The sequence below is a fragment of the Struthio camelus genome, chromosome 24 (assembly GCF_040807025.1).
Source record: "Struthio camelus isolate bStrCam1 chromosome 24, bStrCam1.hap1, whole genome shotgun sequence".
NCBI classification, from domain to species: Eukaryota; Metazoa; Chordata; class Aves; order Struthioniformes; family Struthionidae; genus Struthio; species Struthio camelus.
The window spans coordinates 8,723,705-8,938,853 of record NC_090965.1 but is presented as its reverse complement, the minus strand read 5'-3'; the positions used below and the strand labels follow the sequence as shown (position 1 = coordinate 8,938,853).

The 215,149-nt window shown below is 43.9% G+C and overlaps 12 protein-coding genes and 1 non-coding gene across 58 annotated transcripts; 5 read left to right on the top strand and 8 right to left on the bottom strand.

Moving 5' to 3' along the window:
• Window positions 1-5,211: 5,211 nt before the first annotated feature.
• ATP5PB (ATP synthase peripheral stalk-membrane subunit b) lies at window positions 5,212-8,893 on the bottom strand. Its single transcript, XM_068918091.1, has 7 exons — window positions 8,671-8,893; window positions 8,501-8,543; window positions 7,903-8,048; window positions 6,938-7,101; window positions 6,367-6,492; window positions 5,958-6,137; window positions 5,212-5,377 (listed from the first exon to the last, which is right to left on the bottom strand). The coding sequence occupies exons 1-7, from the start codon at window positions 8,696-8,698 to the stop codon at window positions 5,306-5,308; spliced, it is 759 nt and encodes a 252-aa protein (XP_068774192.1). The 5' UTR covers window positions 8,699-8,893; the 3' UTR covers window positions 5,212-5,305.
• A 106-nt stretch (window positions 8,894-8,999) lies between these two features.
• On the top strand, window positions 9,000-14,668 carry WDR77 (WD repeat domain 77). The gene is made up of 10 exons (XM_068918214.1): window positions 9,000-9,213; window positions 9,301-9,486; window positions 10,178-10,319; window positions 10,398-10,447; window positions 11,183-11,253; window positions 11,654-11,708; window positions 11,948-12,019; window positions 12,123-12,231; window positions 12,548-12,616; window positions 12,822-14,668. The coding sequence occupies exons 1-10, from the start codon at window positions 9,057-9,059 to the stop codon at window positions 12,979-12,981; spliced, it is 1,071 nt and encodes a 356-aa protein (XP_068774315.1). The 5' UTR covers window positions 9,000-9,056; the 3' UTR covers window positions 12,982-14,668.
• A 1,505-nt stretch (window positions 14,669-16,173) lies between these two features.
• Window positions 16,174-33,100, bottom strand: C24H6orf132 (chromosome 24 C6orf132 homolog). Its single transcript, XM_068918495.1, has 5 exons — window positions 32,902-33,100; window positions 28,859-28,974; window positions 24,006-24,081; window positions 20,643-23,634; window positions 16,174-19,790 (listed from the first exon to the last, which is right to left on the bottom strand). The coding sequence occupies exons 1-5, from the start codon at window positions 33,059-33,061 to the stop codon at window positions 19,685-19,687; spliced, it is 3,450 nt and encodes a 1,149-aa protein (XP_068774596.1). The 5' UTR covers window positions 33,062-33,100; the 3' UTR covers window positions 16,174-19,684.
• A 6,976-nt stretch (window positions 33,101-40,076) lies between these two features.
• GUCA1A (guanylate cyclase activator 1A) lies at window positions 40,077-42,623 on the top strand. Its single transcript, XM_009672170.2, has 4 exons — window positions 40,077-40,274; window positions 41,625-41,774; window positions 42,184-42,274; window positions 42,463-42,623. Exons 1-4 carry the CDS (start codon window positions 40,077-40,079, stop codon window positions 42,621-42,623), a joined length of 600 nt encoding a protein of 199 aa, XP_009670465.1.
• Window positions 42,624-47,479: 4,856 nt separating this feature from the next.
• On the bottom strand, window positions 47,480-59,938 carry GUCA1B (guanylate cyclase activator 1B). The gene is made up of 6 exons (XM_068918602.1): window positions 59,808-59,938; window positions 58,134-58,218; window positions 54,534-54,728; window positions 52,039-52,188; window positions 50,371-50,485; window positions 47,480-49,710 (listed from the first exon to the last, which is right to left on the bottom strand). Exons 1-6 carry the CDS (start codon window positions 59,819-59,821, stop codon window positions 49,583-49,585), a joined length of 687 nt encoding a protein of 228 aa, XP_068774703.1. The 5' UTR covers window positions 59,822-59,938; the 3' UTR covers window positions 47,480-49,582.
• On the top strand, window positions 58,880-67,841 carry IRF6 (interferon regulatory factor 6). 9 transcript variants are annotated; one of them, XM_068918599.1, is made up of 10 exons: window positions 59,437-59,560; window positions 60,758-60,940; window positions 61,019-61,259; window positions 63,753-63,929; window positions 64,833-65,037; window positions 65,479-65,601; window positions 65,713-65,859; window positions 66,056-66,448; window positions 66,871-66,989; window positions 67,353-67,841. In XM_068918599.1, the coding sequence occupies exons 4-10, from the start codon at window positions 63,756-63,758 to the stop codon at window positions 67,572-67,574; spliced, it is 1,383 nt and encodes a 460-aa protein (XP_068774700.1). In that variant the 5' UTR covers window positions 59,437-59,560; window positions 60,758-60,940; window positions 61,019-61,259; window positions 63,753-63,755; the 3' UTR covers window positions 67,575-67,841. The 9 variants fall into 9 exon arrangements, with proteins under 9 accessions (XP_068774696.1, XP_068774700.1, XP_068774694.1 ...); XM_068918601.1 differs by lacking the exon at window positions 59,437-59,560 and adding an exon at window positions 59,839-59,946; XM_068918595.1 differs by lacking the exons at window positions 59,437-59,560; window positions 61,019-61,259 and adding an exon at window positions 58,880-59,117.
• Window positions 67,842-68,761: 920 nt separating this feature from the next.
• Window positions 68,762-70,077, top strand: C24H1orf74 (chromosome 24 C1orf74 homolog). Its single transcript, XM_009672292.2, has one exon. It carries the CDS (start codon window positions 68,777-68,779, stop codon window positions 69,602-69,604), a length of 828 nt encoding a protein of 275 aa, XP_009670587.2. The 5' UTR covers window positions 68,762-68,776; the 3' UTR covers window positions 69,605-70,077.
• Window positions 70,078-70,826: 749 nt separating this feature from the next.
• On the bottom strand, window positions 70,827-88,059 carry TRAF3IP3 (TRAF3 interacting protein 3). Of its 25 annotated transcripts, XM_068918582.1 has the most exons (18): window positions 87,719-87,858; window positions 87,388-87,518; window positions 87,150-87,287; window positions 84,202-84,609; window positions 82,711-82,849; window positions 81,983-82,040; window positions 81,734-81,758; window positions 81,238-81,267; window positions 80,849-80,944; window positions 76,764-76,835; window positions 76,352-76,492; window positions 75,234-75,371; window positions 74,822-74,957; window positions 73,956-74,018; window positions 73,484-73,543; window positions 72,825-72,973; window positions 71,283-71,396; window positions 70,827-71,088 (listed from the first exon to the last, which is right to left on the bottom strand). In XM_068918582.1, the coding sequence occupies exons 4-18, from the start codon at window positions 84,544-84,546 to the stop codon at window positions 71,005-71,007; spliced, it is 1,650 nt and encodes a 549-aa protein (XP_068774683.1). In that variant the 5' UTR covers window positions 84,547-84,609; window positions 87,150-87,287; window positions 87,388-87,518; window positions 87,719-87,858; the 3' UTR covers window positions 70,827-71,004. The 25 variants fall into 25 exon arrangements, 24 of the variants coding, with proteins under 24 accessions (XP_068774683.1, XP_068774681.1, XP_068774670.1 ...); XM_068918580.1 differs by lacking the exon at window positions 87,150-87,287 and having other exon boundaries at window positions 87,719-88,044; XM_068918569.1 differs by lacking the exons at window positions 87,150-87,287; window positions 87,388-87,518 and adding an exon at window positions 77,056-77,112 and having other exon boundaries at window positions 80,816-80,944; window positions 87,719-87,865.
• On the top strand, window positions 74,912-154,315 carry LAMB3 (laminin subunit beta 3). Of its 9 annotated transcripts, none has more exons than XM_068918556.1 (25): window positions 115,393-115,481; window positions 119,953-120,130; window positions 121,692-121,835; window positions 122,651-122,715; window positions 123,464-123,618; window positions 134,181-134,295; window positions 134,804-134,877; window positions 135,189-135,380; window positions 135,829-135,892; window positions 136,332-136,507; window positions 137,280-137,400; window positions 137,814-138,002; window positions 138,101-138,256; window positions 138,884-139,080; window positions 141,257-141,368; window positions 141,749-142,121; window positions 142,692-142,852; window positions 144,039-144,247; window positions 145,476-145,679; window positions 146,440-146,584; window positions 148,858-149,065; window positions 149,925-150,066; window positions 150,499-150,675; window positions 151,127-151,280; window positions 152,383-154,315. In XM_068918556.1, exons 4-25 carry the CDS (start codon window positions 122,667-122,669, stop codon window positions 152,514-152,516), a joined length of 3,507 nt encoding a protein of 1,168 aa, XP_068774657.1. In that variant the 5' UTR covers window positions 115,393-115,481; window positions 119,953-120,130; window positions 121,692-121,835; window positions 122,651-122,666; the 3' UTR covers window positions 152,517-154,315. The 9 variants fall into 9 exon arrangements, 8 of the variants coding, with proteins under 8 accessions (XP_068774661.1, XP_068774662.1, XP_068774657.1 ...); XM_068918558.1 differs by lacking the exon at window positions 115,393-115,481 and adding an exon at window positions 120,537-120,621; XM_068918559.1 differs by lacking the exon at window positions 115,393-115,481 and adding an exon at window positions 120,567-120,621 and having other exon boundaries at window positions 120,055-120,271.
• Window positions 88,895-93,395, bottom strand: LOC104142317 (11-beta-hydroxysteroid dehydrogenase 1). Of its 3 annotated transcripts, XM_068918590.1 has the most exons (7): window positions 93,137-93,255; window positions 92,862-93,009; window positions 92,316-92,473; window positions 91,610-91,721; window positions 91,282-91,467; window positions 90,155-90,298; window positions 88,895-89,670 (listed from the first exon to the last, which is right to left on the bottom strand). In XM_068918590.1, the coding sequence occupies exons 2-7, from the start codon at window positions 92,983-92,985 to the stop codon at window positions 89,450-89,452; spliced, it is 945 nt and encodes a 314-aa protein (XP_068774691.1). In that variant the 5' UTR covers window positions 92,986-93,009; window positions 93,137-93,255; the 3' UTR covers window positions 88,895-89,449. The 3 variants fall into 3 exon arrangements, with proteins under 3 accessions (XP_068774691.1, XP_009670475.2, XP_009670476.2); XM_009672180.2 differs by lacking the exon at window positions 92,862-93,009 and having other exon boundaries at window positions 93,137-93,395; XM_009672181.2 differs by lacking the exon at window positions 92,862-93,009 and having other exon boundaries at window positions 92,343-92,473; window positions 93,137-93,393.
• Window positions 94,661-101,044, bottom strand: LOC104142316 (11-beta-hydroxysteroid dehydrogenase 1). 2 transcript variants are annotated; one of them, XM_009672177.2, is made up of 7 exons: window positions 100,889-101,044; window positions 99,745-99,836; window positions 99,004-99,134; window positions 98,282-98,393; window positions 97,409-97,594; window positions 96,431-96,574; window positions 94,661-95,606 (listed from the first exon to the last, which is right to left on the bottom strand). In XM_009672177.2, the coding sequence occupies exons 1-7, from the start codon at window positions 100,918-100,920 to the stop codon at window positions 95,386-95,388; spliced, it is 918 nt and encodes a 305-aa protein (XP_009670472.2). In that variant the 5' UTR covers window positions 100,921-101,044; the 3' UTR covers window positions 94,661-95,385. The 2 variants fall into 2 exon arrangements, with proteins under 2 accessions (XP_009670472.2, XP_068774692.1); XM_068918591.1 differs by lacking the exon at window positions 96,431-96,574 and having other exon boundaries at window positions 95,252-95,606.
• Window positions 106,580-107,820, bottom strand: LOC104142315 (uncharacterized). Its single transcript, XR_011136236.1, has 2 exons — window positions 107,578-107,820; window positions 106,580-107,202 (listed from the first exon to the last, which is right to left on the bottom strand). It is a non-coding gene; the product is annotated as an uncharacterized protein (transcript).
• On the bottom strand, window positions 153,257-169,642 carry CAMK1G (calcium/calmodulin dependent protein kinase IG). Of its 3 annotated transcripts, XM_068918589.1 has the most exons (14): window positions 169,385-169,642; window positions 168,055-168,227; window positions 164,653-164,770; window positions 161,367-161,495; window positions 160,706-160,780; window positions 159,808-159,946; window positions 159,341-159,464; window positions 158,673-158,748; window positions 157,967-158,079; window positions 157,102-157,180; window positions 156,574-156,661; window positions 155,368-155,792; window positions 154,715-154,843; window positions 153,257-153,904 (listed from the first exon to the last, which is right to left on the bottom strand). In XM_068918589.1, the coding sequence occupies exons 3-13, from the start codon at window positions 164,742-164,744 to the stop codon at window positions 154,753-154,755; spliced, it is 1,431 nt and encodes a 476-aa protein (XP_068774690.1). In that variant the 5' UTR covers window positions 164,745-164,770; window positions 168,055-168,227; window positions 169,385-169,642; the 3' UTR covers window positions 153,257-153,904; window positions 154,715-154,752. The 3 variants fall into 3 exon arrangements, with proteins under 3 accessions (XP_068774690.1, XP_009670470.2, XP_068774689.1); XM_009672175.2 differs by lacking the exon at window positions 168,055-168,227 and having other exon boundaries at window positions 169,385-169,468; XM_068918588.1 differs by lacking the exon at window positions 169,385-169,642 and having other exon boundaries at window positions 155,368-155,813; window positions 168,055-168,154.
• Window positions 169,643-215,149: the final 45,507 nt, after the last annotated feature.

Below are 215,149 nucleotides of genomic sequence, written 5' to 3'. Positions count from 1 at the left end.
AGTTCTGTTTCATAGTTCAAAGCAATAGCAGAAACACTAAAGGAACCATTACAAGTGCATTACAAGGACTCACTGACATTTCTACAGATGAAGAAATAAGGTATAGTGTTGGCAAATAGCTGAAGTAGAAGGCATTAACTCTCCCTTATAACCATAAAAACAGCTGATGTTACATACTGCAACGTTGGCACCATTTCTTAAAGCAACATATGCTTTGATACGACACCTCAGTAGCATTTCACATGCAGAAAGCAGAAGTGTCCTCATTTCACTAGAGGCCATATGCATTATCACACAGTCATCGGTGTCAGACTCTGGTGGAAGACCAGGCTGGTGTAGGTAACCTCATTCTGGGGCTGTAAGAGAAGCCGCAAGGATTAGAGAAGGTATGAATTTTTCAGTATAAATTTCCCACCTTTAATTCTGTTTTCAGTGCTACACACCATGAGCAGTCGCAGTCACAGCCTGTCCACGAACATGGGAAATCTAGGAAATGCTATGCTAGATCAGACAAACTGTTAGTCTAGCCCAGGATTTTGTGAAAACACTATTAGGGGCTTCCAAAGAATCAATTTCATCAAGGAAAAATCACAAAAGCCTGCCCTTTTCAAAAATCCCCTCTACTCTGCCTAATTAATGGTTTGGTCTAGCCCTGAAGCCCTTGGAATATGTGGGGAACGTGACATTTGAGCCCCTTAACAGAGTAAGAATATCTATCCTTCTGTCTAGCTGCTTCCTCAGAGCAATGCCCAGGACTACTACAAACACAGGCTGAAGCCTGGGATGCAAAAGAATAAGTGCTTTCAGCTTCAAAGGGTAAACAGTCAAAAGACCTGATGACTAGCACTTGAGTCTGCAAGAGCAAGTGAATTTTCTCACCTTCTAATTAGTTTTTGCCATTCTATCAAAAATTTGAAATCTCTGCATGAAGTATCAGAAATATAAGAACAGTTTTGACATTTACCTGGACGTTTTCAACAGATGCCTCACAGACTGTCTGAATGGAAGCTTGCTCCTGTAAATTTTCTTGGGGTCTCTTATGCTCTAGGAAGGAGAGAGAGGGATACCAATCTCAGCTGTCTACTTATGTGTTTGGAGACAGCAGTGCAAGAGGTGCAAAAGAGGTACAGTATAGTGGCACCAGCCAAAGGGCATATGGCTTACACACAGCTTGTAAGGTAAGAAAGCGGGGAGACAAAGAGGAATAGAGGAATATGGTGGATCAGTATCAGCTGGGTGGAAAAGGCAGGCAGCTTACCCTCATCAGCACTTTTTACTGTCACAACCTTATTTATTTAAAAGATAGCAAGTCTTTAGTCAACATAACCCCTCCCTGTGATGGCCACCATCTCGAAGGCAAGACAACAGGACATCTGCTGCCTGTCAGAACTTATGACTGGGATGTTTTAATTGCAGAGCTAGGAAGCAATTAGTACCCAGTGGGTTAGTCTGTCCTAGATGCAAGACAGTTCAACTGCTCTGTTTTTCACTTCCTCCTCTGGTGCTAGGACACTGGGAAGTATACCTTGTGGTCATTTTTATCATGGCAAATGCAATCACGTGTAATGCTCTCTCTGTCAGTTAGTTGTGGAGCTCCCTCTCAACTCACCATAGGAAGCTTAGCCAAGGACATTAGAAGGCAGTCAGTCTTGAAGCACACCTCTTAGGTGTACCTTACTGCACCTAATACTTGAAGTCCTCAAGCAACTTCACTACAAAGTTAGTAGTTTGGCAGCCCAAGTAAAAGGGGAGCTTGAGCCCCAACCCACCTGCATGAAGCAGCTAAACCAGGATGAAATGTGGACAGTGTTAGGAATTAAAAGAAAAAAAAAAAAGGCAGCAGCACACTAGCACTAAGGTTAGTTCTCCTATGTAAACAGCCCCTTATGAATCTTGTATTTTGCCCTATTATTAGGGACAATGTCACAAAGTCAGGGGTGATTAATGAAAAGTTACTAGCAGGAATGATCATCAACACATTAATGATCTATTCAAGCAGATATAATCTGAGCACGTTTCCTAAAGGTATGATACTACATCAGTCATTTAAAGGAAAACAAGAACTAACCAGCTCTGCTGTAAGATTCAGCAGGAAGAACATGAAAACTTCACACCATGCATATTTGACGCATAAGATAACGTAGCACAATCTCTTCTCTGCCATCGAGTCTGAATAAACCATTGTCTTGCCACTGTTATTCCTTCTATTGTCTCACTTACTTTTTCTGACGAGGTAGACAATTGCAAAAACCAGAACACTTGATAGGATGCCAGAGATAAAGGCTAGTGATATGTAGAGTATCTCAGGGCTGTTGATGCACAGAAGAGAGTGTCAGAATCACCATTTTTTTTAAAGAAACGCTAACGAAACTGTAGTTCTCACATTCACCAAATATGAAATGTAATATATCATTTATCCCAATCCCCATGAGACAAAAAGGTGATTATCTGCATTAAGCACCAACGTGAACTATCTAGTGCACAGATCAGGAAATGCTAAGCAACCTTTTAAAAAACAGAGACATAAAACATATTGCACAACACCGCCCCTGGAGGAGTCTGCAGTCCCAAGGCACTCTAAGTTTGAAGTCAGGAAATAAAGGTGCAGCATTTACTTATCAATAAAGCATCTGGCTTCTGAAGCTCGTGAGTCAGCAGCAGAGGTATATTCAGTGGTATGTACAGTGACAGTAGTGGAAAGGGGTTTTTGCGTAACTAGAAGTGAATAGAAAAAAATTAAAATAGTTTCCTAAAATGTGTTAATTTGTCCATTAATACTGCAAGTGACAAGTTCTACATAGCCAGAAGCATGCACCTGTTTAAGTACTGATAAAAGATGTCAGTAAACGTTCATAAAAGTATAACATTTCTAACAGATGGATGAAATTGAAAACACTAAGCTGAAAAAAAATTATATATATATTGTTTGACAACAGCCTTTGGAAGTCATGCAGTTATGCAGGACTTCCCAAATTCATAGATTTATTAAGTTACCCCCACAGCAGCCCTTGTTGAGTCGGGACAATGCCAACTTAGTCAAACACACTGGGTCTACAAACATTCCTTAAAGAAGAAGATACCTGCATCTGATTTTGAGGAAGAAACTCCCATTCTCTCCAAACACTAATGAAAAATAAGACAAGCTACAGAGGGAGGGAAGAAAAAAGTTATGGTTACACACATACGTATGCAGAATTAAGAAAATGACACAGACTATCCCTAAGTTTATTTTTCTACAAGTTTTACGTTAGAGCAAAACAAACATAACACCCTCATCTAATCCGTGGCATCTTTTGTCTTTATCAGTGTTTTTGGTATCTTATCGCTCTTTGTCTCCCCATGCTTCCTTACAAGCTACATGTAAGCCATATGTAACAAATTTGCACAAAGCCCATGGAAACAAACATGGCAACTAGTTAGCAAGTGTGAATCCCAGTCCCCAAAGTCTTCCTGTATGTGTGCACGCATGCTCATCGCACTTTGATGAACATGCTGCCTTCTCTCAAAAGGATGGAATATATTAAATAGCTATTATTTTTGCAGCTGCTAGAATAGAGAACTTTATGAAAGTTGTTATAATCGGAAATAATTTGGACAAAAGGTGTCTTTTCCAAGGTTTCTTTTCCCCCTAAGTTAAATTGGCTTTTCCTGCAACACAAGAAAGTATTTGGAGGTGCAGCCTTAGAGGAGCTTAAAAATAGGGAAATGTTAGTTTACTGTAAAATTACCAGTTGGTATTCCTCATAATATGGCTTGCAACACATTGTGAATAATATCAAAGTGTGGCTAGCAACAACATCAAATTAAACATTTTGTTCTCACTGTTGCAATCACCTTTTTCTGCTGCAAGTCACTTGCTAAGCATTGTTGCCCACATTCCAGAAAAGTCAAACTTTTAGAACCCGAGTTTCCTTGGACAATTCTAAGAGTGTACTGTGCTTGCAGTAATAAAAGTAAACGAAAAAAACTTCATCTTACCTCACACCATAAAGACTGCTGCCCACACAACAACAGAAAACTTCTGAAGCCTTATCGCCACAATAACTGTTTGCTTTGTGAAAAGAACCTGTGTCAAACTAGTTTGTTAGAACTCAAATATCATTCAAATATTGGGTTACACAAATGTGGAAGTACTGCAACTTCTTCCTTTTTTTTTTCTTTTAAAGAGGAAACAATATGAAAAAACCCCTCTATTTTCAGGAACTGTTGCAAGCAAGAAAAAAAAAAGTCAACTTCAGCTTAAGAAGTTAGTTTGCCTTTGCTTTTAAGATTATATTACCTATGAACTGAAGAATACTCTTTTTGCTGAGCTTGTGTGATTAAAAGAGAAAGTCTTTAGAAACACGAGCTGTTTTACCAGCTCCACTAAAAACAGGTATTCTCTTCATATAATACCAAACTATATAACAAAGCATTTAAGCATATGCTAGTTTGCTTACTTAGCTCAGAAAAAAATTACTAAATAAATCACTTCCCAAAGCAACATGTGTGAGATTACACATATTTAAGTGCTTTGTTCTGCTGGGACACGTATTCGACATGTAACCCCATCCTTGGGTGAAAAAAAGTTTTCCAAATAAATAAATAAGCAAGCAAGTCTTAGGCAGTGTATTATCATACTATGATAAAGAGCAAGCTTTTTCCAGAAAAAATCCTCAAGAGCAAACTTATCCATTCCACTGTTTTAACTTTTATACTGGTAACTTCAATTGAAGTTAAGTTTTCAGCTACCTTTTGATATATTTCCTGCCTGCCACATCATCTTTTCTGCAGAAAAGGAAGATGCTATCGTCCTGACTTGAAGTTCTCTTACAGACGATTTTTTTGTTTGTTTTTTTTTTTTGTTTTAAAAGGCAGCTAGCATCCTTCCTGATTATCTCCAAATCTTGGACAGTTCACTAACTAGGTGAATGGGAGCACTAGTACTCACTTTGTTTTTAAAACATGTTAACAGTTGTTACAAATGTAGGTCACAATCACAGATAACTAACAAAAACCAGTCACTCTTTTAGCATCACAGTGAAAAATTCTACTAATCAGTCCTCTGCCTCATCTCTGTCGTGTTCATGACCAAACCAGGAACCATACAGAATCGCACACGCCACGGTTTTAAGTAATCCCACGCTTCTTTCTCCAACCAGAGTAGTTGGTTTATCTTACAGACTAAGTTACTATGAACACAAAAAAGGAAATCAGTGTCACTACTGTTAGTCAAGGACAGTAGAGTTTTTTAATGAAGCATCAGAATCAGTTTCCAACAATAAATCATAGAAGACACATGTCTATGGAATCAGATGCAACATGGTTACACTGTCATCTGTGCGCTCTTCGATAATGCTTTCAGGTCTAAAATGCATTTTGCAACACTGTCCTTCTGCTGCAAAAGAAAAGAAAACAACTTTCAGAAGACAAACTTGCCAAAAGATATTTAAACATGCAAAACACACATTCTCATGAACTTTAGACCCATGAAACGAGGCAGAGACTAAAAGGCCTATTATTGTAATTCATGAAGTCAAGAGATTCAAATCCAAATAATGGCTTATGTTAAAGCATTAGCAAGCATAGCTGCGAACACTTGTTTTCTTGTTCTCAGGTTTGTTCATTAGAGAAAGGACATCTAAAATCCCTCTGTAGATCCTAAACTGCTGAAGTCTTACACGTGGAATTTTACAAGCAGCTTCCCTGATCTGTAAGCAACATACCTTATTGCAAGCTTAGCACTATGCTGGAAAAACAAAACAACATGAATGTTCTAGCTGAAATCACCAGCAGCATAAGCATCTGGTACCCAACAACTGGACACGCTAGCTTTTACTCAGCAGTAGGAACGCATCTCAGATCAACGCGGAAGTCACGCACACATGACTTAGCATTTTCTGGCTTAAGGCACAAGCACTGACCAGCAAACATTTTTGCAAACTAAAATGTAAAGCAGATAAAAGCAAATGACGTACCTGCTGAGGCGTGATGCTCTGAACAACATTTTTCTCTACCCACTGAATCATGTGATCTTGTTCTTTCTGACGCTTTAAAAGCTGCATAGCCACTTGGTAGTCCAACCTTTTCTTTACTTCATTGTACACTGTCAGCAGTCTTTCTCGGTAGTTAGTCTCTAGCAACATTGCAATATTATTCTATATGCAAAGGATGAAACCAACTGGTTAAGATTTGGCAAAATTACAAAACAGCAAGAGAACACAGTTCTATTAAAAAAAAAAAAGTAATCGTATCAGGGAGTAAAACTTGACAAGTCTGCAATATACATATTGCAAATGGTTTGCTACTTGTTAGTAATCTAAGAGGCACTCAGATTGCATAGTGAAGGCAGCAAAAACAATCAACAGTAGGGCTGGAGCTGCATACCCGCTTAGCATCAAAGAGATAACTGCGGCCTTCAACCCTCCACTGTTCTTTCTTCTCCTGTTCAATTGCAGTCTCAAGACCTTTAATTGAATCATTCTTCACAGCTAAAGCTGCAGCAAGTTTCTCCTGAAAAAAAAAATTTATACATATATATATATACATACATACACGCATATATATATGTATATACACACACACACTTCAGAATGAAAATAAGATGCAAGGAAAGTAAGTTGTAACTAATTTTCAAAATTCTCTGTTACGATTTGAGAATTGTTTGTGCAAGCTGAATTGTCAGGTTGGAGGTTAAAAGTTAGCATGACAGAAAAATTATGGTTCACAATTGACCTTACTTAAAATCATTCCATTGAGTATCTGCATTGATATAGAATGTATTATTTTTGAAGGCGTAGACAGCAATACTGACATAAGATCTATAGCACACCTTATTTAAGCATTGTTCTGAAGACAATGGGCACAGATTCTTTGACAACCTGAACGCAGCATTTAATATTTAAGCAGATTACTTAGAATTATCAGTGTAAAGTCAGATTACGGTTTCTTTTCTTACCTCATTAAGTTTGTCAGCAAAAGCTGCTACATCAGACCCATATTTTTTTACACCATAAATCAAGACTGACAATATGCAGGCAGCTGCAACAGTCTCATGGTTAACGACATAGATTTCTTTAGAAAGAAAGTAAAGCAGGAGTCCAGTCCCCAACATATAAGGTCCTAAAGAAAGAACGAAGCAGCACTATTGGTATGAGGTGTAAGCATGCTCATTCAAGCCAAACACCTAAAAAAAGAGGTGAATAGTTTAAGATACACAACAAGAGCAAGAAATATTCTCTTTTACCGTAAGCAAGTATACAAATCCAACACCACCACGATCATTGGTGCAATAAGGACACTCACTACATATGCAAGCAAGTTACACCTTCGATGGGATTTGCAGCTTCTGCTCATTTAGAAACAGGCAAAAGTCTATACTTAAAGGTTTTGAGAGCCAGCAGGCAAATAAATATTTTTCTTTCAAGCCCATGCTATACTTCTAACTTTTCTTTAAAGCACAGGTGCATAGCTTTATAGCTTTGAAGCTCAATAGCAGCTTTTAGTGCTACACTGACTCATTCTTCAGCACCTGAATAAAACTACTTCTGCATATACAAAATATGGTCAGGAGCATGCCACTGAACTACCCAGGCTATTCCAGGGCACTTTCAAACTAAAGAATACTGTGCAGACTTTCAGACTGCTTTTATCACCTCTTCTATTTCCCAAAGAGTAAAATGGAAAGGTTCCGAGTTCCTCAAAACGTAATTTTTCTGTAGAATCCATCATTTAACAGAATATAAGAATTGCTCTTCCTCTCATTCTAAATTAAGCACCTTGCTTTCCACATATCCAGGATGCTCACCAAAGAAAAGCCAGCCTTTTCCCTAATATTTTACCTATTTACCAACTACTAATTGTGGACAGAACTAAGTAAGCATAACCAAACACAGATTAAAAAAAATATAGATATATATTAACCTGTGACTCCTGTTTTAGGGTAAAGAAACTGGAAGAACTCCTCAGGAATTAAACCATAACGTACTTCTCCTCCTTTCTCAGGCAGAGGGGGCAGAGGAGCCAAGCACTGCTGACTTGCATGAAGTGCTCTTTTGGTGTGCAATATGCTATAAATAACAAGAAGGATTCTATTAAGTTTCTTGATTTAAAAAAAAAAATCCCCCCCCCCCCAAAACCCCACATCCTTAGGTGAAGCTCAAACACGTTTCCTGTGATACAGCTGCTAGCTGGAGAGCCCTGCTCTGAGGAAGGGGGCGGGACTAGATAACCTCCAGAGGTGCCTCCCAACATCAACCATTCTACAGCTCTACAACGTTAATTGGAAACGTAGCGGCAAAAAGCACGGAATCACATAATTTAAGAAAGCAAAGGGCTCGAGCAACCAGGCTGCCGAGGCCCCCTGGGAAAAGACGGGCCACGGCTCGGAGGGGAAAGCCAGGCCAGCGGCGCACCGGAGGCCCCGCTAGGCCGCACACAGCGGGAGGTCAAAGCCCCGCCGTGCCCGGCCGAGGGCCCCGTGCCGCCCGCCCCCGAGCAGCGGCGGCCCCGCGGTACTCACCCCGCCGGGAAGGGAGGCGGCAGGTTCTTCAGCGCGGCCGGGGCTGCGGGGCGAGAGGGGCAGAGAGCGCGTCAGGACAGAGCGCAGGCAGGACCCCCCCCCCCGACCCCTTCCCCCAACCAACCGCCCGCCCGCTCCGCAGGCAGCATGGCTGCTCCCACCCGGCTCACCGGCGCGGAGCACGAGGCGGGAGAGCATCGCGGGGGCGGCGCGGCACCAAACGACCCTCGGCGTCCCGGTCACCGCCGCCGGCCACCGCACCAAGATGGCACCGCCGCCGCCAGCTCTCGCGAGAGGCACCGCCGCTGCCCAGAGCAGGGCAGGAAAAGTTCCGCGAGCTCTCGCGAGAGGCCGCACGGGGAGTCTCGTCCAGTCTCGCGGGAGGCGCCGGCGAGAGAGGGGCGGGGAGCCGAGTGGAGCGTCACCAACTCTCGCGAGAAGGCGGCGGCCCTGCCCGGAGCGGGGCGGGAGTCTCGCGGGCTCTCGCGAGAGAGCGCCGGCGCGGGAGCACGTGGGGCGCCGCCGCCGCCGCCGGGCCGGGGTGCCGCGCGCCGCCATGGAGGAGCCGCCGCCGCCCGAGCAGCCGCCACCGCCGCCGCCGCCGCTGGCGGACGGGGCCGGCCCTGACCCCGGCGCCGGCCCCGAGTGGAACATCCCGCCCAACGCGCCCGCCTGCATGGAGCGCCACCTGGAGGGCGCGCACTACCGCGCAGGTAGCGGGCCGCGGCCCTGAGGGCGGGCGGGGAGCGGGGCGGGCGGCGGCCCGGGGCGGGCGCTCAGCCACCGTGTCCCTCCCGCAGACGGGGCCCTGCTGCTGGGCGCCTCCGGGCTCAGCGGGCGCTGCTGGGCCGGATCGCTCTGGGTCTTCGCCGACCCCCGCCGCGCCCCCAGCGAGGGCTTCTGCACCGCCGGCGTCCAGACCGAGGCGGGCGTCGCCGACCTGCGCTGGGTGGCCGAGAAGGGCATCCTGGTGGCCTCCGACTCCGGTAAGCGCGGGGGACCCGAGAGCACCTCGCTCCTGGGGGCTGGAGGGGGGGGGCTCTTGGCCTCACGCCTGGGGATAGGGGCTTGGGAGACCCGGGGGGGCTGGGGGGGGTCTTGTCCTCACGCCTGGGGATAGGGGCTTGGGAGACCCGGGGGGGCTGGGGGGGGTCTTGTTCTCACGCCTGGGGATAGGGGCTTGGGAGACCCGGGGGGGCTGGGGGGGGGTCTTGGCCTCACGCCTGGGGATAGGGGCTTGGGAGACCCGAGGGGGCTGGGGGGGGGTCTTGGCCTCACGCCTGGGGATAGGGGCTTGGGGGGGCTGGGGGGGCTCTTGTCCTCACGCCTGGGGATAGGGGCTTGGGAGACCTGGGGGGGCTGGGGGGGCTCTTGTCCTCACGCCTGGGGATAGGGGCTTGGGAGACCTGGGGGGGCTGGGGCTGGGGGGGTTCTCGGCCCTGCTCCTGTGGGGGTCTCTGCGCCCCAGGCCCGGGCCTCGCAGAGCCCCCCGGCCCCAGAGCTCTGGCAGCGGCACTGAGGGTGCCGGGAGAGGTGCCCCCAGCAGCCTCGTTTGGCCGCTGTCCCCATCCCCGCTCCGTGAGGCGAGGGGGGACCTCCTGAACGAAGGGGGCTGGGCCTGGCGTCAGCCAGCGGCCCTCGCTCCCCTTGCAGTCGGCCTCACCTTTTCTCTTCCAGGTGCTGTGGAGCTCTGGGAGCTGGATGAAAACGAAACCCTCATAGTGAATAAATTCTGTAAATATGAGCACGATGACATGGTGATGACAGTGAGTGTTCTTGCTAACAGCACCCAGGCTGTCAGCGGCAGCAGAGACTTCTGGTTAGTTCCCCTTGCTCTGCTGTTTCTGCTCCGAGTGATTTCTCCCTTGCTCTTCTAACAGCTTGCTTTTATCCACAGTGTGAAAGTTTGGGACCTCCCACAGCAAACTGTGCTGCACTCCTACAGAGGTGAGTGTCAAGCTGACTTGTTCATCTTGCTTCCTGGTCTCTTGTGGCTGTAATATGCAGCATTCAGTCCTGCAGCATCACTGGTTGTTTCCCATGAGCCAAACAGTGGACAGTGTGATTTAACGTTTGCCTGTCTACGACGCTTCCAGCACAACTGTATGTTTTTCTGGGGTGTCTATTGTTTATTTCTCCCCATAAATGTATGTGGTAAGTTTTAGTTTGCCTTGCATCTCTAAGTGTGTTTTAGAGTATTTCTTCTAGGCTGAAATCTTTTTTGGAGTTGTATGTGATCACATGATCTTCTAATGCATGTTTCTTTTTGAAAAGAGCTCACTGGAGATATAAGATGACATCTCAGGAGATCTGTGCTCTCTAGTTACAGCAGAGGCAGAGGAAATGAAAGCTTCAGCAATACCTTGCTTATTTGACCTCCCTCTCCACCCCCTTTTTAACGCACATCTTATCTGGCAGGGCTTCTTTAAGCTTAGCCACAATCACAGGGACGTAACTGCAGTGGCTCTGGTTGGATTTGGCAGCTCATCAGTTTGGTAGGAAGTAGCTGCCTATCACTGAGTAGAAATTAGCCTCTGTCTGGGTATAAACTATTCTTTATTATGCTGCTAGGCCTCAAGGGTTCTTAGGTTCCTTCTCCCTATTATGTGGTTACGCATTGGGAATACGCAGGAAGGTTGGATACGGTCTTTCAGACTCTTTATCCTTTTGTGCTTTTGGTAGCTCACTCCGGTTCAGTGACATGTGTGGCTTCCTGTCCTGGTAAGGACACTGTGTTCCTGTCCTGTGCTGAGGTAAAGCTAATTCTCTGTATAAATCTACCTGATATAAATGAGATTTAACTTTAAATTTGTTCAGTCAAGTATATTTATTGATAAACTACCTATTGTGTTATACTCTGTGTCCATGTATGTTCTTTAAATGTTCCAATCTGAGTTTGCTGATCAGTTTACCAAGCTGATTTATACAGGTTTATATTAAAACATGGGAGTTCCTAGCTCTGTCTGTCCTGGGGATGACTGAAGGAGCTAACTTGTCATTAATGGCAGCATCCTTTTAAATATAAGGAAAGAGATTATGCAGGCTTGAATGTGGGCCAGTAGTGGTAGGCCGCCACACCTGAAAGTTCATGCTTATTTCTGCTGCAAAGAAATTACAAAAAAAAACACCTTTTCATTCACTTTCAATTTATAGGACAGCAGAACTTTACTCTGGGACACCAGATGCCCCAAACCAGCTACTCGAATTGGTACGCTTCTATACGCAGTCACTGCTTGTGTGTGAGTTTATATGGGAAGGAATACATTGTTTTATGCCTGTTTGGGGAGGAAAAACTGTTAAAAGCTAAGGAAATTTAACAATTTCACAGAAATAAAATAAGCTTTTAAATAAATGTGTTAGTGCAGTAGCAGTGCTAACTGAGACACTGTAGGACTATCTTTGCAACAGCTATTCTCTTTGCACTCATACCAATTTATTTACTTGCAGTTTGCAGTGCCTGTAGTTACCTCCCTACCTCAGTCATGTGGCATCCACAGAAAAGTGACATCTTTGCTTTAGGTAAGAAGCAGTCTTACCATCTGACTTTCATTAGACAAATCAAGGTCTCTGTTTTCACATGACAGCTTTGCCAATAACCTCATTCCTTCTTCTTCTCTCAAAGGTGATGAAAATGGGACAGTTGCACTAGTAGACACGAAGAAGCCTGATTCTGCCCTCAGCTCCACTGTGCACTCCCGAAGTATCACAGGGTTTGCGTTTTCTACACATAGGTACTGTCTCAGATGCTGCCATAAAGTGTATGACTATATACGCTCGTAGGCCTTGTTGGTTCTTAGGGTAAAACAAACGGGAGTACTCGTTCTGGTCTTTCTGTAGAGGAGGATCAACAGGGAGGAAGAAAGTAAAGCAAACAATGCCTGCGTTTTGACCAGAAGTGTGTAAACTGTGGCAGTTTTTCTGACTGTTGTTACTTCTGTGCTGAGAGGAAGTATTACCAGGTTACAGCGAATTAACAGACACCAAGCCTCGTGGAAATAGTTTCATGTATTTAATTGCACTAACACTGATCTCCTTTCTGTTCCCTAGTTCACCCTTCCTGGCTTCAATCAGTGAAGACTGTTCAGTAGCTGTTCTTGACTCAAACCTTTCAGAGGTGTAAGTACTAAACAGAATGTATTTACTGCAGCTGTTTGTCTTACTGACTTCTGATTAAATTGCTTTGTTATCTATATACTGAGGGGAAGATAAAAACAGTTCTTAAATTGAGGCGTGTCATCCTAACAAAACTGTTGGGAAGTTAGGAAGTACCACGACACTTAGGCATAAGCATTGTCACTAACGGAGTGTTCCTGTCTTCTAGGTTCAGAAGCCGTTCTCATCGAGACTTTGTAAAAGGCTTATCGTGGTCTCCTTCAGACAATGCCTTGCTCACTACAGTTGGATGGGATCATCAGGTTTTACATCACAGTGTACCACTACCAACTGGTGAAGCTTCTGGAATCAACTGTGTAAAAGAATAGTTTTTATAAACTCATTGGTCCACATTCCCTCCTGGTGTTACTTTGATTCTGCTGAAGTCAAAGGTGTTTGTGAACCAGACTGGGTATGGTCTGTTGTCTGCCTTCAAGCCTGTGGCCAAGAAGGTTCCTGTAGTAATTTTGAATTAGGTGTGAGTTCATTACAGAACAGGCTTTACCCTCTCCTCAGCAGTCTGGCTTCACCTGTGATAAGACTTCAGTATATTGCACAGAAAAATATTGACTTCAGGCACAGAGGAGTCTTGGACAGACAAGCAATTAAGGGTAGTTTAAAAATTATTCTTCCCTCTGTTCTTCAAATAATAGGATCAAATTACTTGGAGAGGCTTTAAAAAAACCCTCTTGCCATAACAAGCTGTATGTGAGGGCCTTACCTGCACAAAGCCTTTTGCTATGGGCAGATTAAGACCAGCCTAAATTAATCCTTCCAGCTAAGCAAGAAAACTTGCCATAGCATTGGAAGAGTGGAAAGGCTCTACTGTTGTCTTTAACGGGGCATGCAGAGAGAGGGTTGGTCTTAGCTGTCTGCTGGGGGGATGCCACAGTAAGCACTGTCTGTGCGCTTCTGGTCTGTTGATGCATGTCCAAGAATACCAGCACTCGGCAGGAGGAATCTTGGACCCTGTCTGATAAGGCTCCAGAACGTGGCCCTGTGTTTAAGCACCTTTGTATTTCAGTGTCCCAGACACTGAAGTACTAGGACCTGCAATGTTCTATGAGGCCAGCTCAAGGGTGCTGTTCTGCAGAATGCTGAAAGCCAAGAGAAGTTAGCAGTTGCTGCACTGTTTGACACTGTTTCCACTCCTCTGTGCTGAAGACAATTTATTCAACTATAAAGACTTTTGAACAAGAGCTTAAAAGGGAAAAACTGGACTAAGGACTTCAATTTTCATTTGTTTGTTCCTATAACCAGACTCAGCTTAGTGATATAAAAAGACAACTCACTATGCAGTTGTGATGAGTGGCATTTTGTGCTGAAGATGGGGCAGGGGAGTCCCAAACATTCTCATAATCTCCCAAACTGACTGCACAATACCTTAGCGGTGTTTTTTTTTGTAATGTACCCCTTTAACTTTTCTGACTAAACTGTTTCCCTGGAACACAGTATACGGTTGCTCTGCATGCATTGCCATTGCCCTAGGTCTGGCTTGGTCAGAGCTAACATGCCCTAGACCAATAAAAGTGGGTCCTGACTAGCAAACCACCAACAAAAAGCTATTACAGTGAATCCTAACTGTTTATTTAGCATGCTAGCAACGCTAAATAAGCCACTTTGTGTGCTCATTTCTGAAAAAAAAAAAACAAACCTTTATTTTAAAAGATCCAAATTATGCAGCACCCACAATTAAGTTTCAGGCTGATTAAGCTTTTCCAGTCTTTGTATTGTTCTCATGCTCTTTTTAAACCTAGTTTGCTCTTTTGAATGCCAACATCATTCAGTTGTTCACAGAACAAAGTTCCTGATCTCAGGCACTGTGTTATAAGGCAAGGTAAATGGTTATAAAAACTGACAGATTTCCTCAAACTACCCTTCTACAACAAGAAAAAAAAATGGTTACCTGTTACGGATCTCTGATAGCATACTGAAGCAGATCTTGTGCTGTTTGTGAAACGGATGGATGTCTGAAAAAACGGCAGTTTTTAAATAAATCATAGTTTTCATTTGTAACTGGATGCAAGTTTTACTCTGCCATGTCTGTAGTATTTTTCACCTTATGTTCAATCCCAAAGCTTGTATCTGGGTCATAGGATGCATGTTATGTATTGCATCTCAATTTTAATAAGCCAGAGGCTAGATCCAATAAAGCCTTCTAGTTTAATATGCCACTTAAGCAAAGTGCTTAGCTCAGATCAATTTCAGGACACTGCAGGTACCCAGAGCCCATTGGTGTGTCTGGCAGACTGTGCTGCTCCAACTCCCAAGGAGGATTGAAGACAGTAGCCCCCTATCCTCTTCAGGTATATTCTGGTAAAATCAATGTAAAATGTAAGAGCTAACTGAAATCATTCACACACTAAAACGTTGTGATTTCAGTCCCTGGAGATAGAATTATTCTTAAATATGGGACATGTTACCATTTAATGCTAGAGCACTGTGATTCTTCAATACTAGTATGAGGCAGACTATAAGCCCTTTGGCTTGTTTTCAAGAAATTTCTCTCTCCAAAACTTGGAGATATTAGTTGTGCATTGCCAAAATAAAAAGTTTCAAGTATCAAGGCAAAGTATTAAGCCAAATAAGTTCCTCAGGCTTATTTGTAAGCAAAACACCACAACAGACCAAGGCAAAAAGCAGCATAATGCTGGAAGATGAAGCCCATGCGGGGTTAGTCCCGTTCTTACGTAATTGCTTAAAGACTGCCTTACCATGGAAGCACAGAAACTGGCTTCAGCATCCTGCAAATCTTTGGATTAAGCTTTGTGTTCTGCCACAGGAGGGCAGCAGCTGCCAACTTGATAGTAGAGCAGCACCGCTCTAAGAATTAAACATGTCATTAAGGAACACCTACCATTACTACAGTTTACACTTGTTTTTTTTCCACCGTAAGAGAAGCACAGAAGAGTCAGTTTGTCTTAGCAGTCAATGTGTTGCGTTATCTTGGCTCCTAAGTGATCATACCACTGCTAGCAAGGCTATATAAAATAGTCATGTCAACATCACTTGCATCATGCAGGCAGCACTGCAGAAATGCCGACAAGACCACATCAGTGCTAGTTGACTTAGAAGCTATCTGCAAAGGAATTGGGGAATTTCCTAGGTTTTGTGGAAGGTTCACACTGTTAAGGCTAATCTACATGCCACTTAAGTTAGGGGACACTTTCTTCCATAAATACACCATGGCTAGAGCAAAAGCTTCAAAACTTTGCACACTTTCCTAATGAAAAACCTTGTTCTGTAGCCAGAGCAGGATTAAAGAGATGAAAATGCAAATAAGTGTAATTTAGATGAGTGGAGAGAGTAAGCCACTATGAAGCAAGAACATAAAAGGCAGACTTGTCTTGCATTGCTCACACTGCATTTTCAATTTTAAGAAAAACATTCCAGTTAGGACTTGCAAATGAGCATGCAGGTTTCATTACTAATGAAACGCTCAAAACCAAGAATTCTATTTATAGAAGCAGCACAAGTTGAACTGTACAGGCTCCTTTGTCAGCCTGCCTAACCAGCTGGATGTGAGGGGTGTTTCTGAAGTGATGCACACCTAGAGCTAGCTGCCTATTTCTTGATCAGGCTCCTGAAAACATCTCAATCGCCACAGGGCTCTGTATTAACAACTGGTGAGTAGCAAGTGGACCAACTCCTAGGTAAGATGAAATTCAGACTTTCTGAAGCCAATTTGAGCTATGTTTTCCTGTCCTTTTAATCTCACATGCAAAAAAATCTTACAGTAGATGAACCATTTAAAAACGATACTTAAAAAAGTCAGACCACACATGCAATAAAACAATACATGCAGACATATTTAATGCAAGAAGGTTGATGTTCCATGGCACTCATAAATAAGAGACTTTGTTAAAACACTTTATAAGAAAAGCTATCAGTTATACTACGTTAGCAGGTACTTTTGAGGAAGAGGCAGCTGCAGGGGATAATTTAAGCTGTATCAAGACTTGAATGACCAAGCTGTCAGAGAAGGTTGAAATGTTAGAAGAGTTTCACTGTTAGGTTTCAAAACAGCTTTCAGCACCATGGCTGAGCTATAAGGTAGTTTGCTTCGCTCTGTTGCCACACCTGAGTCTCTCCCTCCTCTATTGCTAAACTTATATAGTGAAATAGAGCTGGGGGGGAGGTGGGAGAAACAGGAGTCAGAGCAGAGTAGAGTTTGATCTGTGTGCTGTCCTGACAAAGTCGCCTGACCAAGGAAGAGGGAGCCCTTCCCCATCATCCCTGCAGCTCAGAGGTCCTCGCTCTTCATCAGTGATACAATTTTCACCGTAAGCGCTTCGGCTGCCAACTCTGACAGCGATTCCTTTGTAACATGAACAGTTCTCTAATAGCCTCAGCCTAAATGCCTCGTTGTTACTGAAACACTAGAATTTTGCTACTGCGTTCGAAAGAAGCAGGGCTAGCCCAAGACACCTGAGGAACAGAATGGTTTCACTGCTTACAACATTTGTGTTAACCAGTTTAACAACTGAGCAGTCCCACCCGAATTAGTTGCAGCTCGGTCCACTACACGTTCCCACAGAATGGGTGTTCTCTGAATGAATAATGGCTTTTTCATAAAACTGACTTACATTGCCGTGCTTCTAGTATTTAATATAAATATACAACTGCTAGAAACAAGACATTCCACACACTGTAACACAGTATTACAACTACATGTGGATTGTATGTCTGGGTGAAATAGTAAACATGAAATTCAGAGCAAGTGCCAACATCAGAAATTCATATTTTGCTCTGAAAAAATAGATCATGTAGGGGATATGCTCAAAATTAGGATAATTTAATTGGGGGTGGGAGATCCCACACAAACAAGAAAACCATTTCTGGACAAAGTCAATTTCTGAGGCTGAAGTTTCCACCAACTCCTTAAATTTAGGATTGTTTTTCAGAATTATGTTCCAGTTATAATTCCTAATTTTGCAAAAATTTGTATCAGGAAACAGCATCAGATTGCAGTACTTCTAGGGAGGTAGTTGTGGGGTTTTGTTTGGTTTTAAAGCAAAACTGGTGAAATTTCATCCAATACTAAAGCACAACCCCGAAGCTACTCAAACAGGTTATGTCTTTATTTCCATACGTTAGTAAGAATTCAAGGCAGCTCCTCATGTGGAGGAACGTCTACGTTTTAAGGGGGTCCGCAAGCGCATGGCACTGGCGCACAAACACCCAGAAAGTTGTTCCTTCCATTGCATTCTTTTCTCCATTTTTTTTTTTTTGTAAGCCAACACCCAGGCATTTACAAAATGTTATTTCAATACTGGCTGGGGAGAGCACATTTGGAAATATTCCAAGTTACTGTAACTTACTGGCATGAAAATGCCATTTGAATTGAGCTATTAGACCGATTATGGTATTTGTGTTCTCATTTTATTCAGAGCAAAATAAAGTTCAGGATACTTTGAAGTCTATGCAATATTTGAAATAGCTGTTAAATTATTAGGGAGTTGGAGTTGGAAATAACGTAAAGCTTAGAACTTCAGCATCATGACATTAACATCAAGACAACTGGTCTGAAAATTGCACTGTCAAGGAAAATTTATCACTGAATTTTGAGTTAAATCAGAGCAACATCTCTCCACAAACACAAACGATATGGGATAAGCTTGAGTGGAACCAATTGAATAATAGTGAAAAAAGTGCTTTCAATAGAAGTAAACTAATGTCTCAAAGTGCTTTTAGTTTGCCAGTGATTAGAAAATATTCTCTACAAGTTTTTACATTTATCTTACAGTGTTTTTTGGCAAGCTTACTTAGGAGGAACGTTATGTTTGATTCTAATTTCAGGAAGCTTTGGTCAGTTAAAAATGAGATTGTATTGCTTTCTCCATAGTACAAAGTATTTTCTTTAAGACTATTCTCCCAGCTCTCATCCCACGGAATAGCCATTACTAGCTACTTCAGGCAAGCCTTTGCACCAGAAGAAAGCAGAGACAAGGGGGCACGCGTGCTGCCCACCCTGACCAGCGTTCACCACGCACTGAAGGAAATAGCTGGAGACAGTTCTCTTGGCTATTAGCATCTCGCTAAAGGCACTTCATACCCCAGGAGTGTCAGATATTTTACAGCTGCACTAAAATTTAGCTTCTCAGTCCCCCTGATTAGACAAACTAAAACTTCATTTATGGCAGTGTAGTTCTTTTGCAAGTCACAACCATACCCAGGAGCTCTGACAAGGAAGAAAAAGAAAAAAGTCTTATATCCCCCAAGTGCTAGGCAAATATTCACTCAGGCCTCACAGCATTCTTCTGTGATGAATAACTGTCACCTGTAAAGGTTTCTGTTGATAGAGCAAGAAAGCAAGGGCCATAAATCCACACAGTTGCACTGCAGTCACTCGGCCGGAGGAAGCACCTCCGGCTCTCGGCCGTCCCCGCTACCAGGACAGGCACCAGCAGCCACGAGCTGCTCTGAGACATCAGCATAACTGATTCGCTCAAGGCTGTTGAGGGAGGTGATGGCAGCAGAGATTAGAACCTGGACATCCTAAACTATCTTCTATCCAATTGGTCTCACACTCTTCTTATAATTCCCCTAGAGTCAGAAACAGGCTGGTTTGCTTCCGTTATGCACGTCTTCCAGTTGGTTTCTCCCTACTCCTGAGCATGTAGCGTTCAAACCAGTTAAAAACCATGAAAAAACCTCTTCAGTAGTTATGCTCTTTAAAGAGAGCCAGGGATGCTTTTTTCACTTTCTTCTTAGGAGACCTATTAGGCTGCAGTTTTGAAAATAATACTTTGGGGTAGGGGGGAAAAGAGGAGAAAAAAAACGTGCTTGCTCACGTAACAGCACAGCAGCTGGTCCTCTGCAGTAACTATGCTCCATGACAGTCTTTTGAGAAGAGTCCAAGTCCCTGATTCACTCCCCACCTCCACCGTCAGTAGTTTACAAGTGGTGCGTTCACAAGCCTGGGTTGGGATAGTTACTGGTGCCCGCAGAGAAGGAGAAGATCCACCCAGGTGCATTTTAGCATCTTCCCAGCATAAACACGAAAGCAGCAGAGCAGCCCTCTGGACAAGCCTATCGATGGCTGTTCTGGTACACGTAAGAGATGGGCTGCCGTGTCCCAGGCCTGACCGTGAAGGTGTTTGTGGGTGCACCGTACTGTGCATTGCCATGGGCAGGTCTGAAGGGAAAAAAAACAAAGAGGAAGTCACCGAAAGCCAAGGAAATTATTTGTCTTTAGTCACAATAACAATGTTTTTAATTGGAACGGGGGCCAAACTTCACTCCCCCTACAAGGCATCAGTCTCATCTCTGCACCTTGTCTGTCCCCATGGACTCCAAAGCTCATGTTTGCAGGGCCAAGCATGGCTGAGGAGGTCCCATCCCTGACACCCTCTGGCCCACAATGCTTTGACGGCATTTACCTCTCCACCACCCCCATCCACATGCAGGAGCTGATGAAGCATGAACACCTGGCCAAAAACATGTTCTCATTTCCCAGGAGGAGCCCTTGCTCTCTCCATAAACTGGGGGTTGAAAGGACCTAAGATAACATTTCTCCATAGCGTTCGTGGGTTTTGCAACTGCCACACAAGCACCAGATGCTGACATGCATTGCGCTTCACCCCTCAGGACTGCAGCAAGCACACAGCAAGCAGCAGTGCAGTCAGTTCAGGGGAATATTTTGCCATTAAGCAAACCTCAAGTCTTAGTTAAAAGATGCCACAAAGAGAGAGCAATCGGGGCTAAGGTGAAGGTTAGAATCAGTGGGAAGAACAAAGAGAAATCCCAGCCCAGAATCAAAGTGGAAGGAAGAGTCAGATGCCGGGTTTCAAAGAGCAACCAACGCTGGAAAAGACATGGACAAGGTACACCCTTGCACGAGTTGGGCAGAGGTGTGGTATCTTCTTTCACGCCTTGACACTGCTTGTGGCAGCAGCCTGGGGACCCAAACCCTTCTCTCCTCAAAGTTTCAGTGAGATACAAAGGACAGAGGACCCGGCTCAGCCAGGAGCACAGAAAAGGAGCATACCTGCTGGCTGCTGCCATGCTGGTAGGCAAATAATCCCCATTCTGCCCCTTGTACTTGGCATCGCTGCTGGCATTGCTATAAGGCGCAGTTTTCCCAGGCGTTTCTGCAGCCATCCTCCTGCCCTGGGTGCTCCCTGGGGTGCTCCGGTGGGCAGAGCTGACCCGGCGCATCCCCTCCGTGGCCGGGGAGCCAAACCCCCCAGTGCCAGGGCTGTAGGATGTGAGCGTGCCAATACCCCGGGAGGCTGCAGCTGCTCTCGGGTAGGACCGGTCAGGCTCAGACATGTACAGACGCTTTTTGATCAGTGGGCGGTTATTCGGGTAGTGACTGAAGTAACTTGCAGAGGTGCTGCAATCTGGATACTGAGGAACAAAGTCACTATTCTTTCTGCTTTCTTCTGAGGACCCTTGGGAAGGCAGATCATAGTTCCTTCTGTAGCCATGGCTAGGCCACCTGAAGTACTGTGGTGTTTCCAAAGTTGGGCTGTAGTCAGGGAAGGTGGGACATTTGTGGCTGGCTTCTCTGTTCAGAGAAGCGTCCTCAGCATCGTCCACATTATTGCTGAACTCTGGTGGAGGGGGGATAATTTCATAATCCATTATTTCCCCGTTCTTCTCTTCCTTGTTGGATGCTAGACCACAGGGCAGCGGGGCACTGCTGTTCGGCAGGTCTGGATGTTTCGGCTGGCTTGACTCCAGGAGGCCTTGCACTAAGTTGGAGGTGGCTGCCCTTCGGTGCCTCAGGAAGCTCTCAGGATCCTCCTTGCTTGGCTTCTGTGCCGTCCAGCTTTGCTCAGAAGAGCTGGAGAAGGATGGTGGTTTGCTCTGCCTCTGCCCAGATCCTGCCAAGCCCGTGGCACTGCCAGCAACAGTGGAGCTTGTCTTGGACAACCCATCTCCTGTTTGGCCAAGGACAGCTGTCCGGGGGGACCGGGGTACCACTGTAAAGGAATAAGGCTTGGACTCATCACGGTAAAAGCTGGTGGAGGCCATTTCCAACACAGCGCTATTGGGTTTCTGAGGTACCTTAACCTGTGGCTTCTCACCCATGTTGCTGCCTTGCCGGGAGGGAGTGTGCCGACCTCTCTGTGCTCGCTGCTTCGCAGCCAGGAGCAGAGCCATGGGGGAGCCCTTCTCCACCTTCTCACCCGTGACAGGGTGGATCAGTACATCATCTTGGCCCACTCTCAAGGAGCCCAGTGGCTCTGAGGGTACAGGTGTGCTCTCAGCAGGGTGCAGACCCACACCTTTTCCATCACTGTTTTCGTCCGAGCTTGCAGCACCCAGCTGGTCCGTCAAGTCGGCCCTGGCCCGGTGGGTTTTGTACTGGAATAGGGACACATCAGACTGTGGTGCTGAGCTTTGCATGGGTGAGAGCATCTCTGGAGAGGAGGGCAAAGGGGAAGCCAAGACTGGGAGCTCATCCTTTGGTTTCTGAGGTTGGTTTGAGGTGTTCAGGCTGCTACTGGGGGACATGGGCTTGGGGACAGGGTTTACATACTCCAAAGCATCACTAGCTGAGGGGGCAGCAGGCACCTGGTGATCCTCCTGCACCTTCTCATCCTCCACTGCTGCAGCCAGGGGTTGGACCTGACCCGGAACAGGTTTTGGCAGCAGGGAACCACCAGGTTCATCATGGCCTGTACCTGAACATATGGAGCCACTGCAGTTCTCCAGACTCTGCTTCTGGCTGCCAAGTCCCAAGGAAGGTTTTCCTTCTTTCTTCAGGGACAGCATGGCCTCCAGCTCATTCCTGATTTTCATAACGCTGTTGAGTTGCAAGTTGGTGGGTTTGTTCTCTGGAGCTGGAAGAACTGCATTGGAGGAGCTCTCTTTAGCAGAGGCCGTGCTGATACAGATCTCTCTTTTCTCACTTTCCCCTCCCTTAGGTAACCGTGAGTCCTTCCCAACAGGTTTAGTGAGCTTGGATCTATCAGAGCTGATCCTGTCACTGCCAGCACAATCAGTAACACTGTTCACGGGCTGGGGAATTACTGGTCTATCCACCTGCCGCTCCTCCCGCTTGGAAGAGGACAGGAGGGCCACAAGTTCATGTTTCAGCCTGTTCAGGTTGCTGGCCTCTTTCCAGTCCTCATCCAAGGAGGGATAATCTGGAGGGGGAAGGTCCAGATCATTTGCAGTAAGAATTTCAGACTTTGGAGATGAGTCATTCTCACCCTTTTTTGGCTGGGGAACCTTCTCTGAGTTGGAGTCTGGTGGCAGGGGCTGGCGATCAGCAGAATTAGTCCCTCTGCCAGGTGCTAACCCTGGCCTTGGGCTTGGAGGCTGGGTGACCGGCACAGCCGGCTTCGCAATGGGCTTCCTCAACACAGCACTCTTCTGCTCAGCGTCTCCAGTTGCATGCACCTTGGCTGCAGGTCGGATGGTGAAGCACGGTGGGAGTGGTGGCCGGGTGCGAGGCTGCTTAGGGAAGGGCTCCTCCTTCGCCAGGGCATCCGGCTCCTGCACTGGGATGGAGGAAGACCTGGCTGGGGCTGGAGGAGGTACTTTGAATGACCGGGGGAAGGTCAGGTGCGGCTCAGGGCAGGGCTTGGGCTGCAGGCTTTCCTGGCCAGGGACTGCTGGCACCCCGGTCTCAGTGGGACGCACTGGCCCCTCCGCATCCGCCTGCCTCGTGTTGAGCACGGTCTCTGATTTCCATTTGGAGATGCTTGCAGAGAAGGGGGCCGCTGGTGGTGCTGGGGGTATGAAGTCTGGAGGGGCCGGTGTCCCAGGGGAGGATGAGGCAGATGCTGGTGGCAGCGGGGGTGCCATGGCGGGCGGCGGGGGCACCACTATCTTGGGTGGTGTTGGTGTCACAGGTGCCATTGGGGGTGGCGGTGGTGGTGATGCAGGTGCCGGCGGCGGTGGTGGGGGCACCGATGGCGGCGGTGGGATGTCTTCGTCCAGGTACTCCCCCTCCGATGCCTGTGGGCGCAGGTCTCCGACAGAGCTGTACAGCCGGTAGTTCCCATTCATCTGGGAGCTGGAGCCTGCAAGAAAGTGAGAGCACAGCAGCTGTAACACCTTCTCCATCTGCCCCGCGAAGGCTAGAAACACCCCCAACACATTACCTCCCAGGAACATCAGATTATTTAATGCAGCTAAGTAAGCTTTGGATAGCTGCTGAAACAGCCACTGCGCTTCACCTTTAGAAAGGAGCATTTTCAATGACTTGAAAAATTATCATCAGAAATGAAGACTTATAAAAAGAAGCTTGACTTTAGCATTGAAATCTTAGGATCAGGCTACCTGCTCTAGAGTTTGGTACAAGCACACTTGCTTTGAAGAAAATCCCGAGGCCGAGGGCTTGGTATTGCTAATGCTTAGCGCCTCCATGGGCTTAGCAGGGAAGATCTCTTACCCAGAGCTCCTTTTTCTTCAAAGTCTTCAGGCACAGACGGCGTTGGCACAGCCACCCCATGGGACTCCTGGGCATTCTGCAAGAGTCGAGGAGACCGAGTTGTTAGTTTTACGTCCAAGGTATTAAAGAAGAGCCGACAAGGAGGCCCTGGGCTGTGGAGCAGGTCATTCATGCAGCCAGGAGCCTGATGGGATCTAGTGCTGTTTCCTAGATATTGAGGTCCCTGCATCACCATGGTAGCAGCTGTTGACTGTTTAAGGGGACAGGTGAAGTGATGAAGGCTGCATGAGCCATGGGGACAGACCCTCCCTGTGACACTCGGACCAGGCAGCACGCAGCTACTTCACTGCCACGCTCAGGGCTCCAGAGCCCAGGATCAGCAGCATTTGCCCAGCAAGCTTAACAGCTCCCACTGGCTTTGTGGGTGTTGTTCTCCAGCAAACGTTGGCTGCTGCTGGCTCCAAGTCGCATACACAATGCACAGCCACTAAAGTCCCAGAAGGACTTCCAGCTTTTGGGAAAACTCTGGCACCAGCACATCTGAGCAGCCCGGGGAAAGCTGCCACTTGCATGGTTTGCATTTCACTCTTGGTAGGTCCCTTAGTGTTCCTGCGGCAAATTCAACACTGCGTTTAGCTGGAGCAGGACTGTGCAGTTTAGCAACCTACACACTCACGAGGGTGCTTACAGCCAGGGCAGTTTGGATAATTATAGCCACTGACAGCAACATATTGGTGGCACGTTGACTCACCTGGACCGCTGACCAGGACTCCTGCTTCTCACACCTGTCCAGAGCCTCTCCTCCCTCCTCCAGTGACTCACAGCTAGGGCTGCTCTCCAGAGGGAGCGTGGGTTGCTTACGGATTACTAACGCACCCATGCTCAGGACATTCCCATTTCCTGGGCCGGCCCAGGACCGGCACACACCTAGATGCAAACTGATGTTGCGTCAGGCCACCCGCACGGGAGTGACCGAAGTGACGGACAAGACCTTCGCACACCCGCGTCAGGCAGAGCGACAGCCAGGAAGGAGCACGTCGCGGGCAGAGGGAGTTTCGGACACCGTAGGCAGAGGCCCGGGACATACCACCGCGTCCCAGGACCCACCCCAGAGGCTGGCTGCTGTGCTGCGGCTCACCCCAGGCAGCCGTTTGCAGTAGCTGTTAATAGCCCCTTGCGCAAAGGAAACGTTATCCTGAGATCAGCCTGTGCCGCTTCGGTGGCGCGGCTGCTCTGCACACAACAGCTTAGACAATGATTGAACCGGTGCCCTTTGCCTTTCACTGGCATTATCACTATTCTTACAAGAGACTGCTACAGGATTCCAAAGTTTCCTTGATCAAAGGTTAAGCTCAGCTTATGCTGATGGCCTCCTCCCAGGCTCAGGCATGGTGTTAACATTATGCACCCCCGGGTGCAGGCTCAGGCACATGAGAGCTGCCGGGGCAGTGCTGACTCCAGCCGCAGCAGCCCGAGCTCTTTCACAAGACCCTGGGATCCCCCTTCTTCCTCCACCTTTTGGAGAAGTAATAAGCAAATATATACTCTTTCCTTGCCAAGTCTAGCGTGCTGCAGATGACCATAAATCCACATAACCACAAGAATGAACCAGTTATGGGTCAGCCAGGAGGGAGCGCTTCCCAGCCACAGCCCATCAGACAGCTCCAGCCAAGGCCTGCCAAGATGTCAGTATTGATCTCTGCTGGCAAAACATTGGGCTTGGTGAGTCTGTCTTCAAACAAGCTCTCTTTACTGCTCCCAAAGACACTACAAAGGAAGGATCCTTAACATCAGCTGAAAGCCAGAAGGGAGACAACAGGTAACCAAGAAGCACGTCAAGATTTGAGGATGGCATTGGCCACTGCAGAGAAAAAACAAATACCACAAAGAAAAAGCTCCAGCAGCTCCCATTTGTGACAGAAATTCACCCCTTCCAGCATGCTCCAGAGCACACTGGGGGGAACAAAGACATCCGAGCACCCATTTGACCTGGATTACAAGCAACGTATGTATGGCACGTTTAGGATGGAGGTAGAAGGAATATGGAAAACATTTACACAAAACTGGAGGAAATGAGTCCATGCTTCAAACAATTAGTAATTTCGGACACGTCATTTCAATGGGTCTCAAAAACTGGGCAAGCCTGTTTCACACTAGAAGTTTCTGCTGCATTGGCTGGTGCTCAGCACCTCTCTTGAAAAATAGCCACCCATGCTCATGCCATAAGCTAGCTTCTAAAAATGAAAGCATCCCCCGTAAGCTGCCAATCTCAGAGATGACTGGAAAGATTGTTTCTCCGTGCGTGTTTGCCAGGGGCGCGACGAGCCGCAGCGAACCGCCCGCTGACTCAGGGCGGGCTGCTGCCGCTCGCGGGTGGCGCGCAGGAACCAGCATTTCCAGTTCGGGGCACCCCCATCGGATCTTCGTGCGTGCCGAGGATCCCGTTCAGGGCGAGCTTTCACTGCAGCAACCAGGCATCCCTTTTCAGCGCTGAATGGCATCAGGCATCGCCTGTTCCCCCAAGCAAACGATGACCGGCCTTGCCTGATTTGCTGTCCCCAGCCCAGTGGGCTCCGGGGAAGGAGCCGGCCGGGAAGGCGGCCAGCAGGGCCGAGGGCACGCGCAGAGACAGGGCGCACATCCTGGCCTCCTGCGGTCCTGGCTCATGCCTGCGCAGGTGGCCCTTTCCCAACCACCACCACCCTCCTGGCAGGAGCCCACGGGGAAGGAAGGAGTTAAATGAGGCAGGAGGTGCAGGACAGCCCAGTGCAAGCACGCATGTAGCAGAAGCATCTGTGCCAAGTCAAATCACAGTTTAACCTCGTCAAAAATAACGCAAGCATCCAACACAGCCTGGCCCTGTGAGGGCAAGAGCTTCAGCTGGCTAAGGTTGTAGGTGCAAGAAGTTTTCTTGTTTTGTTTCAGAGGAGCAAAGGGCAAGGGGAGAGTGAGGAAAGCAAGCCCCAGGGACAGCTGAAGGCAGCAAGAAGGCACCACCACTGAGGTGACAGCTCTTATCTATTCCAGGACCATTCGTGCTACTTATTTCTGTACCACACACTTCCACTAGTAAAACATTTAGAAGCTCTAAATAGTAGTAAAAGCCCAGTTGCACTCTAAACATGGTGACATTGCTGCAGTTGCTCCTCTTTGAGGCCACACTGAAGTCCCCGCTAGGGAAGAGGAGTCTCTTGGCCCCAGCCCTGCAGAGGTTACTCCATCCTCCTTGGAGCCCCAGCACAATTGCGTTCACCTGCCGTGATCTTTGGGAAGGCGTCACAGAGGACATGACCCCCCAGTACAACCTATGCAACCGTAACTCCTTAATTACCTTCTCAAATACCTGGGTAACCCCCCAATTGCCCTCCAAGTGACACACCTGTGCAAGCCCATTAGCTCCTAATTACACCCGCTGCAAGCTGGCCAGCCCACTCCTGCCACAGCCCACAGCAGCTGTGCTGCACCTCTGGAGGATGAGGAGGTGCAAGCAGAGGAAGAAGGCATCCCTTGCACCTGAGGGTTCATTGCCAAGAGCACAGCCCTTCGAAGATGGTCAAACACCCTTAACCACCTGCGCCTTTCACTTTAGATTCAGCCGTTGCTGTCTCCAAGGTATCCCTGAGCTATTCCCTGTATTCTTCGGGCAAGGCCTTTGGAAAGGCACGGAGGGAGACTTCCTTAGCACGCGTAGCTAGCTTTGGTTCTCCTCTGCAATGAGCACACATGGTTTTGGGGGCAGAGGAGGTATCTCTGGATAGGTTAAGCCACCGCTGGGCCCCCACTTTGCAGCCCCAGCCCTCGGCTGCTCCGCACAGAGCAGCTGCTCACGCACGGGGATTAGGCAAGAGGACAGCCACATACGGTCTCATGAGGGAACGTCCTGATAACACAAACATGCCAGAAACACCAGCATCTGCTCTGAGGCACCGAGACACCCGAAACAGAAAGCCGCGCTCTGCATTGCGGCTCACTGGCGGCCGCACTCAGCCCGCGGTGCGCTCCCCTGCTTTGAGGTTAACCAGCAGCGACAGAGCCGAGCCCAGGCACGACTTCGATCATGGCACACTGAGCAAGCAAAACACCCAGGTGTGCAGCTTTGGCATTAACCCCACCCCAGACAGACATGCTGATCTTTCCTCCCTTTCTTGGGAGGGTGACAGCGAAAGGAGCAGTGCCAATGTCTCAGCATAACCAAACTCTACAGAAGGCAAAGCAACGCAACCCTGCCTGCCCCCAGTTTGTGTATTTGCTGAGCTAGTGATACTTGACATTCACATCTAGCGTTTGCATTGGGAGGGAAGAGATGCCATCGGAGGGTATTTTGACCATTGGAAAAGATTTGCTATAAGTTTACTAATGGAGAGTTTGTACTTTCATGGTCATAAAGTGATAAGCGCAGCTGTGTCGGGCCGGCACCATCCATCAGCCCCTCTACGGACCCCTGCTGCATCGCCTCCTCGGTCCTACGCCACGAGCGGGACGGTTGCACTATCACTCTCTGCAGCAACACACATGATCCAGAGAGATACTGCCAGGAGCGGCTATACAAAATGCTGTGCCAGGCAGATCTGCCATATATACTCAGCATTTTCTCTTAATTTGAAAATGCCTGGCTGATAAAGCTCACATCTCTTGCCCAAACATCTTGCCTATGTCCCTCATGAACCAGGAGCTCAGATCACCTTCTAATCCCTTGTATCCACCATCATTAGAGTGGTTTTGCCTTCCATTTTACTCTCTCGCCTGGGGTAGAGGGCGGGGGAAGCAGCCAGCCCAGCTGGTTCTGGGCACCTCTGCAACATGCTGCCCAAACCAGTCTCAGCACCCCGCTGCCGGCGGCGCGCGGTACTCACGAGGGGCAGGAACGTCAGCAGCGGTCGCACTCTCGGACGAGGCTTAAGCGTCGCCGTTCCAGAATCGGTCATTGTACCAAAGCGGTTATCGCCATAATACACTTCAATCACGTCACCTGCAAGGAAGAGGAGACTGTTAGCAGTAGCATTACTTTGTAGACAACAGGGGGAAAAAAAACAGTCAGACACCACCCAATTTAATAAATCGCTGCAAAGTCTTTGCACTATCAACTCCCAGGAGCGGGCAAGAAACCCCACGGCCTGCGGAGCAGCTGGGCCTTCCGGAAGTGAGCTGAAGAGACCCCAGCGCTTGGGGCCCCGCTCGACAGGCAGCTGGCAGCCCAAGTGCTCGTTGCAAGGAATAATGACCCGCAACAGAAAACAAGATACTGGAGTCTAAAGAGCACAGAGCAGATGTCAAGTCCATCTGAAAGGGTGATTTCCTATAGTAACCGACTACTGAGATTTCACCTTAGGAGGGTCAGGAGTGACAGTACTTGCTTTCAACTCGTTCCCTCCTCGCCCCCATCCGGGCCGGGTTCAGGGAAGGAAAACGCTTTAGGTGCGGCTGGGAGAAGCCAGCCCAGCTCTTTACGACGCCGCGGCCGACTCCGCCAGCCCCCAGGAAAGGGGAAGGCTGGACTCGGGGCGCGTGCGCGGCCGCAGCAGAACCCAACACGGCTTGTAAGCATGGGCAGGATTTTATCCCAGGCGATTAGTCAGCAAGCAGGGAGGGAAAGGCACAGGGAAACCGCTAACGAAGCCGCATCAGGAATGCCTGCCCTCACTTCCCTGCTGACGGCAGCGCATCTCAGCGGGCAGAGCCCTTGCATCAAAGCACAGGGCTCATTACGGGCTCCAACAAGCTCAGCCACAACACCAGGTCCCTACTGCTCACCAGAGTGGGCAGCACCTTGCTCTGCCAGGATGGTAACAGACCAGGGCATGGTGGCTCTGCCAGCGGCTGCTGAGCTTGGTTTCCCATGGGTTTTTTTTTTTTTTTCTTCTTTCTTAAATGCACATTTTGCTGCTACTCAAGTGCCAAGGGAGCTGCCATAGCTGCTCTCTCAGCACCAGCAGCATCCTTCTGCTCAGTGCTGGGATAATTCGTTTCCAATCCCTGATGCAAATAGTACTGGACAGTAAGTAGCACTTAACAACACACTCCTAGACTCCAAGACGCTTTGGAAGGAAAGACTCAATGTCCTTCCAGAAAACACCCCATGAACAGAGGGACCACAGCAGAGAGGCAGGCGCACAGCCCTGGCATTACAGCCAGGGAAAACAGCAGGTATTCCTGGTTCTCAGCCCTGTGTTTTCTCCTTGAACCACACCTTTTGGGCTGGTTTATTTCTGACAGTGAATAAAGCTTGTAAAAATCACTTTAATCACATTCTTTGTGTCTGATTAACAGCATGAATTAACAAGCAGAAGCACTAAAGCATGTAAACCCCACCTTGGCTGGCAGGAGAGATACAAATAATTCATTGCCAAGGAGACTAACAGTAAAGAAAAGTACAAGGGTTTCGGAAAGGGGAGGGAAAGCATGCAAAACGGTTGTCATCAGAGGGAAAACCGAATGGGAACATTCCCACCCAACAGATTTTGATAGCGGTTTCAATGAGGAGAAAGCAAACAACCTCTCTTCCTCCCTTAAACACCAGCTTTTAATAGCAAACAGCGTTTTAAAAGAAAAGTTTGGAAGCACAGTTTTCAGAACGGATTTCATCCCAAAACATGAAGCACAGAAAGTTTCTGTCAAGTATCACATAAAAATGGAAAGCTGAAGAGCAGAAGAGTGAAGGTTGCATAATCTCCCTGAACAAGGGAAAGGGATGGGCTGCATTTTCAAGCCTCAGAAACCTCATTGCAGCGCTCACTCGAGCAGAAATCTCCTTTCAGCTCGATTCCTGCCGTGGCGGAGACTGCCCAAACAGGGCGAGGACCCCATCTCTCCCACGCCTCTGCGCTCCCAGGCCTTATTTCCCCCCAAACGTGATGCCCTCACGGACCTGGGGCTCAGCCCGCGCCCGGCTCGCTGCTCGACCATGGTGTGCTGAGTAAAACAGACAACTCGAGGCCCCAGGCTCCATCCCAGACTGCTGTTACATTTCTCATTAGGGCAGACTAGAGATACAGCAGGAGGGAGAAGATGCCACCTCACACATATTTAGAGAGACTGGAAGCCAGGATGGCTTTTGTCTTAGAACCAGGTCCAGCTGGGATTTGGATGGATGTCTTAGCACCACACTGCAGCACAGATGTCATTCAGCAAGTGCCTGTCCAGCCAAAACAAAGAAACAGGAATGGGAAAGCAGTGACTGAGGAGCTCAAAGACCTGAAGCAACTGGAGTTTTATATTAAACAGTCACCAGCTGAACTCAGTGAGAAAGTGGATTAAAGATCACAAGGCTGTTTGATCCTAGATTACTAAGCATCTCTAACCTGAATCCATTTAATTAAAGCAAAATGAAGTGCTTGCAGTTGTGTTTTCTTTGCTAGATAAACAGGACTTGCCTGCTAAGATCCTGTCACTGGTAAGACCTGTGCTCCTCAGCTTTGCTCCTGGGAGGAGAAGCGAGGAAACGCACCCAGACAGGGCTGTCGGCAGCAGCCAGCCCCAGCTGCGGTTTGGTCACTGAGACTTGGCCTCTCCTGGAGACTCTTGTATCTTCTCAGTTATGGGAAACAAAGCAAGCAATTTGCCACACGTGTGATGGAGCTTGTTCCTATTCCAGGGGTTGCGTCACCTGGAGTAGGTGTCGTACACCTACTTTGACACTCAGGTCTCCACGGCTAACAGAGAGAGGTGGCATCAGTCACTACGTTCAGGAATCTCTGAGTCAGGGACATGGCAAACCTCCACCCATGCCACATTGCTTAACCTGTGTTTACCCTGCGTGAAGCACTAAGGTGGGGATTAGAGTAAGCAGTGGACTCCTTTTGGCAAGGGAATCTACGCAGCAAACATTGAAGCAAGGCCTGGCACAGGGATGAGTCTTCGCCGGGAAGGGCTGTCGCCCTGCAGAAACCAGGGTGCCGGAAGCTTTGCCCCCGGGCTCCTGAGCCACAGGCATGCAGCTATGAGCACTGACCACCCCCCCCTTTTTTTTTTTTTTCTTTTAAAAAAAGCAAACCACATCAGAGGGAAGCTTGAATCCCTCTCAGACTTGCAACAGTTAGAAATCACTTTTTTTTTTTAATTTTAAAGTTGCACAAAACTTTCCTTCATATTTTATCTTAGTTTCACCAGCTGGCCTTCAGCATGTAACCTATTCGCAATAGCTTTCATGGACACCCCTGCGCATTGCACAGTCCAGCGAGCAGCATTCCCATTGCTAAGTTTCTAAGTATTCACTGGAATCTAAGAGCAACTAAACTGCATCCACAAACTATCTTCTATCTGCTTGGCTCCAGTACTATTAATCTGGCACCCTCCTACATGAGCCCCCAGGGCATAGTACTGCCATTAAAACCACAAAAGAAACACAAATAAATTCTGAAGATTATACACACCTCAACCCCCTCCTCTCCCCCAAGCTCACACACACACAGTCCTTCAAGAAACAGGTTTACAGGTAAATTACTAAAACCTGGGAAGGAACATGGTTTGGGAGGGGAACTACTATAAGTGATAAAACAGATTCTGACCATTTATTGGTTTGTTTTAGCAAGTTCAACTTCATAGAGTGGATTATGGTCCCAAGAGAGCTGAGGGTTGGTCTTAAGGAGATGGTGGCTGATTAAAAACCTTTACATTTTCCTTAACTTTACAGAGCACTTATTCCAAGGTTTAAAGAGGTTGAAACTTGCAGTTTCATAACCCAGTCATGTTAGATCGCTTCTTGATTTTCACCACCACACAGACAAGGACCGTGGCAGCGGTGGCCGAGTCACCCTTCCCCTGGTGGCCATCACCCATGACCAGGCACCTATGGGACAGTTAGGACCCCCCACCCCCAGCTGCAGCACCATAAAAAGGCAAAGCATAAAAGAAGCAGCATTTAAAAAATAATAACAATAAAAAGGGGAGAAAGACTGACCGGTGCCACCAGCGCTCTCGGAGGTGACCTCCTGGGCGAAGATCCAGGGCGGGTTGGTGGCGAAGAGCGAGGCGGCGGCGGCACCCTGGGCATGCTTCCTGCCGAAGAGCCTGCTGAAGGTGCCCTGCACGGAGTGGTGAGGAGGATGATGCTTCTTCATGCTGCCCGCCGCCCCGGGCGCCCCCGGCCCCGGCCCGACGCTCCCGCCGCCGCCGCCGCCGGGCCCAGCGGCTGCCGCGCCGCAGCCCCGGCCCGGGGCAGGTAGGAGCCGCCCGGGCGCACCTGGCCCCGGCTCCGCCTCCGGCCCCGGCGCCTCCCTCCGCCCCGGCCCCGGCCCCGCCGCCGCTTTTTGAAGGGCGGAGGGTTCCCGGCGCCGCGGCCGGCGGCTGGGCGTGAAGCGTGGTGAAATCTCCGATTCCCCTTCCAAAAAAAGACTAATGCTGTCCTCGCATCTTTTCAGGCTGGTGCAAACACAAAGCACTGCGTTTTTTTTTTTTTTTTTAAATCTTCCTCTCCGCGGTGTTTATCCGTGTATTGCTCGGTCGCCAAGCCCCCCGCCGGCCCCGGCCGGGCTGTGCCGCCTGCGCCCGGCGTGGCGGGCCCGAAGCCACCGCCGCCGGCATCCACCGAGGCACCGCGGAGCCGGGGCAGCTCGCCGGGCGGCCCTTCCGCAGCGCTGGCTCTTCTGGAGGGGTCTCACTGGGCGCCGAAGTCCCGGTCCCGCGTGCACGTGAGCCCACGTGCAGATTCCCGCCGACTCCGGTGGGATCAGGTGCTGCCGGCAAAACCTCCCTTTCCAATACGAGCTGCACACTATTGGCGTTTGGGAGGGGCTGGTACAAGAGATTAAGGACTGCAGGACTCGGCTCTGAATCATTTTTCATTTCAAGTGCAAAAGCAAGTGTCTAGCGTTGCCAACAATCTTCTATGTCACACAAAACTGAGAGTTAATGGGTAACCCTGGGTATTAATAAATGCTGGGATTCACAGGAAACTTTAAACCCCAAACAGGCATTGGAACGTTAACTCTGAAACACGGCTTCGGGGTAAGGTCATGCGATGTTATATCTATTTGTATTTCCACCACATTTTGAGAGTCAAATTCACATAGCTTGCTTTTTCAGTGATAAATCTGGCCAATTCAGCCACTTTGAAATCCTGCTCTTCACAACCTTTTCTTGCCACAAAGTACAAATTAGAGAAACACATTAAATCACCTGGCAAACAATGAAAAATGAGTCCTCTTGTAATAGTCCAAAGTGGAAATCTAATTATCTTGTAAATGGTTGGACATCAGTTACATAAAGTGAATCAGGGCACTCATTTTAGCCAGGATCACGGTAAAAGGGATAGTCCTGCCTGCAGGTACGAGGTGATCGCATGGATGGATGGATGGATGGATGGATAGGAAGGAAGGAAAGAAGGAAGAAAGAGCAGTGCTCCTTGTGAGAGACCAGCGCGGGAAAGCGCAGCGCCAGCTCCGCAGCAGCACCCGTGCAGCCAGCCCCGGCAGTTAAAGAAAATTCGTTGGCGCCTCCCAAATGTAGAAACCAGATGAAACGCAGGAGCCGTTCACTGCCAGAAGGACCAGTTTAATTCCACCTGTGGACCGGGAAAATAAAAGGCATGTATGTTATGAGCAAAAGGGCGCAATATCTTTGCAAGACGCGCAAGGCACACGCGCTAGGTGATATGCACAGTCTTTGATCAAACCAGTTGAGCAGGATATATAAGAGAGAAAGTAAAAGAAACAGGGAAGGAGAAGAGGAGCTATTCTAAGAAGATAAACCAATAAATCATGTGGAATGAGGAAAACAAAAAAAGCCAGAGACAGGCACTGCCGGTCAGCCTGTTTTCCCCAGTGCGGGACCCTGCTGGGGCCAAGGGTCACCCGTGAGCTGCCACCCCGGTGATACCGCGGTGTCACAAAGGGCGCCCGGCCCGCGGCCCCGCACCGCGCTGCCCCCCAGCCTCCTGCCCGCCGGCCCCGGCACGCCGCGGCCGGAAGGATGCCCTCGCAGGTGGGAGCCCGGCCACGCGGGCTGGGGGCCCCTGCTCGCCCTCGGCGTCCCCCTGCCACCGGGCCAGCCGGGAGGTCCTTCCCCGGGGCTGGCCGGGGGGCGAGCGGCGTCCCCAGGAGCACAGGTCATCACGAGCGTGTTTTAGGGAGACAGTGAATGTTTTGCACCGTGTGGTGGTGCCAGCCGGCTGCACCATTCCTCCTCGGTGCCCCTCTGCGCAGCGGGAGATGCTGGCAGCTGGGACATGGCCGTCCCGGGATCGCTCCGGGGGGTCGGCAGCGAGGCGTCACGGGAGCCGGGACTCCCGGCCGCGGGCAGCAGGGCGGTCGGGGGTGGCGCGGGACGGGGACGCACCGCTTTCAGCCGGGCCTCTGGAAGCAGCTGCGAGGAACATTTAATCTAGGCGGGGACGTCTGAACCCTTCAGGCTTTCCTGAGCCATGAGGTCAAGCCCTGTGACCCACCGGCGGGGGATTTTCCCTGGAAGACAAGTGACGGGTCGGGAGGGATTGGCAAGCTCTAAATGCAACAGGATTAAGCGGGGCTCCTACTTGCAGCTAAGAGCTGCAGCAGGGCCACGAACAGCGCTGCGGATTTTGAGCCGGTGCTTCCCCGCCGAGGCGACGGTCACGTAGGCAGGCACGAAGGGCGGCTCTGCTCGGCTTGCAGCGCGGCACGCCACCCGGCGCTGGCAACCATCGGCGGCTCGGTGCGGCAGAGCCCGAGCAAGGCTTGCACATCTCGAAAGCATCTCCATGACTTAGCAGTTCGGTTCGCGGAGGGGCTGCGGCCGCACCCACGCACCCGGGCGGGCGGCTGCGGCACGGTGCGGCGCTGCCAGCGTGCGTGTACTTGCCTCGTGTCTTCCAAAGCGAGAAAGGCAATGAGCTATCGTGGGGCATGGATGCGGATATAACCACTGCTGAGCAAATCTGTGTCCGCAGCAGGGATCCACAACCCTCCCGAAACGGCTGTTCTGGTGCAAAACCTGCTCTCGGGTGTGCAGTAGTCAAAATCCCACTGCTTATCCCCGGTGGAGAAGCCGGACTGATGTTTGCTGGGGCGCTTGAAGCGTCCTTGAGGCAGTGACTGCTGAAATGGCCTCGCTACAGAAGGTGATAAGAAATGCTCTCCTGTTTTAATTTTAGCCTCTAGTGCTAGCCAATTTTGAAAAACCCATCTCAGAGGCCCCCAAATTATCTCAACGTAAAAACCAGGCGCTAGAGGACGAGAGACGGAGGAAGGATATGCTTGGAGGGAGGCAAGGATGTGGTGCAGTTTTTTTAAGCAGTTTCATAACTAGCAGTGGCCATATGTATGAATACCAAAACTGGAGAGCAGAAGTCATTTCTGTAATGTCTGGGTGCTCCTGCCTGGAAGAAGACCTTGTACTGCAGCAGGAAGAAGAGCAGCAGATGGGTGACCATCAGTGTCGGTGTGATCAGCATTGCGCGTCTGTGTGGAGCCCAGCTGACGCAGAGATACTTCTCCCAAGCTCAGGGACCTCCTTCTGTCCCCCGTGCTCCTGGCAGGCCAAGAGATCCAGCCTGCCTGCTGCAAACTCCCCCAGACATGAAGACTATGCTTAGATAAATGCTCTGCTCCCCAACGGTGTGAGCCCACTTGGTTTCAGATGGAACAAAAAGCTCCCGCAATGGGGCCTTGCAAGCACCTGGCACTGAGTGTGTTTGAGAAACGAGTGACAAAGAGACGAGGTAAATTGGGGCGTTCTGGTCATTTCCCTCCAAGACTTTAGGGAGATTTCCCTAAACAATTTGCAGGTGTCCCCCTCGTAATAGGTTTAGGAGCCAGCGTTCAGAACCAGATAGAGAGAACAGAAATAGGGTGACAAATAAGCCAGAGCGTCACGGAAACCGGGAAACCTCTTTACATGGTTAAAAATAAAGCGAGGCAGCAGAGAGTTTATTTAGGACACCTAAGAGTAAATCGGCTCATGGCTGGGGAAGTGCCAGTTTCCATTGACAATCCTAAGGCACCGAGGTATCATCATCAGTGAAAACAAGATGACTGAGTCATGGTTAGATAACAACGGAAAAATGCTTTTTCAGTCAAGCGTAGCCTCTGAACAGGCATCAATGACAATGTCAGACCAGTGCGCGTGTTGCGGTGGCTACCGCAGAGGAACCGACGGTGAGTCACTCCGTCCCAGTAACGCCGGAGCCCTGCGCCCCGCTGCGGTCCTGCCACGCAGGAGGATGCCGGCGATGGCCCAAAGGGAACGAACACGGGCACTATGTCCTCTTGCAAAAGGTTAATGCAAATGCTCGGGCAAAATGAACGGTATCTGTGGCACTTGGTGTGTGGTTATAAGGAAGAGCTTGTCCCCCAGGGCTCAACCAGTCTGCGTTTCCCATCCCCTTTCCGGGCTGCGGGGAAGCCACTCAGAGCCACGTCAAGGTCAAGAGCAATTAGTGCAGAAATGGGCGGCACAGGGTGGCGTTAAGGAGCTGCAGAACGGCTGAAAAGCTGCTGAGCTGATACATCAAGATGATTTTGCAAAGGATGGTGTTACGTTTCTGCCGTTGCTGATATTTTCCATTGCGTCTTGTGGGTCAGAGCAGCTTAAACCATTTTCATGGCTGACTTGCCATGGCTGTTTTTGGTGAAGACTTCACGTAGGTTTGGAAGGAGCATGTATTATTATTATTTCTAGCTATTATTATTTGTGTTATATTTGAGACGCTGATGTGGGGCCAGGACCCATGTGCCAAACACAGAACAAAGCGTGATTAAAGGGTGAGCCTAGGAGAGGTCATACAGAGGGAGGGGAACGTCAGAAATTTGGTAGCCCTTTATATTCACTTTGCGCTGTTATAAACAACCACATAAAATGCAGGTCAAGCGAGAATCAAGTTCTTCAAGTCCAGAGTGTGCATTCCCTTAGTGTATTTTGCTTTCTTCATTTTCATTACCACCCAGGAGACACTTCCATATTTCAAGGAGGTCGTTTGACTTAAAACTTTCTCTCTAAGTAGCACCATCTTAGGTTTTTAGCTAAGAAAGGTATGTATCCAACTTTTCAGCACTTCCACTGCGTATTGACCACCTGGGCGAGTGGGCGAAGCAGCCTGGCCACCCCATACGCACTTCTGGCTTGTTCATCTCGCTGCTTTCTATGCCCCAGTACATGGCTCTGTGCCAGGCTCTCAACGGTGAAGGAGGGGATGAAGTCTGGGGGAAATTGCACTGTATTTGGCTGACTTTTTTGCTTTGCAGGTGATTGGACCTGCAGCGTCGGAGGCTCCTGGCAAAGACCACGAGAGATCCCAGGGGAAGGGAAGAGCCCAAGCTTTGCAGGAGGACTCCAGCACCCCACAGAGCCCGCTGCCCCCGGTGGGTCTCTGCAAGGGCCAGCCTTTAGCCTCGCTCCTGGTGCCCGTGGTCGCCCACCCTGGGGGCTGCACGCCGGCCTCGCTCCAGTTCCTCTTCTACCAGCCGAACTGCCCCAACTCGTACTGCCCCTTCTACACTGCCCAGAAGCCCACCTGCGGCTACCTCTACCGCCGCGACACCGACCACACTAGGAAGGTGATGGATGTGCCGAGCGCCAACCTGGTGAAATGGAGACCCATCCCAGGGACGAAACCGCCGTTGGTGACAATAAACCCAAAGCAATGAGACCGGCAAGTGGTGTGACTTGGGCTTCTCGTCCCCATGCCTGGCTTGTGGCCAGCAATGAGTGAATCGAGGAGTGGGTGGTTCGGTCACGTCACTCGCTCCACCAGAGAAACGTGCTATGTTGATTTTTGTTGTAAAAAGCCACTCAGAAGCGTGGCCTTAGCTCGCCAAGTCAGACCTGGGGGATTTTAGGCTCCTTTGGCTGAGCCTAAATTCGGCCGAAAGAAACCAAATAACGCCTTCTTTCACGAGGCTCTTCCAGACACTGGAAAAACTTTCTTAGGGAATGAAAAAGCACATTTCACTTGTGGTACTAGAAAACGGAGTTAGTAATTGCAGCTGAAATTCGCCTGTTGTGTTGCCTGCTCTGGAGAACCCAATGTGCTGCTATCTGCAGCTCTTGGTGAGCTTGTGTCCACCTTTAGTAAGCAACCTCTCCTCTGTTAATGCACGCCTATATATATTACAAACCTTGTCTGTACTTTAGTACGAAATATCCCCGAAATATCCCACTTTGGCTGGGTAGGTCAAAACTGAGTGCACCGTGCTCAGAAGTGCAGCAAGCAGCAGGGAGTTTATGCGCTGGCAAACGCAGCCTCAGTACACCCATGCTCCTGCAGCTAATCCCATGTTCATGACTATGTTACACTTGTGTAATGCCACCTATTTTAGCAGAGTTATGCCTAACTTGCTTCAGTGCGGAAGCGATAACAAGCTGTGCAGCACATAAAAGTAGGGCTACTTGTCTTAAAGTTGTGCGCTATAAAAATACGAGTGCTGTGGGACAGACTCCCTGCTGGTAGAAATCCAGTAAGCGCACTGATTTCATCACTGGTGGGGGATCTGGCCCATGCTACTTTCTTAGGATATGCTTTGTTATCCCTCAGCCCTCCTCCGAACGCTCTGCTTCTCTGTACAAACACCCCTGCTTTCATCCGTACCCACATGGAGAATTTCAGCCAGAATAAGACTGAAGAAGACCAAAAAGACACCAACAGGACAGAGACTTCCGAGTGTTTTACTCTCTTTCTTCTTGGTCTGATTTTAGTGCCGAAGTTCCTGCCCATGCGGCAGCAGACAAAATCATAAATGAAGTGGATTAGGAGCTTACAGCGTCATGGAGAAAAGCCACCCTGCTAATCGCCGGCCGGGGCTGTAATCTGCGAGGCTTTCCCATTTTACCTCCTTCCCTATTTTAACCCTGAACTCTTGATGCCCTCGGTAGGAGCCATCACCGCCCCATCCCTCATTGGCGGAGGAAGGATTTGCCGGGTACTTAAGCGGCAGGGCTTCGTCTGAAGAGGGGTTTGTGCTTTAAAATTTGCCTTGGGACAAGCGTCTTTTGTGCCTGTCGCCCCCGACGCTGGCCTGGGACAGCCCGTGCACAGGCGGGTTTGGTTTTGGGGACACTTGGACTTTGAAGGCAAGAAGTAGAATTAAAAAAAGTCCCGAGACTTCAGAAAACATCCACAGAATTTCCCGTTTTGCCGAAAAGTGACCAGCGCTTTGTGTGGAAATGGGGAACATGGACGGGAAAGCGGTGGAGGAGCTGAGCGCTACCGAATGCCACCAGTGGTACAAGAAGTTCATGACGGAGTGTCCCTCTGGCCAGCTCACCCTCTACGAGTTCAAGCAGTTTTTTGGCTTGAAAAACCTGAGTCCAGCAGCGAACAAATACGTTGAGCAAATGTTTGAGACGTTTGACTTCAACAAGGTAAATACTGTGCTTCCCCCTCAGTCTGGACATCGGCTGGATGTGCTCTGCTCTGTGTGTGACTGCAGGTGGTACGTGTGGCTGTGCAAATACGTGTCTAAATATATATGGCCTGATTCTCCATTGCCTCATATATTGTAAAATTAGTTACTTGATGTGAAAAATTGATATAAAACAATAGTCGACAAAAATTCTTCCCTTGCTGACTGTTCAGCAACATTTGGTGTTTCCTCTATCTTTTTACACAGAGCAGCTATACAGTTTTAAATATAATGGAGAGTCAACATCATGACATTTATGTGTGAGTGTGTGTGTGTGTGTGTGCGTTCAGAACACAAAAAGCCAGCTATGGCAATGGAGGAAAAAGAAAATAGACTTCTCTCAGTACTTCCCTTTAAATTAAACTGTAGGTTTTTATCTGATAGTCCATAATCCCTTTAAAACAGAGTATCCTTTAATCCCCAAATACCTCGTGCCGTGACAGTACAGAACGAGCAAACACACGGCACGAAGGGACAAGTGCCGCGGTCCCGCAGAGACACCGGCTCCCGGGCTGTGCGCTGCGGCATGATCTACGGCTCCGGAAACAGACGGAGTTTGTTTTTCTATTGTTTTAAATTATAGACGGATTATAGTTTCATGGATTTTCTTGCATGTGCTCAGCAGCGGGGCTTTGCTCTCGGGGTGGTCGGTGCAAACGCGCGGCGCTGCTTGCACGGGGAACCCGACCGGGGCAGCCGCTTTTCCCAGCGGAGCTGGTGCAAAGCGACAGGGGTCACGAAGGGCCAGGGCTCGCTTAATGTCCCGCTTAATGGGTATGCGAGGTGTTTAAAAAGAGATAAAACGACTGGTACCTGTGCCTAAATACACAGAAAGCAGGTGCCAAGCCACAGGGAGAAAAATTCACTAAACAAACGTCTGCCTCCTTCTAGGTTAACAGTAAAGGGTAAATTTTGCAAAACAAGCCTGAATGAGCCAGGGGCTTAATTCCCACTGAAAATAATACAATTTAGGCCCTGAATCCGTCAGGTGCTTTTATCTGTGCCTCGGGCTTTACCTGTGCTTGCTGCCCCGCGCCTGAACGTGCGCCTGGCAGAGGGCCGGGTGCGCGGGAGATCCCGGCTGCAAGTGGGGCTTAGCAGCCATTTATACCTAATCTGGGGATAAAGTAGATGATCTTTGCTGTAATCGAGCCTGCAGTGCAGTGGGCTTGTTCGGTGACAAAACACGGTCTCATTCACCCCAGAGGACTCGCGCCCGATGCCTCCATGGGTTAAAGCCTTCTGGGGGGTCATTTCTGTCTGACTCTTTGCTTCTAATCTAATCTGGCTTCCACCCTTCTGCTTTCAGGACGGCTACATCGATTTCATGGAGTACGTGGCTGCTCTGAGCCTGGTGCTGAAAGGGAAGGTGGATCAGAAGCTGAGGTGGTACTTCAAGCTCTACGACGTGGATGGGAACGGCTGCATCGACAGGGGAGAACTACTCAATATCATCAAAGTGAGTGGTCCCAGCTTTCAGGTCGTCACAGGAATATTCAGACCAGGCTGGACGCCTTCGCCCTTCCTGCTCTGGCATGCACCAACCCCTTTTATTCCTGTTGCAGGTTGTTTAACTACATCCTCCTAAATCCAAGTTGAGTTGAGCGTTTGAATTTAAGCTAAGGATTTTCAGAGCTAGATGACTCCTGAATTATCCAAATAGGCCACTTAATCTTTTAATGCATTTATTGCATTTTTAAGTGGTTTTAATCTCCAGTTTTTAAAATGAGCTTCTTTATTCCTTTCAGAACCTAACTGCTGGCAAAGAGCTTGGCCTCTGATGTCATATCACTTAGATGCTTATACTGATAAATATATAAATGTATATACCATATTCATTGATTGTTCTGTATGTCCTTTTCCTCCAGGCTATTCGCGCTATCAACCAGTGCAATGAGACGATGACAGCCGAGGAGTTCACCAACATGGTGTTTGATAAAATTGATATCAACGGAGATGGTGAGGAACCTTTTCTCATGCAATGCCAAACGCTGCTTTTACCTTTTGCCCTTGCGGGCAGTTCGGCTGCAATGGCTTGGGGATGGTTTGGTTCCTCGACCCAGAACCACAGCAGGGCCCCATGTTACAGTCCTCGTCCATAACCCCCCTCCCCGTCTCAAGGCCCCTTTCCGTGCCCCTTCTCGCAGGTGAGCTCTCGCTGGAGGAGTTCATGGAGGGCGTGCAGAAGGACGAGGTGCTGCTCGACATCCTCACCCGCAGCCTGGACCTGACGCACATCGTCCAGCTGATCCAGAACGACGGGAAGATCCCGCAGAGCCTGGAGGAGGCAGAGGAGGCTGCCCAGTAGGCTCCCGGGACACGCGCGCTTCAACTTCACTTTTTTCCCCCTAATGTTATTAAAAAGAAACAGGTTGTGGTCGCAGGAGCCGGTGAGCTGCCCCAGCCCCAGTGTGATCAGGCATTAGAGCATCCCGCTAGCGCAGGATCATGATCCCCTCCAGAGGGGTTGCTCCTGGGGCAGGTGCAGCTCAGGATGAGCCCGATGCACGCTGGCCCCCAGTCCGGGACCTACGAGGGCAGAGACGAGTGATGAGAGACTCCCCAAGGAAGAGGGAGCTGCCGCGGTGGCTCCAGGCTCCAGGCTCCAGCCTCCCCAGGACTGGCTCGCAGGGGACCTCAATGGCTCCACGAGGGTCCTGTGCTCTCCGGGTGCCTCTGGAAATTGGTGCTGTGTGGGGAGGATAGTGAGGAGGAGACCCCTGAGGCCAGACAGCCAGACTGCAGGTAGCTGAGGATTTAGGAGAGCAGCAAAAATTCACACTGGGCTGGTGGTCAGCACTGGAGGCTGCGTGATGTGCAAGTCCTCACCAGCCCGGAGACCCTCTGCTCCTTCATGGAGACCTAAGTTGGGTGCAGACTTGGTAAAATCAGTAAAACAAACTGTTAATCTGGCTGCAAAGACCTGCATTGACCCTCTGCACAGAAACAAGAAAGTAAGAGCAATAGTAAATGTGTATGATCAAGGCTGGGTCTTCACAGCATTTGCTTGAAATTCATGGTTTTCCTGCTAGTCATATCAGCATAGAGGCCAGGCTTGATAGGGCTGTTTGGAGCAAATAAGCAATAATGGTGAAATCTAGCTCTGCATGGGTGTCTACAAAATGGCAGGACCGAAATCCTCCACATACGGTTGAAATGATGGATGAGACACTGTGAGCCCTCCGCACGGGGACAATTTGCATCCTACCCGAACAGAAGGACACTCACATTGCAAACAAGTCTGTGGGTGCACAAGGTGAAAGGAAACAGTGTCATGTTTCGGGAAGTTTTTCCAGCTATTAGTGACACCTCTTCCTTCAGAGAAAATAACATGTGTACACCCAGAAAAGTCCCCTGGGCAGGCAGGTGACCAGCAACCAGAGGAGCAGTTAGGGGCACGGGAGCGAGCTGTAGTCTGTTTCTGGCAGGGAAGTGAAAGGGCTGCTGCCCATCGCTTTAAGAGCTGCATCAGAGCACATTGCACCAGCTGTGGAGGGAGGACAGCAACCGGTGCCAGCTCTGGTCTCGCCCAAACCAGGGAAACAACCTTGGCAGAGCTGGTGCTGGGATGCTGCAAAAAGACACAACCTCTGCTGAGGACAAGAGTGTGGAGGTGGCCCCGGTGACACCTGGAGAGAGAAGGTCCTAAAAGGAGACGTGCAAAAGCCAGAAAGCAGAGCTGAACCTTCTCTTTCTGTGCATATTCCCAGAGCATCCTCAATATTTTCCCAAATAAGCAAACGAGATCAGTAATTCTGGTCACTTGTTCTTTGATTTATTGTTATTAGATAAACAGTCTTTAATGACGATATAGATAAAAACACCTGTGAGCTAGAACAGGAAGCGTAGTGAGTGCCGTGGTTTTCCTTTACTTTCTTTTAAAGCATTGGAAACATAAAATGGTGCCTTTTTTTACCACTGTCTGAACCAGTCAAACAAAAACTTCAACGCTCTGTTTCTCCGGGAAAGGGCTGCAGTGGCAGGGACTTGAAAGGGAGCAGTTTTGCATGCGCTTGCAGGAATATTCCTGCATGTCTTATCATCTGCCCAAAAGATTTCTCAAACACTCGTTCGAGTTGCCCTCCCGGGCACCCGCGGCCTCCGGCCGGGCCGCGCGGGGCTGCGCTGCGTGTGCTCCCGCGGCCGAGCGGCTCCAGCCCCCGGAGCACGCTCCAAGCGTGGCGGGCGCTGCAGGGCACCAGGGAGCGTTTCTGGCCGGGCTGGGGGACTTCTGCTCAGCACTGCGTGCTAGCCATTGATGAGCGACTGTCTGGTCGCTTTTTTCCCACCCGTCTTTTTCATTTGACTGCATTTTCCCAGCCAGCTTTTGTACTTCTGGTCTTACAGCGAACTAATAAAAGATGTTTTACAAGATTATGTGAGGTTGTGCTTTTTTCTCCTTTTTCGGTCAATCATCCTCTTTCCAGCAGGGCAGATTAGCTCTCCGATGCAAGTGCAGGGAACATTATTCGGGCTTTGTTAGTGCTGCTCTTTGTAGGAGCGGCAGGACAGACGAGAGCGCCTGGTTTCCTCTGAACCTGCGTAGACGAGACGCTGCTCCCAGTTCCTCGTATTATTTGAGGCCTGGCTGTCTGCTCTTCCGAATGCAGTTTGCACGGAGCAAGTGCAGCTTTATTTAGTAAAACCTCACTCGCTAGATGTCCCGACAACTCTTCTCTTGAAGCTCTGTGTTCGCCTTCCCCTGCCAGCCCCATCCGGAGTCGCATGCTGCCGCCACGCAGCTATTTTAAAGGCAAATAAACCCAAAGGCCAAAGAGGGAAAGGCTTTGAAGAGCCAGCTAGTCCGGTCGCACCATTTGCTCAGGTGCTAGGGCCAGGGCGAGCCGTTTACTTAGCGTTTAATACACCTCCTTGCAGCAGAAATAACTCCCCCACAAAGGATTGGCCCAAAACTTACTTCACTTAGTCTTTAAAACAGAGGTTATGAGGGAGTTGAGTTCAGCACGGGCTTTCTGTGCAAACCCCTTCCGAAGAGACAGACCCAGCCCCAGCTGCGCCGCTCTTAGCCGCTCTCTCCTCCGCGTTCCCGGAGCAGCGGCAGTATTTCCTTCTGAAGCCCAATGTCTGTTTAACGGGGAACTTCGGACCAAGTTGTTCTGAAAGGGCTGCCTCAGAACAACCAGGGGGTCGGATGCATCTTTCAAGCCTCAGGATCTCTCTCAAGAGGCTGCTTTTCCAGCCTCTGAGAAAGCAAATTAAAAATAATTAAAAACTAATACTGTGACTTTCTTTGCCCTAACTCAGGTATAAATTATTTATTTTGAAAAGGTGGCAGGACAAGAAACGCCTGGCCGCAGCTGCGGAGCTGGCGTCACCCGCAGCGCTGCCGCGGCGGCCCGCAGGTGCAATGCCAACGCAGACGGGATTTTGGCCACATGGAAAGGCAACTGTGCCACCTCCTGGGCAGGAATGAATCCGCCTTTGGACAGAGAGGGCACAAGTGAGAACTAGCTGGCGATTCAGCAGAAAGGCTTTTAAAATGCAAAACTAAAAATAAGCTCGGTGATTAGGTAAACAACTGATGATGTCAGGTTGCAAAAATATCTCCTTTTCCATGCTGGTGCATGAGGGTGTGAGGACTAAAGGCAAAGAGAGGAAACAGAGCAGGTTCAGGAGCAGACGGCTTCCAAAGCTCTGTCCCTTCATAGCCACAGGGGCACGGCTGCCTCCAGCACAGCTCTCGTGTTCCCACACCACGAATCAGATCCTGGAATAGCATTAGATTACCTTAAATATGAGGTTTTTAAAGGTAATACATGTTTGAGACACTTTCTACTCTTCTGAGGTGCACTTTCCTTTAAAGAGGGAAAAGGGGAAAAGAGAAAAGAAAGAAATGAATATTCTCACACGCTGCCCGAGCTCAGCAGCGGTGCTGGGAGAAGAAGACTGAATAAGGCCTGATTGCAAAGAAGTCGCTATGTGAATCAGCAGGGGGTTGGTAAAGCCTTGCACGGCCACTCGGGGTGTCACAACACCTGCAAGCAGAAGCTGCAGGCAGGTGTTTTGGGAATGCTGCAACCTCAGCACGAGCCTTTCCTCTGAGTAGCCACCAGACTCCAGGTACCAGCTGTGAAAGTCCTCGTGTCTGAATATCAGGGATGCAGGCAAATAAAGAGTACGGCTAAGCACAGAGCAGATGCAATCACCATCCTGCTGACAGTCCTTTGCTTCTCAGCCTGGTTACTGCTGCTATGCTGGGTCTGTGCTCGGGAGCTTTCCTCGGGAATGCGCCCATCCAGCGTATTTCAGGATACGATGTTCTCTTAGGTCCTGTTCCTTTCCAGCTAGACATCTTCAGCAACAGCAATACTTCCAGCTTTCTAACCTGATTACTTCACCTTTGATCCGACTCAACTTTGGCTACAGCAAACATCAGAACAGATGATGATAAGCTCAGAAAATCAGATAGCATTTGCCTTTTCTAAGCCATGGCATGTTCCAGTTTAGACCAAAAAGAAATCCGATCAGCTAAATCCAACTCTAGCTCAGCTACAAGTCTGGAAAATGGATTACGCAATGCCTGACATCAATAGCTGGATGTGAACGTTGAGCTGAGTTTGGGAGGAGATCAAAGTGTTTGGTACTTATGGATTTAAAAAGAAGGCTAAAGCACTATGATATTTCAGCAAAAGATTACAAGATTGGTAAGAGAGAAAAGATTTTCCACTGGGTTATGCAAGCTCTATTCTAGCACAAGTATTTATCTGTTGTGTAGATCACTACCGCTTCTGGACTGCCTAAAGCACAGAGGAGGTGATGCTTGGCTCCTCACTCCGAGTTCTTCAGCATTTAGTGGGTGGTTCTTGCATCCCAGCAAGGCCAAAACACGAACCATCTAATTGCAGCACTGTCAGTTCATGTTATTGTGCAGCAACTCTTTCAAATTCCATTCAGAAAAATACTTTTATCATACACATGATTTTCACCAATGTTACAATATCTGCAATTGCATATCTGCAATGACACTGCCGTTGCTGCCCTGTATTTGTCTTAGCCAGGCTTGTTATTACACCCAACTATCATCACCTCTCTCAAATTCATCATGTCATACTCAGAGATCACCTTGGTCAGCTGCTTATACAGCCCTTCACCTTCATTCCAAGTAGAAAATAAAAAGGTACAAAATAGATAAAGACAAGCTTTAATAAATAACAAATCTTTATTAAATCCAAATGTTACAAAACTTCTAACAACAACTGTACAAGTGCTACCACCCCAGCGGAGGACTGCTTGTGAGGGGATGCCAAACAACCCCTTAGGTGTCTGATATCGCTGGGTGAACAGAACAAGAAAATTTAAAGCATTTAAGTAACTGTAGTATGTAACTATGAGTAAATATGCACTTAAAAGAAAATCAAAAATTGCACGAGAAGCAAAAACAAAGTGTGCTATGTTGGTTGATATCCCAGAATCTGAAGAATTAAGAATACATGTATCCTCTCATGAACATTTGTCCACGAGTTTCAGCAATGTGAATCTTTTCTTCAGGGTCCTCAAGGAAGTTAGAAGTGAGATTCTTTCAGATCTTTGGCTGATAAACTGTTGACTTGAATGAGCTTTGAACAGCTACCTTATAGCAGCATAACCTAGAAGCAAGTCTAATCCACTCTGACAAATCAGCATGCCACAAGCTCATGTGTATTTACAAAGGCTGTTAGAAAGGCTCTTAAAGAATGAAAGTGTATATGCATTTGAACTCTAGCACTGATTGTCTTATTCTGAATACTTCCTCACGTTCCTGAATTCAAACATCAGTTAAATTGACAAGGCTACAAACTGAAGAATGAAGAATAATGAAGAATATCACTGTCATAGTTAAAGGCCAAAGAAAAAAAATCAAAAAGGAAGAGGAACTGCAAATCTCTTCATGTATGGGATTTGACCCATCTCCTTATGGGAAAATGAAAATATTAATAAATAATAAAACAGATCAAAATACATGTTACTCTCCTGGTGAGATTTTTCTTGCAAAAAATCCAAAAAATAAATCCAATAAAGTTGAACCAATGTTTTGATTCAATTCAAATTCTCTTTCCACATATATATGTATATGGATTAGCCATAAGAATAGCAAAGCTCATCCTATAGGCTGTGCAAATTATATCTGTAGTCTGTGGCTGGATCAGTAAGCGCAGTGTAAAACCACTGTATTACTATATTAACTCAACTGAATTTGTGCCACTTGTGTCATTCTGCTGGTCCTGCTGATAAACTAGTGCTAAACCAGTCTGACTATGGCAAAAGTTCCCAAGCAAAATTCTGCTCTTCCTTCACTTCTCATTGCACCTCACTTCTTTCCAGTGCAGTGAAAGTCCTGAAGACTGAGTGAGCTTAGAGTAGCTCCATGGGGCAGAGAAAACTGTCCTAAAACAATGATTCAGTAAGAAACAGGGGCTCAGAAAGAGGCAGAACCACTGTTGTGCAAATCTCATCTAAATTTGCTGCTGGGAAGAGGTACAATTTCTACTGCTGCACAGTGTTTGGAAATACCATTTTCCCAGCCCCACAGAACCTCACAGAAACTGGTGCAAGGAGTAAAGTGTGATCCACAGAAGGGAGATGTAAGTTAATATTGCACCTGTCCAGCCTGAATATTATATTTTCCTCAACTCCGTATACAGTCTTGGCTACCTCTTATAATCTAATTTTATTTCTGAGAGTGATATGTTGGTGTTCATTCATTTTATGTTAAAAGTAATACAGTCTACTAAAATCAATTGTATGCACACACACCATGAATTGTAACTGATTTCCTGAATGTATAGAGTCTGCCATCAGAGTACCTCTTTTGTTGTTGTTTTTGGTTTGATACGTTCACACCTCTGAAGGCAGTAATGATAGAGACTGCGACACACTAATCTGCACTGAAAATGGTACCATAGTGTCAGGAATTCTCCCTGCCTGATCCCTTCTGTCACTGGAATAAGAAACACTCCCAGGGATCCACTGCAGGAAACCACAAAAAGGTTGTTCCTTAGGGTGTAACCAAAAAACAGAGCTGACAAACAGGGTATTGTGCACACGGAAGGACTTATTCATGGGCCAACAGCAATGTCTCTGGGTACCAACAGTCCTTGCTGTACACAGCACGCAGGCTTTAGATTCAGATATGCCTTCTTAAACCTCTGGAAATCTTCGTTTGGATGCTGAGATTGTATTAAAAATGAAAGCCACTACCGCCCTGGAGTAAAAGAGCCACAGCTGTAGTCAGCATCACATTTTCAGTCACATCAGAAGTGGATTCTCTTAATACAATACACTCTTCCTCCTCTGTTCTGAGATCCATCCCCCAGGGTTTACATCCATTTGCAACATCTTCATCACCCACTTGTCTTTCCTGGCTCCATCAATGAACTCATCAAGAGACAACTGCCCTGTATACAGGATGAAGAGGACAAAAGATAGGGACACAAAACACAACAGATTGTAAGACACACATGAAGAGGAAGACACAGGAAATAAGAACAGCATCCTACCTATCAGAAAGAAATGTGTTAATAAGACAAAAGATACACTACACAATTTCCCCGTGTAGTTTAGGCCAGCTAGATAAAAGAGAAACCACCACCCTGTAAACCAAGCCATTACACCTGCCCTGTCCTTTTGGCTAACGTGACATGCTGCATTAGTTTATACTTGCTCCTCCAGGAGGATCACAAGTCTGATCCTGCAAGCTCTGTCTGATTTGAAGAGACCCATTTTTGTCTTTATTCAGGTTATTTGTGCCTGGCCTGGGATCTCCGTTCTGGGCTACTTGAGGCTTTGAGAGTGACATAGGTATGGCATCAAAATCCAGATGGAATAGTGATTCCTGTGCATTTCATATTAAAACAATAAGATTATTTTCTGCTGCTGCACAGAGTTGCTCTAAGATTCTAACTCCTGCACAACAGACCAGAGCCTAACCTGACTTGTCTAATATGAGTGATGTGATTGCCCTAAGTGATTTTTTTGATAAACCTAATTCAATCTAGTCTGGCCAGGACAGATCTTTTCATTATGCATGAATGCAATCTAAGCTATCGATTCCTTACCATCACCATTCTCATCCACCAGCTGAAATATCCTGTCTACAACCTCCTCTGGTGTGAGCAGTGGAGTCCTCTCCTCCACTTCGGACCGACACACTTTCTTCAGCTTGTAGATAGACTGAAAAGAAGTTCACAGATTAGAAGGATGGGCAAATGAACAGCAGTGTACTCTGCTATTTTCTCAGTAGTGTAAAGGTCTCTTATGAGGGCTGCAGTTTTAACCCTTTTTCAGAAACATCTGCCACTGAATAGCCCTAGATCATTAACAAAACCTCCTACCTTACCATTATGCATACTGAGGATTACGTTATTTGTATTTTGAAACTGCTGCCCATCTGTTTTACTTATGTGTATTGGTCAAACCTCAGGTTCCTTGGCAAAGAGCAAGGCAATTTTTTCTTCTGTCTTTGAAAATCATCATATTAAGTCAAATGATTTTTCCAGGTTATGCAGAACTGAAGCCAGGCACACCTGGATTTAGCCACCTCTCTCTCCTAGTGAACTTGCACCCAAGCTGCAAGATCACAAACCTGTATTAGCACATATTTTGACCCATAGTTCCCACTCCACTTTGCGTTACTGAAACACGGCAGATTTTGCCTGCTCCTCCCTCTGAGTATTTGTTCCTCTCCTCCTCACAAGAACAGCCACCTGTTCACTGTTAATTTTGCTCATCAGGCTGAAGGGTTTTGTCTGAATTCTTCCCAGGTATGGGATTAGCAAGGGCAGAACACAGCTCTGGCAGATTCCTCACTGACCTTAAAACTATAATTGAACCTGCCCTGGACTAGCTCCCCCAAACTCTTTATCTCGCCTTTCCTAGTGATGTAGCTAAAACAGATCACATTTCCCCAGCTGCTGACTTTTCAGCCAAAAGGACTTGTTTTCCATAGAAAGATTCAACTTCTTTGATGAGTTTTCTCGATACTGCAGTTCACATAAGAGCCTAAAATGGCTGATACCACTGATTAAGCCTCAGAAATACAGCTGTGAAAGGGTAACTGCAACAGTATCTGTGTTGCAGGGGCAGAGACTAACACAATCACCAAGAGATTTACCTGAAGTTACACAGCAGTAAAAGTCCAGACATCTCATATCTCTGTCCCCGATTGCTACACCTCTAGCAAACATATGCCCTCTCTCACACCTTCTCACAGTCACTAATTAAAAGCAATTGCAGAACATAACAAAATCCCAAGGAGGACTAACTACAAAAAGGATTTCTGTACTAATTCATGCTTATTTGCACTCCCACTTACACTCAAAACAGGAAACCTGGCTCCTGTAAGAAATACAGGGTGAAACATGCCCTTCCATCATGCCACTTCCAATTCATGTAATGAATTTTGCTGTGCAGAGCTTGAAAGGGAGGGCAGGGCAGAGATACAGGAACTCCCCAGTAGCACCTGGCTGCTGCATTTCTGGGCAGCTTCTGCATAAGCAGGGCTGAGGCCTGTGGCTGCCCTGGGTATAACTAATTCTTCATTCGCCCCACCAGGTCTCCAAACCACTCTGCAAATGACCTCTTTTCCAAGGCCAGGCATTTTCACTTCATCACTATCCACAGCTGCTTTGAAACAGCAGATTGTCACAAGAACTATATGCATCATTATGTTGTCAAAGCAATATGATGTTTGCTTAGATATAAGTAATTAGGCAATACCCACTTACCTCAACAATTTCTAGCAGCTCGGGTTTATCTATGCAACCATTCCCATCCTTGTCATATACTTTGAACGTCCACCTCAGCTTATGCTCCAGTTTCCCTCGTAAAACAAGATTCAAAGCAGCCACGTATTCCAGAAAGTCAATGGTGTTATCCTGTAGGAAAAGGAGAGACAGTCTGAATGGCTCTTAACCACATATAGTTAACAGAAAACTGCTTATGAAAGAGGGATGGGTAAGCTGCCAAAAGAATACTCTGGGGTACAGCTGTTTATTTCCCACCTTACAAAAGAGTTGTGCAGTTCCCACACTATTTGTAAGTACAGCCATACCCCTCTGTCCCCCCGAGGATGAGTTCCTGAGAAGCATGAGAACGGATAATAAGCAATTTCTGCCGTACTGCAGTAAGATTGGGGGGGGGGGGGGACACCTGCCAGGACTCCAGAAATACAAGCAATTTAAATACACTGGGACAATACAGATTACATGACTGATGGAGAGGCAGTAAAGGATCATTGACTGCAGGAGATGCTGGCTTTTTTGGAAGCACTCTAAGAGACTTCAGCTGCTTCACCTGTGAGACTAACACCCAAACACTGCCTCTTTCTTCTGTCCTTCACCCTTGATTGATCTCGATTCATCTGAGGAAGATGGTGACAACAATGAAAATGTAACTGTTCAGAAGGAGGCAGCAAGAACACTTGCATTAAGAGTTTTGTGTCAACTGTTCAGCCTCCTAAAAACTTTTTTTAAAGGCTTTAAAAGATTCATGGTTCCTTTGGCAACCTCCAGCAGATGGCCCTCATGCAGCTCAGCACCATTCCCAAAGGCCAGGCACACAACAGTGCAAGCCAGCTTCGAGCAGTCCCAACCTCCTTAGCAAAATTGCACGTCTTCCACAGGCTGCTCTGTGGTGGGCACTTAAATGATTTGTAATACTTGTGAGCAAAAATTGTTGTTACTGAACTTAGACTGACCAGTAAACAAAATAGACAATTTAGGATTTGTTTTGATAACCTTACCTTAGTATTAATAATCCTTCAGATGATTAGGCCCTGAAAATTGATTGTTAGGCCCAATGTAACTGATCATCTACCACAGGCCTATTTAGCAAGTACAGAAACTTAGGTCTAATTTAATGCACTTAATTTTAGCATATATGCAAGTACCATGTCCCTATTAAAAAAAAGGGGGGGGGGTGTCAGTCATTAGGGAGACTCCTTCAAGCTAAGAATGGGACTGCCTCCTTTAACACACTGCTTATTGCCACTAGAAAAACTATGTGACCTGCACTGCCAAACATATTTTGCCTGGCTACGGCAGGCCATAGAAACCAGTGCATTTCTGCAGGAATCCCTTTCTGCATGGATTTTATTCTGCAGTTTGGATCTATGCGTTTTGCAGGAACTTGGGTTTTGCCCGCTTCAAATTGAGACTAGTTTGATCTGCCGACATCTTCTGTAGTTTTTGCTATCATCCTTTCTCACAAACAGACTTCTACTACCACCACGGTGCAATTTTGCCACTGGTTTCACGGGAAGCTTAATGGGAACTGTTATATCTAATACAACCAAAATCCAGTACTTGTTTCTTCTGTTCCTGTGTGGATAGACAAACTACTCCATACTTCAAATACGATCAAGAACTTCAGAAAAATCTAACAGAGTCTGGTAAACATCCCTTACCCATTTCAGTAGGGGAAAGACAACTGCCTTATGTTTGAGTATCTGAAATATTATGAGCTAGTATTACATTAGCATTTGCACCAACACTTGAGTAAGTATAAACTGCTACTAAACCAAGAAGCTCACCTTTCCCAGGCGTCTATGACGACAAATACAGCTAAGAGAATCAAGACCAAAACATCTGCTGTTCAGCATTCCTTAGCTTCTGAGTAGCTAAAATCAGTATTTTGTTGCATGCTACCCATTTCTAATGTACATATACACTTCCTCCATTGTATATCAAGCCCAAGTAGGACTTTCCTCCACTGTAATTTCTTCTATATCATAACAGTTAAAGATTTTTCCAGTTAGCAGCCTTTGCTATTTGAGGATCTTTCAGCAATACTGTCTCAAAAGTGTGGCTGCATAAGTTTAAACCTTTTAATCCATCCTTAGGCACTTGAAGAAGGACATTCTGTCCTTAATTCGTATACAGATTTATGAGGTGATAAATCCACACCATACTGCAAGGACCGGCGCAGTGTACGCTTCTTATGTAAGGAAGGAAACCGCAACACAGTGTAGGATCCCACCAGCCTCACAACTGTATTCCCCTCTGTTCACTTCCAGGTGCATTTTGAACCTAAATAAAGAGCACACTTTCATTTAGCTCTTGCGTTACAAGAAGGGATGGAACTGCAATCCAGCCCTGACAGATCCCTTGCCTTCATCTCATTAAACATAAGATTGGGAACTGCCTCAAAACATCTCCAAATTGCAGAAGGAAGAGAGTACTGATTATTGGCCAAATCACTGCAATAGTTGCTTGGCACTTACCCCGTTCTTATCAAAAGCTCTGAACATGTTTTCAATATACTCTGCAGCTTCACGGTTATCCTGGACTCCAAAGAAGCGCTTGAATTCATGCATGAAAAGGGTCCCACTGGGACATTCCACCACAAATTTCTTATACCATTCCTGCAGTTCCGCAACATCAATTTCTGCTTGTTCCCCTTCTGCATTGGTGAACTGCTGTCCCATTTTGTTCCGTAAAGCAGAAGAGAAAGAAGAAAGGAAAAGGAACAAAGAAGAAAATTCAAAGTCCTTTGCTGGTACTGTCCCTTTATCGTCTTTAGTTGCTTTCTCTTTGTTCTTTTTCTTCCTGCAGCTTCTCACCTTTGTTTCTCTGAGGTTGATGTTGTGTCTTGCTATTTTGCTTTATTTTTCAGCTTTTACTTTATCCTTCTTCCTTCTCTCCTACAGGCTCTACTCACCTCTACAGTTTTGTAAGCTCACTTGGTGATCCTCGAGTGCTTTCCTTTGTTAAGGCAGTGCAACATGTGGTATCAGACTGGCATAAAAATAACTAAGATCATTAGGAGATTCCCACCTATTAGTCACAGAGACCTTCGGATGTTCTGAGCTGCACCCTATTTAGAAACAGACTCTATGGAGACTCAGGGTGTTTCTACATGTCTACACCTTCATGTCAAAGGATTGGGGAGCTGAGATTCCCTTTACGTGACCTATAACCTCACTCACTTGACCTGGGCTGTTTCTAGAAAACAAAGTGATCTTAACTGAACTCTTAGACATTAGTTTCCAAATCTTGGTATATGCTAGCAGTTTGTTCAGGCACTGCCATTTTTCTGTGAAAGAAGGCATATCAATAAGTAACTTCTACTGAGAGAGAATTCTGATAAAACATTCATATATGACTAACTCTACTCACAGGATAAAACTCCTGATAGTGTTAACAGGAGCACTAATACATCAAGCTAACTGAACACATGCTGGCTGCTTTACACTATACAAAATAATTTAGCAAAACAGTAAATGCACATAATTATGTGCATATATCTCCTAATTTTGCAATTCACTTTTTAAAATCTCAATTAAAGTTTTGTAAAAGTCTTCTATTTCTCTATAAATAAAGATTTTTTAAATATTGACACTTCTTCCCTTCCCTATTTTGTACTTTTATCTCTTTGAAATACTTCTTACACTCATCTTACTCTTTTGTAAAACAACTGCTTTTAAGAAAGAAAGGAAAAAAATTTATTCCTTACCACTTAGCATTATTTGCAGCTTTTATTCTAGATACTAACTATAGTTTTAACTTAAGCCTCTTCCATCAGTTTATCAAAGAATCTTGCTACTAGGCTGCTTACAACCACATACTGCCAAAAATCATGCTATTACTCCTAGAAGCATTCTACTACTTCTTTTTACTTCTTAATGGAGCCACCAACCTTTATACATATTGTGCCAGCTGTTCTGAATCTAACCGTCTTTCTGTGTCAGCTGGAAAGAAATGACCTGTAGCTATAAATGTGCTTGAGCCATCCTGACTTGCAGATAGGATTCTTCCTGTAAGAAGATTGGAGCAGTATTAATAGGAAAGAGTAGACTCTCCATTATAATAACACTCAGGGCTATAAGGATTTAAATTGCTCCTTTTAGAAACAGATTGGTTTGGAAAGAAGAACTTACAACATAGAAAAACATAGGTCAAGAATCAGCCTAGTATTTGCTACTGCAGAAATATCTCATTTCTGCAATAAGAACAGGGCTTATGCTGAGTCTACTTGTGCGTGTGAGTAACTCTTCAGTGGTGTTGCATATATATACAGACTGGCAGAAGCATAGTCTGACCTTGCACTTCCATAGCTCATCGCATGTGAGGGTGCCCAAGCAATACAGGGATTCACTGAAGAGCCTCCAACAGGAAGAGAACGTGGGCTAAAACTACTAGAAAGAAATCTGGAAGTCATAGTCACTGTGATGTATATATATAAACTACTTGTGTTGCATTTTCTATTTCCCTATTATCATTCAGTATTTCAGTACCTATGTACAATCCCTAGGCTCTTTATGTGTATCATACAAAGTAGCAGCTTTTCCCCTCCTCTACTGATACATTTCTTGATTGATCTTGGCTAATATCTGAAAGGGCATGGGTTCTATATTTGAGTTGCTAAGATAGTTTTTTGGGAAAATAGAGGTGTGTTTTTTTTTTTTACTGCAAAAAAAAAAGGGGGGAATTTCACACACATCCATGTGAAGCTCTCCACCATTTCGTGCTGCTCTCCTGTGCAGAGCTGCCTGCTGGAATGTGAGTGCTGTGAGCGCAAGACTCCACATGCCCAGGACATTATGTTGCCTCATTGCATAATTTTGTTTTGCCTTATGGGAACTTAGTGATCTGCTCCCAGGAGAGAAAATGGTTCCCCTTTGTTTTGATTACTAGGATCTTTTCCAGCTAGGAACAAAGGACTGAAAGAGATCATCTGGGTTACGAAGTTGGATCTGTGCTATTGTAGGTATTGTGACATACAATCCCTTTAATAAACGTAGTGATGTTTATTTGGCACTGAAGCAAATTAAACTCATAGCTCCTGGTATGGAAATTCCTCTGCATACAAGTCTCACTGTCCAGAAAACATGATCTGCAAACTGTGTACTGACAGAGCTGTTTTTCCAGTCATTAGAATGTCATTTTATGGAGCACGGTTTATCAGCTGAAGGATTTCTCCATACGATTTGAAAAACATGCAGGTAGAGGTAAATAGAGATAACAAATAAGAGTAAAAATGAAAATAATAATTTCTAGAAAATGCTATAATAAAGAAGTTGGTGCTCTTTGGCTATCTGAAAGTTTAGGATCAACGCTGTATAAAATTACACAGACTAGAGAAATATTATGCCAGAATGAAAACTTTGGATGATGGAGTTGCAAACAGGTAACATCTGATTACATCTCCTGCTGTATGAGCTATCCCTAGATTATCACCAACACAGTTCAGAAGCTGCAGAGTTTCCCAGCTGAGAGCATGGAAAACTAGACAGCTCATTTCCCGTCAGTTCACTAACAAAACATGCTGCCACATGCTTTAGCAAAGGCTAGTAGAAATTCAAGAAAAAAAACCTGCAGAGGGATGAGAAGACTCATTTGTTTGGCATCTGTGTGACGGCCTCAGCTGCCTCTGCTGCACGGTAATCAAGGCAGGGTGCTGCAGCAGGCGCAGCTGCCCTGCTTGAGAGCCCCAAAATGAACGAAAGTGGAGGGGGAAGACCAGGTCCTTAGGGTGCAATCGAGTGGCCACCCTTAGTCACCTTGCTGCCTTGTTCCATTACTTCAAACAAATAGGCCGTTGTCTGCATTGAGACTGCTTTGGGTGGGTTGGGCAGTCTAAAGTGTCCTTTGAGCAGGCCTAGAAAGAGAAGAAACTCTGCAGCAGACAGACCAGGGTGTGTAGCTAAGGGTGCCTGTCAGCGTCTGCTTTCCAAGGTATACTGAGTCCGCTGTACCACACTGCAAATGAAAGCAGGTCTGAAACTTCCTTAAATTTACCAGATGCCAGGCAGGACAGACATGTGGATATGAGGAATGCAAAGAGGATGTATTGCAATTTTTGTGCTGACCCATTTCCTTACCTGCCTGAAGAGGGGAAGGGAGCAACACCCTTTCTCCTGGAGGTTTACCTGCTCTCTTCCTGTTTGCACATGCCTCCTCTTCTTCCTATAAAAAAATTACCCATTATTAGGCTCTCAAGGTAGAGGAAACTCATCAGAAAATATCTTACTCAGTGAAGTTCAGTGGCACTGGCAAACACTTCATGCTAGTTTGAAGGACTGAAAAAAAGGACCTAGAAAAGATTTAGAATAGATCAAAGATCCTTAATATTTTGTCTGGGGAGTTCAGCCCAATGTTTTTCTACCCATCTCTTGTCAATTCATCACCAAGTTAGCCAAACGTTGCACACTTTTATGTGTTGGGAATAACCACGTGGTATTGGATATTATTGCAAGAGCTGCTCTCCCTCATTTCGTATACTGAAAAATGATCAGGTAGAGCTAACCAAACAAATCTTAAAATGTACCAGCGCAGCGCTATCCTACCATGAAAAATGCTACCCTTTGAGCCTTGCCTATTGTCTTTTATTTCTAGAGAGATCCCATCACATGCTAATAAACTGTTACTACATGTCACCTCACAGCAGCTATGTTCCAACAGCAAATGAAGTCTGAACTATTTCTCCCGTGCTTTGGCATCTTACAAGACAAATGCCCCTATAAAACTGCAAAATTACACTTTTTCAGTGCATGTTTCAAAACTTTGCATAATCCCAAAACCTCGGCAGAGAATTAAGCTTCGGGTGTAGGTCAGGCTCTCCAACAGCAGGAATCAGCGCTATGAGCCTTCATGAGGGGAAGGAGAAGGGAATTTCCTGCTTTTTTTCATGTAAATTGAAACTGAAGTGTAAAGTATTATACGGTCCCTTGAAACCAAGATTCACCACTGAGTCACTCTTCTCCACCTACGAGGAAAAGAAATTGAGGGACTCGCAGAGACCTCGGCCGAAGGCGCAGACGCGCCGCTGCAGCGGGACATGCAGCTGGGCGCCGTGGCAGCTGAAGGTGGGTCCGCGAGCCGGGACGTTTTTACGGCTGAGAAAGCGACCCGTGTGGCTGTGCCTTAATCGCACCTGACCGCAAGGTTCGCGTTTGTCCAGCGCGATGGATACGCTAGGCCCCGAACGCGGTTTTAAAAAGAGTTGAACTTGTTCGTTTGTTTGTTTGTTTTCCTTTAAAAGATGGAGTACTTTTGGGAAAAGGAAAAACGCGGCGGGGGGGGGGGGGAGGAGGGGTTATGCCCCGTCGGCCTGCAGAACCGCGGGCCGCTGCTGCCGCGGCGGGGGCAGCGCGGGCGCGGAGCGGCGCCCGCGCGGGGGGGGGGGGCGGAGCGGGCGGCGGCGGCGCGGCTGCGCCCGGCGCACCTGGGCAGGTGAGGGCGGAGCCGCGCCGAGAGTGCGCGCCGCGGCCGCCCCGGCCCCGCGGGCTCCGCAAGCCGCGCCGAAGGGGTAAGTTGCGCGCCGCGGCTTGCGGAGCGAGCGCCTCCGCCTCGCGGCGTTGGGAGCCGGGCTGAGGACGGGGCGGGTTGTGACAGTGCCGCGGGCCGGCTCAGCGGCGGGGAAATGGCTGCGGAGGTTTTTTTGGGGGGGGGGAAAGGCCCGTAATGGCCACTAGGAAGCGGATGCGGGGCTGCGCCTTCCCTGCGCCGCCCGGCAGAGCTGTCAGGGCGCGGGAGGCGGCCGGGCTGGGGCTCACCCCGCCCACGTCATCCAGGTTACTGGGGCCGGTTTCTGGTTTCCCTGCGGGGAAAATCGTGAGTCGCTCCCGCTGAAAAGCTCCGCTTCTTCTCGGACGCCGCGATTCAGAGTTGTTGTGGCAGGAGGATGGGAGTCTGGTGCAGAAGAGTTTCGTTTGGCTTGGGGGGGGGGGAAAAAAAAAAAAACTTGTTGAACAGAGCTTGGTTTGCTTAGAGTTCCGTGCAAAATACCTTCCTTGCAGAAAAGCAGAAGGAAGCCAGAGCTTTGGCTGAGCCTCTTCAGGAGCACGCGAGGCCGGGGCTGAGAAGGGAGGCGGTGGCAGAACAGGGAATCGGCCGGGTCGGAAGGCGGTCGGGAGGATGAAAACGTATCTATTGCTGAAACTGTTTACTGCCCTCCTTCTCCATCTGTTCACATGGCTTATCCGGTAGTTAGCCCTAGGCTACATCTTTCGAGTTGGCATAAATTGAGGCCTGCAGTTAGGCCAAGAGCAATATTTGCCCCTTACTCCGCCAGCAGCTGTTTCGGGAGCGCAGCTGTTACCACCTCGAGAGGCCGAATTACCAGCGACGAGCCGTGGCCCTTTCAAGTTGATGGGCCATCCTGGCATGGCAGATAGCTGCCTTTGCCGGACCGGGGCGGAGGAGCTGTGAAGTGTGAGAGTTAATTGTGTTTAAAGCAGGTTCCCTGCCCTGCGCAGGGCAGGGGATCCCGGGCTGTTGTGAAGCAATCACAGCACGGTTTTGGGAAGGTGATGTGTAAATCTCTGAAATGCGGGAGCTATAGATTATAGGTGGAGGGAGGCGATTAGATGTCAGATAACTGGATGGAAACTCGGCCTGTTTCTCTGTGCAGACAAGGAATACTGATGTTAAGAGCTGAGCTACTTGTCTTTGGAAAAAATGAATGAAAATCCCCTAAGTATATGTTAATGTGATTAAATTGTAGGTAACGAGCAAGGAAGGAGGCGACAGGCGGGGGCATCGCAGAGATTAACCTGGAGAAAGCCCCCTCCTTTACTTCCTTAGAGGGTTCATGACCAGAGTGGACAAGGAGGGCTGAATGTTCTTGGCTGTGTAGGCTGAGACTGAAAGTGTTGGAGCTCAGGAAGCTCGTACATCACAAAATATGGTAAGGATATGAGAGCCTAGAGGAGAGAACCAAACAGGGTCACCTGTCTCTGGTATTGTTTTAATGCTTGTCTTGTAGCTCCCCATCTGTCAGGACGCGGCCCGTCGGAGTGCCAAATCCCACTCGAGGCCAGGGCAAAAGTGGAGGCGTGTGGTGTCCATCCCGTGGAGCGGCGCTCCGAGGGGCTCCGTTGTGAGCGCATAAGTTGGCCAAAGAGAAGGAAGATGTGGTGCATCTCCTCACGCCACGCCTGGGGTACCACTGCCAGCAGCATGCTGATGCGGACACAGCCAGGGAGCTGCGCTTCGTGCGTGCTCCAGTGCGTTTGGGTTTATCGCTTTTCTGTTCTTCCATGAACAAACGGTCACTTGTATTCAGAGCCATAGCAAGTCCCTCTTTCCAGCAAGGTTTAGTTTCACTTTTGGACAGTGTTTTCCTGGTGTGCTGTGCCTGCTGAATTAAGCAGTGCGTGCACTGGCTGGCGTCAGTGCTGAGTGCATGGTTACGGCGCTGTGACCAACTGGGTGTTCCTGACCTTTGTCACTCGCCTGCTGCCGTCGGAGCAAGGATGTCTGTTCCTTCCTGAGCTGGCCTGAGTTGTTCTTGCTGGGGGAATGTCTCCCATCCAAGGGAAAACGTCCGGGTTAGTTAATATGTGGGGTGCATGGAATAATCACATTGCAGGAGGGATGTCTTAGCAGTGCAGGGACGTATGAATTTCCCCTGTGCATCAGAAACTGAAGTTGGCATAAGGGACCTGGGGGGTTCCTGTTGATGTGCACCCAGGGCCAGGCCTCTGTTGGCAAACCCAGTTAATCTGGAGTGCAGACACTCCTTAAAGCGCATCCTTGCTGCTTTCTGAGAGCTTGAGCAGTCTTTTGGTGGACCCCTCTGAACCAAAGTTGAAAGTTGTAAGAGAGGTTGACTCAGTGTTTGAGCTGAGCAATGGGATTCAAGTTGATTTGCTCTCTGTTATTGTGTCAACAAGTCGTTGATGATAAAAGGTCATAAAGCATTGTAATGTCTTGTGTTGATATAAGTTGTCTCTGATCTAATAGACCCTTTAAAGCTAACACAGCCTAATGCACTGTCCATGTGACTGAATTAATTTTATTCTAGGGGCATGAATTTTTCTCACTGTCAGAAAAGGGGGACTGCTTGTAAAAAAGATAGGAGAGTGCAAAAAAAGGTTGTGGAACCAAACTTTAGTTAGGATTTGTTACAATGAGAAGCCATTTTTTTCTCCTTTGAAAGGGAAAACTATATCTGTTTTTTTTTGTCTCAAATTCTAAATACATTTTGTCCAGGGTTAATCTAGACTTTATGCCCTTGCAAACATTATTAAAAGTTTAATTTTGACAGGATTTGCAGAAAATGCTAAGACAGCAGTTTCAGAAGCATAAAAATAATTTTGACAATTCTTTTCTGATCCTTTTTAGCTCCTGGGAAGCGGTCTGCTATCATGCCTGGATCCTTGACTAAACATACTTTCAAACTATTATTTAAACATGATTTGCAATTGAATCTCAACATTTTTTTTCTTAACAGATAAAATAAGTTGTGTTCAGATTAATTTTCTGTGATCACTTGCAGTTAAATTGGATCTGCGGATACTGGAACAAATAAAACCTGATCCTAGACTAGTTCTTGGATAGATTTTTTTAATCTCTTCTATCTCTGCTGCTAGACATATTTTGCAACTCCTGTGGCAGTATTCAGGGCTTATGGCAAAGGTTTTACTTATCCTGTATCTAATTTATCAATAGGAATTTTTGCCATTTTTCATTTCTGTTTTAAGGTTTATGAACTAATAAGTGAAATGTGCTTTCTACGCATTTGTGTAGCATAAAAGTAAAAAAACAAACAAACAAAAAAAACCCAAATACTGCCTCTTCTTGCACAAGGGCAGTCATTTATTTTTTCTTTAGCTTTGTATATGTTGTGAACAAGGAAAATATTTTGGCTGCAAATGTTGTTGTACTAGCAACACAGGAATACTTGCACAACAACAACTTTGATCAGTTAACTGACGCATTATTGTTTTTAAAACTAAACACTAAGTCAACATTACTTGATTTTTAAGATGAGTGTACGCTTGCAGTTCATGTCCTTCTGGGCAAACATCCTAGTTATTATAGGTCAGCGCCTTACACTGATGTTTGCAAATGATTATACTGCATTCAAAACATTCATGAAAAAGTCATGAAATGACTTTCGGATGAAAGTCTGTCTCTGTACGATAAAACACTCCCCTCCAATTCAGCCTGAAGATCCCACCATTACTTCAGCTGGGGCAGAAGGGCAAAAATCTCTGATTTGGCACATGTTAATCTTTCTGCTTGTGGATAAAAGTCTTGCATGACTGAAGAGAAATTAGATCGTAGAGCTCTGTTTGCTAAAGTGTATGTGGAGGCTTTTGAAATTCTAATGTCTGTTCTTGCTGTGGCTTGTTTGTGGCTTTATCTCCTGCACAGCATTTACAGCTCTATTTTGATTGGGGCTAATCCTTTCATGTGCTCAGTTAAGACAAATAATGCATCATCCCGATTGCTGTAATATTTGAGTGAGTTGTTCTTATAACAATTATGGTCCTTACTCAGTGATGCATTTGTAGCTTCTTCTGATAGAGCAGTAATCCAGTGAAATCTGAATTTGTGTTCTAAATGTGCAATAAATTAACAAACAATAATAGTAACATTGCTGATAATCCTTTTTCATTAAATTACCTTAACTTTTTTAACTTTTTTTTTTTTTAATCAGCCTCAACTGACATGTAGTAGTTGGTCTGCTATTATTTCTTCGTCTTTCGTAGACAATGGCATTGCACCCACGAAGAGTTCGCTTGAAGCCCTGGCTGGTAGCCCAGGTAGATAGCGGTATGTATCCAGGCCTCATCTGGCTGAATCGAGAAGCAAAGCGATTTCAGATCCCCTGGAAGCATGCAACTCGGCACAGTCCTCAGCATGAAGAGGAGAACACTATCTTTAAGGTAAGGGGAGAGAAACATGGTTATACCATGGCCATTAAACAGGGACAAAGGGTTGAATTGTTGTCCTAAAAGCTGGATAGTTGTTTCAGAAACTTCCAGGCACATTGTGTCCTGTTTCCTTTCACCTTGGAAAATCTCGATGCCAAGCTTGGCACAGCATTGAAAAGGTGTTTAGTTCTTTAACTCTTTCAGACCACCAGAGCCCTGACTTGATGTCCGATTACATGGGTTGTGGCAGATGAAATCACTGCTATTTACTTCATCTAGTGGGCCTAGGATGCGGTAGCTGGCTTGTTTGTAGGGTTAAACCATTAAATACCATTACCTAAATCTTAACTAGGGAAATAAAAATATGACTTTACCACAAATTTCTAATCTCTGCCATTACTATCCTTAATATTTGTCTCCCCAGGGATTCATTATAGCTTTTGTATTCTTTCAAGGAACTTTTCACCTCCTGCCTTGACTATCAATCCAAGATCCTTTCTAATTTTAGGGAGGGAGGGCCAGGTGGGATCTCTGTGGCTGCTCTTCCCCTTCACTTTATTTGAGTCCATTTCTACACAAAGTATGGCTCACTGTCCAAAATGACTGTTGGTATCCAACCTGAGGCTCCTAGAAAAGTCCAATGCATAATCCAGTGTAAATTACACTTTCTTAACTTGCATAAAGATTCATGCTCAAAATTGCTAATGGTTCTTGGAAATTAGGATACACCTTTTTTTCCTGGTTCAAATGGGAAAGGATATTGTAGAGGGAATTTTCATTGTTGTTATCAGAAGGGCTGCAGATGAGACTTCCAGAAGAGAAGAATTTTACAGTGCATTTGTTTAGAAGTGTGATTTCTGATAAAAGCTCGCATATTGAGAGAGCTGGACTAAGCACGGTGTACTTTGTCCCCAGGCATGGGCTGTGGAAACAGGAAAGTACCAGGAGGGAGTCGATGAGCCAGACCCTGCAAAGTGGAAAGCTCAGCTCCGATGTGCTCTTAACAAAAGTCGGGAGTTCAATTTGATGTACGATGGCACCAAGGAGGTGCCCATGAATCCTGTTAAAATTTATGAAGTTTGCGATATCCCCCAGTCCCAGGGATCAATCATTAATCCAGGTGAGGGCCTTGCTGACACAGTACTGGTTACTGAGCAGGCATCTGTCCAATGCCATGTACCTTTCCTGCCAAGGAATTAACTCTTAAGCTGCCTTCGTGTGCAGCGGAAAAGGGATGCTGTATGTAAATTCAGTTGTAATTAAGCTAAGAAGACTTTGAACCACGGCATAACTGTACTAACATTAAAGATTGCCTGCTATCTGCTAAATAATCAGCACTGCTGATAATAGACATTTGGATCCTTAGCTCTCTGAAGTCCTGCATTAAAAAAAAAAAAGGTAGTATGTTGTACAGATTACATTTTCCCCTTTTTTACTTAAATTTATACAAATCAATATCTGATATTGTGCAAAGTCAACAAGAAAATGACAGTATTTTTTCAAGAAATGCATTGCAGTGTTTCACACAGAGCGACTACCCCTAATGTGTGCTTGTTTGTAGGTTCCACCGGCTCAGCTCCGTGGGATGAAAAAGATAATGATCTTGATGATGAAGAGGAGGAAGAGTTGAATCAATCTCAGCATGTCCCTATTCAAGAGACCTTTCCATTTCTTAATATCAATGGTTGGTAGCATGTAGCATAGGCTGTAATGTGTTAGTGAATTATTTCCTTGTAAATTGGTGCATCCTTGAAGTCAAATCTTGTTTTATCAAAGCATTGATTCTTTTGTGTAGATTCTCCGATGGCTCCAGCCAGTGCAGAAAACTGTAGCCCTGAAGCTGTGTGGCCAAAGAATGAACCTCTAGATATGGAAATGCCCCCAACTGCCCTGCAGCATGACTTCTTCAGCAGCCCTGAGCTCTGGATTAGCTCTCTTCCAAGTGTGTATATGGGTGTAGTGCCTCATTGTGCTTTTAAAACAATTGGTTTTTAACCTTGCTTTTCCTTTGGTTGGTTGCTTGTTAGCATGCAGAACTTTATATAGCTAAAATATCTTTTTGGACTCTAGCTTACATTGCATGATGTAAGGAAGAATCACACTGACAGGGAAAATCACACTGACAATTCCTCTCTCAGTGACAGACCTAGAAATCAAGTTTGAATATCGAGGGAAGGAGACTGGTCCCACAACGACTGTGAGCAATCCGCAGGGGTGTCGACTCTTCTACGGAGAGCTGGGTCCAATGCCAGATCAGGAAGAGCTGTTTGGGCCTATTAGTTTGGAGCAAGTAAAGTTTCCAGGAACAGAGCAAATCACCAACGAAAGGCAAAAGATCTTCACAAGTCGGCTACTAGATGTTATGGACAGGGGACTGATCCTGGAGGTCAGTGGCCATGCCATCTATGCTGTCCGACTCTGCCAGTGCAAGGTGTACTGGTCTGGTCCCTGTGCGCCTTCCTCCACTACACCAAATTTGATTGAGAGGCAAAAGAAAGTCAAACTCTTCTGTCTGGAAACATTCCTAAGTGGTAGGTATCTTTTGCTTCTGGAAAACACCTTTGGATACTGGTCTTAGCTCTCGGTAGCACATTAAACTGGGTGATCTGCACTGGGGATCAGTCTTGATGCAGTAATTGGTTTGCATGCACATGGAGTGTGGTTCAGTGGCCGCTGTGCGCCCTGACTGCAGTGGACTGTAGAGCAGGTGCACGTCAGAGGAAAGTGAATTTACGCTCATTTAACACACTGAAATGTTGGTGGGTCTTGTTGTTAAAGAAAGCTCTTTCTGGATTAGGAAATAAGCTGTAATTACTTTTATGTGTAAGAGGTGGCTCTGGAGAAGGATTGTGTGATCCTATCTGACCTGGGCCAAGTGTAACAAGGTGGCATGCAGTTAAGTGTTCCTAAAGCACGGACAGACAACTGTGCAGCGTTCTACTTTTCTTCTTAGAGCTGATTGCCCATCAGAAGGGACAAGTTGAGAAACAGCCACCTTATGAAATCTACTTCTGTTTTGGGGAAGAATGGCCTGATGGAAAACCTAGAGAGAGAAAGCTGATTGTGGTTCAGGTATGAGCAAGGGCTCTGAAAGCAGATGTGCCAGCTTTGCTGGGCCCCGTGGACTGATACCCCTACGTATCAAATAGAGAACTGTTTTCCTCTGTCTTGATTAATTATATGGAGAAGCCCAAATAGGAATCTGGGGGGTTTTGTCAGAAGTGCAAATGATACGTATTCCTTGTATGCTGAATAGCTGTGGTCTGTGAACTGCAGTTCTGGTTACTGTGGAAACCATTCTGCAGGTAGATTTGACCACTGCACTGATTTTGACCACTCTTGGTGCTTTTCAGTTTATTTTTTGTTTTTTCTTTGCAAATTAATAGGTACGTATTATGTAACAGGCTAAAATAACTGCCTTAATTCTTTAAACAGGTCATTCCTGTTGTGGCTCGGATGATCTATGAAATGTTTTCCGGCGACTTCACACGTTCCTTCGACAGCGGCAGCGTGCGACTCCAGATCTCTACGCCGGATATCAAGGACAACATCGTCGCCCACCTGAAGCAGCTGTACCGCCTCCTGCAGAGCCACCAGGAGGGTTGGCCCATGCAGGGCCCTGCGCTGCACATCGCCCCGCCGCTCCCGGCACAGTGACGGCTGCTGCCTCAGCTCCGCTCTGCCCTCCGGTTCCTTGTACATATAGGAAGATATTTCTTAAATGGTGCCTTGCCTGAACCTGAATTAAATCTGTAAATCTGGCTGTCTGATTATTAAATTTTCAACAGTCAGTGGTACTTTTCTGTTTAGACACTTCCCCCCCCCCCCAAAAAAAAAGTTTTAAAGGAATGCCTTTAGGTAGTTCAGGTTTTAACTGTTTGCTTAAGCAACCATTATGTATAAATCAGTTTTTAAACGCTAAAAGTTGTGTAATCCAGTACTGACATGTATATAAATGTGGTTGATAGAGGGAGGAAAAAAACAATCTGTACTCTATTAAAACTGCCTTAAAAAAACTTGTTCCCCCCTCCCCCCCGCCAGCAGCTGCCTGTGAACCCTGAGCTCCAGCTGTACCTAAGGGGCGGTTGTTAGAGGGCCCCCCCGGCCCTGAGGCGAGGGGCGGCCGTTAGAGCCCCCCCCACCCCGCGCGGGCTGCGCGCGCCCGGCCCGGCCCTGAGGCGAGGGGCGGCCGTTAGAGCCCCCCCCACCCCGCGCGGGCTGCGCGCGCCCGGCCCGGCCCTGAGGCGAGGGGCGGCCGTTAGAGCCCCCCCCCCCCCCCCGCGCGGGCTGCGCGCGCCCGGCCCGGCCCGGTCCTGAGGCGAGGGGCGGCCGTTAGAGCCCCCCCCCCACCCCGCGCGGGCTGCGCGCGCCCGACCCGGCCCGGCCCTGAGGCGAGGGGCGGCCGTTAGAGCCCCCCCCACCCCGCGCGGGCTGCGCGCGCCCGGCCCGGCCCTGAGGCGAGGGGCGGCCGTTAGAGCCCCCCCCCCCCCCGCGCGGGCTGCGCGCGCCCGACCCGGCCCGGTCCTGAGGCGAGGGGCGGCCGTTAGAGCCCCCCCCTGTGCGCGGGCTGCGCGCGCCCGGCCCGGTCCTGAGGCGAGGGGCGGCCGTTAGAGCCCCCCCCCCACCCCGCGCGGGCTGCGCGCGCCCGGCCCGGCCCTGAGGTGAGGGGCGGCCGTTAAAGCCTCCCCTCCCCCTGCGTGGGCTGCGCGCGCCCGGCCCGGCCCTGAGGTGAGGGGCGGCCGTTAGAGCCCCCACTGCGCGTTCGGGGCTGCCCGCGGAAGGGCGCTTCCAGGCGGGCCCGCTCCGCCCCGGAAGCGGTAGGCGCTGTGGCGGCGGCTTACCTCCGGCGTGAGGCGGTGATGGGCCCGGGGGCGGCGGGCCGAGGGGGCGGCGGGCTGTTGGCGTCACGGCTGGTGCTGGCGGCGCGGCGGGAGCTGGGGGAAGCGGGCGGGCGGCGGCGGCTGGCGGCGGCCCGCGCCCTGCAGCTGGCCGGGGAGGTGCTGGCGGTGGTGGCGGGGCTGAAGCCGGCCTTGCTCTACGACTGTGGGGCGGCGGGAGCTGAGCAGTTGCGTGGCTACCTGGAGCGGCTGCGGGAGGCCGGCCTGGCCTCTGGCCGCCTGCACCTGCTGAGTATGGCAGGCAGCGTGGTGGTGCTGCACCCGGGGCGCGTGGCCCGGCGCCTCGAGGCCTTGCTGCGGGCCCAGCCTGCGCCCTTCGTGGATGTGTCTGCGGCCCGGGCGCAGCCAGGGCTCTGTGAGGCTGCTGCAGCCCAAGCCATCAGGGGCCACCTCTCCGCTCTTCTGGCGCATCTCAAGGCGGTGGAAGCTGCCGCTGGCCCTATGTCCTCCAGTGAGGTTTGCTCTGCTGACTGGAATCTCTGCACTCTTTTTGGGGTGCTCCTGGGCTACCCAGTTGCTTACACCTTCACAGTGGAGGACAGCTTTGAGAACTGCTTGGCATTGACACCCCTGAGAGTTTTCACTGTCTGGGCCTCCTGCCACAGAATAAGAGACGATCTCACGATCCAAATTTATTCCTTCAGCATCCCAGAAAACCTCTATCCAGAGATGAAGGAGGTGGTGGACGCCTGGTGCGACAACCTGAAGGACAGTTTCAGTGCACAGAATGATTTTGCAAATCTCTGCATTGCAAGTGAGGTGGTTACTCTTACAGCAGTTGCATTATAAGACTGAGTTTGTACTTAACCTATTTCTTGCCTGTATTAGGGACTGAGGTTAGAAAGAAAGTTCCCACGTGAGTGTTGAGCTGAAGTTCTCTCAGGAGGCCCCTGAAATTGTAGATCTCCATCTCCCTTCAACATAAACTGAAGCACCAAAGAGTAAATCACAACTAACTTGGGTCTTTGATTGATCTCTTAGGTCATTTGCAGAATAAATACATGCATTTCCTAGAACGCCAGCATATGAATGTGTGTGCGCACAGCTGCTTTACAGTCTGGATCCTGACTGTGGACTGTTTTTTTAAGTGATAATTTTGCACCAGCACTCCAGACATCCCCCCCCCTCGCTCACGGAGGGAATTCTAGTGCAGGGCACTGGAAGCTGTGTGTTTTCAGCCCTTTTTTCCATCTGTGTGCCTCATCTTATGTAAATTCAGGATATTTATTGTGAACAATTGAAGGTTAATAAAATTGTAATGCCACATTATTTTGGATATATGAAGTTTGTGCTAGACTCTATATAACATTTATTATATGTGTGATGTAGTGTTACATATCTCCTTGTATCTATGCTTGTGCTGAATGAGGGGTGAGCGCTACCATAAAAGCAGCACAGCGCAACTCTGGAATGAGCTTAAAAAGCTGGTATCTGTTGAATTAACATAGTGCTGACAATGAAAGAAAAGTTGACAAGCCTGTGGAGATGCCACCAGAAAGGCTGGAAAGAGCAGGGAGGTAAATCTGGTTAAGTAGGGAGCGCTCAAAGTGGGAGAGACTGCACAGAGGAGTACAGGAAACTCGGGGTCTGGGGAGTGTGTTAAAAAGTCCCACTGAGTCCAGTCTATTTGTCAGGCAACAGTAGAGATGGTCCAACACTGAATATTTTCCACATAGGGAGAAAAAAAAAGGGGTTGGAAGTAAATTATATAGTCGTCTGTCTCCACCCCTTGAGAAAAATGAGCACAGTGTGGCTAGGGAGCTGGCGAAAAACCCAGATACAGAAATTGCTCTAGAAGGTGAGAAAGGCTTGGACAAATGTTTTAGCTGCCTAGGCATGAAAAACAGGGAATGTGGTTCTTAAGTGCACGAGATGCTGAGTCTCCTGGTGATCTGTCCTTCCCGTCCCACTCAGTCTCCAGCAGTGGCAATTTAAGTGGCTGTTGCCCATCAGTGCAGCCAGAAACTCGGTAACGCAACCTTCAAAGAATAAACAAACCAGAGAAGGGGAAGTATTGATCTCACAGCATTTATTAAACTGTGGGAATCGGTTTGGAGTTAGACCTGCTCAAAATATAAGCCAAACAGACAAGTATAAAAACAGTAGAATGTACATTGCAGTGAGGGCTTGTTGCTGTTGTTTTTAAAGCAGAAGTCAGTTCCTGAAGTGAAGTAATTCTAAAGGTTCCTTTATGGTACATAATTTGCTAGGAAAGCTGCTATGGCCATTGCTATTGCCACCACTAGGAGAGGGATCCAGTTACCCTGCTGTCTCTGAAAAAGAGAAGTAAGCGTTACTGGGAAACGGGTAGGCAGAAGAAACTTTCCATCTCTAATAGACATTCATTCATTCATCTTTCTATGCTGCCCAAATAAACGGGAAACAATTTTGACCCATCTGCAGCTGCGTTCCGAAGGGACTGCACTATTTGCAATAGTGAATGGGACCCAGAGAAAGGAACTCCTACTTTTGGCCATTTGCTCTGGAATTGATTGAGCTCGTCTCGGCATTGGCGTAATTTGGTCAGGCAGGAGCGGTACTCGTCACTGAGGGCCTCCAGCTCCAAACGCAGTTCTGTACACTGGAAACAAAGGAAATGATTGTTAGGAAGATGGGTCCTGTCCATTTTGTATGCACTGAGATTGTCAGGTCTCAAGCAGTGGTTGCAGAGCTTCATATCCTAGTGCACTGGCACAGTAAGGATGAAAGATTTTTGCTTCTATTAACCTCTGAGCCATGTGGGACAGAGCAGAGTTTTAGTATTAGTGGGAACATGGCAATAAAAGGCAATGTCCCTCTGTTAGCATCCCATGGCCTGTTTTGCTGGCATCTTTCAGCAGCGTTCTGAAACACGGGATAAAGAAGCAGTAGTTATTTTTTTTCTGAGTGCAAATAGCATTCTTGTGTGCAGGACAGGAGGAAGCAGACTGTAAACCTGCAGCAGGGTTTCATTCCTACACTCATTCTGAATTTCACTGCCTTTGCAAACAGTTGCAGAGTCATTTGGCCCTCCCATGCCATGGGGCACTAAGGCTGCAGGCGTCTTGGTCATGCTGCACAGCCCCAAAGCCTAGAGGCCTTGAGGATTCCGGTCCTGGCCAGTCGGGCAGTGTGAGTGAGGTGTGAAGGCCTACTACCTTCCCCGTGACTCACGTGAATTGCAAGACTTGCTGAGGGAGATGCCGGCTCCCCTGGGCCCTGCTGTGGTGGGAGAGCCCTCAGTGGCTGCTGCGAGGGGAGACGAGGCAGCTGGGTCCTCACAGCTGTTTCTTTTTGCTATGATTGTGCTTTGCACACGCCCTTCAACAGCAGGTGACAAGTAATACCTGATGTTCTGGTGCACTCACCAGTGCTCAGTTAGTAGGACAAGTTGCTTTCCTGAGTGACTCTAAGCTCTGCTGGGGTAAGATATAAATCCTTGTTTTATAGTTCCTTGTTATCTGAGTATTGCTGTAAAAACTTTGTGGAACAACTACTGCCTGGGTAGAGGTGCAGTTTGTGCTTCCAGTCTCTTAGATGAGAAAGAGCATATAAGGTGTCAGAAAACTTTGAAATTTGTTGTAGCCCAGTTGCGTGGGTGTTGCTTTTGTTAACAGGCCCTTCCTGCTGTTTGTAAGCCTTTTCTTTTTCTTCTGTGCTTCCTTTGTGCTAGGGGCATGCTTCAGCTATCAAAGTACATGCTCTGGCTTTTCCCTGCAAGGCTACGGAGACTCTTTGGCCTCTAAGAACAGAGAGGGGGTTGTCTGCAGAGGGCTCCTTCTGAATCAGTAGCCCTGTTTGCAAGGATGCTAAGTGCCTTGCCCTTAAAAATGCTATGTCTGGAATTTAGCTGAAGTTAGTATTGGAATAAAAATTTAGGGAAGGTAGTCCTTGTAAGCATTAGATACAACATGCAGGTATGGTTATTTTTAGGAGCTTTCATGTTTTCTGTTCTTGGGGTATTTACAATAGCAGCTCACTTCCTAGCAGGATAATTCAATCTCATCTGTGCTTTCAGTGATTTCCTCACCTCATTCTCCTTTGCTGTAAGCTGGGATGTCCTTTTCTGCATCTCATCCTTCAGGCTTTCTTCTCCCTCCTCCTCTGGGTGCTCTAATGGAGCATTTTGTTTTCCTGTGGCAGGAGTGAGAGGTGGGGTCTGCGAGGTGAGAACCTGATCTAGAAAAACAGGCTTCTGATGAGAAACAGGTCCAGGCTTTCAGTTTACTTTGTATCTTTTTTTACTCAGCACATTTTAGAGGTGGTATTTGCATGCTACAACACAACATGCTATCCATCCTGCTGTGGATACAGGCTGATCATTTTTGAGAAGAATATTTCTAAGCAGTTGCCAGAAATGGGGGGAGGGAAAGTTAAAACTCCTTGTATTACTTTTTTCAATTTCAGCTGTTATTGCAATCTGGAATATATTTCCTTTAAATAAATTTAAAAAAAAGCATAGCCACTGAAGTAGAATTTGCAATGAAATCCATTTATTTTTCAAAATATTTGCCATGATAAGTACACTACATTTTAATGTTAACTAGCAGGCGATAATAACCTGCTGTGTGCAATTAAAAAAAAAAAAAACTTTATGCTAAACAGAAGTGACTCTAAGAGAAGTCTTCATTTAACATTTCTGTGTCCTGTTAATTGCTGTTTTAGATTGGAGTTACAAAGTTTGCTGACCTTTTTTTTGCACCATTGCTTCTGGAGTTTTCTGTTCATTGGTCTGGTTCTGTAACAAAGCTGTGAACATAAGAAGTCACTGTTACTATCTGAAGCACTATCACAAATCTCTTCCATTTGATGTGTTTTATCTCCCTTCTTTAACCTAAACTTTCCATGTTTTGGGGACACTCTTTCTACCTGCCTTAGTTTAGATAGTGGATGCCTTTTTCAGAATAAACTCTTCTCTTGGGCTGGTGACTTTCCTCCCTTCCTCAGAATTTCCTGACCAGGTTCATATTCCCAGAGCCCATGGGAAATGCTAGGTTTCTAGTACTAGCATTTGGAGGAACTGAGACATGTTTCATGTTTTGCCTGTGTCATACAGTGAGGTATTTGGGATAAAGTCTGTATCAAAGATGCTGTGCAAGGCAAGGCTGAGCAATTTTAAAAAATGTGCATCTTTTACTTTGCACTTCTGAGTATGACTTACTATGCAAATGACTGATTGTTGCCTCCAAGGTTATCTTTTGGTTTTGTTCTTTTTGCAATTTACCTGAAATTAAAACAAACAAACAAACAAAAGTTGATGCAAAACTTTCTGTATCTTTTACACAAGTAAGAGAAATTTGGCTTTCTCCAAATTTGCGAAGTGGAATGAACATTGTTGGGAGGCATACTGAACTTTCATCTCTCAAGAAACATAATTTTTAGATGTTAACTGCACTTATGGTAGCTTCTTTTTGCACTTCTTATATTCTATTATTTATTTTAAGTACATTTGAGTGAGACTTTGCTATGTTATGAAAATAAGACTGTCATCCATTTACTGTTCATTAATCCTGAATTTAAGAATTTAAAATCATGTGAAGTATGTGTGAATTTCATTGCCTCTATCTGAAATGGCACATTAAGTCACTATCAGCATTTATTTATACACTGATAATATCTATCACTGTGCAACACCTCAAATAGTAATGGCTTCTGCCTCACCACCCATGTGAGAGTGGGCTTGCATTATTGCTGTTTGATAGATTTGCCAAAGGATGCAGAAGTCTTCATCGAAGCTGAGGGATCTTTTGAGTTTTTTCAGGTCTCTCATTACATCCTTTCTTCTAGAAGAGTCATGCAACTTCTCTGAAACTCCTTTAATCTAGCTGGAAACTATTTACTCTAGGAGCAGTTTGGAAAATAGAGACTCTTTCTGCAAGCTGAGATGTGCAATGTATTTAAATAAAGATTCTTTTGTGTGTAGGTGCGCTCGGCTTTAAGAACTTGTTTTTTGAAAGTATTTTCTTTCAAGATGTATCTGCCATTCATTTGGAGGAGTGACCCTCCTATTCCCTCTCCACATGATACCTTCTATTACACTGATGTGTTCAGCTTTAAGCTTGTTGTCCTCTTGCAAGACGCTGATTCTCAGGCGGAGTTCTGCATGTTCGTTTTCCAGGTTTCGCAAGGCCAAGTGAAGCTGTTCGTTCTGTGTGTCTGCCTGCTGAATGTGAGAAGAGCCACAACATCAGGACTGCATGTAAGTGGTTTATAAATGAACAATTTGGAAAAACATGTGATGTGCGCCTGCCTGCTTTACAGAAACGAAAGGGAGCTGTGAGCTGAAAATCAGGCTGTGCTAACAGCAGTGCTTCATCAAATGTGGTTTTTTGAGGTAATCTAAACCTGTGTGCTTTCTCTATTTGCAAATCAGAAAATGTGGATTCCTGTGGGCAATGGATACTATCCCGATACTATCCCTACAAGAGAACTAACATACTTGCAGTTTGCTTTGCAAAATGTGGAGATTGTTCTTGAGCTCAGTATGTGCCTTGGTCATCTCAGTCCATTCAGCCTTCAGCGTGTTGTAGTGCTCTTTCCAGAGGGCACAGTCTTCTTTTGTAACTGCCAGGGATCTCTAGGGAAGAAAGTGAATACCTGCAGGTTAGCTTCCTAAGTGTGGGGCTGATGGCAGCAACCTATGTTGAAATAGCAGTGGGAAAGAACTAGAGTGGTTGGCTGAATTTGGTATAGCTCTGTGTGCAGTCACTGTATGGGGTGGAGGGAGGGGAAACCCATTCATTTTAGCTTAGCTCGTGTCTGTAAGCATGGTGCCAGACTGGGGGAGAAAGCGGTGGGAGGTCAGCTCTCTGCATCTTATTATAAAAAGGATTATAATGACTTGCTTTATGTAACAAGGGAATGTATGTGAATGTGATGCCACCTGATGGACAGCCTGAAAACAGGCGGAAGGGTTTTACTGTGACAGCTGGGTTGCTCATGCAGAGGCGAGAGTAACTACTGCAGGTTTACTGGAGGGCATTACCTGAACTTTTGTGCCTCTGTGGATTTAGACGTCTGGTAATATTAGCATTCCACATAGGATATGATTTATTTACATAGGATATGATTTATTTATTGTTCTGAAAATAACAATTGGCAATTTATTTTGACCCATAGGATGCCTTTTGCAGAAAATATGTTTTGATCTAAAAGAGCCACCTCAGAAAAAGCATCTGTAGAGATCTTTTTGTGCACTTGATGTATTTGTAGCTTGTTACTTGTGCATGCATGTGGGGAGGAGGGAAAGGGACTTGAGGGATCATGGAGAAGAAGGATTACATATAAAACTGCCAAACAGCAGTATATTTCCCCAGCTATGCAATATTTTTAATAACCCAGTGTGTGGCTCACAAAATGAGCACAGGTTATCTAATGTATCCCAAAGCAGTTTACCACTAAGGGGATAACGCTTGAGGCTTTGCTCAGTAACTAAAATGTTATTTTTGTATATTTGTTGCTAATGGTAAACTAGTAACCTCCTTTCACTGAAACGAGGGGGCTTTTTGTCACAGTAAAACTAGACTGAAGCAAAACCAGATGTAAGATGTTTCTTACCTGAGAGTTTTGCAGCTGCTGTTCTACTTGGAGTTTGTCCTCGAGCATTTTCTGAAGAGCCTCTTTTGCCTTCTGCTCATAGGTCTGCTTTTGGTCCTCCATCTCTATGAGGATCTTCTTGACACGCTCCTTTGAGTAGCTCTTTAAATTAAGAATTAAACTGCTTGAAGGGTCTTATCTGACATATTCCTCGTCTTGCTAAACCTGAATATTGGCAAATCCACAGTGTGTAAATGCTACTACTAATTGCTGTGAAGCATTGCTTCAGCAAAGAGGAAAAGTAGTTTTCAGATCCATATCTAATCAAATTCCTCTAGAAACTGAGACCCAACCTACTTGCATAATTCATGAAAATTTCATTTTCATCCATTTCTTAATCCATGTTTGGTTCTAACAGAGTCAAATAGATTACCTGAGTGCAGGCCTGCAGTTGATTTTCAAGTGCCCTAAGTTTACACTTCAGTTTTTCTTCATTTAGCTGACCCTAGAGGAGACAAAACAATTGGACCAGTGTGTGGAATCATGACTTGCACAATATTTCTCTTTGAAGATACAGTATTTTGTTGACTTGTGTTTTGATGCACTTTCTGCTTTTTATATGAAATTATAGCTAAATTTGATCAAAATGTTTTCAACACTTAAATTTCAAATAAGCTTTTCGCAATTTCAGAATAAATAGGATATGGGGGAAGTAAAACTCTTACATATTGAAAAACTCTCTTGAGGCAGTTCTGCCAGTTACAGGAGTGCGGGTACTTGCACTGAAATGAGAAGTTAATAGCAAGGTGATTTTAAGTTAGTCTGGATGAATCTATTATAAGCATCGCTGCTGTCTTGTTTCCCGGTTGATAGTCATTCCTCCCTGCAACATTCTTTGCTTAAAGCTCCAGCTGGTGGTAATGCGTTGTCTTACTGGTTTCTTTAGAAAATAGGTTGGATTTGCATTGCAACATCTTGCAGCTGGGCAGGGGGATAGAGGGTAACAATGATGATTCGTTTTTCCTGCTATAATCTTTCCTCAGAGTTAGTTAGGCTTTTTACTTAAGTTTTGTGAAACCACACTTGCATGCAAATTCAGATAAAATTTCTAGCAAAGAGTTCACATAGGCATTTTCTCCACTACTGATACTGAGAATGCCAGTATCACCTTTTCTTGCTGCTGTTTGTAGTCAAGCCTCTGAATAAGCAACTCCTTGAAGTTATAGGAATGGTTGTTAGACTTAAGCAAAACCAGATTCTCTAGTGTCTTGGCACTGTTTACATTTGCACAGAGGTAAATTTACAGTCTGAAAGAGTCGATCTCTTGAGTTCAGTTGTTGGTTCAACTTAAGGAAAAAAAACAAAGGCTATATCTTCTTAAAATGGAGGTGGAATTTAAAAAAAATTGTGTAATATATTATGTCTAATTTTTGTCTGCAGTTCATTTTATTCTGCTATTTGCAAAGGTTCATATCAAGAGGGTAGTAGTGTTTTATAGCCATTCTGCACAGATGTAAATGACTGTGCAAAGTGCACAGCAACAGAGCAAAGTACACGGCAACAGATATAAATGACTGTGCAAAGTGCACGGCACCAGAGCACCAAGCCCTTCCTATGTTTGAGAGCAGAAATGTGCTGGCAAACTTATAGCAACTTATAAATTGGAAAAAGAGCATACAGCATAAAGATTTCCCTAAATGGAATAAGTTACCCGGTAGGGCTTTTACCAGAACAGCTGTGTCAGTGAGGGGTGAGTTTACATGCATATATGTGGGAGGGCATAAGAAACTATGTCTCTGACCAGAAAAGTTATGCTAGGAAATCTTGATCCAGCCCTCCTGTTAATTGTTGTTCCCTTGAAAGGGGCTGGTAAGAAAATACCGTGCCTACAGCTACCATTATATAGTGGTCTCTTCCCCCCGCCCCCCAACTTCTGCACTGTCTCAGGTGACAGCTGTATTTTGAACACTACTTGTGGATTCTTGCACTAAGCCCTAACAGACAGCCTGAATATTTCTTCTGACAGGATTTCAGGAGCTTGTATTAGGGTTAACACATTCCAAATATGCCCCTTCTTGCATATCTCCCTCTAAAGAGTTACTGGAATGAGGAGCTCTAAAATCTTTGGCTGAAAACTCACTTCTCTGCTGCATTTCTCTACAGCTGTCAGTGAAGTGACGTATGAGTGTTTTAAAACTGCTTTTGGCTGGCAGCTGTAGTGTTCTGGTTGTCCAATGATTGGTAGATTGTCTCCGATACTCTTGCCTCTTAGTCATTTTAAATAGCTGGTTTAAAGCAACAATATTAAGTGCTGTTTTTGGAATGCTTTCAGTTTGCCCAAACACAATGCTTGTCCTAGAAAAAAGGGTCCAGAAAGTAGTAGCAACGCACTGGAAATGACAGAAAAACCTCTGCAGGATTGTAAGGTACATCAAAAGATCAGGGTCAACTTCAGAGGCCAGGAAGGCGAAAAATTGCAATTTCATTCTTTAGGAATGAGTGCAGCTCAAAACTAATTACTCATTATTAAGAGATTTATTTAGCTTTCTTCATCTGACAGTTTCAGTATTTTTGAATCAACACATACCTAACCAAGTTCTACAACAGCTAGGGGAGCCAGACCTCTGGTATGTAGGTGTCTTTAGCTAGAAGTTAAACAGTGGGAGGGGGAAGGAACCAAAGGATTTACTCTTCAGTTGAACTACACTCCCGTTCTCCTAAAGAGTATTCATTTGCTCCATCAAGCCAGAAGAACCCAGGAACACAAGAAGCAGACTCCCCAAAATGACTCTGGCCAATTTATGAGTTATTGCCAAGTCATTCATGTATATGCAATCGTGCTTCTTAATCCTTTCCAATGTTTTGGGGTTTAATATTGCTGCTCCAATATTTAGCATCTCACCTAGGCCTGGAAATGGATAACTGGCAGGTGCACAGCGCATGGCATAGGATCTCTCTGTACCCTTGTTTGCCAGCATCTCCTGAGGAGTTTGCTAGCCCCTTTTCCCCTCCAGCCTGCCTCCCTTGCTATGGGCTCTAGGTGCTCCCAAAGGATCACTTCTCGGTATGTAGCTTCTGCTTTGTTTGCCTTGTTGGCTACAATGCCAGCAGCAAGTTAATTTTTAGTCTCTGATGAAAGGTTGAATGTAGAGGCGGCAGCAAAGTCTTTTCTATAGCAGAGATAGCAAGAAGCAAAATGTACCCACCTGTTTCTAATCTGAGGTTTCATGGCTACTTTCTGCAGTGTGTATGTGTCAGTGTTTTTTCCTGCTCATATTATATTTGAAGAAGCAAGCGAAGGCGGAAGTTTCTAACCACAGTATATCTAACACAACTTTTTTTACACGGTCTTACCCAATCATTTGCTCCTCAGCCCCAGCAGAACTTTCAAACCATTTTTTTCTTTAGTACTGTCAATTTGTTATGGCACAATGAAATGTATGTTAATATTTGATTTTAATATTTTTATATAAAATATTTTGTCACCATAAAATGAGTTGTAAAGTGCATCGCCTTAATTTCATCTCCTGATCTCTAGTAACAAATGGGTCCTGGGTCAGCGCTGACCAGAGGATTTAGTTTGAGCTGTGGGAAATAGTGAGATATGTATATAGGGCCATGATTTGGCAGTGCATTTACGGTTAAGTAGGTGTTCAAGAGCTCTGCAGTATTGGGTCCTCTGACTTGTGTCTGGGACTGAAAATATGTCTCACAAAGGAACTGAGGTAGAGGATGTCTCTGCTGTTCTTTGTCAGCTGCAAACTAAGTAACATGGAGCATGTTAGAAAGGTTAGGGTTTCTTTGGTTGTGTTCTCAGTTTAAAAAAAAAAAAATTTTTTTTGCTGTGCCCTCTCCCCAACCTATGCAACGTTTCATGTGCATCTAAACTTTTTATTTTGGCCAAAAAATCACTTCGACAAAATATATGGAATTTGTCTTGACTGAGGCAGAAAAGATGGTGGAAGATGGTTGTTTGGGTTCAGTCCAATCTCTTCTGCTTATATACTTCCATTTGTTCTTTATTTAAGAAAAACTGTAAAAAGCAAGTATAGGAAACCCAAAACCTTAAAGAAGAAAAGAGGGGAGCAAAAGATTATACTCCCTGTTAATCGGAAAGAAAAATAAATCTGGTAACAAACTTTTCATCAAACAGGGGGATAAAAATGAAAAAAAATCAAGCAAAGTAAAACCTTAACTTCTTTCTGAGTTTGTATTCAACCAGCCCTAAAAAGAAAGATGACTGAAAGGAAAGAGAAAAGGTAAAGTAGTGCTCCACCCCACCCAGGTAAACAGTTCTGCTGACATTTTATCTTCTAGCGAATAGAGTTGAATTTTAGGCCTGTGACATCTGCAAGGCCCTGAAGTGTTAAGATTGGGCAGAGCTAGAATTTAGCTACTGGAAATAAAATGAGACATGTGGGATCTTTTTGCTTCTGTACATAAGCCAGGCCCTGCCAAGGCAGAATCTCAAACTGCCTTGCTCACCAGCTGGATTTTCTTAGTGTAGTCATCTGGTACCTGCCAGGATTTTTCTGATGCTTGCAGCAATGTGGAGAAAAGCTCCTGCAAAATCACCATCTTCTGCTTCAGCAGCAGCTCCCGATGCAGTGCCTCCTGCAGATGAAATAGGAAAGCTTGTTTTTTTTTGTAGGTGCCTCATGTCTGATTCGGTACCTAGAGTTGACCAGATTCATTCTTACAACTCATGATTAGTGTTTTCACAATTTTGCTTGTTTGAGATGGGTCCTTGGCTTCAGTAGCGGTTTCAACAGCTTATCTATGTGTTTTCTTGGCCACATTAAAATTAGGCACAAAGCACCCATTCATTAACAAAAACGACAAAACACATTCATATAATTTTTTATCACCTACTTTCTAGGTAGGTGCTTATAATATTTGATACATACCTTCAGGTAGTTGGAAAGTTGCACTATTTCCTGAAAGGGAAAGGAAAGGTGTTTGAAAACTATAAGATCATCTGGTGTAACCATTTTATAAACTGGCTACATTTCAAACATTTTGAAATAAATTGAAATTGACAGCATGAGTTTGTTTAGTATGCAATAGATTAGAATCATAAAATACCGTGGATTTTTGTTGGTTGGTTGGTTGTTTTTTTTTTCCCAGGGCAATTAAACTATGTTCTGTAACTCCTTACGCTGTTGGAGTTATGCCAACCTTGTAATATAGTATATCAAATCAGGGCAGTTATTGCAAAAAAAAAAAAAAAAAAAATTGATACCTCTGAAACAAAGTGCTTTTCTTTACCACAGTAACAGTTTCTTCGCAAACAAAAGCTGCAGAAATTTGGCACCAATCAGTGTTTCAGTCGGAAATCTGAGAAACAAATCTTACTCTTTTTCGGGAATTTAAGAATAGTTATTATCCATGTGTTTAGCTTACCTTATTTAAAACTGCTATTCCGCAACTACAATAAAAAAGAATGTCTGTTACTAAGATGAATGTGATACAGACTTCCAAATCAGTCCATAGCTGTAAATATTAACTTCTACCCGTCATCCAAAGGAGACTGTGAATATTTGTGCAGCTAAAGCTTATGCTAACATGAAATATATAGAGACCTCTTCATCTAAGGTCAGTGGCTTACAGGTATCTGAATTCACAGTCTGGAAAAGGAGAGTACAGGCTTACTCTGTCTGTTGGCTTGAGTCTTTCGTTTTTGCACTTGAATTTGTAAGTGTCTGAGTTCCTGTGAAAAGAAAACAAAAGGATGTGGGCCTGATTCCCTCCGCCCAAGGGATCAATAAATATTTTTCTGCTTGAGCACACATCTAAACCATCTCAGTAATGATGTCACTTCTGGATTGGAGAAGAGTTGCTTAAATGGCATCTAGTAACACAACTGAATAGGGACAAAGAGCAAGGAAAAATCCCATGCTCAGATGACAAGAAAAATGTAAATTAAGTAATTCTGCAGATTAATTCTAGCCCACAACCCTACCAAATAATCTATGGAATTCACAAGGAAACAATAGCGCAAAATGTTGCTCGGGAGCCCTATTTTATCCAACAGCAGAATGTGTTAAGCTGTGGGCTGGATTGGTTTGTGCCTCCACAGGAAGAATAATCTTAAAACCTGTAGTTTGAAGGGGAGACAAATTCAGACTAGGATGATGAAAACTTAGTGATAGGTATGGTGCTGCTAGCCAAGGAGTTAGTGTTAGAGGAAAACCTACCCTAGAACTTGAAAAATGAGTCTTCTAGTGGTGCCAAACGAATGATCCTGTGTCAGCAGACAGGAACTTTCTGTGCCTAAACCTAAAGAAGTCAACTGAGACTCGGAGGTGGAAGGGAAGCACTGTGGTTCTGGTTTTGTTTTGAAAGACAAGTGCTGGTAAGGCAGACTTTCTTTCACGTACCTTGGGTATCTGTGGAGATGCCTTTGCTAGAGGTGTTTTCTGATGAAACAGTGCAGGAGCACAGGCTGCCCAGCCTGAGGGGGGTGCTGAGCCCAAGCTGGTGGTGCGCATGTGGGAACACACAGCAGCTCCATGGGTGCTGAAATGATACGGCAGATTGTGTGAGTTTCTGGAACAGGCTGACAAGAAATGGGAGCAAATGGAGAGGAACTGGCTGTGACCGAGCTCAAGCTTTGCACCCTGGTCACCTGGAAACAGTATAGACTGAGCAGCATCAGTGGAGATGCAGGGAGAAGCCACAGCTATTTTCATGAGGATTTGTTACTTTGGCTAAAGCGATGTGAACTGCAGCACCTCAAATGCTGTGTAGGGAAGCAAGGGGAAAACCTGCTAGCTCCTGAGGGAATATGAAATGCCCCAATCAAGATAAAGAAGCCAGTAGTGTCTCAAGTCCTTTTTGGAAAGGATGAGAACTTCTGGTGGCAGCGAGCTAGATCCTGGCTTGTGTTACTGCTCTGATTTGGTTGCCTTGGTGCAGAGGTATCTACTGTGCACTCGGTGGAGTTCTTCCTCTGCTTCTGGGGGGAATGGCATGCCTTTTCCTACCTACTCCCATGTCTCCCTACAGCCTCGTGCTGGTATGAGAGAAGAGCATGATGCTACTGCCACAGAAGCAACACGTAGAAGGCACCTCGCATGGGCCATATGCATGTAAATGCTTGCTTCAGATTCTTGCTGTCTGACATGTAATTAAACCTAGTGAATCAAGTGGTAGCAGGAGGTAAATAATTGTTCTCTGCCCTCTCATTCTTTGAAGGGAACTTTAGGGTATGCCATTTGCTTTTGTAGTCATCTTGCATTCTGCTGTCTCTGGTTGCTTATGTCAGTGAAGCCCCTAGGAGGAACTCCTTACATGCTGGGGAAATTATTCAATTTGCATGGGATATAAGTTTAGAAGAAAAGTCTGCCTGGCTATCAGGTTGGGATATTTTGTGTTGCATCTTTCCATAGATATTATTCAGTGCACTGGCTCTAGGTTACTATTTACTGTGCAGCAAAGAGCAGTGTGTAGTATGTAATGAGAACCAGACTGTATCCTAATTCCTGCATACTTTCTGCTGACAGTGAAGGTGATGGAAGCCTAATGTTTAGATCTCAGTTTTTAAGGGTAAAAATAACAATTTGTGTAAGTGTAAAATGGTAATCTGGCAATTAGGATGTTGGGGTGTACTTGGAGAAATGGCAGTAAGTCTTCATCTGGTTCAGGTTTATCAAGTTCAGGATTTGGAAAATGGGAGGAACACACTGGGAGTGATATGACCAAGAGTAAACTTGGTCAGCTCTGGAGTTCTTAAAGAAATGCGCATACTGCCAGTTCATTCTCAGTTTTTGTCTTTACTTTGATTTGGATCCCAGTGCTGTTGAAATCGGTGAAAAGACTCCTATTGCTTATGGTAGGCACTGCACAAAGTACATAGTGAGTAGCGTTACCTGGAATGGAGCCGCTGACCTCAGATGCACCAGTGACGAGGGATCTTGGGGGAAATGTGTCGCATTTGTTTGTCCTAGGGGATCTTGTGCTCCAGGGAGAGGTTTCCTTGGTTTCTTTCCTTCTTCAGTCACTAGGTTCCTTCTTCTCAGGAACTCTCTCTGACGGGGACTCTGGGACTGCTCCTCTGCTTCCTTTTTGTTATGTTTCCCAATGCTCCGGCATGTTGTCACATTGTTTCGCCTCCGCAAGTTCTCGCGTGTCTCATGCCGCCGCTCACACTTCTCATCATAGCTCTCGCTTGAGTGCCTATGTCGTTGTGGTGTCTTTTCAGGTTGGCTAATCATGTCAGCTACATAAACGTGCTAGTCTAGCCACCTTCTTGCCTGTCCACTTTGGGATGCTCCTTCCTAAGGAAACCGAAGAAAAAGACACAATTCAAGTGAAAATAATAATTATTTCTGAAAATAAATAAATGTGAGATATTTGTAGATGGCCACCAGTTCTGGAGTTCTTATCCAGTGGATAAAGCTGGTATTCGTGTAGAAATCTGTTGTCTGTGAATTCCTATGTATCAACTTCGTAAAACACATTCAGTGTTTTTTACCCCTCAATCACATGGATGCTAAACCAGGGAAATGCTTGGAACAGAAATCCAAAAACGATTAATTAACCTTATGAAGCTGGCTTCATATCCAAGCATTATTGCTTCCACTAGTTTTTTTGGGAGAACTGCTTTCTTGCTGAAATAAAATTCCTGTGTTATTCAAACTATTTATTTTTATTTTTTGTGCACACTGAACTTCATCACTGCTTCTGCTTACAGCCCTTTAGCTAACCTAAAGAAAACACAGGAAGAACAATGGCTACTGCTATTTCTGTAATGAAGTTTTTAAGTGTGCATTTATTTTGCCATTTTTTTCTCAGTAAAAAAAAAAAAGGTAAAAAAAATAGTAAATATAGGTTTGCTATTGTATAATTTACTTTTCAAGCAGTTGCATGTATTTCTTAGTGATGGTTGCCTTTTCTGTGTGCATAGAGGTCTGGAACACTGAAAACAGTGTTACAGAGATGTTTTTCAGTGGAACATCCAAAAAGGGCCCAAGAGATCTAAGCACCCAGTTTCTAAAAACCCTAGCTAGCCAGTGCTTCTTTCTTTTATCTCTGTGTTGCTCCCTCCCCTTCCCCAGTATTTTGGCTTAGATGGCTGCTAACTCTCAAGGCAACCTTTTCCACCCCCCTGTTCCTCCCATGATCTCCAAGGGAAAACCAGCAAATCCTTCTAAGCCCAGGGGAAAAAAATTAGAGCTTTGGCTGCATGCAGTGGAGTTCAAACTCTGCAAAAACACTTGTGAGACTGGCGAACCTCAAATCGCCAATCAAAGCACAAACATGTAATTCCTAACTCCAACTTTTGTTTAAAGTTGGACTACTTTCTGTTCTGCATCATATAGGAATAAATTCCCCAATTCAGTGTGTATTTGAGTGTTTCTGATGCTAATTTACATCAGTGTAAGTGAGGACTGGAATAGCTGTGTTGGGACTGTGACAATAATACCAATTGGGCTGAGGGAAACTTAAGGTATTGCTTAGATTATTTTCCGATAATAGGGTCCAGAGGCTGGAAATGGAGATCTCTTCCAGATGTCATCTTCCATGTTAAAGCAACTCGTGTGCCTGGAGGGAGCGGTCACAACAACAGCATGTATCTTTGCAAGGCAAGGCTCCAATGTCTCACCCTATTTTTTGCTGTGACATCAGAATGCTGAGGCTTTTGTCTTTGGATTGGACCACTAAAGGTATGATAGTAAAAGCTATGTGCAACACTTCTGAAGCAACTGTTGGTAGCAGTTATTAAATGCGTCTCTGCTAGTTCAGTGTCCTGCAGCTGGCTGCTCTCAAAGCTTGGCAAACTGAAAGATGGTTGGCTTCAGTAGATCACTCGGATGCCTGGCAGGCCTTCCGTGCTCCTGCTAACTTTCCCTACTTGCTTTTGTATCTGTCATCAATTCTGAGTATGAGAAGTATTGTGGTGTGGGGTTTTTTGTTTTGTTTTAATGTAGGATGGAGTATGGAAAAAGAAGAATTTTAGTCTTGGAAAATCCAGGTTAAATCTTGCTAATTGTCAAACAAAAACAACAATTGCATTGTCTCATTTTGTCTCAAGCAATTAAGAAGTCAATGAGTCTAATGAAAAAAATTAATTTTTTCTGTGTTTAAAATCTGCACCGTAATACTCTTTATTGGCTTTTATTCTAGATGTGGCATAACCTAAGCATGTTACCAGCACTGCCTTTTTATAGGGACTTCCTTTCAAAATGAGAACAGCCTTTTTAAAACGATCAGAATAGTTCTTGCCTTTAAACAGAGGAAATGCATGCAAACTAACAACCAGCATATTGCTTCAAATGCTCAGCCAGCCAGTCAGGAAAACGAAGATTCAAAGATATTGCTGAAATTAATCACTTAACTGAAAGATTAGACAGCAGTCTTTTTTGTATTCATATTTGTTTTAATATTCTGTTCTTTGAAACTTAATAGATTCTGAAGTGTCTCTAATTTTAGCCTAAATTTACAGAACAATCCCAACAGTATTTCACTACTCAGATGCTTCTTATTGTAATACGTAATTGAAGTCTGGGACTCTAAAAGGCAAAACATATTATTTCCATACAGCTTTCATGTCCAAACCATAATTTCATTGTTTTCATTTTGGGCCTTTTCTCTTCTTGCTCACACATGCGCTTTTCCTTAGCCCAGCAGGCAAGGTCTGGCAAACAGCTTCACAAAGCAATATGCCCAACAAACCTCCCTTAAAACCTGAAGCTGGATATGAAACCCTTATTTTGGGACAAAATGTATATATACAGCCAAACTTGCTCCAAACTCTTCAGGATCTGATAAAAGCATTTTCAACTTAATTTTCTTAACTTAGAAATGACTTAATTACATGCTGAATCGGGGCACTGCTCCTCAGACATCCTTCTCCCTTCCACGCTCAGAGGCCTGGTCGGTTAAACTCTGTCCCTCTGTAACAGCGCAGTCACTGTCCCACCTGCTCCACCTCTGTGGTCTGCAGATCCTGTTACTGTGCATCCCAAGAAAAGCTTTTATAATATAGCTGGTTAAACAAAAATATGTTTTAAAGCAAGGCAGAAACATAGAGAAATACACAGTCCGTTACTTACCCCACACTAAGCAAACTGTTGAGGCATTCTTGACAAGTTAATGTTTTATTTTCTTCTGTCACTTAAAGTTACCCTCTCTAATTAAAAAAAAGTGTCCTTTATCTTTGCTTTCCAAGCTGCTACACTTCTCACTTCAAGTGGGAAAAAAAAACGGAAAAAAACAAAAAAAAAAGTTTCTTGTTGGTTCATGTTACAACCTCCCAGTGTCAATCATGTAGGCTGAGACCAGGGAAGGGGTGTGGGGGGGGAAAGGCACATGCTGCCGCCTTTTAACTTGCCAGCCTGCTGTTCCTGTCCATCCTTAGCTAGCCCCAGAGCTGTAGACACTTACCTCTGTCCTGTAATGCTAGCCTCGAAGTGAAAGAACCGAAAATGAGTTCAGTCCTATTCCACAACCTCTGTGAAGCTTTGGCGGAGAAAAGGGTGAGCGCTAGATTATCAGGCACAAACATGCTCCAACTGCCATCTTCGTTCCAACCGCTTAATTTTGCTGCTTTTTTTTTTTCTTCTCTAAAACAGGAAATGTATAAGCCACAGTGCCTAACCCTGGTTCCTGTCTCTGCTCTGAGTTTGTAGCATAGGAGAAAATGCTGCTAGGTGCAAGGCAGTGCTGGGGCCTGGCTCAGTATGAGATTTGGGTTATGTTGTGATGCGAGAGGCTGCAATTTCACTGTTAGGGCCAGCAACTACCTTCTGGGCTATCTTTCTTTATCAGTCTCTGACACTCTGAGGTTGAGTGCTGGTGCAAGGAGTTGTTTGTGGCGCATCGTGACTGAATCTTTCCAAGCTGCTTTGAGTAAAGAATGCAGACTTAGGGAAGTACAGTAATGCTATTATTTTAAGGCTTCTTGTAGATTGGAAAAAGTGTATTTTAGCAGCTGAGGAAAGGTCACGAATGGCAGAAATTCATCAAGGTCTTTACAGAGAAGTGAAAGCTGTGTTAATGCAAATCATGTAGAGAGGTTGGTTTAACCAGCTGTGCACTGGTAAAGGTTGTTTGTATATTCATGTGGAAGAGGAGCAACAATAAAAGTATATTATAAAGTAATATGAGATTTCTTTTCTAAAGACCAACCTAGAATGGGTACATGACCAAAAAAATCCAATTCAAAGACCCTCTTGTATAGCTTTGTCTGTGAGGTTCATGCAGTTCAGCCTAAATCCCTATTTGGAATGAACTGAGGCCCCTTTCCCCTTTGCTTATTAACCATGTGGCTCCCCTTTATAATCCTGTTCCCCATGCCCCCAATCTAAATCTTTTTTGTTAATTTTTTAATATAGCTTTGACCAGGTCACTAAGGTATTAAATTTTTCAGTCAAGCTCCTATGAGTCTCCTTGTCTTTCCTGCAGAAACACTGGAGTATGGCTTGTGGGTTCAGCTCTCTTTCACGTTAATTGCCTTTTACTTAATCTCTTCTTCTGTGACAGGGATGTGATAAAATGAAGGGAAAATATACGGCAAAAGCATATACAAATATCAGAAGGCCCAGGATCCTAGTTTGTATACTTCTCAAAACATTTTAAGTTTTAATGACTTGCAGGTTTTCTAGTGAGGGAATAGTTTCTAGACGTTGAACTGCAGTAAGGCACAAAGCTTAACTTTATTCAGGCTGGAGTGGCCAGCTGCCAGCAGAGAAAATCCACTGATAGGGAAATTCTGCTGTCAGTACACTTTTCTGAATTGTTTATTGATCAGAAAAAGCTAGTTACAAGAATTTGTTACTAAAACAGACATTTGCATGCTGTGTCATAGATTTCTGATATGCCTTCTCTTAAATTGACAGCTTTGAGGAGGCCCTGTGTTCCCCGGCCATGTTGCTTTCAGAAAAGGTCCATGCGCAACATCATAGGGCGGGATTTTTTTTTTTTTAAACATCTGTATGAGTGGGGACACAACTGCTCAGATGTATCACTGTGAAGCCACTCTGGTGACATAGCAAACAGCACCCAGAATAGCTGGATTAATACCAAAATCGTGTGTCCTGCACAATGTTCCGCTGTGTTCCTGTGGCCTCATGCTGACATGCTTGCTGCCTTAGGAGGATCCACTGTGTCCTATAGCTACTTTTTTTTGATATTTTCCACTTTAAACTTGTTTCTTATGAGAGAATCAAGGAAGTCTGGAGCCCAGTCTCGAAGGAAGAGCAGACTCCTCATGGTTGAGTATGGATAGTATAGCTCTCGCTGGCGCAGTGCTCCGCTCTTGATGATCTCCAGCGCGCACTCCTCCTTTGGTGCGGCTGTCCCACGAATCGCATGGGGAATGGTTTTCATAGCACTTTCTAGAGAGAGGAGAGCAAGAAAAAGTGATGTCAGATGGAGGGAGGCTGCAACAGGTACTAGAGGCTCAAAGTTCAGAGGTATCCATGGCTTCATTTAACAAACTAATAGAAATGCTGGGGATCAGGTTTATTTCCTAAAGTTTAGAATATGTACAAAATTACAGTAATATCCTTCCCATGCCTTTCCAACTCTCAACTAATTCTAGAACCAAATCCCCATCTCCCCTGAGTTTATTACAAGGATAGTTGAGTCAAAGGTCTGGGACCGCTTTTTTTTTTTTTTTTTTTTTTTTTTTTTTTTTAAATGTTGAGCTCCTGTTTCCAAAATTGTGCCGCCACTTAAGGGCTGAGGTTTCAGCAGTGCTGGGGAAGTAGAATACTGGCAGATCTGGAGTGCTTTCTTCTGTCTAAAATGCCTTTTCTGACTTAGCAATGGGTGTGCACAGCTCCTAAATAGTGAGGCCTAGATAAATGTCAAACTTACCAGTATCAATGAGGCCCAGGACACAGAGTGTGATGGAAACATTGACATTGTCAGTGATGAATTCCTGTCGCAAGGAGCTGAAAAATCCATCTAAGGCAAACTTGGTTGCAGAATAGGGAGCAATAAATGGTATGCCAACTTTACCTGGGATGGGAGGCAGAACGTCAGTGTTCACATATTGCACCAGAGTACTGTCCTTGGAGTAGCTAAAATATTTAGATTTAGAGTGACTAAGTGATCTATTCTGAGTACTTGAGAGAAATAAATATATGAAAGGATGTTTAAAATGAGGAGGAGAGAAACAAAAGTTTTCCTAACTTAATTTTCCTGTAGCATGTGACATATAGTGACATGAAGTACATTCAGTTGTAGGTGATACTGTTCTTCCGTTCCTGCATTACGCATCCATGTGTAGCAAATGCATAATAAATGGCCATGCACATAAATAACATGCAGTGGCATACCATCAACTGTAATGCATAGTATTTTTCTTAGTTTGAAAGTTAGATTTAATGCTGAAGGTATGCTGCTGTGATAGGCCCATCAGTTTTGTGTAGTCCTTGGCCTTTATCAGAGAATGCTTTCAAGGCAGGTTTTGTTGCTTTGATGTTAAGAAAGAACCGACGTATAACATCTGTCTTCAGCATTTGCTATCGCTGCTTAGCAAGATGTGGGTTTTAGCAGCCCCTCCCTGAACTTCCTGTCTCTGGGCTTAGAGGTACAGCTCCAGCTGTGCACCCTTCATGGATGCCTGTGGAGCTGCAGGAAAGAGAGATGACTTGCATAGTTTTTAATCTTCTCATCCCAGGTTTTGGCAGGAAGTTCAGCTAACTGCAAACATAGGACCTCAGGAGTGTGTATCCCTCCTTCATGGAGAAGACAGTGGGTAGGTTGAGGAAGAATGGGGTGTAAACTATAAGTTTTCCAGATGACTTAACTTGCACACTGGGTGCACAATATATACAGATTCCAATCCCAGCCAGATAACTTCCTGCCTTATGGTCCTTATTCCCTCCTTTGAGGAAAAGCTGCAGATGGGATCCCTTGCAGGCAGTGGAAGAGGCTTAAAATCGGAGAAGAGCGTGGCACTGGCTGCCCTGGGACTCCCTAGCCTGTCTCGTGCTCACCTGCCATGGATGAAACGACAACAATGCTGCCATTGCTGCTCTTTAGCATTGGTAGGGCAGAAACAGTCATGGCCACGTAGCTGAGGAAGTTGGTCTCTAGGAGCTTTCGTATGTGTCCGACATCCCCATTGAAGTAATTGAGATAGCTGTGACCGACGTGGTTTAAGATAACCATGTCAAGGCCTCCTGGAAGCAGAACATGTTTGTTATGGGCAACTTGCATCCTCAAAACAAAAGCCTTTACTTGTTGGCTAGAACACCTTGAAACATAACTTGAGCAAGGGGGGTGTTGGAGGTTAATGAGGAAAAGGCAGATCCCACCACATACCCCAGGCTGTCTCAGCCTCTTTCACCACCTCCTTGGCAAATGCTGTTTTCTCCATGCTGCCACTCACATAGCGAGCAGATGCTGCACCCAGCTTGAGGCAACGCTCCACAACCTGTGACGGCAGTGAGAACAGTGTTAGACACAGGTACTCCTGTGTCAGCTCCCAGCATCCTGCAAATGCTGTAAGCTGTCTTTTGGGCCAGATAGGAAGAGCATGTCTTTCTGCCCATTGGTAACTGTTTTGACTTCATGGGAGGAGATGTATTGCTCATATAATTGTTTCTGGCTGCAATGAGTTAAACAGTGGCACATCTGAGCCAAATATTTAGTGTTTATAGAAGATACTGAAAAGGGATATGACTGCTTAGTTGATTCTGTTGCATACTGGGAACCAAAACAATTCAGACTTTGACAACCATAAGGGTTGATCAGACCAAGATCTGGGCAGCCTAGTATTGTCCTTGGTGGTGATCAGCGTCTAAAACTGCAGACTGTGGAGAAAAATGCTGTGCTGTCAGCATTGAAAATACAATCTAAAATGGTGTGAGGAGTTCCCCAGGTTCATGCTGGGGAAAATGGAACAGCGAATCTCTATGGTATCTGGCATCCTCATGTGCTCTGGATAGGGTGAACATCCATGCACTTTTTACCTGTGGGATTCTGGATTGTAAAACTTAGTCTACTTGATGTTATGGTGGCTGGGCACCTTGGGAGTGCTCTGTTTTGCATTTACTTTCTGCAACTTGGCCTCCGTCCGTGCTGTGATCAGGATATGGGACCTCATGCGTGCCAGGTGATAAGCCATCTGCTCTCCGATTCCACTGCTGGCGCCTGTGATGATGACCCGTTTCCCTCTGAGCATCTCTAGAGAGTAGGACACAGCATCAGACCCCTAGTGCAGGCCCATGCTGTGCCTGGCAGCCCCATGAGCCAGAGTGTTAGTTCTCCAAAGCCCTTGAGAGCAGAGTCTCCTCTCAGCCTATTTCACCTTTGTTCCCAGATAAAGGGATCAGGGAAGCTACACGCAGAAACACTGCACTACTGTAACATGCAGCTGCTCTCACAAACCCAGAGTGGAATTTGCTCCTTAATCCTTGTCTGAACTGGAGTGCACGAGAGATCTAAGCTCTGCGGTCCATTCTGTGAGTAAATTTAAAAGATGACTAGGGTTTGACTAAGGAAAGGATTAAACATTTAAAATGGATAAATGCATATTTTCAGACAAATTCATTTGCTGAAATCAAACACTTACCATGTGATCCTAGCAGAGCCCAACCGAAATCCTGTGAGTTTCTCCTAGATGGTGCAGCATGCTCTGAACAGTTGCACTGTGCTATTGCCTTTGCCAAAATTCCCCTTGACAAGCTCTCATCCATCCTTTGTATTAGGAGGTTTACCAGCTGCATTTTGAAAGGACCATCAAATTGCACATGTTTTTCTTTATAGAGCCGCGCTGCTACTCTGACGATAGCCTTGCTGACTGTGGTTTTAAAGCATGCTTTTTTTTTTTTTTTTTAAGTGACTTACCTTCTTTGAAATTCTCAGATGCTGAGTAAAAATAAAAGGCCAGCAGCACTCCCAGCAAGGGAATGAAAATCTTCAGTAACAGCCCCATCTCTCTGCCAAAATACAGGCAAGAAATAAACTCTGCGGATCTGATCACAGAGGTGGAGTGGTAGATGTGTTGGTAGGGTGAAAATTGGGCTGCAAGTGAAAGCAGTTTTTAAATTGACTTTTGTCTTGCCTAAGTCTGACTGTTGATATACCTATTGGACCTTTTCTTTGCACTTCCTGTAATTCAGCAAACATTAACGTAAGGGAGAACGTCACTTTGGACTATATGCTGTCCCTTGGCACCCTTTTCCCACCATGAATTTCAGGCATATTTTCTGAGACTGTTGAAGGGAAGACACTAAAAAGCCTCTTGGCCTGATGGAGAAGTAGGCTTGTTGTTAAGTGACTGCCTTTGGAGCTGGGAGACCTGTTAATGCAGGCTTCCTTTCTGCCGCTTCTTCAGGTGCGAGACAGAGGCAATGCTTCACTTCCTCACTGGTTGCCGCAAAGGTTTATTAATTGGAGATAATCACCATGATACAAGTTCATATGAATATTCAGAAAGAACAGTGTTGGCAAAGTTTGTGTTTTTAGATCCTTATCGTTATTTTCAGCTTATCTTATTTGATATCACCATTTGTTATACCTAAAAACATACTATGTCTTGAGGAATCCACTGAGGCTGGTTGCAAAAGGCAATAACAGTGCCAAATGAGTTTATAATAAAAACCTTTAGTTTCTACAGATTTGGTGTGTCAAACTGCTAGGCATCTGTCTGGGCAGATGGAGAAGTAATTTGCAAATAATTCTCAAGGAGAGAGCCTAAAGGACAGGTTACTGCAGGAGATCTCAGGATAAGGCAAAAAGATATGTTGTTGGGGTTGTAGTGTGCATTCCTAATTTTCTTTAGAAAGTGAGTAGCAAAGTGATTCTCGGGAGTACTTCCAGTGGGAAGTTTTTGAGGGGAGGCTTCTCACTACTTCATTTCAGAACAGGTAACGGCTTGAAGGGCAGGTACTAGTTTTGTCGAGGATGCATCAGCACTGCCAAGATTATTGCCAAATAGCCGTAGCTGCATTAGATGTAAATGCAGCAGCTTGGGAGCTGCTGCTGGAGGAAGTGAAGTAGCATAAAGCTTGCTGCTGGCTTGATGCTTAGGTTTTGCATTTAGTGTCTATTGCTTCCAGTGCCTGAGCTCATGGCTTATAATGGCAATACTGCAGCTCTGCTCTGTGTATCTAGAAGACATTTTGCTTTTATGATATTTCTGTAAGAAATGGTAATCCTGACAAAAAGCTATGTGGAAAAGCCTTCATTTAAGTCAGAAACTAAGTTTAAAAAATAGACTAAAAAGACAGTTATTCCTGAAATGAAATAATAACTGATTATTGCAAGAATTCAACTTTCCTGTGAAAGACAAATCAATGCAATTATGCCTATTCACAGCAGCATTTGTAATGGAGAAGGGTGGGGGGAACACAGAACACACAAGACTGTAAGGTTAGTGGATTTTATTTAGTAATTAATGTTACTAGTTTTCCATAGTTTGGGGGAAGGGAATGGGTCTAACCAGATGGGATGTTGCAGCTGCAGGAAATTCCTCTCCTTCACGTCATGTACCACAGCACATGTTGTGTCAACCAGATCCTTTAGAGATGATGTGATTTACTTAAAATAATTAAACTTTTTAAAACACAAAGTGAAATTTCTAATCTGTGGACTGTCCTAATGTATACCGTTCTTCAGTAAAATAATCTGTCTGCTGCAAATATTGTATCTACCAGCAGAGGAGGCAATTGGACAGAATAAACCTTCCTAAACTGGCAAATTTAAAGACCTCTTCTCCCATAATTGGAACTGTTAGATGAGCCACAGGCGCTTAGTTTCTTTATTTAAAAATGCTCCTGGAAGGCAGTGTTGGAGGGGGTGGTTAGCCCTTATTTCTATTTAAATGCAGAAGCATCAGTGCTAGTTAAGGAGAACTGAGAGTAGGGAATGCAAAGCTGGGATCCAAACCAGCAGATGAAGGTGCAGCGTTCCACCCACGCTGGGAGCAGGAAGCTCTTCACACGTTGCTGTGCAGAGCTGTAAAACACTGGAGGATCCAGCATCGCATTCCCTAGGCACAAGGGGAGCCTGAGCTGAGATGCTCTGTGTAGCCCTTGGCACTGGTTAAAGTAGCATAGAGACATAGGATAAGAGGAAAAGTGCTGGAGGATGGTTTAGTTTTTCTTCAAATTCTCCACATTGTAGCGCTTCCTGACCAGATAATCTAGGAACTCTGCAGCCCAGTCCCGGATCAGGAGGGGTATTTTGGTAGAAGCATATTTGTAATAAACTTCCCGTTGCCGGAGAGCTCCCCCCTTGATGATTTCCAGCGCACACTCTTCTTTGGGTGCTGGGGACATCAGGACCACATCAGCAGCGGCTTTCATGGCACTTTCTAGCCCAGGAGAATAAAAGAAATTTCAGTGAGGTTTGGACTGCCCTCTGCAAATAGCCTGACTATAAGGATTGGTTAGGTATTGTTTAAGAGTTAGTTATCATCAGTTTAGCCTTCTGTGAGCTCAACTCTTGGAAGAGTTGTGTGCTATAGGGCTTCTTCATGTCATGTACAGTATGCAGCAGCTAGGGACCTCAGTAAGACTAGAGCAGGACTCTCTCTGTTCTCAGCCTTCTATGCATACAGTCCTTTCCCTGAAGAGTTCAACTTATGATGAGCAATGTGAAGGGTTGAGGAAGACCGTGTTGTTTAATTGATGAGAATGCAGGTGGTATAACTTGTAAAATAATTTATTAAAATTAGACATATCAGTATACATTTGAAAAGAGGCAATTTTGTGAGGCTAAAAATAATTTGCTGTCTGTTTCCAGTGCATGTAGAATTTTTCAGGCTGCTCTAATACATGCACTTGCATTCACATAACTTATCATTGTATCAATACATGAGAATAATGGGAGATATGCAGCTGGCACAAAGGCTTATACTCATTGAATATCAGGCTGTATCAGTCATTATGCAGTGGTTGATTTTTCTGTAGCAGTTGGTGAAGAAATTAGTTTTGAGACTCTTTGGGAGAGAAATAGTGTCCTTCAGAGCAGATGAGAGTATTTTTTATGCATTCACAGTATTTGGGGGGGGTTCGTTAGAACAGAAGCAACAGAGGTGGAAGGGAGGGTCAGTGGTGAAGGGACTTTAGGGTAGGATAAAAAGCTTAGTGTGATGTTCCGTTCCTAATCAGCCAGATCAAACAGCACTGATCTTACCAGTATTAATGAAGCCAAGGACGCAGAGTGTGATGGAAACATTAACACTCTGAATGCTGAATTCCTGCCTCAGGGAGCTGAAAAATCCATCCAAGGCAAACTTAGTTGCAGAATAGGGAACAGTAAATGGAAACCCAACTTTACCTAGACACAGAGTTAAGTTCCATTATAGCACAGAAAGCTGCACTGCATGAACCTCTGTTTTATTCTTCCTCAGATAAAGTATTTTACCCAAAGGGAATTTACTGTTAGTGAAATGTTGTCCTGGCACCTAAGTAACTGAGAATTACAAAGTATTCTCATCTGCTTCCAGCTCTCTTGAGGTCTTAAGTCCAACAGCATGTCTCATGTCTCTGCTCAGTATGAGCAACAGGCAGTAACTATGAAACTCTCAGAGAGGAGAGGCAGAGCAAAGTTTAATCCCTTTTTTCTCTGGATACTAAATTAAGTTCATCACCAAAAGAGTAACCAACATACTGGCTGTGAGATGGAGACATCTGTTATTAATTCAGTTTCCTGACTAACAGAAGTTTATTAGAATAGAGTCATGTTTTTGTGTCAATAACTGACTCTACAAATATGAAGATCTTGACCTACCACATCAAGATGAATGATCAGTCAGAAAGCCAACACAATGAGAAATGAATGTATTTCCACTTTTCTCCATAAAACTGGAGGTGTACTAGCTCTGCTGATCTATTGAGCCTAGATACTAAGATGTGGGGTTTAATCATTTCCAAGGAACATGGCTAGTCAGAAATCAAGCTGGAGCAATTAGATACCATCAGAGAACAAATGCCACTGAGAAAATTCAAAAAAAAAAAAAAAGATCTTTTTAAAAAAATTTTTGGTTTGTGTGTTAAGCAGTTACGAGACTATTAATATGCCTGGGGGTCTGTGCATGCTTGTCGCTTATGAAAATCAGCCCGTGTTGTCTTTTGACTAAATCTCATTTAACCTACCTTGCTCCACACTCACCTGCCATGGATGAAACTACTACAATGCTTCCCCCGCTCTCCTTCAGCATAGGCAGAGCAGAGACTGTCATAGCTACATAGCTGAGGAAGTTAATTTGCAGGAGCTTCTGTACGTGCCCAACATCCCCATCGAAATAACTGAAGTACGACTTGCCAATGTGATTAAGAATCAGCATGTCTAACCCTCCTGAAAGCAGAGGAGCAGGCATTAATGTTGGGTAGGAGAAGACTAAAACCAGAAGAACAGAGGCAATCCTTGGAGAACAATAACTAAAATAATTTTAAAAATCAGCTTTTTGGGTCAGAGCTGTGGCCTATCATTTTGGAACAGGGACAGTCCAGACAGTGGCTGGCAGTAAAAATGTACGTGGCTTATTTCGCTTCTCCTAGACAAGAGAGCTGCAAAAAACATTCTTCGTTGTGATTTGGTTTTTGTATTTTGAACCAGAAAAACAAACAAATAACATGACACAAGGGAGATCACCCCTGAGTTGTCTGTGGGCCAAGGGTGGGAGGAGTGGTGCTCCAAATTGAGCTGAAATACTGCATTTCTGTAGCGATGACCCATGACCAGAATAGCAAGGTTGCTACAGAGCTGATTGACAGCTTCAGCCACGGTAGCTGGTGGTGATGAAATCCAGGATTATGACACTGGAACAGGATGTTACGAGGGCACAGAGATGAAATCAAGAGGGCAATTTGGACTGAGCTAGACTGATAAAGATTGGAAAGAGGGCCTGGAGCAGCACTGGGAGCCACAGAACAGGATGCAAAGAGGAGAATTAAGGAAAATATTTCTCGTCCCATCCAGTCACTGTTGTTGCTTTTTTTTTTTTTCAGTCACTGTTTTTTTGAGAGCAAACCATAAACTTACCCATTAAATTCTCTGCCTCCTTCACAACGTGCTCAGCGAATGCCATGTCCTCCATGCTGCCGCTCACAAGCTGCGCAGAGGCTGCCCCCAGCTTAAGGCACCGTTCAACAACCTGGGACACACCAACGGGACACCTCAAACCTATTTTCCTGTAGCAGGAAGTCTGCTGCTGTACAGCTCTAAAAGAGGCACTAAAAGAGGATATCTGTGCTTGTTGTAATGTGTCCCTGACTTAAAAGCAGCAGTCTGGAGTTTCTGAGAGCGTGTTTGGAGCCTCTTAAGTGTTAAAGGGAGCCTGGAAAATTATTCCTTTGATAAATGCGTTACCCAATGCAGTCTGTCTCTTATTGGTGCAGTCTGCAATGGAATTACGTGCATGTGAGGTGAGCGGGAGTGTATATATCATTGCAGTGGAATGAGGGTGTGTGTGTGTGCGCTGGTGCAGAATGTATACATGGGAATATATGTATGTAACTAGGCAAGTTTAAATGTTACAGCATGTGTTACGTAGAATGCACGTATCTGATTTTTGTGCATGTGGAAGCCCCAGATAGCATGAATATGCGTACCCATGAATATAAATACGCGTATTTGGTATTTGTGCCATGATAATTATGTGTGCATGTATGTGTGCATATATGTGTGATATGAGATTGGCCGCCTTATGTTTGTGTGTGCACCGCCATGAACATGCATGTATGAGTGCTTAGCTTGCCATTTACTTTCTGTAGCTTGGCCTCTGTCCGTGCTGTGACCAAAATATGGGATCCCATCCGTGCCAGGTGATAAGCCATCTGCTCTCCAATTCCAGTGCTTGCTCCAGTGACAATCACTCGCTTCCCTTTCAGCATCTCTGGAGACCAAGGCACAGGGATTTAATTTATCCAAACCCTACAAAAAAAATCTCCTGATGCCTCTGAGAGCACTTAACTGCAAGCTAAATGGGCCTGTTAAGTGCCGAGCCTCTCATTCTGCCCTGCACCAGGATATCTCTTCCTTCGCCTGGGAAAAACTGCAAAAAGGAGCAGCTGCAGTTCCTAATGTGAATGCAATAATGCAGGAACAGTTCTTGACTCTTTCAACTATTTTTTCACAAATTGGGACACAGCTTAAAAACATCCTATCTATTTTGTAATAAAAAACCCCACAAAATACATTTTTCAGAATGTTAAATCAACACTTTAAAATCATTTGTCATTATTTTGTTACACATTTCAAAATGGAGCACTAAAAGCCCTCTCCATTTCAGAAACCTTCTACCTCACCTGATCCCTCAGTAACTATTTCTGCATGTTACTTGCTTGATTCAATTTCAAATCTTTGCTAAAACAATGTTCCATTATCAACAGTGCTACAAATGCTCAGACACGATTTGTTTCAAGCTCTGTACAGTTTCTATGTAAAACATTTAAATGTGGCTTTTAATATATTTTATTAAAGACAGATTCACTTTTAATACTTACCGGGTTTGAAATTCTCCCTCGCAGAATAAAAACAGAAGGCCAAGACCAATCCCAAAAAGGGAATGAGACTCTTTTGCAACCGACCCATCCCACTGTAGAGTCAGGAAATAAAGCATGAAAGAGAAGGGAGGAAAAAAAAAAAACCTCTGCAGAGCTGCTCCAGAAAGAAGCAGCAATGCCAGTCCTTTAAAACCTGTTAGCGAAGGAGCTGCAACTTCCAAAGCACTGGAAAAATCACAGTTGGATTGATAAACGTGGCAAAACCTCTGATTTGCTCCTCACTGGAGCTGGTGAACCTCGGCCTAACTGACGGTGTTGCTTTGGGTCCTGCCTGGCTCTTTTCATATTTCCTGTCCCTATGTTAAAATGCAGAATTTTGCACAACACCCTGGAAGAGGTGTGTCTTTGCAGAACAGCATCAAGTTTCACTTAGAGAACATCAGAGCAGGCTACTGCAGGTGCTTAAAAATCATATTTTATTCCCACTGGTCTGCTAATCACTGACACTGTACTCCTATACTTTGTGGGTACATACTAAGATACAATCCCTGCCTGATTACTACTTAAAGTGTCGCTGCAGGTCAGATGCAGGGAAGGCAACCTGAGCTAGATGCAATGTGACCTGAGAGGGATGAGCTGCAGGTTGCTGCGTTCCCACCAGCACTGCTGCTGCTGTGCACTCAAAGGCCCTTGACAGCTGCTTGTCATCAGGATGCTGTGCTGCAGGAGGCACTGGAGTGGGGCCCCGGATGTACATACTACCCCAGATAGTTCAGAAAATGTTTTCCTGACCCAGTGTCCCCCCCCCTAAATCTACTTATGTGAACAGATGGTGACAATAGAGAGAGCAGGGATTGAGAGGGCCGAGCTGAACTCCCCCGAAGGAGTGCAACTGCTCCAGCTCCACAGGGCTATGAGGCAGAGAGGAGGTTTGCAGTGAAACACTGAATATTCTGGGCTCTTTCTGTGAGGAAAGGTCCTTGCTCCTATGCCTCCTGTTATGAGTTTTTTCAGGAGTTTCTCACTTATTTTTTTAAGTGAATATAGTCCCAAAAAAATCCAGTAACATCCACTTTCTCACCATGTTTAGGCAGCAGGAAATTGGATGTCATAAGATCTTATATAATAGGTGAGAATTACTTACCAGTGTAGGTCTGGTGCTGTGATCTTCATCATACAGAGTAGTACGTCTTATTATCTGTCATGGTACTTATGGATTGTGGGACTCTTGTGGAAATTAATTTGCTACTGAAATTACCTTGCTAGATCCTGTGCTTTCTCAACATGGGGAAGAACTGTATTTACAAGGCCAAGAGTCTCATCTGCAGCGCAGGGAGCAGTAGCTGCAACGTGGTTTAATTTGCATAGGCACGAAGCAGTGGTTGTCTGTCTCTCAGGCTGACTGTGTCCCCTAAAGTTACCCAGGCATCACAGATCTTAAGAAATGTTGAGTGTATCGTCCTTCTCCTGGCAAAACCAACTGGCTAAAAATACTTTGCCTCCCCCATACATTGCAGTCCTACAACTGGCTGAGGAAGGCTGCTTTGGAGTAACTCTTCCATAGTAAAGTAGAGTTGCTGTGCAGTGCAGCCAGGCATGCACAGACCCCTCCACTATAATGAGCCAGAAAGAATTATTTAAAATACGTTTTTCTCAATTGCAGCTTTAAAATAAAGATGATTTTATTTAATAACATACTTGATAGGGCAGTGTGGCTGTCTCTGGCATTGCTCCTGCCAGAGATCCCCCACCCCTCATTTCTGCTTCATCCTCAACTTTCCCCCTTTGATAAGAAGCAGTTAACCTACATTTGGTCAGATAACACTGTTTCAGGAACCCTGCCATTTCCCAGTCTCTTTGCTTTAAACATCAGTCATGCTCGTGGAGTGGCCATTTCATTCTTTGGGTTGAAAAACTGAAATAATTAACCCTACTTCAGCTGTGATCTCATCTGCGTTGTGGGTAGGAAGAGAGGCTCTTCTAAGATACTGCTGGTTATTATGAGCATTAGGATATTGTAATAAAGCAGTAACTCTCAACCTTTGTGCACTGTCTGCATGTGTGTCGTGAAGGTAAAGTGCTCTGAGCAACGACATACTTTGCACTCCAGTCACCTCTGTGAAAAGTAGGACCTGAGGCAAATGAGTGGGTATCAAGCAAAACACTGTACTCACTGAGGGACTGAGCATTACCTATATGGAGTTTTTATTCAGAACTGTTTATTTTTGTCTGAGCCTTTGGAAAACAAAGGAAAAAAAACATTTAAATCAGCTGAGATACTGAACTCCACGTGAGGCAACATATTGTATGTTTGTTTTGGACATCGTTTAAACTTTTTATAAATGATATTTCATGAATATGCCATTTTAGTGTGTTCTGTGTTCAGATGAAGTGAGGGAAAGATTCTGCTGGCGTCTCCTGGTGGGAGATGCAGTGGCAACAGAGAAGCAGGCCAAAGGACCACACTTCACTGCGTGCTCCCTGCTGTGGATTTTCACTGTCTCCTGTTACCCTTCCAGGGCTTTGCTTCTCCTTACTCCCACTCACAGCTTTTTCTGGTTTTATTTTGCATCATGCAAATTAAGAACTTGTTTTCATCTTCAGGGTGGGTGGGGAGAGGAGAGCAGGAGGACAGCAGTTCAGAGGCATGGCCTGGCAGGTGAGATGGGGTAGATTGCAGCAGGGCCAGCCACAACCAAAGTGGGTCCAGTCAGAGCTGCGTTGTTGTGTTACTCCTAATAACAAACTTTACAGAGACATGGGGGAGCATAGCCAGGCAGCAGCAACTAACTGCTCTGAACTTAAGCAAACAAGCAAAGATTCATAATCTATGCACTGGCAGCAAGAAGAAGCTGTTACTCTGAGACAGTTTCATCTAAATTATGCTGGATGAAATCCCCCCTGCCGCAGGTCACTTCTGTATCACTTGTCTGCTTTAAACCCTATTTCTCAGAGGTGTGATGATTGGGTGCTGTACTAACTGCTCTGCACAGATAAAGCTGTTCATTTAGTGCAATCCACAGCTCACTTGAAAGGAATGAATACATGAAAGAAATTTGTTCTGACAGCAAATTGGCAGAGCAGCAAATAGCTGCTGGAGAGTCCCTCCCATCCATTGCAACAAGGCGCAGCATGGCAAGAGTATGTTGCACAGACAGGGAAGGGTTTTAGGCAAGTTTGTGCATGCAAGTCAAACTTGGGGATTCAAAAGCACTTGGCAGAAATTAAAATACCATTTGATTTTCCTCTTTAGTTTCTTTTCCATTCCATTATCAAACCTCTTTGCTAAATGCAGAAGATTTTTCTCTTTTTCTGCTTTTCTTTTCTTTATGATGTAGACAACAATACACTCTTTCTCATACCTAACTCTCCCAAAGTACTTTACCATGAGCACAGGTATAATTCCTTCTTTAAAGATAGGAATTTCCACATTATAAAGAGTGGCCCTCAATGATAATTGTGTTGGGCAGATGTGCATATCAACATGAACTGTTAAGCTATGACCAACTTTTGTCTTTTCGTGCCCTGATGCATGCAGCTTCATCCTGGCTCCTGAAAACAGTATGCAGGAAATACCTACATCCTGCAAATGCCATTGCTATTGCAGCTGCAATCCTGAAAAATACACTCTGAACTCCCAGTAGCAGTAGTAAATTTGGTTTGACTCAATGTTTCTGTTTGCTGCCAGTTTAACAAAAATATAGCAATGTTTAAGTTACTTTGAAACATTGGATTTATTTTTTCCTGTGTAACCAAATCAGAAATTGCTTCCTTGGTATTTTATTGTTGGTACTGTGACTGTGGTTGCTTTGAGTCTTGGCCACTAGCCATGTTCCCAGTGCCCTTGGTGTTGGATGGGGGAAGAGAGGAGGGAGAGGCTGATACGTTTATCTGGACCCCTAAATTTAGCTTAGCAGCTTTTGAAATATGCAGATTCCGAACCACAAATAGCAAGCAAGGACTTTCTAAAGACATTCAGCTCATGCCCTTGAAGTGCCTTGAAGGGCTTATGCCCTCCATGAAGTGAAGGAGGATTTTTGCATTTTAGGTAGCATTCAGTTCTGTCATCTTATAAAGGCCTGGACGTGATTATAAGGCCCCAGGTGGTAATAAGATCTTTGAAGAGGTGCTGAAGGATGGCTAGAGGCAAATACACACAAGGCCTCATGCCAGCTGCCATTTTCCTGAGGATGTAACGCACCAGGGAACTTTCAGTTTTACAGGTTAGAGTAAACTGAATTCAGATAAGTCATGAAAGAAACAGAATAATAGAAATCAAACCCTCATGACATCCAGTGATGTAACTCACGCCTTGGGCTATGTGTAGTTTTAGTACTTTAACCTAACCCAGTCGAAATGTTCTACATGTTTCCACACTCTAGTTTGCCTGAGAAGTCCTTACTAGTACTGATTGTACATCTATTTATTTATTGCACCTGGTTGTTCGCTGGTATATCCCAATACTCAAAATTTCTCTTTGCAATTCACACATGGACCTTTGAAATGCATGTGCCATGCTCCATTGCCTCTCTGTGTGGACACAGTTTACTAATTGCATGTGATTACATTTGTGTAATTTGCACTGGCTGGGATTATCTGCAATTTCTCTCTGGTGTCAATAGTGAAATGGAGGTGTGAGGAGGGCTCTGAAGACAGGCCTGGGAAAAGCAGGCTAGTTGGGAATTCTTGCCATAGTTTAAGGAGAGAGAGGTTTGCTAAAGCCTTTTAACTTACTGCATTGGATGAGTGCTGTCATTCATTGTAGTTAACATGATGATAAATGAACATCCATTGACTTCATCACTGTATGATTTAAGTAAGACTTTACGTGGTCATTATGGTAAAATTGGGCATTAATGCATATCTAATTTGCCACTCTGCAGAAAGCTACTCTTATCTAAAATCAAATGCAAACTGTTGTGGAAACGGTAACGTGTCAGCTTGAGCTCTCAGGTTGAGCTTTGAGCTTACAGTACATCAGGAGGCAGAAGTGTGTGTCCTGGGAGGCATGATTTTACCAGGTTGGCTCTAGAATTGCTGGTACAGTTACAGTTATTTAGTTGTCTAATCCAGTTAGCTGTCCTTAGGAGCTATTTTGATTGTTCCACAAACCTCTTTGCTTTAAGCTTATAAACCCTGTGACCAGATAACTCTGTTGAAAGGAGGTGCAAGGCAGCAGGGCACCAGCATGATAGGAGAAGGCTATTTTACATGGTGCGAAGACAAAAGCAAGGCCCAAGCTTGGAAGGGGATGAGGCCATCCCTGACGGATTCATCTAGAGCTCCTGAATCTGTCCTGCTGGATTTCCCAGCTGTGACAGTCAAGAGCAGCTGTACCTCTTATTTTTCAAGTTTTCCCTCTCTCATAAAACAGGTTAAGAGACCTGTAACTTGTAAAGAAGGGCTAATATTGGGAACTAATGCATGAATGACAGAGTTTGCAGCTGCCTCGGACAAAGACGTGATTCTCACCTGAGTTAAATCAATTTATCGTCTGTTTAGCTCTGCTTGCCACACTAGCGATGCTTCTGAATTATGGTAACGTGGAAGAACTTAAACCTGGGTGGTATTTTCATGTATTCATATAATTATAGATATTTAAGTACCTGGTTTATCTATGCAAGAAGTATACCACGAGGAATAACAGATTAGCTTTCCCTGTACCTGAGTCCATGCTACAAACATATAAAATGGTTCAAGTTGGAATTGTGGGGAACTAGTCAGCTGATTATTTTCTTCAGGCCTGAATGTTCCTCTTCTGTTTGCCATTGAAACTTCTGTTGATATCAGTGAGGCGTTGAATTGTTCCAGTCGTGCAAGAGACCAAAATGCTTGGTTGCAGCCTAAATGAAGTATTTCTCAAAAGCCATTTTTAATTGGACACCGTTCTTTTTCCTATAAAGAAAAGATATTTTACACTTTATTCAAAACTTGAAGATTTTTTGTGCAGACTCACTAGGATTCCTCCTCTACAATGTGCTGCTATTTTTTAACAAAAATAATTGTCAACACAATGAATTACATGGTTATGTATTTTGAAATGTAAGGGTGGACTTCAGCTAGGTTCTTAGATTCTGAGATTGTGGTCTTAAATTTATGCAGCTCTAGGAGGAGCAATGTATTCGACACTAGTTGATACCAGGCAGTGCTTTTTCATTTACCATAATCTCCTGCTGTGTGTAACAATTGTTTTGCTTTTAGCTACATATGGGCATATTGTTGGTACATCTTACCGTTTCTGTGCGAGATAGGAAGCATGCCCCTACCCTCTGGCTCTGCCTTTTGGGATGGATAAAGAGGGATATTTTTCCTTCAGAAGCAGGTAGTGGAGACTGTTTCTCTTCCCTCTATTTTATAGCGTGGTCGGGACCTTTTAGCTACAGTCACCTGAAGAGTTTGTTTAACCAACTTAAATAACACAGTAAGAATCTGTTGTGTTCAGGACTAAGCCCATGAATCATTTTGACAGAGGGAAAGTCCTGTAACAAGTTGAGCACTGCTATGTGGAGCAGTTCAGGACTGGACCTTCTGGGCTGTTTTTGCCCCCCTCCTGGCTTGCTAGGTCATTTCATCTGTCTGTCCTCCCCCTCCCCCATTTGGCCCATTTTGGTTTCAGATGGGAGCAGCTTCTGAAGTTAAGGAAACTCTAAAACTGCTAGTCCCAAAATAGCCCCCCCTGAGTGTCTCTGTTCTAGGGGCCGAGTTACAGCCCTCAGCTGTTTCACTAGGTCAAACCAGCTACTTGCTGAGAGGAGCCAAAGGCTTCTGCAAGAGAATCCTATTTGCAAATCTGTAAAAGGAGAAGAGTTTAAAATGAATTCAGCTAGAGTGTTGGTACCATATAAAATATTTATTGATTTTGCAAAATGTTGTAAATGCATCTGTAAGAAAAATAAGAAACCATGCTGTGCATCTTGCACATTTTTATACCAACAAAAGGTATTTTTTCCTACTGCTGCACAGCAGCAAATATAACCATTCACTACTTTCAAGTCTCACACTTGCAGTCTCCTTGTTCGGCCAGTCATTCACTCTTCTTGCTGGAACCACTACCTCCAGATACACCAGGACAGCAGTCTCTCTCTACTTGGTTGATCAGCAGATACCTCTCCAGATGCATGTCTTTTAGGAGGCATGCTGCCTGGTCACCAGGCTCCTTTGCATCATCGTTGGTTTCTTGCTCTTTTCCAAGATCAAATTCTCCTGTTTCTGTTTCATTTGCTCTTGTGTTGGGGCAACTTTCTTCTCTTCCTCCTCCTCTAGCCTCTCTTCAGAGGTAAAAGGACTGCACACTGTCTCTACCAGACCAATAACCACACCAAAGAAAGCCAGCACGCTGCCCAGCATATACAGCTTGACCATTTTCCTGTTGGGCTTCTGGCTGAGCATTTCTTTGGCAAAGGGGATCAGCTCATGCATGGTTTCCATCTTTTGCAGCAGATCTGGAAGATGTTAATCCTACAAAACGAGAGAGGGAGAGAGGTACATTAGTTATAATCTAGCTGCTTTTTCTTATAGCATGCGGAGTGCCCCACTCAGGCCAAGCCGCCTGCACTACACTCCCAGCCCTGCTGGAATTTAAGTAGGGAATTTAATTTTGGCTGAAAGCTTGCTCCAGCAAGATGCATTTGCCCCAGCTGTCTGGTGACAAGGCAGCTGTAGGAGAGGGACGCAGGCTACCGCAGTGTTCCCTCCACACAGCGGACCACGGGCTCCGGAGCGGAGGGACGCTAGCAGACGGGGAGGTCGGTCTGCCGGGGCCTCCAGTGCTTCCTAGCGCATCCCACCCGGTGCGTCCCAGCGCAACCCACCCCGCCGCTTGCACCTCCTTACCCAGCGCCGGGCGGCTGCTGCGGGCAGGGGTGGGGAGCGCTGCAGAGCTGGCGCTGCTCGCCTCGCCTAGCCTTGGCGCCTGCTGCCTGGCGGCGGCGGCCGCTGCCTTATATCGCCGGTGGGGCGGGCGGTGCCTGCGGCCGGGCGAGCGAGGGGGGGGCCAGGCATGCCCCGAGCACGCCGAGAGCACGGGCCGCCCCCTCCCCCCCCGCCCCTAGCGCCTTTGGCTCGCTGTTCACTCTACTAGCCAATAAATAAATAAATAACGATTATGATTATTCAATAAATAATGCCATTCCCCCCAAAACCTAATTAACCCCCCCAATGAACCCGAAGGCTCTTTCGTTGGAGTTACAATGCAGCTGCTGCTTCTGTAAGAAATAGGGTATTTTAATATGTTAGTGGGAACTTTATTGAGCTACTTCAGAACTTTAGTTGGGAGAGAGGGAAAAGACAGTAGTCCATATCTCAGCTCGTAAAACATCATAGTATCTGGATCAAGGGCTTTTCCTTATGCTTGTGCAATTTGTTGAATTCATCAAAATAGATATTTTAGTCTTTCTGTCCTTTCTTTCAGTAAAGAAAGAAGTAGTAAAAAAGGCATCGGTGAAGCAGAGCAAAGATATTACCCAGTGCATGATGTGAAGACTTTTGTTAAAGGTTTCTGCACTTGGCTTATAGCAAAGGGGGCATTAGCTAAATTACATGCAGTATGTGATAGCACCTCAGTTTGTCAGGGATAAAGAGATTAACTGGAAATTCCTAAATTAGTGAAAGCTACAGGGTACCTGCTAAGACTCTATTTTCATTTTTCCGGTATTTGCTGCTGAAACCCTGTGACACTCTGTAGTAAGTGTACTCCCCTTGTGATTTGTGTAAACTGAAGAAGAGTGTATTTCCTTTTTGGGGAAAAAAAAAAAGAACGTAGCTCTGTCACACTTCTTCCCTGGCTTGCTTCCAAAGAATATTTCATCAGTAGCATGCAGCAGATTGCACCATCTGCTTCCACTAACGCCAAGCTATTAACTATATCAGTGTACATATACTGCTTTGTCTGAAAGAGCCATATACATTTTGGGTGGCTGCTGACCTTAACACAGTTGCCTAAAGCCAGGAGAATTTGCTGGGATTTACAGCTTCTGATTTCACAGCAGAGGTTATGGAGTCTGGATAGACTTCTTATCCATATGGCAGGGATAATGGGAATCTCTGCCATGGCAATATATATGAATTACAACCTTCTCTGTGAACTGGTGCAGTAGTGGCGCTTTCAAGGAGCACGGGGAAAGCAGTTAAGCTCAGAGAGGGCCTTTATGAAAGGTGCTGTGAATGAGGCTGGTGGATCTTGAGGGCTGAGTCTCCTTGAGAGGTGCCACGTGTTAGCAACCTGGCGCAGGGCTTGGGCCGAGGGGTGAGCTGGCAGCCACTCCAGCAAATGGGAAATGATGGGAGGACTGATTCCCGAAACAGGGGAAAAGGCCAGCCTGTGCTAGCTCTATATAGTTCCTGCCCAGGAGAAACCTCTTATGTGAAATGAGTAATTTCTATGATGTCTCCACTTCCTGTTCCCGCAGCATAATGGGACACTGGTGACGTGGCCTGGATGTCTGTGGCGGCCTCACATTGGTTTAGCACAACTGAATAGTGAGGCTTGGTTTCATTTCTGAGTATGGGAGAAGAAGCAAGAACAGAGCTTTGAAAAATTGAGGAATTGTTCGAATTTGTATTATCCACATTACTTTTTTATTTTCTTGCAGGATTTAAACATCTTCCTTTCTGAAAAACTAGTCTAAGAGGTGATATTGCCAGGATTATGTCTTAAAATCACTGAACTGGCTCATGATTAAAACCAGCCTGAAGTCCTGCTTTTGTTGGGATCACAGTCCTAAGCTTTTGTTCCTATCCTGAAGGCGAGAAACTTGCTGTTAAACTGCCTTTTTCCTCTCTGCATACCTGGGCTCCAGGAGTTAAAGGCCTTGAGGAAATACCCTAAATGCTGCAACACTTGGTAACCATGTGAAAATAGGCAGTGTTGCTGTGGCAAACAAAAGGTCTGCTTTGCATATGAATGTATTGCTTAAATTTGGGTTTTATTCCTTGTTGAGCTCTTCACTGGGCATGGGAGTGGGTGAGTCACAGCGGGCTCCTCACATCCCGCACGTAGAAGGAGGCTGGAGCTTCCTTGCTGCAGCCTGCTCCTCCCTTCCCCACTGCCAGGGTGCGAGCACGTTGTGAACAGCAAGGGGAGGAGAGTGCTTTAAGAAAACGCTGCCAATGAACCAATGAAAGCTTTTTTTTTTTTAAAAAGTTTTGAACGCACTTAGGAAATTGTATTGCAAGACTGGCCGTAAAAGTTGCTAAAGACTTGTCTATCCCCCTTCACTGTCTGTCTATTTTAAAAATAAAAAATCCTTATCTTTACTGCCAACTTGGCAGCAAACGTTGCAGCCAATACTTATATTCAGGTTCCTTTTTTTGCCCTCTGCAGTGCTTTGAAAAATGAACATTGCAGAAAAGATAGCTGGAGGAGACGGCAATTAGACAGAGAAAGTTCAAGGTCGCTATAACTCTAACCAGAGATAGCTGCCGCCTGGCGTACCGAGGCTGCTGGCTCATCGTCATGTAACATAGACTCTCTTCTCCTCAGATGAGGATAGTGGTGATAGTATAAGCTGTTAGGCCCTGCACAAACACAGCACAGCACCGAGTCTGAGCAGTAGGTAATCCCAGAAGCAAAGGTCAGCGTAAAGTGTTTGTATCATGACATTTCGCCTGAAAATTTTTGAAGCTATATTTCTTTTCTTTGCCTTCTGAACCTTTTATGTGAAAACGTCTTTCTCCAGCTGAGAGCTACAAATTGTACCTCTTATTTTTTAAGTATAGATGGAGATGTCCATGTAATCACAAAATACTAAGAGCTTGAGCTTTAAGGAGAACACAGGGCTCAAGATAATATTGAGGGTTAACCAAACAGAGATGTTAATCATCTGTGGCAAATGCCTCCTATAGCATCACTCAGAAATTGTGTTGATTTAATTAAAATAGTTTTTAATTCAATTTTGTTCTGAACTGAAGTAAAAAAGTCTGTGCAGGCCCATTGTGTGGACATTTAAATTGGATGAAGAGTGGATAAAAGGATTAATGATTAACATTAAATTTGACTGATTTTAGGTGCTCATAATCTTATTTAAGGGAGTATGCACAATGAGGTTGTCAGGTTTAATTGCAACTTTGATTAAACCAGGCTTTATGGCTGGGAAAGTTGCATGAGTTTAACGTCATCTGAAAGAAGTGCTCTGCCTGAATTTGCAAAGTAGGGTAAGCACCTCAAGTTTAACCTAAATATTGCCAGCTGGTGGGAAGGCTGAGATGTGTAACCACTGACGGTGGCTTGAGGAGATGATGCCTATCAGCCTGGCTCTGTCGATGGATTTTGCATGCACTGAGCTTGGTCCTTGTCCAGCGTGGCTGTGGTCACGTGCACAGCACCTAAGCTGGGAGCTAAATTAAAAGCTGCTTTGAAATTACCATAGCAGGGATTTTGCAGGGAGGTAACAGCAAAGGTAGAGCTGTGCTGCCAGTGGAGATAACTTTGCCAGTGCTCATAGGGAATGAACACTCCCCGTTAAAGCACCACAGTTCCTGTATGTGGATGGGCCAGGGGAGATGTAGGAAGGCAGCGAGCGCAGGAGGGAGCCAAAGGCTGAGCTGAGCGCTTTGCACAGGAAATCACAGCCTGCTCCCGTGGAGCAATGGCCTGGGGAAGGTGTGCTGCTCTGTGGGAAAACTTGCGGGGTTCATGCAGGTGGTGGTGGGAGAGCGCGAGTGAGCTGAGAAAAATGATGCACTGAATGAAAAAGAGGCAGCGTTCATTTTTGACTCTGTAAAGAGGATGCAGAAGTGTCATCTCCTTTGGCCTTCAGCCCGAAGGAGTCTGTGAGCTGCCAAACTGGGAAGGTCTTTGCCCGAGCAAAGGGGACCTGTAGTTGGGAGAAACAAGGAATGCAACGAGGGCTGCATCCTCCCATCACCGAGCAGGTGGCATATGTCGCGTTTCAGAGGCATTTCTGGGGATTGCCCCAGCATGGCCCACTCACACCGGGAACATGTGTCGGCGCTACTGAACTCAAGTACCTGATTGCTCCCAGGAGAGGCTGGGAGAGTAGCAACTGCAGCACAAGCGCCAGCCTGCCCAGCCAGGGCCCCTCACCAGGAAACCTCCTGCAGCCTTTGGGACCAAGCGTGCATGAGCATCAGCCTGCTGTACAACTTGTCCCCTGAAACACTGAAATAAAATACTTACATGAAAAGCAATACAATCCTGAAAGTGTAGCAAGCCATATTAATAGCCTATCCCAATTAAGAATGAATCAAAAGATAATTTTAATTTCCTTCTCTTCTGCCATTTGGCAGTGCTTTCCACCCTTTTTTCTTCTTTCTATCTACTTTGCTCCACCTGCTACTCCATGGCAAGCAGTTAAGTGATGTAACAAAAGTCCAGAATAACAACCTCAGTTTTTCGTAGGTTTCCACGTCCAGGATAGTCGGCTCTCCAGTGATGGGAGTAGTGCCTTGCTCTGTTTGTATCCGGCACCGCAGTGCCCTCATCTTGGTAGACTGGTAACATTGAGCATTATCTGTTTTCCAGGACTCTGTTGCATTAGTGTGTTACCTAGCAATCAGACTGTGTGACTAGGTAGGACAGTGATGAATTTGTATATGAATTTTAGAAATAAAAGGAGTCACCTGCCATGAAGGTCAGAAACTGTTTGGTTCAGCTGTTGCTGGAGGGGCCCTGCCCAGCACTGGAGCAATCGCCCTGAAGACGGGGAGTGGAGCAATGACCACCTCCATCCCATGTCACCAGATGTCCACTGTGAAATGGTCCAGGAACAGCAGGTGAAGGTTTCTGGGTTTTGTGTACTGACAAGAGCATATAAATGAATTCAAGTTTTGTTTATAAAATGTGGTCATTGAAATGTTGGTATCGAATATAAAATAACTTTGATAGTACTGCATTTTTAGAGACTGTTAACAGTTGACAGGAGTTCAGAGGAGTTTTGGGTAAAAACTGCTGGAAAAATAGGAAAAGCAATTTTTTTCCTTTTTATTTTCTAAAGGAAAACTTCAGATCAAATAGAAAATGTGACTTTTCAGAATGTGAGTGTTACATTTTGTCCAGTTTCATCACTGAAATTTCAGAGAACTTCAGCAATGTGCAAAATAAGTCATTTATTCATTGGCTTGTACTTTGGACCTGTTTGCAACCAAGAATGCTGTTTCTCCTTTCCCATCTCTTGTTGCAATGGGATAGGCAAACACTGAATACTTTAGGAGCATGCTCCTGAGCACAGACCTGTGGTGAGGAAAGTGGCCTTTTGTAATCTTTGATTTGCTGATAAGAACTCTATGGCTGAGTAGAACAGCACCTGTTCAGGCTGTAGAAATATGACTGTGACACTGTAGGTGGTGACAGTGATGGCTGTCATCTTGCAGTAGGAGATTTAAGGGAGTTGCCACCAATATCTCATATTAGCTTGGCAGTTTCTGCTCAACTTAAGCGATGTCTTTAAAGCGTATCTGAGTTTCTAGCATAGATACAGAAAAGCCTTCCAACAGGTTGTGCGAGGCATGAAATGGAAACAAACAGAGCACAAGATTAATGGGAATTAGCAGTGGTGATGTGAAATAACCCAGGTGATTTGTGCTTGTGCTCTAATTGCATCCAGTTGCCTGTGGCATCCCTAAGAACAAAAGCTGACTTCTGAAGAGGAGGCTGTATGAAGTAACGGTGGCAGTAATTTGAGTGTTTAGTCACAGAAGGCCATCTAATATTACATCAGTTTCAGTGCAGCTTTGTATCTGGATGCTTCTAGCCATGACAGCTACCCTACTACAGGCCAGGCAAAATTTCTTATGTCTAAATATAACCTTCCGGCTTTTATTAAACCAGATGGACTTCATCAGCAAGGCAAGAGGGAAGATAAATGGGGAGGGACCATCGGTTAGCTTGTGAGCGCTTCTCGGAGGTCCATCACATACAATAGCAAGTGTTTTAGTGGGTATCTCGCCAGAAGGCTGGCCAGATTTTCTCAGACAAACAAAAATGGGGCATGCTGGCTCTCCACTTCTTTCCCCCGTGTTCTATATTCAGATGTTTTGTTTCATTTAATATTATTTACCTTGGAAGAAGATGTTCAAATGTAATTCACTCAGTGCTTTTGTGCAAGACCTAATTTTGAAGGTGGCCCTGCTCTGAGTAGGAGGTTGGGCTGGATGACCTCCAGAGGTCCCTTCCCACCTGAACTGTGCCATGGTTCTCTGATACTGCATTTTACAAAGTAGTGGGAAAGCTTGAGACAAAATATAGAAACAACCACTTCTGCCTGTTAGTGAAATTTCCCAAAATGTTGTATATTATTGTCTTCATATGTCTTGGTAGTTGTATTGATGAGGTGGAAAGATTTGCTTCATCTTCCACATGTCCCATCTGCGGACAAGGGTCAGGTGCTTTGGACTTTGTAATACATGAGTTCAGAGGTGAATGATTTGACCGCTCTTGCTGTGGAGTGGAAGTTAACTGTTAGCTTAATAGTTAGCAATGTCTAGAAAAAGCAAGAAAAGCTGAGATTTACCTGTACAGCTGTGCTCATCAGCTCCAGACTGAGGAGGCTGTATCTGAAGTCGTGAACAACCATGCAGGGTGGGGAAGGGGGATAACGACACACAGAGCGAGGATGGGGCAAAACACTTGCATTTTACCCAGGTAGGATCAAAAGCTGTCCACCACAAACCCCTTATTTCAGTTCCATCAGGTGAGGGAGGCACCAACTGGCAATTAGAAGCAGAAAATAATGTGACTTCCATTTCCGTCATTCACATCGTCAGAGAGAATATGTGTGTTAAAGTGAATTCTTAAAACACCCCATTATTTTAACCTTCTGCAATTGCTCTTTGCAGGTGGAAAGGCTGAGATGAGGTTCTCCCTCAAAGCAAGTTGCTACTCCAGCTGCATTGTTTGGGAGCGCTGGGAGGAAAAAAAAAAACCATCCCTTCTCCATCTGTACACCCTGAAAGTTCCATTTCCCAAATTCTCCAGACTGCAGCTGCAGTCTGCACATTTCCTTAATGGAATGTGTTCCCCTTTAGAGAGCAGAGACATGACAAAAATAAAGATGTTCCCAGTGGAATGCCTTCCACTGGGATCAAATCTTCCAGTGAAAAGCAGGCAAGCTTTCCAGGGCCTCCAATTCTGCCAGCTCTGCTGCCCCATGTGAGTGATGCCCGGAGGGCTGCTGTGCTGCAGGGAGATTAGCAGTCACAGACAGTCTAGCTCCATGCAGGGTTTTATGGTCCACTCCTTGCTCTAGAGTCCTGAATTGTGTTTGAACACATGAAATTCTGCCCCATGCCTGAAGGCGGAGGAAGGTGCAGTTTTTGAAAGACTGAGAAGAAATCGCATTCTTAAAAAAAAAATAAGAACAAGCCCCGCCAAAACAAATAACAAAAGAAAAAAACGTGACTTAAAGGTAAATATTGTCAGCAGCCTTTCCTTTAGCTCTAATCTGAATCTCCTAAAGGAGATCTCATCCTGCATTCTACGTTTAGGAATATAGTCTGTTTGTAGCCTTTGGGGTAGTTGATGTGCATGGGTCAGCTCCCTGCTGGCACATACTGCGCTTTTGCATGGGGCCAATTGCAGCCAATATGCAACACTTGCTGAGCTATTGCTTTCTGGGAGGGCAGATGGTTTCTGAGTGTTTCTGACCAAAGCAGTAAACAAGGAAGCCTCTTTTTGTTTATCTTCCAGCACCTGACCAGTGCCACAGAGGGACCGCAAGCATGGGCTGCAGCCCACGTAAGCTGAGTCAGTGAGGCATTGCCCTTTGGAACCAGTTCCCAGGGTAACTTGAATTTAAACCTAAACTAGGTCAACTCTTTTTCAGTTCAAAGTTTTATTTGCTTTCAAAGCAAGGAGTACAGTTTCGGGGAGATGTATTGGAATTTCATTAGAAATTCCTGAAACACTTTTAAAAGAAAACATGATTATTAGCAGAAACATCATTTTAACTAAAGTTTAACTAAGTTTTCTTTTCATCTGCATTTGCTGTAATGAAAAGGTAGTTTGCTGGTCAGTTTTTAATTAAAACGAGAAAAGACTCTGTGGAGAAAATGGCATTTTGTTACTGAAATCAGTAGAGATAGTTGTCAAAAAGTTGTCAAAAGACTGCATATCTCGTTCCTGAAAAAACCTTTCAAAGTTTCCTTCTTCCAGTGCAGCTTGAGCACTTCCAACTCCGTGTCTTCTACCTCCTTCTATGTTTTTGCCACAAAAATTTGCATGTGGTTTGCTAGATACCCATTGGTTATACCTGGCTTAATGATAGAGAATTTCTGGGTTTTTAATCCCAGCTCTGGGAAGGGAAGAGTTGGAGCAGAGGGGACAGATTCTGGACTCCTGCGTCTGTGCTCACCTGTGCTAGATCCTGCCTGGTGTCACTAAGCAAATCACCCCTCTGTCTTCTTTTTCCGTTTGTAAAAGCAGCTGCCTGTATAGGCAAGTGCACGTTGAGGACTTGTGTTTGAGGCATTTCTAATCCTTTACTGAAAAATGGAATAGCAGCATAAAGTATTGCTCTTATTTGATTTTGATATGCTCGAGCTATAAAATTATGCTCACTTACCTTTCTTTTTCTCATAACAGAGGTTTTAAGTTTCAAGAGATTAAGTGTTCTTGCATGTAGCGCTCTGCCTCTGATTTTCAGTTACATTTGTGTTCCTCTGAACTCAGGAGATAAATAAATTAAAAAGTAATTGAGCACAGTAATTCAAGACTGCTCAGTGCTAACTAACTAGTATCATACCTCAACAACTGTATCTACTGAATTTAGAAAGTATCCTTGAAGGAGCTCTTAAGGGAATAAAGACCTGAGTGCCTTTAATCCTAACAGCAAGTAAACGTCAAATCAGTCAGAGGAAGTAAAACAAAGCTATTCATGCAGTAGTCACATCCTTCTAAACTTTGGCTGCCACTGCATTAAAGCATTCATTACTGAGTTCATTCTGGGTGCAACGCCAATGGAGTTACTAGAGGATAATTATGACTCTATGACTCTCTTAGTTACTATCTGGGCTCAAATGGGCTGTGTCACCTCCTCGTGGCCCCACCAGATACCCCTACCGGGGAAACCAAGTGCACAGCTGTCCCAGCAGTGATTGTGTTGACTTTTAGTTGCCCTTGCCCTGCCGAAGCCTCCTTTTGAGCTTCAACAGTAGAGGGGGCGCCAATTGGCTGTGAAACCCGCATCTCAGCCCCCACCTCAAAGCCACAGCCCGGTGGCGTTTATAATAAGTTGGGCTTGGTGGGGTCCTGACGACCGTCACCGGCGTGGCTCTGGTCTGCCCAGGGAACAGGCCATTCACCCATTTACCGGATGTGACACGGCCTGCCGGCTGCATGAGCGGGGTCCAGCTTTGCTTGTCTTATCCCATTGGCTATGTGAGTGCTTGACCACCAGAGGAGACCTATCCAGTGATTCCCTCCTGAGCCAGCGTCTGCGCTCTCCCAGGCGTTGTTTTAGGGCATGGGCCCTGTGAGGTCCTCTGGCTTCACGTGAGGTAGCAGGACCAAGTGGTGGCAGCCTACCGCCTGACCTAGCTCTGTAGATCAGGCTTGCCGATATAAACCTTTAGTTCACTAAAGCAGAGTAAAATTCTTCATATAGATGGTGAGTCTGCTCAGTCTTCCGGAACCGCTGGACCTCTGTCTATGCTTTACCCAGGTTGTGAGCTGGAGGGACGTTGGGACGGTTGGCGCATCTGTGGGGCATAAGATCAGGCAGCCCGAATACCATCAGCTGTACCAAGCCCCTGATGCCGGCACTTCCATCTGGACGCAGATGCTGCCTCCGTTCTCCAAATGACAATCACTGATTTGGACGAGGGCAGATGGGTTGCCTCTCAAACTCAACTAGGAAAAGGTACCCCTCCCGGGGTTCGAAAAGTATAGTGCCTCCCTCCAGCCACCTCAGCTTGTCCCTGTTTGTCACCAAAGTCTGAGTATAGAAGGAGCATGGGGAATCTGAATGCACATGGAACTGAGCTCTGGACTGTCGGTCAAATTAAGCACCCTAATTTTAAAATTAGAGGCTTGGGATTTATTAGCCATTACAGAATTTAAACTTGTGACACTGATCAAAGTATGTGCTACAAGCTGGCAGGACTGTTCTGAATACCCTCATTCATTTTTTATGGGAAGATTAGTTTTTAAAGAACTGGCTGTGATGCATTTCTATTCTAAATACTGTGACCTCTTTTCACCTGAAATTTAAAACCAACCCAGCAGCATCTCTCTTGATTGTTGCCAAAGTAGAAGGGACAGGGTGCTTTAAAATGTGTCTCCTTTAGACCACAGCTGGGGCATTAAGATTTTCTAATGGCAGCCCATTGTCACAGGGTACAGAATAGCATGAAAAGGGGAGACATACCTCTGAAACAGAATAGAGAAGCTGCTTAGCTGATCATGCAAATACACCGCTACAGAGTAGGGCAGTGGCCCGGAGAGCGGAGTGTTATCCACTGACTCAGCAACACAACTTCCTGCAGGAACAAGTTTTATCTGCCATCCAGGGAATGTCGTAGCCCAGCCCTCTGAGTCTGTGGATCTGACAAAGCTCAGGACAGATTGGTGTAGCTGTCGGCTACATTGAAAAAGCATTTGAAGTCCTGAGAATATCTTTCTAGTTCCTCCCTATGGAGGAACTCTCACAAAGGATCTCTGGACCTTTTTTTTTTGTTTTGTAGTGCACTTTTACCATTTTGTCTGTTCTGTATTTTACCATTTTGTCTGTTTAGTACAGCTAGCTCCGCTGTACTGATGTATCTCAATCCATAATGCATTTGTACTGCTTGTTATTCACCAGAACAATGCTATTATCAGTACATTGCAAAGTAGGCAGTCTACAGCCTGGAGCCGGATTCATCCCACCTAATGAAATGGTCTAAGATAGGAACATACTCATCCCGGGCTCCTTTTAAAGTTAATGGAGAGAAACATAGGCATCTCCAGAGAGTGAATGAATATAGTCAAAGGTGCTCTATCTAAGTGTGTCTGAGGGTCCTTGTAAATGGACTAAATCCCTAGCTATCTGATCAGAGTTTTAAATGTGGCTTGCTCAGGCACTATCCCTCAGAGGCAACAGCTGGGTGTAGCTCCTGCTTGCACGTTCACACAGAAGATGGTGTTTGGCATCCACTGTGATCCTCTTTGGGAGAGCTTGAATGTTGTTAGTGGCACAGGTACTATGGCTGGGAACATTGCACTAAGCTGTGCTGTCCCTGAACACCCAGCTGAGCACTGCTCACCCACCAGAAGCAACTGCTTTTGCTCTGTGCTTTTATTAATTTACAGATGATATTCTGCAAATGAGCCTATTCCCTACTTTTGTTCCTGTTTGAACTTGCAGAGCCTGAAATACCAGGTGATTATTTACCTTGTTTTAGCAAGCCAGTGGGGGAAGCCCAGAGGAAGAAAGAATGGAATAAGGTATTTCAGATAACTCATTTGTACAGCTTGTGGTCAAAGTATCGTTTTCCAGGCCTAAGCTCATTTGTGCAGCCAAATTGCAATGTCCTATTCTTTACAGTAATTTGCGGTGGAGCGTTGCCATTTCAGAGCGTATGAATGGTCTGAATTGCTGGATCTAATAGGAAGCATGCATAGCATTTGCAGTCTTTTCAAGAGTTATCATGAAATTATGCCTCTGTTTTGCTACCAATGGGCCTGATTTGTGTGGGGAAGGAAAGTTTAGAGGAGGAAACCTGTGGGAGGATGAACTAAACAATTTAGCTGCATCTTGCACTGCAGACTGGGGGAGAGCTCCATCTGGCTGAAGGGCAGCTGTTCCTCCTAGCCTCATAAATGTGGTTTCTAAAGGCATGAGCATTGACTAGACCAGCATCAGCCTCCTTTTTGGGTATGACTTTAAACCAGACAGAACAGACATCCACCAGTGGACATTTAGCCCAGACCATGTGCCCTTAGCTGGCTTGCAAGAATGCCATGTCCAATATCATCAGAAGGCTTGCAGAAGCCAAAACCTATCACATCTCTTGTCTTCTTTGTCTTTTCTGGGACGGTTACTCTATTCTACCAAGTAACGAAGGCAGAGAGGTTTGCTGTGATTTTTTTGCAAAGCCTACATTAGATGTTTAGCTTGTTATTGCATACAGTTATTGTTATTGATGAATTTGTCAGAGCTTGGAAACAGTTCTGTGTCTAGACTAAGTGATAAACAACCAGAGTCCCAGCACGCAGAAATTGTATCTGCAGCTTATGACGAGCTTATCTTTTGCTTTCTCTGTAAAATGTTTCAGCATTTCTTTTCGCTTCCTTTGATATGCTGTGAGCTGCTAGCCGAGGAGGGGAGGAGGCATCTTCGAAGGAAGGCTGCAGGAAGAGGAATGCAGCTTTACAGCATTGCTGAGCAGCTGTCTAAGGGCAGACACACCCAGGTCTGCTCCTTGCTTACACAGTGGTGTGGGCACACCTAAGGTGAGATGGAAACTGAGTCAGTGTTTCGCTTACTGTAGCCTTAGGGACAATATTTTTTCCAGCTTTGTTGTTTGCGCTTTCTGTGAGTTCCTGCTCTTCAGATCACATACGTCCGTGTTGCTCCGTGTGAAGATGGTGGAGGTAGGTAGCGTACACCAGCAAAGTGGCAGGAGCACAGATGCAGAGCAGTCTCACAGTTGGCCGTTGCCAGCTTATCACTGCTGAAAGCAGGAGAGAGGAATTTATTTTGAGGTTGTTTCAAAGCAAACGGCAAAGACTTGACACAGGTTCCATTTTTCTGAGGTTTGGGTTAGACCACAAAAAGGGGTTATTAGAACAAGTGTTTTGGGGTCTGTGTGGCTTTGGGGATTTGGCAAAATAAATGCAGAGCTTTTCACCTCTCCAGCTGCAGCTGAAATGCAGCACATGTTGGCAGGTCTGCAAGCCTCTAGGAGCTGAGCAGCTGGGTGGTCGCTGCGTGTGGCGTGCAGGTGAGTTGCAGTCCCAGTGGCATTTACTTAACAGTTCTTACTTGAAACAGAGCTGTCAAAAACTGAACAAACTTTAGGAAGAAGAAGCTTTTAGCACTATCTTACACACTTTGCAGGCACACTAGAAAGCTGAATTTAAGATACTGTTTCCATTAGCACTACCATAAGCCGACAGTGACTACTGAACTGTGTCAAATATAAGGAGATCTGATTTAGGTCCAAATTATAGGTGAAGGGATGGTCTCACTAGCTGGGCATTAAGCTATGAGTCTGGCTCTTCCACAGACTCTCTTTGTGATCGTGGTTGATTTATGTAGAGGATGATATTCAAAATCATCCTGGTGTGATAAATATGGAGCCTCTTTGGAAATCTTAGCACTTTTCTAGGTACCTAAATGGGAATCATGCTTCTTTGGAAACTTGGCTCTTTGACTTTCTTTACAACCAGTTAGTTTACAGTGTTGCATTTTCTAGATACTACTCAGACTTATCTTACTATATTTTGTGTCTTGAGGCATTCCAGGAACAGGGGCAGGAGAGCAGGTGCGTTATCTAGTCTGCCTGTAAAACCATGTCACTGTGCTCGAGGTATTCAGGCTGAAGCCATGTATATGAATATGTAAGGTGATTTCAGTTCATGTGGATGTCCCTAGGTAGGCTTTAATTTATCAAGTTTGAGTGCTGGTGACTGTGTTGCCTTGCCAGCACAGTGCTAAATGTGGTCTGTGAACCCTGCCTGGGAAGCTGGGCAAACGTGTGGGTGCGTGGGCTGTGCTGAGGTGAGCAGCTGCAGCAGCACTCTTGCTGGCTCTCAAGCTAACCGGTTTAAAGCTAACTTGAAAGTGTCTTGGTAGTGTCCTCAGGCACACTGGGACTGTCTTATAGCTGTAGATATAAATTTGCTTGCTGGTGAAGTGTAAAAGTGTTCAATCGCGCTGCTGTCGTCTTCCTGCTCAGTGACTTCTGTCTGTGGCTATGCCCTGTCTGGGAGCTGTTGTGAGTTATACAGTATTTGGGTGTGTATGTCTGAAGATGCCTGAATCACTCTCTCTATCTTACTACACCCACAGGCACCTACTTACCCAGGTGAGGTAGCTGTGTGTTAAAAGCAGACAGAGGAAAGAGCCAGTGTCTCAGAGCGCTGCAGGGATAACACCCTGTTCAGATCAGCTGTGGGATAACACCGGAGCACAAAAGTCCTCGCCTCAAGCCAGGTACGTGCGATATGCCAAAGGTGTCCGAGACAAGCTGTGTGTGCCTTCAGTATTCAATGTGAAGCAGGGAAAACGGCAAGGGAGAGCGTTTCTTACTGGTAGGTGAGTGCTGACAGTTCTGTTTCTAGCAGGCTCTTGCACAGGATTTCTGTACAGAAATTCTGTAGAAGACACTTTGCAATGACTTCTACAGATTTTTTTTTTCTGTCATGGAACAAGACTTAGCACCATTTGAAATGCTGGCAAGTTTTGACCTGGAATCAAGTCTGAAAGCATAGGGCAAAGGCGGGGTTGGTGAACAGAAGCTACACTGTATGCACGTAAAGAAGTGGCAGCCCAGTTGCTGCCTTCATCAGGATGTAGTTTCTAGGTGTGTGTTGCGACTTGGCTTTCACAGGGGTCCCTTGCCCCTGGCTGATCGTGCTGCTGGGAGCTGTGGGTTCCCAACATCCCTAGGAAAGCAGGCAGTCAGGAATTACAGCTCTGTTAAGAGTAAGGTGCCATGCTTGTATCTGTGGTTCACCTCAGTAATAAAATAAAGATCTAAAGACAGTGTTTGGGGGAAGAGGGCAATCTTTGATACAGTTTGCAAGAATCTTGTGTGTGCTTCACAAGTTAGACAAAAAGCTGTGATTTAATGTATAATCTGAGGGTCTGATTTTCCTCTTACTTAGTCCAGATTTTCACACATGCTACTCTGCTGTAGATCAATGAAATTACCTCCTTGTCAATTGTGAAGGAACTTAAAGGACCTAGACTGTGCTTTAGACAGTGTTTATTGCTCCTTTTTGCTCACGCTGCAAATTCTTCCCTAGGTGTGTCCTCAGCAGTATGGAATCTCGCAGCCAACTTTGTCCATGGGTGTTATTTATACTTGTGGGTAAGCCTTAGAGCACTCCCTGTCCATTTGAAAGGATATGGGGGGAAGCTGATTGAATATTTCCTGCCACTTGGGAATGACTTTGTTGTGTTTATAATTGGGATGGTATATTTGTAATATAATGAGCTATATTGCCTATAGTCTCCACGTGTACTGTGTTTTAGGTAAGATGTTTTTATACACAGCTAAACTTCTTGCAGAAGTAATCAGAACATTAACTTTATTGATAAAAAGTGAATGACAGGAAGGTTTTCCTCTTGAGGTTAAGAAATACTGCTAGTGTAAGCATTATATTAGCTGTAGTTTTATGGTAGCAGCTGGGAGATCGGTGTTCAAGAGCAGTGCTGGTGTTCTGCAAAAGGATGCTCTCTGTCCGAGCTGCTACAAGTGGCTATAGGTGCCTACAGATAAATGGGGGAAACCGGACAGTGCTGTTCAGTACGACAGGCAGTGAATTGAGCATCCCTGAAGCCCACCATTGGGAATTTTTGGTACGCATTATGGCAAAGAAGAGTTTCAGAAGTGATTGTTAGTACAAACCACTTATTTAAAATACCTTTCTTATTAAAAATAAAAACAATTTGAGGGGCAAAATACTTATATCCTATTTGACATATATATTTATATTGTAGCTTTGTCTCAACATGACCTCAAAATTGATTTATTGTGGAAAATAGTTATCAATCAGCAAGAGTGCTCTTGTACCACTCTGGCATATTACTGAGGTCTTGTTTCCCTGCTGTTCCAGCTTTATTGCAGCTCCTAGATGCACAGAGATCCTGCTCTCATGGAGCTTGCTACCCACCGGTGGGAGACCTCCTCGTAGGAAGAATCCATCACTTGAAAGCCTCCTCTACATGTGGCCTAACCAAACCTGAGACTTACTGCACACCGTATGGGGAAGTATGTTCACCTCCTTCCTCTGCATTCATAAACCTCATGTAGGGATACCAATGCATTTACTCTTGTTATCCTTGCTACCTTTTTACAGTGATGTGTTTAACCTATTTCAAGTATTTATCACACCTCCAGTAATATCAGATAATCTCACAATCTTTAGTGTCTCCTTGAACCTGTGTACAGGCAGGGGAGTGCTTTATTCCCATTTTATTGAAGTGGAGCTGTATGCGAATGCTGTGGTAGGGCAAGGGCATCGAACCTCTGGAGTCTGTGCCCCTGGTACAGAATCATCCTGGAACCAGAGAGGAAACTGCTGATATTCCCATAAAAAACTGAGCGCAAAATGTCAGCTTCTACATCAAAAAATCCCAAGCCTTCTTACACCCCAGACTTCTTAGTTATAAACTAAACCTGATTTTCAGTTATCAAAAATGAGATCATTTCAGGTCTTTACAAAAGATATAGAAAAACTTCTAAACCAAATGACCGTTTTCAATTAGGTTAGTAGTGCGGGGGTAGGAAATCGTGCTCAGAGTGTAACATGTAAGCTAGCTGCAATTGTGGATTCCCAGTCCCCAAATCTGCTACCACAATCAAAGTAAGGCTTTATGACTAAATCTGCACAGAGCCGAAAATGTTGCAGGGTTAATGTCCATAACATGAACATGTCTTAAAGCCTTTCTTTGTTTGTCTGGAATTTTTACTTCTGTAACTGTGGTGGGGGAAGCTCAAAAGGAAATAAGGGTCTTGGAAGGGCTGATTGGAAGAGACACTTGAGAGGGAATGGCAGACCTCTGATGAGGCAGTATTTTTTATAGTAAAATCCAACTCCAGTGAGTCACCCTTCTTCTGGTTTTAATTCCCCTTAAATTAAAAGGCCAGGATATGATAGTAAACGGACGTGTGTTACATAACTAGTGACTCTCTCACTGGGTTGGAGAGATTTTCATTCTTTTTTTTCGTGCTGAGCTGTTAGGTCAGGGTGGCTTGGGAGCTTTTATTTGATATGAAACTGAAGCAGCCCCCCAACCTCGACGTGTACAAAAGTAATGCCCCTCCTGGACCCTTATGCTTGGTGTAATATCTATGGTTTGTCCGGTCTTTTTCTGGGCTGAGAGTTGTAGTCAGACATTTCTGTAGTTTAGGCTCCTACTCACTTTATTCAGAACTGTTTTGCTGCTCCAAGGGAGCTGAATTGTTTGCTCACCTCTTTGACAAAATGCAGGAGAAACCCCAGCTCCTTCTCAAGGATACTGTGGCTTATGGACAAGCAAAAAATCAAGCATTTCTTTCTGGTCTGACAATATTTTTCTTCCTAATTTCTGTTGGCACTTGAGCACCCAACAGTGACTTTTGCTAGAAAAGGAAGCCTCTTTTAAGGGAAGTAAGCATCTTCAAAATCTCGATTAAACTGGTAGTGTGTATAACAGCTAGAGTGGGCTAGTAATTCCTTTTACTTAAACTTGAGAAATCACTCTGAAGGGCCTTCATTTGTGATAATCTGCATCATTTGTAATCTTTAAAGTGGAGGCTGGATGTGTCTCTCATGGTTATAATACACCTGACCAGAAGTTATCTTTCAATGCAGAATTAGTGAGTGAGGTCTTCACTCACTAGTGGAAGTCAGAATGGTAAAATTGCAGTCTTCTGGTCTTGAAGTTCCTAAAATATTCAGTCTTCATATTCGTTATACCTTACCTTACAAGTACTAGGGTTAAAAGGAGTTGGAACAACTAACACTTATATGTCATATTGAATTGGATTCTCTACCTCTAGCTTTGGGAACGAAGTCTTTCCTTCCTGAGTATCTACATATATATGATCCTTTCCTTTACTGAAAAGAGGAATGCATCGTTACTGCTAATAAATTCCTGAAAGACTGTTTCTGTTCTGCAACTGTAATGGCTACTAGGAGTTTTGAATATATCAGTTCCTATCTTGGCAGAAGGAGAAATCCCTACGTATTGAACATTTCCTGATTTCCCCCCTACTTTGATATTTCACTAATATAAATGAACTCACTTGTTCCTAGTCCCATCTCATAAAATGTAAGCTTGTTTAATTTATAGACTCTTATGACTTTTTTTGCTATATGTCTTGCTCGTGTTTTGTTGCCAAATAGGTACAAATTTGGAGTTTGTTTTGCAGTCTCAGCAGAGGGCATGGGATGAGGGGTTGCTCTCATTCTCTGTGTGCTGCACCCCCCTGCCAGCTGGCTAGTGCCTGCTGTCTGACTTTGGTGCCAGCTTGTGCTGACCCTGAGTGTGCTCTTTTGCAATTCTAGTAGGTCAGTTGCTGTGGGCATTGGTTTCATCCTCTGCTCCATTGTCTGCTTCCAGAGCTCTGGCTGTGAGACCCTTTAACCTTTATACTTTGCACTACTGATTGCTCCATTTCTTGGCTGTAGGCTCAGTATAGTGAAATCCATATGAGGAGGGACTCAGCATTGCCATTTATAGCACAGGGAACTGCAGCGATGGTTAGGAAAGGGATGGGGGGTGGAAACCAGACAGACCAATGGTCTGGCCTGAAAAGAAATTAGAGCTTGGGAAATGGCTATTCAAGTCAGCAGGGAAAGTAAAAGCAAGAGGAAAACTGAAAATAGAATTGAAATATAAGTGAGCCTGGATTTTGAGTCCTGAAGTCCCTGATGTTTGTGGACAGGCTCTCGTTGACTGAAGTGTCATTCCAGCCCCATTAATTCATCTATTTATTTAAATGCTAAGTGCAGCACTTTGATAGGAATATGGAGTAGCTACTGTCACCTAGTTGTAGGCAAGAGAAGGCACTGTGCAGTTTTCTTGCAGATTAGCAGGTTCCATGTCCTCTTGCTTAGCTGTCCCTTCTGTGACAACGTGACAGCTTTGCGGTCACATTCAGCTCTTGGCTTCTCTGCTGCAAAAAGCAGTACTGGGGCCTTGGCTTATTTAGACCAAGCAAGATTAACACTTCTCTGGGGAACCTGGACAATACTTTCCTAAGAGCTTATGCAGTACTTTCAGCTTAAAAAACATGGAACTAGAAAATAACTACAGGTTTTCTGGTTGTTTTATGGTTAATTAATTTTGAGGTACCCAAAGCATCCTGTGTATCATTGTAAAGGCTTTTGAAAAAGAATATAGCCCAGATGAGAACAAAATTGGGTTTCCTTGTGTTTATCTTGCTGCTCTGAATCCTGCTTTTTCTACAGTGAAAGCAGGTTGTGTGTGTGTGGCGGCTGGATCCTTACACCCTGACTTCCCAAAAGGTTGATCATGTGAGATATTAAGATGTTGTTTGTCTAAGGTCAAGGGGCAAGGTTTTCTCCTTTCTCTCACCTGCTTTTCATGACCAATTGGTGGATATGAACAATGAAGAGTGAGAAGTCATCTTTATCACTCCATGAGTCTGGTGATAATGGGTCAGCCAGGTGAGGAGGTGAGAAAATAGGTACGAGATAAACCTAATCCTTAAAACCGTTATGGGGAGGGGAGTGTGAGACTGTCAGGCAAAGAGAAATCCTGGTGTGACAGAGTCTTTCTTTTACTGACAGATCATTGCAGTTATCTGGTTGAAGTTATCCTTAGTGTCTCTCCCTATAGTGTCTAAGCACTGAATCATTTTTGACTAGTTCCAGAAATACAGGCCAGTATTTGTGAAAGGGAATATGTTAAAGACTCTAATGCTTCTGTCTACCTCATTGCTACCATCTGACGGTTACATCTGCTTGCCCACCTGCATGAGTTGGTAGGGGATCTCCACAGTGATTCTGTATCACAAGAAACATCTTAGTCCAAATTATACTGCCTGCTGGATAGTTCAGCAGCCCCTAGACATGTTCGAATAGGTGAGTTCACGCTAAAAGCCGCTGTGCCTCCCAGCTAACTTTCTTTTCAGACCCGAGGCCTGAATCAAGCTCAAGCTTCCTACAGAGGAAAATGCATCCCTAGAATCGTGAAATAATTGTGGTTGGATGGAATCACAGGAGGTCAAAAACCTTGCTCAAAGCAGGGCTGCTAGTTTCAGGTATTACTCCATAATATTTAGGGTTCACACAAAATAATCTGTATTCCTGATCTGTCGAAGGTAACACAGTAACAGTACGTTACTGATCTGTGCTTATCACATCTTATTCTTGCATTCAGGCACATGCTGTTCTTTGCTTCGAGGCTATGTCTCTACTTGCAGGGGCTGTGTGGAAGAAAAAGGCAGTTTCCCCACTTATTTTCTCCTCCTCCATTTTCTGTATCCTCTTTCTGCCACATGGTTGTAAATTGCCACATATGCTCAGAGACTTCACGTCATCCCCTCATAGACAAATTGTAGAGGCAGCTGGACTCTGGCAATGTACGCGGTGTGTGGAGATAAAATAATACAGCATGGTTTATCCAGACTGTCATCCTGGCAGATTTTAAATGATGTTTTGCTGAGGGGACGTAATGAGTGAACAGACTGTGTGAGGAAAACAGGCACCCATGTGTTTGCTTTCAAGCAAGAGAAATTAATTGAACTTCATCTCCTTAAACCAGCGTGCTGTACGCCTAGGATGTTTGTCCAACAGATGACAATGGCTGCTAGAGGTTGTGCTTTGCCTGGATTCTGGTCATTTAGTATGTATTTGCTGACTTCCAATACCTGCTGACCTAACTAACAGCAAGATTCAAACTGTCTCTAGAGGCCACATGCATGTTTGTTCAAGGTATTTGCCCTTAGGTTCTTAGTCACAGATGTTCAGCAAAAACCAAACCTCTGCTTTCTGACTGTGAGTTAACCTTGAGAAGAGAGGAAAGATACATGGGCTAAAGCATGTAGATATAGTTAGACTCCCAGAAGGAATATACTACCATAGTTTTTAATTGATTACTGCTGTCCTTTAATGATATTAAATTAGGTTGCCCTTGACAAATCAGGCCCCAAATGCAACTGGCTCCAAACAGCGTAACGCTCTCCTCAGAGCAGCAAGTGCCAGGATCTTGCTGGAATATTTATCACAGGAAGGAAATGGAGCTCTTGGACAAGAACTGGGCAAGGCTGTAATTTTCCACTGAGAACAGGCAAGGCCAGATCTTTGTTTAAGCGGTACTGAATACTGCATTCTTGTCTGAGCAGCAGAATGAGCAGATCCATAGACTGGGTGGGTCATGAGATGCCTCTTCCTGAATCTCTGCCTCACTTGTGATTAGGGACAATGCTTAAGTTGGGGGAGTTTCATCTAAATTATTTGTTACTCAATTCTCTGTTGCAAATGCTGGCAAAGAATAGACAGCAGCCACTGAGCTCAACTCCTACAGGTTACTGCACAGCTTTGTGCTCTGGCTATTTCCAGAGGATGGAAAGCTGTAGCTGAGTACCTTTCTCTTGTTCAAGATGTTGTGAATATTTTGAAAGCAGTGACAACAAACACTGCTCAGGTCTGGATGTCATTTGCTACAAGTCTTGCCAAATTCTCAGCAAACAGCAGTCTGGCTTCTAGCAAGCTCAGGTGAAGCTGAAGTTAGAGGAAAATCATTTAACTGCTCGTTGCCTCTGTAAGGGTGTGCCAAGCATTTAAGATTTCAGGTCTGATCTGCATCTAGTTGTGAGGTCCTTCTCTTTTCTTTAAATAGTCAGAAACTTTTATCCAGTCTTTATTCTTTATTCATTCTTCTTCTTCATCTCCTCTGTCACCTCTGAGTTTTGGGGTCTCCAGTAAAACCAAACTGAGGGTCAGTTCACTCTATTTGTGTTTTGAGCATAACTTCAGAACTCGGGCTTCACTGTGTCCTTTCTGACTAGCTGGGAAAGGATGCAAAATTGGGCATTATGGCTAAGTTTTATATCTGTGATTCAAAATTGAAGTGCAGATGACAGGTCTCTTTGCACGTAAAAACTGCTCACTTAGAAGCTTAATGACTGGTAATTTCTGTAGTGTTTTCCACTGAACGTGTATGAAGTACTTGACAGGCAAAATGAGACCTACTCCATTAGCCTGGCATAGGGGTGCTATGCAGCTGGTGCTAACAATTAAAAGAGGCTGAAATAGAATTACACACCTTGACTTTCGCCTTGTTCCTAAAATAACTTATTCTTGCTGTCCATCCTATTTTTGAATAACTCTCTGTCTCTCTCTAGACATATATAAAAATTCCTGCTGTCTTCCAGATCTTCCCAAAATAAACTTGGAATTTAATTACTGTCCCAATACACTATTTGTCATGCCAGACCACACAAGGTTACCATATGGGAGGCTGGATGCCAGGAAACCGACTGACACAGTGCCTCTTCCTGACATGAAGCTGAGTTAATAGAAGACTACTAAGGTCTCAGCAGCTATTAAAGGTCTTCATTTCAAGGCTAGAGAGAAGCAGCTTCCCATTTTTGCTGATGAGTAATGTCAGTTTATTTTGGTTTATGCATCTATGCCAGGAGGTTTTATTTCAAGGGCTCTGTACTCATATTAAAATGGCAGATAAAGCTGCTTAAAATACTTTGGTCAGAGTCCATCAGCTTAAAATTCTTTGAGGTTTGCTGCCCCTGCATGTGTGGAGAGGGGGGAAGCATGGGAGGTAAATGAGCAACTGATTTTACAAGGTCATAAGAGAATGACAGCCGCAAAGATCTGAAGCAGAACTGAGGGAGAATTGCACAGCTCAGGGCTGTGTTTGCATTACGTGAGAGTGCATTCGCATGTATGCACACACAATGCATAAGTGTCCCAATGACATATATTTGTCCTTTGCAGGTATCGGTCACCTGCAGACAGATGCATATACTTTCTCTCATAAAGCTTATTGCATGCATACTTCCCATTCTAGCTCATAGTCTTGGTTTGCCCTTACATGTAGTGTATGTGTATTTTTATTTGCAATTGCTGGTATTCTTCTAAATAGATTCCCCCTGCATTTATTTCTAAAACATTAATCTTTTTTTCCTCAAGGTGCTAGCTTTTCCTCTAAAATGACTGTCTTGTGAACTACCTTTCAAACACCTTGAACAAAATTTCCTTTCATCTCAGAGTTTCCATAACCAATATTTTGGGTGACTATAAGAGCAGCTTCGCAGCTTTGAGATGTAGAAGGGCATGAGCTATTGTCAGACCTACAGCTTCTTCTGCGTTCTTGTAGGCCTTTTCAGTGCCTCATCTCACAGGATCACTCCTGGCACTTCCTACAGCATGTACATACTTTTTATGTTTCAGTAGCATGTGAGCTGGGCTGCTGGTGTTTGGCCATGCTCACCTGGGAGAGCATTGGACAAGACCAACTATGGGAGAGGCGTGGGAGAGCTGGGGCCGAGGACTGCCTTGTGGGTCAGTGACCCAGCTTAGACTCTAACCTCTTAATTTCCATTTCTGTCATGTGCCTTGATGTATTCCCAGCAAGCCTATCTCAGATGAATCTACTGAATCATTCACTATGCTGGTTAAAAAGAGGAGGGGAAGCAAGGAAGGGTGTTTTCTTGGTAAATCTCCCCTCAACCCACAGCTAGATTGTCATTTTGGTAATTCCCTCTGTCCCGAGGAACTTTGAGACACATAGTCAGTAATAGCAAATTCTCTTGTGCAATAGAGTGTCAAAATTTGCTCAAAGTGTATGAAATGAATTTTGAATTTTGGTTCCAGTGTTAATTTTAGCCTTAAAACAAAACAAAAAAAAAGACAAGCCCTTTCTCAGCTCAGATTTCAATGTTCAGGTCTGTCACTGGAAGTTGCATTTTTTTTCCCCTTCCTGTCCTCAAGCACAGACCTACTCAGTCTGCCTTCGCAGTTGAGCTGCACGCTGGAGCTCGCCCAGAGCTACTCTGTGTTGGCCTCAGCAAGTTAAATGTGAGCCGGGCTTAGCAGGCAGACCTTTTCCTTAGTAAGGGATATATGGGACAGGTGCAATCCAAACGGTTGCAGATTGCAGAAGCTCCACAGGGTTAAATGATGAAACTTTACCAATAAACTGGAAAAGATTTTCACACTGAGCAGAGCTCCCAGGATGATTCTTGGATAAATTTGAAGAGTCTGTCTCACATAGATAGTTTCATCTTTACTTGGGACTGCATTTTAAAAGTGATTGAAGCTTTATTGCCAAAGCATTACGTTGCATTTTAGTTGCTAGAAGGTACTTTTCTCTAGGGCTGTGTGAACGGTCTTAACAAATATATGAGAATAATTCCTGATAAATAATTTATCTGAGATTAACCTTCCTTTCCCCTTGCAGAAAGCCTTCCTTTTCCCCTTTCTAATCAGTCAGAATTGTGAAGTTTAATAATATTGGGAATTGTTCATTAAATTATTTCTGTTGATAATTCCCATAGCTTTCCGACAAACAATTTGCTACTAGTAGTCATTATCTGAAATGAACTCTTCTGGCTGGACCAAACTGCATTGTTTCTGTTCTGTACTAGCAGAGCCAGAAGGAGTTGGTAGACCCAGGGAAAATGCATGATTATGCATTTTGGAGTCCCTTGGGTGCTTGCTCTGCAGTATTCCCTGTGTTATGAATATTGTAGTTAGCCAGCTCCTGTTATGGGATATTTATAGATGGAACATAAAGAGTGTAAATATAATAGAAACAGATCTATCTAAACTAAGGATCTCTTCTCAATATCCAACTAACTCTGCTGAAAGGTTCCCAAGTCCATAGGCAGGAGGCTCAGTTCTACGTTTTGCTAGAAACTAAAACCAAACCACTGTCTGTGCTCAGAGCTGCTGTAGCTTCACCACTGCTTAACTTCCTTGTCAGTAGCAAAGCACCATCTGCTAGTGATGAATGAACACAGCCTCAAGTTGAGAAAACCATCAAACAGCTCTGGATTTGCTATTAGATGATTATAGTATCAATTTCTGTTTTCCATTCAAAACCAACCTACACTTTCTATGGTTTGGGTTTTGTGCAAGTGCAAGCAACAAGGTAGTTCTGGACAGAGTTTTCCCCTGATTTTTTTCTTTAAGTTGCTTGCTCCAGGCACCTGTTGTCTCTGCCCTGACAATGAAAGCTGATCTCATCACTGGGGTCCCAAATACACCCCATGCCTATGGTGTTGCCTCATGCCACCCCGGAGACCTCCCGCCCTCACAGCTGGGGCATCTCATATTGCCTCCTCACTGTCAGCTGTTAATGCCTTTTGTCAAATGTTCTCCCCTTTTCCTAGCTGCTTCTCTCCTGTTAAACCTGGTTTCCTCTCAAGGTAGCTTTCTGAGCACCCTCTGCGTTGAGCATGTCAACCTGTACATGCTACCAAGCCTTTGAGGCCTATCTCCTGCCGTTGCAGCAAATGGCATTCATAATCTTTCATAACTTTATCCAGCTTCAGGATGTGTGTATTTAAAGTGGATGTCCCACTACTCGGTTTGAAGGCAGCTCTGGTACTTGACAACTTTGATTTTTCAGTCTAAATGATTTACATCCAGTTAATCTTATTTACTTTTAGAACAATGTTGTCCTATAGCTTATATAGCTCTTTGCCCTCCTTGGTACATAACCTCAGAAACATTTCCAGGGAGCAGTATCTGCTCTTCATCTGCATTTTGCTTGGCTGAACATGCCAAGTGCTCTTTTTTTTTTTTTTTTTTTGGTCTCTCCTGTATCAGCTCTCCACTTCCCCATCACCTCTGTAGCCTGTTGCATTTATTCCATTTCGAACATGGCAGGTACAAAGTGTTTCAGATGGGCCCTTTCTGTGTCCTGTCTGTGATAGTGCTGCATACCTGTCATCAGCACTCATAGCATCCCTCTCAGACCTTCTCTTCCCCTCCTTTTCTTCACCTGAAGTATTTCCTAACCCAGCCTGTTTGCTCACCTCATGGGTGGCACTCCTTTTGGCCAAAATTACTGCTCCTTGTCTCTTGCTCAATCTACTTTCTACTGAAAGTTTCTGAGCCTACTCATGTGCCACATGCACCCAAAAGCTTTCTGGAAGTAACGGCATTTAGCGTTGCTTGGTTAGTCAAAACTGGGATAGTTGTTTGCTCCTCAGGGACCCTGTTTTATTTTTTTCAGTCTCTGTATTCCGCATGCTAAATCTCTATTTGCTTCTTGAATTACTTGCTTAAGGGAGAGCTGAACTTTGAGCCGCTTGACTCCCCACCCGCTGACTTTTCACCCACTGAGCTGTTTGCTCCCGCTTTGCTCAGAGGAGAGAGTGCAGCAGGGCTGCGCTACGTATTACTGTTTTTGGATGCTAGAGAAAGCCCTTTCTGTTTGCCCAAACAAACAGCCTACTCAGTTATGTGGAAAAGGCAAACTGGTGCTGAAAAGCTGTAAAGAGCTTTTTGTCAAGCACTATCATTGCAGAAAACAGGGAGGTTGCTTTAAAAAAGGCATTTTTGATGGTTGGCCAAAAATATGTTTTAGTCAAAACAATTTTGGTTTTAGTTTTTAGTCCTTAAACCAAGAGCTTTTTAATAGGGTATGAGGGGGGACCACTTGAGTTCTGATTACTATTAATTTTATTGACCTAAGCTGTTTAGCTGTCTAATAAAACAGCTTTATTTCATTTATTCGTCATTCGTAGTTCATACCAAAATTGAGCTTCTTGTCTAGATGAAAGCTGAGTTCATGGCAGTTTCCCTTCCACCCCGTGGTAATGGCTGCTGCCACTTGCCTTTTTCCTTTCAGTGGAGTATGAAATGCTGCAGGTGTGACTCTCGGGTGCCTCACTCCCACAACAGTCACCGTGTGGAAAATGTGCTGTCCTCCAAAGGGCACCTGCGCTGGTGGCAGTCTCAGAACAGTGAGTACCGGGGAGGCTGGGATCCCTCCAGGACGCTATGGCTTTCATATCTCTGAGCCTTTGGGCCTGTGAATTATGCAGCAGGAATCCTTCCTCAGTTCCCCCGACTGCCCAGGATCAGCCTTAAGCATTCCCAGCATCAGAGGTGCTTGGATGCTACATTTAGGTTCACAAAGAAATTGAACATAGGTTCAGAAAACAATTGAACAGAAACTTCTGGTTTCCCAAAAATATTTCAAAGGGAGTTTTGAAACTTCAGTTCCTGGTTTGAACCAGAACAAGCAGTTCCCTGTGGGATGGTAATTTCAAGTTTCTAACTTCATATTTTCACAGACACTTGATGACTTAAATGATTGGAATGGTGGCACGGAGGGGAGGAGAAGAGATGTTGAATTCAATAGATTGGAAGGAAAGAGGGAAATAAATGACTTGGCTCAGACAGCTAAATGTTTTATTTTTCTGAATTCCACGGTCTGCATCTCTGAAAACTGCCTCATTGTGTCTCCAGGCATGGATCGGGTCTCTTTGCAGCTGGATCTGAACAAGAAATTCCTGCTCAATAGCATCATCCTTGACTTCAGGGTTTGTATGCACCTTCACAATTTTCAAAGAGGTTACAAAACATAGTGGAAGGGCCCTGCTGGCTCTTAGCAGGATGTGGGAATCCAGATGCAAAGCTCCTGCTGGGCTCCACATAAGCAGGCAAGGGATCATTCCTCCACTCCTCCCTTTTTTCCATTTGTATCCCTGTTTCCTAGGGCCGTTAGGAGGACCAGAGCAGGCTGGCCTCCAGTGGGTGGTAGGTTCCCATACAACTGATTGTCTACTGTAAAATCTCTTTGGTGCAAACTTCAATTATAAATATGCCTCTTCTTTCCTCCCTGCCACTGCAGTCACTCCTCCCTGCTGCAATGCTGATTGAGCGCTCTACTGACTTTGGCAAGACCTGGAAGGTTTATCAGTACCTGGCCTCTGACTGCGCCGCCTCCTTTCCTCAGATCTCCCAGGGCTCCCCTGAGAGTTGGCAGGATGTTCAGTGCCAAGCACTGCATGCCCAGCATGGATACCCTTTGCATGGGAGCAAGGTAGGTTTTATAGGATTTTGTTGCAGGCAACCCCAGTATTTGTATGTTCCTTGCAATGTGACCCTGTAATCGGGGCAAATTGCCTAATTTATGTTGCAGAAAGATGTGGTGTCTTGGGAGTGCTGGGATCTGTATGTGTTGCAGGAAATCTTCTACAAATATTATACGTAGGAAGTGATTGTGGGTCAGTGGACATCCAAGAGTGCTGAGGAGAGTCCTGTGGAAGATTCTTACTCCTTCTAAAAGGAAAGCCCTTACTGCTTTGTGGGCAAGCTAGGGGTTATGTCAGTCTTCTGCTAAATCCTTAGCGATTCTGAAGCCTTTTCCCTGCATTAAATGGCAGTTCTGCAGAGAAGGCAGGTCCAGGGCACAACCTTGCTGCTTAGGCTGTGAAAAGAAAGAACCCTATCTTTCTACATTTTAATTTTCTTAATTTTTTCTTTCTAAGGTCAAATTCAGTGTCCAAAACCTGGCACCTACCATTTCTACCTCTTACAGCCAGATCATTAACAGTAAGTGAATGGCCTCCTGCGTATCTGAGAAATACGGGGGAGGATGATGCACCTTATGACTTTGCCACATGTGGTGGAGGGCACTGAGCCTTGGTAAGCCCTTCTTGGGGATAAAGTTCTTTGCAAAACAGGCCTTCAGCTGCATGCTTGACAGCTGCCCTGGCACCTCTCTCTATGATTTCCCCTGCGCGCGCCACAGGTACAGCAGTGACACAACTTTCCCTTGTGGTGCCCCTCAGATATGCTGCAGATAGGCATGTCAAATATCTTGAGTGCAGGAGCAACTTTCAGTCTTAACTGACATTTCAGCTTCTGCTTTGTGCTGAGGCTGCTGTCTCTCTCTTCTTCTTAACCCTCAGTGCTAATTGCGATGTCCTTCTCTGGCCTCTCTCTGTTTCTTTTCTGCTGCCTCCTCACATCTCTTGTTGGTCTCTAACAGATCTGGGAGAATTCACCAACCTGAGAATTAACTTCACTCAGCTTGCTCACATTGTGCACCAGGGATACCGCTCACCCAGCACTTTCTATGCTGTGACGGAAATGCAGGTGCAGGGAAGCTGCTTCTGCAATGGACATGCTGACCGCTGTGCTTCTTCTGGAGATCAGCGTGCCATGGTGAGTTCCAGGGCATAAGGAGAAGCTGGGAGATGAATACCGTTTGGTATCAGTCCATCCTTGAATTCTAGCCCCATCATACGCCCTGGCTTCCTGCTTCCCAAGGAGTACTGATCAGGAGAGTTCGGACAGAATCAACAGTTGGTGTGAATGAGTCCTATCCCTGGCCAGAGGCTGCTTTGAATCAATCAAGGGGCAATGTTGCCCCATTTTGCCTGCAGCAATAGGATGATGGCTGTGAGACAGCCTATGTTACCCTGATGTAAAACTATTTTTTGTGTAATGGAGAAAGTTAAGGGGCTTTACAAGGTGTTACAAAAGCTTGTGGCTGTAGGAACTTGTACTGTGGGTATAATTGCACTTCTCCGCACTGGGTCATTTGGCCTGACAGAAAGATACTGAGGTTTTTCTAGCAGGCTCATTCACGTCCAAAAAAGATTTGCTGATGCAGGTTGTTTACTCTTGTGAGATTTCCTTGTCCGCAGCTTATGTTTGTCCTCTTAGCCTCAGGTATGTTTGTCCTCAAGTACGTTAGAGAGGTGATGGAAATTCATTTTTGCAGTGGGCTAAGCAGTTTATCCCTACTGCTATAGTTCTTGCTGTCTGAGCGTAAGAAAGCTTGACCTTACTGATGCAGTGTTTGGGAAAGGGCAGGTGAGCTAGAAGCAGAAACGTGCCAGATAATATGTGTACCAGCAGGAAATCAAAAGAATAAAACTGTGAAATTAGCAGAACATCCACAAATAGTGGTAATGTTTTGTCTCTGTTCCAGGTTCATGAACACTGTGTATGTCAGCACAACACTGCAGGGCCCAACTGCAATCATTGTGCAGACCTCTACAATGACCAGCCTTGGCGACCTGCAGAGGATGACAATCCTCATGAATGCCAGAGTACATCCAACTGCCTTTCCCTCTTTCCTCTTCCTTAAGCCTTTCCTAACTTCTACTCATTCATGAATGATAGGGGAGGGAACAAATTCTGAGTCCTTTTACCTGGCTGCAGCTCAGGACTGGATGTTAATATGAACTGTCTTTGCAAAACCTATTCCTGAAACGATTATGCTGATACTGATTTGTTGGATCTGCAATAGGGCTGATGCCCCCGGGCTCACAAAAAGAATCAAGATAGTGCTCCTTTAAAACTGCCTGGCTGGTGCAAGTTTCACACTGCTGCGGTTTATTGGTGCTAACGTGCCATGCAGGTGGTGAGGGCACCATCTAGTGACAAAGTGGCAGAGCCTCCAGCTGCCAGGAGACTTTTGCACAGTTGCAGCATTAGATAGGCTTGCTTGCTTTCTTTTTAGGGTGCAACTGCAATGGTCACTCCGATTCGTGCCATTTTGATCCAGATGTTTACCAAGCCAGCGGTGGGGAGAGCGGGGGTGTGTGTGACAATTGCCAGCACAATACAGAAGGGAGAAATTGTGAGCGGTGCAAAACTAACTATTTTCGCAACCAGCGGCAAGATCTCGCCCATCCTGAAGCCTGTCTGCGTAAGTGCTTGGTTATCTCTATGTAATATCTTCCTCCTGAAACTCCTGTTGGTGTCTCCTCGGACTCCTCATCAATGCTGTTTATTGCACGTTTCCAGCCTGTGAATGTGATCCTGATGGCACTGTGCCAGACTCCATTTGCGACTCCCTCACTGGACGCTGTGTCTGCAAGGAAAACGTGCAGGGGGAGCGCTGTCACCTCTGCAAGCCGGGGTTCACCCAGCTGGCCAACGCCAACCCCCAGGGATGCCGCAGTGAGTGGGCCCTGAAACAACAGCTGCTTCCAGGGAGTTGACTCACATCTAGTCTTTGCACACAGCATCTTTACTAACTCTGAAAGGGACCTTGTTCCCAGCCTGCATTGATTTGGGGTTTCCAAATCAGAACCCTGACAGGCAAGGGCTTATAAACCTCCTTGCTCGGGACTGTAGCCTGTCTCAGGTATGAGTTGGGCAAAAGTCATGGGAAAACTGCAGTTGAGACCATGTTTAGGGCTGTATCCCCTTTTCTGAATGCCTCCCCTGACACACAGAGGGCTTGTGAAGCCATCAGGGGTTGCTGAAGGCGATGCTGTGTGGAGCTGAGTGTGGCTGCATGGCAGCAGAGGGCAGCCATGGCTCTGGTTAGCATTGCATGTACGGGCTGGGGGTGGAGGGGAGTAGAGGCTTCCCAGGGCTGCCAAGTCCTGCTGCAATGCTTGGGTGGGCCCCTTGGTGTTAAAGCAGTGGCACAACTCCTTCATGCCAAGCTCTGCCATGAAGGGAGAAAAAGGAGTGCACGTCTTTGAGCAGCAGTAAGGTGCTTCTGTGGACTGGACTTGTGGGAAGCCAGGCTGGTGCTCAGCACCCAGTTTTAACAAGACTAAACCCTTCCTGTTCCAGGATGCGCCTGCAACCTGCTGGGATCACGCCAGGACATGCCCTGCGATGACGAGACGGGGAGGTGCTTCTGCCTGCCCAACGTGGTGGGAGCCAACTGTGATCAGTGTGCCGCCAACCACTGGAAGATTGCCAGCGGCCAGGGCTGCCAGCCGTGCGATTGCGACCCTCGCCACTCGCTCAGCACCCAGTGCAACCAGGTACTGCCGAGCTCCGGCCATGTGTGGCTCCGGCCAACTCCCAGGGTTGGGGCTTTTGCTCTAGGACACTGCAATCCTGTGCTGCATGCTGCAGGTAGCCGGACAGAAGCTGGAGTTACCCGCTGGCTGCACATCCTGTGTGTCCTTCAGCAGTCACTTAGTATCTCTGTGCCTTGGCTCCCAGCACAGATGTTGTCAGGCTAACGATGCTCTTGGACACTGTGAGGATAAATGCTTTTGCCTTTAGGAGTTCTATGTGCTGCTCACACAGCTCTGAGATAGGTATGGGGGAGCAATTTTGCTGTGCACTCTCTCTCTCTTTTCCCCTTTCCCTTTTCCCCCAAAACAATTCTGTATGGAGCTGCTGGCACCCTGCTAGTCCAGAGGGAAGGAGGGATAAGCTGTCAGGGCTTTGCACTGCAACAGCTGAGGCTACCGTTGGCAACAGGAGCCGGTGCCCCCACTGTGCAGCGTGGTGGCGCAGGATCCTTATGTTACTGAGGCATCAGAGCATCAAAAACACTTGTTAGATGGCTTCATCTTGCCATCCTATGTGTGGGACCCTCCAAAGAAGGGCAGTGCATTTCTTAATGCATTCTGCTCTTATTTTCCACTTTCCATTTCCTAGAAACAATATGACAGCCTATTCAGAAAAATGAAGGAAAGTGGTAATTACAGAGACAAGATTAAGCCATTTTAAAAGGCCCAATACTTAGTCAGGAAATCCTAATAAGAGATTTTCACACAAGCAAGACAAGTTAATTATCCTCATTTATCAATGAAAAGCGTGTCTGTCACTTCAGGCTTAAGAGACAACTGGGAAAATTAAAATTAAATGTAAATAAATAAATAATAAACATCTAAGAGCCAAAGGCAAGTCCCAAACCAGCTCAGCACAGGGAGGAGATCACAAACCAGACCTAATTTCTTACAGGCAATTCCTTTGTCTTTGAAACACAACCTAAAACTTCATGTCATAATGCTTGTAAATGGAGGCTGTTTAGAAATCTGGACTCAAGCCTCTGCTGTGTGCATTATGGTTGTGTCCGAGGACCAGCTGAGCCTGGAGCCCAGGATGTGCAGTGCTGACACATAATAAGTTACAGTCTAAATAGACAATATTGACAGAGTGCTAGTGACAGAAAGGTGTATTATTTCCATCTCACCTTCCACTGTATTGGGGAATGGCACTTGCAGAGGACTCACAGCAGACCTTTGCTCCCACATCTGCAAAAAAGCAGCTTTGGAAATAATCAGCTGCTGTAACTGTGGGCGATTTCCCAGCGTCCAAGTGACCACCACATGCAGACCCCACACAGCAATCCCCTTCTCCCACCTTTACCGGGTCTCTGGGGAGGGTCAGAGGTTCCCTTCTGAAGGTTCAGGCTGATGGCAGACCCCACACAGCAATCCCCTTCTCCCACCTTTACCGGGTCTCTGGGGAGGGTCAGAGGTTCCCTTATGAAGGTTCAGGCTGATGGCAGTGGTCATCAGAGCAGTGAAGGGAAACGTTCTCCTCTGTTTTATTCTCTCTCCCTCCTGGTAATACGCCCTCCTGGTAATAAACCCCAGCGCTGGTAGTGATGAGACGAGCTTCTCCCCAGGACTGAAAGATCAAGGCTGTGTGGTTTTTGTTGTTTTTCCTACCTTTAGGTAGGAGACGATACAGATTGAAAACGGAAAGGCTTAAGAGTGGTTCAGGCTCTACAGTTCAGGGTATCCTGCACAGAGAGTGGTTCACATCATGGTGTAGGCTTGAATTAGCAGCTGAGCTCACACGGGACTTAAACAATGATGATAAACACAAGTGCCGGGAGATAGTGCTTGAATTCCCACTCATGCCTGATTTTTCATTGTCACTCAAAGAGTTGGAGAGGTTCAGCAACAGCAGAAGTGCCTGTGTGGGATGAAAATGTGACTAATTCTGTTGGAGTCTGACAGCAGAAGGGTGTAATGAGGGATGGTTAGAGAGACAACTGAGGTTGCATATCAGCCTGGAGCTTTCTTCTACTCCAGGGAGGAACTTCAGGAGCCTTTGGTGGGAATTTCCTGCTACTGAAGTCAGCAAAGGGTGGGAATACAGAGAGGCTTTACTGATTCAAGAGCAAATCAAGGGAGGGCTTTCCCAGAAAGGTGTTCAGAACTGGGTCTCCCTGATGTATTTTTCTTGCTTCAGTTCACAGGACAGTGTCCTTGCAGAGAAGGCTTCACAGGAAGAACATGTTCTGCCATACAGGAGCAGGTTTGCCCAGATAGGCACTATGGAAATGTCAGAGTAGGATGCACAGGTATGGAACAGCAATTGATCATTAGCACGGTGTTTCTTAGTGCAGTGAAGTAACTGGTTATCTGAAAAAAATAGCACCCCGGCTAATGACTTGACATCAGACTTTCCACAGTATTTTGCAAGAGAACTTTCCTCTCTGGAACAGCCTCCCTGTTTGGCTCTGTTCCTCTCTCCTATCTCTGGGTACCATGAGCAGCCAGGCTTTTGGGACCTGTTTCCTTTACTGTGCCCGTGCCATCTCCTTCCCAGACAGTGGAAAGGGTGAAAGGGGTGACTTGGACTTCAGATTATATTGGCATCCAATGTAAAGAGCCTGATTCTCACCCCCCGCTCCCCGCAGTGGGATTCATCTCTATATCTTTTCCCCTTTCCACCCACTAGAGTGCAGCTGCGATTTCCAGGGCACAGAGGAAACAGGGTGTGACAAGACCACCGGCCGCTGTCTCTGTCGCCCGGGCATTACGGGGCTCCGCTGTGACCAGTGTCAGCGGGGTCACTGCAGCACCTACCCCCAGTGTGAGCTGTGCCACCCCTGCTTCCAAGCCTATGATGGTGACATCCAGCGTGTTAGCATGCGCAAGGCCAGCCTGAGCAATTCAACTTCGCAGCTATACTTTGGGACTGGAGGCTCCCACTTCAGCGCTCGGCTCTTGGAAATGGAAGGCAATGCTCAGCAGGCCCAGAGCATCCTTGGCAACTCTCTAGTGACAGAGCAGGACCTGACACAGCTGGCCAGTGTGCTCACTGCGATCAGGTAAAGGACTTTGCCTCAATGGTGTGATGCCCAGAGCTCCAGGGGCTCATAGTGCCAACACGCAGGCTTTGAGCTAGCAGAGCAGCTGCCTTAGCTACAAAGAGATGTAGGCTTTTCCTGTGTGCTGACTTGACTTGTCTCACTTAATCACTTGAATATTTTCTGCTTTGTTTCCGTAATTGAAAATATTACTCAGCTCACACAGTGATTAGGGACACGAGGCCTGCACTTCCAACATGCTTCTTCTCTGAGCTGGTCTTATGCTGCAAACAGAGGAGACCATTTGACAGGCTTTTGATGATCATCTTGCATAGTCCATGTGTAGACACAGCCCTGCAAGATGAGACAAGAGAGGATGCAGAATAGGAGAGTTCTAACCTGGCCCTGCTGTCTGCGGGCTGTGCAAACCTCTGAGGTTATCGTGTGTACTTGGACAGTCAATTCTTTGGGCAAAGAGAAGTGCCTCTTCACCGTGTGTTCATAGCATCCTACCACAAGAGGACCCTGATCTCTCTCCACAGATGATTTGTTCTGTACTTGAACCCACATTTTCTACTTTTTCTCTCCTAGAAAGCAAGCCCGAGGCATAAATCCTGACCTTCATTTTCTGGATGAGACTACTTCTCTATCTAGTGAGCTTAACACTCTCAACAGAAGCGTGGTTATTGTTAACAGCCAGTATCAGACTAAGAAGACCCAATTTGAAACCAGCCGCAGCACAGATCTTTCAGGTACAATGCTGCAGTTGTACTATTTCTTAATTTGTAGATGTTAATTTACCTCAATGTGCCTGTGGGTCTGGTGGCTTTGCCACTGCCTGAATGTATAAAATGGAAAATTTTTTAACCTGCTGTCAGCTTAGGAGCAGCAAACAGCTCTTCTCCTCATAAAGAGAGAAACTATTTCTATCCAACCTCTAATGTTAGCAATTACTAGCAATTTTACACTAACAGATTATTTGCTCTCAAATGTTGGGGTTGGAAGGCTCACTTTGCATGCAGCATTTTCCTGGTGTCCCAGCAGGCTCGCTGATTTCTCTCTCAGCCAGCACAAACTTTCTTCTGCGTGCAAAAGTATCTCTCCTCCCAGGGCCCAGCATGAGCTATTAGAAAGGGGGTGAGCGCATCTGAGAATGTGTCACAGAAACTGGGAGGAAGTTGAAGTAATGAAGGTTCTGCACAGATGGAGAAAGGATGGAGGGGTGGAAAAGGGAGCCAGGCGGCTGTCACATACTTAGGAGAAGAGCTAATTAAGCCTTGTTGGTAGTAGGTTGCCATTATATCCCTGCTGCAGCTAATTCTCTCCAAGTATCTTATTGTCTTCTGCCTTTCCTCCTTCACATGTTGTACAGTACAGCTCAGCATACCAGGGATGCGCTAATCCGGAGCACATGGAGAATGACCTCTGCCTGTGCAGATTCGCTCTGAATCTCTGATTGTCTAAGCAGGGTTTATGGGTCTAAGTCCCGACCGTTCTCCTTTCAGGCTGTGGTGGTGGAGGAAAGAGGGAGAGTGGTGGGCTCTACTTGCAAATGATGAAAAGGGCTCCAAAGGAGCCCTCTCTCCCTCCCCCTGCCAAAGCCCACCTTCTGGGTTATGCTGAGTAAAACTGGGGTATAGCCCAGGATCAGCACCTGTATTTCCTTTGCTCTAATTTTGTTTCAATCTTTGAGCCTCCAACCAGGATTCAGTCCTCAGGAAGGCTCTGTAGCTCACTACAAAAGAATAGCTGAAAGGCATTTGGAAATAAAAGGAGCTTTTCAGTTGTGCTTTAGTGACTAATCTCTCTTACTGTGTCCCCCTCCTCTCTGTGCCCACATCCACTTGCAGGGTATAGTCAGTGTCTTCGTTTAGGTAGCTGTGCTGCATTTATGAGTCATGAAAGCATTAGTGTCATTTATTGTTTTTATTCCTGCAGGAGCCTTCAAGACGATCAGATCTGCTTACCAGACATCCACCAATGCCAGCAATCTCAGCGCTGGTGCCTCCAGGCTGCTGGCTGAATCCAGAGAGAACCGGAAAAGCGCTGAAGGACTGGAAGGGGGTTTTACAGACTACACCTCCACATTGCAGGCTTTCCAGAGCAAGATAGCCTCATCTCCCAACTTGACCCCAGTTATAAATAAGGTGAAAATAGAAAGTGATTTTCTGACTTCCCCACTTGCACATATCTGGTTTTTAAGAGGGCCTTGTGTAGTGCTCAGGAATCAAAGTCTTATCCTGCAGTCATCCATCTTTCCTCAAACAGTCCAGTGTAGTAGGATGAAATCTCTGTCCAGAGGGACTCAGCATAAATGGCATCTCAGCAAATTGCTGCTTTGGGACATCAGTGGGGAACAATCTGAGCATCCCTTGTCTAGTAACAACAGATACCAAAGTTTTGGGGACCCCCTATACCCCTTCCCATGCATGCAGGTTTTTCCTCCAAGGACTCTGTCATGTGTTGGTTCTTGTATCTCAAAGACCCACTTACTTTCTGGATGAGGTTCCTTTTCTTTCTCCTTCACTGCTTTGTTATTGCCATGGAGATCGATTTCAGTATCTCCTAATGCATGGTTGCTGTGGAGACCACCAACCTCCTATCTCTGCTTTTCAAGGCATTAAAATATTCCCAAGTGATCAGCCTGTGCTGATTCTTGCACTAGCTCTGAATTTGCTTGTGCCCCTGCTGCAGTGCCCTCTTTGGACGGTAACTCTAGAACATGACCTGCAATGAAAACTGCTCATGTTTGGGCAAGAGGGCAGGGTCTTCTCAGGCTGTTCTCTCTCTAAAAGAAAACTGGCTGGGTTGCAGGCTTTCCCAGCATTGTGAGGAGAAGAGTTGCTGTCTTGAGAGTAAATGAAATGTTTGCTCCATGTAGACATGCTCTCTCTTATACTTTGTAAGCTGCTAGGATTTAGTTCCCATTTTGCCCCTGTTTGTGCTCCAGCTTGTACTTGGGGGTGGTGAAGAGAGGTTCAGACCTCATGGTACTGTCTCAGATATGGGCATTCAAAGCCAATATGCGTGTGCATAGTTCTGGCTGCCCTTCTCTGACACAGTCATGGTCTCTGGTCATTTGGGCTAAATCACATGCTCAGGTATATGTCACTGGCAGCCAAGCTGATATGCTTCAGCCACCCAAACCGAAGGGTTGGCACTTCTGATGCTCCTTGTAGAGCTTCCACTGCACAGGTGTTGCAAGTTTGTGCCCAGCTCCCTTGGCACGAGTCCGTCGAAAGAAGCTGGCATAGGCTGGCTATAATATGCTGGTTTGTCTCCCTGAAACCACTGAGGTCTCTGTGCCACTGAGGATGACATGGCACTAGCAGGACCAGAGTTCTCAGGACTACACACTGTTCTTTCCCCATTTAGATTTGTGGTGGTTTCAGATTGAAGAAGTGTACTCCTGCCCAGTGTGAGGGGCTGCTCTGCTTGCGAGACAACAGCACGGAGTGTGGAGCTGGTCTGAGCTGCAGGGGCATCTTCCCCCTGTCTCGAGGTGCCCTTGGGAAGGCTGAGAAAGCCTCGAGTGAGTTTCGCAGCTTGAGCGTTCGGCTTCAGGAAACCACGCAGCTGGTGAGTGCAGGGTGTGATGCTCCCTGGGCCTGACCAATGGCATGGATGCTATTGTGCAGCGTGCCTCAGGAGCCTATAGCTCTGTGCTCGATTGCTCAATTCCTTGTTATAATGCAACAGATGTGATCCTCATTAAACAGCCATGGAAAGAACAGACTGTGATAAAATAACCGATCTCAAACTTCATTTGAGACTTCATCTTTTGGACTACTTGAGAAATTCAGGATTTTTTTAAATGAACATCTTTATGTTACCTCTGCAGTTGTTGGCTATCCTTAGCATGGAAGCCAAAGAGTTGAAATGCCATGGGATCTTCTCTTTTAGTATTTCCAGTCATGCAAGCAGCTCTGGAAATGTCACAAGGAAGCCTGTCCTGTTTGTATTTTGGAATTAGTATGGCAGAAGGGGTGGGGATTTGGATGCATCTCTGAATCCACAGATGTCTGCTCTAACATTTGTTCCAGTCTAGAATATGTGTGCTAGAGCTGCTGCACCTTTTCTCTACAGCCTCTCAGAGTGCATGCATAGATAAAATGGGTTTTCAAAGTCACTCAAAATGCATTTCAAAGGCATTTTCAAAAGATGAAGAGTACTGCCCCCTTTTTGAAAGGTTATGTGCAAAACTAACCATCAATCTTTACCGTTTACAGTCCTCTCCAAGCTGAGACATGTTAAAAATGGGCAAAAGCATAATTTTCAAGTGACTTTCTGGGGTTCCAGGTCAAGTGAAATGGCTTCAGCAGGATATTGTTATTTGCAGATTAAAGCAACAGAGACATCTGCAAATCAGATTCAAAGCAGTACTCGGCGTCTTGTGGAGCAGATGAGTATAACAAGGATCCAGATAGAAGGAGATGTCCGACGCATCCAGCAGTTCATCCAGAAAGTTCGAAACTTCTTGTCAGGTAGCACTGTGCAAGCTTATAGTATATATATGCAGGTCGGTTTGTGCATGGGAGATCTAATTTTGTACAGTAGTATTATGTATGAATACAATAAAGGGAATCAACTGAATAGCTCGCTCAAGTTAGGCTGAGAGATATTCAGTTCATCTGCATATGAGTTTATTCACATGCCCAAGATAATGTGCATCCTCTGAGACAGTAAGGCGGGCCTGGATAGAGTGTTTCCTGAAAAGCAGAGAAGAAGGAATTTCAGCAGTACAAAACTCATTGATTTTAGTCAGTAACTGAAGTTGGGCCAGCAGACTTTGTCAAGCTTGATTGTGTCATTCAGATGGAACCAAATTAATCCTGGATGTTTTAGCCATATCAACCTTTCTGGCACTTCACCAAAGGCAAACCTGGCCTGCTTCCTTTCAGGGATGTTAAGAGCCATCTATAAATGGATGCCTGGGGTAAGAACATACCAAATATTGGACTTGGCATTCTGTGCTGTAGGGCTTCATGGAGGAATTTTTAAGAGCCAAATTTGCTGTCAAATCTCTTAGTTCTAAAACAATAAACTGAATTTAACAAAAGTGGAAAGCTCTAGACTGACAGCCCTGAGGAAGAGGAGTCTTTCATTTGCATCATGGGCAACAGGTTTCGTTGTGTACTGCTCTCTGCCACAATTCCTTTCTTTGTCGCTGGGGCCTGGGGACAAGCGCATTCCCTCATGGCCTCTGTGCTGAAGCTGTCTCTGAGTGTTACCAGATAGCATTGGTTAGAATGGCAGCTTTTGAGCAGCCCTCAGATGCAGAAGCGTTTATCAGCAACATTTACTGACCGGAGATAAACTCAGATGAATCTTCTCTGGAGCAGACTGTTAATCAGACTAGAATTCCTTGTTGCTCTATAAACCAATGGGATGACTTATTGTTCGCAGATGGATTATAATAACATAATAAGCCTCATGAGCATTAGCAGAATAAGCAAATCAGGTCATTTGGTGCTGCCTGGTGTTAGTGATGAGTGAAAATATTTCTGAGCTAATCACTGGGCTAATGTCCCTTGGGCTTTGCCTGCCTCTGATTCCTCAGATTTGTTAACTTTTATTTGTGAAATAAGAAAAGGCTTATCCTGAAACACAGTCTCTCACCTATTCAATGAGATCTACTTACTTGACTGAGCTCTGGGCTTAGCCATCTTATTCTCTTTGTCAAATTAAAGGTATCATTTTAGTACTTTTCCTGAAAGTTTTGCTGAGGTGAATGGAAAGTACATAGTAAATATAAACTCAGTTCTCATTTTATCCTAAACAGTAGGGAAACTTTTCAATACTGAAACAACAAACCTAAACTTTATTATATTTGTCCCCCTTTAAGTACAATACAGTCATGTAAGTCCATAACAGTAATCAGTAAAAGGATCAGCTCAGTCTACAGTTAAAGACCTATAGCAAATCCTCGGGGGCAGCTGACAGACTTTTTACATTAGGAATTCTAAAACATCAAACATGCCAAAAGATGTTAATCAGCATATTTGGGACATGCTTAGGAATTATTCTAGAGTGACGTCCATATTGAGTGGTAACATAAACCCAAGGTGGGAAAAGGAGAGGTCAAAAATGTTATTCAGAATAATGGAGAAAGAATGATGGAGCATCAACAGAACACTTAAAACCCTGAAGATACAGCACAAATCTGGAATAGACAGCAGAAATGGGTACGTTCCTTGTGTACCTGAAAATGGAGGAAGAAAATGAAAAAGGGGTAGGTTTAGTTAAAAGGGCTGCTATTATTGCTCCACTTCTTGCCCCACAACTGAAGCTGGCCTGTTGTGCCTGTCTTTGACTGATCTATCCACCTGAGCCCAGAAGGTTAGGTTTTTGAAGAATTAGATGCTGAGCCACTGCCCTGTAGCTGAAGCATAGTATACCTAGAGGAGTTCACAAAGATTGCCTTGCATCAGGGATATGCGGTCTGTATCCTGTTTGTACTCTGCGAGGGAATATGTGGTAGAACGTTACCTTGACCCTTTTGGTGTTTCCTATTTGGTGTCTCATTTCAGTCAGCATGGGGCAAATCACCTTCAGTTGAGCCTGTCTTTAAAAATAGGGACCTGTTCTAATTAATTAAATTCAGAGTGGACTTTGGCAGCTCTCTGAAACAGAGAGACCAAGTGTGTGTGAGAATATGCAGAGCTGGATATCTACTTTCATGCTCCCTTGCATTTGTGTTCCTATCTTTCCATTCTTTTCTTCTATTTCTGACATTGTTTGTTTGCAAACTCTTTAGACACAGATACTGACCCTGCTACTGTCCAGGAAATCAGTGAGTCTGTTCTCTCACTACATCTCCCTACGGATGCTGCTGCAGTCCTGAGAAAAATGACTGAGATCCAAAATTTTGCTACTAAGCTGCAGTGTCCAGAGAGCATACTTGCCCAGACAGCGGAGGACATCGCTAAGGCCAAGCAGCTTCAGCAGGATGCAGAACAAGCCAGGTCAGGTGGCATTCAACGGCTTTCAGCAGCTAAGGGTTACACAGCCAGTGTGAATGTGGTGATTCTCACTTGTATTTAAATCCGGTTTTACTGGAGCTGTGCTGACTTGTCCAATTTGAAGTTTTAGCCCAGGATCTTCTGTGTCTGTACAGCGCCTAAAAGAATGAGTTTGCAATCTCTCTGGTGCCAGAATACAAATAAGAAATCTGGCTGCTAATAATAGATCTCATTTTATATAGTAGAACAAGAAGGTCTTCACCAGAAGTAATGGAAGCTGTTTTTCTTCTCTTGAGCTCCCACGATGAGAGATGATAGGCTTGCTCATGTATTACTTGCTATTGGTGACCTATATCTTAATTGCACAAGAGAGCATGAGGGGATTAAATGGACCATTTGTTTTCTGGGTGAAAATTGGGAGGATTATCCCATGGTCCCTTAAAAAGTAATTACAGACTGTCCTTGCAAATTTGGAGCATCTACTTTGTCACGTGTTAACTTTCAGCAATATCCCAGAGAGTAGGTTAGGAGGATAAGTATGTAAACTCCTTGATATTGTCTGACACCTGCTTAACCTGCTGGAAGTGATGAGGCAAGGCAATCTGGCTTTCTAGGGGAAGCTCTATCACCCAGTTTGAATAGTCCCAGTGCAAACAGAAAAATGTTCGCTGTAACTGATTCAATGACTGTTGCTGTCCCTTTAATATTTTTTCCTGCACTGTTTCCAAAATAAATCAGTTCACTACTTTTCAGTTACAATCCTGTCTTGATTTTCATGCTAGCTTATTTTACCTCTGCCACCTTAACTTCCAATCCATGCAAGTATCTACATTTACTCCTGACTCTTTCCTGTGTTTCCCAGGAACCGGGCAAATGCTGTGGAGGGCAATGTGGAAGAGGTAGTCAGGAATTTGAGACAAGCGAACACTATGCTCCTAGAGGCCCAGGGTGCTATCAGGGGCTCTAGTTCTTCCCTTCGATTCATCCAGGAGCGCATTGATGAAGTAAGTGGTGTACACTGACTTCCTAAATAGCAATATTCTGCCCTGCTCACTGCCCCTTTGAAACTCCCCAGCTTGCTGGTGTCCTGAACCAACACTGTGGAGAAACTGGATCTGGTAATGTTCTTGCTGTAAAAATATATATACACATATATATATACACATACATACATACATACATACATACACACACTCACACACACACATATATATATTTTCCTGTGGTGTTTCATTTGTCTTCTTCTCCAAACTCCAGTCACAAACCTCAGCTGAGCTCCCTGAGACAAGACCTGTCTTTTGCTTTACTCGGTTGTACTGGGATATCTCTGATCCCTGACTGAAACCTCAGTTCTGTAATTTATCAATCAAGACAGGAAATATTATAATGTTTTTTAGATGTGATTTCCTTCTTAATATGCAACACTGTGCTTTTAGATTAAGGCTGTTCTTGGTCCAGCTGAGAATAATGTGAAGTCCATTGCTGGTCAGCTGAATGGACTTACAGAAAGACTCACCCAGTTGCAGCACAAAGTGGATCAGAATCGTCTGAGGGCCACAGATGCACAACAGACAGCAGCCAAGGCTGGTGAGCAAGCAAGGAGCGCTCAGCAGGTACCCAAGCTCTAGCAAGTCAGGAATGAATGTAGTTCACAGCTGTGCACCTTCTTGTTATTGTCATAAGACAGCTGTGTCAAGGCACACTTTTGAATGGGGCAAGGAGAGTTCCCTATCCAGGCCACTCCTTGTGCACTGTTGTTTTCTCATTCATCTGATGTGGTATCCCACTACTGAATTTTTCCAGGCCATTTCTCAATCTTAATGACTTGCTGAAAACTTATTTCTGCTGTATCTCCCACCTGAGATAGCATAGCCCACATAGCTATCAGTCAGCGTATCTGTGTCAGGGCACTGTAAGCCATTATGCATTTGTATAATAATACTAATGGCAAAACTCTAGTGCACTATTCATTTATTATTTAAAATGGTTTCAACATTGCAAAATCCCCTTTCCCCCAGTTTATTTGCTTGATTCTACATACACTGTTTGTTTGCTTTCCCACAGGCATTTGAACAAGTGAAACAAATGTATGCTGAGGTGAAGGGAAGAATGAAGCAGAGCTCAACTCTAGGAGTGCAGGGCAGCAGGGTACAAAGCATAAACTTGGAGGCAAAAGCTCTGTTTGAGGAAACTTTGGCCATGATGCACAGGATGGAAAGTAAGATTCCTTGTGAACTCAATGTAATAATCTCAAGCAGTGAGGAGGGGCTTCTCGAGGGGTGAGGGAAAGTGAGTACGAGGAAAACAACATACTTTTTAGTAGTGAGATAGCGCATATTTGGGCTGCAACTGTTGGTACCAAGCTAGTAAATTTAGAGTTAGCAAGGCTATGTGCACGTGGTGTAGAAGGCACACCTGTGTCTGCAAAGCAGATAGGCCCTTTAGCAGCATCTTGGTTTTCATCCTCACATTCTCTTGTGTTTTAAGTGTTCAGAACTAATGGCTTTGTTTGGTGACTCTTGAGGGCCAGCCAGCACGTGGTTCTAGCTGACTGGGAGGCTGGAACCACCTTTCAAGTGGACAGAGAGTGAATGATCACCTGGCACGCAGCCCAGCTGGTTATTGATGAGGGCCTTGGCGTTGCTGGCATTGATGAGCGGTGTGCACTGGGGCACATCAAAGGAGCTTCTCTAGGCCAGGTGCTTGGAAGGATGGTGCTCAGTGTTGTTTACAGCAGGCTCTTAGTCTTGTATGCCTGTTTCTGCATGCAGCAAGGATTCCTGATATTGCTGAGCAGGCCAGCATGCAGTTTTACTTCCAAAGCATAATGTGCATACCTATGAGCTTGCTGCTTGCTGCCCTACTGACGTCAGTGAAAAATAGTGATACAGTCACTCATCTGCTTCAGAGACATCTGGAGGAGCCAGAGCTATTTGGGAGAGAGCAGCAGGCAGCACAACCCTCCTGCAGAATGGTCAGCATGTGGCAGGATGGGCTTCGTGGCTGTACCATGACCGGTGTGGGCACGTAACATGCGCATGGGGAGCTGGCACATCTGGCTGATCTGTGGAGCTTCGCAGTGCTTGTGAAGCAGTTCAGAGCAGTTGCGTTCAGATTTTCTGAGGGGTAAAGCGGAAATGCAGAAGGAGGAGGCAGTGCTAGCTTTCTTTCCCTCACCTCTACATGAGGAATATCTGCCTTGCGAGGGAGGTGGAGGCTCAGTCCAACTCAAGTGGCCTCTGAAAGCCGGGAAGGGTAACTGGACATGTTTTCCTCCAACTGTGATCTTCATGTAACCCTTTCCTTCCCTCTCTCCTCAGCTTTAGAGACAGAAATTCAGGGAAGCAACAAAGCTTTAATCTCCAAGTCAGCGAGACTGGTGGACCTGGAGGAGCGGGTGGAAAGGATTCGGGATCTGATCAACAAGCGAGTCGCATACTATGACAGCTGCTGACAAACGAACTGTCGAGGCTCTATCTTGCTATACAGTTGCATTGTCTTCCTTCTCTTCAGACACTGACTTGTGTATTTTTTCACACGTTCTGCATGGAGTTTTCATGTTCCTAATGTCTCTGATTTTAGCAAATTGAATTATTGTGCCTTTGGAAAATAGCTGCACTGAGTGAAAGGAGCAACCCCCTGGACAGGATTTATGCTGTTTGGCCTGGCTGAAGCCACCTAGTCCTCATAGGAAAGGAGGAGAGAAATCAATCTTCATTGCCAATAAAAACATCTAGAAAAGTGCTATTTCTGTAAGAGTTTATAAACCAAGAAGTGACTTTTTTTCTTGTTTTAGCCAATTCAAGCTCTTGCAGCTGGATTTCACTGTTCAAATTAAAGGCCCTCATGTGGGGCCTTTTAAAACATTTTATCTGCACTGCGGTTTATCCGTAAAACTTGCTGTGGCTTCAGTACTTTTCTCCTTCATTCAAAGAACCAAATCACAGAAATGTAGAATGTAGACATATGTATACATCATACCTTTATTTATACAAATAAGAGAAATGAAACTTCTAACTCAAAAGTAGAGTCAAATTTCTTTTTTGACTTCCTGCCACAATCTGCTTATTTACCACATAACACTCTGGCAGCAGAATACCAGAGGGAACAGGTCTGCAGATGCATGGAGATTGCTTTAGAGGGGACTTAATAGACCATTTCCACATTGAATTTCTATGAATAACCAACAGGCACTTTACAAAACAAAAGTCGATTTTATTAAGCAAGTATTTATTGCACAATTACAGACTTGGAAGCAGGGAATTTAGACCTTGCTGTGATTATTATCAGACATATGGAGGTTGCTAGCAGGTTGTCTCCTTTTGTGGCTTAAGTGAAAACTGCACAGCCTAGGCAGCTGGTTAACACAGAACTTCAGCATGCTGAAGCTTGGAAGTAAACAAAATCCTAGGAGTGATAGGGTGCAGATTGTAAAAAGAGCTGAGCTGCCACTGAGTAAAACTCTGCATGGCTTTGGTTTATAGGATTTATGCTGTGCAGTGCACTTCTGCATTGGACAACTACACCATATACAGAAAACAAAAGCTTGTAGCATTAAGCAATGTTATATGAACAATATACACTGAAGATGCTAGCAGAAGCCTCAGACTTTCCTTTGCTGAAGTGCCATCTCCCAGTGTTAATGATCCAGAAACACTTTGAGGTCACTGCATTGATGGATTCCCAGGACTAAGAAGTGTGCAGCCCGTCACTGGTCGATCACCACTCTCTGAGAAACTGTTGCTCATCTGCTCCTGGCAGGACATAGCCTCCTTTCTTCTTGCTTGCACTATTGATGTCTGGCTTTGAAGTGCAGAAAAGAGTAAAACAGCCCTTCTGTTTCTACAAGAGAGAATTTCAAACGAGGATTGAACTTTGTTTTACTAGACTGCTACCTTCAAAATGTGTTATTTTAATAAGCAGTAGCACTGGGGGTTAGGAAACAGCCTTTTATATGCCTTATCTCTAAAGGGTTATCATATGACTGATCATTTGAATTGACCTATTTGGGGTCTATAGTAGATCCTACTTGCATTTGTCTCTTCTATTAATCCTTTATATATTACAATCCTGTTCATATAATCTCATCAGTAGAGAGTGTCATAAAAGATTGTAGCATGTGGCTCACTTCACTGTATTCAGCTTTTGGGGAGAACTAAGCTAGCATATGTTCATCTTTGAGGAATAATTTTTCTTGCAGAATCTAATAGTAATACGTCCTACTGCTCATATACAATGCACTGCGAATGTTAACTCAGCGAGTCCAGAATTAATTTGATCTATGGTCAGAGAGGGAGGAATCTTTCATGATTGTACTTCTCTGCTATTTCTTGCTCACCTACAAGACAAGAGCATCTCCATGCTCTCTGGTAACAAAACAACTTAAACTGTGCTTCCTGGACCAAATCTGAGAAAGGGAGTGGCAGTTCAGGCTCCAAAAACAGCCATGGACCAGCAGCCTAGGGTCATCCCCTTTGCTTATGGCCACAGTTGAGACAGGTGAAAAGCCCTAATCCCAGTGGATGAAACTGTTGCAAAAAAACATTCAGTCAATTTATTTTGTAAGTCACTTTGCTCTTCGTGCCTTTTGCTTTTTGATACCATAATAGGATTAATGTAAAGCAGCTGGTGGCTGGACTGTGGCACACGTACCATTGAAGATGAGGGGAGCCCGATGCCTGATTTCCTTGTCACATGATCAAACAAACTCCAGTTTGCCCAGTGCCACAGTGAAAGTGTTTACCATTTTTCACTGGGACAAGAACTTCTGAGTTGAAAGGACTGGTTGGAAATGGAAGAAATGGAAGAGAAAAAAAAGAGAGAAATAGCAATATTTATGATCATTCTTCAGGTGCATTAAAGTTGTATTCTTTATATAAAGAGTATCAGCTGTTGAACATGAAGGATAGCTGTGGTGTCAGTTAACACTGCAACAAAGGGCGGTTCAAGTTAGGCAACACCAGCTGAGTAATTGGCAGCAGTAGCTTTGACCACAGGCAATTTCAATTTCTGGAAAGCATGCACTAATGTCAGTGGAATATGGCAACTGAAACCCTGTTACCTCAACTCACTGCAAGCTTTTCCGTGCAGCCTGGGCAATGTGCCTCCCCTCATGTTCACACGAGCATAAAAGACATTTGGCTGACCACTGCTATCCAGCCAGCCCAAATATTGGCTTCCATCCCTCTTCCTCACCCTTTCTACCTCCACTTGGGGCTGGCAACTTATGTGTCAACCAGCAGTTTCCAGAAAGGTTCATCACATATACTTTGTCAGAGGGTATAGCTAGCAACTTGGATACCTACTGGGATTTTGCAGCTTTTTTAAGAAGCACTGTCTCAGAGCAAAACGATGCCTTCGTTTTCTCGTGCCCCACACAGGCTGAGCTGCAGCCACAAGAAGTTCTGTTTGGTGGGCTTGGAGGTTCTGGCAGGACTGGACTGCTGTCTCCTGACAGGGATCCATTAACTGAGTGCTTTTGCAGCTTGTCCTCTGTTGTTCCTATGTCTTGTTCCAGCTGTGTGGGAAGGTTTTGACAACCTAGTGTTGGTACCAGAGCAAATGATATGGTCTTGTCTTCGTTTGGCATTCCTGAGCCAGTGACATTAGGTGTGTTAGGTCTGGATGCTTCTGAGACTTGTATAACAGGGAGGTTGTTTTCACCTGCTGCATGACCATTCATGTGGAGTTTCTTCATGTGGTGCACAACAGCTGCAGCATTGAAGGCTTGCTGGCAAAGAAGACAAAAACCCTGCGGTGAGCATATAGTGAAGATAAGCTGTGTGAGTGCTATGGGAGGAAGGCACTGCACGTCTTCTCTTAAGCAATAGTTCACATATAGGGATGATAGTGCTGTACTGGTTAGCACTGTGTTGTCTGTTTGCACAATATGTAGAAAGTGGGATGTGCTCATTCCTTACATAAACACCATGGTTTCCATTGACTACAAACTGCTGATGCTTTCTAAGATCACAACCACTTCTAGATAAGGAAATCACAGGGAACAGCTATAAGCTACTCCATGGTGTGAAATAGACATCAGAGCTGAATTTTGAATGAAAGTATCTAAAATACCATGAAAGAAGTGATTCCACAGCATTTCTCTCTCCACCTAAATTCCTACAAGAATGCTTGACATAGAGGAAATTCCAGTTTATGTTTAAGGCTGAAAGAAGGAAAAGCTGGATTAAGCTTCCAAAGAGGTCTGTTTATGCAGCACTAATTTCACTCCTCTGGTGGAAAGGTAATAATCCTTTCCCCCTATCCTTTACTTGTTGGCAGGAGTACTATATTGCAAAGTTTGTGGTAAATATAGCAGTATGCATTGCAGCAGGGGATATTGGTCCAAGCATACTACAAACAGTAACCACATACACTTTTCAGGTGGCTGTTGGAGGAACTCAGCTTTTGGGTGCTTACCTATATAGCTGAAGCCTTGCTTATTGTTAGATGGCAGCAACAGGCATTTGTTTCTGAGGTGGCTCTAGGCTTCCCAACAGCAAACAACTTACCCTCCATTTGCTCTTTGCAAAGTTTTTCTGAATCTGAGCGCTGACAGATGGGTATATGTCACGGTGAAGGGCTGTATTTCCATTAATCCTGCAGATGGGGAGAGAAGAAAATGGGCTCGTAGGCAGATGGCATTTGTAAGACATTCCACATTCTGGAGGCAACTAACTAACTGCTTTGTATATTCAATCAGCAATAATTAAACCCAAAGGAAAAACAGCAACAAAATGTAATACAAACACACAGTTCAAAGCTTGGAAAAGCTCAGAATGGGATTTCTTCTTTGCCTCTATTTATGGAGGCAAATATTACACAAATTGCATCTTTAATTATTCATCATTTTCTTTCTTCACACATAAAAAAGAAACACACAGGGCCACTGCAAATCAGCTAGTGATGTTAATAATGGGGATCAGGAGGAGACCTCTGCTCTCAGCTACAACTAAGCACGTGGATCTAAACGTGGAGGCTGGTAAATCCCCTTTGCCTCCAGTTGGCAACATTAACTCCAGGGGCCATGTTCCTCTCACCATGGGTGCCTCAGGGCTTCTTCACAGGTAAACCTTGTGTTTGGATTTTTCTCCAGCAAATGTCTGATGAAATCCTTGGCTATTTGGGAGAGAAGGAGGAGAAGCAGAAAGAAAAGGTTATTTTATTGTTGTTCCAAGATATGATTCCAGTAGGACATGGCAGACTAGTAGATAAACATTGCAAAGGTCAACCCCAAGAAGGAGGTGTTAATACTATGTTATTACATCATTGGATGGATATATTTATAGTGAAGTGTTCCTTATAAAAAAAACTAGCTAGAGATTTTCCAAATTTTGTGCTTAGGTTATGTGATTTGAGCAGAATTGTTCACTGCCAATGGAAAGCATAATAAAGTCTAAACTGAGCAGACTTGTCCTATCCTACTTCCTTTAAAATTTGGCTTAAAGAAGACTTGCATCTCTCCCAATCTTTTTCTTTGTAGGGAGGGTAATGTTGCTTCTTATTATATCCAAACAAATCTGCCAGCATTTTTTTGTATGTATGGAAGGAGGATGTTGAAAAAATGCTGCTAAGATGCTGGTTTCAGTAAACCCAAAACTGCCAGTGCAGCTTGCTTTGGTATCATTGCCTCCCTTATGATGGTGCTGGGAGCCTCTGCAGCCGGATCCCATGGCTGGGGGTTTGCATTCAGTTAGTGTAACTCAGTTTACATGTGCAACGCTTCCTGCTATTGCCGTCCCTGCTAGTGTGCGGGAAGGGTGCTTGGGAGATACTGGAGCGTGGCAGCTTCATTTCTTATGCAGTGTTGTCTGTCTTGGGATCACCCGTGATTAAGAGGACTCTGGATTGCAGATACTGCGTTTATGAGAGAGAGCAAAGTACTTTCCAATGACTGAGCTTTACCTGACTCAGAGATATCATCCCAAAATGGAGATTCAAACTCATAGTAGCCTTCCTTAATCTTTTCGAACAGTTTAGATTCAGTTTCTTCATAGAAAGGAGGATACCCACACAGCCTGGAACAAACCAAAAAAGAAAGTGATCCTTCAGTGCCTCAGTATGCACATACTCTTCTTCAGCTCTGCTTGGTTGCTGTTTGCTCGTGCAACACTATTGGATGAAGAATAGAAAAGACTTCTCTATAGATCCATCTGTCCCTCACATCTAAGTGCATTTGTAATACTGCAGAAAAGAGTTAAAAACTTAGCTGCAGCAGCAAAAGGACAAAGCCACAGCTGGTACATAGCTGCGTAGTGTGGGAGGAAATGAAACAAAAGGTACCGAGGAAGACTGAATGCTGTTTGTAGGCAACCAAAAAAACAAAACATAGGATAAAGCATATAGTAGAGAAAATGTGATTCCTTTCATCTCCTCCCTGACACTTAATTCCCCACATCCCTTTGCTTTCTATGATCTGCAAAGTGAATCAATGCAAAGGAAGAATATAATGCTACTGTGGGCATAAAAATGGGAGGTCCAGGATCAGCACCTCCCATAAAAATGGGAGGTCCAGGATCAGCACACTTCCACTCTGCAGAGGTGTGTGAAGCTGTATACAAGGTGAGAGACTCCTGGGAAAATAAGTGGGATGCTGCTTGCTTTTACTCACAGGATATAGGTAATGACTCCAATAGACCAGCAATCTACGGCTTTGCTGTATGGCTTCTGGGTGAGGACTTCTGGGGCTGCAGAAAAGCAAAAACAAATCAAGAGAACAAGCGATATTAAATGATGCAATATTGGGGGAAAAGGTGGTTTCTGGTATGCCTGGCTTCTAAGATGCCAGTGCAGGAGAACCATCCAGTAAAAGCTCTATTTACTAGTGAGACTGATCTGTCCTTTTTGTACTGACTTTTAAGACACTGGGTTTTGTGGTAGCGAAGCACTACTGCCATAGGAGGACCCACTAAGAATTTCTGCCCACATCCTAAGGTTTCAACCAGTAATCTGTGGATCAAGCTAATGCCTTCTGGTTGACATTAAACAAAGCCCGTTGTGCTAAAATTTTTTTTGTAATTTTTCAATGAATACATGACTAAGTGAAATGTACTGCTCTTAAAATTATCCTTTTCTTTGCATTTTCAAATATTTTGTGATTTTACAGTCTTTACACTGTAATCCAGTGTTTGTAGTCCACATACAGGGTGTATCTGTTACTAGCATGTTGTTAATGTGATTATGTATTTTTGTCTTTTGTGCTAGGCAGCATACTGTAAATGTGTAATCTTTTTTCCAGACAGACCACCAGTGAAAACCCATTTCTGATCCTTGGCCTACCAACGTATCCTGGAGTCCCACAGGCAGTGGACATGATGCCGTTCTGTTCCATTTTAGACAAGCCAAAGTCTGTGATCATAATTTTGGAGTTCTCTTCAGGAGTAAGGTAAAGAAGATTTTCAGGCTGTGAACGCAAAGTGGTCAGGATTTGAATTTTGAACTAAAAACATGAAAAGAAACAATGGAAGATCATGGGACAGAGCATGGGCTTATTCCTGACTTCTGGGGGTTCAGGAGTCAGGGTAGCATGCTGGGCAAATGGCAGTGAAAGGAGTATCTTGGTGCAGTCTGGTGCTGCTAACAAAATCACCGTGCTATTTCACATGGTGCCTGCTTCTGTTTTTGGTGTGAAAAGCTTGAGGTGAAACCTTGATCTGAGGGTTTGTCGGATTACACTATGTGCTTTAGAAAAGTCTGCAGATACATCAATCTATAAGGCGTTGTTATTTCTAAGGAACGTATTTCACCTTTAAGTCTCGGTGAACTATTCCATTTTCATGGAGGTACTTCACAGCTGTCAAGACCTGGTGGATTACCATGCTTGCATCTTTTTCGGTGTAAACTCCTCTTTCCAAAATTCGGTCAAATAACTCTCCACCAGATACCCTGTTGAAATGATATTTCAGAAAGGAAAAGGCTGAGCATTAAACAAATCTAACTGTGCTTTCATGTTTGAGACAAGCCAGTTTTCCAGCCCTTTTACAACTCCATCTACAGCACAACTATTCCTATGGTAGCCATACTCTGGGAGGCTCACTCTTAAGTACAGTTTTAGAGTGCCAGTAAGCACTCCTGGCAAAGCTAGTGAATTCAGGTAAGGTTGTCATGCAACTGCCCGCATGTCTGAGCCGTGGGCTTTCGGAAAGGTGCACAGAATTGTCCCAGTGTGCATTACACAGCCTGATATGCAGCCTGATGTATATCTGTGCAACTTCTTCCTTTAGGTAAATTTGCAAGTTAGCAGTAGCAACCAGGCTGCCTGAAGCTGATGCCCGCAGCAAGCTGCTTTCTTTGCAGCTGACGCATTGCCTGCTTTCATTTTCAGAAACCCTACATGGCACAGCTTTAATTAGAAATGACTCTGTCTCTGTCCTGCTAAACTGTGATGAATTAATCTGCATAAATAGATCCTAATCTGGCCTTAGAAATTTACTGCTAAGATGAACATAGGCTGAAACAGTACAAGAAGTGTCCATGTTAGTTCAAGCCATATAGCTCTTACTTCATTAGTGAGGAATGTTTGTGCATGCGACTTTTAATTGTGACCAAATCCTGTGCATAGGTCCTGACCGAGGATGCATAACCCTGGTCCCACCACTGTTCTTTCTCTGTGGCCTAGAAAGACATGACTTTGCTAATACTTACAGCTGCATGACCAGGTAGAAGTGGGTTGTGCTCTCATAAATATCTTCCAGAGTTACAATGTTTTCGTGCTTTATTCTACAAAAATAAACATGGGTCACAAACGTATCTGACAGGGACAAAAGTGTTTTTCAAGTTGAAAGTCCCATAATCTTCTTGCTTTAATCATGAAAGTTCACTGAGCTACTCTGTGGCCATCCTCCCTTGCCCTGTGTGGTAGCATCCTTTCTCCAGGCATCAACAATAAAGGACTAGGCTCTTCATTTTTAAGCAGCTTCCTCCTTTGCATCGTGTGTATTATTAGGACTGAAAAAGCATTAACTCTAACTTTCCCTTTCCTGTGTGCTGTTCTGTTTAATGTATTCATTTTCTCAGATCTGGGGCAGTATGGCTGTGTTGGGGTTACAGACACAGCAGGGGAATAAGAGAAGAAACCTTAATAGTCTACTCATTTGCCATAGTACTCACATATTCTTGAAAAATAAATTATTTTTATTTTATTGTATTCTCACTGTTCCAATTGTTAACGTAACACAATTTTGTGCAATAGGAGCAGGAGCAAATGCCATTTATTCCTCATGTCAATTCTTGTAAGTCTCCAGCACCACATGTCTTGGGAAAGGATGTTTGTTCTACTTTACATTAAAAATATGTATATACTCACTTTTTCAATACTGCTATTTCATTCTCCAAACTGCTATCTCTAGTGAGGGGAGACTTCTTGATGCATTTCAGAGCAAAGAGCTTGCCAGTGCTTCTTTGTTTCACTAGGAAAACTTCTGAAAAGGCACCTCTGCAGAGAAGAAAAGTAAGTGCATTTTGACAGATGATGCTGTTGTGAACTAGAAAAAAACTTAGAGGAAGGAAAAAAGCCCCCCCCCCCCCCCAAAAAAAAAAAAAAAAGGAAAAGGAAATAATTCAACTCTAAGTGGATGCTAACTGTAAAGCTAGGATGACGTTTCTAGCAGCCCCAAACTTGGGATATTCAGTGCAAGAATTATTCAATACATAGAAAAATCTCATTTTCTCTATACACAAAGAAAAGGTTATATTTGCATAGTTTATCATGAAGTTGTGTTGAGGGAGTTAACAAAAAAGATCCTTGTAATGAAATTAAACCACATTCTTCAGGACAGCTACATATCTGTAAAGACAGCCAAGCATTTTTCTCCTGTATATGCCAGGCTATGAGTTAACTCCGCTCTTACCAGACAGAGCACACCTCAGGGAAAGTAGATGGCAAATATGTTTGTTGGCATACGCTCCAGCAATCAGTGCAGGAGGAGGAGGCATGATCCAAGGTTTCTCAGCTTACTGCCTTTCAAGGAACCTTTGCACTTTAATTCTTTGGGACTGAGAGGGTGGTTCCCAGGCTGAGGGCAAGTCCAGCTGAGGAGGTGTATTAAAAACCATCTCCCTAATGCCACAAGCTGAAGTTTGAGTGCTCGTTACTGTTAATAACCCTGTGGAGAGATCAGTAGCCTCCATTCTGACTTGATCGAATTCTTTCTTAATATATATCATACCTCCTCACAGGCCCTTGCTGTCTTAAAGTTGTCCTTCATTTTCCCTGTTCAGCATTCCTGGGAGGGTTGAGATAACCAAATTTTGGTGAGGAAGGCCCAATTATATTGCAGTTTGGGTACATTAATCAAAGTTCTATAGATCTGAAGTGCAAAACAACTGGAGAATCTCAGCCTACTGCTTAATATTTTCATTTGGCATCTAATATCTTTTCTTTTCTGCTGAGCCTGCTTATACCTGTATATTCTTAGTTTAAAAGTTACAAGTACCTAGTACATTCCTGATAAAAGCTCAACTCTGTACAATGAAGAGTGGATATTTATAACATCCCTAAAGCTTACAATCCTGTTAAAGGATTTTCTTTGGCACATGTCTTGGGATAGTGACAATGCATGCTTTGCCAGGTCAGTCCTAGATAATCCTCATTAAATGAGCAACAGATTAATTGATGGTAGTTAAATGGAACATGCTGCTGGGTTTGAGAGCCTTGAACGGAAATAGAGGGCAGAGCAAGGAAGGTGAGGTAGGCACAACAGGCACATGTCTCAGTTGGGATGCTGTTGTGCAAATAGAACCAATAAACAAGGGCAGAAAATCTATACCTCCTATAATCTGAAGATTATATATATATAAGTGAAGAATCCAGCATATTCTGCAGGTAGGTTTGGCTAAGCACAGAGCTGTATCCATCTCACATGCGGCTGTTGGCTCATGTTTCTGTTAGCTAGTGGCAGCCAGTTATGATGCAAAGGGAGGGTATGAGTATAAGGCACCTCCTTATCCCACTTGCTTCCCTCCTTCCTATAAGGGGCTACCTGAGTACAGCTGAAACCATGTAAAAGACAGGGTTATGAAGAATTAGGTTCTGCAAGCAAAGCAGTCTGACACAATCTCCAGTTTTGCTGGTAGGAGAAAAGAGGAAAAGGACTAGTTCCTAGCAAGCTTGAGGGATCCTTACCGAAAAAAAAAAAAAAAGGCATGAATTTTTGGGAAGGCATTCCAAGAGGTGGATTTAGAATCTGTTTCACTCAGTAATTTATATGCAATGGTATTCTCTCTTTTTTGGTTCCAAAAGCAGTAGGTGTTGGAGCCTTTTCCTCATTTTACACATTTTTTTGTTTAATTCAGAAGACTGTTTCATGGAAATGCCTTTCAAGTTCATGAGAAGTCTCAAGGAGCAAGCAGGGATGTCCTCTTTGAGATCTCTAGTCCAACAGTTGTTGATGCTGGGGGAAAACGAGGGGCAAGAACCATGGAAGTGGCCAGGCTTCCAAGTGGTCTCTAACTAGCATCTCCTACTGCCCCTGTCTGAGACAGGGTACTGGTCAGTGTTGGCTGGTGGTCTGAGCCCATACAGCATTGCTTATGTTCCTGAAATGCCTCTCAAAACAGCTATGGGAATTTCAGAATTCTTGAGCTTCCTAGAAAACTAATCAATAAATTTCTAGGTAGTTTTAGCTCCCAGATCTTCATTTATTTTCTTCAAGTAGCTGAAGCAGTGCATGTGGAAAGAATCTTTTTTTTCTAATACTAACTTTTCCTGCTAATGTAACAGTAGGAAATTAACAACCTACAAATCAGATGCTAGGGCATCTGTTCTGCATTTCAGTCCCAAACAGTTTATAATAATTATACCCCTTATTAAAAACTCATGAATCAACAAGTTGGCCAGGAGAGAACAAAACATTTTCTAACCTCATTCCTTCAGAAGAATGTTATTGGATAATGTAACTAATTTCTGAGGCAGACTAGGAACATCATAATTTAAAACATAGCCGAACTCTAGAAAAATGTTCTTTTGGAAGCTTTTCTATGAATTCTAAAGTCACAGAAAGTTTGGATGTGATCAAATTTCCTATTTAGAGGTAATTCAATTCCTCTTCCACCACCTTGGAAATGTTTTGTTGTTTTGTTTATACAAACAGGCAGATTAAGCAGTTAACTCGCAGCGGAGTAGCATACAACTTGGGCATCCCTGTTCTTAGTTCATTCCTAAACTGAGTTTGGGAATATGAGCTTAAATGTATGACGTGTTATTATGGCTGTTGTAGAGCCATCCTTTGACCTTGCTTAACCTTGCAGCAGTGGAAGACCAGTGTGTTCAGAGGGAAAAGAGCAAAAACTTGAATATGCTGCAATGCAGGCTTAGCGGGGAAAGAGGAAAGAGAAGGGATCGTCTAGAGCAGTACTGCAGGGCTGAATGGTGAAGGCGGGCTGTTCTCAGCACTGCTTGGCAGGTATGAACCATGAATCAGAATGCAAGTAAAAAATGTGCGTCTGTAATGTAACGCCCACCTCCTATCTAGTGATTGTTGCATTTTGCAGATGTTTTCTTGTGACACTGGCAAATACCAGCAAGCTGTGCTGGGTTGGGAAGCATAGTGTCTAGATGCAGGCTCTGTTTGGAGAGTAGCTCTGGTACTTACGATCCCAGTGCCTCCATGAAAATGAAGTTTTTTCGGATATTGCTTGTCTGTTTCTTCCAGGAGCTGCTGTCGTCTTCTTCCTTGCGGCCCATCTTCTCCAGAGTGGAAGCAGGGAATTCTGTCACGAAGAGCAGGAGAGAAAGGATTGATGTGCCAGGTACTCACATGAAGAACAGAAGTAGCTAGTGGCTAATTGGATTCAAGGTGTCATGAATGCTGTTTGCTTGGTCAGAGGATTTTCAACAGCTTTGAAATACGAAGTATATGAATTTTTGTACTTATTTTGCCACTTACAACTGTTAGCGCTAGCCATGTCACTGTGATTATGTCCCCATGTCAATACAGTTTAATATTAGATCAGCTGAACAGGCAACCAGTGACCATATGGTAGTATTATCTTGTGGGTATATTCATTTATGCATGTTGGCAATTACAAATGTTTATATTGTGCTTTATATTTAGCGGTAAAAAAACAAGCTGGGCGGTTGCTAATTTTAACTAAAGTATGTATGACTTAATGGATTAAAAAGTTAGGTACAACTAGGGAGGCAGATGGATTATACTTGAACTGCTTTATTACTCGAATGTTAAATATTTTAAGGAGCTCATGACTGCACAAGGGAAATCAACATAAAACATTTTTGGATCTGTCTTATATAGTTTATGTTGCTGTCTTATTTAATTTTTGATAATTGACAGATTACTTTTGCATCTGAGCCATCAGCTTCCTGTTGCCTTTTTCTTGCAGGGAGTCACAAGGCTGTGAAATCCCAGGGCTGTCTATAACGTGGCCCATGACGTAGCACAGGGGTGCAGGTGTTGTAGTGCCAGCCCCAGTGAGAGCCACCCCTCTCTGGCTCCATGCAGGAAAGGATGGCGAGAGCAGCAGCTGCTCATCTTGGTAAAGCCTGTCCAAATTAAAGGGCTTGTGGAGGCAAAATGCAAAGAGGAATCTGGTTAGATTTTTACCAGACTGAATAATCCAGCCTTGGTCTGTGGTGACACAATGGTCAGGCCACAAAATCAGGAACGTGCAGCTTCGGGAGTCAAATCCCTGCTCTGCTGGATGGTCGCTGAGCACTTATTATCTACAATTAAGTATTGAATTGTACAAAATCTGATTTGTTACTAAACACTTCAGTGGGACTTCTAGGTGCTCAGCACATTTGAAATGTAAGCACCTGATCTGGGTGCTAAGTCTTCTGCCATCCACATTTCAAAATATTGACGTGGAATTGACTCTCTCTTAAATTCACAAGTTCACTGAACTGGAACTCCAGAAACCTGGGCTCCCGCCAAGCGCTGCCAAAAAGGGCTCTTTGACCTTAGTCAAGCCCGGTCCCTCCCCACTTCCTGTCCCACCTCTAATCTCTGTAAAGTGCAGACTGCACAGCGCTACTGTAATGCAAAAAGTAATGCTATCATCACTTGTGTGAGCTCACCGGAGTGATGTGAGAATTAATTAGAGCTTACATAAGGTTTGGAAGATGTGAAATGTACAAACAGCTAAGTATTCTTAATAAGATCAGGTCTAACATTACAAAACTGGAAATACACTGGAAGGTGAACAATGAAGTCCATAGATGAGAAACTTTATCAAAAAATAACAACTGGTGGAGCTTGTCACACTATCAGGATACAAAAGAAATGCACTGAAAATATGCACTGACAGAAGTGGATTGGATGCTGGCAGCAGTGCCGTCAGCAAATGCGATATCTCCCTTCTCAGGAGCAAGAATGCCATTCTCCAAAAGCCTGCAGCTGAATCTTTGAAAGACAAAATTGAATCTTTTGTGTAAAAACAATATGTTTGGAAAAGGCAAAGTATGAAAGCAGACAAAAAGCTGAAAGATCTGATTTCAAGACAGGCAGCTTAGATATTGAATTCTTCCTGAACCTAGTTTATCTCCTTAATTAACATGGTTTGAGGATTTTGAGATCCTTGACACAATTTTTTAAAGGTTAATTTAACATTACTGAAAGCAAAATTGACTCAACTGCAAACAGCTGAAGCCCTCAGTCTAGAAAATCACTAAAGGCCAGTGCACACTTAGCCTTTATTTACTTTCTGGATTCTGATGCATGTGGAACTCCTAGAAATACAAATCTTCATAAAAATCAGCTATATCTTGCTGTTTAAAATCAGTGAAGATCAAACGATTGTCACAAAAATGCTGATCAAGTAATAGAAACCTCTTTCTGCCCATATTTTGAGTAGAAAAACTAAATTTTCATTCCAAGTCATCCCTCTGTGCCACCCATTCAAATCTCTACAGAACTGAAACTTCACGAATTAATTATACACAGGTAGAAGATGAAAGTGAAGCCAGATGTTGCCACCTCTGGCAGAGCACTGGGGCTCAATGCACCACCCAGCCGTCTTTCCTGAACCCTACTGAAAATGAAGCAATGGTGTCACGTGAGTTGCTCCCACCACGTGCCATCTGCAGTCCTCCCTAGCCTGCCCCCATGGACTATATCAGCAGATTAAACCAGGATCTATGTAAAGCATGTTCAATTACTTTGGGCCACTTACACACAAGTGTAAAATTTGCCCAAGATTTGCTAATTTAAGCTTGATTCTCTTAGTATTTTCACATTTAATACCTTACAAATTCAACAAGTTTTTTTTTAACGGATTTTACTTCTAAACAGAAGATAGTTGTGTGTTTTCTTTAGTCTCCTATGAATCATCTGTTCATTTTATAGTTTCTCCGTCTGTTACTTTATGTATATGGCATTATGTTTTTGCTAATATCTGGAGGAAAGGACAGATGAATCGCTGTGACTCCATACACGTGTATTTGATTTCCTGCATTCTCAATTTTTCTGTATCATCATGAACAAGTCATTTCCTGTCTCAGCCTGCCTTTCTGTAAGAAATGGGAATAAGTGGTGCTATTTTGAGAGCAAAATAATGAAATATTTGAATTGCCTAAAATGTAAAAGCTGTATATGTACTCAGATGATACATACTTGCCTACCTTCCTCCTTTCTCACCTTGGATCACATTTCTCTAAATATTTTTACCCCTTTCTATACAGAAAAAATTATTTGCACTAGGGCTTTGTAATGAAGAAGCATCAAAAACCAGCCATGATTACTGGATTCTGGGATGTGTGATTTTGCTAATGTATGCTCTGTGAACTTCTCCTTTACTTTTTTACTCATCTGTTTAAACCACTTGTTGCACTTTGCAGCAGTTCTGGAGAATGCAGTGTCTGACAAATTTGTTTATTTATTTATTCAGGCTTCGAATTTGTCCGACAATGCCCTGACCTTTCTGAATGCTAGTAGACGGTATGTGGATGAACAGAACTTAGTATGTCTATTTGCTTAGTTGAAGAAGCTTTACTTTTCACATGAATAGAAAACATCATAATGAAAGTTGGGCAAACAGACTTTGTACTTGGGCTGGCAGGTTCTCCTGCCATATGATGTGTCCGTCTGTGCACTTCCATCATTTGTTGGCTCCATCCTGATGCCCCAGTCGCATGTGCATTGTCCCTGGTCTCGGGGGCAGCTTTTCTGTCACAGCAGTGCAATGCACACACAGGGAATGAGGTAGAGCACATCTGACACACAATTGAAAAACACATTATTATAAACTCCTAATGTGAGAGATGGGTCTATGTTTACCTATTTATTTGTTCTCCTCTTACCAGTGCAAGAACAATAGTGCATAATAACAGATTGCATAATAAAATGGAAATGCTTATCAATTAATGCATATGAAGACTTTTGGAGATAAAAGAGAAAAAGAAAAGTATAAAGTATTGCTTTAATTTGTTTAGCATGCCAGCCCCCTCATAACAAATTAAGCAGTAACAGGACTTAATCTGACAAGTATATGCTGAAAGTGGTTTCAATATTTATGTTTAACCTTTGGGCTCTTCTAGAGACTAAGTCAATAAACATGACTGCTGCTGTAGTCTCTCTGATCCAGCAAATGACACATCATTGCTTAGAATGCAATGAGTGTTATTATGACCTTGCTTAAATATTTCCTGAAGAAATTTGTTCAGCTTTCATATCTCATAGTAACAGATCCATCTGCAGACAGACATTCTGCTTCTGAATGGATATACTGCATTAGCAAAATTATTGTAAGACATGATTAATAATCTTGTGACAAAGTTACATGCGGAGGGGGAATATGCCTGCTTCTTTCATGATTTTGCTTTTAGAATTAGGAAGAAGTTTAGATTAAAAAAGGAGGAGAATACAAAGTCAAAGGGACTTTTTTTAAAAAAAAATACACCAAAACAAGCATTCTGCATGTGACTGAATTAACTGACAGGCCACTCTATGTGTTCAGGGACAACCAAACAAGAAACTGAAGACATGAGATTGCCATTAGAAACAAATGTACATTAAACATTTTGTATTCATCCCACTACTCCATTGATTCAAAAGCAGTGTATTAACTTAGGAGTCCTTGATGAACACTTGCAGAATCACATTTTTCAATATAAATATTTCACATTCCTTAAAATAGTTTTGAAGTAAAATATCATAACTCAGCTTTATATGAAGTTGCTAAATATAACATACGAATGCAGTAAAATATTAGACTAACAGTCTATGCAAAGAGGTACTCCTGTGTTTTCCTGCTAAAGGATGGAGTTCATTTTAAAAACAGGTTAGCCAGAATCCAACTTAGTGCTCACCTGCTTTATTGTACAGAACAGACAGGAAAAGCAAACAGTTATTTAGGAAATATTTTGCTTACCCAAGTCAGCACAAACAAAGCAACTCCAGTTCTCTGCTCCTCCTGCTTGGCTCCCCCAGGTCTGTGGGGATTCAGTCTGCCTTGGTGCTAATAGTCAGCCAGATTGGAGGGGAGGGATAAAGGAGATGTCTTTTATGTGATGGTAACTAGGCAGCACTTAAAGGGGAGTCAATTGACACAAGAATAAGCTGCTTGTGGGTGTGCATGTGCATGCATGTCTCTGTCAGCAGCAGCAGTGCTACCTGGCAGCGCTAATGCGGGCAACTAGAGCAGGATTGCAATTCCTTCTCTGGCAGGAATTGGTCAATTCATGGTTAATTCTGCTTTCCCTCCCAAAGGAATGATGCATGAGTAGGACTTCTCTCACGTGAAGAATTTGGTATTAAAACATTCCTCGGTGGAATGCAAATACAATTTGCCTTAATCAAGTGAATGACTTCTCAGTATAAAAAATGTCCCATTTTCTTCTGTATGACATTGGAAGGGCTGCAGGGAGGCAGTATGCACGGGGATGCACTGTGCCAAGGGGGACTGTGCTTGGTTTCTGACCTGCTGCTTGACCGCACAGACCGTGGTGCTCCAGCACAGCCACCCTCTCATCCCCAATGTCAGGAATGTGATACTCTCCACCATTTTTAGTTGGCACAAAGCCTTGGATAAAAGTCTTTGCAACAGAGATTAGTCTCAATCACCAGAGTTTTGGACTTCTTTAAACCATCCAGTGTTTTTATTTTGACTTTCAAAAACTCTATGTGTTTGACTTCTGGAGAAGCATGACACATGTGAATATAGGAAATATTAATCATTCTTTGAATCTTTTCTATAATGGAGAATTTTTAGAGTTGACAATAATAACTTTACTGGCTGCACTGACTGTTGATTTACACTGCCATCTAGAATAATGCATGAAAAAAGTGCATATTTTTGCAAAGTTTAGCTTTATATCAGGAATAAATCAACTCTAAGGCAATACAAGATAATCACATTATTTTCCTTAATATTGTTTTCTTTAGTAGCTTAGTTTCAAGCAGAAGTCTGTTTAGTATTCTGCCTTTCTTTGCTGGCAAACTCCACAGAAATGGGGACTTTGGTCAGAATATCTGGATGTGGATTTGAATCTTAATATTTTTCTTTAGCTCTAGGTCTTGGTGGAATTTGCATTGATCTGATCTTGAAAGCCTCATAAAATTTCACCTATTCCTCCATTTGATATCTTTAGTACAACAGTGCCAAGGGGTCCAAGAGTAGAGTGTTATTCCACCTGTGCCAGTCATTGTAAATTCATGATACAAGAGACAGTCCATCCCAAAAAGCCTAGTGTCTAAATGAACATGAAAGCAGTTGGAAACAGAAACAGGGAGATAAGGCGATTGCCCCAGGGCTGTGGGATACCTCACTGTCCAAGATGAGAAAGGACTTTAGGTGTTCAGTGCTGAGCCCTGTGCTATGCTATAGGGGTTAATCCCTAACACCTCTGGAGTGGGGAGAGACAGTTCCCTCCTGGCAGCACAAGTGAAACACCAAAATCAAGGTATCTTGAAGTCATTTGTGAATCATTTATGAAGGTGCATACATATATATACATATATATGTATATATTAATGCTTTGGAAGTGCAGGTCATCCCTCTGGTCCTGCTGCAGCACAGACATTTCATTTCCAGAAATTTGCTTGAGGAAAAATAAAACAGGAGGAGGAAGTTCTGAGTTTATGAAAGTCTCAGTCTTCTCCACTTTGGACTGTGCAACTGCCAAAGGGTTCTCACTGGGTTTAGATTAAGCCGGCACGACACCATGTCAATAATTTGCATTCCATTGTAATATAAATGGCACCTTTGCCCCTACTCTAACATCACGCTGACAGTAAAGAAAGATGATTTTTGTAGTAGAAATTCTGAGCTGGTGAGCACAAAGAGGCTGCCTACATCTGGCTTCTGCGATGTTTTAGCACATATTGCCCTCTAGTGCTGCATATTTTCTAAATTCCGGTTGGACACATAGGCAGGTGAAAAGGCTTTAGCTGGTAGGAAGCTCGGGAAACAACTGTACTGAAATCAAAAAGCTATTAGCCATATGCTTTTATCCTCATCTACTTAATTTCAGATTTAAAACAAAAAAGAGCAATTTAACGCTTTCAGTATTATTGTCTTTTCTCTGTCATATTCAGTTTTCAGCTCATTTCTTATTATTTCATAAGGTTTGGGGTACTTTTAAAATTTTCTATAGAGAATTCTTTTACTTACTTAAAAGCTATCATCAAATCATATCTTAAGTAGAAATTCAGTAGCCGTAGTGTATTAGTGCATTAACTATTTGGTGGTTAAGATACTTACTGGGTGCTATGAAACGCTGGCTCATTTTCTGTCTTTTCAGTCTCCTCTAGTCTGTGTGTATGTCTAGGGCCAAGCGTAATTAACCTTTAATCTCAGCTAGTGTATTAGGAAATAAAGTAACACAAATAACTAGTAGTGAATGAGGCACAGTAAAGGAAAGCATGGTAGCATGCCCCCGTGCAGGACAAGGAGGCAGGCATCCATTGATGAATTTAGCTGCCTCATGTGCAAGGACTGTGCAGCCAGGTGCTGTTGTTGTTTTATGATTTTGAGATAAAGACAAAAATGGCACTAAGAAAAAAAAATATTGCTTTTTACAGGTGCCTTATCCCCTACCATGCAAAAGGCAATACTGTCGCCTATTGGAAACTGGTGTTGGGAGAAGCAAGAGGCAGCCCAGACTTCAGAGGACGTGTTAAGATAGTTTCGGCTGGATGGACCTGTGTGCACAAGAGCGTGATGAGTGCCATCCAAATGCGTTCATGGCCAAGACAGGTAGACATGAAGGGGTAAGATACAAAAGGAAAGAAGCAAGTTTTTCCTTTACTGAACTAGATTTGTTGTGGTTATAATTCCAGATAAAGTGCCATTAACAAAAGCAAACTGGCACCAGTGTGTGGGTTTGCATCTCCCCCGCGATGCGAGTGCATTGTTCTTGCTGTAGATATAACTGGTATAGAAGGAGCATGACTATAGCAGGGGAAAGCTAGCAACAGCCATCAAATTAGGGAGAAACTTGACTGAAAAAATGGGTGGCAGAACAAGGCTATTCATTATGCGAGAACCACAAAGTTCCCCACATTGCTGATATTCAGAGTTTGGCTTTCAGAAACACACTGAGAAAGGCACCAACAATCCAATGCGAGTGAAAGGGAAAACGTTCCCTTGTGTGCTTCACTGTGAAACCATTCAAACTAGATGATAACTCTCAGCCTTGCCTGATAGAAATCTGGGATAACAGGCAGTTCAGTTCAGGGACTTTTGCTGAGCTCTCAATGGGCTTGAGTTAAAATAGCAGTTATTAACCAGAGACTTTCAGAGCAAGTAACCATCTAGTTTTTAAAGACATGAATCAGGAGGGAGGAAGGTTGATGGAAACCAGCAGCACAATGTGCAAATTACAGCAGCCCGTTTTCAAAGTTGTTAGAAAGGCCCCTTCAGCCTTGTCTGAGTGGTCCTGCAGCGTGTGCCCCGGCTGCTAGTCCGAAAAACAGCAGTGGACTCACAGATAACAGCATACACAGGAAATCGTAAAGAAAATCCGCACTGGTTGCAGGCCCTGGTCCTAGGTGATGCTCGTCAGATAACGCCAGAGCACTTGGCCTTGGAAAAGAATGAAATGGGAGAATTTATCTCAGGTATCTTCTGGTGACAATGGAACTCAAACATTTCTGTGTGTCTCTCTGCGAAGAAGTGAGAAAAGAAAGTAACTCTCAATATCATCAGTGAGAGGGTAAGAAGGCCATTTGCACTGAAGGCATAGCAAATGTGGTTTTTAAGCAGTGAAAAGTTTCTAAATGTGACACCGTGAATGCAAATACAAACTCAGAAAGTAAACACAAAGTACTTATGCTAAAAATCTGTGTTTTCGGGGAGCTTGAGTTATTTGGAAGTACATGGACCCAGCAATACCAGCAGTGTCATCCACACTCCACTGCATGTGGGAGGCTGATGCTCAAATCCTACCGGCCCAGTGCTATCGGCTTGCAAGAGCCCCTGGGGCAAGCATAAGCATTAGCCCTGTGTCGTTTTCCGCGCTCAGCTATAACATCGCAGGAAACCCCGGACTGGGGCCAGCAGAGAGCACTGTTGTACAGTCAATGAAAACAACATTTACTTTGTAACAAAAATAAATTAATAAGGACTTTCACGAACAGGACATCTGTGATTTCTAGGCAGTTGGTAGGGGGAAGATATTACTCTAGATGAGCTCCTTGAAGTAAAGTGTAATTCAATTATATGCTCCTTACAGATGAAATCTATAAGCATTATTTGCTTTTCTCTTTTGCTTTAAAACAGACTATGAAACAGACTATGAAGCAAGGATATTCATTTACTTATAGTGTGATTATGAATGAGTTAATCTGCAACTAGATATTTCTTCTTCGAATCTGAACTGTCTCTGTTGGAAAGAGTTACTCTTTTCTACAGCCTTGTAAAATGAAGTGGTTAAGTTGTTATGTGAGTTGTCCAAAGAACTTAGTAACAGATTTTGCCTGGTAATTAAGGTCCTGTGAACTAAGTGGTAACCATTCATTTTAAAATGGTAAAGAATCATGTCATTAGCTCCTAATAAGCACTGTTCATTAAGCTATTCAGTGGTACATTTACTCTAGAGCTAGATGAGCTCTCCCTAAATAATTCCAGACAGCATGTCTCTTTTAATGCCTCTGTTTTCATAGAAACTTGTATTTCTGGGACTCATCCTGACCATGCCCTGAACAAACCGACATGCCAGAATTTACAGCAAACCTGTGACCTAAAGATCAGACATTGTAGGTCTGGGTTTGTAACTAAATTTCTTCAACTTCACAATGGGTGCATTTGAATCAAGCTGAGTCTGTATTGCACAATTACAGTCCGCATCGGGTATGTTTGAACATCCACTCAGATGCTTGATCATCCCACTTACAGGCTAAAAAGTCACTCCCATTCCCAATCTGCATAATTCCTGTGACATAGTGTATTTCCCATGTTGATAATTCATACTCAGAGTTGACTAATGGGAAGTAGCAGCCAGTTAGGGACCTAAAAGGGCCTTTCATTAGCTTTTTGAAAAATTAAATACTAATTATGTAGGTTTGAATAGATGTTTACTCAAAGGGTTAATTATGGATCCATAACAAGCAAAACTTAATTTGGTGCATCTGGGGAGGAGAGGCTTGGGAAGTCATGGGAACTGCTGACTTTTAAGCGCTACCTGAGGAGCTTTGAGGAGTTCACCCTTTTCAGCCTGTGTTACTGCCATGGCAAACTTAAACTTTTTTGAAGATTTTCATACAAATCCTTGTGAGATATGCTTAGAACTCTTGTTGTGATTCAAGCCATGAGATTATTATGAACCAGAAATCTGAAGTTAAACTGTAAGACATAAAACTATACAGATCATATCCAAGAAATGTAATTATACAGCAAAAACAAAGCAGCTATTTAAGGTGACCACTCAACCTTTTGGAGAGCAACAGAGGAGCAAATGTCTCACACTAGAAGGAAAGGGAGATTTGATGCAAAGCATAGACAAGAACAGCCAAGGCAAGGACTGCCCAGCTCCTCATTTCATGCAGGGCCTGGGAGAGCTCTCTGATCTCTCATCTGAAGTTTCCCAGTGTTTCCATCCCTCTGAGCATCGGGTCACCCTTCTCCCAGCCTGTTCCAGTTCTGCAGATCCCATCCTGTTCCAGTTCTGCATGATACCTTAGATGTCCAACAGCTCCCCAAAATATTTTTATGTCTTAATCTCTAATTAATTTCTGTGGCCTTTATAAGAATTTGTTAATCATTAGAGGATTTGTCCCAAATATGTCCTTGAATGATGTGTTAGGCTCCATTTATCCTTAATTGTTTCCACTAGCCGGAGCCTTCCTGCCTCCTGCTATTCTGCGGCCTGCTGCTCCATCTTGTGAACGCGCTAGAAATTTCAGCCTGCTAAAAAATCTGGAAGGAGGCTATTTCTGAGAGTATAAATGGCTCAAGGTCTCGTCTGCTCCTTCTCTGAGCACTGTGTGGAAAAAAGGCTTCAAGCTCAGCAGTATTTCTGGCAGCATCTTCTAAAATTCATCAGTAAAATAATGGTTATAAGAGGTAAATTAGCCAGTTTAGCACCTTTGAATTTCAGGACACCTCTTTGCTATGTGATCCTAATGTGGAGAAGATTAAATATATCCATCATTTAAGAAAAAAAAATCAATCCAATAGGTGCAACTGAAAATCAGAATGTCCAGAACCATTATTTTTATGCCATGTGAGACAGAGGTCTATTGAAAAGCAAAATTATTAAGGCATTCTCAGTAAAAATACAAGGCTTTTAAAGTTTTTAAAAAATATATCTTTCAAAATACTGAAATTTGCTTGGAAGACTTTACCAAGAGCATTTTTTTTTGTCTGCTTATTACTATGTGTAGTAAATAATCAAGGAGATAACAGTATTGTAGAGTTTAACTTAAGAAATAATCTACTTGGATTCTTCTGGGCTAGTCTGATATGGGATTACGTGTGTTTCTGCTAAGCTTTTTTTTCTCTTGGGATAAATAGCAGCTTCAAAACACTCTTTCTGTTTCAGCTGCAATTATAGGTGTAAGAACAACAAGAAGAAACCCTTCCACGCTGTCTGATACACTGATACTAATGGCTGATCTGCTCCTCGGTCCCCAAGAGGAATGGAAACAGCCTTGACTTGGTTTCCCATTCACTTCCCTCGCTCCCATTGGTTATTTCCCTAGCTCTGCCCACACAGACTGAGCAGGGCAAAGCATTGACATGGGACCACGCAGGTGTAAAGTGAAAGCCTGGAAGACCTGAAAACCTCACTTCTCCTGAGGAAATATATGGAAGTCCTATCAGAAGTGCTCCACTTTTGGAAGCCACACAGAAGAAACAGCATAAGTTTGAAAAGGGCGTTGAAGCTTCGGGATGGAAATGGTCATTTGTAATGAACTGTGATATTCTGGCTGCTTTTATGTTATTCAGAGTTGGTAGGTAGCTCCAACTACCCCCAAAATACCCTGCTCAGTGTATCCTGATGTATGAAAACTTATACAGTGAAAATACTGATACAATCTTCAAGATTTCAGAGATCAGTGTTTAGAAAGTTGCATATGAAATGATTTTTCATGACTCTGGATTACCTTTCATTCTCAGGTGGAATATAGTGTCATTCTAATTATTTTTTTAGATATGTGATATCTTCAGCATAACTCACATAGCGCATACAATGATTTACACAATTTACTTTGCTCACTATTACTCCTTCTCTGACACTGCAAGGTAAATTTTAAAGAATATGCAACTAGGATTATGGATACAAAGTACCTGGAAGTACAAGCAAGCCCACAACGCTGTAAGGCAGAGAGAGTGGGCAGGGCACAAGGGCTAGTTTTTGCAGTTCAGGAGTGTTTGTTTTCTTTTTTTGAGTGATGACAAGTAAGCAGGCAAGATCTGAATTTTGCATCTGCTCCGGAAGAATTCTCTTATTCTCTGTAAATAGCCAAAACATATCAGTAGTTGGTAACACAACATGTCTGATGGATTTATGGCTTTTTTTCATCAGCTTGCTGAAAAGTGGAAGCTACATGACAAAACATTTCATAAGCAGTCACAGAGTCCATCTCTCAGCATGTGGGAGTACTGATAAAAGCCTGCCTTGCCTGAAACTATAAACTGCACTTTAGTACCCTGGTTTAGAGCTTTGAAACATTATCCTTGCACATTCCCCATGAGACCTAGCTGGCCACCGGTACTTGGAAGTGTTCACTCTACTCACCTACATATAAAGTGATCAGAGAAACAGATCAGTACAATTTTCAAGGTGGGGTCATTCATAATAGCCCATTACCTCAGTTAGGTGGTGTTTGGAGAATTTTTTATCTTCCCAGCTCCTGCTGGATGTCATTATTCAGAATATCTATTTTCTGACCATTTGGAAATTGCTCGAGGATGCCTACTGGCAGCTAACCTGTCTGCTATGGCATAAGGAATATATCCAAGTCTGTTTAAATAATCTTGTGTCTGTTCTGTTTAAATAGAAGGTAGTTATCCTTATGGGTAAATAGGCCACCTCTTAGGTACTCTGTCATCTTTAGACACACCATACAGTGCTAAATCAACATACATACAGTGCTTATAGCGGTGCTAAATCAACATCACTTCTCTTCAGAAGAAACCTTCCCACTTCCCTCCTGTAAAATTTGACAGTTCACAAGACAGATAATAGCTCACACGTGAAGGTGAACTGCTGGTCCATCTCGACTGCTTTGTGCAAGCACATCACTGAGGTGGTGGCGTAATGTTTTTTTTTTCCTTTCTTCTTCCTGGAAGTAAAATTTCCTAAGGAGATCAGAGAAAGGAGAAATTACTCAAATATGTGCTGAATATCACCAGGCTCCCACACCTGCATGGGCACTGTGAGGGGCATGGAAGCAATGATGGGGGCTTGAATGCTAACGAGGTATTAATGATTAGTATTAGTCAGGTCTAAAAATGGGAAGAGGCACCTAATGGCCAGTTAGAAGAAGATGTTTTTTAGATCCAGTTTTCTCACTCCCAAATACCCAGGTATTGGTTAGAACATCTTTCAGTGAGATCAGCCAAATGTGTACTGGCTCCTGCTGACCCTCATGGATTTTGAGTCAGGGTACAGTGATGAGCACAAACCCAAAAGATAAGGTGGTGCAGGCAAGGTCCTAAATCCAGTCCTTTGCCTAGGACTTTTCACATGAAACCAGAACGACCACAATGCTTTAAAAAGGCACTGAAAAGTGCTGTAAATTTGAAGCAGCTGAGATTTATATTGATGGGTTTTGTAGCAGAGCCACCTCCTTCCTCATAGAGCTGCACATCAGCTTTGAAAGGCCAGACAAGAGACCACCTGCCTTTCTCCTGATTTATTACTAGAGTCATCTGGTGCCATTTGATTCCACCCAGTTTGAAACCATTCATTATTTATATTGCAGAGAACTTGAAATAGCTGTCAGGTGTCTATTTTCAGGTTGGCTTTGGCAAGGAGAAAAGCAGGGTATTCTGAGCATCCCTATCAAAGGCACGAAATGTGAAAGAGAAATTATCCATGAGGCCACCTTGGAAGGAGCCACATCGAGATGGTATGTGTTATTTCTCTCTGTGAAGTAGCTTAGGATTCCTGTGCTTGTGTGTGCAGTCCTGACATGCCATAAGGAGATGCACCTCCTGTGTAACGCTCTCAGGGCTCTCACAAATAGCTCCCCAAAAGTGTTGAAAGAACCTAGTACTCTTTTTTTCTTTCTGCTTAAGACAGTCTCTGTGTTTTGAGCTCCACTGCTCTCTGCTTGTCACATTCTCCTGACCTTAAATAGCTGCTTTGTTTTTGCTGTATAATTACATTTCTTGGATATGACCTGTATAGTTTTATGTCTTACAGTTTAACTTCAGATTTCTGGTTCATAATAATCTCATGGCTTGAATCACAACAAGAGTTCTAAGCATATCTCACAAGGATTTGTATGAAAATCTTCAAAAAAAGTTTAAGTTTGCCATGGCAGTAACACACACGGGCTAGCTCCACACAAAATCAAGGAAGGCTTAACGTGAAAGCTTCATAGTTAGTGTCAGCCTTTCATACTTCTGGTGTGTGCGATTTGATCAGTGCTGTCTTCTCATAAGTTAACCTGTAAAAATAGATTTGGAAAAATAATGTGAAGGGCCAGACACAATGGGAGCTGGAAGAAGGCATGGAATTCAGAGCCAGTAAAACCAAGCTCCTTAGGCAAAGGTGGCCCTTCTGGAAAAGCAAACCCTCTGTAGGATGCAAGTGCAGACCTGAAATCATTCTGATAAAATGTTTTACTGAATTAAAACACTGATATTATTAATGCTAATTAATAACATTAGCATTAATATAAATAAGTAACAATACATCATATTGATGTATTATGTATTAACACTATTTGGTAATAATAAGTTAACGTTAAATGTTAACGTTTGCTGAACAGCAAAGTCTAGTTTACAGGACACTTCCTAGCATAGCAGTTCCTCCTTATTTTTTTTTCTTATTGCCTTTCTGCTCTAGTTAAAACAAAAATTTATCACACATGATATTTTAGTGCTGATCACTGCCAATATAAGGAGCCAAACACTGATAATCCTGAAGGATGCCAGCTCCTCAGGGGGACAAGGAAGAAGTTCGCTAAAAGGCAGATAGTAAAAAAACATGCTGAATAAATGGTTGTCATACTGGTGAGATGCCTGGACATACCATTTTGGGATTTTGCTACAAGTTCATTAGTAGGCTCTGGAAACGATGTGCTCTTGTTCAGCACTAAACACTTCATATTTGATATATTAAAAACAAACTAACAGTTTTTCTGGTGATGGGGTGCACCAATCATACTCTGTACATGAATGTGTAGCTTTTACCAGTCAACATAGAGCATCTATTCCATCACACTCTGAATATTATACACTGCATCCTCTTCATCATCTGCCATGAATTAAACATTTTTAATTCTACTAAATGTGTTCACTATTTATCACACATTATTTATCTATTCTTCATAAAGCTGAGAGAGGACATGGCACTAGTCATACTTAAGGTACAAATGGAGGCAGATACATTATTTATGTAGGAGTGCGTTCTCTCCTACCAGTATATATCAATAAATGAAGTATAGAGGCAAGTATACATAAGGTCATAAAAATCTTACAGAAGTGACAGATAGCTTTTAATATGTTCTTGTTTTAGGAATGACATATGAAATGGCAGCTCACCAATCTGAGGGCTTTGCTAGGCTGCGGGCTGTTGGATGCTGTGCTGACTTGTGTCCTTTCCACACTGCAAGGTCATGCCAGGAGGCCAGGTACGATGTAGCTGAAGGGTCTGCTGCCTGCAAGAGATGCAGCAATGCGCGAGTGGGGTTTGAGTCGAACCCTGACCTAGATACAGAAAATTATAGAAAATAATACAGAAACAACATATAGTTACAGACAGTTATAGAATAATAATAACATATAGAAAATTTAGCAGGAGATGTTTAACTAAGTGACATTTGAAAAAGAATCCAAGTACCCTTTTTGACATGGGACACGAAGTGGCAGTTTCGCCTTTGGTGAGGTCCTGCACTTGGTACCTGTGAGGCAGGCCCTGCGTTTTTGAAGGCATCATCTTTCTGTGTTTTCTGTGGTTCCCGGGCCCTGTAGTTTTGCCACTCTCCAGTGCAGGCGCTAGTTGTCCTTCCAGGCTGAATGGTCCCTCAGGATGGGATTGCAGAAGAGGCCACTCCTCACCCCCTCCTCCAGGTGGGAGTTGCTACTCTGTGGAGCACTTTGGGCATTGCATTTCACACTGCTGCTGTCAGGATAATATTTTTTTCAGTCAGTCTTTAATTCCTGCCCTGTTTTCTTCATTGTCTTTTTAACATCTTTTGGATGCATCTTTAGCAGCCAGTGATGATTCTCTGGAAACAGCTCACTGGTTATCTTTTATCTAAAATATACTGTATGTTCATGTTGCTCACTGCCTCTTCCTACGTGAAATGACTTTTGCAGACACTGTATGTTTTGCCGCAGCAATAGTTTATATTAAATTCCATTAGAAAGTTGTTGATTTGCAAAATATTATTACTTGAGCAAAGATTTTGTCACAGAATGGCTTTTAGTCTCAGAAAAGAAAGGAGTATAGTTTCCCAGTGTATTACGGGAATGTGACCTGTACATGCCACTTGCCATACTATTTTATGTGTGCAGATATAACCCACTAGGATTGCTCAAAATTCAGATCATTCAGTAGTTCATTTGAAAATTATTAGCATTTTAAGGTTCAATATTTGTTTACTTCTCTCCTCGTGCCATGGAAGCCTACACTCACTCCTCTATCTTCGGAAAAAGAAATTAAAAAGTTTTTTGTGTAAGGAAAAGAAGAGAAAATCGGACCACTTTCCTGAGGCCATAGAATTTCTCAGATATCCCTTCCAAAGTGTTTATTACAGCCTTTTATCCCATCCCCTGACTGTTAAGACTAAATTCTCTACCGGGCAACAGATGGGATGCCAGTTTATTTTTAGCACTTTGTTTTGCTTTGATTTGAACCCTTAAACATTATCCTGCTTTTAAGTCCTTGAATTACCTTGGAGGCTAACAAGTTAGGCTGAACTCTGCACAAGGAAATTCAGGAGACAAACCACCTATAAGGCAAAGACAGACATGTAAGGCATAGATTAGGCAGAAACCATCTCCAGCAAGGTGCAAGTGAAGTGGAACCATCCTGGCTTTATAAAAGCATAATTTTACTTTTCATCTAGGAGACTTGAAGTATGTTGTAACTTTTAAGTGGCACTTTCATTTAATGAGTTAGTTATACTATTTTACAGAAAGGAAAACGGCAGAGATTAATTCCATCTCAATTGGGGGGTGGCTGATTGTATAACGTCTTTTTCAGTCTTAGTTTTTCATGAATCTGACAAAAGACATACAAATGAGTGGCCCTGCTGCAAGATGGGCATTTTGCCCTCTTTGTACAATCGTGTGCGCACACTTCTTTCTAGGAAAGTTACATGCAAATAATGTAATTTCTTTTGTTTGAACCAGTGACTCACCTAGAGCGCTGCAGAGCCCAAGAACCTTTTCAGCCTACCACTGCCACTTATTTGTATGAGACAATAGATATGTTGGTAGTGGACTGGACGGTTGGCCTGTCTACTCTAATAAGCCTTCTTGATTGAAAAAAGTTCTTGTTGTTAGTGGCCAGCTGGAACCCAGCTGTGAGTCCGTCCCAACGCTTGCTTGCTATTACTGCGTGAACCCTCTGCCTCCTGAGACAGAGTGAGATGAGATGAATGGTGAGATAGAGGAGCTTAACATGGAGATGCAGACAAAGAAATACATTTTTGTGTCAAAATTAGAATATCCTGTCATGCAGGAATCTATTACATATTTGGAAGGGGTTGCTCCTGCTAAATATAGTCCCATAAAAATAAAGTAATATTATCTTTTGCCTTATGAATTTTGAAAAGCTAAAGCAGAATGAGAAGGAGAGAGGCATGCTGCTGGGAAGCAGCGCTCTGCTCAGGTTGGGTGAGACAAAGCACCTCCACCAGCTTCCTTGCTTTTGGCTCTGAAGAGAGGTTAACAGCCCGAAGATACAAATATCTAGGCATCATTTTTTGGCTCCAGAAACAAAGTTGAATCAAATTCTCACTTATTATCATAGCATTCAGCAGCAATCCTAGCTTTCTCTCTCCCAACACTAGGTATACATGTGGATGCACCAATCCTTTCTGAAATTCTAGGGAACACTTTTTAATATTTCCTGTAATTAACATGCCAGGAGTTGTTTCTTCTAACTAGCCACCTTATCTGCAAGCTGTCAGCCACTTTTGCCTAAAGAACAAAGTATTTCCCCTGCATTTCCCTGAAAAGGTCTTAATGAAGTTCTACCTGTTTCTGGGTAACCTAAAAATCTTTGTGCTCAATCCAGAGTAGAACTGAATACAAAATATGAGAGTTAGCCAGAGCCCAATATAGATTCTTGCTAAAAAAACTAATTCACTTCTATTAAAAATATTTTACCTTTGCTCTGCTTTAACTCATATTTTCACGTTTTAGTGAAATTATGCTTTGAGCACAGTCATAGAGAGGCCTTTTATATCCCTCAGTTGGGTTTTTCACCTTCTAAATAGCTTTTAATAATGAAGTCTACTGGAGAATCTTTGATTGGATTCCTCACTCTGATGGTTAATTAGGTATATGTAAATAAATTTAAAACAGTTATTCCTTTGGAGTCAATTCCTTTTCCTTTATCCAGACTAAAACATACTGTTCCCCAGAGAGCTCTTATTTGAGAATTGAGCAAAGGTAATTATTTCAGATAATTAAGATCATTAAGCAAAGTAATTTAATTTTCTTCCCCACCTCTCCACTCCCTCCAAGAAACATAAATGTCTGTGTAACACTCTATTAATAAAAAAAAACCTTTAAAAGGTTAAGTTGGCAAAGTATCCTACTAAGTTAGGAGAGACTAGCATGAAGTGAAAGACAGTAAAGGCGTAGTAAAGCAATGAAATTTCCAGTTGGATGAATAGTTTTTGTTACCAAAAGCTTTTTTTTTTTTTTTAATTCCTTGTTATTGACAAGGGAAGAGTAGGGACAGCAGGTATAAAGATATGAACCTGCATAGCCAAAATAATTGTATTGAAATCAGCTGTTCTGGAGCAGGGCCTCCAGAACAGGTGAATGAGATACAGAATCATGGGCAAAAGCTGAATCTCATTGAGATGATGAGGGCTCCACCAATGGCAAGTGCAGTAAACCTTATTTAGTAAGGACTGTGTTCAGGTAGTAAAAGAAAAAGCAAGCCAGAAGCTCTTTGGGGCTTTAAGAGGTTGAAAGAGCTGGGAGAAATGAGGTACTTTGGGATTTTACTTTCTTTTTTCTTCTTTTCTTGCTTTTTTTTGCTAAATCTCTATTCAAACTCTCTGGATGCTTGGTTATCACAAACTGGTTAGGCTGGGAGAAGTTTGCTGTAACAATTTTACTGGGATGGATTATTTGAGGAGGAGCAGATGTTTTGATTTTCTAAATCATAACATCTTTCTTGTGTTTATCAGCTTTTCTGTTTAAAGCTGGAAAAGGGATGAGCTCCTCTTGTGCGTGGTTTTAAGGCTACGGGGCTGGAACGAGTTTATCACACTTCTTTTATGTAACCAAACAAAGAGCAAAACAATGAAGTTTCTGCTGTTCAGTGAGATACTGAATTAATCTAGTTCCTACCAGTTTAACCCACTTCTTGCTTGCTCCTATTGTCTCCTTACAAATATTTCCCCTTGTGTTAGCTGTATCTTAGGTTGTCTGTTTTCCACGCTGTTTGGGCAAAGTTTTGGTGATTTATAGAGGAAACATATCTCCTAATTCCCTTTCCCTGTGACTCTGTGGTATCTCACAACAGTGTAAGTTTAGAAAATGCTTAGTCTCTTGTCTGTGTGGTATGTGTGGGTGCAGACAAGTAATAAATAGCAATGCTGAGACTTAAGCAGCTTTCCGGATTTTAAACTTTATTTGATCTTGGGCTGGGCCTTAAACTCAGACCTCATCTATGGCTAGGGCAAGCCTTCCTGACCTGTTATTTGAATCCGAAAGCCTTGGGCTGTGGAAAGGGGTGTGTAGCAGAAATGGGTTGCTGAAACGGAAGAGCAAGTGTTCCTGCTGCAGAAAGTATTAGCTAAACTCGCAAGAAATGAGCTGGATGTTAAAATTGTTGGCAATGTATCTGCATATCTTATGCACTTCTGGATTCTTTTAGTTATTTTACTTCAGAAAAGACAAAATGACTGCTCAAGCTTATCTTAAACTGCTTTGGCTTATCTTATAGGAGTCTATTAGAAACCAATGTGGCTTTTATAAATGTTTTTAGTATGGTGCATGCTTTCTTCCTTTGGAGAAGCAAAAGGTTTGGGACCATTTAAAGGCAGGTTTGGGACCATTTAAAGGCAGCTTTGCAGCAAGACCAGTGAGCCTGGAAGGGTGCACTGCTATGTGTGATGTAGCCAATGTAGAGGCTGAGGGGCAGCTGGACCTGTGCTTGGCTACTGCTGGAAGAAGCCTTACTCTGAGCAGCTGATGGTCAGAAGATGGGGGCTATGTTCCTGATTCAGCCCCAGGCTCTCCTGTGCTGTTGTGTGTGGTTTTGTGCTTATGGAGCAGAACTAGCTGCCCAGCTGTGTCCAGTGAGCAATCAAAGTGCTCAGGAGTGGTGATTGCTTTCCACAGCAGCAGCCATTCTCACCTGGTAACTTCCAATGCTTAGCTCAGGGCTTTAGCTATATAAGGACTGCATGCTACTTTTTTTTTAAACTTTTTTCTGGAAGCTTTCTTTGGCATGTTCATTATAATTTGTTTTACAAGGGTCGTTCACTTAAATGCACAAACACCTTAGCAAACTATCAGTGTTAGGCTTTGAAGCCAGTGTAGAGTAAGGTGTATTATCTTAATTAGTGCAAGAGGTTACAGAGATGTTAATACTTGATCTTGCAAGGCTTCAGGATTAAAAACTGTAGAATTGGATGCCTGTGAAATAGCATGGATGTGGGCACTACTGCTTTTCTTAAGCTCAAGTTAGCAGTTGCCACATCACCCAAGTGAGGTAATGTGCTTGTTCATGCTAGTCTGAGCATTTCTCAAATTGATTCAAAGATACAGTCATGGCTTGCACTGGGGCTCAGGGTGGGGATTGACAGGAAGCTCTTAATTCCTTCAAACTTGATTGTGTTGGTAGTATTGAATTTTGTAAGAAATATTTGAAATAATGCCTAGCACTTGTGGCCGCAAAATGCGACCTTTCCATTTGTTTTCTAAATAGCCTTGCTATTGCACATGGTGCATATCTAACTGTATGAGCACCGCCAGCCCCTGCAAACTGCCTTGCTTGTGTCCTTAGGCCAGCATGACTGTGGTGATATGACTATGGTCTGTAGTGTATGCACAAGGTCCACTAGATAGCAGCCAGAAAGATATTTTCTCCTTGTTTTGGGACAGGCTGAAATACATGTTTCTGTACTGATGGGGTGCAGAGCAGCTCTTGTGCAAGGGGCAGCAGAAAGGAAGGAGGCATTGGTGCAATCCCAGAAATCCTGCCTGTTGGGAGGACATATGAGAGAAAGGATCACTGCAGCCTGGGCTGGTTGCATGTACTTTTGGCCATTACTGGAAATAGGGTACTAGACAAGAAGAGGTCTGCAAAAGGTACCCTTCCTGGCTTTGTCCAATCTGTTGTAGTCCATGTTAGGAAATTCCTGAGACCCAAACAGCCCTCAGCAACTGTTGGAAGTTCTTAGGGGTAGACATGGTGCAGGCATGGCGTAACAGTGACACTGTAATCTTGTTTGTAGCTCTAACTTTTGTGTTCAGTACAGTGTCTGAGGCCTTTGGCCACACTGTTTCCATGAGCAGTTGGTCTTTGCTCCAAAATACTTATAGCTTGAAGCCCTGATTCTGCAGTGAAGTGGCTTCAGCTGCATCTTTCCGGATATCTGTATTCATCAAGTAATACTTATCATGTCTAAAGGTGGTAAAATCTTGATGTAATTAACTTATTGTATTTTATGATATTTGGTGTGCCTCCTTGGCATCCAGAGGATCTTGGATCTTTGATCTAGAGGTGATGATTTATTGAGCAATTACACATCTAGGCACTATCAGTCATGTGGGAGAGAGGTGCTGTGATCTCATCAGTCAGAGGAAGTGACATGGAAGGACTTTCATCAAATGAAAGGGGGGGGTGCTGACGGATGGGGAAGTATTGATTCAAGCCTATATATTATCTTCTACAGTAATATTGTGCAGCCAGTAGCAAATAGAGACTGCAACAGTGTTAGTGTTTTTTCCATGATGAAGAATTGCTCTTCTGTGAAGTATTTCAGTGAGGAATTATGCTTTGGGACATTAAATGATTTCTTATGGAAATGTTGTTTTTTTCACTGTATGAAGAATTAGATACAATGCGTAATTATTATTTTAGTGTTAACAGGAAGAAATGGTGTGAGATAAGTCCTCTTGGGCATATGGTTTGGAAGAGGTTTTGTGCATGTGTTCCTCCGTATTTTTTGGGATAACTCAGATGGACTCTGGCTAGTCGCATATTCTTAGGAGATAACCCTGCCAGGGATAGCCTATGGTTATTTTGTCAGTCCAAGAACAAGAAGCTGCAGAAGTTGCAGTATATTTCTATAGCTGTATTACAATTAATAGGACTTTAGGAGGTTCACTTATGAACACACTGTGGTGCAGATCTTAAGACTAGATGGTGAATATGGAAAGGTGATGTCAGGAGAAAAATTTTAATGTACCTAGTCCTATTGACTTTACAAACTGCAAATGGCTCCTGATTCAGGGCCAGAATATACATTATGTGACATGGGCTTTCCCTTTCTATTACTGTTTCTTTTTAGCTTGGCGGTTGTTGCTTTGAGCTTAGAAGAGGCTGTTCTGTTAATGACAGATATATCCTTCCTGCTATCCAATATACTGTGTAATGCTGGATTTATTAATGAACTGGCAAAGTGCTTCCCATATTCACCAGGTCTAGATGGTGATAGGAAGGACTTGTGCTTTAAAAATTTCCTCCTCCTCCCCTGGCCTCCACCAAGAAAAGTTAGAAAAAGAAAGGAAGGGAATTACTCTTAGACCACAAGTGCATCAGAGTTGCTGCCTGCCTCCAGAAGTCATTAAGAAGGCAGTCAATGGGACTAGTGTAAGAGACCTTGACCTGTGTTGACAGAAAGAGCAAATCACCATGTAGCATTTTTGTTTTACTAGGGTTCAGGCTGCTTTGTACAGGACATAGCCTTAGACTGGCAGCTGCTGATGCAGATGATTTTAGTTCAGCAGACTGCATGTGTTGTGCAATTTTTGGTACAGATCTCCACCTCCATTAAATAGAGACAAGGGGTTAGCATGCTTTTGCAGACTTCTTGTGGCTTGCGTTTCTACATGTTCTCAAAATTAAGGGAGAAAACTGAAACTGATGCCAGCCTGCCTAAATTAAAACATAAGGAACTTAGACCATATTGATGAACATTTTTTATGAATAGTGTCCCTATTTCCAGTAGATTAATTTCCTTCCAGGCTGAAAGGAGCTAACACCACTTTCCTCTTGGCATCAGTTACCCAGTCACCTAACATGCTTTACCTGAGGCACACTATTGATTTGCCTGAAGTTTTCTGTGTCCACATGAAGATGTGAACCCAGGCTCAGAAGCAGTAGCATCAAGGTCCCCATGCAAATCTTTATCATTTTCCTTTGTGAGAAGGCTGAAGTCTTTCACCTGGGAGTTGCCTACATGTCACAGGTGGATAGAAATTGTTTTCAACTTACATGGGTAAAAATGCTGTGAGGAGGATGCTTTAGATGACTGGCCTGCTTGTTCATCAGGCAATGAAACTGATAGAAGGTTTAAAATAAAATGGAAGCAAATTTCTGGGAAGCTTCTTAACCTTATTTCATGCATTTTAATTGTAGATTTAATCAGAAATATTCACAACAAAAAGTATTAAGTCAAGCTGTGTAAGAATTTTAAGGTATGTGTCTCTAAGTCTGTTTCTAGTAAATGAGCATTTCAGTCAGAGCTGATGTACTGCCCAGCTGTACTGGCTCTCTGCTTACTGCAACTGTACCTACAAATGTGCATTTTTGTAGAATTTCCTTAATACTGCCACAAAGGCAAGTCAAACCTATCTTACTGTTGGAAAACTAGTCTGCCTTAGGACAGCAGCCCTGATATTCCCATCTATCGTATAAATGTTTGTACCAGCCCTTCCTTGGATCCTGTTGCCTTTCTTGGTGGCATTGCTGTGGAAGCAATGGTGTGAGCTCACCCCTGCTGCTGCCTCCAGGTAATCACACCTGCATCACCAAAACTAGAGTGCTGGTAAGGAACCACAGCCTGACTGTCATCACTGTGTTTTACAAACAAAGATTTGATAAACCAGAGAAGCAGATGGATGTATTTTTCCTTGGTCCCCACTGGAGGTCACTGGAACATTGTTTACCATTGTATTTTAGAACAAAGGAATTGCAAAAGTGACATTTTATGAAATGTTGTATATTTTCAGAGATTTTATCAATTTTACACATGAAAATAAGTCTCTGAATTGCTCATAATCCATATGTGTAATATGTATTTGGTCAGTATTTCTTATCTCCTGAGGAGACATGGGAACAATATTTTATGAAATTATGAATTAACTGATAGTATATTGAGAAAGGCTCCTTGTAATGAGTTCTGTATGCTCCAGCTCTGTTATACCTTGACAGATGTGTCTGAAGTGCAAAAATATACCTTAAGACATTCTACCCTGCAAAGTAGGAAACCTAAATGTTGCCATCACTGATCATTTTGTTATGTTTATCTGTTAGAAAGATGATGAGCAATGTGATGTTTTGCAAAGGTCATCAGATTAGTGCCAGTTCAGACCACGGAGGCACAGAACTTTTTTTTTTTAAAAGATATTCCTGCTATTCTAGTTATGGACCTTCTAGTATGCTTGGAATCCTCTGTACTTGGTGCTGGAGCAAAAGCAGATGTTAGACTAACAGGATCTAATTATCAATAATAAGGAAAAGTTTGGCAACTAGTCACAATCTGCAATAAAATGAAACAAAGCTTCTCAACCCATCTATCAAACTGTGTGCAATTGGTGTTAATAATAGGCTGAATAATTAGTATCAACTAGAAAGTTCCTTTTATTTCTCTGTGATTTTTAAAACAAAATAGATTTCTGACTTTTGGGTGATATTCAGCTTCAATATAGTGTTGAGATTTATATTTTAGTCCTCATATGTAAAGTGCATGTTTCTAACTTAATGATAAATCATATACTGGTCACTGTAAGGGGTTTTTGACTGCAAAAGTGCAGACAGCCTGACTAGAACAGTGCATTGGTCTCTAGAAAAAGTGTGGGAGGGTAGGGGATTTCCATTTAGTGTGTACATACTTTCTTTAATTTTTTCCCCACAGACAACTGGTGGATCCAAAAGGTCTCCCAATTATTTTTCAATTGAATAGAAAAGTGCATACTTTAAAAATCTCAGAATGCAGAATGCTCTTCACAAACATTTCCTTTAGTTAGAAACACAATTTACTGTTGAAAAAGTTTGAGCAGAAGTTTAAACTGTCTGAAAGCCAGTGGGGGCCTTGTAGCATTGGGGAAATGGAGGCAACTGAGACCTCCTCCAGAGGGATGCTACATAAGCATTTCTCTGCTGCACTTTTCTAATGCAATTACCAAATATATTGGAGTCTCTGATGAATATATTGTAGTAGTATTTCTTTTGGCTTGTGACAGTCATCAAAAGGTTAATGGGAAAGATTTTAACAGCTGACAACATGTTTGTCTGATCTCTCCTTCCAAGCTCTTTCTAAGCTTCTCATTCAGAAAAAGGTAAGGAAAAACTCTGGGTTTAGCTATGTCGGGTAAATGAGCAGAGACTGTATCTTCCTTGAGACAGTGTAATGGGTGTAGCACAGCTCAGCAGATTGTGAGGGAGCCCTAAAGGGGCCTCTTGCAAGTGTTAAAATTCAAGCAGTGAATGGCCTGGCTGAAGCATTTGCTTTGGAAATGTGGTACTTCAGATGAAGTTAACTTTTCAGATGAAAAGTTAAATGGATGTCTTCCCCTGCCCCAGAGGTGAGTCTTACTGGTGACTCTTGCCGAACTACTCATCTTTGTTGGCTTGTCTCTGATGCCTGAGCACTCAGGAGCTCTCTTGCTCCAAGGGGCTGGAGTCGCTCCTTTGTGCCCCATCTTCTGCAACAGAGATGTCATGCCAAGCCTCTTTTCATAGCAGGATGAAACAGCAGACTCCCAAAGGCAAGTGGAAGATCTGCTGTCACGCTCTTAACAATGAAAATGTTCATATTACAAAGACTTCAGAGAGGTAATGCTTGATTATGTTCAGTGGGTAATTTTCTGAACCTAAATAGTAGGTTCATCTTGAATTGTTGATGGATGTGGGGATATTCTGAACCACACAGATTTGATTAATGCATTGAAATGATGAGACAGTTGATTGGAATAAGAATGTATTTGCCTATTAGCTACCTGTAATATATTGTGCTTGAGAAAGATCCACAATGAATTTGTGAGCACTATGCTTTTGTGATGTGCAGATTTAAATGGCGCAGGCAATCTCATGCTTATTGCTGGTACTGAAGTAATGCGGTATTGAGGTCTCTGGTGCTCTCCTTGTTTGAACCTTTTGGCAGAAGTAGAGGTCAAGAAAGTGTAGTATAAATAATTGTGCTCAAAATCGTTCAAATGAAAATGTCTGTCTTCTCGGAGAAAGCTTATTGGATCATAGGTAACTATAACTTATGGTAGACTGTACGTGAGTGTAACAGGCCCTGGCCCTGCTTTGGAGTAGGGAGACAGTTTGTGACTGGTTGGTGTTACACATGGGTTTATTTTCCTGTGATTCTATGCTAGGTTGCTATACCAATATGTCACCTTTTTTCTGACTTTTTTTTAAGATAGTTTGTAATTGGAAATACTTTATGTATGGAGTAAACATTTCCTGGTTGAATATGGCTGTTATTTCCAAAGATCAAAGGGAGCGGAAGGATGAAAGATGAAGACTCAGGCTGGATTCAGATTAAACAGGGCATAAGAGAGGCTTCGTTACTTTGCCAGGCTCATCTCTGACCTATCACCTTGACATTTTAGGGGGAAAAAGATTTACTACAGCAGAATGTAAACTAGGGTTGGCAGGATTTATTCATAAAATCAAAGTAAAGATTGTAATAGAGCAGAATAGGCTAGCAGTTTCTCTCTGTGCATTTCTGTGTACAACTGGTTTATGCTTTTAACTTCCCCTAGCAGCCTGGGGCAGTGGGGGAGGGGGCTCTGCTGCTAATGAACAGTCTTTCTCTATAAATAATGCTCCAAGGAACTGTTCCTGTAATCCTGCCTTTCCTATTTATCAACTTGATTAGCCTCAAAGAGTTCAACCTGGTACTGAAAATCAGGGGAGAAAAGTGATGACAAACTCTTCTGCATGGGAAGACCCTCCTGCATCGCAGGGGAGATGTAAAAATGGCCTGGTAGGGTATGTAGTTTAACCAAGTGAGAGGCAGAGTTCCACTTACATCTTACTGAGACTCTGAAACAGTCCTTTTCTATTCTGCTTTTACTTCATTTAAAAGCTATCTTTAAATGTTTGCGCTGAAACCCTGGAGTCCTAAGAAAGAAAATGCAAATAACTTGACTGTTTTCCCAAGAAAGCAATTAAGAAACTGTGTTAATAAGAAATCAAGTTGTTTGTAAATTGTAATGGTTTAGAATGTGCCCTAGGGAAATCACAAGCAAATAGGACACTGTTTCATGCAGACCTTTGCTAGCCAATCAGCTCCACCTATGTCATAGATGTGATTAATTAAAAATATTTGGAGAAGATGACATGTTCTTTTAATGTGTTTAGCCAGAAGGGTTTTGTAGCATGATTAGAGGCTAGAAGGAGAATGTCCTTTTTTTCTTTCCACCTCCTCTAAGAAAAGGGAAAAACATACTACATCTTGCTATAGTCTGCAAAGGCTAGAAGCAAAATCAGTGGGAAGCTGCACAGCAGTTGTACAAGTTACATTAATATTGCATGCAATGACCAAAAATGGGTTTTACGGTGTGCTGGTAGCTAAATAGTACAAATTGTGCTTGTCTGAATATCAGGACCTGTCTCTAGTGTGGCTAATGTTTATGGGTGACCTGTCAGTGGCTCAAACACTGATGAAAGACACCTGGAATGAGATTAATCAACTGAAGTTGCTAATGACTGAAGCCTGAGCTCATCTGTCTATAGTCAATGAAGAGATGCATCTCCAGTAGGACAACAGATATAAGTTTTAAAATGGGATGAATTGCTCTCTGGAAGTGCTGCTCTTTCTCTATTGATTTCTCATACCTGATTCTTTTGAACAGAAAGTTGACCTAAAATGCATAATTGTAGGTGAAATTAACCTTGGAATGCACACTCAAACTATGCTTCCCTGTGGAAAAAATATTTCTTGAGTTGAAGTGAACTTTGCTGATAAAGACCACAGCTGGTGGCTACGGCATTAACCGGAGTAAGTCTGCAGTACAGGCATCTGTTTGGGTCCAGTTCATGCTGCCTTTATGCTGCTTTCTAATGGTGTGGAGCTCCTCCTGATTTACTGGAGGAGATGATCGCCCTCTCCTCAGCCCTGGGGAGGCCTCACCTGGAGTACTGTGTCCAATTCTGGGCTCCCCAGTCCAAGAGAGACATGGCGCTACTGGAGAGAGTCCAGCGCAGGGCTACAAAGGTGACGATGAGGGGACTGGAGCATCTCTCCTCTGAAGAAAGGCTGAGGGAGCTGGGCCTGTTCAGGCTGGAGAAGAGAAGACTGAGAGGCGATCTCATCAATGTTTGCAAGTATCGGAAGGGGAGGTGTCGAGAGGATGGGGCCAGACTCTTCTCCGTGGTGCCAAGTGACAGGACAAGAGGCAACGGGCACAAACTGAAACACAGACAGTTCCGTCTGAACCTGAGGAAAAACTTCTTTCCTGTGAGGGTGACAGAGCACTGGCACAGGTTGCCCGGAGAGGTTGTGGAGTCTCCTTCGCTGGAGATGCTCAAAACCCGCCTGGACGTGATCCTGGGCAATACACTCTAGAGGACCCTGGCTGAGCAGGGAGGTTGGACTAGACGATCTCCAGAGGTCCCTTCCAACCTAAACTATTCTGTTGTTCTGTCTGATGTGGTATTGTACTGGTAGGTCTGCTTTATTTTATACCTGTTTTGTGCATTTCTTCTGTACCTTATTTTCTGAGATGATAGTTTCTCTGCTCCTCTTCTTGGTGCACATACCATAGTCTTTCGCACGGTCTTTAGTGAATTGATGCAACCTGACACAAGTTAGGCCTATACTTTGCCACTGGAGATCAGAGATGTATAGTGGGGTAAGAAAACATGAAGTGAATATAGGTAGAAGTTTGGAAGCAAATACATTAAAATCTCAAACTTTTATTATTTCAATTTCATGATTGCAAAGTCCATTTCATCACTTTAAGGCCTAGCTTGTGCTTTTCAAATACTAGGGTTGGCAACAGTCCTTACTGTGGCTTTTATTGGGAACAATCCTGCCAAGAAGCCTTCTGAGTTTGGGCTAATATGGGATGTATGCAGATGTCTGAGTTTGAGCTGAGGTTTTCATACTGACTTGGTAGCTGAGGAAAATGTTAATGTGACAAGAATACAAGATATGGAGTGTAAGGCAGAATACTTGACTAAAATGTTAGTGTGTACTCTTACCAGGGTAAGTGATATGCATGTGATCTCCATAGGGCAGAATTACTGTAATACATGGAACTACATATAGTTTTCTGTAATATGTCTACATATAAATGAATCAACAGGAAATTTCACTATTGCTATGACATGTTCCTTCCAACTTGTTCACTCCTATGATTATTACAACTTGTTTCTCCTGAAATTTCTGTAAAGCATGACAAGATGCCAAAGTTATGGTGAGTTACACAAAGGACTCCTTTGCATATTAAAGACTCTGTATTGTCACTTGGCTAAATTTGGGAGAACATCTACCACAGTGAATGTCGTTAGAGAAATATGAATTCCAGTGCTCATTGCTGGGGTGCTGTGACAAATAACGTGGAGGAAGGACTATAAAGCAGTTGCATATTTTTTTCCAGACCTTGTTGATGTTCATTTTACTTCTTGCTATCTCTAGCAGTCTCAATCCCTTGATAATAGATGCAGCTAGCATATGAACAACCCCCATACTGATTTCTCTCCACTGGAAAGAGTGATTTAAGAGGAAGGAAAAAAAAAAACATGGAGCATGTTCATTATTGATAATTGTAGATCTGCTGTGAGCTTTCAGAAAAGCTGCTGCTTTAAAGCAAACTGCTTTTATCTCTTTTTTGTTTGCTTAGTTGGTTTTTGTGGATTTTGTGGTTTTTTTGTTCAGTGGCTCATGTAGATAGAGGCATTTGTGTGTGCTTTTTTTTTTTTCCCCCTGTGAGGGGAATTACTATATCTGCCTCTGTTAGCAGTGGGAAAGCCCAATGGAAACACAGGGAAGTGTTTTGCAGGTATAGCAGACCTGGCCACAGGTGCTGACTTTTGTGGCCCCTCTGTGTGGCTGGCTGTGCTTGTGCTGGGAACATCACAGCGGTGCCGGCTTGGAGCAGCCTCTGCCAGCTGTGAGGCTGTTGCTGTTCCCAGTACTTTTCCACAAGAATGTGGAAGAGTGAAACTCCCTTGCTGTAGGAACAGTGGGGTTTTGGCTCCTGACCCCATCAGGGTCAAGGATTCCCAGATGAATTTCTGTTTCCAGTTTGAGAAGGCTCTGACCTAACTCTCCCACTGATCAGGAAATGTCTTTCTCTCTCCAGGACTATCTTCTTAGTGCTCAGATGTTCAGGCACTTTCTGGATCAAACCCTAAGTTTCTTTGTGCTATGAAAATTAATTTTTCTCTACTGTCTGTAGAACCTGACTGTATACATTTGACATGAGATAATTAGCTACTTCTAAGTAATAGACACCGCAAGTATTTTTGACAGAGCAGTGTGGGTAGGGGATAGAAATAGGGAGAGAAAATAGCTATGTTATTCTGTGTTCTAGCTGCCCTCTGCTTCCCACACTTTAACCTAAGTCTGTCAAAACCAGCACTTTCTTGGGAATTTAAAAGTGGCACAGGAATTCACACTACTTTTGTCAATGATCTGTTATAAACAGAGGTAAGAATATGACACAAAGGAAAAGGCTAAGCTGGAACAGAACTCTGTTCTCTTGCATACTATCTACTGTCTTGATTTCCCCATGCATCCAAAAAGTTTTTTTCTGCAGCAGAAGCAGGAGACATGTTAAAAATCCTCGAGTTAAATATGATCATAAATTTAAAGCAGAGGAAAGGCTGTGAGAGCTGGGCCTGTTCAGGCTGGAGAAGAGAAGACTGAGAGGCGATCTCATCAATGTTTGCAAGTATCGGAAGGGGAGGTGTCGAGAGGATGGGGCCAGACTCTTCTCCGTGGTGCCAAGTGACAGGACAAGAGGCAACGGGCACAAACTGAAACACAGACAGTTCCGTCTGAACCTGAGGAAAAACTTCTTTCCTGTGAGGGTGACAGAGCACTGGCACAGGTTGCCCGGAGAGGTTGTGGAGTCTCCTTCGCTGGAGATGCTCAAAACCCGCCTGGACGTGATCCTGGGCAATACACTCTAGAGGACCCTGGCTGAGCAGGGAGGTTGGACTAGACGATCTCCAGAGGTCCCTTCCAACCTAAACCCTTCTGTGAAAGGAAAGGAGATTAATGCATTTCTTTCAGAAGGTGCTAAATCTGAAACTTGAGCTGGCTCCTGCAGTGTGCTTTGGGCTCGCCCTAGCTTTAATGCTCTGAATGCACCACAGAGGTGTTGAGGCTAGTTCAAGTGTGTTTCCCTGATTGGTAACCCAGCACTAGCTGTGGAACTGGCCTGTGGTGACCACTTCTGCTCCCAAACACTTGGGTCATCCCAACTGGTACCTCTCTGTTAGTTTCCACGTTCTCTCCTGTCTTGAGTGTTTGTTGCCTGTAACTGCACCTAGACTTCCAGTGTCCCCTCTGGAGACACTCCCTATGCCTAAATGAGGTAGAGAATTGTGCAAAAACACTTTCTTTTCCTTCTAAAAAGTCTTTAGATGCAGCCAATTACTTGAAGCGCCCAGAAGTACTGCTGAGGGTCCTGATTTTTACAGAAGCTCTAAGCTTCTACCCTTTGGGAACTGGACTTCTCGAAAGCATTTTGAATTTGACCTTATTTGTAAATATTTAAAAAGCTTGACAAAATGATGGAAAAATCTGCTCAACAACCAAAAATGTTTCCAGTCTGGTCTGTCTTCAGCCTGCGTGATAATACCTCATCTCTTATTCTTGCTTGCATTTCCCCATACCATTTCAAAACCCCTGTCTTGGGCCATGTTCCAATTGCATTGGATTGTAAGAAGCCAAAAGTGGGGGGTGGGAGGTTAATTCAGATGAATTCCCATTCATGCTAGTTTAAAGAAAGTTGTTGACAAGGTAATTATCAGTGTTTTGTATTTCATTGCTTCCAGCTTTCTTCTTGAGGGAATAGAAGCAGTTGGTGCAGTGCAAGAGACAGGATGGCAGATGGGAGTCAGGTGCATACTGACTAAGCCAAAACATATGAAATGTAGGAAACCAGGAGAATGGGAATCCATACTAAAAAGCCCAAGAACATTAAATTTCTCTACTGGGTTCTGACCTTTCTCGCAGCTCATCAAAAGGCAGATAGTTGCCCTGGCCTCAGAGTCATTAATGGTAGAGATGTTTAAAGTGCAAGATACCAAACCAGGAGGCATAGACCAGATGTGCTCATTCACCTTTCTGCCCTTCAGTTTCCAGGAGTTCCAGCATCTCTAAAGTGAAAAATAGATTCAGGGAAGGAGTACATGGCATTAGGAATCAGGAGGTGTGAATGTGCTGTCACAGGGATTTGAAGTTGTTTTACCCAGGGTAACCTCCTGATGGGCCCTGCAAGACCACAGTGCTGTCCTGAGACTCTGCCCTCTGAAAGAGGAAGGTTGCTATGAGAGTTGGAAGAGGTGGTGGAGGGATCATCATGGGATGAGTGGGTCACAAACCTAGGCTCAGTTCTGTGCAAAGCATACTTGTAATTTCAGTAATTAGCTCTGCTGTATGGATGATTACAGGGAAGCAGACAGCACTGAACCAAAGGCCCATGAAATTGAGGGAAGCAGCAGGTGCTCATACCTTGAAAAATCAGGACCTCCAGTAGAAACCTGTTCACCTTTTCTCCTCTGTCCAGAGCTGTGCACCCCTGAACTTGAAAATGTTTGGAAACAAACACTAAAACCCTCTGTCTGGAAATTAAATCAAAAAACAAAAAGGGAGGGTCCCAACTGTTCTGTGCAGTGGGAAAGGAACAAATACTCCCTAATAATCTTTGCCAAGATGAATTGTATAGACAGATATTACAAAAGCAGAGCAGGGAAAACGCCGCCCTGCTGATGGAGCAATAGTATAGCTTCGTTGTCTGCTTGTTTTAGTACTCTGGGCAAGACATTTTCCCCCTCTGGTTTATGTTCTCCATTTGTAAATTGCACCTTCCTCAGTAAAGCCAAGGACCTAGGAGGAAAGAACTACATAATAGTGTGTTCACATGAAGGGCAAAAGTGGTCTGTTGGGCACATGGACACTTAGTGGAATAACGGCTAAAGAGATTTGCAGGGTTACAAGTAAAAAAGCTGGATAGTCTTTTCCAAACTACTAAGAAGAAATTAAAGAACTTGGAACTATTTTCTGGACAGATTTTATATGGAATATCTATGCAGCTAAGAGCTTGTCATCTAGGATTTTCCTGTATATGTAAGTGAAAACCTACCAGCTGAGCACCAGTTTTGTGACATACTGGAGGAAAAGCAGGACTGAATTAACTTTATTTTTTAAGAGGCTGGAATGAGCCAGGTAATTTGTGCAGAAATTGGTCAATTGTGCACTCTCATTCACAGTTTTCTAGGGAGAATGTCTACTTTCTCCAACATATTATTTGCTTCCGAAGCAAAAGATATTTCCCAAAGGTGTCTGAGCATGTGTAGCTATATTTCATCTCCATAGTTAATTCCAGCTAAGACTACTGGAATACAAAGTATCAGAAAATATTCTTTCTGTGTTCAGAAAGCAAAAACATATGTTCAGACCCGGTCATCAGTTCAGAAGCTTTTAATAACCTCCTACTTCTCCAATAGGAATAATTAAACAGGCTCTTTATTTTAAATATTCATTGTGTCCAGATTCCATGTTTGGCTTTCTTGGTCAATTTGGTCCTTTTAATCTGGGGGAAGGAATGACTGTTCTCTAGTGCTTAATTTGCATTAAAAACACTATAATTTGTAAGTAAATTGGAAAGCTTTTAAGTGAAGAGAGAACATCAGTGACTTGACAGTCAAAGCTCTCCTTTGTTTTTTAAGCATAATGTTCCAGAAAGATGCTCCTCCTTTCTTGAAGTTACATGCCAATAAGAATGAAGCCTTGTAATTGTTCATTAATTCATGGCTATTGGGAGACCAGTGGAAGAAAGAGCACCAGGCAAGAAAAATGCAAAGTGGGCAGTATCTTGTCTATGCATCTTAGGAAATGATTTTTGAATTCCTGCAGTTATATAAGGGAGAGAAATTTGTTCTCACACGAGATCTAATGAAACGAAATGTGGCTGGACCCCAAATTACGGCTGAGAGGTGGAGCTGGGAAGGCCCTGGCTGTGCAGCCATAGCTGAGACCTGCTGTGCAGCGTTGCTTCTGGAGCTGGGAGCTCCATAGGGAGGCTGCTATGGGGCAGCTGTGCCTCCAGCTCCTACCCAGCAGCTGGAGAAGGGACCATGGGATGATTACGCTCCTAGTATAAAATTCATATTTTCAACTTGGTTAATCTGGCCTAAAGAAAATGTTTACTGGTTTGACTTTAATAATGACCATGCTAATGGACCAGCTCTGCTTTTCTTCTTTTTTTGCTATATCTGATTGCATGGACATTTCTTAAAAATCTTCTGTTGTATTAAAGATGTTGGTTTCTTTATTGCTTCTGCTTCTATATTTAGGGGGAGGAGTGGAGAAGAGTGAAACGCAGCAGCAAAGCTTATTTCAATGCAAATCTATTGTTGATAATTGCAGTTTTAAAATCTTCTCAACCTTCAGCTGAACAATGATAAAAGAATAATGGCTGTGAATTATTAGCCATTGTACTTACCTTGAAAATAGCTCTTGTATTGTCGTGATAAACTGAACATATGTATTTTTGTGCATCTTCTTGTTTCTTTAACATACATGTGATTCCTGTTGCTTTTATATTTTTCTTTACAGGCTCTATGGTAGTTTTGCATTCATATCTCTTTATTATGAGTGTAGGGCTAAAACTAACTTTAAAAAAAAAAAATCTTTCTGCCTTCTCCATGATTCCAAAATCATCAGATCCACCTTTCTGTTATCTTATTCTACTTTGGAGCCAGGATAACGCAACAGAAATATAAAAGTATAAAAACAAAGCAATGTAGAGATAAGTCTAATAGGTTGGTTTCATACTGCTTTGAACCTTTTATATAGGTATTTGCAAAGGTGGGCTAGATCCGGAGCTGCTATTAAGTTGCTTACAGTTGTGGAAGTTCAAATCCATACCAGTTATGGGACTGGCACAATGAGGGCAAAGGCAATTACAAAATGCAACTGCAGTGAGGTGGCAGTGTTTTGCGCTTATATTTCTTCTGTGTATAAATGACTGTAGGGGAGAATAAGGAATCAAACCCAGGAGACATTCACCCTGGGTATGCAAATGTCTAACAGTCTGGAGCAACTCACAGAGCGGAGGCTACCTGTTAATTTTTTTGTTCTGGGTTTGATTTTGACAATGTTTACAGACCTAAGGGTAGCCATTAAACTTCAAAGGCAAAGAGACAAGTCTTGAATGGTAGTAAATAATAACAGGAAGAGCTAAAGCTACCAAATGTGAATTCGTAAAGCTAGAAAGCTACAAGCTTTGCTTTTTCCATGCTTTGTATCAAACACTTTCCCTTCAAATCATGGAGTCTTCCTTGTAGCAAGCAGGAACTATACTTGTTCATATTTGCCATGGCAAAAGAATAGCAAATCGAGATGGATATGTTTCCACCTGTCTGAATTGACAATTTATCACCTTAATTCCTGAAGGATCAAGCATTTGCTAAAAGAAGGCAATTGATTGATATGAAACTTGGCTTTCTGATCTAAGAAATTTATGATGTGTCAGATTGTGGACATAAACTGTAACATTATTATGTTAATTCTTGTCGTGCTCATACATGCTACATGACTGTATAAGACTGGCTAGCTAATATTTCAAAGGAGCAGGTATTTCTGTAATGGGGAATGCCCACTGTTAATTCATATGGCAATTACCATGTTAACTTCACATGCTTAACTTCACATGGTTAACGTCCTACTCCCCTTCAAAAAAAAAAAAGTGGAATTTTTTTTCCTGGAAATACCTGAACCACATGAGAATAAGGTAGCATTTTCCCTGCCAGGAGGTGTTTGAGAGGAGCAAAAATCCTTATGACTTTGAGGATGACATTAAGGATAGTATTACTAATAGGCAGATGGAGGGGAGCTGAGCCTTGGCTGAAAGGCTTTCACAGCCTGCCGAGGTAGCAAAGAAACACTTGATCTCCCTTAGCGAGGGAGACCACAGACTGCTAATGTACAAGTAGGAAGATAAATTATCAATGTAATAGGCTGAGTCATCTTCTGAAACTCTGGAGTTTAACATACTCTCCTTTTCACAAACCTTTTTATCAGCCACCTGTATGGGGCAGGCTGGATTGGGAGAGTAAGAAGCAGCCTGGCTCATCATGGAGGGAATTACTGCTGTAAAGTTCATGCACCTTTGATTTGAAGCAGCTGCTGGCATATATTACCTATGGTAGTTAAACATACTTTTGATTCAGAGGATGAACACCGAGGGGTTGAGGATTTGATTTTTCTCAGCTGCCTGAGTGCTAGAACCTATGGTATTTGACAATGCACCTCAATTAGGTCTTAAAGCATGTACTGCCTGTTTTATTTTTGTGAAATTGGGGGAACTGTGGTGGATTCCTTGGAGAACTGAGCTGCTTGATTTAGGCTTAAGCATGATGTTTCTCCACAAGGGAGCCACCAGTCACAATAATTACATTGCTGTCTTCTCATAATATGATTTATTTAGATGTTGCTTTATGAATTAATTCACTCTAATTGCTGCTCTTCTCACTGTAAATCAAGGTTTCTTGCTTTCTGGAGAGCAGCAAACATGATCCTACACTGAAGTAATTAGTCCAATTAGAAAGGAAAGCAGATGTGGAAAACCAATTACTTTCAGGAATATGTCTGCTCCTATGTAGTCCAAATGCTATTCAATCAAAATGTAATAGTAATTTAATAAAACACTGTTTTATTCATAAACTCTGTTGAGCATTAAGACTCCCCATGGCTTTTTTTGTAAAGAAGCCAGTTTTAGTAAGCTTTGTGGATGGTGAGCTTTCTTTTGACTAGCTCCTAATCTACACAGTCACAGGTCCTCTGGAAGAAGCCACATGGGTCCCCTGCAACCAAGGAGGGCGGAACCGTGCTGCTCTTCCTCAGTGACACTAGGCTGCTCACCTTGCAGTGGGAATGAAATTAGCTGCTGTCCTTGGCAGTAATATGTTTGTCAAGAAAACACTCAACAGACAAAATGCCTAACAGTGGTGGAAATGAATTGTTATATTTCACCATAGCTTTGCCCAAGGCTGCAATCACACCAAACGGACCAGATGGGAGTGAACCCTCAGCTGCTGTCCATATCACAAATGCCTCCCAAAGCTCTGCCAGTGCTTGCTGCTTGCACAAGGCATCTGTGACCCAGATGCAGGCTTGTCAGCAGAACATCTTTAGGCATCCAGGCAGCAAAGATGTCCTGATCAAACATTTTAAGAGCTGCTGCTAATGCAAATACAGAAGAACAATATTCACTGTTATACTGTGGGCAAGAGTTCATTATTACAGCAAGATCTGGCTGGAAAAGTTTCAATGAAACATTTTTGTGGACACTGCTATGTACAGGGTAGGTCAGTCTTGCTTGACAATACCAGTAGAGTTGCACTGATTGATACTGATTGAGGATTTAAACCTCTGAAGCTCAAACTACTTCACAAAACTAAATAAATCTAGAGGAGGAGAAATCCAGGTACAGAACAGGAGTACAGTGTTTAGCAGAGATTTGAAAGGAAATTGACAGTTTGGCAGCAATTGGCAGCAGTTTCAGGAGCTCAATCTTTATAAATACGTGTGAGAGCTGGGAGGATGAGTTCTGCTGCTCCAGATGAATCTCTAGGGAGAGGGACTGGGGCTGCACTGGAAAAGGTGTGAGGAATGGGAAGAAAAGGGAAAGCAAAGAAAATATAGAACGCTGCAGAACTAGTCCTCCTCCTGTCTATACTTATACATACTACAACATACTTATTTACATTAGTATTGGAGCAGAACAGGGCTCAGCCACGAGGTTCCCTTCATCTGCAGCAGCAGCATGTATGGGGCTGGGTTTGTCTGTACCTCTCATTTTACATATGAATGCTCCGGCATTTACACTGATGCCAGCAGGAATTTTTCAGACTTGCATTAACTTGACAGAGAACAGAATGAGGCCCAGTAGCATATAACTGTTTAATCTCGCACCTAATTATGGTCTTGCACAGCTTTTGTTCTCAAAAAAAGCCCAGTGTGACTTCTGTAGCAAAGGTACTCCCCACCTCTCCTACTCAATGCAGGAGTCAAGTCCAGTATTTTTATCCAGCCTGAAGTAGCATCCAAAGTTCCTTGCTTGTTCCTGAGAAAGAAAGGCAATCAAACTGCAGCCAGCACTTGCAATCAGATTTGATCAAAGCAGTTTACCAAATAAGTTCTTATTCTTATGATCGTTTCCATTAGGCAGGAGCCTATGTGTTTGGAAGTAAGCATTTCTCCTCTGTTCCTACCCCCATCCTATCTCTCAGTTTGGAAATAGGATTTATTCTACAAAGGGTGCACTTTGTTTAGCATACAAAAGTAATTGATAAAACATTGAGTGCAAGAAATGAAGGGAAGCAAGTGCTCAGCGCTTTTTCCTGTAATTAATTTAGCAATGCAGTTCTCAGATGGTTGTTACTGGCCTTGCCGAGGGAGGTGCATCCAGACAAACAAACACGGCGTGTCTCTCCATACTGTGAGTAGAACAAAATGAGAATTGCCTCTTTGGGGTTTTTTAAAGCTCTTCCTCAAAATACCTGCAGAGGAGTCTTGTACTGGAAGTTCACCTATCTATTTTCTTCTATCTGTTGCACAGAAGACAAGCATTCTCTTAATTGGGCTGTTAAAGGAGGTATTGAAATGTTACTAATTGTCAAAGGCAATTAAGTGTAGCAACATGTCACAGGTAAATTAACGAGACTCCAGGTGTTTTGAGCAAACTGCATTTATGTGAGTATAAAATAATGTCTATCTTCTCTGCTAGCTGTCTGCACAGTTTTGGTATGTTTGGAAGGGGCAGGGGAGAATAAAATTATGCACCAGCTTCTGATCTGGCTATATTTACAGGGCCTCCATCATATGCAACATATTGCACAGCCTCAATTCCTCAAATTTAGAGGTGCTGTAGTATAGTATGCTACTATACTCTGCCTTTTGAAAATTAGGCTGTATATGACTGCAGTTCAGTGTTGGGACTTGTTCTAATGGTGAAAACGTGTGCCTTCTCTTTGGTTCTCCATGCCTAGCTGTCTGTGCAGGCTTGAGCTATTAGAGTTCACGTGACTTAACCATGCTATTAAACCGCCCCATAGCAAGGTGCTGCAAGAAGGCCCTTTCCACCTATTTTTCTAGAAGTCTGCATTAATATTTGTTATGCTACTTCCACCTTCCACTATGCTAGCTGTGCCATGGTCTAGTCTAGAATTACACTGAAGTATAGTTAAAGCAACTTTTTTGAAATCTTTGTAGTTGCTTTGGATGTACACCATAGTAGTTTGGGCTAGTTTGGCCAGAATGTGACTCTTGGTGTTTGTTCCTGAGCATATTAGGTAGCTGATGTTCCTTGATGTGATGTATTATTCATTCCTCAGCCTAAGAGACTGCTTTTGGATGGTTGATTCTATTAGTAGCTCTCGGTTTGCATCAAGCATATTTAACTAGCAAAGCTGAGGATTCAAAAGAAGGAAGTAAAAAGAATTTATGGGTTTACTGTACTGCAGGATAGTTTTGCTCATTTAGAAGCTTGTTGTCATCTTTTTTTCAAAGGATTAGTTAGCTCTGGAGGAAAGAAACACAAGTCATAAAACATTGTTGCACAGTGTCATTTATTACATAAATATGGAGTCTTATATAAAGGCTCTTGATGATTCATTAGTCATCTAGGATATAGCATATTAAATACTTTGAGCATAATTATCTTTATTTCATGCTTGACGTGCTGCCCTCACATTATTACATCTTTTACTTCCTTATTTATATTTGCAGCATATTTAAGAAATATCCAAAGTATGAGCCACTATGGTGCTGGAAATGCATTTCTTGTGAAAAGAATTTTCTGTAAGTTTATTTAGAACATGGAATATGCATGAAAGAAGTGGTGATTTGTTATGCTATAGCAATTTCTTTGTTTTGTTGTTTGTAGTAAGCACCATCCATGTGGAGATGGAGATGTCCAAGGCTGCTGGCAGAGCATGGTGGGAGCAGTGTGCAGCGGCTGCAGGATACATGCTCCCTCCTGCCAGAGTTGAGTCCACTTGAACTCCCAGGGTCTCACGTGTGTCTCATCATGCTCTCCTTGGTCATATGCCAAATTTATCGAGGTATCATTTGTACTGAGGAAGCTTAGTGTTCAAGTGTTGCATATTTTCATTGAGGAAGAAAGCTTTTTTCTAAGCATTGTTTAATGGAATGAAGCTGTTAAGGCTGGTAAATTAATGATTTCTAGGAAAAATATTTTTTTTTCCACTTACATACTGTTTTCAGACCGGTACTTCTGGAGTCCTGTTTACAAGCTCAGTGTTTCTGCTCCCTTTCGCATGAAATACACTTGGTCTGATAGCACATCAAGTGACACTTCTGATTCATGGCTGACTGGATTTCTTTATGGCTTGTTATTTTTAAATGCACCAAAAATACTGCTAAAACTATGAAAATATGGGTCTGGCCTGAAATCCTTAAAGTCTGTACTAGAGATAGCAACAAAATTTTCCAGTTTTTGCAGTCCTCCTTTTTATTATCTACTAGCTTAAGTAAAACAAAATCCATCCAAAAATGTTCTTGTGCATGGGCTTTTTCTCTCAATCTGAAGTGAGACTTACCCCTGTTTGGTTCTTTCCTTAAATGTTCTATTTCAACCAAGCCTGCATATTCAGACTATCTTCAGATTTTTTTTCTGACCTGACTAATACAGAGATCAGGGATGTTTCTGTGACATTTCCAGCCCAAGAGGCAGTTCAGAGAAAGATCCAAGCTTTTAAGGCAATAACTTGCATCCAGAGTTCCAACAAGTTTAATAGCTTCTCTCTCCACCACTTCTTGAGGTTGGCAGCCATTCATTCATAGAGAATTTTAGTGCCTCTTTATCAAGGCCTTTAAGGAGATGGCCGAACAGCTGCTACAAGTGCCTCAGGGTGAAGGGTGAATCCAGAGACAGGAAACTACGATAAATGCCACTGCGGTTTTTGGATTTTTGTGTTGTGCTTTGCAAGTGACATCCTCCCCTCGTTTCATCCCGTTTGCTGTCATTTAGCTTCCCTTTGATCCCAGCATTTCAGTGCGTTGTTGCCTTTCACTTGGTGCTCAGCTGCTGCAATCCCACCTCACAACTCAGAGGCCTTGCTGCTACGCCGGGTAGCACGGCCTCCCTTGTGAAGCATGCACCATTAGCCGAATTTGATTCGGTAACTGTAACTGACCTGAGGCTACTGTCCTCCTCTCATACCTCTGAAAAGAGGATGTGCACAGAGCTTTGCAAGGGTATGAGTGTCAACAAGCCTACAGTGTCATCTGGAAAGACGCTTCAGAGCATCCTGAGAGAGGTCCCTGTCCCTGCGCAAGGAGGAAGGCATGAGGCCAGGAATGCCCTGAAAGGCTTCCTGGGGAGCGTTATTGTAAGGATAAGATTGTCTTTAATTTTCCCTCCTTTTGTTGTTTACTCAGCTTCAGTTTTGCTGCAGACCTCATAGGTCATCTGAGCTAACTGCTTACCAGGAAATTTTTCAGAGGGGCGGATAAGAATTATGTATCAGTATCGGTATCTCAGATCCTCAGCAAGAATAATAGTGCTTCTGCTTGGAAGTGTAGTGAGGATAAATGCACTAGAAATATTGCAGTTTCCACAGTGATTCATATACAGCAGTAGTGGATGCATCTCTACATATCCTAATATCCTACAACTACTCACTTCTACCAACTACCAGATCAACTTCATAACAAGATTTTGAAAATGTGATTTTTATTCTGTTACTTCACAGAAATTTTAAAACTGGTTTAAAAAAAAGGGAGGGGGAAAGGAACATGCTACAAGAACTCATATACATAAAGCATAAGATTCACAAATACCTGGAAACTGATTTGGATTGGTGCATTGCTTTAACTTTTGCATTCAGTAAAATAAAAATTCTCCTGAAAACTAGAGGAGCCATATTTGCAAAGTTCCTGCAAACACTTTATTACAAACAAGAACAATGCTGTTATCTTTTGCTCCATGCACAGCTATTTGCAGGAAGACTTTCAGTGACCCATAATAATTGCTGGGAATATTCAGGTTTAACTTTTGGACAGAGATCATGGGACTTGCTTTCAATTACAGTTCAAATATATAAAATATACTGAGTTACTGGATTGAGAGTGGCCAGCAGCTGTATCACTCTTGCCAAGAAAACAGCATACTGCCCTCCCCCGCAGCTTACAATACTGTAGATATTAAAGAGACCACAAAAGGGTGGAACTGTCACATGGTCCCATAATTATTCCTCTTTGTTTCTTTTCTGTTCCTGATGTATTGCATGCCCTCCCTGCGAAGAGATTTGTGATTGTGTGTATGTGCATGTGTGTGTTTGAGGGTGGGTGAAATCCTAATTGTATATTATTAAAATATTATGATTTTTCCCCTTCCAAGCTGCAGGCAATATGTGGCAGCTCCCTGATATCTTGTGCAGCTGGCTTTGACTGGCACTTACAAGGTTGTCTTCCAGGTGCTGCATCAGAAATCTTTTGACGCAGTGTCAGTAATTAAGTGTACAATTAAGAGAATGTCTGCAATTAAGTTCAATCAGTCAGTCAATCAAATCCCCATTTCTAAAGGGCCTTTCATCCAAGCATCCTCTCTGCTTTAGAGCTCTGTGCAAAGTTAACACCAGACACAATGCGATGTTTGTTTGAGTCTAACTCAAAAGAAGGCTATAAGGTTTCTGTTACGGAAGGGAGAGGATATTAGAGGTCTAGCTATCCACAGAATAAAATTGATTTTAGGTTAAGTAATTTAGATGTAACAATAAAATACAATTATTAGAAGGGTGGAAAACCTTTAGCATTTCCTAGATGTCTATCTCCTTGGGTGATCACCTCAGCTCAGCTTGATGGTCAATGTTATTTCTGATCTTTCTCCCTAACGGGAAAGAATCAAAAGGGACAGAGAGATCCTGATGGTATGAACTAGCCTAGTTTCACTGCCTGCCAGGCAACTCTTCCAACTCATTCCAGTTTGTTTAAATTTTGATAGGGAAGATTTTAAGTTTTCTGGAGTGACTGTGCACCACTTTTCAGGCTGAGCTATTATTTGTGTTGTCAAGCAAATGAATCTTGTGAGTGAAAGCATTACTTGGGTAGGTGTAGTTACTTTAAACAGTTTTTCTCAAATATAATAGCCTATACCATGCTTGAATTATTTGATGCGCGCGCCTCACTGCAGTGAGTCGCTTATATTTGCAGAGGAGTTTGGGCCATACTTTCTTGTGCCAAAGCCCTTTCTGGGAACGCAGCAGCTCACAGGTTGAGAAGCATATGGTGAAAGTCACTAGTATCAAAGCACTTGATTGAGGCTTGTATGCCATTATTTGTTACGGGAATCTAAGAAATGTGGTCTTCCTCAGTTAAAGGTGACGTATTTTGTAGTTGGTTGGTTCCTGATCTTGCTAATGTGCCTCTCTTTCCAAGAAGAGGCCTTCCTTGATAGGCTTGGCTCCCACATTGCTTTGGTTTCTGACTTCAGGAACTGCAGAACATAACTGAGGATGTCAGTAATCGATAGTTGAAAGAAATATGCACAAGATCAACCTGTTTCAGCTGGGTTCTCCATTCTCCCCTCCCTGAGTTGCAGTGATGGACATCATTAAGGACTCGGTATTCATAAATGGCAGCACAAAAGGGTGCCAGCTTCTAAATACTTCCATGTTCATAATTCAACTTTGTGTCACTGTTAATGAGCCTGCAAACACAAAAGTGTGGGTTTCTTGCAGCTAGGAAAGGGTTGTGTTTCTTTATGGATGTATCTCATGTTAATAAGGACCTTTTGATAAAGGCATGTTTAAAATAATGCTACAAGTAGCAACACTGGCAACATCAAGAAAAAGTTTTCCAAGGGGATCAGCCAAGCCTAGCAGTTGGTGCCTTAGCTTTTTTGTTTCTATCCTTATATCCTTCTATTCACCTGGAAGCCAGTGTTTGTCATCTGAACCACCAAGTCTCTGTCATCAAGTTGCCTGTGAAGGTCTGGAAACGTTAAGTGTTTAGACTGCACATAGAATAACTTGAGTGTTTTTCTTGTCCCATGTGCTACATCAGTGTTAGCAGCAAATCACGGTTCCTTTGGTAACAATTTAGCATCTACGTAGCACCTGCCATCTCTTTTAAAGGAGTTTTACTAACTACTCAGTATATTGACAAAGAATTGTCCCTCGCACTGTGCGTCTCTGGCAGGTTGTCTGCGGTCTCCTCGCATTCGTTGCTTTAATGTATGGAAAGCTGTCAGCCAAAGTGTACTTCTTCATATGGGGGGGGGGAGGGAGAACAAATGATTAAGTAATATATTACTAGTATTGCTGTATATATTCCCTAGCATGTCATTAACACCCAACTGTGCATCTCTTCAGTGATAGGGCTCACAGTGCCTTACAGACAAGGGCCTCTTGCACCTAGGGAAGCTAAAGCCAGCCTTGAAGGACAGATGAGAGAACAGCTAGTACAAGAGACGCCTCAGTGCATCTTTATCAGAACCAAGTAGCTTCCCAGTGCAGGAGGCTGCTCTCTGGAGTTTGTTCCCAAGCTACTGGGAGGTAGGCACCATTATTTCATACTGGTAAGCAGAGGAAAGATGTACCACTTCTGCTGATGTTTGGTGTGTGATACTTGCCCTTTTGCACTTTCACTCTTTGTCTCAGTAAAAAGCTAATGGGGGGGAAGAAAAGTGATTTGTTGACGTTTATCTCCATTCTTAAGTATCATCAAAACTCTAAGGAATGCCTCTGTAAGATCTCAGTCTTGCTCAGATGCTGTGAGGAAAAAATACTTGATTAAAAAAATTTTAGGATCTCTTGGGTTGTTTTATGTTTTAAGAAATCTATAGAGATGGACTGTTATATGAGTAAGGAAGTATAGAAAACTGATACAGTAAAGGATTGGCTAAATGCTGATTTGAAAATATGTTGCAGTTCTGTTATTGTAAGAATTTAACTTGGAATCAAGAGTGGCTTTAATTATAAGTAGCATTAAGCAGGAAAACTGTTTTTTGCAAGATGTCCAAGTCAGGCTGTGTGTTATACTTGAGAATGAGCCTGGATAGAAACATCAGAAAGTTTGGGAACTTCTGCTGTTAACTAGAAGGATTCAGTATCATATTACATTATTATGGGTGGGCTGAACGTTGGCTTTCCGAGCAACAAATCCCTTGCAGTGGTATGCATTTGTAAGAAAAGCCACCAGCAAGCAGACTTTCGAATGCTTTCAAAATCAGTCAAATGGAGGTGGGGGGAGAAGGATTAGGCAAGCAGCTGAGAAATAATACAGGACAATAAATTCTTGAAATCCAGTATTAAATCTATCAAAGCGAATAATATGTCCTGATGGTAGAACAACATTATTTGTTTTTGTTTCTAATTTGCCAGACCTTTTTTTGAGCATTTGTCTCAGGGAGGTAAGGACTTTGAAAAAGCAATTACAATTGGTGAATGATTAGAGTTAGATGTGACATTTTTATGTGTCAAATATGTTTAACTGCATTAACCTTTGAGGAATTTACACTGACATCTTAAAAGATCCATCTCATGCTCAGCCTGAAAAATCTAAATCATCCCTCAACTTAAATCTTATTTACACTTATTTTATTACAAAGTAAATGGGCCTAAAATTTTAATGGAGTTTTGTCAGATTCTGAAGTCACTATGGCAGGAAAATTGGATGGAAGAAGGTGTTGCTAGCAGACTGCTTTAGAGAAAGATCCTTTAGGAAACACAGCGTTGCATGTGCACTGAAAGGAAGTTACATTCTGATTTCTTTCCTGAATATAGGATCCTAGAGGGAAGATAACTGAAAGAAATAAGGTTACACATCTAATTTATCCACTTTAGGATTTAATTTCCTGCTAATAAGATATTTAAGCTTTCAAGAAAGCAGCTTGTGGTCTTTGTAGACTTTTAAATCTTCACATATTAGGCAGAAAATAAGTACATTTTTAAAATGGATCCTTACTGGAGATTTTCAAGAAATACTCAGGTTATTAAAACGCTCGGTGTACTGCTCCTCTCCGTTTCTCAGCATGCTTGATATCTGTTTGGATGCTTGGTGTATCCAAATTTCCATGAAGAGTGTTTCCCTCCTTTGTGTCAGTGGGAAGTAGTTCCTCTTGTTGCTGATTCAGCTCCATGTCTCTTGTGCTTCACTCCACTGAAATCTGATTAGGTACGAGACAGACTCCGGTGGAATGAAGGACAACAGAATCCATGGATCATTCTTAATTCACTCAGAAAACGCAGGCAAGTTTATCACGTGTTAGCATGCCTTTTAGAGAAGTGTACCCAGCACATCTGTGATGTTCAAGTCATACATAGGAGGCATTAAACTTTACTATCGGTCTTATGTGGGCAATCTTCATTTACTTGCTGATTTCCCTATCCAAACCATTTCAGAAGTTCAGACTATTTTTTCATTTTAATTTTAGTCTGTAGCAAAGTAGCCAAATACTATCTGTAATATTAACTGTGGGAACAACTTACCAAAGGATATGGTAAATTCTCCACCATTTGAAGGTCTTTAAACAAATAGGAGCTTCTGTAAATCACACTCTGTAGCTCAACTGTTTGAGCTTTTATGGCCTTTTTATAAGAGTGGTCAAACAAGATAATCGGTGTAGTCCCTTCTGGTATTACAACTCTTAATCTACAAGATCCAAGAAATGCACATGGGCCATTTTCTTCTATATACTTGTCCTTTTCTTTTTCCTTTCGCAAGAGAAGGAGGTGCTACTACTTCCCTTTAACTTAGATAGGGGAAAAATAATCTGACTTATGAACAGCCTCACGCTGGATATGGTAATCGAAGGCTACTTGCTTGAGGCTTGTGGTAAAGTATGGACAAATACCACGTTTGAACAAGCAATGTTTTTCTGTATTTCTAGCATACTGCTGTTCTTACACTTTAGTACGCCTGTGAAATGAATAATTTCTATTATGGGGATGCCCAAAGGTGCTATGAAGATTCACGTTCTAAGCATTGTCCAAACCCTCTAGAAGACATGTATCCTCTTCCAAATAACTTTCCATCTATGAAAGAGAGGAAAAAAAAAAGCAAAGAAAAAGACTGTCAAAATATTCTTAAAAAAAGACTGCATCTATGCAGTGAAGATGTTTCTAAGATTCTTGCAAAGTAATCTGACTACAGACTGAAATATTCTACTCTTTTGGAGATGCCCTGGTTTTATCTGAAAAATTTAATACTGAAGTTTGAATATAATGCATGTATTTAGACAAGAGGCAACATGCAATTCTACAGAACTTGAAATATTTTTTTAAAAATCCAGTGCGAGATCCTCAAATCCCCTGAATGAAGTGGAAGCTCACTATTTCACAGCAAGGAATGGCAAACAGTTTCTCCTTCATAGTCGAATCAGAAATGATTTGGTGGCTTTGCTTCACAGGAACTACGAGATCAAATGAGGGGCCAAGGCCAAAGCTTCTGCTTCTTGTGATGCCTGGAAAAAAGGGGACTTTCAAAGTTGTCTAATGAAATGAAGTGTCCAGTTCTGACTAGCAACGGATTTTGGTAATGCTCTCATGCACTTAGATAACTTAGGAAAATTTCAACTCGTACTTTGGGGTTTAGAAGAAAAGACAGGTTGGGGTGAAAAGCTTAACTTGGACATGAACTGAAATGCTTGGCTGTACATGCAAAAAAGGCAGAGATTTTTATCATATCCTTTACTTAAGCCATGGAGGTGCTGATAGAGGATTTAACAGGAAAAATAGCTTAGGCTGTCCCCCCTCTTCTTTCTCATTCTTTCTCTTACTCTTTCCTCTCCCCTTCCCCTCCCCCTTTCATTTTAAATATAAACCTGCTGCTGTGTCAAAGCCTCTCCCTTAGTTTTGTCGAGACATGTTAAAAGCTTTTTGGATAAGTCCTGAGAAAGGGTGGCCTAGGCAGTAACCCATCAACAGAAATTCCTCCGCACAATCCTGGCTTATTTGAAATGCCTTTTATCAGACAAGTTGCAACGAGCTTTAGTACCGTAAATGCCTAATGCACAGCCTCCAGCTATTAACCACTTGGGGAACTGGTGCCTGGACTTCTCAAAGCCAATATACCTAGGAGAGAAAATAAACAACTGCAAGGCTTGCTTTGCCTTCCTGCAGGAGCAGCTCAGATTATTAAGTAAAGGTTCTTATCAACAGAATCTTGCATTAAAAAAGTGATAAAACCTTGAAATACCTGCTCCAGGGACCCACCTCTAACAGGTAACTAGCCCTCAATCTTGAACAACCAATTTAAAGTACACTAAAGGTTGCTAGTATCTTATCTTTCAACCTTTAATTAATGAGACACCATTTAGGTTTTTGCTTCTCCCTGAGGAGAAATCCTGAGTGTGAGGCTGTAGCTTTATGCATCTACCTAAGCAGCAAAGATCCACTGCTTCCACAGAAGTGATGGACCTTTAACTAAAGGTCAAAATTGTACTGGACTCCTCTGTGAACTTTAAAGTGAGTGAAAGTTTCTATATTTCTTTGTCTACAGGGGACAGAGAAAGATAGATGCTTTGAGCAAAAACTTGTGTTTCTGTTGTATTAAATAGACTTTGCATTAGGCCCAGTGATTGCAAGCCCTTGAAACTTTCACTGCAATTAAACCCCTCTTCCCTCGCAAGACTGATGCAATGTAAATGCAGATGTCCTGCCCTAACTTCTGAGGCAAAGCTCTTCCCCTTGGAGCTGACTGCTTTGGGCCTTTCAAGGAAAGGCAGCTTTGTGTTTCATTTTAATTTAGAGCAAGTTGTACAAGCGGATTAAGCCAAATTTGTGGTTGGCTTTACAAACTTGCATTGCTACTAGAGAGCAACATGATTTTAGAGCAGTAGCTGAAGTCATTTGGAAAGCTCACAAGTCTTGGTTTTAAAGGCTACTGAGATGGCCTTTGGACTCTTCTCTTATGCTTGTACACAACAGCCAGGGGAAATAAGACATGCACACCAGCAAAAGTAACTTTAGTGCTCTGACTCCTCAAATTTTAGAGATAAGGTCTGCTCCCTAAGCAAAGAGCCTGATTAGTCCAATGTCTAATATCTCAACATCCATAACGTCATAATATTATAGAACTTCAGAATTGCAAAGCCGTTTACAAACATTGTCAAACTAATGTGGGTTAAAATCATTCTCTATAAGGAAAAATAACAACCATAACCTGGAATTCTTTAGTGACTATTTTCATAAATATTTGACTTTTTCGTGATGTATCTAGATATATAAGAACATATTTTTCAAGTCATTAGCATACAAAAGTAAGAAAAAGATCAACTAATTGAAATCAAGCTAAACTTTTTACATGTGGTAGTCCGAGTGGTAGATCAAATTTGGTATTCATTGCAGTAGTATAAATTCAGAGCAACTCCTTTGGTTTGAATTGAATTACATTGTCCTTAAAGATAAATGATATTGTGCACAATTCTTACCAATTTAGGAAATATTTTTGTTTAGGGTTTAATTGCTGCTTTGAGTAACTTAGCTGTTATTTATGACTTAGAACACCCATGAGAAATGTATAAGATGCTTGAATTTTTCCTTTTAAAAGCTGCTCCCTGGCCTCAGTTTCCAAACAGCAAAGGGTAACCACTTTGGGATTCATATCAAATAAGCAGTATTTTTGCTGTATGAACAACTCTAGTGCAGCCCGTTCCAGCCCTCCGTATTTTCTTTCCAATGGAGTAGCCTTCCAAAGAACCCATGTCTATAGAAAGACTCCCAACCACATCACTCTCCCAGTTAACAACAGTTTTATGATACGTAAGAACATGTGGTCATACTATTCACTCACCTGTCTTGGTTAACTAGGTAAAATCCCCGTCTTGCAACAGCTTTGCTTAACTTTAAACCAAAATAAAATAAAAAATGACTAAGGAGACAGAAAAGTAAAAACAGCTGGTAAATACATTCAGGGACTATTCTTTCTTTTCTTC

What these genes read in the sequence shown, in the direction of transcription:
- ATP5PB (XM_068918091.1), bottom strand. Translation starts at nt 8,698, where the DNA reads ATGCTCTCCCGCCTCGTGCTCCGCGCCG. An exon ending in CCCTAAAACAGGAGTCACAG is followed by an intron (nt 7,102 to 7,902) that starts GTTAATATATAT and finishes TTCTTTCTTTAG; the next exon opens with GACCTTATATGTTGGGGACT. An exon ending in TTGCTGACAAACTTAATGAG is followed by an intron (nt 6,493 to 6,937) that starts GTAAGAAAAGAA and finishes TTTTTTTTTCAG; the next exon opens with GAGAAACTTGCTGCAGCTTT.
- WDR77 (XM_068918214.1), top strand. Translation starts at nt 9,057, where the DNA reads ATGGAGGAGCCGCCGCCGCCCGAGCAGCCGCCACCGCCGCCGCCGCCG. An exon ending in AGCGGCAGCAGAGACTTCTG is followed by an intron (nt 10,320 to 10,397) that starts GTTAGTTCCCCT and finishes TTTTATCCACAG; the next exon opens with TGTGAAAGTTTGGGACCTCC. An exon ending in GACTCAAACCTTTCAGAGGT is followed by an intron (nt 12,617 to 12,821) that starts GTAAGTACTAAA and finishes CCTGTCTTCTAG; the next exon opens with GTTCAGAAGCCGTTCTCATC.
- C24H6orf132 (XM_068918495.1), bottom strand. Translation starts at nt 33,061, where the DNA reads ATGAAGAAGCATCATCCTCCTCACCACTCCGTGCAGGGCACCTTCAGC. An exon ending in CGAGAGCGCTGGTGGCACCG is followed by an intron (nt 28,975 to 32,901) that starts GTCAGTCTTTCT and finishes TCTTCCTTGCAG; the next exon opens with GTGACGTGATTGAAGTGTAT. An exon ending in TGAAGAAAAAGGAGCTCTGG is followed by an intron (nt 23,635 to 24,005) that starts GTAAGAGATCTT and finishes ACTTTCTTGCAG; the next exon opens with GCTCCAGCTCCCAGATGAAT.
- GUCA1A (XM_009672170.2), top strand. Translation starts at nt 40,077, where the DNA reads ATGGGGAACATGGACGGGAAAGCGGTGGAGGAGCTGAGCGCTACCGAA. An exon ending in AGACGTTTGACTTCAACAAG is followed by an intron (nt 40,275 to 41,624) that starts GTAAATACTGTG and finishes TTCTGCTTTCAG; the next exon opens with GACGGCTACATCGATTTCAT. An exon ending in AATTGATATCAACGGAGATG is followed by an intron (nt 42,275 to 42,462) that starts GTGAGGAACCTT and finishes CCCTTCTCGCAG; the next exon opens with GTGAGCTCTCGCTGGAGGAG.
- GUCA1B (XM_068918602.1), bottom strand. An exon ending in CCCTTCCCCTCTTCAGGCAG is followed by an intron (nt 54,729 to 58,133) that starts GTAAGGAAATGG and finishes AAAATGGGACAG; the next exon opens with CAGTTCACCAATGCAGAAGG. An exon ending in AGCTGCTAGAAATTGTTGAG is followed by an intron (nt 50,486 to 52,038) that starts GTAAGTGGGTAT and finishes ACTTCTTTTCAG; the next exon opens with TCTATCTACAAGCTGAAGAA.
- IRF6 (XM_068918595.1), top strand. An exon ending in CTGGATTAGCTCTCTTCCAA is followed by an intron (nt 65,860 to 66,055) that starts GTGTGTATATGG and finishes TTCCTCTCTCAG; the next exon opens with TGACAGACCTAGAAATCAAG. An exon ending in GAAAGCTGATTGTGGTTCAG is followed by an intron (nt 66,990 to 67,352) that starts GTATGAGCAAGG and finishes TTCTTTAAACAG; the next exon opens with GTCATTCCTGTTGTGGCTCG.
- C24H1orf74 (XM_009672292.2), top strand. Translation starts at nt 68,777, where the DNA reads ATGGGCCCGGGGGCGGCGGGCCGAGGGGGCGGCGGGCTGTTGGCGTCA.
- TRAF3IP3 (XM_068918566.1), bottom strand. Translation starts at nt 84,546, where the DNA reads ATGATTAGCCAACCTGAAAAGACACCACAACGACATAGGCACTCAAGC. An exon ending in GGTCAGCGGCTCCATTCCAG is followed by an intron (nt 82,850 to 84,201) that starts GTAACGCTACTC and finishes GTATCATTTCAG; the next exon opens with CACCCATGGAGCTGCTGTGT. An exon ending in AACAATCAGTCATTTGCATA is followed by an intron (nt 73,544 to 73,955) that starts GTAAGTCATACT and finishes TTATGTTCACAG; the next exon opens with CTTTGTTACAGAACCAGACC.
- LOC104142317 (XM_068918590.1), bottom strand. Translation starts at nt 92,985, where the DNA reads ATGGATGAGAGCTTGTCAAGGGGAATTTTGGCAAAGGCAATAGCACAG. An exon ending in GGCTCTGCTAGGATCACATG is followed by an intron (nt 92,474 to 92,861) that starts GTAAGTGTTTGA and finishes CCTACTCTCTAG; the next exon opens with AGATGCTCAGAGGGAAACGG. An exon ending in CAAAACAGAGCACTCCCAAG is followed by an intron (nt 91,722 to 92,315) that starts GTGCCCAGCCAC and finishes CTGCCGTCACAG; the next exon opens with GTTGTGGAGCGTTGCCTCAA.
- LOC104142316 (XM_009672177.2), bottom strand. Translation starts at nt 100,920, where the DNA reads ATGATGAAGATCACAGCACCAGACCTACACTG. An exon ending in ACAGCACCAGACCTACACTG is followed by an intron (nt 99,837 to 100,888) that starts GTAAGTAATTCT and finishes CTGACTCTACAG; the next exon opens with TGGGATGGGTCGGTTGCAAA. An exon ending in AGTAGTTTCATCCATGGCAG is followed by an intron (nt 96,575 to 97,408) that starts GTGAGTGTGGAG and finishes CTCTGTGTCTAG; the next exon opens with GTAAAGTTGGGTTTCCATTT.
- LAMB3 (XM_068918560.1), top strand. Translation starts at nt 122,667, where the DNA reads ATGGAATCTCGCAGCCAACTTTGTCCATGGGTGTTATTTATACTTGTG. An exon ending in TTCAGGAAACCACGCAGCTG is followed by an intron (nt 145,680 to 146,439) that starts GTGAGTGCAGGG and finishes TGTTATTTGCAG; the next exon opens with ATTAAAGCAACAGAGACATC. An exon ending in CATGATGCACAGGATGGAAA is followed by an intron (nt 151,281 to 152,382) that starts GTAAGATTCCTT and finishes CTCTCTCCTCAG; the next exon opens with CTTTAGAGACAGAAATTCAG.
- CAMK1G (XM_068918588.1), bottom strand. Translation starts at nt 164,744, where the DNA reads ATGGGCCGCAAGGAAGAAGACGACAGCAGCTCCTGGAAGAAACAGACA. An exon ending in TGGGACTCCAGGATACGTTG is followed by an intron (nt 158,749 to 159,340) that starts GTAGGCCAAGGA and finishes GCTTTTCTGCAG; the next exon opens with CCCCAGAAGTCCTCACCCAG. An exon ending in AAAAAAGCTGCAAAATCCCA is followed by an intron (nt 154,844 to 155,367) that starts GTAGGTATCCAA and finishes ATTTCCAACCAG; the next exon opens with TCCTTTCAACTCAGAAGTTC.